Source organism: Anastrepha obliqua, unplaced genomic scaffold (assembly GCF_027943255.1).
Source record: "Anastrepha obliqua isolate idAnaObli1 unplaced genomic scaffold, idAnaObli1_1.0 ptg000020l, whole genome shotgun sequence".
Classification (NCBI taxonomy): domain Eukaryota; kingdom Metazoa; phylum Arthropoda; class Insecta; order Diptera; family Tephritidae; genus Anastrepha; species Anastrepha obliqua.
The window spans coordinates 1-226,515 of NW_026562182.1; the positions used below are offsets into that span (position 1 = coordinate 1).

At 37.5% G+C, this 226,515-nt stretch overlaps 3 protein-coding genes and 1 pseudogene across 3 annotated transcripts; 3 read left to right on the plus strand and 1 right to left on the minus strand.

The window, feature by feature from the left end:
• Positions 1-9,284: 9,284 nt before the first annotated feature.
• On the plus strand, positions 9,285-10,293 carry LOC129251442 (cytochrome c oxidase subunit 3-like; annotated as a pseudogene).
• Positions 10,294-41,467: 31,174 nt separating this feature from the next.
• On the plus strand, positions 41,468-41,926 carry LOC129251443 (uncharacterized). Its single transcript, XM_054890792.1, has one exon. It carries the CDS (start codon positions 41,468-41,470, stop codon positions 41,924-41,926), a length of 459 nt encoding a protein of 152 aa, XP_054746767.1.
• A 418-nt stretch (positions 41,927-42,344) lies between these two features.
• On the plus strand, positions 42,345-111,127 carry LOC129251445 (uncharacterized). The gene is made up of 4 exons (XM_054890794.1): positions 42,345-42,438; positions 96,281-96,728; positions 97,929-98,686; positions 110,627-111,127. Exons 1-4 carry the CDS (start codon positions 42,430-42,432, stop codon positions 111,125-111,127), a joined length of 1,716 nt encoding a protein of 571 aa, XP_054746769.1. The 5' UTR covers positions 42,345-42,429.
• Positions 111,128-114,418: 3,291 nt separating this feature from the next.
• On the minus strand, positions 114,419-226,053 carry LOC129251446 (uncharacterized). Its single transcript, XM_054890795.1, has 6 exons — positions 225,864-226,053; positions 225,613-225,767; positions 192,253-192,750; positions 189,574-189,719; positions 189,419-189,500; positions 114,419-115,049 (listed from the first exon to the last, which is right to left on the minus strand). Exons 1-6 carry the CDS (start codon positions 226,051-226,053, stop codon positions 115,047-115,049), a joined length of 1,074 nt encoding a protein of 357 aa, XP_054746770.1. The 3' UTR covers positions 114,419-115,046.
• Positions 226,054-226,515: the final 462 nt, after the last annotated feature.

A 226,515-nucleotide genomic window follows, 5' to 3' on the forward strand; every position in this document is an offset into this window, starting at 1 on the left:
ATATATTATGTTATATTATGTTATATTATATTATATTATGTTATATTATATTATATTATATTATATTATATTATTATATTATATTATATTATATTATATTATATTATATTATATTATATTATATTATATTATATTATATTATATTATATTATATTATATTATATTATATTATATTATATTATATTATATTATATTATATTATATTATATTATATTATATTATATTATATTATATTATATTATATTATATTATATTATATTATATTATATTATATTATATTATATTATATTATATTATATTATATTATATTATATTATATTATATTATATTTTATTATATTATATTATATTATATTATATTATATTATATTATATTATATTATATTATATTATATTATATTATATTATATTATATTATATTATATTATATTATATTATATTATATTATATTATATTATATTATATTATATTATATTATATTATATTATATTATATTATATTATATTATATTATATTATGTTATATTATATTATATCATATTATATTAATATATATTATATTATATTATATTATATTATATTATAATAGAACTCGCGTGTGATGCGTCGATGCCGAAGTGTCGATACAACAACAAACGGAAACCTGCTTACTGGTGGACTACCGAAATAGCCGACCTTCGGGAAGCCTGGAACAAAGCACGAAGAAAGGCACAAAGAGCACGCCATCGATCAAACTATAACGAGCGGCACGCAGAATATCGTACATGAAAATTCCACCTTAAGAAGGCAATTCGGAATAGCAAAAACAATTGCTTTAAGGAAATGCGAGACAGTGCAGACGACGATCCCTGGGGCATGGCATATAAAACTGTGATGCGAAACGTCAGAGGGCCAAGACCACCACAGCCAACGTGTCCGATACTTTTAGAGCAAATAGTAGTAGCACTATTTCCCCCGCAAAGTAGTGATCAGGAATATGCTGTCAACACAAGCAGAAACGTTCCACCAGTATCAACAGACGTTATTTTACAAACGCTGAAACGCATAAAAGACTGCAAGGCTCCTAGTCCCGATGGCGTCCCAAATAATGCACTAAAGGTAGCTATACGGGCAAATACCACACGCCTAGAAGAAGGAACCTTTCCAACCAGATGGAAGCTACAGCGCTTAGTTCTGCTACTTAAGCCAGGGCAACAACCTGATCACCCAGCCGCATACAGACCTTTATGCATGTTGGACACAACAGGGAAAATACTAGAACGTATCATATGTGATCGGCTCCAGGAATACTTAGAAAGCCCTGGTGGTCTCTCCGATAACCAATTTGGTTTCCGGCGTGGAAGATCAACATTAGATGCGATCCGAATCGTAACAAACATAGCCCGGGAAGCTATTAGGGGAGGGCACACTGCTATGAAGCTCTGCGCAGTCATAACGCTGGATATAAAAAACGCGTTCAACTCGGCAAATTGGTCCAACATACTGCTGTCTCTGGAAAATTTGAAGATACCAAGCTACCTACTGAGCATTATTCGAAGCTATTTCAGCAAACGAATTTTACGGTATGACACTGATGATGGCCCAAAAACATATGAAGTCACAGGGGGAGTTCCACAAGGATCGGTTTTGGGGCCAACTCTTTGGAATATTATGTATGACGGGGTTCTGAAAATAAAACTTCCAGCAAAAATAACAATCGTAGGTTATGCGGACGACATTGCGCTAGTTGTAGTTGACAAGCGACTGGATCATCTAGAAGCACAATGCAATGATGCGGCAACGAGAGTACAGCGTTGGCTCAGCAATGCAGGTCTAGAGCTGGCAGCCCAAAAAACAGAGGCAGTGCTGATAAGTGCTCGGAAGAAAAAAGCGACCATGAAACTCTCAGTTGGTGGACACGAGATACTCTCAAAGGAGGCAATAAAATACCTAGGTGTAATGATCGACACGAGATTAAGCTTTAAGCAACATCTAGCAGCAGTTAATAACAAAGCAGCGGCGGTAATGGGCGCTCTCACAAAAATACTACCGAATATAGGTGGTCTACAAGGGGAAAGAAGGAAACTATTATCAACGGTCGTGGACTCAATCATACTCTACGCGGCACCGATATGGGCAGAAGCAAAGAACATTCACATGCGTGAAGTGGTGCGCACACACAGGCGGAGTGCATTACGGGTTTCATGTGCATATAGAACGGTATCAGACGATGCAATATGTGTTGTGGCCGGGAAATTGCCAGTTGATATCCACGAGAGCTTCGCCGCCTCTATAGCGAGCAAGGAGCTAAACCAACGGCAACAGAAAAAGCCATCGAACGAGAGCGATCTATGTATGAGTGGCACAGAAGATGGGAAGAGTCACTTAAAGGGCGCTGGACGTACAAGTTAATACCACATCTCGAGCAGTGGGTAAAAAGAAAGCATGGTGAAACTAATTATTACCTTACGCAGATACTCACCGGTCATGGCTGCTTTATGGAATATCTCCACCGCTTTCAGCTGGCAGAAAACCCACTCTGCCCAAGCTGTCCTAATGTAATCGAAAGCGCGGAACACGTGGTTTTTCATTGTGATCGCTTCGCACGAGAACGTGCAACACTTGAAAGGGTTTTGGGACACTCAGCTAGTCCTACATCGTACAAGACATGTGCTCATCCAGTGCTAAATGGGTGGCGGTTCGAGCGTTTGCTGGAAAAATTATGCAACGACTCCAATTCATCGAATGGGAGCGCAAGACCCAGCAACAGCAACTACAGTTGCAATTACGAAATGGAGATGAACTGTTTCCGGACAGAATGACGACAAACACAGACACTTGAGTGAATCACTCACAATAATATAAGACAGAAGACAAGACGATAGTTGGTGAAAACTGCGCTATCGCAAATTTTCCGATGTTCCATTTCCTCCAGAACCACGTATGAAAACAGTGGGGGGAGTGGATACCATCGCTGACGTAAGATCTCCATACGTCCATAAGAGAAGGACCTGGAAGCAGATACCTGGTTGTGTCAATAGACATAAACGCGGCTCCACCTTGATGAAATGTTTACAGCGGTCCCAGGGTGGAAATCAGCCGAGGAGGAGGAATGTTATAGTGTTAGTGGGAGCATGCCCCACATACCACTGGTGCGACGGCGCCTTTGATGATGTTTCTGACATTTTGATTTAAACCTCCTAAAAAAAACAAAAAAAAAAAAAAAAAAGACCGATATTGCTGCATGGGGCCTTAGTATGGTGGACTGTGACAAGAAAACTGACATACTTTATGCCACTGGAAATGAATGATTCAACGACTCGCTGCTCTGTGCATAACAGGAGCGATGAAAACCACTCCAACGGCAGCGCTGGAAATGGTACTCAGCATGCCACCTATTGACCTTATGGCGGAAAACCTGGCAGCGAAATCCGTGAGGAGGCTAGCGGCTGCGAAGGTTTTCCTCGCAGAACCTTCGGTCAGAGCTCAATAGGAAAGTGGAGCTCAGGTTGCACGGACTACATGACTCCGCACTTTAATTGGAAGAGAAGGTTTCGCACTACAATTGAAGAGGAGTGATGGCACAAAGGCATGAAGCCTGGCCATAGAACTTTTCACATCTATACAGACGGCTCTAAAACTTTAGACGGAGTGGGAGCGGGTATTTACTGCTCAAAACTAGGGATAAGGCAGCCTATCAAGCTGCCAGACCACAGCAGTATTTTCCAAGCGGAAGTTTTTACTGAGGGCAAAGCCGTGGAGCTAGCCTACACTAGAACAAGAAAGAACTCAACAATTAATATATACGTTGATAGTCAGGCAGCAATAAAAGCAATAAGCTCATATTGTATTAAGTCCAAAAATGTTCGACGGCACACATGCAAAACAGCAAAAGTTATGTGTAGAACTAACGACAAAAATCTGACTCAATTCGAACTTACGCTCTCGTGAAAGGTCTGCAGAACTATCATAGGTATGCTGACAGGTCATAATCTATTGGCTGCACATGCGTACAAGATAGGGATTGCTAACACGGACAAATGCAGGAAATGCAGAGATGATGTTGACGAAACTTTAGCACACCTTCTGTGCGTTTGTCCGGCATTATTAAAAACGCGACCAAGATGCCTGGGAGCCCCACTGTTTGAGGGTCTGGGGGACGCCTCAAAAGCGAAGCTCCCAGCTCTACTTAGAATCGCCAAAAGCGCTGACATCCTACATGATGTCTACTTTCGGTATTTATAGAGATCAGTTACCATCTGGTATCGCTAGGGACCAAAAGGTCTATGCGTGGCTTATTGTCAACCAGGCTAACCTAACCTAACCTAATATAATGAAATATACTTATAAATAAATATATTACATATTTGTGGCAGCACTAGCAGCAATGCCTTCAGCTGCTTAGTCCCCATAATATGTGCTACTATATTGGTATTGGTATAAGTAATTATAATTTGTATATCCTAAATTAAAGTTGATATTTTAAGTTCATTAAATTTTGTTGCTTAATTTAGCTTAGGTGATATATTTGAATATTGTTGCAATATTTTCTGCAGTAGGGGCTTTTAAAAGCTCTGATGGCGTGTTCGATCAAAATATTTCTCCCCTGATATTGCTGAGTGCTGGGCATGTATTCAGGATGTGTAGCGTAGATGTTGATGTGCTCTTACAATAAACGCAACCTGGATAATTGGCGCGTACACTCCTTTTGGGTATTTGGCCGAGCTCCTCCTCCTATTTGTGGCGTGCGTCTTAATGTTGTTCCACAAATGGAGGGACCTACATTTTCGAGCCCACTCCGAACGGCAGATATTTTTTATGAGGAGCTTTTTCATGGCAGAAATACACTCGGAGGTTTGCCATTGCCTGCCAAGGGGCGACCGCTATTAGAAAAATGTTTTTCTTAATTTTGGTGTTTTCACCGAGATTCGAACCGACGTTCTAATATAATAATAATAATAACAGTTAGATTATTAGAATTTATCGTATGAGCTCATCATAGATTTAGTTACTGTTGAAATAGACGTACAGGTAGATACATGACCATATTTTACATCAGCTACTATCATATAATTATTGCTGTACCAACGGGAATTAAAAGTTTTAGCTGATTAGCTACACTTTATGGAATTCAACTAAATTATTCACCAGGAAAATTATGAGCCTTAGGATTTGTTTTTTTATTCACAGTAGGAGGATTAACCCGTTCGGGAGTGAGCTAAAGTGAGAAGGCGAAACATTCCAGGATAGCTGGTTGTGCGCTGGGTTTGGGACCCGCCACTTAAAAACCTCCCCCCAATGAAAGCATATACAAAGCCTCGGATGAGAACTTCCAACACTGATGACGACCCCTGCAAACGAACTAAGGACTATGATTTGAGGGTATGCACCTGGAATGTCCGGTCCCTTAATGGGGAAGGTGCCTCTGCCCGGCTGGTTGATGTCCTCGTGAGAGTAAAGCCTGATATCACTGCCATCCAAGAGATGCGATGGACGGGGCAAGGAAAGAAAACCATAGGGCCTTGCGACGTCTACTACAGCTGTCATGTAAAGGAGCGCAAATTCGGTGTCGGATTTGTTGTGGGAGAGAGACTTCGTCGCCAAGTACTGTCGTTCACTCCGGTGGACGAGCGTCTCGCAACAATCCGCATCAAAGCGCGATTTTTTAACATCTCGCTAATTTGCGCCCACGCCCCGACGGAAGAGAAGGACGATGCGACCAAGGATTCTTTCTATGAGCGCTTGGAACGTTCCTATGAGCGCTGCCCTCACCACGACATAAAAATCGTGCTTGGCGACTTCAACGCCAGGGTGGGCAAGGAAGGAATTTTTGGTCCCACAGTCGGAAAATTCAGGCTGCACAACGAAACATCCGGTAACGGACAGAGGCTGATCGACTTCGCCGGGGCCCGAAACATGGTAGTCTGCAGCACCAGATTCCAGCATAAAAATATACACCAAGCTACATGGCGATCATGTTGTGATAGATGGAAGACACGCTTCTAGTGTATTAGATGTACGTACGATCCGAGGACCCAACATCGACTCGGACCATTACCTTGTTGCAGCTAAACTGCGCACACGTCTCTATTCAGCGAAAAGCGTCCATCTACCTACGCAAAGAATGTTCGACATCGAAAAGCTGCAATCACAACAGACGGCCAGAAGATTCGCCACTCGACTCTCACTCTTGCTCTCAGAGAGTACTGCCCAACAAACCGGCATGCACGAGCAATGGAGCAATATTTCTTGTTCTCTACGTACCGCCGCCGAAGAAGACATCGGATTCCGGCGAGCCCGAAAAAACAATTGGTACGACGAGGAATGTCATGCTGCCGCCGAAAGAAAAGATGCCGCCTATAGAGCCACGCTGCGATCGGGCGCAACGCGAGCCATGTGGGATCGCTACAGAGAGCTGAAAAAGGAAGAGAGACGTATTATTCGACAGAATAACGAGAGGCCGAAATACGTGAGTGCGAGGAGCTTGAGATGCTGGCCAATAGGAACAACGCCCGAAAATTCTACCAGAAAGTTCGGCGGCTTACAGAAGGTTTCAAGACCGGGGCGTTTTCCTGTAAGAACAAGGACGGTGATCTGGTGACCGACATCCAGAGCATTCATAAATTATGGAGGGAACACTTCTCGAACCTACTTAATAGTGATAGCTGCGCATGTCAAAGAGAATGTGATGATCCCGATACCCCAATCGTTGACGATGGAATTGACGTTCCGCTAACCGACCATGACGAGGTGAGAATAGCGATAACGCGGCTAAAGAACAACAAAGCCGCGGGCGCCGACGGACTGCCGGCTGAGCTATTCAAACATGGCGGCGAGGAGCTGGTAAGGTGCATGCATCAGCTCCTATGCAAAATATGGTCGGATGAAAGCATGCCTGCCGATTGGAATTTAAGTGTGCTCTGCCCAATTCATAAGAAGGGCGATCCTGCAATTTGTGCCAATTACCGCGGGATTAGTCTACTAAATATTGCCTATAGCGTTCTAGCGAGCGTATTGTGTGAAAGGCTGAAGCCCACCGTCAACCAACTGATTGGACCTTATCAGTGTGGCTTTAGACCTGGAAATTCTACCATCGACCAAATATTCACGATACGCCAAATCTTGGAAAAGACCCATGAAAGGAGAATCGACACACACCATCTTTTCGTCGACTTCAAAGCTGCATTCGACAGTACGGAGAGGAGTTACTTGTATTCCGCGATGTCTGAATTTGGTATCCCCGCAAAACTAATACGGCTATGCAAGATGACGTTGCTCAACACCAGCAGCGCCGTTAGAATTGGGAAGGACCTCTCCGAGCCGTTTGATACCAAACGAGGTTTCAGACAGGGTGACTCGCTGTAGTGTGACTTCTTTAACCTGATGTTGGAGAGCATCGTACGAGCCGCAGAACTGAATCGCTCAGGCACAATATTTTATAAGAGCGTACAATTGTTGGCGTATGCCGATGATATTGACATCATCGACCTTGACAATAGCGCTGTTAGTTTTGCCTTCTCCAAACTGGATAAAGAGGCAAAGCGAATGGGTCTGGTGGTGAACGAGGGCAAAACGAAGTACCTCCTGTCATCAAACAAACAGTCGGCGCACTCGCGTATCGGCACCCACGTCACTGTTGACAGTTATAATTTCGAGGTTGTAAAAGACTTCGTTTATTTAGGAACCAGCATTAACACCGATAACAATGTCAGCCTTGAAATCCAACGTAGAATCTCTCTTGCCAACAAGTGCTATTTTCGACTAAGTAGGCAATTAAGTAGTAAAGTGCTCTCTCGACGAACAAAACTAATACTCTACAAGACTCTCATCATGCCCGTCCTAACGTATGGCGCAGAAGCTTGGACGATGACAACATCCGATGAAGCGACGCTTGGAGTGTTTGGGAGAAAGATTCTGTGTAAGATTTTTGGACCTTTGCACGTTGCCAACGGCGAATATCGCAGACGATGGAACGATGAGCTGTATGAGCTTTACGACGACATAGACATAGCGCAGCGAATAAAGATCCAGGGGCTTCGTTGGCTGGGTCATGTCGTCCGAATGGATACAAACGCTCCGGCTTTGAAAGTATTCGATGCGGTACCATCTGGTGGTAGTAGAGGAAGAGGGCGGCCTCCTCTACGTTGGAAAGATCAGGTGGAGAAGGACTTGGCTTCACTTGGTGTGTCCAATTGGCGCCGGTTAGCACGAGAAAGAAAGGACTGGCGCGCTTTGTTAAACTCGGCCAAAATCGCGTAAGCGGTTATCGCGCCAATTAAGAAGAAGAGGAGGATTAACCGGAGTAATACTTGCTAATTCATCTGCAGATATTATTTTACACGATACCTATTAGGTTGTAGTCCACTTCCACTATGTGTTATCTATAGAAGCAGTATTCTCAATTATAGCAAGATTTATTCACTGATGCCCTTTACTTATTGGATTAGATATAAATCCTAGATGATTAAAAAGTCAATTTATTATTATATTCATTGGAGTAAATTTAACATATTTCCCTCAACACTTCTTAGATTAGCAGGAATACCTCGACGATATTCAAATTACCGAGATGCATATACAACATGAAATATTATCTTAACTATTGGATCTTCTATTTCACTATTAGGAATTTTATTTTTCTTATAATATAAAAATTATAATCTTTTTCTTATAATATAAATATAATAATGGTAACATGAGCAGCCCTTGTCCTTCAAGACAGTGCCTCTCCCTTAATAGAACAATTATCATTCTTTCACGATCATACTGCTGTGCTAATCATAGTTTTATATCTATTGTTATTGAAAGTATCCCTGTTAACCATTTTATTAAATGAATTACAAATAGAGTAAATTCATCATTAGATGACTGAAAGCAAGTATTCGTCTCTTTAACCACTCAATAGTAAATTAGCACTTACTTCTGATGATTTATAAATAATATAATATTTATAATTATAAAAAATTAGTTAAATCTATAACATTAGTTTGTTAAACTATAATAAAATTATTAAACTTTTCAATTTTTTTTGATTCCACAAATAGTCACAATTGGTTGATTAAGTTTATTTATTATTTTTTATATCACATTTATACTTTTTAAAATAATAAATTACCACTCTGTAATTCCTCAATCTCCTAAATTCGACCAGGAACTCTTGTAGTATGATTAGCAGCTAATGTAATTCCAGGTCATTTAGTATTAACTCTCCTAGGAAATACTAGCCCGTCACTTTCATAGGCCATTATTTTCCTATTAATCATTCCCCAAATTGCTTTATTAGTTCTTGAATCAGCAGTAGCAATTATTCAATCTTATGTATTTCCAGTATTAAGAACTCAATACTCTAGGGAAGTAAATTAATTTAATGTCAACACATGCTAATCATCCATTTCATTCAGTAGATTATAGTCCATGACCTTTAACAGGAGCTATGGGAGCAATAACATCAATTTCAGGTTCTTATTAGGCAATATCATTACTATTCTAACTGTTTATCAATGATGACGAGATGTCTCTCGTGAAGGAACTTTTCAAGATTTCCACACTCTACCTGTAATTTTAGGTCTACGATGAGGAATAATTTTATTTATCTTATCATAAATTTTATTTTTCGTATCATCCTTTAGAGCTTTTTTTCACAGAAGCTTATCTCCCACAATTACATTAGGAGCTTCTTGACCTCCAGCAGAAATTAAACCTTTCAATCCATTTCAAATTTCTTTATTAAACACAGCTATTTTATTAGCCTCAGGAGTAACTGTAACATGAGCTCATCATAGATTAATGGAAGGTAATCATTCTCAAGCCGTAGCTGAATGGGTGCGTGATTACCATTCGGAATTCACAGAGAGAACGTTGGTTCGAATCTCGGTGAAACACCAAAATTAAGAAAAACATTTTTCTAATAGCGGTCGCCCCTCGGCAGGCAATGGCAAACCTCCGAGTGTATTTCTGCCATGAAAAAGCTCCTCATAATAATATTTGCCGTCCGAAGTCGGCTCGAAACTTTAGGTCCCTCCATTTGTGGAAGAACATCAAGACGCACACCACAAATAGGAGGAGGAGCTCGGCCAAACACCCAAAAAGGGTGTACGCGCCATTCTCAAGCCACACAAGGATTATTCTTTACAGCATTATTGGGAGAATATTTTACTATTCTACAAGCATATGAATATATTGAAGCACCATTTACAATCGCCGACTCAGTTTATAGTTCTACATTTTTCATAGCTACAGGATTTCACGGAATTCATGTATTAATTGGAACATAATCTGTTTTTTGTATCCATTCGGACGACATGACCCAGCCAACGTAGCGGCTGGATCTTTATTCGGAGGATGGTTCCATGTGTAGAAGTCCACTCAAGTGGGAAAAGTTACTGATCGCCATTCACTTGGGAGTGGCCTGGACGATTATTCTGCATATGGTTCAAGCAGATCACAACGTCTGGGATTAGCCCACGTATCCTCTGGGTAGCTTCCGAACACCCGTTCGGGAGTGAGCTAACGTGAGAAGGTGAAGCATTCCAGGATAGCTGGTTGTGCGCCGGGTTTGGGACCCGCCACTTAAAAATCCCCCCCCCCAATGAAAATACATACAATAATAATAAATAACTCATATTAATTATCTATATAATATATAAAGTATATTTGACTTCCAATCATAAAGTCTACTAATAAAGTAGTATAAATAATTTTTTCAATAACTATTATGGCACTAACCTTAATAATTCTTACAAGTATTGTAATAATCTTAGTTTCTATTTTATGAAAAAAAAGAATAGCAGATCGAGAAAAATGTTCCCCATTTGAATGTGGATTTGACCCAAAATCATCATCACGTCTTCCATTATCCATACGATTTTTTTCTAATTTCAATTATGTTCTTAATTTTCGACGTAGAAATTGCAATAATCTTACCAATAATTTTAATTATTAACTTATTAAATATTATAATATGAACAATTACATCAATAATTTTCAATATAATTTTAATTATTGGCCTATATCACGAATGAAACCAAGGTATATTAAATTGATAAAATTAATATAAATGGGGTTGTAGTTAATTATAACATTTGATTTGCACACAAAAAGTGTTGAATTTTCAATCTATCTTTATTTATTTAATAAAAATGTATATCAATTAAACGAATATGAAGCGATTTATTGCAATTAGTTTCGACCTAATTGCAGGTAATTTAACTACCCTTATTCTAAAGAAAATGGTTAAATCTATTTATTGAGTACATTCTTAATTATTAATTTAATTCAAGCCAAAAAGAGGCATATCACTGTTAATAATAGAACTGAAATAGAATTTCCAATTAAGGAAGTAAGATGTTCAAGAAAAAGCTGCTAACTTTTATCTTTTAATGGTTACATTCCATTTATACTTCTATTTATATAGTTTAAGAAAAACATTAAATTTTTATTGTTAAATTAAAAATATCTTTTTTATAAATATTATTGATTAAACTAATATATTAAAAAAATAATCAATTCAACAACAAATAATTATATATAAACATCCATTATGTTTTACATAAATTGTATATAACATATACATCATTATCTATATATATGTAATATAAAATGGATGTATATATAATTATATATACTTATATATATATATATACATAAATTATGTATATAATCCAGGTATAAATATAGTTAAACCCGATAGTAAAAGTAGAACTTGATCTATTCAAGAATCACGTAATAAAATATTAAACCGAATTAGTAAATAAATCCCAGCAGTACCAAGAGTAGAAGAATGAACTAATGCAGAAACAGGAGTAGGAGCTGCTATTGCTGCAGGTAATCAAGGCGAAAAAGTAATCTGAGCTCTTTTAGTTATAGCAGCTAGTATAATCAGTCCTCCAATAATTTCTATTTTAATTATATTTTTCATTATTTCTAAATAAAAAATATAATTTCAACTTGCAGAATTTAATATTCAAGCAATGGCTAATAAAAGAAAGAAACATTACCAACTCGATTTGATAAAGCAGTTAATATCCCAGTATTATAAGATTTTACATTTTGAAAATAAATTACTAAACAATAAGAAACTAGTCCTAACCCATCTCATCCTAATAAAATTATAATTAAATTAAGGCTAATAATTAATAATATCATTGATCATAGATGATAGTTATAACAATTCTACATGAATTAAATCTAACTACTTCTCATTCAATAAATATACAAACATCCTTAATTAATATTAATAATTTAAAAAAAAATTATTTTAAATAAAATTAAAATTAAAAATCGAATTCTTCAAATAGATAAATACTTTCTAACGATTTAAAATGATTAATAATCATATCATTGACAACACCAATCAATATTTTAAATAAGCTATTTAAATAAAACTAAAGTCAGAGTATACAAATATCACTATTCAAAATTAATAAATTTAAAAATAATAAATAATCAATGTAAAAATAATAAATAGTTTTCTCGAATTCACTAAACAAAAAAGCCCAGAAGAACATAATCCATGAGCAATTATTAATGTACAAGAACCACAAAATCCCAAATATCTTAAAGTCATAAGACCTCCTAAAACAATTCCTATATGAGCTACAGAAGAATAAGCAATTAAAGACTTTAAATCAGTTTGCCGCAAACAAACTAAACTAATTAAAACACCCCCAATTAATCTAATTCTAATTCAAATATGATATAATTATATTTAATAGCACTCACTTGTAGAAAAGAAAAAATTCGTAATAACCCATAACCCCCTAATTTTAATATCACTCCAGCTAAAATTATAGAACCAGAAACAAGTGCTTCTACATGAGCTTTTGGTAATCATAAATGAACTAGAAATATAGGTATTTTTACTAAAAAAGCTAAAATCAAAGATAAATATATATAATGATAACAATTAACATAATGTTATTAAAGTATTATATATGTCAATAAAAAATTCCTACTAATATAGGTAAAGAAACTAATAAAGTATAAAATAAAAGATAAATTCCAGCTTGTAAACATTCAGGTTGATATCCCCTCCCCAAAATCAAAGAGAAGGTAGGAAGTAATCTTCTTTCAAAAAATAAATAATATATGAATACATTTATTCTACCAAAAGTTAAAAGTAATCATAATAATAAAATTAATACATTAATTTAAAAAAAAATTTCCATTATTATTATATTTATTAATGGATTCACTAGAAGTAATCCCAAAAAATAAGAAATATTTACAAAATAATTTGTACAATAATTAATTAAAATAAAAATAAAACTTACCAGAAATAATAAACTTTGAACCGTTCAAAATGAGTTTATAATAAGACAAAAAGGTATACTAAATATTACTACATAAAATAATTTTATCATTGCAAGTCCTAAAGCCCCTTCACAAACTTTAAAAGTTAAAAATATTATACATACTAAAATATCTTCTAAAATCTATTAAATTCAAATAAATAAATAACAAAAAAAAATTTAAAACAATACATTCTAATCTCAAAAGACAATAAATTTTTACGATTAAAAACAAAAACAAATACCCATACTAAAATTAAAAAACAAGGTAATCCCCAAGATAATAATATTAACATCAGTTTTAGTAGTTTGACAAAAAAATTGGTCTTGTTAATCAAAAATAAGAATTAATCTATGAAAACTTGAAGAGCAAAGAAATAACTTTATCATTAATCCCCAAAATTAATATTTTATATAAACTACCTCCTGATAGTATACAATTAACTTTATATTCTACAACATTAATTTATAGTCCTATTTTTATTCAAATAAATCACCCATTAGCAATGGGGACAATATTTTTAATACAAACAATACAAATTTGTCTTCTAACTGGACTAATAGCTAAAAGATTTTGGTTCTCATACGTATTATTTTTAATTTTTCTAGGAGGAGTACTAATATTATTCATCTACGTTACATCTCTAGCATCAAATGAAATATTCTCCCATTCAATTTATTCATATTAATTTTCATTTCGTTATTAAGCACATGATGATTTATAGATAAATCATATATTTCATTCTTCATTCAAAATAACGAAATAAAAACTACAATATATTTTATTTAAAAATATTTACAGAAGAAAATTCTTTAAATCTCCACAAATTATATAACTAGCCAACAAACTTAATTACCATTTTATTAATAAATTACTTATTAATTACGTTAATTGCAGTAGCAAAAATTACTAAATTGTTTTACGGACCCCTACGATGTCGCACGACAGAAAAGGCTTGTACTTATTTGGGTTCCAGGACACTCCGGAGTTCAAGGAAAGGAAATTGCCGATGAATTGGTCAAACGTGGATCAGTGGTTCCCCCACAAGGGCCCGAGCCAATAATCGGAGCCCGTTCTGCAGCAATCATGAATTGGATCAGCGATTATGTATGCAATTTACATAAAGAGCGATGGTCCGGTCGAGAAAGCTGCAGAACTGCAAAGTGTTTTATGATAAGTCCGAAGAGCAAACTGTCAAACTTTCTACTAAAACTTGGAAGGAAACACGTTCGGTTGATGGTCGGCATTATTACAGTACACAACCCATGGGATCAGCATATGACCACCATTGGAATCATTGAGGGCCCAGTGTGCCTGTCTTGCTTGGAGGCGACTGATAGCAATAAACACTTTCTCTGTGAGTGTCCTGCCTTTGCTAGAGCAAGACTATGAGTTTGGGTTCCGATGTCGTGAGAATGAGTAATATTCGATCTCTAAACCTGAAGGATATTTTCAGATTTACCAAAGAATCTGGAAAATTCTCACAGGACTAACTACCTCTGTCTCTGTCTCTATTCTTTCCTATCTCTTTCTCTGATACTTTTCCCCTTTCCCCTTTAGCTATCTGCCTTCTTTCCAGAGCTCTAAATACAATGGGCGTTTTAGGTTGAGTGTTTAGCAGCCACCAAATATCTTGGTGCTTCTTGGCTCGACCAATTCAAATTTCAAGTATTCAGCTTATAAAAAAAGTTCTGCCTCGGACATTTTAATACTAGAGAAAATCTCACAGCTATTATTTTACGCTTTCTGATGATAGGTAAATAATTAATTAGTATGTTACTTGACGTAAGTAATTCTCTAATTGATAAAAAATGCACAAAACATATGTATAAAGCCGAAAAGTTAGAAACTTACACTGAAAGAGTAGTGCGACTTATTTGAATGTTACTGTACATTCATTCAGTGTTCGGATAAAGACCAAAGTGCCATATACCTATTTTATGTTGAAGATTCTATGAACAGTTCAGCGCTGTTCATAGCGACAGGGACGAAAGCCGCAAATCGTTAAACTACAATTCTTAGTCAATGTGCACTTTTTATTTGTAAACTTTAATACATTCTTGTCCTCTTAAATATTAAAATTTTTATATCAAAGAATTATGAACTACTTCATAGTAAGGACCTAAAAAATGTATAAGTAAATTGAGAAAAAATTTTGTTGATGCATCTTAATTCATAATTTCTGGCACCATGCTGTACCTATGAATGCGCGTTGGACTCCTTGGACAATTTTTCCGAATCATAAATTTTTTGCTGTGGTATGTGCATGCGGCCGCATATGTAAATATTATACTATATAAATTCACGGCTGGAATTTAGAATAATGTATATTGGGCAATTTTGGGCAAACTATTATGTCTTTATTAATGAAACTTGGTGGAGATGTTACTGAGGTGTTAAGGAACACTCTTTATAACTCCAAATTATTCGGGAAGTAATAGTTTCAGAACTATTTGCCTGCAAAATGCCCTTTGGAACATCACTATAATTTGCCACATTACACTATATATTTTTGAACACTTCACTAAAATTCACCAAATATAAAGGGTGTTTTTTTAGAGGTTAGGTTTTCAAGTTGGCACTACTTTTTTCGTAGATGGTCTTTTTGACAGCTGTTACTTGATTTATGCTCAGTTTGGTTTGCCATTTCATAATGAATAGACTTACACCTGAACAACGTTTGCAAATCTTGCAAATTTCTTACGAAAATAATGGTTCGGTTCGCGCGGTTCGAAAATAATGGTTTTTGTTCAGCGATGAAGCTCACTTTTGGTTGAATGGGTATGTCAATAAGCAAAATTGTCGCATTTGGAGTGAACATAATCCACAAGCCATTGCTGAGACGCCGTTACATCCTCAAAAAGTCACTGTTTGGTGTGCTCTATGGGCAGAGGGAATCATTGGCCCATATTTCTTTAAAAATGAAGCCGGCCATAATGTTACAGTCAATTGAGAGCGCTATAGAGCCATGATTAATGACTTTTTCGTGCCTGAATTGGACGATGTTGATGTGGACGACCTTTGGTTCCAACAAGACGGCGCTACATGCCATACAGCCAACGCAACAATCGATTTATTGAAGGAAACTTTTGGTGAGCGCATTATCTCGCGCCGTGGACCTGTGGCGTGGCCTCCAAGATCGTGCGATATAACACCGCTGGACTATTTCTTGTGAGGCTATGTGAAGTCGCTTGTCTACGCAGATAAGCCCGAGACGATTGACGTCTTGGAAGAGAATATTCGGCGCGTTATTGCTGACATACGGCCCCAATTGCTGCAAAAAGTGGTCGAAAATTGGGCCTCTCGGCTGGAATTTATTCGAGCCAGCCGCGGCGGCCACTTGCCCGAAATCATTTTTAAAACATAATGGCAAACCCTTATCTTTATAATAAAGCTAAATTCTTGGCCATAACATTAAATTATATACGTTTTATTTCATCTTGAAAACCTAACCTCTAAAAAAAACACCCTTTACATACACTCATACGCGTGTTTTTACTGATTTTTATGCTTATATTCGAATTATTTCTATTAAAATTAAATGCAAATTCATTTGTCCATGCAATCACTTTCCAATTTTAAACGCGAATAATAAGAAGATTGGAATGACAACAGTATGGTGTTGCCGGATGCCTGCAAATGAAACAAAAATATGAACAATAATTAAGTATTTCAGTTTAGTATTAATGATGGGGATGGAGGTTATTGTGCCTCCTTACTACATACACGCACATGACGATTTAATTTTGGGTTCAATGGTTTTAACACGGAAAGGATTTCTACGCAAAAATACTGTGGATTGCGTAGCCGGAGTTGGGCTGATGAGGGATATTTTTTTGAAGCGCGGCCGGAGGTCGCCCACGCGAAAAGGAGTTCTACGCAAAAATACTGAGGATTGCGTAGCCGGAGTTGGACTGATGAGGGTTATTTTTTTCAAGCGCGGCCGCCCACGCGATAAGGATTTCCACGCAAAAATACTGTGTTAATTAATTAAATTTAATTTTAATTACTTTATTATTTTTTGTGATACGCTTAATATAATTGTTTTTAATTTTAAAGGAGTTTTATATTTTTATTTTGAAAAATATTTTTCAATTTTAAATTACAGCAAAAATACTGCAGTTTTACAATGAACCTTCCACTGAACATCCCTGCACACGAACTTCGTTTTTATTTCAGGCGTATGGCCACACCAACTTTTCGCTAAATTAGAGAACTTTAACATTAAATTACTTTAAAACTATAAGCCTTCGGCAGGTTCGGTTTTCAGTTTTAAGATGGGGATACACCCCTCTATCCTCGTCTTTTAACCTTTTTTTTTCAAAGCGATATACATTATACTAAAGTTTTCCCAAATTCACATATTTGTATTTGCATATGCCATCTTCCTATGTGCCTAGTAATGAATAATTTCTCCATGAGGATTATTAATTTGATTTGTTGGAAGAATTTTAAATAAAATCAATTTATGCAATGCAATCTTACCATATTTATAATCAGTGACGACAAGTTGTTAATAATACCAGTTGTTTTAAGATTTGTATTATTAATTTATTATTATATATGAAGGAAAAAATGTATGGTGTAGCATACTTATATTTTATAATTTATTAATGTATTTATTTTTATATGGCAATACCTTCAAATTGTTAAGATTTAATTTAAAGTTTTCTTAAAAAAGTTTTCCCTAAAATTGTAATGACCACTAGATGTCTTTTGTAAATTGAATTTTCCAATGCCCCAAAGTTGCAATGGCTACTAGATGTCTTTTTTCAAACTCTAAATTTGAATTTTCTAATAGGACTGATTTTGCCGGGAGATATATTTTACGAAAAAGAAACACAACGTCATAAGTTTTAAATAATAAAAGAAATACAACGTTACAACTGGCGCCCAACGTGGGGCCAATTTGCCCAATTTTCCGAGAAGAAGCTCAAGACTGCAAAGCGGCATGGCTGTATCGTTTACAACGGAGCAATTCGAGCGGTTGATGGCTTTGGTTCACACCAGCAATGACCGCACAGGAACATTTACCACGTGTAGTGCGCGTTACAATGGTGAGCGTAGTCCAGCAAAGTGGAGGAGTTCATTGCGGCTTCAACTTTCAAAGCGGTGGAGAAAATTGCGGATGTGGACGCGATTAAAGGAATGCCAATGCTACTTGAGGGTGATGCTGCAGAATGGTGGCGTGGCATTAAGGAGCAAGTCCTTGATTTTGCAGACGTTACACGTAGACTGCGCGAAAGTTTTGCACCTTCAAAACCGGTCTGGCGAATTTATGCCGAAATCTTTGATTTGAAGCAACAGAAGAGTGAACCGATGGACACCTTTGTTCGGAAGAAGCGAGCGTTATTTTCGCAGCTAGATGTCGTTCCTGCCGAAGCAGAAAAACTAGATATGCTGTTTGGTATGGTGCACGCACAAATCCGGGAAAGAGTAAGCCGACAGAGGATTTCATCTTATGAAGATTTACTCAGCGAAAAGCCGCACTTTTTTAAGTGAACGTAGGAGTGGAAACTCTGATCAAACTGCAAAGAGTGTTAACAGTGAAGTGGCATTGCGTTGCAATTTTTGTCGAAAGAAAGGTAACACACCGGAAAACTGTTTCAAAAAACAAAAGGCCGAAGCTGCGGAAGCTCAGTCAGTGGCAATTGCACACGCAGTAACGGTTAAACCTAAATTTGCTTGCTATGGTTGTAATACCCCAAGCGTTACTCGCGCAAATTGTGCAACATGTCGGAACAAAAATCAATTCGCGGAAGGTTTCGTGAATTTTAATTCAATAACTGCGAATAGTATTGGAAGAGACATACCTATGGTCAACGTACAACTTTTCGGTGTACCAGGTCAAGCATTTTTTGACTGTGGTGCACGTACTAGCGTAGTAAGCGCTAATCTAAAGTCTGTCATGGGCTTTAAAGGTTGTAAATACCGAAATGTGAAGTGTGAAATTACGTTAGCTGATGTTAGTACTTCTACGCAAGAATGTTTGTCCACTGTGTGCAAAATAGTTATTGGAGGTCGATGTCTCAACATTGAGTTCATGGTGTTACCTAACGTTACCAGTAATCGGACTTTGATTGGCAGGGACTTTCTTGAACAGGCTGGTATAGTTCTTAATATGGGCCAGAAATATTGGTATTTCGAGAGCGATGCCATGAAGCATTTTGATTTTGCACCACCTTTGCCTCTTAAGCTGAATCTGATAGAGACTGTAAAAGTGTCGAGCACGCGACCGAAACGAATGGCAGAAGAAGCGCCTGGTTATGGTCCGGAAATTCCAAATAATAACTATTGACCACACTCAATACAAGCAATATTTAAAGATGCTTTGCCAGCCGATGCTGTAACTCCAGACCGAAAGCTGCAGCCGTCACTATTTAATGGTCTAATTTATAATACCGCCAACTATGATGACAACGATTTTACGAGGCTTTATTCCATAGACTTCAAAATACTAAAATCAACTGATGGTAAGGATTTGAATCAGGAGCAGAAAAGACAGCTCGACAGCGTACTTCATAATTACGCAGAAGCTTTTGGGAAAATCGACGAACCGACTCCATATGCAGAGCACAAAATTGATACCAGTGATCACGAACCTATTTTTAGTGAAAATACTTAAAACAGATGCCAGTGCAGTAGATGTTGGCTTGTTCTCGGGACGAGTTCCTCACGCCAAAGGGGGAGACTGTAGCATACTTATATTTCATAATTTATTAATATATTTATATCTATATGGCAATACCTTCAAATTGTAAAGATTTAATTTAAAGTTTTCATATATGGCAATGCCCTAAAATTGTAATGACCTCAATATGTCTTTTTCAAACTGTAAATTTGAATTTTCCAGTGCCCAAAAATTGTAATGACTACTAGATGTCTTTTTTCAAACTCTAAATTTGAATTTTCTAATAGGATTGATTTTGCCTATAAAAAGCCTGCGCGCTTTTGGAAAGAACACATTCCGTTTGGTAATCGGCAGTGAGCAGAGCTTAGGTGCTTGCCAATAACTACCTTTGTAGTGTGGACAGCGTTGGCTGGCCGCTACATGTAGTGGAGTGTCTGGAGCGTTAAAAACGTTAAAACCTAGGATGTCTTAGGGACTAGATGAAATTAAATTATCTTTGCGAAAATGTGTTGTGAATAACATAAATAATAATCTCTACCTATTTAAAAGTTGTGCATTTGATTTTTAAATAGCAAAAATTTATGATTGCAATAACTTATGTGCTATAATGCAAAAAACGTTGTAGAATTTATTGTTTTTGTAACAGAAGTGGAAGCAAATGAAAAAATAAATAGATTATGGATAATTAAATGTTAAAAAAAATATATTATGTAAACTATTCGTTTATTTAAATAATTAGCATACAAAAAAAAATAAAAAATTGTTTTCTGTTATTATATATTAGCATAAAAGTAAAATCGAATTAATTATTAAAAACAAAAAAATTATGACTATTTAAAAGAAAAAAATGAATTAACAAAAAAATTTGTCTATTGAAAAATTTACATTTTTTCAAATATCATCTTTAATTTCACTGATGTTAATTATAGGCGCTACATTTAGACAGCTGTCGTCGTGGCACTGTAGGCATGCTACACTGCAGTATAATCCACTTTTTCGCCATCCGCATGCAGCTCCACATCCTTTTTTGCAATTGCAAAATAACATTTTTAATAAATTTTCCGGAGCAGGTAATTGATTCGTAAATATTGGATGATAGGTATTATTGGAATAGTTCCAATTTTCGATGATTAAATCATTCCCTAACCACATCTGGATTTGTAGGTAAACCCGTTTTAAGTGTTTAAATGCTGCATCAGATGTGGGAGGTAACGAAGATAAAAGAACACTTGTGTCTTTGACAGTTGCTTTGATGAAGGAATTGAACCTGAATGTATTCAAATCTGCCATTTTTGCCGAAGCACCATACAGTCCCAAAATACATGTAATACCAGCTTGAAATATATTATTTGCATCTTCATGTACATTTTTAAATACTGCTGCTGAGTCATGTAGATCATTCCGCTTCTCAAAATTTTTGATAAACTTAATTTTTCCTTTGTTGTAAAACGCAGAAGTAGTATCACAGCCCGTGAAAGCATGTAAAAATAGAACATGTTCTTTACATGCTGGTAGAGATTTTTCTAAACTTTTCGATGAAAATATTTGTTGGTTAACTTTGCCTCGGGTTGGTTTTAAAAAATATATTTCACGATCAGTAGGCGCCAATGCCGTTAACACAACCAAGACGTCAATGTCTTCAGAAATTACAACAATATTTTATCTTGAGCGTTTTTTAACGGCATATTTTCATCAAATTCAATATCTGTACTTATATTTTTTAGTGCGCGACGATTCCTTTCAGCAGATTTAATACCGTCCTTCTTATATCCATCAAATACCACGTATGCGTTATTATAATTATTCCTCAAATATCTTACGTAATGTTCGCATATCATTTTGAATGTTTCATTTAATTGCCATTTGCAACGATACATGCCTCCATCAATAACATAATGAACATTTTCTAAGCTTTTCAAATTAATCTGAATTTCTGGGAATAATTCGTAGAAAGTTGATTTTTTTGTCTTTCGCATTTGGCCATCTTCAAACAGAGCAAGTGGATATGGTGCCAGTTCATAATTCATATAAGTTTTTAGTTCATCATCTGTTTTTTTCAACACACAAATACGTTGAAACAGCAACAATGGATCAACAGGAATAACATTGTTATGAAATTTTATTTTATTATTTTTAGCCAATAGAGAATTTATTTTATCTTTCCTTAAAAAAATCAATTCGCGTACATTTTTCCCTTCGATTTTCTTCATAACTTTTAAACCGTCTTCAAAAGCATTGTAACAATTTATACTTTTATCACCGGTAATTCCAGTGGCAATTAACATAATTGCATCTGTATCAGGAAAAGGACTGTGTTCTTTGAAAAAGTCTACCAATCTTTTTACATCGATACCATCCCTTTCTATTCTAGCATCTGTAGAATCACTGTGTTGATGACTTTTATTGAAAGATATGTCACAAAAATTTTCTATGCTTTGAATAATATCTTTACTATAAATAACTCCTCTGATCCATTTATAAACTACACTTTCAGTGGCACCTCGTTTAAAAGGACCCCCTTCGACGCTCATTCCTTTCATTAAAGTCTGCTCAATAGTCTGATCACTTGCAATACCAGGAAAAAAAAATATCTGATCGCCTAGATGTGAAATATCCTGTTGTATATTTTTCGAACTCTGCTGGATCCATTATATACTGTAATTCCTTCATATCTTGCAGATAAATTTGTGCAGCCTTCGCATAGGGAAAATGTCCTGATGCGTGGAATAGTGGAATCATCAGCTCAATACTATGTAGATGTAAATTCCAATCCCCCATACGGTCGGCAGCAATGAAGTCTTTCAATATTGTTACCATTCGAAAATACGTAATCCATAGTTTTGATGTTTTATTTTTATTTTCAAGCTCAACTAACTTATCTTCAAAAATTCTACTTAGCATTTGAAATCCTTGGTTTTCTGTAATTTCATTGTAATTGAACATTTCAAAAAACATCGATATTTGTTCGTCATTCAATACATTTAAAAAATCCGCATTATTCTCCTTAAGATCTTCAAAAATTAATTGTGCTAAAGCTTGCTGCAATAAGGTATGAGCACGTAGGTACTGCTCTAGCATAGGCACGTCCTGACGTTATGTGATCAATCGTATTTTCTGCATAAATGGTAGAAAGAACTTCTTTTATCCCACCTCCAGCCATAATATAGCCAATAGATCCCATGTAAAACATTAGAGTATGAAACGAGCCTAATCTGACTACAACTAATATTTCATCTGATAAACACACAGCAGAAGCTGCCGTTCCCCTCTTCCACTCGGTAAAAAAACAATTGTTCGTGAAACTGGCGTCAGAAATATGCGAGGTTTTCAAGTTGCTCCGATAACTAAACACTTTTGCAAAATTTTGGAAGTTTTAAATAAAATCCCAAAATTTTCACTATTACGTATTCACAACATTCGCTCAACACGTGTCACTTATAACTGATTTAGCCAGAACAAATTCATAGTACGCCGCAGCTGTCGGTCTCCTTGCCGCGGGGATGAGGCTTAAGTGGCGAGTTAACCCCATTCTATGGAGATTAACCTACCACGAACTAAGAGGGCAGCTTCATATAGGAATTGGGTATCCACTCATCCGCGGAACGGCGGAATTGGTGGCCACCCAAGTACTATGTGGAGAGTACCGTACCGACAACCTGGCAGGAGGGATAAAATGCATTTCTTTTATTTAATGTGGAGGCTAAACATGGATATTTCTGCACGAGGTAACCCACTTTTGGGAAATCCTCCCGTCGAGCAATCGACGGCTCGGGCATCGGATGTGCAGGCCCGAACCCCACATTCCCCTATGACCGGAACTGACACCCAGGGTTCCGGAGGAAGCGCACTACTAGTGGTGAAACATGGCACATTGGCTATGCCAATGGAGAGCCGAGTGAGTGTGAGCGATACACCGCCGTCGAAACGATCGGAAGCAACTGAACAAGTTGCGGAGGATGTGGAGATGGCGGACAATCTCTCAGTAGACTCAGACGGATCTCTGGTACCGAGTAAGTCATTGACAACGGTTAAACCTGGTGCGAATCAGGTAAGTACCGGTAAAAAGACCGAAGTTATTGGAGATTCAAACGCAGGTGTTGGTCTAACCGCAAGGCAGATCAAACGAAGAAGACAGAAGGCGAGGCAAGCCGAAGCACTAGCTGAGGCAAGGACTCAAGCTCCGTCAACTTCGACACCTGTAACGGAAACGGGAAAGCGTGGCAGAACAGAGGACTCCTCTGTAGCGCTGCGCTCTTCCGGAAACGAAACGGGGTCTGTGCCAACGACCGGGAAGAGGAGAAAGGCAAAGAAGAGGAAAGTTGAGAGACGGAATTCGGAAATGCCTGCATCCTCGACCCAATCCAAGGCAGACAAACCTTTGCCTGACAAGGCAGAGGCTAAGGGACCTCAAATGTCGAATGACACTCTTCCGTCAACGTCTGGCGAATCATTCGCGAGAATGGCAGCAAAGGCAATGACGGTGGAGATACACACCGACAAACAAGATGGTCTACTGTCCAAAGGGCAACAAGACTATCTTGACAGCTATCTTTGGAAAGCTATCGGTGAGTCGAAAGACGCGCCGACGGTCGAGGGGAAAAGCGTGGTGGACGGCATCGTAAAGGTGCACTGTTCCAATGCTTTTTCCCGAGAATGGCTAGAAAAAGCTATAGCAAAGATTCCAGCCTGCGAAAACAGCAAGTTTATTCTTGTTGAGAGTAGCAAAGAAAGGCTGGTACGAGCGAGTCTCTGGATTCCGGGTCCTTCCTGTAATTCAGCAGAACTCCTCAAACGCATCCGTGTTCAGAATAAGGATCTTGACACGACTCTCTGGAGAGTATACTCGTGCACCAGGCAGAAATCCGCTACCACTTCGGAGGCGGGTTCCCACCTGGTACTGGGTATCGATCTTGGGTCCCTCAAGGTGCTTAAGTCGAAGTACGGGTGCCGTCCTCACCTACATCTGGGGCGGATCCAGTTCCGCGTCCAGGATAAGGTGGAGGACAAAGCGTAAATATACTCAGTCTCATGACTGAAGTAATATTTACACAGATTAATCTGCAGCATAGTAAAGCGTCTACGGCTCTCTTGTGCCGTAGGCATGCAAAACTGCAAACAAACCCACACATAATACTTATACAAGAACCATGGGTATGTCACAAGCGTATCTGTGGTCTAAGTGCTATGTCGTGGGGACAAATACTTCATTGTGAAGGGAATGTGAGACCGCGAGCATTCATTATCATGCCGAGGTTGATCGAACACACGATGTTAAAAGAGCTATGCTCTGGAGATATCGTTGCTGCAAAAATAAAGTACTTGAAAAGTGGGAACAGTGTCGAAGCTATCATAGTTTCGGCCTACCTACCCTACGACTCTTTACAGCCACCTCCTTCGAGGGAGCTAAGAGAAGTGGTCAAGTACGCAGAATCCAATAATCTGGGGCTAATAGTGGGCTGTGACGCAAATTCACAGAACATTGTGTGGGGAAGCAGCAAATGCAACCCCAGAGGTCTCAAGTTACTGGATTTTATCCTGTCATCCGATTTGGTCATCCCAAATACTGGTAACAAACCAACTTTTGTGACCAGAAGGAGACAAGAGGTGATTGATTTAACACTTACCAATAGGTCAGTTGGAAATCAAATCAACCGATGGCGAGTTTTGGAAGAGGACTCTCTTTCTGATCATCGTCTTATCGAATTCCGACTGGGAATTGACACAATATCAATACCTTCTGGTAGGAATCCTCGAAATGTGGACTGGGACAGGTATGGTGAGCTTGTAACAGAGCGGTTACCAAACCTGAAAAAACTCAAATCAGCAGAAATGATTGAAGATGCTACTAAGAAACTAGAAGGTACTTTAATCAATTGCTTTAAGGAACTGTGTCCACTCAGGCAAAGCAGACAGGGGAAAGCGGTTCCTTGGTGGAACCCTGAACTGTCGAAGCTTCGTGTACGGTCCAGGAAACTTCTTAATAAGGCCTTGAAGACCAAAACAGAAGAGGACTGGGCCAATCATCGACTTACACAGAGAGAATATAAGAAAAAAGTACGGCAAGCCAAACTTGAATCCTATAGAAATTTCTGCAGTAACGTCGAAGAAATGAGGGAAAGAGCGAGACTTTGTAAGGTCATTCATTTAGACCGCTCAGTAAGGCTGGATTCCATTCGAAAACCTGATGGTTCATACACCATTTCCAAATCGGAAACGTTTAATGCTCTACTCGAAACCCATTTTCCGGGTAGTAGAACTCTCTCTGAAGCTGAGAGTGGCATGAACAATGACGGTGGCAACGGTGGAACCTCTAGGTACAGCTGGTATATTGCTAGTCGGATAGTGACAAGGGAATCGATAAGGTTTTCCTTATCTTCCTTTGAGAACTTTAAGTCCCCTGGACCTGACGGAATATATCCAGTAATGCTTAAAAAAGGAGGAGATAGGCTGATTGAGGCCCTGAAAAGGATCTTCACAGCCTGTCTTGTTATGTACCATCCCAATGGCGACGCGTAAGAGTAGTATTTATTCCAAAACCAGGAAAAGATGACTATTCCCTAGCAAAAAGTTTCAGACCAATCAGTTTGACATCGTTCATGTTGAAAAGTCTGGAACGAGTGGTGGAGAAACATATTCGAGTGGGGGTATTGCCGAGAAGTCCACTTAGTAGAAACCAACACGCTTACCAGAGTGGAAAATCATGTAAATCAGCCTTACACGATCTTGTTAGCAAGATCGAAGCTGGGCTGGAAGCTGACGAATACACAATGGGCGTGTTCGTGGACATTGAGGGGGCTTTTGATAATGCCACTTTCGGCTCGATATGTTCTTCTGCCGAACGACATGGAGTTAATCAAGCCATTATAAAATGGATATACTCCATGCTCTCTGAGAGGCTGTTAACCGCTGGTAGGAGCGACGACGAGCAAATCACAGTCAGGGCCAAGCAAGGATGTTCCCAAGGGGGTGTTCTTTCTCCGCTGCTGTGGTGCTTCGTCGTAGACTCCCTATTAGCGGAGATGCAGGAACTCGGATTTCACGTCCAAGCATATGCGGACGACGTCTGTGCGCTAACATCGGATAAATCCTTAAGGAGGCTTTGCACGAAAGTGCAGAGGATCCTTGACAAAATCGATGATTGGTGCATGAGACAAGGTCTTTCCGTTAATCCGAACAAAACAACCATAGTCTTGTTTACGAGAAAACGGAAATTGGATGGACTCAGTCTTCCAACACTGAAAGGTGTGACACTTGGTCTCTCCAACGAAGTTAAATATCTAGGAGTAATCTTGGATAAGAAGCTGACCTGGGAGACACACGTTTCACTGAAGGTGAATCGTGCATTGAAGATTTTTCAGCAATGCCGTAGAGCCTTTGGCAAAACTTGGGGCCTGAAACCTGCTGTGGTCCTATGGATATACACGGCACTTATCAGACCAATCATCACTTACGCTTCTGTGGTCTGGTGGCGACGGAGCATGGTTAAGTCCACAAACCGGGAACTATACAGGCTGCAAAGAAGTGTATGTTTATGCATCACGGGTGCCATGAGTACAACCTCTGGTGATGCCCTAAATGCTATGCTTAATTTGCTCCCCCTGGATCTTAAGATACAACAGGAAGCAATAAAAGCAATGTGTAGACTCCATAAATATGGTTTCTGGCACGAAGATGGAACTACGGGACACAGAGAAATCTTTAAGTTGCTGTCGGAGCAGTATCCACTGTTTTTGGCACCTAAAGATGACCTGATACCCACAGTTTCATTCGGAAGGAAATTTGATGTCAGATTTCCATTGCGTGAGCAATGGAGCAATCCAGAATGCATGCAGGGAGGTTTGACGGATATTATCTTTACCGATGGGTCCAAGACTGAAATAGGGTCTGGAGCCGGATGGTACTTAGACGATAGTTATAAGTATCACTATGCTATGGGGGGAATGGCAACTGTTTTTCAAACAGAAGTTTTTGCCATCCTAAAAGTAGCCGAATGGATAATCGAGAGGAGATGGAGCGGGAAACAGATTGGAGTCTTCAGTGACAGTCAGGCTGCATTGAAGGCCCTGGAGAACGCGAAGCAAACCTCAAAGATTGTTCAAGAATGTAAGAAGAAGCTTAATTCTGTCGCAAGACAAAACAGGCTTGTACTTATATGGGTTCCAGGACACTCCGGTGTTCAAGGAAACGAAATTGCTGACGAATTGGCCAACCGTGGATCAGCGGTGCCCCCACAGGGGCCCGAGCCAATAATCGGAATCAGTCCCGCAGGAATCAAGAATTGGATCAACGATTATGCAGGCAATCTACATAAAGAGCGATGGTCCGGTCTAGAACGCTGCAGAACTGCAAAGTGTTTTGTGACAAGTCCGAACAGAAAACTGTCAAACTTTCTACTAAAACTTAGAAGGAAAGACATTCGGTTGATGGTCGGCATCATTACGGGACACAACCCATGGGGTCAGCATATGACCACCATTGGAATCATCGAGGACCCGGTATGCCTGTCCTGCTTGGAGGAGGCGGATAGCACTGAGCACTTTCTCTGTGAGTGTCCTGCCTTTGCTAGAGCGCGACTACGGGTATTGGGTTCAGATGTCATGGGAATGAGTGATATTCGTTCTCTAAAACTGGAGGATATTTACAGATTCGCCAAAGAATCTGGAAAATTCTCACAGGACTAACTATCTCTATCTCTGTCTCTATTCTTTCCTATCTTTTTCTCTGATACTTTTCTCCCTCCCTCCTTGACTATCTACCCCCTTTCCAGAGCTTTAAATACAATGGGCTTTTTAGCCTGAGTGTTTTAGGAGCCACCAAATCTCCTGGTGCTCCTTGGCTCGACCTCTTCAAATTCATTCATTCACGCCGCAGCTGCCGTTCCCCTCTTCAAGTTTGACTACCTGCTCAAGGTCTCTTCGACCCGTCAAATAAAATGGAATGTTGGGAAGATGTTTGTCTTTATCTATTTAAGTGAAATTTAACGTAGAACTAAAAAAAAAAATTTTCCAACTCAATATTATGCTCCAATATATTAATTTTTCATATTTTTTTGTTTAAACAATGAAAAAATTAATTGCACAATATAATATTGGTAGAAGTTACAATTTAGAGCATACAAAAGAAAATCCTGTTGGTTACATGGCAATTCATTCAGTCCCTACGAGATCCGAGGTCAAAACCCCTGGGCACTCCACTATTAGTTTTCCGGTTTTTTTATTACAATTAAAAATACGAGAGATATATTTTACGAAAAAGAAACACAACGTTATAAGTTTTAAATAATAAAAGAAATACAACGTTACAATAGTAATACTTTTTTATTTTATTTTATTTTATTAATGTTATGAGACAATCAAAATAATTTATACATAATAATATATGTATGTATATACAGCATAATAATGATTTTTTTTGTTTAAGCTTGATGTGCGAAAATGTCTCTTTATTTAAAGACAATTTCTCACACGACTTCTATATTGAATCGATTAAGTCAATGGGATTTACCTGATTTTTAAAACACTACTTTTAATCCATCGTGATTAAGTTAAAATTGTAGTGGTTTAAAAATCTCGACTCAGGTGCTACCTGAAAAAGAAGATAAAAGGAAAACCTGAAAGATAGAGAAAAGCCTGAAAAATAAAAAAATCTGGAAAATAGGAAAGATAAATATAAATAAATACATATTATAATAAACAATAAAAAAATCGCTGGTTTTACTTACCCTAAAGACTTGCGCATCTCACCTTGTTGGACCCGGACCTACAACGTACGACAACTTTTTTAGTTTATCGTTGCGCTTCTGACACCTAATTTGGTTATTTTCTTGCCGTAAAAGCTATTTTGCATTTTTAAAAATAAGCTGACGGTTCCACAGCATCTGAAGGCAATACACTTCGAATACCCTGTCTTTAGGATTCACCAGTCTCAAATCGGTTTCATCCGCGAAATTTTTAGACCTTATCAGGGCTTTGATATGCAATTTTAAGTCTCCTTGTGTTTTCATAATGTGGGCGCATTTGTCGAATTTTAGCTTACACAGTATGTTCAATTTTGTTGTTTTAGTGCATGAAAAATGTGTTCATTTCAGATATCTTCAATTCATTAAATAAAGTTATATTCGCGGGTCCTTGATCGCAGATCATAACTTTTATCTTCGTAATTGCGGAAATGTCACTCATCACAACTTCATGTAACTCTGCACCATTAAACATTTTGGAAATATAGTAAAACACATATTTCTACTTAGAGCACAGCCCCTTAACCATAAAAAACAACGCTTGTTCCCTATTGCACTTTTGCGTTGGCCTTCCCCATGGTTCACAAATTTATGAATTATATCCCTACTTTTGTTATAAGTAAGATCCGGCTAGATGTTAATTTCATAAAAAAATAAAATGCGTTTTGTGCTGGACATTTTCCTAGCAATTTTGTTTAAATTGTTAACGAGCTCAGGTGGCACAGACTACATGACTCCGTACTTTAATTGGGAGAGAAGGTTCCGCACTACAATTGAAGAGGAGGGATGGCACAAAGGCATGAAGCCTGGCCATAGAACCTTTCACATCTATACAGACGGCTCGAAAACTCCAGACGGAGTGGGAGCGGGTATCTACTGCTCTAAACTAGGAATAAGGCAGTCTATCAAGCTGCCAGACCACAGCAGTATTTTCCAAGCGGAAGTTTTTGCTGTGGGGAAGGCCGCGGAGCTAGCCTACACTAGAATAAGAAAGAACTCAACAATTAATATATACGTGGATAGTCAAGCAGCAATAAGAGCAATAAGCTCATATTGTATTAAGTCCAAAAATGTTCGAAAGAGCAGGGAGGCCATAGAAAGGCTAGCCGAAAACAGTATACTGCATATCTACTGGGTACCTGGTCACAAAGGCATTATAGGGAACGAAATAGTAGATGAGATAGCAAAAAGTGCTGTGAGACTACCATTTGAACAAGAGAACGACATACCGAGACCGCTAAACACAATATACAATGAAATGGACGACCACATGAAAAGGCAAGTGAAAGCTAGGTGGACTAACCTCACCACATGCAAAACAGCAAAAGTTATGTGTAGAACTAACGACAAAAAACTCACTCAATTCGTACTTACGCTCTCGCGAAAGGAATGCAGAACTATCATAGGTATGCTAACAGGTCACAATCTATTGGCTGCACATGCGTACAAGATAGGGATTGCTAACACGGACATATGCAGAAAATGCAGAGAGGATGTTGAAGAGACTTTAGAACACCTTCTGTGCGTTTGTCCGGCATTATCAAAAACGCGACTAAGATGCCTGGGAGCCCCACTGTTTGTGGGTCTGGAAGACGCCTCAAAAGCGGATCTCCCAGACCTACTTAGATTCGCCAAAAGCGCTGACATCCTACATGATGTCTACTTTAGGGATTCATAGAGGTCGGTCTCCATCTGGTATCGCTAGGGACCAAAAGGTCTATGCGTGGCTTATTGCCAACCAGGCTAACCTAGCCTAACCTAACCTAACGACATTGGCATCGGAACCAACGCAAAATATATGATTTGTGTGGTAAACAAAAATCTAGATCGTCACGCATAAAAGAATATGCTTTTGTGGACATATTGTACCAACCTTTTTTGGTACTGACGATCATTTTTGTAAAAGTTAAAGCATCGCTGCTCCAACTTTCTTCCGCAATTATTGCACGTTTCAACAACTCAGAATATTTATTTTTTAGGTCATTATTTTCTTTTTAAAGCTCCTAAATACGTTTATTTAATTTGACCGCGTTGCTCTGATAATAGCGATCAGACTGAACAAACCGTTCGCCAGTGGTTGTGGTTTCTAAGTCCTGGCAGATCTGATTCCAATAACTAGCCTGCCTGTTATCCTCTAATATCGAATATCTCTCAAACTCTTCCAGAGTTAAATTAGATCCTTACTTTGAAGAAGTTCGTAATTATTTCATATACAAATTTTTATATTTAAGAGGACAAGAATGTATTAAATTTTACAAATAAAAAGTGCACATTGACTAAAAATTTTAGTTTAACGATTTGCGGCTTTCGTCCATGTCGTTATGAACAGCGCAGAACTGTCATCATCAATAAGTCGCACTACTCTTTCAGTGTAAGTTTCTAACTTTCCGGCTTTATACATATGTTTTGTGCACTTTTTATCAACTACTTAGGTAAAGTAATATACTATTTAACTATTAACCTACTATCAGAGAACATAAAATAATTGCTTTGAGATTTTCTCTTGTATTGAAATGTCCGAGACAGAACTAGTTGATGTTTTCTGTATCTTACTGTATCCTCATGCGCGCACTTGACGCACAGCACCTGCGGCTGTCGAGCATTTCGAAAGAAATGTTTACATACATATATTAATACATACATACATATGTATGTATGGAGCCGCGACCACTTGACTTGACAAAAATTCAAGATTTACCAAATATTGGCAAATAATTCAACGTGAAATATTCCAATATTGACTATTTTCGAATGGTCGAGAAAATTGGCATATGGCCGGCTCGTTCTATGGATGGAAGTACTTCGCTTGTAGAAATATGAGCTCGAGTTTATCAATGAATTTGAAGACATATTTACATACATGTATTAATGCATAAATAAGTACGGAGCCAGTTAAAGACTTGGAAGATAGTTAAAGACTTGCTTGTCTTTGGAAAAATAGGTATAAACATTTATTCTCATGAATTTAATTTTAGGTTAGTTCTTAACACTGGACTGACTGCCATCATATTTGACAGTCGTATTTTTACTTATACTTCATCTTACAGTTTTAGGTACACTTGAATATTAATTTCTTTGTTTGCAGTTTAGGAAAACCATGTTTATCTCTTGTTATTCTTAACATATGTTTTTCTTTTGTTATTCTTAAAATACATGTGTTTATCTTTTGTTATTTTTAAAATACTTATGTTATTTTTTGGTGTTCTTAAAACACATATAGTATGTTTGGATTTGTTCAGCCCTGCATGATTATACTTAGAATTTACTTAACTATTGGTGTATTTAGACAACTTTCGTTATCTGTGATGAGTCGTTTACAGTTCGGGAAATTGTTGATAAGAATTTCTTCTAGAAAAAACAATGAACAAAGACAAGCTGTGGTATTGTTCTAATAGTTATTTTACATTATTTGTGTTTCCCCTGTGTGCTCGCTCGTGTGTTTGTTTAACTAATTCCAACTGTCTATCTGGTTGTGTTATGTCTTCGAGTTTATTTGGTGTATATATGAATTTTATATCTGAGAACGTGTTTTTTATAATTTGTCCGTATCTAAATAAATCCTCAGCTGTTGTATGTATCGCTGCGACTTTTTTCGGCTGCAAAAACCTTTTTAATTCGGATATCAGATAATTTTCGTCAGTAAAGCTAATTGTGTGACGCATTTTACTTTGAAATATAATACGCGAACTAGTCTTATTCTTTTGTGTGTTTGGTATCAATTTTATTTGGATACCGTAGGCATTTACATAGCTGTTGGCGTATCGCCTTGATTATGTCGTTGTATGAACTATCAGATGAGCCTACAGTACCTATAAAAGATGTGTTAATTATTTGTCGTGACGAGGTGTCCGCTACAACATTCTGTGCGCCTGGTTTATACACGACTTTTGCTGTGGTACTGAGTGTGCGTGATAAAAAATAAACTGTATTCTTATTTTGACTCAATACAGCTCCAATAGCTACCATATATTGGAAGTGTCTGTAGTAAGTTCCAATGCTTGCTGGTATAATGCAGTTTTTCAGTTTATTTGTGACTTCTATGGCCGTTTGGCCTAAGCTAATTTTTTTGTTCTTATTTTAATTTTTTCCGATATGAGAATTATATCCTTTAAGATGTAAAGTAAAGGGTTTAGCTAGAGCTGCATAGTTTTTTACGAATTTTGTATAGTATCCAGTAAGTTCTAAGAATCCTCTAAGGTCTTTGAGGGTTTCTGGTATTGGGTATTCTATCGTTTTTATTTTATTCGGATCAGCTGAAATTCTATTGTGCTTTACAATAAGTATTCTACCTCTTCCATGAAAAATTTTGACTTTTCATTAGACACTTTTAAAGAGACATTGCTAATGCGTTAAAATAGTTCGGATGTGTTCCATATCCTCTTGTTAGGATGAGGAATAAATGATTACATCGTCAATGTCAACATACCTATGAAGCCGCGCAGGATGTCATCTACAGGATGTATCTTTGGTAAATAGATGGATAGATGAATAGAATAGATAGATCTTTAATCCGAAAGGCATTCGAATGAACTCATATTTACCTCCATTCACACAAAACGCTGTTTGCTCTCTGGCACTTTCTTTTATTTTAATTTGATGAAAGCCGGACTCCAAATCAAAATTTGGCTTCCCCTAAGTTTTGCAGCGTAATATGTATTTATGTCTGGTATTACGTATCTGTCTCTGATCGTGTGTTCGTTTAAATTCCTAAAATCTATAGCCATACGTCTTTCAATAATTAGTCAATTTCCTTATTTACGAATTCTACGTCATTTATATTACTTATATATTGTGTCAACGACACAGAAAAGTTAGTTGAAAGAGACCGCGAAAGCGTACGGACGTGTACGGAAGGTATTCGGGAGCCGCATAGCAACATTCATATTCCTATTCAGATTCATGTTCATTCAATACCTTTTTATTTTAAATGTAACCACTTAGTGTTTTGGCGTTTTACAATTGTTTGGTCCATATAGGATCCTTTGTATCTGTCCGTATGCTAGCTTCAATCCTTGTAGTGAAGGGTAACGGTCCTATGCCATTATTATCCTTCATTAACCTATCGATTTCTGTTCTATACGTGTCTATCCCTATTTGCATACTTTTTTTCACTAATTTCCTACATTCTTAACACCTCCAATGTCATCTTGTTCAAATTTATAACCGCGTTCAATTTCTTTATTCCGTTCCATCCTAGTATCAAATCAAATCCATTTATCTCATCTACCTTAAAAAATTGTAATCTTCATTCATAAAATTAATAGTTTGTTTCGTATTAATTATAGAATTACCATGCATTCATGTCTCTTGTAATGGTTTTACTTTTTTGGTTATATTAAATTTTCAAGTTTTCTTAACATAGTTATGCGTTGCACCTGTACCTACTTAGACATTATAATTTACTTTCCCATCATATAATATATTACTATATTGGGCAATCCGTTTATTAGTTTAAATACTTAATTACTAAGTGATTTTGTCTACAATTGTGCCAGAGTGGTTTTCTTTCGATGTTAAGTTGTTGTTCCGAATTGATTGGTGAATTGGCCACTGTTACCTCGTGAACTTTTCCAATTTTTATTGTTTCTATTCACGTCATAGTAGTGGTTTTGATGCTGAGTTGGTTGCCAGAATGTTGAGTTTCCAGACGTTGTGTCCATGGATTCTGGTTTTGGTAATTGTGATGTCGGCTGTTTATAGGTGTATTTCTGTTGATACGTGGGACGTCTCTGGTGATGTTGTTTCTCATAGTAGTGTTTATCGTTGGTTTGATGAATGTCCTGTTGTGCACTGCCTAGACGTAACTTTCGATGTTCGTCATCGTGCTCTATGGTACGGGCTACTGCAAATGCATGCTCTAAATCCCTTATATGATTTTTGTATAGTGTGGAACGAATATAGGTATGAGTTATTTATTCCATCCTTAAACACTCTTACCGCTTCTTGTGTTGCCTCATCAGTCATTACTTTAATCGCTTTTTGGCTATGACCAGACATAGATATTTTTGACGTGATTAGCGTCAGGGCTCTATTCACGTTGTCATGGAATTCACTTAAATTGTGTTTTGTTTGTGTGAGTCTCTTCATCTCGTGCTGCAACACATACCTATACAGGTTGTTGATCAGTATAGGTATAGTCCAATCTATTCCTGATTGCATCAAAATTAAATACTGTATTATGGTCGGTCAACACGTCAGTTTTGGCACCTTGTATTTTGGTTTTTATAATTGATAGAGCTTCTACGTATCTGTTGGAATTCCGATGATTGCTAATTCCATCCATAAGTCTAGAGACGTCTTCCCTCCATACGCGGTATTTGGAAATGTTGCCGTCATATACCGCTAGTGCTTTAACAACGTCAGTTGGATTGGTACTCGTATAATTTACGATGACTGGTTCCAATCGTTCTGCTGCTTGTCGAATCATTGCTGGGTTAACTTGGGTCTGATCTATCCGGGCTCTTAATGTAGTATTTTCTGCGTGGATACTCTGAAGCATTACTTGCAAATTTCCCATCTGCTGAATCATGGTGTTCTCGTCGATTTGTTCCATAACGTCAATGGTGTCCAAATTTCTTCGTTCAATAAGTTTATTACGTTTCTCCAAATATTTTCTCATATGCTCCTTTCTATGAGAATTAGATCAAGCCTATGTTTTGTTACATATATTAAGATTTTGCCCTTTATTATGAAGGATTATTTGTGTACAGGGTTTGATTGAAAAGTAATGAGCCTTATTTTTTTAAGCAGTTTTATTAAACCTTTTGGCTTATACAACTAATATTCTTCAAAATAGACCCTTGAGCGTCAATACACCGCTGGTAGCGGTCCATCCACTGCAGGAAACATTTTTTAAACTCATCCGCTGGAATTGCGTTCAATTCGGCTGTCACAGTTTTTTGGATCGCCTCGATGGAGTCAAAACGCCTCCCCTTGAGCTTTCTTTTCAGGTGCGGGAACAAGAAGAAGGCCGGAGGGGACAGGTCAGGGCTGTAGGGAGGGTGGGGAAGCACCGGCACGCCCATCTTGGTCAATGCAGAGGAAGGCGGTGTGCGCCGGCGCATTGTCGTGATGAAGGGTCCAATTGTTGACGAGGTCGGGCCGATCCCGGGCGACGCGGTTTTTCAGCCGAAGGAGCACTTCTTTGTAATATGCCGCGTTTACAATGCTTCCTGGAGGTACAAACTCCTTGTGGACGATGCCTCGAGAGTCGAAAAAGATGATCAGCTGCATTTTCGCCACTGCAAAATCCTAACACACTTTTAAAACAACTTTCACGCGCGGAGTGATGTTGACTGCACCACTGTTGCCAGCCAACTGGGAATGGTTTCTAGTGGAAGGGGAAGGCCCCACGATTATTTGCCCCCACCAGTCGGTTGATCGCTTAGCAGACGCTCCAAACCCTGTATGTCCTTGCTGCGACAAGGATGGGGTTGGCCTGCTCAATGCATATGATACTCCTGGCAGGATCGCCAGTTAAAGACTTGGAAGATAGTTAAGTACTTGTTTGATTTTGGAAAAATATAAAACTTTATTTTTTTTTTAATTTAATTTTAGGCTGCAGGTTGGACCTGAGTAAGGTAGGAGAGGTTTGGGCGGGAGCCAAACTCGAAGCGGTCAGTAAGGATCAAATTCCAAACAGGCCTCGAGCTCGAGTTTGGATTCCGGCCAAGCCGGCAGAGCCAAATGAAATTGAGGAAATTTTCAAATCCTGCAATAGAGACCTGCCAACACATAATTGGAAGGTAGGAAGAATAGATGAGTCAGTAGAAGGTAGGCAACAGGTGATGCTCATCCTCAATGGAGAACCGCTCACCCCACTGGTGCGGTAAAACAATGTCGTGAGGTTGGGGTTCGTTGACGCAACCATTCGAATCTATCGCAGCGATGAGCCAGGCTTGGACTCAGATGAGGAGAGTGACAAGACCAGCTTGCGGAGCGATCCTGCAGAAGGGTTGGCCAGCAGCCAATGCTCAACCGACTCGGAGAGGCTGACCGGTTTGGGGCCGCTTTCTAGCGAAGAGGATCTCGTCGCTGACATCGAGGGTGGGGCGATCTCGGAGAAGGAGGTCGAGGTCACGATGCTGGAGATGAAACGGAGAGATTCTCATGAAGCTGATCCAAATTAATCTCCACCACTCCAAACTTGCGTCCGCGCATCTTTCCGTCCTTTTAGCTGCCGGTGGACTTCATAGCCCTCATCCAAGAGCCGTAGATATACGGGAACAAAATCTGCTGCCTTGGAGTGAAGGCCTTTAAACTTATTGCCGTACAACACAGAGGTAAGATTCGTATCTGTATCCTCGCAAAAAATAATATAAATATCTTGTTGGTCCCACAGCTTAGTAGCGACGACATGGTGGCGGCAAGCATCGAGCTCGGAAAAACCGGGTTTTGGCTAGCCTCCGCCTATATGGCCTATGACAGAGATGCCCCGCCGGACGAATTCCGTACTATGGTGCAAGAGTAAGCCAGGAAAAACAAAGATTTGGTTGTCTCCTGCGACGCAAATGCTCACAACATCCTGTGGGGGAGCAGCGACACTAACGCTAGAGGTGAGTCACTACTTGACTTTGTTCAAGAAAATAAAATGAGTGTTTTGAATTTAGGCTCAGAGCCGACTTTTGTTAATATAAACACAGAGGAATTCCCCTGGGAGGACATCACCCTGGCTTCCGACATGTTTTCTAATCACATTAAAAGATGGCGAGCTTCAAACGAAAATTCGTTCTGAGACCATCGGTATATCGAATTCGATATCGACACTAGGTCTCCCCAATTCAATCTGGCCAAGACCACGAGAAGGTCACAGGACTGGCAAGCCTATAAGGTTGAATTGAAAAACTACAAAAAAGCAGCTCGAACTGCGCAGCGTGAATCTTGCCAAATTATTGCAAAGAAATTGAAGCAACTTCAGAAGCGGCCAGATTAAGAAAAATTCTCTCAAAGACGCCATGCAACCTAGGGTACCTACAAGGTCAAGGGAATACATGGGCTACGTCAAGTGAGGAATCATTAGGTCTTCTCCTAGACACACACTTCCAAGGAAACAAGCCGGTGGAACAAAACGGTTCCGCCAATAATGAAAAGCAGTCCGACCTAGGAAGTCTTTTAGTTACAAACGCGAATATCGATTGGGCTATTAACACTTTAAATCGCCAGGAATAGACGGTATATACCCTGCTGAATTGCAGCAATCACGGAACATTGTAGTACCGTTTATCAAAATTGCCACTAGAAGTGGTCTTAACATGGCCACATTCCGCTGGAGTGAGGCAAAAGTCTCCTTCATACGCAAGGCAGGTAGGTCCTCATACACTAGCCCCAAAGACTTCAGACACATTAGTCTAACGTCTTTTCTGCTCAAGATCCTGGAGAGAATAATGGAGACGTCATGTGCTTGCACACCCATTCTCGGGGCGTACTTACCGATTAGGCAGTGCCCCGTTATAACTGAAATCAGTGTGTTAAGACTATGCTTATCCCTTCTAAGTAGAAGATCTGTGCGTTTAGCATTGAGAGTCGGTCACATCTGTCGGGCTATTTTGCAAGTGGCTTCGTTACGCCATCTTTCGTTCGCTACTCTAACAATTTCCTCGCGGATACGTAGTCTACATGATTGCAAGGGTATACTTATCGTTGTCTATGTACTCATCAGTCAATTTGGTACCGATTTTCGCCAGTTCATCGGCTCTACAGTTCCCCACAATGTCGCAATGGCCAGGAGCCCATGCTATCATTAGGTGTAATGACTCAGTAATCTCGTTTAGAGATGCGCGGCATTTCATGGCTACCTTGAAGGTTGTCGACTGTTTTGTGAGAGATTTTTTCGCCGCCTGGCTATCAGTGAAAATGTAGATATCAGTTCAGCCTGAAAGACACTACAGTTGTCGGAGAGCCGAAAACTGACGAAGATCCCCAGATGTTCTGAATATACACCTCTGCCTACCCTGCCATCGAGCTTTGAACCATCTGTGTATACATGGATGGACTCGCTCTGTCTTACCACGTCCCGTTCCCACTCTTCCCTCGAGGGTAGGAGGGTCACGAACGTTGTGGCAAGTATAGACGGAACTTAATAGTCCACCTGTATGGGAAGCCCCAACTTGCCATCCAGGATTTTGCCGTGGCCATAGTCTGTGTTTGACTACTTACTTAAAGTGCTCAGCCTTATTGCTGCACTGCGCGCAATGTACTTTGCCTGCACGTCTACCGGAAGGATGGTGTGGTTGACATTGCACCGGTTATAAGAGCAGATGCAAGTCTTTGGACCCTGTCAACTTTTTTAAAGTTCACGCCCTTTTCCAAGGCATTCCACCATATTGCAATACCGTAGTAGAGAATTGGCCTAATTACTGCTGTGTACAGCCAGTGTATCATACTGGGCTTCAAACCCCATTTTTTCCCAACGAGCCTTCCACAGGAGTATAGCGCCGTCGTAGCTTTGCGTACTCTGTCTGCGACTGTGAGTCCCCAATTTAGCTTCCTATCTAGTACAAGTCCTAGGTATTTAGCGTTTTCTGTTACTTTAAGGGGTTTTCCCCCCAAAAGAATTTGTTGAAGAGCAGGTGTTTTGTGTTTCCTGCTAAACAGTATCAGTTCCGTTTTTCCCGGATTTACTTCTAGTCCTCGACTCTTGCACCATAGTGATAGTCTGTTGAGAGCTCTTTGTTGAAGATCACACATAGTTGGAAGGTGTTTGCCAGAGATTGCTGTTACAATATCATCGGCATATGAGATTATTTTACCTTCCATTTTTTCCAGTTCCTGAAGAAGATTATTGACGGTCAGGTTCCACAGAAGTGGGGAAATCAGCCCACCCTGAGGTGTAGCCCTGATCGGAAATTTCTGAATGGATGTTTCACCCAAATCTGCGCGTATCGTCCGCCCGACTAGCATTCGTTATATCAGCGAGATGAGCGCTCTGTTTACTGTCATTTACGTTAGCGATTTGGTAATTGCTTCCAGGTGTATGTTATTGAAAGCACATTCGATGTCCAGAAAGACAGCAAGAGTGTATTCCTTATAGTGAAGTGATTTCTCAATCGTGTTGACTAGTGAGTAGAGTGCTGTCTCTACTGATATCCCTTTGCTGTATGCATGTTGAGAGGGTGATAGCTTGTTGCTAATCTTTCCTTTAATGTGCCCATCTAGCAATCGCTCTAACGTTTTTAACAGGAAGGATGATAGGCTAATCGGCCTGTAGTCCTTCGGTTTCGTATGTGGGGTTTTTCCTGATTTGGGAATGAAGACCACTTTTACTAGAGGCGAGTCTAGGTGCCTTCTCATGTTGGTCTCCTTGCCGCGGGGATGGGGCTTAAATGACAGCTAAATTCATTTAAAAATTTTACCTGCCATGAACTAAGAGGGAAGCTCGGTATGGGGATTGGTTGAACACCCATACGCGAAACGCCGTGTGTGATGCTCGTCCAATCACCCATACGGAGAGTACCGTACCAACACATTCCCTAGTCAAGGTGTGCTTGCAATCGTGCCGAGGACTGAATGGCGCAGGGAATTAAAACATGTGCATCGCGAACGGAGTTTCCCTCTCGAATACCTAGCCGCCTTCGAGAGTAACTGAGGCCTTACCGCGGTAAGGGGCGCTGCCGCGGGGGACCCTATTACTTCCCCTTAATACTCGTTGTGGAGCTTGACACAGTCAAGAGAGAAGAGACCTAAGGTGTACAGCAGCATCAAAGAAACAAAACAATGACCGTTCAGTGAGGTGGTTAAGGATAACCTCCTCTACGCACTAATCGACGAGATTACAAATAGCGGCAAAATGTTACTGCATAAGTGGGGGCAAGTGGAGGCCAAGTGCTAGACAAGCATGTGGTTGGAGCACAGGGCGGAACTCTCCCTTCCTTCGATTCTGCAGGAGTACTTCGAGGCTGTTTGCGTAATCAAGTGCGACGACGACTGGTCAAGGGTTGTCCTAGAAAAGTGTGTTGCTGAGATCAGCAGCTCACTGGAAGGCTTAAAGCTTAAGCTCATTGCGGCCAAGGAGATACCTTGCCCTCCTTGCGCTCGCATTTGGCTACCTGTGATGGACTTGAGCGGTGCATATGTGCTGAAATACTTGAAGTCACACAACCCTGTGGTGCCGATGGACGACTGGGCAATCGTGAAGGCAGAAAAACCACTAAAGAGCAGCATGTCATTCGTTCTTCAGATTAACGATGAGTGCCTGCCAATACTGAAACAACATGACAACAAAATGCGGTTCGGTCTAAGAAAGGCCAAACTGAAAATTTTGAAAGCAGGCAGCAATGAAAATGAGGATGACTAAGATGAGGTCGATAGAAATATACAGCTAGAAAAGCTCTACATAGCTGAAGACGACAACAACCCCGATGCCTAGAGCCATACAGGTGAATCTGCAGCACTCGAAATGTGCCACAGAGAACTTGGATGTCTTCCTCAGGTGAGGGGATATCGACATCGGATTCATACAGGAACCCTAGGTCAAAGACAATGAGGTTAAAGGGTTTCAAGACAACAATAACATTAACATATTCTACAATAAAGCATACGCTAAGCCCCGGTCGTGCATAATCACCAAAAAACACTTAAAAGCTTTTCTGTGCTCTAATTTTAGTACTCCCGACGTCACTGTGGTGAAAGTGGAGCTGCAGAAATCAGCAATATACCTGGCATCGGTGTACCTACATGAGAAACCGGCTCCGCCAGACGAAGTGGCTCGATTCCTGTCAAAATTAAACAACACAGATAAACTATTGATAGGCTGCGACGCAAGCGCCAGAAACGAGCTCTGGGGCAGTTCAGAGACGAATGAAAGAGGTGAGTCACTTTTTGAACTCCTATTAAACACCAACCTAGACATATGTAATGTAGGGACCACCCCAACCTTCACTTTTCCGAGCCCGGCAAACTTTCCCTATGCACAAACAATAATTCCCAAATAGTCACAAATTGGAGAGTATACGGCAAGAAATCCTTTTCGGACCATAGCTGGATCCTCTTCGATATCAATCTTAAGCTTGAGGAACCGGCCCCATATATAAATCCAAGAAGGACAATCTGGCACACATTCCGTAGAGTGACCCAGTCTAAACTTCAACACATAAATGAAACCATAACGTCAAGTGAAGACTTAGGTGAGAAAGTAAGAGCTTCGAAGCTTTGTTGACGAAAGGGCTTGCCACATATGGCAAAACAACCTGTCCTACCTGGTGGAATGAAGATTTAAGTCAACTCAGGAAAACGACAAGAGAAATCTTCAATATCTGCTATAAACACAAGTACTTCAAACCTTACAAAGACTGCCTTAGGGAATACAAGAAAGCAATCAAATAGGCTCGGCCAGAGGCTTGGAGAGATTTTTGTAGTTCCACCGAATCGACCAAAGATACGGCCAGACTAGGCAAGTTTTTATCCAAAGAACACTCCTGCCCTTCCTTCTTGAAGAAAGATAACGGAGAATGGGCAAAATCCTCGGCCGACACACTAGAACATCTTATAAATACACATTTCCCTGGCAACACAAAATATATTGAGAACAATAGCGACAGTGTTCAAACATCCAAACTATCACCCATTATAATCAGCCACATCGTATCCCAAGACATAACCATATAAAGCAGCCAGTCCAGATGGGATATTCCCAGCCATGCTGTGGAACACTCGAAAATCGACGATTTCTTGGCTGGAGGTATTTTTCAGAAAAAGCCCTAGCATAGGCATATACCAAAAGCTGGAGGAGGATTAAGGTGATCTTTATCCCCAAAGCTGGTAGACGCGGTCATGATACAGAGAAAGATTTCAGACCAAGATTTTACCATCTCGACATGCCTACCTCAAAGGAAAATTCACAGAGACCGCTCTTCATGAGGTTGTAAGTGCGATTGAGAGGAGCATAGAATACAAGCAATACTCACCAGTCGCTTTTCTCGACATAGAGGAGGCGTTCAACAAAGTTGCCACAAGATCCATAATTGAGGCTCTTAATATGTTAGGCATAGACATAGGTCTCAACGAATGGATAGAGAACATGTTTAAAACTAGAATAATCATCGATGAGGTAGGCAGCAGCACGATAAAACGTTCTGTCAGCAGGGGAACCCCTCAGGGAGGAGTCTTATCCCCTTTGCTGTGGTTACTAGTCGCCAACAACACCCTTACCAAATTCAACCGAAAGGAAATTAAAGTAGTGGCGTATGCGGACGACATAGTGCTTATGGGTTCAGGAATGTTTCCAACCACAATCAGTGAGATTATGGGAGGAACTCTGATATTACTCAGCAATTGGACCACGGACTGTGGTCTAAGTGTAAACCCGAGAAAAACTGAACTGATGCTATTCACCAAGAAAACCAAGGTGCCAAACTTTAATCTCCCAAAACTAAACGGCGTCAGGTTCACGCTAACCAAACAGGCAAAATACCTAGGTGTTATCCTGGACCCCAAAGTCAGCTGGAAGTCCAACGTAGAGTAGTGGGTTAAGAAAGCGAATATAGCACTTTACACGTGTAAGAGAATGTTGGGAAAATAATGGGGTCTCCAACCAAAACTATCCAATTGGCCCTATAAAGCCATTGTAAGGCCAATACTAACATATGCGGCACTAGTTTGGTGGCCTGCAACAGAAAGGAAATACAACAAAACTAAGCTGAACAAAATGCAAAGAACAGCGTGTATCTTAACTACAGGAGCGCTTAGTACTAGTCCTACTGAAGCGCTCAATGTACTAACACATCTATTGTCATTAGATTTACACATTAAAACAATAGCTACTTGTAGCGCGGGGAGACTCAGAGACATACGAAGCTGGGCAACAAGGTCGTACGGTCACAGTAAGATCCTCCTACAGGGACCCTCGCTGCTCAAAAATGGATCAGACTACACAGTCCCCGACCTTAACTTCAAGAAAGGCTTTACGGTACGTTTTCCACCGAGAGCCAAATGGACCAAAGGAGAGATGATTGGAAGACACGATATCAAAATTTATACCGATGGTTCTAAGATGAACTGTGGTGTGGGAACTGGCTTCCATTCGGAGCCACTCAACCTATCTCAGTCAATTTGACTTCCTGATTATGCCACCATGTTCCAGGCAGAACTTTTGGCGATCATAGAAGCATGCAAATCGCTAGAGCTCTATAAGGAAGTTGGTGCAAGAGTAGCTATCTTCTCAGACAGTCAAGCAGCTATAAAGGCCTTGAACTCCAACTACATTTCATCCAAACTGGTCTTACAGTGTAGAGAGGAGCTGGAACTGCTCAGCCATTGGCTTGAAATTACTCTAATATGGGTTTCCGGTCATAGGAACACACGGGGCAATGAGACTCAATCTACCCTTCAATCCTATCTGCTGAAGCTGGGAAGCGGAAGGGGCGAAGGAAAGTCTTTTCCACTATTTGTGTGAATGTCCGGGGCTAGCCAGGGCACGACTCCACTTCTTCGGTAAGCCTTTCCTACAGCAAATTAAGGAGATCTCAGACATCGAGATAAAGGATTTGCTGTTATATTTGGCCCTCACTAAATGGATCTGACTTGAAAACAAAAAAAAAACAAATACATCATCACACGAGATAGTGGTAGTAAAACGGTGCTGGTCACTAATTAGGAGTATTTCAGTGAAAATGTTCAACCACATCAACAAGAACAGCAACAACTAGGTGCAATCATACTAATTGTGTGTTGCAGGTCAGCATGGATGATTCTACCTGTCCGGGTGATTTATAGGGTTTGAAACTGCCAATTGCAAATTTTACATTGTCCTCCGTTATTCAATCTGTGGGGGACCCTCATTGTCAACCATAAGATGAGTTCTGTCGTCTTCATTGTATAGACAGCCTGGAAAGTGTGCCTGCAGTAATAATTCTAGTGTTTCTTCACTATTACTTGTCCAACTGCCGTCCTCTTTCATGTGGTAACTTAGGTTGTTGTGGCTCATTGATACGACTTTCCTGAGTCTGCTGGTCTTAAAATCTACGTACTTAAATCTGCGTTGGCAGTCCTTGTATCCGACCCGCGAGTTGGTTCTTCTCGCTTCCTTATACTTCGTTCTGCATTTCCTTTTTAGGTCTGCTATGTTATTTGACCACCAAGGAGATTTCGGTTTTCCTCTTTTCGTCCTCGTAGGACATGCTGTTTTCGCAGCACGTTGAAATGCTGAAGTCAGTTCATCAACAGTAGAGTCGAGTTGTAACTCGGAGTTAATTTGGTATGTCAAGTTAGGGAGGTTACTGGCTACTATGTTTTCGAACATTCCCCAGTTTGTGCGTCTGCGGTTTACGACCGGATTGCACAGTTTAGTTGGTAATACAATGTTGTACGTTAAGTACCTGTGGTCTGAGAAGGAGTTGTTTTTAGACACTCTCCAGGCTTTTAAAAATTGTGCCCCCCGTTCATTGACACATGCAATGTCCAGAACTTCCCTCCTAGTAGCTGTTACAAGGGTAGGGGTGTCGCCTATATTACTCACCGCGTTCGTTGGTGTCTGTACTACCCCAGACATGAGGATGAGCATTAGCATCTGCGCCCAGTATAAATTGGATACCACGTCTCACGGCTCCTCCGCAGATGACGTTATGTTTTCTGCGGAGCTTCCTTTACTAGCTCCATCCTGTCTGTAGACATGGAATGTTAGTGATTGGAAGCCGGTCTACTTTTGGCACCAGACGTTGAAGGAATGTCGTCACCTATTTGTCTTGAGACCGGGTTGGGGTGGTTACCAGTAATAGGCCGCGCTGCCATGGAGGCAGTCCCTGAAGGGACGGAGTGAGAGCCGGGCCCTGGCTTAGCCACAGGTATAGTTGATTCATTAAAATATTTTGGAGTTGAACCACACTTCGTAACCCTGATAGAAGATATACTCGTTAAAAGAAAGGTAACGGCTAAAATAGGCAGCACTACTCTAAGCAGACAGGTCTGCAGAGGCACACCGCAAGGCGGAGTCTTCTCCCCACTTCTTTGGATTTTGGTAGTAACCTCCCTATTGCTGACCCTGGAAAGATCGGGTTGCCACATCACTGTTTACGCAGATGACTTAGCAATTGCTGTTAAAGGCAAATATCCTAACACCCTTATAGATATTATGTGCTCTAACATGGCCACACTTAGAAGCTGGACTGAGAGCAAGGGACTCGATATAAACCCCCTCAAAAACTGAAATAATTCTCTTCACAAAGAAACATAGGCTCCCGATAATTACCCCTCTAATTTCTAAGGGTGTGGAGATTCCTTTGAAAGAGAATGTCAAGTAACTAAGACTCATATTAGACAGGAAACTCACGTGGAAATCTAATATTGAGGAAAGAGTAAAGAAGGCCAACGTTGCATTATATACTTGCAAAAAAGCGGTCGGTATCAAATGGGGACTAACACCTCGTGTTACGCACTGGCGCTATAATTCTGTAGTTAGGCCAATCTTATTGTATGGAATACTTGTATGGTGACCATCTGCTCAAAAGGCGATTTACGCTAAAATCATGAGTAAGGTCCAAGGAACAGCTTTTTATGGTCGACTACCACCATAACCTAACCTAACCTAACAACGTCCCCCCGGAGGCAATTACTAGCTCTTTAGGTAAACTGGGGCTCGAAACCGACCTTATAAGATTTATCTATAAAATGCTTAGCGGCAGAACTGCCGCGGTAGAGTGGAGTGGCATCTTCAACCGCCGGCAGGTGAGGAGGGGCACTCCGCAAAGTGGTGTTCTCTCACCATTTCTCTGAGTTGTTGTTGTAAATGACTTGCTGGAGGAGCTGCAGGGTAATTGCCTACGTGGATGACGTGGCACAAATTGTTAGAGGTAAATTTGTGGATACTCTGTGCAACTTGATGCATGGATATCTGAACGTAGTTGTTAGATGGGCAACAGATTGCGGTCTGTCGGTGAATCCTCCTAAGACGGAGCTCGCCCTATCTACGAGTAAATATAAAATACCCAGAGCTTAACTTCCCTCACTAGGGAGCGCTCCTCTGATGCTTTCTGACCAGGTGAGGTACCTAGGTGTTAGGTGCGCAACTAAGTTATCGCTGTTTTTTGATCAAAATACAAATTTATTCTAAAAAAATGGTTTCAAGTGAATCATTAAAAGTATTGTCCATCATTAAAACTATTCCCATCTTTCTGGTAGATCTCGTATACCGTCGCGATAAAACTGTTCATCCTTTGCGGCTATCCACGGATCAAGCCATTTTTTGATGTCTTTATATGAATGGAACTGTTGGTCAGCTAGACCATGTGCCATCGATCGGAACAGGAGATAATCGGACGGCGCAATTTCTGGAGAATAGGGCGGTAGAATTTCTGATTTCAATGTTTCCCGGTAGGTTTTAACGGATTTGAAGTCGATGCCGATCCCCAGTGATGATTTCGTTAGGTGTTAACAGTTCGTAATAAATAACACGAACTTGGTCCAACCACCACCACCAAACCACCAAATACATAGCATAACCTTCGCAGCGTGAAATTTCGGCCGAGGCGACGGCGTAGAAACAAGACCGGGCAGCCTTCCTGATTTTCTTTTCTTTGGATTGCTGATATGAATCCATTTTTCATTACCCGTCACGATGCGATGAAGAACACCCTTCCTTTTTTGCCGCTGGAGCAGTTGTTCACAGGCGAAAAAACGACGTTCAGCATCCAATGGTTTTAACTCGTAAGGAACCCAAGTCCCCTGTTTCTGAATCATTCCCAAAGCATGCAATCGCTTGGAAATGGATTGGCGGGTAACTCCTAATACTGTAGCAAGCTCTTCTTGCGTTTGATACGGATCCTCATTGAGCAAAGCGTCCAAAATTACCGTCTTTGAAGCGACGAAATCAATCTCACTTAAAGCAGCATCCCCATAAACTTTTTGTAGCTCTCGATGCGTTTCAGCGGCCATTTTTTCGAATGAAAGAGGCAAATCAACACTTCCCGCAAATGACGATTATTCGGCAAAAAATCAGACATTTTCACAAAACCAAAAGTATATGATACCAAAACAAACAATTACTAATGTGTCGAAGCAGTTTGTTTTCCATATGTATCTTCTGCTCAAATATGAACGAGACGGTATCAATAAAACGGTCCGCGGATGACATATGGCAAAAATATATATATTTTTTTTGGTAGGACTGTTATAAGCTTACATGGCAAATTTCAGCGTGATATGTCACATAGTTTGTTTTCTGTGCTACTGTAAACAAGTCAAGCTCGAGTGTGTTTTTCGAAGTTAACGATAGAAATTCAAGTTGAACAAAGAATTTGTTTGAAATTTTGTTATTCCAACAAAATTTTGTCTTCAGACGCCTTAAAAATGTTGCAGACAACCTATGGGGACTCTGCTATATCGCGTGCAGGTGTTTTCCAGTGGTAAAGGGTGTTTTTTTTTAGAGGTTAGGTTTTCAAGTTCGAACTACTTTTTTCGTAGATGGTCTTTTTGACAGCTGTCACTTGATTTATGCTCAGTTTGGTTTGCCATTTCATAATGAATAGACTTACACCTGAACAACGTTTGCAAATCGTGCAAATTTATTACGAAAATAATGGTTCGGTTCGCGCGACGCATCGAAGAAAATTTTGTTCAGCGATGAAGTTCACTTTTGGTTGAATGGGTATGTCAATAAGCAAAATTGTCGCATTTGGAGTGAACATAATCCACAAGCCATTGCTGAGACGCCGTTACATCCTCAAAAAGTCACTGTTTGGTGTGCTCTATGGGCAGAGGGAATCATTGGTCCATATTTCTTTAAAAATGAAGCCGGCCATAATGTTACAGTCAATTGAGAGCGCTATAGAGCCATGATTAATGACTTTTTCGTGCCTGAATTGGACGATGTTGATGTGGATGACCTTTGGTTCCAACAAGACGGCGCTACATGCCATACAGCCAACGGAACAATCGATTTATTGAAGGAAACTTTTGGTGAGCGCATTATCTCGCGCCGTGGACCTGTGGCGTGGCCTCCAAGATCGTGCGATATAACACCCCTGGACTATTTCTTGTGAGGCTATGTGAAGTCGCTTGTCTACGCGGATAAGCCCGAGACGATTGACGTCTTGGAAGGAATATTCGGCGCGTTATTGCTGACATACGGCCCCAATTGCTGCAAAAAGTGGTCGAAAATTGGGCCTCTCGGCTGGAATTTATTCGAGCCAGCCGCGGCGGCCACTTGCCCGAAATCATTTTTAAAACATAATGGCAAACCCTTATCTTTATAATAAAGCTAAATTCTTGGCCATAGCATTAAATTATATACGTTTTATTTCATCTTGGAAACCTAACCTCTAAAAAAACACCCTTTACAAATCGTTCAAAGAGGGCCGTATATCGGTTGGAAACTTGCCTCATGAACGTCGTCCAGCAAGATCAGTAAACGAAAAGAAAACATCGGAAAAGTAAAGGAAATTGTGCTTGAAAATCGCCGTGTGATCCGTTCATACTATTATTCATGATGTCTTGGGCATGAGACGAGTGTCCGCGCGTCTTGTTCCAAAATTGTTGAATTTTCTTAAATGCACCAGCTCACATATCACGTTCAAAAATAGATACTTAAATGGAATTATTTAAAATTGAAATACAAAAGTAAGTATCACGAAAAACACATGTATGTAAAAGTGGGTAACAAAAAATAAAATGCTGAAACAACAACCAGAATAAGTTAAAGCAGATAACCTTTAATTGTTTATAAGTTAAAAATAGTTATCAAAAGTATGTTTTTTAAAATATCTCAAGCTCAAATTCAATTCCCTTACCTATGTTTTTCAACCGTAAGATATTTAGATATTTAAACCAACACACAGTTTTCAATAAAATTACATACATACAATTATCAGGATAGAGTACGTCTGGATATAAAGCTGCTCCATGATGGCCTTGCAACGAAACTGGTGAAGTTCATAGAGAATATATGCAGCGATACAAATACAATTGTATGGAATTCTTTGTTTCTTTCTTTCCCCTTTATTTTATACATCTGTCCATTGACATTAAGTACGTTGTTTAACAATTAGGCCAGGATTTACATACATCGCTTAATGACCAGTTCCAAAGCGATAAAAATTAAAATAAACGAAATAATATACAATTAAATAATATTCAATACAAGTTTCACTCTACATAATTACAATTGTACAACAATATAACAGACATTTAACTCTTTTTGCATATTTATTGTTTTCTAGCATTCATTGGCCGAGTTCTCTTTAGGCGTATTTTTGTGTTTTTCCCCCTTTCCAGAAGTTTTTTGATTTCTGCATTATTGTGTCTTTGTATTTTTTCAAAGTGCCTTCTTGCTATTTTGTTGGTTTCTTCGTCTACTGTTGCTATATTAAAAGTACAGTGGATATCATTATTTTTCGTGTACCTGTCAGACATGGTCAAAATTCGAAGAATCTTCGATTGTTACTACATATATGCGACTTTTTAGCCGTTCCCTACACCTGTAGTCCATGTAGCCAGAATGATTTATTAATAGCTTTGTACACTAATTGCTTGTTCTGTATAGTAAGTCTGGATTTTGTGCTGACTAACCAGTTGTCGATGTTTTTCTTTTATTTGTTTGATCTTTTGCTTTATGTGGTGATTACAATTAAGTTTCGAGTCCAAAATTAGCAGTTGGTTTAATTGTAATTGCTTTGCCATTTATTTTAATTGGAAATGCAGAAAATTTTGTTTTGGTTGTAAATATAACCTGTACGGTTTTGTCTTCATTTATTTTTAGGCAAACAAACTTAACTGCGCTTGTGTATCGCTGTAGTTTTTCAGTATCGATAGTTAAGCTTTTGTCCGATGCCAGTAGCATTGTATCGTCTGCAAACGTAGAAATTGATGAATTAGTTTCGTCAGAAGGTGGTATGTCTGCGGTGAATAAAACATATAACAGTGGTCCAAGGACGCTTCCTTGCGGAACTCCAGCTGTTATTTGATGAATACCTGAACCTTGATTGTCATATTTTATATAGAAGCTTCTGTCAATTAGGTAGCTTTTTATGATGAGGTAGTAGTCAAAAGGTAGGATTTCTTTTATTTTGTGGAGTAAGCCTGTGTGACACATTTTGTCAAACACTTTAGCTACGTGCAAGAATACTGCCGCACAATAACGATTGTTTTCAAGGTCTGATTAGATTTTATTTGTAATTCTATGGATCTGTTGGATAGCCGAATGTTTTTTTCTAAATCCAAATTGATGATCCGATATTATACGTTTTTTTTCCAGAAATTGGCTTAGTCGATCATGCAGTAATTTTTCAGCAATTTTAGATATTGTCGGTAGTAAGCTTTTTGGTCTATAAGATGATAACGTAGTTGGATCTTTACCGGTTTTGGCAATGCAATAATCTCTGCCACTTTCCTCCGCTAATGCTTTTCCTGTTATCAAGTCATATCCGGGTGCTTTTTTATGTTTTGTTCCTTTTTTGATGCAAGCTATTATTTCGTGTGTATCCGTCCTTTTTATTTTGTAAAGTCATAATGGTAATTGTTTTGGCTGTCAATTTTCTTTTCTTCGTCATTTGATAGAACCTCTTCAAATATTTTGCTAAAGTTTTCGCCTTTTCCTATTTTGTAACGGCCCATGAATTGTCATCTTTCTTTAGTGTGGTTGATGTTTTATTTGGGTTTTTAATATTTTGGTACATTTCCATAAAGAGTAGTTTGTATCTTTTTTGGGAGTCAGGTTCTTCAAATAGTTTTCAATTTCTTTGTTATTTCTTTTTTTTTAAAGTATCCTTTATAATTTTTGTGGCTAAATTTAGTTTTCTCTTGTCGTCAGGTGATCTAGTTTTTTGGCATCTTTTTCTTAACTTTTGGTTTTCAATAATTTGCTTCTTCATAGAAATGTCAGTTGCTGCTGTATTTGTTCTATTTGCTTGCTTTGGGGACAATTTGACTCCCTGCTTCAAGGACTGCTTTAATATCACATTTAGTATAAGTTGATCGTCAATATGGGGGCGGAATTTTTCCCAGTTGGTTCTGTCATTAAGTATGCGAAAAGATGTATCTATATATTTTATATAACTTACACATTCAAGTAATATCGGCGAGTGGTCAGAAGAAAGTTCATAGCACGAATGAATTGTCAATTGGTTATGGGTTATGTTTTTGGCTATGCAGAAATCGATCAAGTTTGGAATTTTCTTTACGTCAGTTGGCTAATAGGTAGGTTCTCCGGCACTTATAAATCTGCAATTGTTTTTCTTAATTGCGTTAATTAGAATACGCAAATTTTTGTTGGTGAGTCTTGAGCCCCAGTCAATGTGTTTTGCATTGCGATCTAAAGCTGCAATAAATCTATTGTTAAGCGTTTTTATGTATTTGTCATATTGATCCGAGTTTATTACATGTCTAGGTGGATAATAAATGAAAGAGATAGATACTGGTCCATTTTTGTCATATATTTGCAATGTTGTGAATTGAAGATAAGGCGTCGAATACTGGAGTTGTTGTATGTGTGTTATGCTTGATTTAATAATTATAGCTGTCCCTCCATGGGCTCTTCCATCAGGATGGTTTGTCACATATATTTCATAATTAGGAAATTCCACAAAACTTTTGTCAGTGAAATGTGTTTCTGCAATCAATGCTATGTCAATTTCATTGTCAAAATTGTTTTAGTTCTAAATAGTGCATTTCCATAAAGAGTAGTTTGTATCTTTATTGGGAGTCAGGTTCTTCAAATAGTTTTCAATTTCTTTGTTATTTCTTTTTTTTTAAAGTATCCTTTATAATTTTTGTGGCTAAATTTAGTTTTCTCTTGTCGTCAGGTGATCTAGTTTTTTGGCATCTTTTTCTTAACTTTTGGTTTTCAATAATTTGCTTCTTCATAGAAATGTCAGTTGCTGCTGTATTTGTTCTATTTGCTTGCTTTGGGGACAATTTGACTCCCTGCTTCAAGGACTGCTTTAATATCACATTTAGTATAAGTTGATCGTCAATATGGGGGCGGAATTTTTCCCAGTTGGTTCTGTCATTAAGTATGCGAAAAGATGTATCTATATATTTTATATAACTTACACATTCAAGTAATATCGGCGAGTGGTCAGAAGAAAGTTCATAGCACGAATGAATTGTCAATTGGTTATGGGTTATGTTTTTGGCTATGCAGAAATCGATCAAGTTTGGAATTTTCTTTACGTCAGTTGGCTAATAGGTAGGTTCTCCGGCACTTATAAATCTGCAATTGTTTTTCTTAATTGAGTTAATTAGAATACGCAAATTTTTGTTGGTGAGTCTTGAGCCCCAGTCAATGTGTTTTGCATTGAGATCTAAAGCTGCAATAAATCTATTGTTAAGCGTTTTTATGTATTTGTCATATTGATCCGAGCTTATTACATGTCTAGGTGGATAATAAATGAAAGAGATAGATACTGGTCCATTTTTGTCATATATTTGCAATGTTGTGAATTGAAGATAAGGCGTCGAATACTGGAGTTGTTGTATGTGTGTTATGCTTGATTTAATAATTATAGCTGTCCCTCCATGGGCTCTTCCATCAGGATGGTTTGTCACATATATTTCATAATTAGGAAATTCCACAAAACTTTTGTCAGTGAAATGTGTTTCTGCAATCAATGCTATGTCAATTTCATTGTCAAAATTGTTTTAGTTCTAAATAGTGCTACGTTAGTCCATTTGAATTCCAAATTAGAATTTTAATTTTATCACTTTGGCCATTCATATTTTTTAAAAGCATTGTAATTATATTCAACCTATTTGTCATCTGGTTGACTAGGGATTTTACCACATCTTTAAGCTCTTCGATATCATTGCTTTTTTCTCAGGTTTGTTAGTCAGCTCTTGCTCTGCTTCATGTTCCCATGAAGAAGATACAAAATCAGCATAGCTTTTATATATATACGCTTTGGGAGTTTGGCCGAGCTCCTCCTCCTATTTGTGGTGTGCGTCGTGATGTTGTTTCACAAATGGAAGGACCTACAGTTTCAAGCCGACTCCGAACGACAGATATTTTTATGAGGAGCTTTTTCATGGCAGAAATACACTAGGAGGTTTGCCATTGCCTGCCGAGGGGCGACCGCTATTAGAAAAATATTTTTCTTAATTTTGGTGGTTCACCGAGATTCGAACCTACGTTCTCTCTGTGAGTTCCGAATGGTAGTCACACACCAACCCATTCGGCTACAGCGGCAGTATAGCTTACTCCTGGAATTATGTTTGTTACGGATGTTGTTATTGGCGTATTATTTTTATTTGTTGTTGGTTCTTTATTATGCAGAAGTGTAAATCTTTGCATTTAAAGTGCTTTATAAATTTCGCATCCTTTGTAGTTGGCGGTATGGTTACCTCAACATAAGGCGCATTTAACTTCCTTTATTTGGTTTTTGCATTCTATTGATAGATGTCTTCCAGCGTATTTCACGCATACTGGATCTCTCGTACAATAATTTTTTGTATGACCACATTTCTGGCATTTCGTGCTCTGTGAAATGGTGAGCTTACGATGAGGTGCCTCAAAAATCACTATGAAGTTCATTAACTTGTTTATATTGTAAATGGCTTTGTTTGTTATAACTTGCTTGTAGTTTGATGAAAAGTAATGGTAGTGGTTTTTTTGTTGTTCTTTGTATTATATTAGTAATGTTAAGTCTGTAATGTTTTTGGCCTTTTTCGTTTAGTTCTTTTTTAATTTCTTCTTGGTTTGTAGAGTGGTGCATATTACGTAAGACTACTTTAAATCCTCTTTGTTCTTTTTCTTTTAACATATGGTGTAATTGGTTATATATTTGAAAATTTTCTGCTTGAATGCGAACTTCATTATTTTCTAAAATTGTTAGAGTGAAGCTGTTATTTACAACTTCATTTAAAGCACTCTTTAATGTTTTTATACATTCTACGCATTGAACCTATATTGGCAGAGGCTTATTATTTTTTTCTGTTTCATCTTTATTTACATTTTGTGACAGTAAATCATTAATTTGCCCACAGTTTGCAGTTTGAGCATATTCTTCTTCGTCATCCACATCTAAAGCTGCAAATTTTTTTGCAGAAGAAGGTCCACTCAGCCAGTAATTTGGCAGTTTTGTTGTTGTTTCTGAAGAAATTGTTATGGTAGTTATAGGCATACCAGTTGTGCTCACGCATGATGTAGAGAATACGGGACTGCTGATATGATTATCAACATAACTTATGCTCTCTGCGCTCCATGGCGATAATGTAGAACGCATGTTGTTATTGCAGCTTGTGGAAGCTGACTGTATTGACCAGTCTCTTTTTGATTCGCTCTGTGCTAAATTCGTGTACGGCATGGAGTTCGAGTTTTCGATATGTAGCGGCACTGTTTGCGAAGTAAGAATTTTAGTCTCCCTTGTGGATCGTGTTCTCCCCCAAGGGGGAACGTAACACACTCATGGTAATATATTTATTTTATATTTATTTTGTCAGTCTTCGACTAGCTCTCGCTCTGAGCACACGTGGTTTTTTTTGCGGTACTCTTGATTTTCCCATACGACATTCGTGCACGTGTTTATCAGTGTTTACTAATAAATCGCGTTACTATACCTTTTTTTGTTGTTTTTCGTTTTCTTTGAAGTTCTTGGTAAAAAGGGAATTCAGTGAAATAAGTGCTTCTAATATGGCTCCAGGGTCACCAAATCTCGGGAATAACAGGTTTGCTTCGCTTGCCTCGGACTCCTTTCCTAAAAGAAAAAACTCACCGTACACTCCACTAAATTTCCCTGAATTGCCCCATTGAAGAAAAGATAACCCTAAATTTAATACAATTAGTGCCACCGATACAAACAAGCCCATTTCTAAATATTTTTGTTTCAACGTACATAACGCTCTAGAAGCTTTCAGCAAAGAAATCATCTCAATTTCCGAATTACGTGCTGGCAATCTCTTTTTGCTTGGGAAAAACCACCAAATTGCCCAAAAATTTATTTGAACCAAAAAGTTACTTGGCGTATTTGAAATTGTAAATTAATTGTAATTGCAAAGTAAAAGAAACAATATACACTCCCAGTTTAAATAATATTAGCGAGAAAGAGATAATAGAAAGCCTGAGTAAGCAAAGTGTGGCCGGAGTATACAAATTTGCAAAAAAAATAGAAGGAGTGTCACAATTCACTGGAATTGTATTTCTTACTTTTGACCTCTACGAGCTTCCTGACAAAGTTGAGGTATCTTGGCGAAGTGCAAGAGTAAAACCCTACTACCCTAATCAAATGAGGTGCAAAGTTTGGCAACGGCTTGGACATACCGTCAAACGCTGAAACAACGCTCCGGTATGTGATTCGTGGAATCTTCCAAGCCGCTCTACCCCATGCTCTCGCATATTTTGTGCAAACTGTTCAGGTTATCACCCGGCATCTGCCAATACTTGTCCCAAATATACACAAGTGAAGGATATATTAAAAATGAAGTGTCAAAACAAATACTCCATGCAGAAGCACTAAATCTCTATAAAGCCCAAACACCATCAGTACTCAACATTCCTTTCGCAGAGGTAGCCAAAGAAGCACAAAAACCAAAAACCAAGTCAACTCAACCAATATCCAAGCCTTCCCTTCCATCCCCAATCGTCTCATCAAATAAAGCGCCAATTAATACTTCATTTGCTATTCCATCTAGAAACTCACCTCATATTATCTCTGTTATACCCTCAAACTCACAACCAAGCAACAACAACCAGCAATCCAATATTGAGCTTACTGCTTTACCACTTACTACCGATCTACACCTAAACACACATTTAAACTCAGAAAACACCTTCCCGATCATTACGGAAGCTACCTCGTATAACAATCACCCAAATGAAAAAGACAACTGCTACCTCAGGTAGCAATCTCTGTTTAACTCCAAACACTACAGATGATACTGAAAACAACACCAAAGAAGACCCCATGTTAATCGACAACGGTTATTAAGTACATAAAACTCATCATACTAAACTAATTTCTGACATCACCTCTCTCCTTTTCTGTGTTCAAAATTTTACAGTGGAATATACACGGGTACTACAACAACTGTACCCAATTAGAGCTTCTGATAAGAGAATATTCACCAAGTGTCATCTCTCTGCAAGAGACAAACATTGCCGCCGATAAATCTGCAGCCTCACCTAATCAGTACCAAAGTTACTTCTACAACTTACCTCACAACAAAACCAATAAACAAGGCCTTGCAGTCCTAATAAAAAAATCTTTACCCCATAGACAAATCCCCATAGATGCAAACATACCCACAATTGCAATAGAAATATCACTATCCTTTAAATTCACTATTGTGAGCCTTAATTCCCACCTATACAAAACTTAAGTAGCGATGAACTGAGGAACACCTTACGGTCAGTCTCCCCTCCACTAATTATAGTTGGCGACTTTACGCCTGTAGCACTCTTTGGGGTTCAGCTCACCTCAATAGCAGAGGCGCTGTCATAGAAGATCTCATACTATCAGAAAATCTCACCTTGCTAAACGATAATAAGGCAACTCTTTTCTCAACTTACAAAACTTTCACTAATGTAGATCTCACAATCTGTTCATCCAATATTGCCCCCAAATTAAACACCAATACCCTACCGCACCTCTACGTCAGCGACCACTATCCCATACTCACTTCCTTTTCTTCTAGTGTAACCCAAAACACCACACCAAGCCCTAAATTTCTAACTGAGAAGGCCGATTGGGAAAAGTTTCAAACTGTTGCTAGTAACGTTTGTGCCGTATACGTTTGTTCTGATAACATAAATAAAGAAACTGCCATAATAACAAAAACAACCCGTACTTCTACCCACTTTTCCATTCCACAATCTGGCCGCAAAGCTTATAAGAAATCCGTGCCGTACTGGTCTACAGAGTTATACCAATTAAGAAATGAAAAACGCTATTACTGGACGGAATATAAATGCACAAGATCCCATACCAATTTAATGATGTACAAAAAAGCTAACGCCTTGTTCCGTAAAAAGTCGAAACAAGCTAAAAGAGAAAGCCTAAATAAGTACTCTGAGTCAATCAATCATAAGACAAACCCAAAAAAAGCATGGACCGAAATTAAAAAAATATCTGGTATTTACCTCCAACGACCATCAATCTCCTTAAGCCGCCACTCTGGACCGACCACAAGCCCACAATAACTGGCTAACCATTTCGCAGCCTATTGACCTGAATACTCCCAGGATTCAAATTTCCACACTACCTTCATTTCAGAAAAAAAACAATTACCTGAACTACAACTTTAACGATCCTGATCCGTATCCAAACGTCACAGATTACAAGATAGAGTTAGTTGAGTTAGAATTTGTACTGCCTTCCCTATCTGGCAAAACCCCGTCAGAATATCCTACCCCATGCTAAAACACCTTCCGCTGTGCCTAAAGGTCGGATTAATTGACTTGTACAACAATATTTTATACCAAGGTATTTATCCACAAACCTGGAAAAACGCCGTCATTATCCCCGTTCCAAAAACGAACAACCCAGCAATAGAAATCTCAAACTTCCGACCCATTTCACTACTCAGCTGTTTAGGTAAAGTTTTTGAAAAAATAATAGCCCCACGCATCTCGCGATATATTTCAAACAACGACGTCATAAGTCCATAACAACTACCTTTCAAAGAGGCAAAAGGCACAATTGATGCACTACTTATCCTTGGACATCACGCCTCCACTGCTCTCTCTAGCAGAAATCACCTCTCAACTCTAAGCACTGACTTTGAGAAAGCTTTCGATCGTGTCGGGGCTCACGTCGTCTTACGTCAATTGGAGCAATGGAATCTAGGTTGTAAAATATTTAAAATAGTACATGCCTTCCTTACCAATCGCAGATTTGTTTCTAAAATAAATACCACATGCTCCGACCCATTTTCTTTATACAATGGTATCCCTCAGGGCTCTCCACTTTCTGTGGTTTTGTTCATAGCCGCTTTTAATGAAATTAGCCACATTGAGTATAGTAATGTTTCGTATACATGCTACGCAGATGATTTATTGTTGTATTCCAAAATAAGTAACCTAAACATTGTTAAGCAAGACTTCACTAATATACTCGCTGATTTAAGTATCTGGTCCACATCTTCGGGCGCAAACGTGAATATAAAAAAATGCAAGAATTTTCATATTTGCCGTTAACACAAATGTAACTAGTTTACAATAATACTCAAATATTAAATACAGATAACCTAAAGTTTTCGGGTGTAATTTTCGGTAAAAAAATAACCTTCAGAGAACACTGTTCATATTTAAGAAAACATCTGACTGCCAGATTAAACATTATTAAATATCTATCATCCAAACATTGTTTAATCAACTATTCTACGTTAGTTAACACAACGAAAGTACTAGTGCTATCCAAGATAGATTATGGGCTCCCCATCTATGGTAACTGCGCTAAAAGTGCCATCAAACTGCTTTAGTTCCCATGCCACATGGCTGGAAGAAGAAGCATTCGTGCTTTCCCCACATCACCAACAAAATATATACTAGTGGAAACCGGCCTACCCACGATCAACGAACGATATGAACTTAACGTAAGGAGACTTATACCCAAGCTTTACCTTTGCCATAACAACAAACTTTACGAGAATGTATTATCCGAGCTGCATCCGAAAAAACCTCCCAGAATCAAGTCGGCAATTTCAATCTGCATCGAAAACGCCAGAGAACTCGGCATCCTTTATCCTGCCCTTCGCCAAAAGGAATTGTCTCCGCCCTGGAAGATAACAAAATCTCAATTCGTATTAAATTTAGAGAAGCACATGAAGAGCAGTACAAGTTCGACAGTGTACCAACAACTTTTTACGGAGCACACAAATGCTATGCCTCCCAAATGGTGTCTGATTTTTACGGATGGTTCAAAAACCGACACAAATACTTCGTTTGCAGTTATTGATTCTCATGGAGCAACAATCACTGCAGGTATACTCCCCAGCTATTCTTCCGTTTACACAGCTGAAGCTGCTGCTATCTTTAACGCAATCATCTTCACAGAAAGCAACAATTTAAAAGTCGTAATTTGCACTGATAGTAAATCAACCCAACACTCCATAATGAACAGAAAGAACAAATCTTACTTAATCTCCTGCATACGAAGCAAACTGATCGGTAACTGTAATCGTGTGAAACTTATGTGGGTACCAGGACAGAGGGGCATCAAAGGAAATGAACTGGCGGACCAAGAAGCAAGGCTTGCCTCAAAGCAACCCCTTATAACAACATTATGGCATTATATAGTTCCAACATACACCAATATACCACACATAATCCGTACAGGATAACGCCAAACTACTCAGCAAGCTGTCGTTGCAATGACGTCAAAGCATTCGTCCGCTTACGCCTAGGACATACAATCGCCACACATTCGTATATACTACAGTGTGCCAGCCCTCCCAGTTGCTGTCACTGCCCGAGAGTGGCCTTAACCGTCAACCACCAACTTGACGAATGTCCACATTTCGCAGCAAAGAAAAATATCTTCGATAGCCAAACCCCTTCTTCGCTATTAAATACTGCTTTCCAGAAAACATATTAAAAATATTAGAATACTTATTACGAACAGGATTAAAACCCTTAATTTGATATGGACAACTACATCTTAATAGCTAATTTCATCATACCCTCACTCTCACGTAAAAGTCTTAATTAATTTATCCTTCCCTGGCAGCCAGTGCTCCTTATTTCGTGTAAATAAATAAATAGGTAAATAAATAAGTAAATAAATAAATAAAATATTTATATAAAATATTTATATCACTTGACGAAACACTTTGCAGTTTCTATGCAGTTTGCTATGAGTCTCTATCTCTTATTAGCGATAATTCACTCTGAGTTCGTTGAAAAATCTTTTATAAACACGGATCGACAGTAAAACACGTCCGATACGCACAGTATAAAATTACTACTGTATAAAATTACATTCACAACAAACTGAGTCGTCAAACAGTGTACTATTGTTACCAATACTACTTGCGCTTTACATAAATGACTTAAATGAAAGCTTAGAAGGAGTATTAAACATAGAAGGGAAATATATTAAACTTTTAATGTATGCGCTTAATAACATTTGGTTAGCGGATCACCCAGGCAAACTACAACAGATGATTAATAACCTTGAAAGTTGCTGGAACTTATGGAACCTTGAAGTTAACCACTCAAAGTCCCAAATAATGCTGTTCAGAAAGGGTGGGAAACTTAGTAAGAGGAGAAATCGTATTATATGTAGTAAGGGAGAAATATAGACTGTGTCTCGATATACACTGGTCATACAATTTACTCGTACATCCTGCTTTACGCAAAATATTTGATGTGACAATATATTTTTTTTGGATCAGTGCACAGTGGTCAAGTAGCCCGACGTTCTGGCCAAAAATCCCAAAATCGAAAGTTACCGTTTGAGGTAAAGCTTCATATATTCGTCAACAGATGGCACTGGAGCATTAAAATCCAAAGGGACAGATGTTTACATTGAACAGATGTTCCGTGGTGAACGCTCAAACGTGCTTTGTCGGGACTCGCGCGCGACAGTACGCATGCACGCTTTCGAGCGCCACACAAAAATAGTTGCAGATTCAAATTGCAACTAAAATGGATGTTGTTCGGAAAGGTATGTACATTATGAAAATACTTTACTGTTACCATATTTTTGTATTTTTAGAGACAATATTAATGACGCAATACAAGCCTTTTTCCCCTTTTTTTTCAATTGCACTTCTTCTCGTAGATAATTATTTTTATTGCCACGAATTGCCGCGGAGATATTTACGTTTCCTAGTGCAGAAAAGTATACAGATTTCGAATCCGTTTAGATCTTGCTCCCGCGCTATCCTCGCTCGTCAAAAATACGCTTTCTTTGCAGCAGGTCGCTCCCGAGCTTGAAGCGCGTGTTGGGGCATTTGAGCCGAGGGGGGCGATCGAAACTGGCTTTATTTGTGTGTATGCCTGGAAAATGTTAGGAATGAATGTAATATATGCAGAGTGTTTATTTCTACTTTTATCTCAATTTCTGTAGTGAATATTGTTATTAAAACAATAAATAATTATTAATAAATGCAAAAGAGTGATAAAAATCATGTTTTGATAATATTAAAAAATCATATAATAATAATAAAATAATTAATGTAATAAGTATTTTTAAATGGTAATTAAATTACTATTTTAAAGTAATTTTTTTTTTTAATAGGATTCAAGAGAAAACTTTTTTCATGGACAAGGAGGAAAATATTCGATGCCATCCATGATGTTTTTTTGTCAGAAAAATTTGATAATTTAATACAAATTATCTGTAATAAACTAATGGACGACGCAACACCTTCATTTGTTATCGAAGAAAAATCAAAAATGGCTTTGATAAAAGTTATTTCGGTTTTGAGAAAGAAATGGAAAAATGCTCGCAGTACGAAAAATCGTTTTCTGGAGAATAATAAAAGCTGGTTGGACGATTCAACGAGCGTAACGGTGAATAGTTTACATAAATTTACATTAATATAAATATATTTATATTAATTTATATACATTAATGAAGTTTTCATTAAACCAGATCAACTTTATGGATCAAGAAATCAGTGCTGATGACAGTTTGAAGTCAACGACACCAAGGAACAATGGTGGGCGCGGGCGTCCAGAAACTTCTTTTTCGGAATCCAGTGATCGCTCAAAGAGAAGGAAAGCACAGAATCTGGAGCTACCTTAGCATCGAAAGTTGTCGCAGATGTTACCACTACATCTCCCATGCGAGCAAGAAAGTACATCAGTGCCATGAAGGCTAAAACGGAAACACAAATGTCCCCAAACACCGCTTTAGCAGTCGTATTTGTTTCGAAATTTACTAAGTCTCAGTACATAAATATGAGGCACATCACGCAATTGCATAATTGTAAAGTTTTCCCCAGTTACAATTCCGTTTTAAACGCGAAAAAACTATGCTATCCCGAAGATATTTCTATTTCCGAAAACTGCGCACAAGTTAGATTGCAATCACTTTTGAATCATATAGGGCAACGGATATTAGAACTTCAAAACGATGTCTTACATACCATGAAAGCCAGCATTCATGAAAATTTAACGCTCGTTGCAAAGTGGGGGTTCGAAAAAAATTTTCCGACCCTAATAACTGCGACACAAATGTTCTCCTCTCTTCCCTCGTGCCCCTGCAACTCATTGGCTATGACAAGGACGAATACGATGATGTTGTTATTTGGAAAAACCCGCGACCCTCCTCTCCATGGTATTGCAGACCTATTAGATTGCAATTCATACGCGAAACCGAAGAATCCACACTTGAAGAGAAAAACTACCAGCCTAACGGTTAGACGCGATAGAAGTGAAACCTTTCGTAAAACAAACTGAGAGAGAATGAGACGAAAGCAGCATTAGGAGCGGGATAATTATAGGTTCATTATAATATTGCTATAAAGTTCATATTTTATTTTCTTCATTTTATTATTATTCATCCTCAATGTTTTCAATTTCAACAAATGATACGAGTGGCTTATGATAGCTAAAATATGATAAAAATGCTTTGGTTTCGATGTTGTCAACATATCTTTGAAATACCGCGTCAATTGTTGTTTTTGATTGTGTTGTCGATTCAGTGCGATTGTTACACATTTTTAAATTGAATGTTGTATTGAGAAAGTCAATTAAAGGAACCGCTGTGTCCAATGCAAAATGTACGTTAAATCGCCACTTAAAATCTTTGGAACTTTATCGTAATCTTTTCTAAGTATCCGCGATACTTCTGGTGTATACTTTTTGTTTTTTTTTCTGTCGATATTCACGACACTTTTCTGCATTATTTTTCGGTATAATTGCGGTAAATATTTAAAAATGAAAATATTTACGAATATAAAAATACGGACGCAATACAGCACACGCGGTTGCTATTATGAGCGTCGTAACGCGTATATTACACAGACGTACTAACATACACACAAGCATTCGTAGGACGCTTGGTCTAAGCAAGTATTAGGTAGTGTAGTATAGGTATACATAATGCCTTCTCGCTCACCGTGGCTCCGTAATACGCAGGCGCGCACACATACGTACTAGCATACATACAAACGTACATACGTATGACGCTTGAACTAAACACCAAAGCAAGTAATAGGTAGTGTAGTATACATACTACAATACTCACTATACTAGCGTGGCTCAGCAGTACGCAGCCACACACATATACATATATCAACATATAACGCTTCGTAGTGTCGCTTTTTCGTTTCATCGAGTCTCAAATCACTCCCAACGATTCTAAAGAAGTTTTCACTTCAAAAATTGTCGACGAACAAATCTCAAATCTGAAACCTTTGCAGGCAGTGATAGACGGAAAATATTGTAAAGTAGGTTTTAAATTGACTTTTACAATGATTGATGGCAAAGTCTGCAATACAGTAACTGGCATTAAATCCGCAATGAGATGTTATATTTGCAATGCGACATCGAAAAATTTTAATGATTTGGAGGCTATGCGAGAGCTGGAAGTTGATGATTCAAAATTAATTTACGGATTATCTACATTGCACTGTTGGATCAGATTTTTTGAATGCTTACTTCAGTTGGTTATAAACTGAAAAGCGAAAAATGGCAAGCTCGTGGCTTTCAAAGATGAATTAAACCTCCTCGTTGATCGCCCAAAGTAAGGCATGGGTAACTCGAAAGATGGGAATACGGCTCGGCGTTTTTTTGAAAACACTGAGACGTCTGCTCGCATTCTAGGAATCGATGTTGAGCTCATCAAACGATTTCATATAATTTTGCAAGTCGTTTCCAGCGGGTTTCATGTAAAAGTAGATAGCTTTGGCCAATATTGCAATGAAACCACCGATTTATTTGTAAAGTTTTATCCGTGGTACTGTATGTCGACAACTGTGCACAAAGTGCTGTTGCATGGCCCGCGAATAGTAGAACTGGCTATTCTGCCAATAGGACAGCTCTCCGAAGAAGCTCAGGAGTCACGAAACAAAGACGTACGAAATTATCGCGAACACTTCTCCCGCAAATGTTCGAGAGAAAAAAAAATCTAGGGTCTGTCAGACTCACGCACGGTAGAAGTGAAACTTCTAAGTTGGTTGTTCCATGCATGGGAGCCCCGGTTTAGATCTCTCCCCCCTCTCTCGTGTTAAATTCAGGTTTTCATTTTTTTTTTTTCAGAAAAGCGTAAATATTACTCATAAATTTTTTATTATACGTATATATATATAAATATAGTTATAATTACAATGGCATCATAGGCACCTTTTCAACACATTTCTAGTATATACATCGATTGTATTCACAAATTATTCACATGACATCGCAAAATTTTCAGGATCACTCTCACAATGGTTATTTCCTAATATACTAATAATCGGCTTATGATAGCTAAAGTGGGAGATATATAATATACATTTGCGCTCAAATTGTTGATGAATCGTGCGAAAACTGCGTCTATTGTTGTTCCCTGTCTAGTTGTACTAACACACACACACACTTGTACTAACACACACTTCACACTTACTGAACGGCTGATGCACGGCGTGGGTAGTTTGCTATAGAGCAAACGGGAGAGAAAGAAAGGCATTCGAGAGAGAAGGGGAGAGACGGCGTGTCTCGGTGGCTCCCTCACATCGTTCAGCGCTTGCGATGCGAGAGAGCGAATAGGCGAGAGTGGGAAGGAGCAGCTGCTCCTCGGCCCCGCCCATTTGACGGATTTCGGTAACGCTCCGAACTTACCGTTTCACTCGCCTATTTTCAATCTGCCTTGGGGCCCCCGACGCGCCTAAAGAAGTTTCACTTCAAAAATATTGAAGACATATTTCTCCGACTTCTAGCTTCTTCGGATCCGTTGATTTCTAGTTTAAGAAAGACTCCTCCCAAAATAGGAAAAAGTTTGTCCCTGGAAGCAATTGTCCTTCTCAGTTATGAAAGGTATGATTTCGCAGATGCTGAGGCAGACAGCATCCTTGATGTGAACAATGACGAGGAGATATGAATAAATGTATGTTCTTTCTATTAAAATTTAAGTTCATTTCATAAATAAATGTATGATACGTCATTTTCAGTTTAAGTGTATTATTTTTTACGACATATTTTCCCCCCTTTTAATGTGGCATATTCTTTTGAAAATCGTACGTCTACTGTCGAAATCAAAGACCCCAAAAACCTTGGTAATGTGAATTTCAGTAAAATCTGAAAACTTTTCGCAAAAACTGTCCGCCATTTTGAATTTTGAAATTCTGATCTCATATTCACAATCAGCGACCCCAAAAGCCTTGGTAATGTAAATTTTAGTAAAATCTGAACACTTTTCGCGAAAAATGTCCGCCATTTTGGGTCCGCCATTTTGAATTTTGAAATTCTGATTTCATTTTCAGAATCAGCGACACAAAAAACCCTATATGCAAAAATTTCATCAAAATCGTACTATTTCTCTTTGACTTATTGTTTTCTGACCAAAACGTCTGGCTACTTGACCACTGTGCAGTGTAAGAATGTTACATTCCTGATGAATTGCCGCAAAAAAAATTCCTGTCATTTCAACTCACACTCAGGAATTCCAGGGAAAGCAGTACGCCTGCCTGCTGCCAAATTGCTGCAAAACATTTATTCGTACACTTTCAGTTCATGATATTGTTGCTACAAAAGTAAAAGCAACAATCGTTTATATATATTGCTGAAAACGAAGTTATATAGGTTTTTTTTAGTTGTTCTCGCTGATTCGGTTTCAGTTGCGCATAATATCTCGTTTGAAAGTGACAAAAAGAAAATGCGTACAATTATTATTAAATTGTACATGGAAACAAGTCTTTGCGCGAAATTGACAAAAAATTGGCAAATTGTATTATACGGTGCAAAGTGTTATTGCTAATTACGTTAAAATTGGTAATGTGTGAGCTAATGACCACCAACCCGGAAGGCGAAAAATATTGACTTCACGTGAGGAACGCAACATAGTAGCATCAGTCGCGCAAAATCCCAAAATAACCTCCACGATACTATGCCGATGCCCATAAACAGTCCGTAATTGTCTGCAAAATGCTGGTTATCATAGCAGAGTGGCATGCCGCAAGCTCTATTTTTCAGATATGAATGGAAAGAAGAGATTGGAGTTCGTCAAACGCTATAGGTATAAATGAGCCAGATTCTTTTTGGGAGAATATTCATATTCGGTGATGAGTCGAAATTTTATATTTCCGGTTCAGATGGGCCTCTAAAAGTTTAGTGGAAAGAAAATACAGATCATAATGAAAAAAATCGTATTCCTATCGTTAAGCATGGAGGAGGAAAAATAATTTGCATGATAGCGCCATTAAACTTGGACTGAATGCTAGAGGGTTCTTGTTCCAACAAGAAAATGACCCAAAACACTAATCTTATCTCGTGTAAAAATGGCTTATTTACCACTTTAAGCAGCTTAAATATTCACCTCAATCACCGGATCTTAACCCAATGAGCATGTCTTGGAGCTCTAAGAAAGGAAAATCAGAAAGCACAACATAACATCAAAGGCGTCATTAAATACAGCTTTAAGTATTGACTGGGAGAAAATTGCAGCTAATGAAAGCAAGGTATTGGTAAAAAGTATGCAACGACGTTTGGAAGCAGTTATTAAAGCTAAAGGCGGCCCAATAAAGTACTGAATACTTGTTTTTTTCATTATTTTTTTTAATAAAATATTCCTTATATGACTATGTACGAATAATATTTTTGCATAAAATTGTGCCTTATTTCGTGATTGCCTTAAGTTCGCTAATTCCAGAAATGAAATTGAAAGTTTTTGTTCCTTAAATATTCAAAAATTTTCTTCGTTTGTATACTCGTACATCGTGCTAAGTATCAGGTGTATCTGTTTATAAACTGTAAGTGTACGAATAAATTGTGAGACCACTATACTTTCTTAGAACTTGTAAAACACATCAGATGAATTTAAAAAACATGTTGAAAACAGAACAGCTGCAGCAAAAAATGGTATAAATGCTTTTTGTACTTGTGGGGTTTTGAGTGGTTTGAAAAAGTTGCTATACTGCAAAGGGTTTTGTAAGGCGAATTCTGAAGCTACCATCACATATGGCTACTTTTTTTTTGAAACCGGCATGCAAAATCATTTATTTGCTTTAGAACTGTTCCTTAAATATTTGCACAGAATCTTGTTTATGTGTTCAGATAATCGGCTGCCACATTATGTGTTCATATGTTTAATTTAGGCGAGCTTGAAAACATGGCACATTTCCTGGCGCGTTGTTCAATATTAATAGAACATAGCCTTTTTCGGAAAATTTGCCTTAAATAATTCACAATTGATTGAGATGCTCAATGGGGAATATGATCATTGGGATAAACTTTTGTTTATTAAATATGCTTCTAGCTACAAAGACTACCTAATAAAAGAGTTTAACTGGTTTTAAAAATCGAAAACCGGATAAGTCTTTTCCCAAATACTAATGATACTAGAATAAGTAATTATCAAAGTTTTGAACATTTTTATTTTATTTGCAATAAATACTACTAATACTACTACAACCAATTAAAAAATGAGATATACATATGTAAAGGGTGATTTTTTATTATAAGAGCTATAGGAAAGTTTTTTAAAAAAACACACGTAAAATTCAGCAAAATCCATGAAATTTTTATTTAAATCGATACAGTAGAGCGTCGATTATCCAAAAGCCGGTCATCCGAAACGTCGGTTAACCGATAGGAAACATGACGCCTTTTTCAGATATAAAGAATAAAAAAAGTATGCACAAATGAAATAGAAACGTTTAATAGAAATGACTCAGAGAGCGACGCAAGGGAACATCATGATTTTGGCATTTTCCGTGTCTTCATCGATAGCGCTTTATGAACTTAAGTTAGTATCGCTGTTCCTAAATATAACAGCGTCAGTGGTGTTATCGTGCCGCGAAACGAACGCGCACCCGACGCCAACAGTTTTGTTTGTGCAATCTCTCAGTAAAACACGAGCGACCGGTTTGTTTCTCTATTGATGTTGACTGACTTCAGTGTTGTTTTGACGGTCCGTGCTGTTTTTTGTTTTTTGTGCTGTGTGACTCCTAGCAATGTCGAAACGTAAACGAGTTGTGCATAGTCTTTCTGACAAACTTAAAATTTTGGAACGATTAAAAAAAGGTGCAAGTGGATCAAGTTTAGCTCGAGAGTTTGGTGTTAGGAATTCAACGATAACAGTGAAGATGGAACCTTTTATAGAAAAACAATGAAAATGGCAGAAAAGCAGTGTTATAAGGACAGTAACGTCTACAATGCAGACGAAACTGGGTTAAAAAACGTCAGATAGAAACTGGAGACACTGGAAATGTTTTATTAGTGATTGATAATGCTCCAAGTCATCCCTCAAACCTTTCACTTGAGAGAGAAGATGGAACATTTAAGGTGATTTTCTTGCCACCCAATGTTACCTCAGTCCTTTGAACTATGGACCAGTGGGTGATCGAAGCCTTCAAACGTTACTACAGAAAAGCGTTGCTTTGTAGTGTCCTAATCGGCCAAGAGGAAGATAAAACAATTCCTAAAATCTACAAAGGTATTAACTTGAAGGATGCTGTTTACATGGCAGCAGAAGCGTGGTCTAATGTCAAAGCGACTACTCTAAAGAAATCCTGGAATAAACTTTGTCCAGCAGCTGAATCCGAAACTAGCCCTACATCTGAAGAACCAACAAATGAAAACTTCGTTTCAGAAATGGTTGAGTTGATGAAAGAGTTTTCAGGATTTTAAGAATGTGACCAAGAAAACGTGCATGAATGGCTAGAATTTGGTGAGGATGATCCTGGGTACGAATTGTTGACAGACGACGATATAATAGCAAGGTTCAAGTTCCTGAAGATGACGACGAAATTAGTGATGATACCGTCTCAGCTAAGAAATGTCCGTCCAATGAAGAAGCCTTTAAATGCTTTGAGACTGTTATTAAATGGTTGGAACACCAAGACGAATGCGATTCTGTGCAGTTGCTGTCTTTAAAACGCTGTCTTTAAACTTTAATTTGTATGTGACTATTCATAATATGTACTGTACTCTAGTGTATCATTAAAAAGCATTACATACATAACATGTATTCCTAATCCAATTACGTGTTTTTTCACCCTACTCTCAACCAAGAACTGGAATTTCGCAAATGTTCGTTTATCTGAAAAATCGATTATCCGAACACCCTCTGCACCAATTGTTTTGGATAATCGGCGCTCCACTGTGGTACGGTCCATATAATCTAATGTTTGAAGATTATTTCATGCAAATGTTGACCGCGACTACGCTTCAAATGGTCCATTCGCTTAGTCCAATTTTGGCATACTCTTTCCAATGTTTCGGCCGGTATCTCACATATAAATGCTTTAATGTTGTCCTCCAATGCGTTAATTGAAGCAGGCTTGTCTGAATAGACATGAACTTTAACATAGCCCCACAAAAAATAGTCTAAAGGCGTTATATCGCACGATCTGGGTGGCCAATTGACAGGTCCCGAACGTGAAATAAAATGTTCACCGAACTCACCTCTTAACAAGCCCATTGTTACGCGTGCTGTGTGGCATGTGGCACCGTCTTGCTGAAACCACATGTCATGCAAGTCAAGCTCTTGCATTTTGGCCAAAAAAAAGTTGGATATCATTTCACGGTAGCGCTCACCATTCACAGTTACGTTACGATTCGCAGCATCTTTGAAGAAGTACGGTCCAATGATACCTCCAGCCCATAAACCACACCAAACTGTAACCTTTTCTGGATACATTAGTAGCTCTTGCAATTATTCTGGCTGATCTTCACTCCAAAATCGACAATTCTGCTTATTTACGTACCCATTGATCCAAAAATGAGCTCCGTCACTGAACACAATTTTTCGATAAAAAAGTGGATCTTCAGCCAACTTTCCAAAAGCCCACTCACCAAAAATTCTGCGTTGCGGTAGGTCCTTCAACTTCAATTCTTGCACCAGCTGCATTTTGAAAGGCTTTCTTTCGCAAAATTTTCCACGTTGTTGAGTAACAGAAGCCCAATTGCTGGGAACGGCGACGAATCGATAATTGATGGTCATCATTAACACAGCTGCGATATTTTCTTCATTTCGCCCTCTACGTAAGCGTGTTGGTGGTTTGATGTCAAATAATGCAAATTTGGTTCTAAATTTAGTCACAATAGCTCGAATAGCCGCTTCAGTGGGTCGATTAAAATGGAAGAAGCGCGCGATAAACTTTCTTAACAGAACACGCATTTTTATAATAAAATTCAATGATTTGCAAGCGTTGTTCGTTTGTAAGACGATTCATGGTTAAATTATAGACCAAACTGAAGATGTTTGACAGTGAAACCAAACACGAAACGTGCGTCAGCTGTTTAAACCAACTGTTTAAAAAGATAATAGCTAAAAAATCACCCTTTACTTATATTATCCGAAATTGATAGAATTAATTCACATTGTTATCAACCACTGTGAACTGTGTTGAGAAATAAAATATGACTGGGATTCTATTACATCAAAACTAAAATTTACAGATACTCTCACATGCATATACGATATTATTCATTTTTATATATATATATAACATATATATAACATTTTTTAACAGCCGTGGACAAATTTTATAAATTCGGTGCAGTTTATCCTCTGAATGATAGAAATCGCATAACAATTATTGAACAACCAGAGGATCATTTCGCAATAAATTTAAACCCACAAAAACAAAAGAGTTCTTAGGTAACGAACACGTAGAACTTCACTTAACAAAACCCAATAGCCACATAAGCAATACAGATGTTGAAAGGCTTCACAATACTATAGCAACCCTTGTAAGTAAAACAGTTAATGTAAAAGGATATTCGAAATTATAACAATAGATTTTATTCAACGATTAAATGTACGCCAAATAAAATACAACATAATAAAATTTCAAAAATGTTTCTAACATCAAATAGTCAAAGATACAAATATAGTAATACACTTAATAAATATAGAAGAAATGGAAAGTAAAATTAACGAAGTGATGTTATTCTGCTGAAAATGAACAACAAAAACAAATTACAAGCAGAATAGTTAGATGGAACAGATAATTTAATGATGTTAATATCAAAACCAAAAAAATCGGGGTATCCAAATTTATGTTTCGCACAATAAACGGTAGCGACAGACAAACTATTCAAAACGAGTATTTTAATTTAGCGTTAGCACAATATCTTTTATATTGTAAAAAGTGATAGAAAAGAAATTGAAAACGGATTTGGTGTCATAAATAAGATGATAGACGAAGAATATCGGGAACATACATATGTATGTATTTAGAACAAAGGTCAAATATTCACTGGTTAAATAAATAAACTAGAACGAATTCAAGATAACGTTGTTGCAGCAAAAAAAGTTATATATTCCAACTAAATAATTGTTCAATAAAAATCACTGATTACTACTTTTCCAAATTATTTGAAACAGTTGAAGGAAGTATTATGTATTAGATGGAGAAAATAAAGTAAACTTTAAAAGTATGTGTACCACGGTCGCTCCGGTCATATTTTGGTTTAGAATGAGAAATAAAAAGCGTATTCATATGCTGTTATCAACAAGTTATGTATTTTATTATATATTTTTTTTATTGTTGTCCTTTCACTTATGATTTGGGAGTGAGTTTCAATTGAAATTTTAAAAATAATGTTACCTCGACGAACGATATTTAACAGTTAACGTTTTAACTGTTCCGCGGAAACGGTTGCAGCCACTTGAAACGGTTATTTGCAACAGTTGGAACGGTAGGCTCTATTAACACTTGGGTGGCTAACCGTATAAGATTTTAGGGTATGGGCTTAACAGTATTTCTTATTTAAAATTTCACAAAAAAGTAATTTACGGGAGTAACATACCCCTCCCAATTTTAATCACACTAGCTTTTGCCACCTTGATAACGAAACTTAGGTATATAAAAATAAAATAAAAGAATTCAAGGGAATTTTAATCTAAAAGGGGGAGTAGTTATATATATGAATATTGGAGCGCATACTTCTGTCAGGTATTTGGCCGAGCTCGTATTTCTCGAGTGCGTATTGATGTTGTTCCACAAATGGAGGGACTTACAGTTTTTAAGCCCATTCGAATGGCAAATGTCTGCCGAGATGTGACCGCTAATAAAAAAAAACGTATTCTATAATTTTCTGTTTCATGCACGGAGATTGGAAACTGCGCACTCCCGAATGGTAGTCACGCACCAACCTGTTTGGCTACGGCGGACATCATTTCCTTTACTTTTGCAAAATTCAATCGAAAATCGTTATGTTCATAATATTTTCTAGAATGAGAATATTGTTGACCGTCCACTTGCAAGCATTTAAATACATAATTATAAATAATAACAAATTGTGGTCTGCTCTCTTTAATTGTGTGATTATATTTTTTAAAACACCCGAACGTCACCCGATAAGTTAAAGTTATAATTTTATGAGGAGCTTTTTCATGGCAGTAATACACTCGGAGGTTGGTTTGCCATTGCCTGCCGAGGGGCGACCGCTATTAGAAAAATTTTTTTATTCATTTTGGTTTCACCGAGATTCGAACCAACGTTCTCTCTGTGAATTCCGAATAGTAATCACGCATCAACCCATTCGGCTACGGCGGCCGTCACTAATTTTTAATACCTTTATTAATTTTGCTCCAGCATTTTGAGCTCTGATTGAAACAATCGAAAAAGGTCGGTTGGAAATTTGTTGGCGGTCTACATGTACACGCCTGCCTCCCTATTTTAATAGTTCTTTACATTCTTTAGTCTGCTTATGCAATTTGTTCGCTGCAAATAGCGGTGCAAATAAAACAAAGTGGTAAAAAGCGTCTGCTCCTATCTGCCAGACGCAATTCTCAACCTATTTAGTTTTTTTGCTTAAATTTGGATAATTTTGGTACGATGATAATTGTAAAAAAGTTAGAAATATTTTGAAAATCATTGTCCGTAAAATGCGTTTGAATTACGAAATTGATTGTTAATAGTTACAATGATTAATTAATTAATTAGTCAAGTTAAATTGCTTATCTCTCGGCAGAACTCTACCTACTTACTTGACACGGCGTTATCGGCAAGAAAAAACTGCATTTGAAGATTTTTTATCGTTCGTGCTATCACAATTTTACACGCGTCACTTCTTATTTATTATAATACTTAATTTTGTATTTAAAAAGTCACAAATTTTAAAACCAAAACATTCACTGAATATTACTTATTCTGACTGATTACTTATTAAGAGATATGTTGAAAGAATATTTAAAAAAATGAAAACCATTTGAGAAAATACAAAAAGGAATTAATCGTCACTGTCAAAGAATGAATATGATCAAGCAATCACTTCGGCCAATGTGAAATTTGAGTAAATAAAATTAAAAAAAAAAAACATTGCTCAGTAGTTGAACAATTCAAAGAGCAAAGGGTAAAAGTATGTGAAGCACTTGAGAATGATAAAAAGGAAAAATATTTGAAGGACTAAAAAAATTGTAAATAATAATCAGTCGATAAAAAAAAGCACATAAATCTTTCCTAGGAGTTTTAAAAGGCAATGTTAGATCAAATATTATTAAGATAGTGCCCGAAATGAGAAAGGAGGCTCCATTGATAATTAAAAAATAAATAATTGGCGCGTACACTTCTGTTAGGTGTTTGGTCGAGCTCCTCCTCCTATTTGTGGTGTGCGTCTTGATGTTGTTCCACAAATGGAGGGACCTACAGTTTCAAGCCGACTCCGAACGGCAGATATTTTTATGAGGAGCTTTTTCATGGCAGAAATACACTCGGAGGTTTGCCATTACCTGCCGAGGGGCGACCGCTATTAGAAAAATGTTTTTAATAATTTTGCTTTCACCGAGATTCGAACCAACGTTTTCTCTGTGAATTCCGAATGGTAATCACGCACCAACCCATTCGGCTACGGCAGCCGATAATTACGTTACGATAATTACGTTGAAAAATAAACAAAATGGGTTTGGGGTTCTTCGGGGTTCCCCCAAGAAGAATTAAATAAGCAAGTAGATTCGAAAAATTTAAAAATTGTTAGCGTAGTAAGTAAGCAAAATGGTGTTATAATTATGGAAAATAAAAACACTGAAGAAAGATAAGATTATGAAGTCAAATCCTTGAATCCTAGGTTTGTTATCACCAAATACAGACATAAGAACTCGTAGAAAAATAAGAAAATGAAATACAGCTGTAAAAAAGAATTACCTAAAATTGATGAAGCAATATGAAGTGAAAATAATCAGTTTTTCAACGTTATAATTGAAATTGATTTCGAAACCTTCCTAAGAGTGATGTCGAGTGTTTGCGAGTACAGAAATTTTATGTTGTTTTAAATGAAAGAGTTTTAATCATTGGGGATCTAACTGCAAAACAAAAAAATTTGTGAAGTGTCTTGAACAAGTGAATGCTGAAAGATACCGATAAAAACGTGCTTAAATTATACTAGAGCAAATGAAAAATTGAAGTTGAATCTTATTGCAAACTACTTTACATAATTTCGGTGAGCTAGAATTGATAACAGATAAGAATAAGTTTATTGTCCTTTCGGAAACGTATATTACTGCAGATATTAATGAAAACGGGTTTCGCATTAAGAGTTATAACTGTATAAACTGCGTATCAAACACAACTAGATGAAGGTAGGTAGGTAGGTGAAATGGTTGAAGTACCAGTCTGGTAGCATTAAAGCGCCGTTTTGATAATATTATGAGACTTCCCCTTCCTGGAAAGCTTATTAGCAATTTCATTTCCTATGTTCCTATGTCCTGGAACCCAGATCCGAAAAATGATACAAGCACTCTCAAAATATTTGATCTCTTCCTTAGTAGAGTTGACCAGTTTGGATCTGCCTCATGGCGTCACCAGAGCCTTGATCGCGGCTGGACTGGCGGAAGAAATGTTAATATCTCTCTCGATTCTGGACTCTTGCTCCGACTTCCGATTCAATTTTGCAGACGTCAGTGAAGACAGAGATACCAGCATCGGTACATATTTCCCTATCGTTCCAATCTTGTCCACTTGAAATGGTTGCTCTGGCACGACCCTCAAACTCCAGTCTGCGGTTAGAGAGATCTGTACGAAGTTCAGATAAATGCAGTGTTGGCTGCCGAAAAATGCTACCATGTTCCATGATAGATTGCCTCGAGAGACCAAACTCCTTTAATCTCACAGCTATAGACATACCGTAAAATTCGATGAGAAGTAAGTGCAAAATGACACTCAGGGCAGCACTGGGACCAGTTTTACATGATCCGTTGATGCCGATACATGCAGTTCTTTGCAGCCTCCCAAGCTTAGAGCTATTATAGCCTTCCGAAAAGCCTCCCGCCAAACCAGGCATCCATACATTAAAATTGGCAGAACCTCTACGTGTAAGGCCGTTCCCGTGGATTTCGATCCTCCGTATGAAAACCTTCGATTTATTCCATTCGGCGGAAGCGTAATTAAGAACGATACACGCCATGTAGATTTATTGCTGAACCAGAACCACCAAGCTTCTTGTTTCTTGAAGCATCACTGGAATGCTCGGTAACACCAGGAGATTTAAAGGGGAAAAATATTTATTGCCCAAGGGATTCCGCCAGCACATAGGATAGATTTCAGGAACATATCTAGGGACCATGCCTGTCGACTCATGTCAACAATGTCCCATGGGGCAACAGAGTTTTCCAGAAAATGAGTATTTACCAAGATATTAAAGATTCTTCTGCAGATTCAGCCCAATCGCAGTCTTCCCTTTTTACAAGAGTTCTGGTCCCTCGAAAGGAACTTGTCTTCTTCCTTGAAGATGTCCTAGAGGTTAACGGTGTTTGGATTAGGAAGGTGGAGGTTAATCTGAGCTACGCCTAACATAACTTATTTAAAGGATGCTCACTTAAGCCTGCTCCACGGGCTCCAAGGAATTCATGGGGATCCTGGACTTTGTTTGTCGGACGGTTGGTTTTTTTCTTCTCCGATTTCATCCAGGTCGCCATCCGGCCAACAGACGCGGGGAGGATCTTAACTTTAGACATTCTGAGGCTAAACAAAGCTTATGGTGCTTTTTTCGAGTACCTTTAGGGACTCTTTAGATATAAGCAGCAGAACTGTGGAGCTGTGTTTCTGAGGTTCCTCCGAAATAATCACATACCAGTCGTCCATAGGAACATTAGGGTTTACAGCTTGAGGCAATGGACCCTTCGGATCCCTTCAGCTTCAGCTTCGGCAGCCAAAAGAAGGTTCTGGGTCTCCTAGGGATCTCCAAAGGAGAGATGAGCTTAAGCAACTACCCCTTCCAGGTATTGTTAACCTTAGTAGCGCACTTCTTTAGAAATCTCTCTGAAACCTCATCGGCATATTTGATTACCCTACAACTGCGACATACGAGGTGTGTTCAAAAAGTATCGCAAATTTTGAACTTTCGCAGGCTACGTATATTCGAATTTCGATTTTCTTGTGGTGATATATAGGTACTCATGTCTCTCACTCGTGCCGACGAGTTCGGTCATTTTGAATATTTAGTTAATTGTTGACAGCTGCTTTGCTTGCACGTGTTTCGGCACGTCTTCGATTGCTACCTATTCAAAAAGATGGATCAAAGAACCTGTATCAAATTTTGTGTCAAAAACGAAATTACGTGCGCGAATGCATCCCGAATGTTGACTGCGTCATACGGAGAAGATACCTTGGACCAAAGCAACGTTTATTAGTGGTAAAAAATGTTCTCAGAAGGCCGAGAAGATGTAAACGACGAAAAGCTTGTCGGACGCCCGAGTACTTCAAGAATAGACAAAAAAGTTGATGAAGTGAAGAAAATGGTATTGGCCAATCGTCGAATCACCGTTACAGAAGTTGCTGAAGACCTAGACATATCGATTGGCTCGTGCCATTTTTTTTTTTTCAATGATTTGGGCATGAGACGGGTCGCCGCAAAATTCGTACCAAAGCTGCTCAATTTCGACCAGAAGCAGAATCGCATGAACATTGCTAATGGGATGTTGGACTCTGTCCGCGACGACCCAAATTTGCTCCAGAGGGTCATAACTGGTGACCACGAACACCACGACCGAAAAAAGCGAGACTAGTTCGGTCGAATGTAAAAGTACTGCTTACCGTTTTCTTCGATTGCAGGGGCGCTGTGCATCATGAGTTCTTGCCACAGACTAAAACGGTCAAAATGGAATATTATCTACAAGTTATGCGCAATTTGCGCGAAGAAATCCGCCAGAAACGCCCGGATTTGTGGAAGAACAAAAATTGGCTCCTGCATCACGATAATGCCCCTGCTCACACATCGTTGCTTGTGCGCGACTTTTTGGCCAAAAACAACACACTAATGATGCCACAGCCACCGTATTCCCAGAATCTGGCCTCCTGTGACTTTTTCTTGTTCCCGAAACTGAAGGGGTCCATGAAAGGACGACACTACGCTACGATTGACGAGATAAAGACGTCATCGAAGGAGGAGCTGGACAAGATAAAAGAAATGATTTTTTGAAGTGCTTCGAAGATTGGAAAAAACGTTGGCACAAGTGCATAATACCTCATGGGGATTACTTTGAAGGGGACAAAATAGATAATAACGAATAAATAAATAATTTTTGAAAAAATACAAAATTCGCGATACTTTTTGAACACACCTCGTATATCTCCCAAGTCGAAGAGGCGGGCTTGTCCTTAACTTGCCATGAGGTATTTGACGACCATGGCCGACTTGGGATTTTGCGTCTACGAGGGTTACTTGAAGGCAATTCGTCGTCACCTCGCTATAAACCGCAGCCGGCGCAATTGTTGTAGGGCCCTCTACCCCATGGGCCGTCACGGCAGAGCGGGTATACCACGGTAAGGCACTTGCTACAACCGACCGTGTCTAGCTATCCGATGGAACCGTTAACGACTTGATATTTAGGCACTACCAGCCATGCAGCTCTCAGTAAGGGTACCTCAACGCGAAGATTGAAGCGTTTGATGCAAGGCATTATTGCTGAGTCCAGGTAGTGTTTGGCTGAAAGAATATCATCAGCATATACTTCGTTGACTAAATTTCGGAAATTCGTTTGAATTTTTCCTCCATTATATCAGCAGGTCTGGCTGGCTGTAGATGTCTGCCTGTTGAAGGTCCTGCAATGGTATCGAAACGGCGCTTTAGTGATACTTGAGGAGTGCCTGACCGCCACTCCAACCATTTCACCTACCTACCTACCTAGGATCACAAAGACTTCTGCCTGAAAAACACAAGCAGTATTTAGCAGTTTAAAGGAGATAAATAAATTATTTAGAGAAAACCCCTGCTCCGACTAAGAGTAAGTTTCGACATTGAAAATCAATTTTTCGATTTCAATAACAAAGAATAGCACTATTTATTTATCTTTGACTTCTTTTTTGTACGGATTCATATTTATTCACAGCATTTAAATGGAATTACTAAGAAAAAATTCAAATACAAATAACACACTATTTAGACACTGTCAGTAAACTGTTTTCACAAACTTTAATACCGGCTTTTTTGAATAATGTGAATACGTAATTTTTTTATTAATTTAATATTTGGTATGATAACCGTTAGCTTCAGTAAAATTTTGCAGGCGCTTTTTCATGAAATAGACCAATTTGTTTATGTCGTATACGTTCGGTATATCCTGGCACTCCCCCATTATTGCAGTTTTTAATGCTGCTGCATTCTTTGGATGTCTTTTATGGACTCTTTTCTTCAAAGAGGCCACAAATTTTCAATCAGGTTTATGTCGGGACTCTGGGCTGGTATATTTATAGCTTTACCGCAATTATATAGAAGCCAAATCTGCATATTATGCTCATTATGCTTTGGATCGTTACCTTAGTAAAATATACAATAAAATTTGGTTTATTTTTAGTGACAAACCCAAATTTTTTAGCACTGCCGCCTAAGTTCTTTTTTAGATGTATTTAGATATTGTTTGGCGTCCATTGTGTCATCAATAAACACTAAAGCTCCTCCGACTCCTTTACTTGAAATGCATCCCCAAACCTAATTTTTCCAAATTTAACCGCGGGAATTACATTTCTATTTTATAAAGCTCTCAAGCGCTTGCGGAATACTCTAGTCGGTCCATCGTTGTAATGCAGCATTATGTCTCGCCGTAAAATATAACGCCGTCCGAATAATATTCTGGTTCGGAAATGTGGTTCAAGGCAAAATACAGATGTTTTCCTACATTTTGTGCAGACGGCAATGGTTTCTTGGGTGCTGATATCGATGAATATTCTTGGTGCGGTATGGCTTGACGCAAGTAATGAAAACACAATATTTTCATACACTTTATATAACTTAACACATTGAGTGCCACCATACAACAAAAAAAATGGGGTTCGTCAGGCCACGATTTTTTTTTTACATAATACAATAGAATATTGTTGAACAAAATGTAGGCCATATGATGCCACATTGGTCTCATATCCATAGGCCAAGCAGCATAAACAATGCAATGGCTCTAGTATGGCGTGAATACACTACTACTAATAGCCTCTATGAAGCAGCTGCATCAGCACAAACCGAAATCTCACACATTATACCGTGAGACCAAGTGTCACCACGAGGCCTGAAAGTCTCTTCGCACTGTGAGACCAACCTGGACTCACATGGCACTCAACGTGTTAATATATATATTGTAATATATTTTTTAACACAAGAGATATACGACCAGTTGCTTACAAGTCCAAAACTAGAGTAAAAGTATGCTAATGAAGAATATATGTTAGAAGTTGAGGGTTTTCTTAAAAGTTACTTGAAAGTTAAATATTATCGTACTAAAGAAGCATATGAAATTGGAACAAGTGGAATGGAAGTAATTATATATACATAAGTGTTTTTAAAATAGGGTAAATGGGTACAAGATGGGCATAACTTCCCCATCGCTAGAATTGAAGATATATCTTAAATTCTATTTTTACTAATTCGGTTTTCTAGTTTTATTTCCTTATGTAATTAACAATAGTTAATAATTAAGTAATTAAATTTAAGCTAAAAATGTTACATCTTAACCTAAATTTCAACAGTTTTATTATATTTAAATTTTCTTTTGATATTTGAGCTATGAATGTTTTCGAGTTTGGAACTTTTGAACTTAGGTTGCTCTTTATGTCGCAGAGCTTGTAATTCTTAATATATGGTAACCATCAGTTCTTTGTTCAACATTAATTTTCCCTACATTTATTTATTTTATTGATATACTCTTTTTCGTTGCTAGTATGCATTCAGATATTTTCCCTTTGTCACAATTTCCAAATTCAATGTTTATTGGCTTTCCTTTTGTTACAGAGTGGTAAGTATTATTATAACTAGTACTCTATAGCTTTACTTATTTTATCTTTTATACTTAATGACTCCTCTTATTTTTTCGGAAATTGTATTGTGCAAACGCTTAATGTCAGTATTGCAAGTGGGGCTATTAGCATTTGTAAGATGAAGGATAATATTTTCAGTTTTTAAGTATTCCTTTATATTTACACTTTTTAATTCATTGTCACAAATGAGTTTCTGAAAATGTCCTTTTTGAGATTTGTAAAGCCGTATTTTTTCAATGACGTTTTGATTGAAAAACCGATCCATGAACGTCAAGAAGTTTGATTTCAAATTCGTGTAGACATCCATATGTATTATTTGCTTTACATCTGAAGGAGTTTCAGTTAAATGGAATTTAGCTTTAACTGGGTTACGATCAAACTTTGATTTAGTGCATGTAGAACAGTTATTTATATATGTATGTAAATATTAAAAGCTTCAAATTGTCCTTTAAACCTAGATAATTTTCATTAATGCCTGTATGCCAAGTTTCATATATATGATAATTATGAATTTGTTTATACGCTTCTTCTTCTGTATCAATATCCTTTGCATGGTATCAGCAGCGGGCAAATCTTATATTTTTAAATCCTGTCGATAAACCTATTGTTTTGTTCTGTAAAATGCTGTACTGGTTGTCATCTAGTTCGGTATACCTATATGTCTGTTTTTCCGCTAACTATATATTGTTTTAAAATTGATTCTAAATTATCAGAAATACTTATATAAATCTTTTTGTTTTTGTGTTTCGTTTCCAAATCTTTTTGCTGATTTTGTTTTGAATTTATTCACCACAGTTCCTAGAATGGGAATGTGGTCATGTAAACCTTCCATTTGTAAGTGAATGGTATCCAAGTCGTCAGTTTTATTATTATAAAGGGAACTTGTCCGCCACTAGATTTTCTTTGCCCTAACTATAGTTGTCATTTATATTAAATTCGCTTAGCTTGATGAGCCAACGATGCAGCCTGGGACTCACTTTTCCCTGCGATTCAGCTAACAACGATTTCAAAGGCTGGTGGTCGGATAAAATTTCAAATTTTGTACCGTACAAATATGGCATAAAATAGCTTGTAGTCCAAATTATAAGTAGTTCTCATTCAGTTGCCGAATAATTCCTTTCGTGCTCATTAAGAGATGTACTTGCATAGCATACTGGATGACAATTCTGTTGCAAAACGGCTACAAGAGCGCAGGCCCGTAGCTGCGTACGGGCGTGGACGGGCCTTGCCCTGCACAAACGAATTCTTTGCCCGTACAGAGCCCATACAGAGAGTAAGTACAAGGAAAAATCGATGTTTGAAAAAATTTTGGCATAATAATCACTCAAAATTTTGCTATTACATAGTTGAAGTTTTCAGTGCTAGTGATGTGATTGGATAGCATTGGAGAATCGGCACACCTGTGTTTGTTGATATTACTTTGTGTTGTTCAACTTTGGTATTATAATTTTGACAAATGTTCCCAAACTGCGCATGCGCCAAACATTCATCAAATTCTTCGGATAATGGCAATTCCGCCTGCCCACCAATGAACGTGCCTTCTCAACGTTACGGATGATCAGCCATGACTGAAGATAGACTAAACCTGTGTCTTATTTTCGTCAATTAATTCATCCGACAACAAGTTTTGCAAAATTTTTATTTCAAATCAATATATAAAAAAATAGTTTAATTAAGTAATCACTTTGATAATCAAATTTCTAATAATTGGAATTAATGAATTAATAGTGTGCTTATAAGTGATAATAACACCGTGAGAGATCGGAACTGGATTTTGGCTGGGTGCCAGCTGGATTTTCCATTTCTTCGCTCGATTCTAGAATACACACCGGCCAGTCCCTAGTTCTATGATTAATGCCTACTTTAGAGAGGTATTGTTAGGGAACTTCAAGCAGGCACTGAATAGGAAAACCCAGTACAAAAAAGTGACAAAAATGTATTACGCATCTTGCCAACATATTCAATAATCGATTTATTTACCCTCAGCATTGAGCATTTCTGTAATTTCTGTGCATTTCATTATAAATATCAATTAAGGTCCTAATCATAATGTCTAATTTGTTCTCAGTCAGTTCTTCTTCTTTTTAATTGGCGCGATAACCGCTTACGCGATTTTGGCCGAGATTAACAAAGCGCGCCAGTCCTTTCTTTCTCGTGCTAACCGGCGCCAATTGGACACACCAAGTGAAGCCAAGTCCTTCTCCACCTGATCTTTCCAACGCAGAGGAGGCCTTCCTCTTCCTCTGCTACCACCAGCTGGTACCGCATCGAATACTTTCAAAGCCGGAGCGTTTGTATCCATTCGGACGACATGACCCAGCCAACGAAGCCGCTGGATCTTTATTCGCTGCGCTATGCCTATGTCGTCGTAAAGCTCATACAGCTCATCGTTCAATCGTCTGCGATATTCGCCGTTGCCAACGTGCAAAGGTCTAAAAATCTTACGCAGAATCTTTCTCTCGAACACTCCAAGCGTCGCTTCATCGGATGTTGTCATCGTCCAAGCTTCTGCGCCATACGTTAGGACGGGCATGATGAGAGTCTTGTAGAGTGTTAATTTTGTTCGTCGAGAGAGGACTTTACTGCTCAATTGCCTACTTAGTCCAAAGTAGCACTTGTTGGCAAGAGAGATTCTACGTTGGATTTCAAGGCTGACATTGTTATCGGTGTTAATGCTGGTTTCTAAATACACGAAGTCTTTTACAACCTCAAAATTATAACTGTCAACAGTGACGTGGGTGCCGATACGCGAGTGCGCCGACTGTTTGTTTGAAGACAGGAGTTACTTCGTTTTGTCCTCGTTCACCACCAAACCCATTCGCTTTGCCTCTTTATCCAGTTTGGAGAAGGCAGAACTAACAGCGCGGTTATTAAGGCCGATAATGTCAATATCATCGGCATACGCCAGCAATTGTACGCTCTTATAAAAAATTGTGCCTGAGCGATTAAGTTCTGCGGCTCGTACGATCCTCTCCAACATCAGGTTAAAGAAGTCACACGACAGCGAGTCACCCTGTCTGAAACCTCGTTTGGTATCAAACGGCTCGGAGAGGTCCTTCCCAATTCTAACGGCGCTGCTGGTGTTGAGCAACGTCATCTTGCATAGCCGTATTAGTTTTGCGGGGATACCAAATTCAGACATCGCGGAATACAAATAACTCCTCTCCGTACTGTCGAATGCAGCTTTGAAGTCGACGAAAAGATGGTGTGTGTCGATTCTCCTTTCATGGGTCTTTTCCAAGATTTGGCGTATCGTGAATATTTGGTCGATGGTAGACTTTCCAGGTCTGAAGCCACACTGATAAGGTCCAATCAGTTGGTTGACGGTGGGCTTCAGCCTTTCACACAATACGCTCGCTAGAACCTTATAGGCGATATTTAGAAGACTAATCCCGCGGTAATTGGTACAAATTGCAGGATCGCCCTTCTTATGGATTGGGCAGAGCACACTTAAATTCCAATCGGCAGGCATGCTTTCATCCGACCATATTCTGCATAGGAGCTGATGCATGCACCTTACCAGCTACTCGCCGCCATGTTTGAATAGCTCAGCCGGCAGTCCGTCGGCGCCCGCGGCTTTGTTGTTCTTTAGCCGTGATATTGCTATTCTCACCTCGTCATGGTCGGGTAACGGAACGACAATTCCGTCGTCAACGATTGGGGTATCGGGATCTTCACATTCTCTATGACATGCGCAGCTGTCACCGTTTAACAGGTTCGAGAAGTGTTCCCTCCATAATTTAAGATTGCTCTGTACGTCAGTCACCAGATCGCCGTCTTTGTTCTTACAGGACAACGCCCCGGTCTTAAAACCTTCTGTAAGCCGCCGAACTTTCTGGTAAAATTTTCGGGCGTTGTTCCTATTGGCCAGCATCTCAAGCTCCTCGCACTCACGTATTTCGGCCTCTCGTTTCTTCTTTCGGATAATACGTCTCTCTTCCTTTTTTAGCTCTCTGTAGCGATCCCACATGGCTCGCGTTGCGCCCGATCGCAGCGTGGCTCTATAGGCGGCATCTTTTCTTTCTGCGGCAGCATGACATTCCTCGTCGTACCAATTGTTTTTTCGGGCTCGCCGGAATCCGATTTCTTCTTCGGCGGCGGTACGTAGGGAACGAGAAATGTTGCTCCATTGCTCGCGCATGCCGGGTTGTTGGGCAGTGCTCTCCGAGAGCAGGAGTGAGAGTCGAGTGGCGAATCTTCTGGCTGTCTGTTGTGATTGCAGCTTTTCGATGTCGAACATTCTTTGCGCAGGTAGATGTACGTTTTTTGCTGCACAGAGGCGGGTGCGCAGTTTGGCTGCAACAAGGTAATGATCCGAGTCGATGTTGGGTCCTCGGATCGTACGTACATCTAATAGACTAGAAGCGTGTCTTCCATCTATCACAACATGATCGATCTGGTTTCGCGTTTTTCGATCTGGAGACAGCCAGGTAGTTTGGTGAATCTTCTTATGCTGGAATCTGGTGCTACAGACTACCATGTTTCGGGCCCCGGCGAAGTCGATCAGCCTCTGTCCGTTACCGGATGTTTCGTTGTGCAGCCTGAATTTTCCGACTGTGGGACCAAAAATTCCCTCCTTGCCCACCCTGGCGTTGAAGTCGCCAAGCACGATTTTTATGTCGTGGCGGGGGCAGCGCTCATAGGAACGTTCCAAGCGCTCATAGAAAGAATCCTTGGTCGCATCGTCCTTCTCTTCCGTCGGGGCGTGGGCGCAAATTAGCGAGATGTTAAAAAATCGCGCTTTGATGCGGATTGTTGCGAGACGCTCGTCCACCGGAGTGAACGACAGTACTTGGCGACGAAGTCTCTCTCCCACAACAAATCCGACACCGAATTTGCGTTCCTTTACATGACAGCTGTAGTAGACGTCGCAAGGTCCTATGTTTTTCTTACCTTGCCCCGTCCATCGCATCTCTTGGATGGCAGTGATGTCAGCCTTTACTCTCACGAGGACATCAATCAGCCGGGCAGACGCACCTTCCCCATTAAGGAACCGGACATTCCAGGTGCATGCCCTCAAATCGTATTCCTTATTTCGTTTGCAGGGGTCGTCATCAGTGTTGGAAGTTCTCATCCGAGGCTTTGTTGCTGTTTTCATTGGGGGGGTTCTTAAGTGGCGGGTCCCAAACCCAGCGCACAACCAGCTATGCTGGGATGCTTCGCCTTCTCACTTTAGCTCACTCCCGAACGGGTGTTCGGAAGCTAACCAGAGGATACGTGGGCTAATCCCGGACGTTGTGAGCTGCTTGAACCATATGTAGAAGAATCGTCCTGGCCACTCCCAAGTGAATGGCGATCAGTAACTTTCCCCACTTGCGTGGACTTCTACACATGGAACCATCCTCCTCTCAGTCAGTTATTACAGACAAAATCCAGTATAGTGTTTTTCTTGATCTTGATATTTGTGTAAACAGTTGCCATATATTCTAAACCGTTTCTGAAATTGCATCTGCGAATTGCGAGAAAATTAAATAGATAATAAATCTTGCTAGGCCGCAGCTAGGCAATTCAACTCAGGAAATGTCTACCCAGTGCCAGTAACATTCAATCGACATGGGGTTTGTCGTACGTGGAACTGTTATGCACCCATTAGGATGGGCGTCAAGTTAGCAGTACCACTTTTAAAAATCATAATAAAATATAGCTATTTAATTTCCGTCTTTTACCGATTTTTTTTCACCGTGGAATCGAAAAATACAGCTCTAAAAAAATGCTAAAAAAATATGCCAATAACTCCCTTTTTATATCGTTTTTCACGGTGGATTTACTCAGGGGTTATTTAAAAAAAAGAGCGATACATTTTTTGAACCCACTTTGAAAAACGAAAAAAAGAGAATTATTGGCATACTTTTTTCATTTTTAACCACCCACTCAAAAGTTACTAGGGGGCAATGCTGTATAGCCATAAAGTTAGCACAACCAGGAGCTGTAATTTTTTCAATTCCGCAGTAAAAAAAACGGTAAAAAACGGAAATTGAATAGCTATATTTGATTTTGATTTTTAAAAGTGGTAGCTCTAACCTGACGGACATCTCATGAGGGTTATCGTAATTATTATAGAGAATACCAACGCAGTATCTACTGTAGCAATTTTGTCAGTAAAAATTTTGTCTAGATTCACACCAGTTTACTTAAGTTAAGCCTTGTCACGCAAAAACCTGCCTGGTGTTTACTAAGAACATCCTACTTTGGTCAAATATTTCAAGACCCTATTTAGGAAATTCAACTCAGGAAATATTTATCTAGTGCCAATGGAACGCCATCGAGATAAAGTTTGCCTGACTTAAAACTGGCTGTAGATTGGATTGGATTAGGCGTAAAACGTCCCCGTTTAGAGGAGACTTCCGACGTGCCTTCTACCTCTTCATCCAAAAATACTATAGATGCTCAAGCTGCTCGCAATCTGAATCTCAATCAACATTAACAATATAAATAAATGAGATAAAAGATTTACCTAAAAAATGAGAACCTATCAAGCAAATAGTTTTGACGCAGTACCCTTAAAGTAATAACCGTTCTTTTCTATCAGCATGGTTCCACGAATATAAATGGTTGATGTATTCGGTAACAAAAGACGCTGCTTTTTGTTATGCATGTATGCAGTTTAAACCATCAGATTTGAAAGATGTGACATTTACTTTGAGTGGCTTTAGAAACTGGAAAAATGCGAAAGATGTTAAAATAGGTTTTTCACGACATGAAAGGACAGGATCGCGTGTTGAAGCTATGATTTTGTGGCAGGAAAAAAAGAATCGGCATAATATAAACACAGAAATTTCAACTCTTGTCAATGACGAAACACTTGGTAAACATAGATATTACATAAAATCTATTATTGAAGTCGTTCAATTCCTGGCGACCAATAAATTTCCCTTTCGCGGATCTTATGACGTTGATGAAAAAGCTGAGCGTGGTGTATTCATACGACTTTTCGAGTTCACGTCAAAAAAGAATAGTTTTTTAGCTAAGTGCAATGAAACTATTCCCAGAACTGCTAAATACACGTCTCCAGAAATACAAAATGAAGTAAAAAGTAAATCATGGCTAAATCAGTTAGAGAATCAGTAGTTTCTGATGTGAAAAATGCTGATGTTCCATGGTTTACGCTAATGGTAGACGGAATCAAAGACAAAAACAAGCGAGAGAATATAGCTATCGCTCTAAGATACGTGAAGTGAGGAAAAGCTTGAGAATCATTACTCGATATTATTACAACTAAGGGATTGGACGCTAAAACATTCACCGAAAAAACAATTGAAACATTGCGTGAGAATAGTATCGATTTGTCGTGTCTTTTGTGCCAATGCTATGATGGAGCTAATGTGATGAGTGGTAAAAGAGGAGGTGTTTCTGGTCTCCTGGAACAACACCTAAATCGTAAAATTCCTTACATACACTGCTTCAACCATCGTCTCCATCTCGTTGTTGTAAAAGCGGTGTCTGACAATGATTCACTGTGGAACTTTTTCGATATATGTGTGATGTTACATGCATTTTTTCACCAGGAAGGTGAAGGAAAAAAACATAGTGCGATTGCTACCGCAACTATGGTCCGGTCACTTTGCAATTACACATGTTGTGTCATCTAATTACCCTGGAATAAATCGAGTGCTTGATGAAGTAGTTACCCAGTCTAAATTGTTCAATGGAGAAGAAAGAGCAAAAAGTATTGGAATCAAAATGGTAATAGCGATTTTGCTTAATTTTTGATAAAAAGTTTCTGGGGATTTTACATCCAGCGGACCCTGCAATGCAGTGACGAACAGCGAGCTTGAAAGACGTCATAGAGTCAGTTCTTCAACAACTTCAAGTTATGAGAGCAAGCCGGAAGGAATTTGAATTAATTTTGGAAGATTCGTAATAAGCTCATACCCATGACTGAACCCATGATCGAAACAATGTCCAAACGAAAAAATTAAAACAACTGAGCATCCAAGCTACATAACTGAGACCAGATTAACTTCATACTCTGCGAATCGCTGAACTGATGGGAACCTACAAGAGTCAAATAAGAAGGTGAAAGGAATTTACAATGAATGCCTTGATCTTATAATAAACGAAATCAAGCGACGCTTCTCAGAGAATCAAGAGCTAGTTACTGCGATTTCCAACATTAGCGAATTCAGAACGGATGATTTGAATAGTTTTAAAGAAATAGGTAATTCGAAACTTTTACCATCAACACAAAATTTGTCCCTTCCATTTTACTGTCATGAATCGAAAGGAACAGGCTGACGATGGAACAAAGTTGGAGGTACTTTTTAAATTTCGTGAAGCTTTCAGTGATACGTTCGAGCTGATGGCAGCTGTTGAGACATTTGGGTGCAGTACAGCAACTTTCGAATCAACGTTTTCGGCATTGACCGCAATTAATAGGCCGCAATGTCTGGCCATGACCCATGCCCGCATGGCTGACTATTTAATTATAAAATAAAATAATTTATTCTAAAAAAATTATTATACAAATAATTTTAACCAATTATTCATTTGATTAATTGTTCTTGCAAACTTTTAAAAAAATCTTTCATAATTTCCGACAGTAACCAGCAATGCTAAGAAACGATTTTTTCTGTTTCACTGATTTTAGTAACCTTAACTTCAAAATTTGATCCACTTTAGTAGTATAAAGCTTAACTCCTTCGGGGGTTAAGACCCAGGTACGAACTCTCTTTAGCAAACAATTGCATTTATTGATTTGAATTTTCAAATTTGATTTGCGAAGTTTTTTGAGCACACGATATATATTACTATATATCATTTTGGTGCTCTTGGAAGCTTGTAGAGAAAATTAGAATGTCGTTTAAATAGACAACACAAATTTTATTAACTAGGTCTCGCAAAATGCTATATGAGCCTTTGGAACGTTGCAGGCGCATTTTTGAGGCCGAATGGCATGCGAACGAACTCGAATGTCTATACGGGGTGGAATAGAAAGTTTTCAACCGGTCTTCTTGTTTAACTGGTGAAACCCTTTTGCCAAATCGATCGTTGTAAAATACTGTGCCCGACCTAATTTATCTAGTATATTTCCTATATTCGGTATGGGAAACTTGTCGTTAACTGTAACGTTATTTAAGGCTGTTAATGGAGAAAGAGCAAATGTTAAATAACTTTTTTCGAGTACTAATTGGTAGATTCATAGTAAGGCATTTTCAAATTCAACTCACCACACTAGTGGAGGATTTCAATTTTTACCACACTAGTGGAGGATTTTTATATTTACTAACCACGCTAGTAGAGGATTTCAGATTTTTTTCTGTGTTTACCCCTACTAGGATTTCATATGATTTTTCACCACAGTAGTAAGCCGGCCGCCGTAGCCGAATGGGTTGGTGCGTGACTACCATTCGGAATTCACAGAGAGAACGACGGTTCGAATCTCGGTGAAAACACCAAAATAAAGGAAAACATTTTTCTAATAGCGGTCGCCCCTTGGCAGGCAATGGCAAACCTCCGAGTGTATTTCTGCCATGAAAAACCTCCTCACAAAAATATCTGCCGTTTGGAGTCGGCTTGAAACTATAGGTCCTTCCATTTGTGGAACAACATCAAGATGCTCTCCACAAATAGGAGGAGGAGCTCGGCCAAACACCCGAAAAGGGGTGGCCAATTATATATGTATATAGTAAGGGATTCAAAACACTAGTAAGGGATTCGTCGGTTTTCATGCTCACAGCGAAGCGAATCAGCTTGCGATTCACAAAGCTACGAGGGCAGTTAATTTGTAGCGCAAGATGGTAAAGTCGTCGAAATGATTCGTGCGGTTTTAGTCGCGCGTATCTAATTCAGGTTCAAGTCCTGACGAGTCATATTTTTTCCTTGCACGATTTTTTTTACAATTCAAACCAGAAAAGTTTGGTAAAATTTTTGAATTTATTTTAATTATAATTAGTTTAAAATAGTGTTTTAGGTTTTTTTGTATTTGATTGTTAGAAATTTCTTATTGGTATAAAATAGCTCATACTGGATATGACCTGATTTTTATATAAATCAATCAAAAAGGTAATATGTACATACATATAAATATGCATATATGTATTTAATCTCTTTAATCAAATCTAAGCTATATTGATGAGAAATCTAGCATGGTCATGTAACCGGTCACATTACCGTCACGCATGACCGTTAAACGGTCACCGAACATTGCTCATTACAAACACTTTGTTAAGAGCGTTGGGAAAATCGTGCGAAAAGTTTTGTGTACGTGTGATTTTTTATCCCCTTCATACATATGGATTCGTTTAAGTGCCAGTTACATATAAACGTAGCGACAAACAAAAAAAAAATTATCGCACCGCCGACACCATAGCGCGATAACCGAGCGGCTAACAATGTGGGGTTCCGATCCAAAATCCGAATCCCAAAAAAAATTTTTTTTTATATATTTATTTTATTTTGTGTTAATTTAATGGTATTTGCGGTGTGCGTCTTGATGTTGGTCCACAAATGGAGGGACCTACAGTTTCAAGCCGATACTCCGAACAGCAGATATTTTTATGAGGAGCTTGTTCATGTGACGGAGAACCAAAAAAAAAGTCGATTTTCAAACAAATACGAGTGCATATGTGCTTGTAATATATAAAAAAGTGTAATCGTGTTAGAGTTTCGGTCACGCAGGTTTTGCTGGGTGTGTTCTGGACAACATCAAGTACCTACATACATACATAAGTGCTTACACATGCACATAAATCATTGTTTCCACAAAAAATTAAATAATAAAGAATCTTTAACAACCAAACTTAGTTTTGTTTTTCGGTGCCTCAATTCGGCGCAAACTTCAACAATTGTCGAAAAGGCTCAATTCACCCATATACATAACAACTTTCTCTGTGTATTTCTCTACAATCCCAGACGCAAATAAAACAGCAACAGTTTTATTGTGATATATAAATACATAAATATACATAAATATATATATACAGGGTGCGCCATCTCGTGCTTCGGTATGGAAATATTGAATAACTTTAGCAACTAGCAAAATTGAATGTTTGTTGGTGTTTTTTTATTTGATTTTGTCCTTTACAATCTGTTTCAACTGCACTTAGAACACAACATCCAACAAATGACCACCTTTACGAGCCACACAATATTGTGCCCTTTTTTTCGAATTTTCCATTACTTTTGCTAGCATTTCGGGTGATATTGCCTCTATTTCAGATCTAATGTTAGTCCTGAGCGCTTCCAATGTAGTGGGCTTGTTGGCGTATACTCTACTTTTTAAATAGCCCCACAAAAAAAAAAATCCGGCGATCTTGGAGGCCACTCAACATCGCCACCTTTCGACATCAACCGGCCAGGGAACTTTAGCTTCAAAAAGTTCATCGTTTTGATCGCCGTATTGTTGAAACCAGAAGTTCAATAAATTTTTTTTTGCGCATTTCTGGAATCACATAGTGCGCCAAAATCTACGGTCGCCACGACCGCGGTATTTTCGACGGTATGCACGTTGAGCAAGCACAATTGATCGACCATTTTCCAAATACATGATCACAATTTCCGTGCGTTCTTTAGGTGTAAAGTTATTCATCGTTAAAATTGTACTGAATTGACGTTTCCAAATTATTTTTTCTCAAGTCCTTCTGACAATGGATAGCAAAGTTATTCAATATTTCCATACCGAAGCTCGAGATGGCGCACCCTGTATGTATATATAATTGGCGCGTACACCATTTTTGGGTGTTTGGTCGAGCTCCTCCTCCTATTTGTGGTGTGTGTCTTGATCTTGTTGCACAAATGGAGGGGCCTAAAGTTTCTACCCGACTCTGAACGGCGGATATTTTTTATTTGGAGTTTTTTCATGGCAGAAATACACTCGAAGGTTTGCCATTGCCTGCCGAGGGGCGACCGCTATCAGAAAAAACTTTGTCTTAATATTGGTATTTCACCAAGATGCGAACTTACGTTCCTCTCTGAATTCCGAATGGTAATCACGCACCAACCTATTCGGCTACGGCGGCCACCGATACATATATACATATATGTATACATAGATGAAATACAGCTTTTTTGTACTTTATATCAAACAGCCATTGTGATATTTGACCATTTGGGTCAATTGGTTTTAAATTCTGTATACAGATACGATAAAATTATTATATTTTCACCAAAAGGACACCAATTTCTTTCACAAATAAATACATATATTAAATCTTAGCATAATCTTCACTGGTGAGCCCACTTATTGCCCCTCAGATGTAAACAATTTTTTCATTACAAAAAGGCAACGGAACACTCTATTAATTGCGTACATTACTCTGACTGGACTTCCATCCCAATGTATTGTAAATACCAGGGCCAAAGATTTTTAAACTAGCTTACAGAAGGTGTGAAAGAACTAATAATCACTGAGAGAAGCCGAGAAACACAAAAGTATTTAGAACTCGATGCACCTGCAGCAACAAATTACTAATTGTGAAAGGCGACCAAAAGCCTAAAAGGTAAGTCGGATGGAATATGGGCGAAAGCGAACGCCGAAAAATGGACTGCTTTTTTTAAGCATCTCTCTCAAGTTTTTGTTTGCCAACTTAAATGAAGCCCCCCGATCCTTGATTGAGCCCTTCCATTTGGTGACCTGGAGTTTCCCCATGTCGTCTTCTAGTTCGTCAATCCATCTGAAGCTTGGTCTGCCTCTTACTTTCGTTGCAAATATTTTAGCGTCAATTATTTTTCGTTGAGCTCTCATGGGGTCCATTCTCATGGTATAGCCTAGCCATCTTAGTCTTTGAGCTCAGATGAACCGCATAACGTTTTCCGCTATTATAAGTTGGTCCAGTTCACGTCGTTGCCTTTGACTGCACCGAAGATTAGCCTCAAATTTTTTCTCTCGATTACTTGGAGTTTGTTTTTGTCTTTTTCATTTATTGTCTAAGAGTCTGATGCGTTTATTTATCAATATTAAAATTTCTGTTTACACGTTTTCGTTTTTATGCTTATTTTTCTTAATGTTGCCACAAAGGAATGTTAATTAGATTTCACACATTCCTTGTCGATTGGATTACTATATATTTAGCTCACTGTTCCACATTTTATCTTTCAATACTTACAGGATCACTTTTTCTCGACTAATCGAACAATTTGGATCAAACCAATGAGACGTAATCTTTTTCTCGATTTTTTACAGAAACGGGCTGCAAATCATTCTCTCTTATGTGCATTAGATCTAATGTGAAATTTTTACCTCGAGCAGCTATGCCTTCAATAAATGAAGCTGGTCATCATGACTAGATTCTTTTGCAATCTGGTCCGAACTCTATTTGATGACATCAGTTTTTGAGGTATTTTTCCTTGAGGGCTTCGCAATTCTTGAATCAGTTCTTTGGGAGCAACTCAGAAAGGAAGAGCTTTACTAAAAGGTACTTCGTTGTTTTCTTGCACTTCGGCATGTTGGAGAATTCATGTAGATGGGTATCCTCTTCACAATCTCGCACCATCATTTACTGACTTTGCATCAGTACTGCCGTTTTTACTTCGTTTGGAAGATTTTACTTCGCTTTTTTCCAAATATTCCACCACTTCCTCTTTCGAAAAAATACTTCTTTTTTTGCCTCGTTCAAAAAAACACTTCCCTTTTTGCCTGTTTCAACAAAAAACACTTCACTTTTTAAATACTTTGTTATTTCAATATCCCAATTCATAAATATTTCTATTTCAATTTAATTACCACTCATAGGGTAAACATGAATTTGCTGAACGCTCGAAAACCCTATTAACTATTGTGACTGATTGTCATTTTATTCGCTTTGTTTGCTTAACTTGGCAATGTCAATTAACTTGAAGTTGTGCATTTGTATGCATACATACAAACACATTCGAAAAATACCGCTATGTGGCTTCAACTGATTTTACGTTTCGTCTTCATTTGGTTTGGAGTATTTATTTCTCGGAAAACAAGTGCCTCATAGTTTTACAAAAGTTTTCATTCAAATTATTGTATTTTCGTTTCAAAAAGTGTGCTTTAATTTTAATAGCAAAGCATATCGTAACTCTCGTTTTCTTGGGTGTAAAATCATGGATCGGTAAGAAAAAACATTGTTTAAATGTACGTGTGATACAAATATCTTAAATTGTACGAATTAGTTTCTTAGTCAAAGCAGATGGCACGCAATATGGTGCAATAAGAAAGGAGCCAACAATTCCAGTGTCTAGTAAATCAGTGTAAGTTGTCGTTAACTTTCCTATACCCGCGCGTTGGTCTGTGAGACCGAGAAAATGATTTTACGCAAATTTTTGTTTTTCCAAAAACTCTACAAAGTTGAATTTACTGCTAGCTTCCGGTTTTCTTGCAAGCTCTATATTAGTGTTGATTTGGCATTTGCACTATACAGGCGTGTTGTTGATTTTTATAAATATTGGTCTGTGAGACCGACGCGGGTATATGTGTAATATTTTGTGAAGTTAAAGCAGTTATTTTGTTTTTTGTTTCTTTCTTATTTTTTTACGTTTTACTATTTTGCAGGTACTTTTTAATATTATAATGAATGAAGAGCAAATCAGACTACTTTTGGAGAAAAAAAATTCGACTTCTGATTATGAGGATGAAAATGACAGCGACGTTGAAGACTTTGTTGCAGGAGATGTAGAAAGTTATGATACCGAGCAAGCAGATGATGAAGAAATCGACGAGGAGTTGAATGAGATAGATGATAGAGAATTTTATCTTGGTATAGATGGACACACTAGGTGGAATAATGATGCTCCGTCAAATCGTTTAAGACGTCTCACTAGGAATATAGTCACTCAACTGCCAGGGCCTAGAAAAGCAGCAAAAAACTTGAAGGAAATAGGCGAGGTTTGGAGATTATTTTTTACTGAAGTTGTTATAAATCGTTTTGTAAAGTATACTAATGAACATATCGATCTCATAAAACCTAATTTTTCAAGAGAAAGCGACTGTACCTATACAGGCAACATAGAAATCGAAGCCCTTTTAGGCCTTTTAATCTTTGCTGGAGTTAGAAGAAATAGTCGCTTCAATGCTAAAGATTTATTCAAAATAGACGGTTCCTCTTCGGAGTTATTTCGATTAACTATGAGCTGGAATCGATTTTATTTATTATTATTATTATTATTTATTGTCTAAGATTTGACAATAAATTCACGCGAGCGGAAAGGACTGCCGTAGATAAACTAGCTCCAATAAGGGAATTATTTGAAGAAGTTGTAGCCGCGTTTCAAAAATACTACAGTGTGTCCCAGTTTAGTTTGACGTTTTTATTGCAAATAAATATTTTTTAAGCTAGAAAAGGCATTTTTTTTTTTTTTTTTTTTTGAAGAGGTAAAAGCGTAAGTTTTCTTTTTAAGGCAGATTTTTACATGAATTGCGATATGCCATGATTTTTTATTTCAATACTAAAAACTAATATGATTTTTAATTTATGTATTGTCCAAGAAGTGTTTTTAAGTTATTATAACTTATTTTTATTTATGTGAATAAAAAATATGTTATTGTTTTTTTTTTTGTAGTACTTAAGAAAAAATTATCGATTTTGATGGCTTTTTTGTTAATCACTTAAAATCAATAAAATAAGTGAATACAAATTTAATGCGTAGTTTTATTTTTTTATTACATCTACGGGATTGAAAAATAATAATTTGTTTTTAGTTTTGTTTGAAAAAACTAATATTTTATGTAGTTTGAACTTTCGGTCTGTGAGACCGTGCGTGGGTATATGTGTTACAAAAATTAACGCGGGTATAGGAAGGTTAATAATTTGATTGCAAAAACTAATATTTCTAATATTATATTAGTATCAGCTCTTCTGACGAATCAGATGGATCAGCCTCCGAAGATGTGTCCAAAAATTGTAAACAAAAATTCCGTCCACATTGGAAAAATTTACATAGATGGCTTGATACTAAAGAAGGTAAATCGTACTGCGTGATTTGCAAAAAAATCCTTGCAAATAACATAACCAATATTAAAAGACACGGAGAAGGAGAAAGTCATAAAAAAAGGCAAGCAGCTTTGCGAAATCAAATTAAGCTGAGCGACGTTAAAGAAAGGTTTTATGCTACCAAAAATGCAATCAAGATAGCTGAATTAAAAATTATACGTTTTTTGTGCATTTACGATTTACCGTTTACACTCATATCGCCTTTAATAGAACTAATTAAAAGTGTTGCAGCCAATACAAATGTAATAAAAGGCCTGAAATGTGGTAGAACAAAGGCAAAAGAAACCGTAACAAATGTACTACATAAAAATTTTGTTGAAAAGATAAGCGATTGTTTGAGAAATAACAAATTCTCTCTTATAATAAACGAAGCAACAGATGCAAGTTCAGCAAAGTGTTTGGCTCTAGTGGTTCGCTATTCTGATAAAGAAAACGGGAAAATTCGAGATCATTTTTTAAGTTTAATCGAACTTGATAAGAGTGATTCCAAAACAATTTTTGAATCAATTAAAGCTTTTTTTGAACGATTTAAAATTCCCTTAACAAACTTAATTGGCTTTGCAGCTGACAATGCCTCAGTGATGATGGGTCAAATAAATGGAGTGCAGAGGCTCCTTGAAGATATAAATCCTCACTTGTATGTTATTGGATGCATCTGCCACTCTATGCATTTGTGTTCATCGAAAGCTACTAAGGCCATTCCAAGTAAAATCGAGAATCTTGTGAGGGATATATACCTATTTTTTAATTATAGCAGTAAAAGGCAAAAAGAGTTCGTTGAATTTCAAAATTATTTCAATTTAGAAAACCATAAAATTTTGAAAGTATCTAATACCCGTTGGTTGTCTATGGAAAATGCCGTGTCCAGAGTATTGGAACAATGGAAAGCCTTAGTTCATTATTTTCACTCAACAAATTTTGAACAAAACCATGATATGACAAATAACATACTGACAAATATGAATGATGCAAATAAATGCTATTTGTTTTTTTTAGCATACATTTTGAAAGAAATCAATAAAATTAACTTAGAATTTTAGTCAGAGACTCCACGCTTTCATGTAGCTCTGGAAATATTGACCCTCTATTTCAAAAATATTTTAAGTAATTTTGTTGACTTAAACCTGTTAAATTTTGAAATGTTAACAGTGGATAATTTTGATCAGCTAAGTGTATTTAAACCTTTAAAAGATATTTATCTTGGACAAAAAACTCAGAGTCTTTTGCAAAGTCAGAATTTAACAAATTCACAAACTATTGAAATTCAGCAAAATTGTAAACAGTTTTATATAATTCTCTGCAAGCAAATTTTACGTAGAATCGATTTTAAAAACCCAATTCTGAATGCTGTGAAAATTCTAAACCCTCTTTCTTTAGGCTTTAGTTTAATGCCGTTAACCACTTTATTCCCAAATCTTGTAGAAAATGATGAACATCTAGAACTTTTGGAAAGTGAATGGAGGTTACTTATCCTACAAAATCGGTCCGAAGAAGGTCTTGAGAGTTTCTGGAAAAAAAAATTGTTTGCATGGAAAACAGCTTAGGAGATTTAATGTACCCTAATTTAAAAGATTTTGTTGGTGCTATCCTAAGCCTTCCACATAGTAGTGCATCCCCTGAGCGTGTGTTTTCAAGAATGAATAGTATATAATATATTAAATCGTTTAGAAGAAATTGTTTGGATGTGGGTACAGTGGACTCCTTACTTTTAGTAAGAGAAATGGTGACTGCAAACGAAATCAATAATTGGGTTCCATCCCATAATATTCTAAGGGAATACAAAAAATCTTAAGAATGCTATATCCTTTTTCAGTATAAAATAATCACCATTTAAATGTTTATTTTTTTTACTTGAATTGTCATTAGATAAAATCTAATATAAAAATTAAAAAATTATTTGTACGTCCATTTTATTTCAGTAGTAATATGAAGTTGAGGGCTTTATTCATGTGAATTTATTGGTCTTAAAATTAACTATTTTAATACATATTGTACATGTAAATGCAATTTTTCATAAACTGAATTTGTAAGCCTTTAGTTTAATCAAATATCAATAAAATTCATTATATCTAACTATAACTAAAATAAATTTATTTAAGGGGGTTCATTGTCCATAAAAAGTTTTAAACACTTCGAAAATTTCGAAAATACTTCACTTTTTTCGACCTTTCACTTCACTTTTGTTTGGTCGTCCGGCAGCACTGCTTTACATTTCATCTTCGTTCGTATATCGAACAGATTTCTTGTGGCAACAGCCGCTCTCCTTACTTGTGAAACTAATTTCTTCACGTTTACCTTCATACGCATCTACTGGTTCTTCTAAATCCATTAAACAGTATTTTCGAATAAAGCCCAGTTCTGTTCGCAAGCCTTTCCTTATAGAATTAATTAAACAATCGCTAGAGAAATATTTAAAAATTACTTACTATTGCTTGCTGATGCATCATCATCATGCAAATAATAAGCAAAGAGCTGCAGACATCAATTATCGTCTTCTACTTAGCATAAAAACGAAAAAATCCCCTTTCAAACTCATTTTCAATGATTTCTAGCAAACCAAATTAATCTACCCGTTCACATATGGCAGATTACCTGCAAAATAGTCAGCTCTCAATACTGTTGTGAAAGGTTTTTCCTCATAGAATTTATTTTGGTGGAATATTCCAGTGTTTTTTGTTTCTTTAATTATTACTAACGATATGAAGAAAGTACAAGGAGAAGGAATAGCTAATTTAATTGCTCAATTGGCTGCTAATAATAAACAGTTGGAGGAAAATCGCATGCGACGTTTACTGAGATTGCAAAAAATTATGGCAGCAATACGCATGGGAAGATCTATATTACATTTTATAATAAGTAATAAGAGGAAAAAACGTTTATGAGGACACGCTTTTTTCTATAAAATGAATCCATAATTAATAATATTTAACACAAATTTTATTAGAATTATGTTTACAGACCTGTTTTCTTTGCCGGCATCGATTTCATTTAGTTTTTATTTTGATGTTTCTCCTTACATTTGTAATAATAACACTGGTTTACAGCCAAAATGCACCAGAGACGCCGTTATGAAATTCCTATGTAAAATCACCGTCTGATTCCGAAAATCAAGGTTATTTTTTATTCTATGGTAACGTTTTTGAGATATTTACGAATTACCGTTATTTCAAAAAAAAAAAAAATTCGGCTCACTTAATCATATATATCTCGAAAACGAATTGAGCGATTCCAAAACCGTTGAAAGCTTTTAAAAGGTAATAAAATTTGCTATAAACTGTGTGTAAAACACTTTTTGCTAGGCCCTGCAGATTTAAAGATAACGAGCTATCATAACGGATTTTTTTAATTTTTTTTGTAAAAATATAAAAAAATTTGTACTTTGAGAGAAAGGATCTCGAAAACTTTTTACTTTTTCGTATATTTTTAAATATATCCATTTAATACTTAAGTACCCTACAAATAATACCATATGTACATATGATTCTGTCTTAACTCTATGATCTTATTTTATAATTGAAAAAGTTATGTGTCTTGTTTTGACGCTTATTTATAGAAGGATCGGTTTCTCTTATGAGAAACCAACAGTAATCACCCATCATAGCGACATCCCAGAATCCTTGATACCTACTTTCAATCATTTGCATTTGCTGGTGAAACCTTTCGCCATGCTCATCACTTTCGTCGCCAAGATTTTGCGGGAAAAAATTTAAATGGGAGTGCAGAAAATGAATTTTTAAAGACATATTTACTCCTGAAAGAAAATTAAAAAGGGAATTAGATAAATACATAAGTGACACATTAGCATATAATTTTCTTAGGCTGGATTAATCTTCCAATTCAGAACAAATTTTGGTGGTTCTTGTTTGTTCGGAGCAGGGCAATAAATTCAGATTAAGGGCTATATGTTCTCATGTAAATTTAAAAATTTGCTTTCAAACTTTTTGTTTAGTTTTAAAGTTAACTGAGAAAATGGTCTTATATGTGTTTTTTATTTACCCATTTCCGCATAGTTTTTGATTAAATCGTTTACTATCAGCTCGAAGTTAGGACTTTTGTGTTTGCCTAAAAAAGAAGTAACGACCTTTTCAAAAGAGTCCCACGCCGCTGCCTCCACTGGTGACAATAATTCTTTGAAATGGGTATTGGCCATTATTTTCCTTATTTGCGGCCCCACAAAAATCCCTTCCTTTATTTTTGCTTCTGAAATCTGTGGAAAGATTGTTTTCAAATAATGAAAAGCTTCGCCTTCTTTGTCCAAAGCCTTGACAAAGTTTTTGATAAGGCCGAGCTTGATGTGGAGCGGAGGTAGAATTATTTTTTCCTTCTTTATAAGTGGTGAGTATTTTATGTTATCCACCCCAACTTGAAACTCGATTCGTTCTGGCCAATCCTTTATGATGTAGTGGTCTTGACGTGCCCGGCTATCCCATTTGCATAGAAAGCAACAGTATTTTGTGTATCCAGATTGTAGACCACATAGCATTCCAACGACTTTTAGATCGGCACATATTTTCCAATCATGTTCTTCGTATTTAATTAATTTAAGCAATTTTTGCATTGTCTCATATGTTTCCTTCGTATTTACTGCATGCGCGATCGGGATAGATGGCTTTTGGTTGCCAATATGCAATAATACGGCCTTTAAACTTAATTTATTGGCGTCTATGAACAATCGCCACTCTTTTGAATCATATGGTTCACCAAACTGTTTAAATAGACCAGCAATGTTTTTGCAATAACAAATACTGTCCTTCTTCGTATAGTACTGGGAGAATTGTTCGTGACGAGTCCTATAATATGTTACCTTAACATCGGATGAAACAAATTTAAATTGTTGCATACGAGAGGCGTGTAGTTCGGCCTTTTCTTTTGACAATTCCAAATCCCTTATCCAATCATTGAGTTGTGCTTGTGACAAAGGGTTTCTTTCGTTTTCCGTTTGCAATTCAGTACAACATGATGCCGCGTAATCAGATACTGCTGTTGACAATGAAACTGGAGCCGGAACTAAAGTTAAATTTGATGCTGGCAATCTAGCTTCCGTTGAATTTAGTTCTGGTAATGACACTGTAGATACGCTCGCATAGGTTACTTTTCTTGACTTTCCAACCCCAAATACTTTTGTAGTACAAATATAGCAGTCCGTTGAATGGCAAGTTGGTTCCCTCCACTTCATTGGTGTAATAAATTTCATATGTCGTCTAAATAGATAGTTTAAGAAACTTGTCAGATATGCATTAAAAGAGAGCAAACTCCTAATTTTTATGATGTACCTTTTGGTTCCGGTTTCCGAAAATATCAATTCGACTCGACATGTGGTGCACACAGTATTCGGTGTCCATGGTTTTTCATTGTTTCTGGGCTCAATTCCATAACACTTATGGTATGCAAATTTCAAAGGATTTGAAAACACACGTCGCATCCTTTTAACGATAAACTCCCCGCAGATGAAACAGAACATATCTGGATCATTTTTACACTCAAATTCTCGCGCCCTTTTATTCATATTATATTTTTAAGCAAATGACGGATTATAAACTGCAATTAAAAAATGAACAGTATCCGGCGATCCTTGCAGAAATTATGAAGGAACGAGGCACATGTACTATTATTTATACTTACATAGATCACCTACCTATACAAAAAGGTTCCCTAGTTATACATAGAAAACACTACCTGCCTTAAACATATGATCTTGCTTGAAATGTGTCTGTGCTTGAGATAACGACACTAACAATTTTTTGTATCTAATAACCCTTCCAAAATCTACTTGAAACTAACTGATCTGCGAATACTAACACATATTACCAGTAGGGTACTTAACACGTTCCCTGTCCGCTGAGCCACATATGGTTCAGGAAACGTGCGCCTGATAAGCACTGATACGTTCCTGAGCCATATGTGTGTCAGCATAGAAAAAATTCCCTGAACCACATGTGTTTCATGAACATGCAGAAGCAAAAATGGACCATATGTGTTTCAGGTAGAAATACCCTACATCCGTTTTTTTTTTTAGTTATTATTATTACTAAAGCTATCCTATGACTACAGAAAAAACCTTGTTGGACTTGACGGTCAATTTTGCATTTTTGTATTGGGACAGGGAACGTGTTAAGTATTAAATGGATATATTTACTTGAATGCTTGTAACTTTTGTATTAGTTCATCGATTTTGTTTAATCAAAGTTTATTTTTTTTGTAATAAAACGGAGCTTAGAGTGAAAACAAAAAATATACGAAAAAGTAAAAAGTTTTCGAGATCCTTTCTCTCAAAGTACAAATTTTTTTATATTTTTACAAAAAAAATTAAAAAAATCCGTTATGATAGCTCGTTATCTTTAAATCTGCAGGGCCTAGAAAAAAGTGTTTTACACACAGTTTATAGCAAATTTTATTACCTTTTAAAAGCTTTCAACGGTTTTGGAATCGCTCAATTCGTTTTCGAGATATATATGATTAAGTGAGCCGAATTTTTTTTTTTTTTTGAAATAACGGTAATTCGTAAATATCTCAAAAACGTTACCATAGAATAAAAAATAACCTTGATTTTCGGAATCAGACGGTGATTTTACATAGGAATTTCATAACGGCGTCTCTGGTGCAGAAAAAAAGCTGAAATTTGTGATCCAGTGTAATTATCGATAACACAGAAAACACAGTATCGTTGTTAACTAGGATTATTTTATAATCTCAGATTTTGGGAGAGAAATTTTGTATGGGAAATCGCGCTTTTTAATTACGGATTTTGAGTTAAGCGCAAAAAGTAGATCATCTACTTATATGTGAACGAATTATTACACCCTTTTTGAGTGTTTGTCCGAGCTCCTCCTTCTATTTGTGGTGCGCATGTTGATGTTGTTCCATATCGCACTTGTTACGTTAAAGCGTAACAACTCAAAATTTCCAAATTTTAGTTTTTTGCAAGAAAACAATGTACAGTGGTTATCTCTACCCACTGTAAAAATCGTTCAGTGGTTTGTCTAGTCTTTCGTTAAAAAAACCGTTATGACTCTCTCTTTGTTTTCAGAATGACTTCTTTTGTCTCAACTAAAGAGTTACATTTTTAGTTGTCTCCAAGTGTTTGAACAAATTTGTGTCACATAAAGTGTGACATTTTGGATTGTGCCTGTTTACAACCAAACGATTTGTTTAAAATATACCACTAAGTGTATAAAAAAATTTCAGGAAAAGAGTAACAACTCAAAAATTTTTTATTTTAGCGCAGCTACTAAAAAAATAAGAATGAAACAACCGTTATATTGTTTTTAATGATATTTTCGTGCAATTACATATTTTTTTCCTTGTAATATATTATTAATATTTACGGAAACAGTTTTTCGTCTCTACTGAAAGTGTTCAGATTTTGAGTTGTTACGCTTTAACGCAACAAGTGCGATATATGGAGGGACCTACAGTTTTATGCCGACTCCGAACGGCAAACAGTTTTTTATGAGGAGTTTTTTTAAGGCAGAAATGAACTCGGAGGTTTGCCATGGCTTGCCGATGGACGACCGTTGTTATTTTCTATAATTTTTGGTTTTTCATGCACGAAGATTCAAACCTACGCCCTTTCAAATGGTAGTCACTCACCAACTCATTCGGCTACGGCACCCTTCAAAATTCGCTTAAATATAAAGTAGTATATTCATTGGTTCATTTACGATACTTTCCTTCCATCATGTCATCGTTCTTTTTGCTTTGCCATTTCCGCGTATTTACAATGCGGTTATTAGTTAACACCATGTACTAAACTAACTATGACAAGTCTAAAATTAAAGTATTTTATTAACTAAAGTCAGATGGACTGTAGTAAAAGATGATGTACGTTGTGACATTATACGATGTACGATGTGATGTTGCTTGAGCTCAGCGTTTTATTCTGGAAGTAGACGGAAAACTAGAAGAAAGTAAGCCTGTTTTCGGGAAAAATATTAAATTTCTTCTCAGCAAAGTATGCTTTTTTTTCTTGTAATCTTTAAGCAACAATACGTTATAAGATAAAACAAAATTTTTTAATTAAAAAAAATTGTATGACAGGGAGCAGTAAAAACCAAATTATAACAACTTTTTAACTGAATGATAAGAACATCGATATTAAAAATGCAACCAAAGTTAATACGCGGTCTTTCGACGATGCTAATTGATAAATGAGCATAAATGTATTTTTTTAATTTTAAGGCTATATTTTACTCTAATCTTAAAAAGTTCAGGCCCAGTTTTTCTTTGATCTTAAAAACTATTTATTTCCATATTTTTCTTAATACTAAAAAATTTCTAAATATAAATCGATAATTCCTGCGCATCGGCAGAGCCAAAAAGAATTAATTTATATGATGCACATTGCACCATAATATGAGTTTACAATTTAGTGTTTATGAACAACGGTCAAACATGGAAGTGTTTTATGCAAGCCACAAACGGAAAACAAATCCAAACAATCGGTTGAAACTCATTTTTCCACACACGAGTGAATTTATTGACGATTTCAGTTTCACGCTGTTCGTTGCTGAGTTAACGTCGGACACGGAAAAAAGTGATTGTCATAGTATATGGTAATTATTTGTGCTTTAAAAAGGAGAGAGAGGGAAGATTTTATTTCACACTTTCTATAATAGCGTTTTGCTCTACTTTTTTATATTTTTCTAATAAAATTTGCCACGATTTTAACTTTATATTTCTGTATTTAAGTTGCTAAGGCAACATTTTTTGTCAACTTGCAATCGGTTGCTTGTGTGTGGTGAAATTGACGATTTTCCCTTCGAGTTTTGCACTCGGTTGCTTGTGTGTGTGCACACGAGCGGACAAATGACAACATTAAACAATACATTTATTGAGGCAGGCCCATCGTTTTAAGTCTACTAGTGCCTTTCGTAATGTAATATAATTACAATTATATGGAAATATTATGATAATATGAATATCATAATTATGTATATATAATTATTTCTAATTCAATTCTAACTCAAAGATTTCTTTAAAAAGCCAACCGTCATTGTGGAAAAATAAGAGGGATGAATATAAATATTTATAAAAATGTAAAATTAAAATCATGGCAAATATTGTTCCAAGAATTTAAAGTAGACAAAAACGGTAATATAGAAAGTGTGAAGAAAATCTTGCTCTCCCTCTTCTTTTGAAGCACAAATAAATACCATACATTTTTTTCCGTGTTCGATTTCACTCAGAAACGAACAGTGTGAAACTAAAGTCGACAACAAATCCACACGTGTGTGGTAAAATGAGTTTCAACCGATTGTTTGAATCTGTTTTCAGTTTGTGGCCTGCATAAGAAACTCAGAGCTTATTTTGCAATTTGTTTGTTTACTTTCTATGTATACATCATTGGTCATCCAAAACACTGGTAACAAACCAATTTTTGTGACCAAAAGGAGACAAGAGGTGATTTATTTAACACTTACCAATAGGTCAGTTGGAAATCAAATCAACCGATGGCGAGTTTTGGAAGAGGACTCTCTTTCTGATCATCGTCTTATCGAATTCCGACTGGGAATTGACACAATATCAATACCTTCCGGTAGGAATCCTCGAAATGTGGACTGGGACAGGTATGGTGAGCTTGTAACAGAGCGATTACCAAACCTGAAAAAACTCAAATCAGCAGAAACGATTGAAGATGCTACTAAGAAATTAGAAGGTACTTTAATCAATTGCTTTGAGGAACTGTGTCCACTCCGGCAAAGCAGACAGGGGAAAGCGGTTCCTTGGTGGAACCCTGAACTGTCGAAGCTTCGTGTACGGTCCAGGAAACTTCTTAATAAGGCCTTGAAGATCAAAACAGAAGAGGACTGGGCCAATCATCGACTTACACAGAGAGAATATAAGAAAAAAGTACGGCAAGCCAAACTTGAATACTATAGAAATTTCTGCAGTAACGTCGAAGAAATGAGGGAAACAGCGAGACTTTGTAAGGTTCTTCATTTAGACCGATCAGTAAGGCTGGATTCCATTCGAAAACCTGATGGTTCATACACCATTTCCAAATCGGAAACGTTTAATGCTCTACTCGAAACCCATTTTCCGGGTAGTAGAACTCTCTCTGAAGCTGAGAGTGGCATGAACAATGACGGTGGCAACGGTGGAACCTCTAGGAACAGCTGGTATATTGCTAGTCGGATAGTGACAAGGGAATCGATAAGGTTTTCCTTATCTTCCTTTGAGAACTTTAAGTCCCCTGGACCTGACGGAATATATCCAGTAATGCTTAAAAAAGGAGGAGACAGGCTGATCGAGGCCCTGAAAAGGATCTTCACAGCCTGTCTTGCATTTGGTTATATACCATCCCAATGGCGACGCGTAAGAGTAGTATTTATTCCAAAACCAGGAAAAGATGACTATTCCCTAGCAAAAAGTTTTAGACCCATCAGTTTGACATCGTTCGTTATGAAAAAACTAGAACGAGTGATTGAGAAAGATATTCGAGTGGGGGTATTGCCGAGAAGTCCACTTAGTAGAAATCAACACGCTTACCAGAGTGGAAAATCATGTGAATCAGCCTTACACGATCTTGTTAGCAAGATTGAAGCCGGGCTGGAAGCTGACGAATACACAATGGGCGTGTTCGTGGACATTGAGGGGGCTTTTGATAATGCCACTTTCGGCTCGATATGTTCTTCTGCCGAACGACACGGAGCTAATCAAGCCATTATAAAATGGATATACTCCATGCTCTCTGAGAGGCTGTTAACCGCTGGTGGGAGCGGCGACGAGCAAATCACAGTCAGGGCCAAGCAAGGATGTCCCCAAGGGGTTGTTCTTTCTCCGCTGCTGTGGTGCTTCGTCGTAGACTCCCTATTAGCGGAGATGCAGGAACTCGGCTTTCACGTCCAAGCATATGCGGACGACGTCTGTGCGCTAACATCGGATAAATCCTTAAGGAGGCTTTGCACGAAAGTGCAGAGGATTCTTGACAAAATCGATGATTGGTGCATGAGACAAGATCTTTCCGTTAATCCGAACAAAACAACCATAGTCTTGTTTACGAGAAAACGGAAATTGGATGGACTCAGTCTACCAACACTGAAAGGTGTGACACTTGGTCTTTCCAACGAAGTTAAATATCTAGGAGTAATCTTGGATAAGAAGCTGACCTGGGAGACACACGTTTCACTGAAGGTGAATCGTGCATTGAAGATTTTTCAGCAATGCCGTAGAGCCTTTGGCAAAACTTGGGGCCTGAAACCTGCTGTGGTCCTATGGATATACACGGCACTTATCAGACCAATCATCACTTACGCTTCTGTGGTCTGGTGGCGACGGAGCATGGTTAAGTCCACAAACCGGGAACTATACAGGCTGCAAAGAAGTGTATGTTTATGCATCACGGGTGCTATGAGTACAATCTCTGGTGATGCCCTAAATGCTATGCTTAATTTGGTCCCCCTGGATCTTAAGATACAACAGGAAGCAATAAAAGCAATGTGTAGACTCCATAAATATGGTTTCTGGAACGAAGATGGAACTTCGGGACACAGAAAAATCTTTAAGTTGCTGTCGGAGCAGTATCCACTGTTTTTGGCACCTAAAGATGACCTGATACCCACAGTTTCATTCGGAAGGAAATTTGATGTCAGATTTCCATTGCGTGAGCAATGGAGCAATCCAGAATGCATGCAGGGAGGTTTGACGGATATTATCTTTACCGATGGGTCCAAGAATGAAATAGGGTCTGGAGCCGGATGGTACTTAGACGATAGTTATAAGTATCACTATGCTATGGGGGGAATGGCAACTGTTTTCCAAACAGAAGTTTTTGCCATCCTAAAAGTAGCCGAATGGATAATCGAGAGGAGATGGAGCGGGAAACAGATTGGAGTCTTCAGTGACAGTCAGGCTGCATTGAAGGCCCTGGAGAACGCGAAGCAAACCTCAAAGATTGTTCAAGAATGTAAGAAGAAGCTTAGTTCTGTCGCAAGGCAAAACAGGCTTGTACTTATATGGGTTCCAGGACACTCCGGTGTTCAAGGAAACGAAATTGCCGACGAATTGGCCAACCGTGGATCAGCGGTGCCCCCACAGGGGCCCGAGCCAATAATCGGAATCAGTCCCGCAGGAATCAAGAATTGGATCAACGATTATGTAGGCAATCTACATAAAGAGCGATGGTCCGGTCTAGAACGCTGCAGAGCTGCAAAGTGTTTTGTGACAAGTCCGAACAGAAAACTGTCAAACTTTCTACTAAAACTTAGAAGGAAAGACATTCGGTTGATGGTCGGCATCATTACGGGACACAACCCATGGGGTCAGCATATGACCACCATTGGAATCATCGAGGACCCGGTATGCCTGTCATGCTTGGAGGAGGCGGATAGCACTGAGCACTTTCTCTGTGAGTGTCCTGCCTTTGCTAGAGCGCGACTACGGGTATTGGGTTCCGATGTCATGGGAATGGGTAATATTCGTTCTCTAAAACTGGAGGATATTTACAGATTTGCCAAAGAATCTGGAAAATTCTCACAGGACTAACTATCTCTATCTCTGTCCCTATTCTTTCCTATCTCTTTTCTGATACTTTTCTCCCTCCCTCCTTGACTATCTACCCCATTTCCAGAGCTTTAAATACAATGGGCTTTTTAGCCTGAGTGTTTTAGGAGCCACCAAATCTCCTGGTGCTCCTTGGCTCGACCTCTTCAAATTCAAATTCATGTATACACATGTAAATAAATGCTTATGTGCATATATATGGATATCTGGGTGCACTGGGCTTGGAAGCAGCCACGTAAAAATCCTTCTACAATAAAAAACAAAACAAAGCCTCGAATAACAACTGCTTATTCTGATGTCGACCCTTGTGAACGAACCCCGGACAATGATTTGAGAGCATGCAGATGCTACGGAAAAGAAGAAGAAGATGCAATATGCAATAATATATGCAGATATTATGATTTCAGCATAAAAATATGTACCAAGCTACGCGCATGTCTCCTGATCAAAAAACGCGACACCAGATCCAGAAACAAGCCGTCAGAGCTGGAAGACAAGCTTCTAGTGTTTTAGATGTACGTGCGATGCGAGGATCCATCATCGACTCGGACCATTACCTTGTTGCAACCAAAATACTTACGCGTCTCTGTGCAACGAAAACCGTACACAAAGCATGTTCGACATTGGAAAGCTGCAATCGCAACAGACAATCAGCAGATTCGCTACCCGACTCTCACTCCTGCTCTCGGAGAGTACTACCCAATAATCCGGCATGCTCGAGCAATGAAGCAACATTTCACGTTCTCTACGTCCCGTCCCCGGAGAAGAAATCGGATTTCGGCGAACCTGAAAAAACAATTGGTAGGACAAGGAAAGTCATGTTGCCGCAGAAGGAAAGGATGCCGCCAATAGAACCACGCTGCGATCGGGCGCAACGTGAACCATGTGGGATTGCTACCGGGAATTAAAAATGGAAGAGAGTTGTATTATTAGAAGGAAGAAACGAGAGGCCAAAATATGTGAGTACAAGGAGCTTGAGATACTGGCCAATAGGAACAACGTCTGAGAATTCTACCAGAAAGTTCTGCGGTTTATACTCGTATAATAGAAGGTGTCAAGACGATTTCTCGTAAAAACGGCGATCTGGTAGCTGACATCCAGAGCAATCTTAAATTATGGAGGTAACACTTCTCGAACCTGTTAAATAGTGACAGCTGCACATGTAACAGAGAATGTGAAATTCCCGATACCTCAATCGTTGACGGCGGAATTATCGTTCCGCTACCCGACCATGACCAGATGACACTGCTAAAGGTCAACAAAGCCGCGGGAGCCGGCAGACTGCCGGCTGAGCTTTTCCAACATGGCGGAGAGGAGCTGGTAAGGTGCATGCATCAGCACCTATGCAAAATATGGTCGGATGAAAGCATGCTGCTGATTGGAATATAAGTGTGCTCAAATCCAAAAGAAGGATGATTATTCAATATGTGCCAACTACCGCGGGACTAGTCTTCTAATTATGGCGTATAAGGTCCTAGTGAGCGTATTGTGTGCAGGTACAGAGTTGAAAAGAACCTCTCCGGCCGTTTGATTCCAAACGAGGTTTCAGGCAGGGTGATTCGCTGTCGGGTGACTTCTTTAACCTGATGTTAGAAAAGAACATGCGAGCCGCAGAACTTAATCCCTCATACACAATTGTTATAGTATGCCGATGATATTAATGTTATCGGATTCAACAACAGCGCTGTTAGTTCGGCCTTTGCCAAACTGCATAAAGAAGTAGTCGAATGGGTCTATTGGTGAACGAGGACAAAACGAAGTATATACTTCCTGTCATCAAACTCACAGGCGGCGCAATCGCTTATCGACATCCAAGTCACTGTTGACAGGTAAAATTTCGAGGTTGTGAGAGACTTCGCATTAACACCGATAACAATGTCAGCCTTGAAATCCAAAGGCGACTACTTTGGACTAGGTAGGCAATTGAATAGTAGCGCCCTCTCTCGACAAACAAAATTAACATTATTCAAACCTATCATACCCGTCCTAACGTATGGCGTAGAATCTTAGACGATGACAACATCCGATGAAGCGTCACTTGGAGTGTTCGAGAGAAAGATTCTGCGTACAAATAAGCGGCCACGTTGGCTTCGTCTGGTCGTTCGAATGCAAACAAACGCTCCGGCTCTGAAAGTATTCGATGCGATACCAGTTGGTGGTAGCCAAAGGGAAGGAAAAGCCTCCTCAGCTTTGTGAAGATCAGCTGGAGAAGGACTTGGATTCACTTGGTGTGTTCAACTGGCACCGGTTAGCACGAGAAAGAAACGACTAGCATGCTTTGTTGAACACGGCAAAAATCGCGTAAGCGGTTATTGCGCAAATCAAGAAGAAGGAGAGTATATATATGGGAATGAACTACCAAGACAATCAACAGTGCAACCAAATTTTTGAATAGTGAGGCTAAAATGTGGGTTGCATGTCCATAAACACAAGATAAAGTGATACTTAGAGTTAGTTAAAGGAGAATTATTTATATAGAGTTTTTCAGTAAGAGCGCTTCAACTTTTGAGCTTTTTTGAATAAAACACAAACGGTTTGACTTTTTTAACTAATTTTTTTTATTATCGAGTTTGAACATATACATTTAAGTATGAAATTCGATTTCTTTTGCATGACCACCGCGTGCACGTTTTACTAAGTCCAATCGTTGAACCCAATTTTCGACCACTCTTTTGCATAAATCGGCCGAAATTCCAGCAATTTGGCGTTCAATATTGGCTCTGAGCTCACAAATCGTCGCCGGCTTGTTACTGTAGACCAATGACTTCACATAACCCCAAAACGGGACGGCTTGTTAAATGGACCGTAAAATGACCGTAATGCTCTTAAAGTAGCAGCAACAGAACGATTATTTTCATAAAAAATTTGCATGATTTGCAATCGTTGCTCAAGTGTGTAGCATTCCATGATGAAATGTATACTAATGAAGTTTACAAATGACAAGCGAAAAATAAAAAAATATTGCGTCGTTCGCCCTCCCTATCGGAAAAAAGTTGAAGCGCACCTATTGAAAAACCCTTTACAATTATTATATTCCGTGCTATGAGTAGTGTTTAACATTTATCTCCAAAATAGCCTATAAACACGAGATTATGGTGCAATGTGAACTTAATATCAAGCCCGAAATCTGTTGACATTTGCTTTTATTTAGTTTTGGATAAAATATAATATTACTTTTAAAATTTAAATTTACATTTTAGCACTAACTATTTGCTACCACGACAATTTGTTCTATATTACCTGAGCGAGCCGGTTTTATATCCTGCCAAGGACTAGCAGTATTTCTTAAGAGTAATAGGACTATTTTAAGTTGTTACGACAACAACAACAACAACAACGTTTAATTTAATGGTATATTTTCTCAACGAAATTATGAACTAGAATGTTATATATTTATGGAAATGGAAACAACTGTTCTCTTTTTTTTGAACACTCTATGCCATTAACTATTATTTTAATTGAATTTGTATTATGTAAGTGTACTCATATAATTATAAGTCAAAAATGTATATATTTTATAAGATAATAAAGAATTGTAAACAATTAAACAAATTTACTTTTCCAATAGTTTCATATCACATTGAGTCGTAGCGAAGTGTGGTCGAGGTTGCTAATTTAATTATAAAATAACTGAAATTAATTCCAATATTCGAATTCCGGCAATCAAAAAACGAAATTTCGGCAAATAAAAGCAGAACAAACCGCAAAGAGTAACCAGTGATGCCTAAAATACATTTTGTTTTGAAAAGTCAACTTTTTACTACTATTTGAATATTTTTAGCAAGAATTAAGTAACAAAGTTTTTTCTAAGGCAGTCAAGATGACGAGCATCACCTTTTATGATTGCGTCTTGGATTGTGACCACGGGCCAATAAAATATACATGGTAGTTAAGTTAGTTACTTACTTATGGAATAAGATTTCACTCATGTAAATGCCTCGTCTGGCTTCGCATTAGCACATTCTGTTTTCCCGGATCTTGGTTCTATCTCACGAATGGCTTCGTCGACATTCGAATTAGGGACCTGAATCGGTAATGTATTGGTCGTATAACAGCGTCCCCGTACAGCAGTTGATACTGATTTTCTGAAGTTGATACTGATTCTAAAATTATAGCGTCAATGCCACAAGTAAAAGGCGTACAGGATATGACAGATAATAACAGGTTTGCAGGAATTAAAAAGTAAATAATTCAAAAAGTTATACGCACAGTAAAAAATTTATTTCAAAAATAAAATAATATTTAGTTCAAGAATTTGTATTTTAAACTTCCTAAGAATATTTGGTGAGTTTTTGTTTGTTAAACGTGTTCACAACAGAGCTGAGGGATAAGGATTACATGTGCAATTGAACGTGAATGAAAGCGGTCTTACTAATACTCATTACATAAGTGCTTCCGAACAAATGTAATTTTTGGCAGTTCTTTTCCACCATTAATAGGATTGCCTTCCTTGGGAAAACTTCACATGCTTTTTCGCGCCGATGAAATTTTTAATAAATTTGCATCGGTTTTTTAACTCAAGGCGATTGCCGCAATCATAATGATTTAGTAATCGTTATCCTTATCGCCTAGCTGTCATTCATGTAATTTAGGTGTGATAAATTAACTGGGTTGGTGCAAAAATTCAAATAGTGCAGCCAACCCCGAATTATGTTAGTTACAATAATAGAATCACTTCTGTTTGTATAATAATTTGTTCAAATTGATATTAGTATAACATTTTGAAAATATAAAGCTATAAACTTCGACGTAACATTAATCTCCGGTATTACATCAAATATATCCCATGTGTTGGACGATTCATAAGCAGACTCTAGCGACGAGCTTTTACTAAACAAATGATAAGAAAAATTAGTTAATAGTAAACGGTAAAAATTATTTTTAATATTACTGCACACATTTACTGTAGGACTGATTTCTTTTGATTTTACCAAATGAAATAAAATTTAGTTAATTCATATCTATGAATTTCAGAACTCACCTTTCCCCTGAACAAACTGAAACTTAAGGCATTTTCCGCTAATTGAACAGGAGATAAAAGTGATGCTCTGGAACTCGATCACAGTTTGCTTATTTATACCTCTGCCAGGTATTAACGGGAATTTTTTTAATGTGATGATTATTTGTGATATTTGAGAAATGGGTTATTAAAAATTATTACACTTTCCAAAATAATCACAAATTTCGGAGCACTGAAGTTTAAAATACATGAGGATACGGAAATAAAAAAATGTTTAAACTGAATTCTCTATATGTTAATACCTCACCAACCGACTATGTAAATGCGAAGACATCGATTTATTAATTCAACAAAAAACTCTACGAAAATCCCCAGGCTTAGACGATATAAGGAATATAATAATATATTATTATCAATTCATATCTTAAACTTCAGTACTTTCCGGAGACATGGAAAATGACTATAATAACTCCAATTTCAAAGCCCGGAAAACCCCCAAATGAAATTGGAGGCGATCGACCAATAAATCTTTTAAGTAGCCTCGGTAAAATATTTAAGCACGTACTAAAAGATAAGTTAACAGAATTTATGTATTAATGAAAATAATGTACTGCCTGCTGAATAGTTTGGATTTAGAATCCAAAGAATTTGTAACCACGCAAAATCTAGTTTAAATAACAAAAAGTCGACCGCTTTAGTCCTTTTCGACGTTGAAAAATCCTTCGACTCCGTTTGGCAAAATGGGTTGCTAATTAAACTCATAGAGTTAAAATTTCCTATTCAACTAATCAAGATTGTTCAAAGCTGTCTGACTGAATAAATAATGAACTTTCAGACCTAACGGAAGTTCCAGCTGGTGTCCCTCAAAGATCAGTTATAGGACCTATCTTGTTTAATAAATATGTATGTGTCTGACGTCCCTAATTTCGACAACTGTCACTACGCCGTGTATGCTGATGATATCGGTATTTTTTATTCCCACAAGTCTGCTCATGATATAGATGGAAAATAAAACCTAATGTTAATAAAACGCAAACCATCTTTTTTACCAAAAAAAGAAGTCCATGCGATTTGCCCAGCATAAACCTCAATATTAATAGGCACGATATAAAATGGTCAATCACCGTTCAATACTTGGGCGTAGTATAGGGTTATTCAATAGGTGCGCTTCAACTTTTTTCCGATAGGGAGGGCGAATGACGCAATATTTTTTATTTTTCGCTTGTCATTTGTAAACTTCATTAGTATACATTTCATCATGGAATGCTACACATTTGAGCAACGATTGCAAATCATGCAAATTTTTTATGAAAATAATCGTTCTGTTGCTGCTACTTTAAGAGCATTACGGTCATTTTACGGTCCATTTAACAAGCCGTCCCGTTTTGGGGTTATGTGAAGTCATTGGTCTACAGTAACAAGCCGGCGACGATTTGTGAGCTCAGAGCCAATATTGAACGCCAAATTGCTGGAATTTCGGCCGATTTATGCAAAAGAGTGGTCGAAAATTGGGTTCAACGATTGGACTTCGTAAAACGTGCACGCGGTGGTCATGCAAAAGAAATCGAATTTCATACTTAAATGTATATGTTCAAACTCGATAATAAAAAAAAATTAGTTAAAAAAGTCAAATCGTTTGTGTTTTATTCAAAAAAGTTCAAAAGTTGAAGCGCTCTTACTGAAAAACCCTATATTGAAGAAAAAGCTAATTTTCCGTGATCACATTCACCACATAAGTAATAAATATAATATCGCAATCAGAATGGTAATTCTGATCATCAGGATCAACAGGAAGAGCTCAGTACTGTAAATAAACATGTCATATGCAAACTAATTTCCCAATCAATTAACCTCTATGCATGTCCTGTACGGGGAACATATGCAGAAACACATATGAAGACGTTACAAATACGAATAAGCTTCTGAGAACGATGCTTAATTTACCATGGGATTTTCCACAAGGCGGTTACACGACGAAAACCAAATAGAAATCATATTCTCACGAATCAAAAAACTTAATGATAAGTTTAAGATAAAATGCAGTTATTTTAATAACCAATTAATATTAGATCTGCTACAGTATGCTTAAGTCACTAAATATCTGTACTGTACATGTACATTTTTTTTTATATAACTTACTTTATTTGCAATCTATCTACTATAAGACATTCAGCAAATTAGATCTTATAAGATAATAGCAGCGGTAGTTTTGCTTTTGTGCAAATCTATGTGCATAGAAATTAGAACAGCTTGTTAACTTGTACAGTTCGTTCTTAAATTATTAAAATTCATTAGTACTTCAAGATTGCTTAAATTCATTGTGGAATTTATCTTAATATTTTCACTTAAGATTAACTTACTTTATTTTACCTTAAGGTTTATATATAGGTTGAGTAGTTTCATACTAGAGGAATGGCAAGATAAGATTGCGTTTTAACCGTGTGGTTGTGTCTAATAAACAAATAACAGATGGATTTATGTGATAAGATAGTCGTTTCAGATATCTAGTACTAAATTTTAGAGTTTTATTCTTTATAAAAGGAATACCTAAGTCGTTATGAATAGCTTCATTGGTAATAAACCGAGGGGCATTAACAAGGTTTCGTAATGTTTTTGATTGATAACGCTGCAAGGTATCCACATTGGAGTTGCTAGCAGTTCCCCAAAGCTGTATTCCGTATCTTGTTTTCTAGACTAAGTCGAGAGCCAGTACATAAGTGTTGTTTTAATTTTTGGTTGTTGTTGCCTGAATGTGAATTTCCCACGTGAGGCGTCGACCAAGATGCATCCCTAAATATTTGACTCTGTCACTAATGGGAATTTGTTTATTATTTAACAATACAGCAGCGCATTGCTCTCTGATATGTGTAGATTTTTCCGAATTAACTTTTATTTTCCAATTGTCAAGCCAAAACTCCAAAATTTGAAGTTGATTTTGCAAAAGATATGAAGTTTCTCCGAGGACTCGCTATAAGCGATCAATGCTGTATTATCAGCAAAAGTTGCTACTTCTACTTCTTCTGAATTGGGCATATCAGCTGTAAATATAGTATACAGGACGGGACCTAAGACACATCCTTGGGATACACTGGCATTAATGTTATAAATTTCGGATGAGGCATCCCCGTGCCTTACATAAAAGTGTCTGTCACGTAAATAAGATTTAAGTACTAGACAAATATGTGCCGGTAATATCCTTTTTAGTTTGAACAGAAGTCCCTTGTGTCATACCCTGTCAAATGCTTGTTCAACATTTAAAATGGCTGCAGTACAGTATTTTTTCTCTTCCAGTGAACCTGTAATTACATTTACTCTGCTCTGGTGTACCAAGTCTTACTCTAAGCCCAAAGTGATGTTCAGGTATGATGTTGTGATCCCCAATTACAGGCAACATTCTTTGCAAAAGTATTTTTTCGAATATTTTCGAAAATGTTACCAGCAGACTAATAGAACGGTAAGACTTGACACTATTCTCGGGTTTATTGGGTTTTGTTACCATGACCATAGTGGCACGTTTCCACAGTGGTATAAATTAAGGATAGCATTGTATTCAATTCAAGATTTACCAAATATTGCCAAATATGATAATTCAACGCAAAATATTCCAATATTGACTATTTTCGAATGGTCGAGAAAATTTGCATACGCGCGACTCGTTTTATGAATGAAAGTACTTTGCTCGTAGAAATATGAGCTCGAACCTATCAATGAATTTGTTTTTGTTGTTCCCGTTCAGCGCAGTGATGGTAAATGATTTTTTTAAAAATCCCTACACAGCCCAGAAAAGTTACCTACTTTTCCCTACCCTTCAAAAAATGTTCCCTACAAAATTCCCTACATATTTTGCTCCTCTGTTTACACAATAATGAGGCACCTGCAACGTCAAAATTGAATTATTTGCTTAAGTTTTGGGCTTTGTGCTGTTTTGACACTTTAATAAGAAATTTTATTTCAAAAATATATATAAATACACATACTTATTATATTATAAACACATACATATATATATAAAGAAAAATTCAGCAAAAAAACTCAAAATTAGACTTTTTCATTACAATCAGTTCTGTTTAAGTTCTGTTTTTTTTTTGTTGTAATTGCAAAGTGAACGGCTGAGGTGGTGCGATAACAACGGCGCTAGCTGCTGCTGCTGTCCAGTTTCGCATTGTGCAATTTACCGAAATTGAACTATTGAAATATTCCTATTTATTTCAAAAGCGCGCATATTGTAAGTAAACAACAAAAAAAAAAACTTGCTAATTTGCATTCCACACTGAACAATCAGCTGACTCTGTCACACATATACAAATTTAAAGTCCAAACTAAACAATCGACCTCCAATAGGCGCATTTTGGTGTTGCCAGATATTTATAATTAAATAAATTATGAAAAGTTTCCGAACTCCTCCACCAGGAGGTGGCTTCACTAATTCAAACCAATATGAAACATTAATTACACAACAAGCTAAAAAACTGGAAGATATGGAAAAATGTTGTATCGAATTTAAAAATGAAATAGCCCTACACAAAGCAGAAAACCAAAATCTGAAATCGAATAAAACAATTTCCAAAAAACACGAAATAAATATAGCGTACGAAACAGATGAAGATGAACTTGCCCGCGAAACGGACTGGATATGAAAAAAGAGACCCAGTAGGAAAAAGAAGGCTGAATTATCACCGGAATTATTACCTGAAGCCCTAGGGCCTACTATCTCGAAGGATCTACCCGACGCGCTCGGCGATCAACCAGAAAAGAGGGTTCCACGGCCCCCACCAATAATGATATCGGAAGAATGAGAATACCAAAAAATCTATAGTATTGCCAAAAAAGAGACAAAAAAATCGTTCTCTATTAAACTTCTCAACAATAACGTATACAAAATTAATGGATCAGACTCCGATGATTATAGAAAATTAACAAAAACGTTATCTACCATGAATCTTTCATGGTACTCATACGAAAATAAGCAATCTCGACCTATTAAAGTGATGGTGAAAAATTTACATCACTCAAACGATGCAAAAGCAATAGTCGCTGATCTGCAAAACCAAGGATTAAAGGCCACAAACGCCGTCAATAAATTAAAGTGGAAATCAAAAGAACTCTTAGATATGTTTCTTCTCACCTTTGATGAAAGTGAAAGCATTAAAAAAATTTATGAAATAAAAACTATTCTGCACTCCGTAGTTAAGATTGAGGCTGTGAAACAATCGAAACTAATTCCTCAATGTAAATCATGCCAGTCTTATGGTCATACGCAAAATTATTGCGGCAAACATCCAAGGTGCGTCAAATGCACTGGAAAACACAAAACAATTGATTGCAATAAGCCTGAAGAAGTACAACCAAAATGCTGCAATTGTGGTGAAGCTCACCCAGCTAGTTATAGAGGCTGTGTTGTTGCTAAGGAGTTGCAAAAGATACGCGATCAAAGATCCGGTAGCAAAAAAAGCGATAAGCGATATCAAAAATAAAGATATTAATGCAAAAAAACCAGCTATAAAACCCACAGAAAACAATCCAAAAATATCTGCACGTAATCCCACTCTTCAAAAAACTGCATCAATAACTAATGGACCAATATACTGCCAAATAGTAAAAGGGAATGATCATTCGGAAGATACAAATATTTTGCATCAAATGCTAGAGAAACTAACAAAACAAAATGAGTTCACGCTAGCACTTGAAAAGCGGCTACTAAAACTTGAAAAAATTTTTGATCAAGCTCAATGGCCAATCTTTTTAAAATTATGCTATGGAATGCAAACGGCTTAATGAAGCATCAAAATGATCTTGAAATAATCCTCAATTCTGAAAAAATTGACATCTGTTTGATTTCGGAAGCTCATTTTACCAAGGAATCATATTTTAGTTTACCAAATTTTGCGACATACCATATAATACATCCAAATAACTGGAATCATTATAAAAAAAAGCATAAAACATTTTGAAGACGGTAGACTCTCTACAAATGAATTTCAAGCGATAACCATTTCGATTAATTGCGGTAAAAATTTATCACTTACAGCAGTCTATAGCCCTCCCAGACATAAGATCACATGTGATCAATACCTGCGGCTAATCAATAACCATAAAAATGGATTCATATTGGGCGGGGATTTTAACGCTAAGCATACCCATTGGGGGTCGAGAATTATCACAACAAAAGGCAGAGAATTATACAAGGCGCTCCAAAGTACTGCATGCAGCACACTTTCTACTGGAGCACCAACGTATTGGCCAATAGATCCACAGAAGATCTTATAGACTTCTTCATAACCAGAAATTTTTCTTCAGAATATAAAGAAATAAATAGTAATGAGGCTCTTGACGATGAAGTATTGAACTTGTCAAACAGCATACAACGCGCAGCGTGGCGCAGTACCCCAGCTACAAGACTATCTCAGCGGGACATAAGTACACTAGAGAAATAAAAGAAATGGTTAGAGAAAAACGCAAAGCACGCCGACGATGGCAGCAATCCAAATCCCCACCTGATAAAATAACTTTAAATAAAATAACAAAAGAACTCTCTAAAAAGATAAAGGCTTTTAAAAACCGCTCTATAGTGACTACCTAAAAAGGCTAACAAATGAACACAGCACCGATTACTCACTCTTGAAATTCGTGAAAAGATTTTCACAACCAGCTATACAACATCCACCAATAAGAAAAACAGATACCACATGGGCAAACACCAATTTAGAGAAAGCGAATACCTTCTCTGAATACCTTGAAAATATCTTCAAGCCATACGACGTATCAAGAGCGGCTGAAATGGAATCATGTTACCTCAAAGATCACGACGAAATTCCTCCAGTAATGGATTCTGAATTATGTAATGAAATAAAAAAAAATAAAATCCAAAAAGGCACCTGGCTTTGACCTCATCACCGGGAAAATCTTAAAACAACTCCCACCAATTACTCTAATTAAATTAACCAAAATTATAATATGAATGCTATCTTCAGATTGAAACACATGCCTATATACTGGAAAACTGCCGAGGTGATCATGGTCAACAAGCCAGGAAAGCCAGCACACGACGTCTCATCATATCGGCCTATATCCCTCCTACCCATTTTGTCAAAACTATTGGAAAAATACTTGCCAAACGCCTTAACAATATTATTGAGCAGAGGAATCTGATACCAGCGCATCAATTTGGTTTTCGCCCAAAACATTCGACAATCGATCAAGTTCACAGGCTAACTCAAGTTATAGAAAATGCCTTCGAAAAGAAAAAAGTGTGCTCATCTGTCTTCCTAGATGTATCTAAGGCTTTCGATAGGGTATGTCACGATGGCCTTCTCAACAAAATAAGAGAGCTATTACCAATTCAATATTATAACTTTTTAAAATCCTATCTATCCGATCGTTTCTTTCGAATTAAATACGACGACACGTATTCTGACAGGGTAGCGTTCTGGGGCCCATCCTTTATCTAGTTTTCACATCCGATTTGCCTACCAATCAGAACTGCGTCATAGCAACGTTTGCAGACGACACCGCTATCGTGTCAGTTGGAAATACACAAATTGAGTCAACTGCAAATCTTCAAAAACATTTAAACAGAATATATGAATGAACAGTTACTTGGCGAATAAAACTAAATGAAACCAAATCCGTTCATATTGATTTTACGTACAATAGAATCAGATATCTCCCACTATATATAAATGGAGTGCAAATCCCATATCATAACACGGCTAAATACCTGGGTATGACTCTTGACACTAAACTGAGATGGAGTTCTCACGTAAAGAAGAAAAGAGAAGAACTCGATATTAAATTCAGAAATATGTATTGGCTTATAGGTAAAACATCTGCTTTATCCATGTACAATAAAGTACTTCTCTACAAGCAAATACTAAAACCAATTTGAACGTAAGGGATACAACTATGGGGTTGCTCAAGCTCCAGCAACATACTTCAAATTCAAAGGTTCCAGAATAAAATTTTGCGATGCGCTACTAACGCTAGATGCGCTAGAACCAGTTGCCATCGTAATTAAAACAAATGCACTATCTCATATAAATAGGCTATCTCATCGTGTCAACAGCGAAGCCTCAGCCTTCACTGACCAACATAAATGGTTTGTTAGGCTGAAACGCAAAAAGCCGCACCACTTCGTGCAGTAATCAACTCCTTTGCAAGTTTTGTGCAAAGCACCATCATATTAATTGTATTATACACAAACCGAAGAAAATTGTTCGTTAGTTTATTTTTGTTCACTAGTTACAATAAAAATGAAAACAAAAAAAAAAAAAAAAAAAGTTCTGTTTAAAATAAGACAGAGTTTCTATTTTTTCAGAATCCGGCAAGATTACTTTTAAGATTGGGATTAAATGGGCCACCACTTGCAGCGCGACATTATGCTCAGCGAAGGACATGCTAAGTTTTATTTCGAAATTTCTGGAACCATTTGGTTTACTCGGTTTTTTCTTAAAAAAAACTGTTTATTTTAGGTGTCTTTTTTATTGTCTTGATATTTTTTTGGTACATTTTTGCTTCGGCGTGCTTCTGCAAATCAAAATTGCCGCAGTTCACACTCAGCGCATTTAAATGAATCGTTAGCCACAGCTTTCAACCAGCCACTAAAATTGTCGTCTTCAAGCCACTTGTTATTTAACTTTTGTTTCCGATACTTGAATTTTTCTCCTGGTGTTCCTCCGAAGAGTCATTTGAAAAGGAGGAGCTCATTTCTGTAAAATATATAAATTTTAAATATAAAAAAAGCTATAACTAAAATAATTCCAAACTTACTTCACAAGTGAAAAGCACCAGAAAACGTGGGACAACTAACAATTTTCGCGCGAAGAAAAAATCGCGTTAGCGTTAACGAAGAAAAAAATAGCAATGTGGCCGTATTAACGCTTTAAAAGTATGCTGCCATAAGGAAAAAACACTGGCATGAAATCTTACTGCGGCTTTTTATTTGAAATGAACTTTTTTAATTTTTCCCGCTATTTTAAAATTTTTTCTGTCCCTTTTGAAAATTCCCTACATTTACAGAATTGAAAAAAATCTGTCCTTCTTTTTCTACAAAAATCCCTACATGTAGGGAATTTTCCCTACATTTACCATCACTGGTTCAGCGCCGTACCGGGTAAATAACACTGCCCTGCAAAATTCAATTTTTCTGATGCGAATAAGATGTGACCTAGTGTTCCCGAAGGGGATTTTCGCGCAGAGCACGAATCCGAGTTCAAAAATTTTCCATCACGTCAGGTTTTCAAAAAAAAGGGGGTTGAAACCCCTAAAAATAGCGTAGGGGGTGTACTTATGTCTATCGTGTATCAGACGATGTATTAGATTTGAAAATTTGAATTTGATTTTTTTTATTTCTTTTTAAATGGAATGTTTGACTTCAGATTTGTAATCAGCGGCACTAAATACCTTAGGAACACTGCACTTTTCATTATATCTTATCTTGGGTGTAGATAAGTTCCTATGTTCATTTTTTTCTCTACCCCCGTAGACATAAGTACACCCCCTACTCTAAGGGTGCATGCGAACAATTTGGGTTTGGGCTTATTTCAAAGAGCAAAGTTCAACCTTCAATTACTGACAATAACGAAGATCGTAGCACGTTAGGGTTCTGCTCCACAATTTTTGAAAAATGGCCAAATACGCTATTTTTAGGGGTTTCAACCCCCTTTTTCTCGAAAACCTGACGTGATGGAAAATTTTTGAACTCGGATTCGTGCTTAGCGCGAAAATTCCCTTCGGGATCACTAGGTCCCATCTTATTCGCAAAACCGATGCAGGGCAGTGTAATCATGGCCGCTACAGCCGCGCCTATGAAGCATTTTGTTCTTGTAGTCGCTTAGAATTTTAGCTTTGGGAACATATGTACGCATGTAGAGGCATAAAGTGAGTGTATGCGGTTATATGTACGTACATATGTATATGTGCATACATATCTACATATGTACATCAACGCACACGGTTTAGATGAGTTTTTTGCATTGTTAGGAATTTGTTTGCATATGCTTGTCTATTTACTCCTGAATTTTTTATATATAGATATGCATATGAGCTGTGTTACGAGGCAGGTCTAGATTTTTTTCTGTCTACATAAATATGGAAGGTAGATGTTATTATAATTTAAAAAGTACAACATATTGTTACTAACGCTTGATGTAAATTAATGGTTTACAAAGTTATTTTTTTATGTGGATATTTTGAAATAATTTTAATAATACATTTAACATCAATAAAATTCAGTTGATCAGATACTTAAAATTTCACATTCATGCATGCATATACTTGGAACTAATTTATTCATCTCACAAGAAATAATCCATTTGCGCATGCAAAACGCCGACGGCAAATATGCGTGAAAGAAAAATGTACACGTCTGCTGTTATTTTATTTTACCTAACACCAAATCATGGTATTTTACAATGCAAACGCTATATTTAATTCTGTTGACTACGCTAGTTAAAGACTTGCTTGACTTTGGAAAAATATAAACATTTATTTTGTTTGAATTTAATTTTAGGGTAGTTCTTAACACTATGTTAATACTGGACTGACTGCCAACATATTTGACAGTCGTATTTATACTTATACCTCATCTTACTGATTTAGGTATACGACTTATATATTAGTTTCTTTGTTTGCTGTTTAGGAAAAACATGTTTATCTCTTGTTATTCTTAAAATACATATGTTTATTTTTTGTTATTCTTAAAATACATGTGTTTATCTTTTGTTATTCATAAAATACATATGTTTATCTTTTGGTATTCTTAAAATATGTTTGGAGGGCTGAAACCTGCATGATTATACTTAGAATTTACTTAGCAATTTTTATTTATTATTTGTGAATGAAATCATGCCTTAACTCTCCCCTTCCTAAATTAAATCGTCGCGGCTTATACCGAATTAATGTTTGTTCCTTGTTCTTGCCTAAATAATTTTTACAGTTATCCACTCTAGTGTAAATATTATTGCAAAGGGCAATTTCCTTATCGGTGAAAATTTTTACATGCTTAGTTCTAAGTGGTGTGAATTTAAATAGTTTCCAATGATAATATATGATAGGATAATTGTAAATAGGATTTTTAATTCTTATTAAATATTCGTTCGTATGATGTGGTCATTTTTTGACAATAAGTTACGTAGAATAAAAATGTTAATTCGTCAAATAAATACAAATGCGTCGTCGGTTCTAGTTAGAATATATTTCTTGTTAGTTATGGTTGTTATTTTGGTGTCTCCTTCTGCTTGAATTGCGATTATGATGACCATGGCCAGTAATATCAGGTAATTCATTGTCGTCACCTGTAACTGTGTAATCTTTTACGTTGTCTTTGTGAATAACTTTTCCCCCTTGGTCAAAATCGTGTCCTCACGATCTTCCTGCACTATGTACTTTTTATAACGCCAGTCGCTTTTATTTCTGATGTTAGTCCTTAACACCAATATCTGGTATCCTTGTTTGAAAGTTCGGTGTCTAGTTCCCTGGTTTAGACGTTGTAATGTTTTCTCCGATGCGTCTTTTAATTTTTTTACTATGTCTTCCTTGCTGTATGTTATTAGGTTAAAATGTTTATTCTTTGGTTTTGCGACAGTATGGGTTGCGTTGTTCAATTCCTTTATAGCTACAAATAGCTCCTCGGTTGCTGATGTTGAGTCCTTTATTTTTAATATTCTTGCCAATTCGGATATGGAATTGTGCGTTCGTTCTACCTGATCATTTGCCTTTAATCTATATATTGGTGTCTGTATTTTGTTGATATTGTATTTCATACACAATTGTTTTAACATTGGTGTATTCAGACAACTTTCGTTATCTGTCCTGAGTTGTTTACAGTTTGAAAAATTGTTGATAAGATCTTTTGTCCATTTCTGTTTTTGAGTCTAATTGTCTAATAGTTATGTATTTTGAGAATTTATCTACAGCTACTAAATATGTTTTGTGTTCATTAAAATAAATATCTAAATTTTTGTATTCCCCTGGTTGTGTTGGTACGTCTGATTCTTTCAATGATTCTCTTTTGGGATTTCGTTCGTATTTGCCGTAAAGACAAGCTGTGCTTTTCTTGTTGTATGCCTTACATTGTTGTTTTATGTTCGGCCAATGGTACGTGTTTTTTATAATTTGTCCGTATCTAAATAAATCCTCAGCTGTTGTATGTATTGCTGCGACTTTTTTCGGCTGCAAAAACCTTTTTAATTCGGATATCAGATAATTTTCGTCAGTAAAGCTAATTGTGTGACGCATTTTACTTTGAAATATAATACGCGAACTAGTCTTATTCTTTTGTGTGTTTGGTATCAATTCTATTTGGATACCGTAGGCATTTAGCGGTTAACGTACTGCCTTGATTATGTCGTTGTATGAACTATCAGATGAGCTTACAGCACCTATAGAAGATGTGTTAATTATCTGTCGTGACAAGGCGTCAAGTAAAACATTCTGTGCGCCTAGTTTATACACGACTTTTGATCCATAATCTTCGATAAAATTTTTCCATCTCTTTAGTTTATGATTTGGATTCTTATCCGATATGGTGTAAGTAAGAGATTGATGGTCGGTAGGTATGGTTCAGTTGGCTATGACGTATATGTAATTTCGTAATTTTTGTAGCGACCATATAATAGCGAGTAACTCTTTCTCGTTGCTTTCCTGTGGTACTGAGTGGGCGTGATAAGAAATAAATTGGATTTTTATTTTGACTCTATACAACTCGAATGGCTATATTGGAAGCGTCTGTAGTGAGTTCAAAAGCTTTCTCATAATTTGGCTGACATAATTCCACCTGCTCCTATAAGCAGTTTTTCAGTTTGTTTATGGCTTCTATGGCCGTTTGGCTTAAACTAATTTTTGTGCTCTTGCTTTTATTTTTTCCGATATGATAATTATTTCCTTTAAGATGTAAAGTTTAGGGTTTAGCTAGAGCTGCATAGTTTTTTACAAATTTTCTATAGTATCCAGTAAGTCCTAAGAATCCTCTAAGGTCTTTAAGGGTTTCTGGTATTGGGTAATTTTCTATCGTTTTTTTTTTATTCGGATCAGTTGACATTCTATTGTGCTTTACAATATGACCAAAGTATTCTACCTCTTCCATGAAAAATTTTGACTTTTCATGACACTTTTAAAGAGGCATTATTTAATGCGCTAGAAATAGTTCGGATGTGTTTCATATGCTCTTCATAGGATGAGGAGTAAATGATTACATCGTGAACGTAAACATATGCGAATTTACCTATGAAGTCGGGCAGGATGCCGTCTACAAATCTTTGGAAAATAGATGGGACGTTCTTCAATCCGAAAGGCATTCGAATGAACTCATATTTACCTCCATTCACACAAAACGATGTTTTCTCTCTGTCACTTTCTTTTATCTTAATTTGATGAAAACTGGACTCCAAATAAAGTGTACTGAAAAATTTGGCTTTCCCTAAGTTTTGCAGCGTACTATTTATCTATTATTCCGTTCCATGCTAGTATAAAATCGAATCCATTTATCTCATCTACCTTAAAAAAACTCGAAATCTTCATTTATAAACTTGATAGTCTCGTATTAATTATAGAATTACCATGCATTGGTGTGACTTGTAATGGTTTTACTTTTTTGTTATATTAAATTTTATAGTTTCTTAACACCTTGTTGAACCTGTATCTACTAAAGCATTATAATTTACTTTCCCATCATTCATTATATTAGGCAACCCGTTATTAGTTTAAATACTTAATTACTAAATGATTTTGTCTACCTATCTCTACAATTGTGCTAGAGTTGTCTTCTTCGGACGTTAAGTTGTTGTCCGCATGAGTTTTTGTTGTTGGTATTGATTGGTGAACTGGTCACTGTTACCTCGTGGTCTTTTCCAATTTTTGTTGTTTGTATTCACGTCGTAGTAGTTGTTTTGATGCTGAGTTGATTGCCTGAATGTTGTGTTTCCATACGTTGTGTCCATCGGTTCTGGTTTTGGTAATTGTGATGGTGGCTGGTTATAGTTGTATTTCTGCTGTCATATTATTGTCCCTCATTAACCTATCGATTTCTACTCTATTCGTGTCTATCCCTATAGTGTAATTTGCATAATTTTTTTCACTAACTTCCTACATTCTTAACGCCTCCAGTGTCATCTTGTTTACATTTATAACCGCGTTCAATTTCTTTATTCCGTTCCATCCTAGTATCAAATCAAATCCATTTATCTCATCTACCTTAAAAAATTGTAATCTTCATTCATAAAATTAATAGTTTGTTTCGTATTAATTATAGAATTACCATGCATTCATGTCTCTTGTAATGGTTTTACTTTTTTGGTTATATTAAATTTTCAAGTTTTCTTAACATAGTTATCGGTTGCACCTGTACCGACTAAAGCATTATAATTTACTTTCCCATCATATATTACTATATGGTGCAACCCGTTTATTAGTTTAAATACTTAATTACTAAATGATTTTGTCTACAATTGTGCCAGAGTTGTTTTCTTCCGATGTTAAGTTGTTGTTCCGAATGAGTTTTGGTTGTTGGTATTGATTCATTCACGTCATAGTAGTGGTTTTGATGCTGAGTTGGTTGCCAGAATGTTGAGTTTCCAGACGTTGTGTCCATGGATTCTGGTTTTGGTAATTGTGATGTCGGCTGTTTATAGGTGTATATCTGTTGATACATGGGACGTCTCTGGTGATGTTGTTTCTCATAGTAGTGTTTATCGTTGGTTGGATGAATGTCCTGTTGTGCACTGCCTAGATGTAACTTTTGATGTTCGTTATCGTGTTCTACGGTACGGGCTACTGCAAATGCATGCTCTAAGTCCCTAATATGATTTGCGTAAAGGGTGTAACGAATATATGAGTTATTTATTCCATCCTTAAACACTCTTACCGCTTCTTGTGTTGTCTCATCAGTCATTACGTTGTTCACTTCTTGGCTATGGCCAGACATATTCATTTTTGATATATTTTGATTAGCATCGGGGCTCTATTCACGTTGTCATGGAATTCACTTAAATTGTGTGAGTCTCTTCATCTCCTCCTGCAACACATATAAAGGTCGTTGATCAGCATAGGTATAGTCCAATCTATTCCTGATTGCATCGAAATTAAAGATTGTGTTGCAGTTAGTCAACATGTCAGCTGCTGCACCTTGTATTTTAGTTTTTATAATTGATAGAGCTTCTACGCATCTGTTGGAATTCCGATGATTGCTAATTCCATCCATAAGTCTAGAGACGTCTTCCCTCCATACGCAGTATTTGGAAATGTTGCCGTCAAATACCGGTAGTGCTTTAAAAACGTCAAGGTTGATATCGGTTGGATTGGTATAAGTCATGTTGACTGATTCCAATCGTTCAGCTGCTTGTGGAATCATTGCTGGGATAAATTGGATCTGATCTATCCGGGCTCTTAATGTAGCATTTTCTGCTTGGATACTCTGAAGCATTACTTGCAAATTGCTCATCTGCTGAATCGTGGTGTTCACGTCGATTTGTTCCATAACGTCAATGGTGTCCTTTCTTCGTTCATTAAGTTTATTATTATTATCTCCAAAGATTTTCTCATCTGCTCCTTTCTATCAGAATTAGATCACTGTTTTGATTTTTTTAATGGAAGAAACGCGAATAGTTTTTCTATCACTAAATTTTTTATTTCTTTGTTCGCTGTATTTTCACTTATTTTCCTTACAGGCTTTAATAATTTTTTTACATAAGATTTTGTCCTTTATTATGAAGGATTTTGTATGTATGTCCCTGCTGTGACAAGGATGACTATTTTTTGGTTCGCTCACTGCTGGCAGGATCGCCAGTTAAAGACTTGCTTGACTTTGGAAAAAAAAAATAAAAAAAAATTAAAAATTTCTTAAAACTCGTATTTATACTATACGTCATCTTACTGTTTTAGGTACAAGACTTGTATATTAGTTTCTTTACTTGCTGTTTAGGAAAAACATGTTTATCTCTTGTTATTCTTAAAAAAAAGTGTATCTTTTGTTAATCTAAAAATATATATGTTTATCTTTTGGTATTCTTAAAATATGTTTGGATTTGTTCAGCCCTGCATAATCCCAAGTATAATTTTAGAATTTACTTTACTATTTTGATTTATATTTGGTGAATGAAATCATTCTTTAACTCGCTCCGCTATGTTGACTCTCTTATGTTAACTTTTCCAAGGCCGTGGTGAAATTATAAAAATTTCTTCGCCTCGTTTTGTTAGAATTTAACATTTAACCTGCTCATTCAGTCCTGAGCCTTCTCTATGAATTTACGTTCTCTGGTATTACAGTAATATCAACAACAATGGACGATTTCAACAACAACAAGGACAACAGCATAATATTAATTTATATCCAAACTCTTCAGGGAAGTCAATGTTAAATTCTAAAACTTGTAGTAGCGGCCAAAAAAATCGACCACATAGTCAGTTTTGCAGAAATCCTTTTGCTCCAACTAATGATATTAACCATACTAATAAAAATGCTGGGCAGACTTCAATCGAACCAATGAAATTGTGTGTTAATCAAAAATGTTAAAATTTTTAATTTGGCCGCTGAAGAAAATTATCCCATGTATAATATAATAGTTACGGGAGCGGGATTAAGAGTAATAAATCATGAGTTATGTAGACTACAATATCCCCAAAGTGTAATTAATCTTGAGCTATGTAGACCACAAATGTCAAAACAAAGAAAGATCAATTTAGTATCAATTTTTAAAGAATTCAATAAAAATAAATATTTATGAATTTTGTAGAGTACCTATTCCACAATTATATTTTACTTAATTTAAATGAAATAATGGCTTAAGAAAACCGAAAAGCAATAACAGAGGATGTAACAATACTTATATACTTTAATAAAGAAGAAGAGGTTCACTAGAAGACTATAGAGGAAATGAAAACGTACAGGTACTAAATTGTGTAAAGGAAATAAGAACAAACTTTGTTAGTGCAGACAAATTGGAAAATATGTTGTTACCTCAGCACCATCGCCTTTCGTCAGGCTTTCATCAGATTGAAGTATTCCCTAATGATAGAGCCAAAACGGCATTTTCAACAGCAGATGGCCATTATGAATTCACACGACTGCCATTTGGTCTCAAAACTGCGCCTGTGACATACCAGAGGCTAATCAACTGTATAAATTTATACGCAGCTCCAACGAGGCATCATAGAGTACACAGAGTACGACACCAACATTTATTGATAAGTCACCCTCACCCCAAGGTAACACAAAAACTCAAAACTACCCTGTATCCTCCTCCACCTTATCATGTTGGTCTCCTTGCCGCGGGGATGGGGCTTATATGACGGCAAAGGAATTTAACCCGCCATGAACTAAGAGGGAAGCTCCGTATTGGGATCGGTGGAGCACCCTTTCGCGAAACGGCGTGTGTGGTGTTCGTCCAATCATATATACGGAGAGGACCGTACCAACACATTCCCAAGTCAATGTGTGCTTGGAATCGTGCCGAGGGCTGAATAGTGCAGGGAATTTAGATATGTGCAACGCGAAGGGAGCTTCATTCTCGAATATCTGGCCGCCTTCGAGAGTAGCTGTGGCCATACCGCGGTAAGGGGCACTGCCGCAGGGGACTCCATTTCTTCCCATTATTACTCGTAGGTTGTGGAGCTTAACACAGTCAAGCGAAGCAACCGTAAGAACCAGATGATGAATACACAAGAAAAAAACAAAAAATTTGTGACGCGCTGCGACACAATACCATCCTCCAAGAAGGATAACCTGCTGGCCTCCAGCCAAGATACGGCTAAGTCAGCAAAGAGTAAAGGAAGTACCAGCCATAGCACATCCATACCAAGCAAGCAACAACAACAAACAATTCTACCAACAACATCGCAAAAGGCGGCAGATGGCACTCAGAGAGAGAGTCAGGTCACAAGATAGCACAAGTCCGAGGATGCCCTCATGAAGGCGAGGTTCACTCTAAGCAAGATTGCTAAGAATGAACTCGCTGGAGCGACTGACGAGCGCGACGCGGCTGTCAAGGTAAAATACCAACAGGTGGTAAAGGAGTATGAAGCCTTCATATCCAAAAAACCTAAAGCGGATAACAATAAAAAAGGCGATGCGACGAACAGAAACAGGTCACAGGACGTGATCGATAAGGCACCGAAGAGACCTAAGGTGTCCAACAGCATCGAAGAAACAAAACAACGACCGTTCAGTGAGGTGGTTAAGGATAACCTCCTCTACGCACTGATCGACGAGATTACAAACAGCGGCAAAGTGGTCCTGCAGAAGTGGGGGCAAGTGGAGGCCAAACTGTCCACGCTCGTGCTAGACAAGGATGTGCTTGGAGCACAGGGCGGAACTCTCCCTTCCTTCGATTCGGCAGGAGTACTTCGAGGCTGTTTGCGTAATCAAGTGCGACGACGACTGGTCAAGGATTGTCCTAGAAAAGTGCGTTTCTGAGATCAGCAGCTCACTGGAAGGCTTAAAACTTAAGCCCATTCCGGTCAAGGACATACCTTGTCCTCCTCGCGCTCGCATTTGGCTACCTGTGATGGACTTAAGCGGTGCAGATGTGCTGAAATACCTAAAGTCACACAACCCTGCGGTGCCGATGATTGACTGGGCAATAATGTAGGCAGAAAAACCACAAAAGGGCAGCATGCCATTCGTTCTTCAGATTAACGATGAGTGCCTGCCAATACTCAAACAATCTGACAACAAAATGCGGTTTGGTCTAAGAATGGCCAAACTGAAAATTTTGAAAGCAGGCAGCAATGAAAATGAGGATGACTAAGATGAGGTCGATAGAAATGTACAGCTAGAAAAGCTCTACCTAGCTGAAGACGACAACAAACCCCGATGCCTAGAGCCATACAGGTGAATCTGCAGCACTCGAAATGTGCCACAGAGAACTTGGATGTCTTCCTCAGGTGAGGGGACATCGACATCGGATTTATACAGGAACCCTAGGTCAAAGATAATGAGGTTAAAGCAGACGGTAAGCCCCGGTCATGCATAATGACCAAAAACACTTAAAAGCTTTTCTGTGTTCTAATTTTAGTACTCCCGACTTTACTGTGGTGAAAGTGGAGCTGCAGAAATCAGCAATATACCTGGCATTGGTGTACCTACATGAGAAACCGGCGCCGCCAGACGAAGTGGCTCGATTCCTGTCAACGTTAAAAAGCACAGATAAATTATTGATGGGCTGCGACGCAAATGCAGAAACGAGCTGTGGGGTAGTTCAGTGACGAATGAAAGAGGTGAGTCACTTTTTGAATTCTTATTAAAGACCAACCTCAACATATGTAATGTAGGGACGACCCCAACCTTCACTTTTCCGAGCTCGGCAAACTTTCCCTATGCACAAACAATAAATAGTCACAAATTGGAGAGTATCCGACAAGAAATCCTTTTCGGGCCATAGTTGGATTCTCTTCGATATCAATCTTAGGCTTGAGAAACCAGTCCCGTATAGAAACTCTAGAAGGAAAAACTAGAGTGACCCAGTCTAAACTTCAACACCTTAATGAAACCATAAAGTCAAGTGAAGACTTAGATGAGAAAGTATGAGCTTCGAAGCTTCGTTGACGAAAGGCTTGAAGTTTCATGTCCCGCCACATATGGCAAAACAACCTATCCTACCTGGTGGAATGAAGATTTAAGTCAACTCAGGAAAATGACAATAGAAATCTTCAATATCTGCTATAAACACAAGTACTTCAAACCCTACGAAGACTGCCTTAGGGAATACAAGAGAGCAATCAAACTCTTGGGCCACAGGCTGTGGCCTGGGTTTAAACCCACGTAAAACAGAGCTTATGCTTTTCACCACCAGATATAAGGTACCAACTTTTACCCTACCAAATATTAATGGACAACCTCTCTCACTATCGCCCAGCGCAAAGTACTTAAGGGTAATTCTGGACTCCAAACTAAGCTGGAAATTAAATGTTGAAGAACGGGTAAGGAAGGCAGAAATATCTGTATATGCCTGTAAACGTATGCTTGGAAGAAGATGGGGTCTTCAACCTAAGCATACATTATGGCTGTATAAGACGGTTATACGACCTATTCTATCGTATGGTTCGGTAGTCTGGTGGAAGGCTCTAGGGAGAGAGTACAATACCAAACTACTCGGCAGAATACAAAGATCAGCATGTGCAATAACGGTCGGTGCAATCAGATCATGTCCTAGAGAGGCTCTCAATGCACTGACACTCGTTATTCCAATAGACCTACATATTAAGAAGACGGCAAGCATGAGTGCATTTAGGTTAAACGAAGCGGGTCGCTGGAGAGAAAAAACTTATGGTCATGCTAGTCTATTATTGCGACAAACTCAGTTAATCTCGCTGAGAACTGACTACATCGTCCCGACGGTAACTTTCAATAGGAATTTTGCCACTCTCTTTCCAACTAAGGAAGAATGGAATAAGGGATTCTCTCTAAACAACTTCGACACTACAGTCTATACGGATGGAAGTAAAATGGGCTGCGGTGTTGGAGCTGGTATATATTCTCACAAACTTAAAATTGAGAAATCTGTGCGCCTCCCTAATACCAGCAGTGTCTTCCAGGCGGAAGTACTGGCGATTGGGGAAGCTTGTAGGCTACTAATCGCAGATTTCTCTTTTAAGGGTAATATCGCTATTCTCTCGGATAGCCAAGCTGCAATCCAGGCACTGGGTTCGGCCACAACAACTTCCAAAGTGGTGGAACAAAGTAGGAATAGCCTCACCATCTTGAGTGAAAACCATAGAGTTACCTTAATCTGGGTCCCGGGACATCGGAACATTGAAGGTAACGAAAAAGCAGATGAACTGGCAAGAGGCGGATCTGCCATGAATAACGCTGTTGCAGAATCGGTACTCACACCATTAGGTGCAGTCAAGAGCACAATTTCCCAAAAATACCTCCGAATCGCTGACTGTAGGTGGAAAGTCCAGACGAAATGCAAAATTAGCAGAACGTTATGGCCCACCTACAACCTCAAGCAATCGTCGGCATTAATAAGAATGAAACGACGGGTTGCCTGGAGACTAACGGCAGTCATAACTGGCTTTTGGTCTATCGGAGAACAAGCAGCCAAAATGGGTATCCCTCACAATACATACTGTCACAGTTGTAAGCAACCGGAGAAAAAGGAGACAATCTTCCATTTCCTCTGTGAATGCCCTGCCCTATGGAAGGACAGAATGTTAACCCTGGGCCAACCGCTGTTCGAGAATCTCGAACAACTATCTGGCTTAGATGTTAACAACCTAATAAGGTTCCTTAACCGCACAGACTGGATATAGTTATGCTGTAAAAAACCGTTAAACAAGTTGGCAACGAGGATGTGGCAACAAAATGGCGCGGAAGCGCTAGTTGGATTCTGGAAGAATCATCACTGTAACCAACCAACCAATCAAAGAGGCTCGGACAGAAGCAAGGAGAGATTTTTGTAGCTCCATCGAATCAACCAAAGATAACCCCTTCCCTTCCTTCTTGAAGATAGATAATGGAGAACGGACAAAAACCTCGGTGGACACACTAGAGTATCTTATAAATACACATTTCCCAGGCAACACAGAATATATTGAGAACAATAGTAACAGTGTTCAAACATCCAACCTTTCATCCATTACAATCAATCACATCGTATCCCAAGATAGAATATTATGGGCGATGGAAAACCTTGAACCATATAAAGCTGCCGGTCCAGCTGGGATACTCCCAGCCATGCTGTGGAACACTCGAGAAACGACGATTCCGTGGCTGGAGGTATTTTTCAGAAAAAGCCTTATGCTAGGGCATATTCCAAAAAGCTAGAAGAGGGTTAAGGAGATTTTTATCCCCAAAGCTGGTAGACGCGGTCATGATACAGAGAAAGATTTCAGACCCATCAGCTTATCCTCCTTTATTCTTAAAACTCTCGAGCAATTGTTGGATGTACCATATATCTCAGGGAGAAGATTACAGACACAACGATTTCACCATCTCGACATGCCTACCTCAAAGGAAAATCCGCAGAGACTGCTCTTCATGAGGTTGTAAGTGCGATTGGGAGGAGCATAGAATACAAACAATACTCACTAGTCGCTTTTCTCGACATAGAGGAGGCGTTCAACAATGTTAGCACAGGATCCATAATTGAGGCTCTTAATATGTTAGGCACAGACATAGGTCTCAACGAATGGATAGAGAACATACTTAGAACTAGAACAATCATCGGTGTGGTAGACAGCAGCACGGTAAAACGTTCTGTCAACAGGGGAACGCCTCAGGGAGGGGTCTTATCCCCTCTGCTGTGGTTATTAGTTGTCAACAGCATCTTTACCAAATTCAACCGAAAGGGAATTAAAGTTGTAGCCTACGCGTGGTTTCATGGTTTCAGGAATGTTTCCAACCATAATTAGTGAAATTATGGAAGGAGATCTGGTATTACTTAGTAATTGGGCCATAGACTGTAGTTTAAGTGTAAGCCTGAGAAGAAGGAAACTGATGCTATCCACCAAGAAAGCCAAGGTACCAATCTCCCAAAACTAAACGGCGTCAGGTTCACGCTAAGCCAACAGGCAAAATACCTATGTAGGTGTTATCCTGGACCCCAAACTCAGCTGGAAGTCCAACGTAGAGTACAGGGTAAAGAAAGCGGAAATAGCACTTTACACGTGTAAGAGAATGTTGAGTAAAAAAATGGGGTCTCCGACCAAAACTATCCAATTGGTCCTATACAGCCATTGTAAGGCCAATACTAACATATGCGGCAATAGTGTGGTGGCCTGCAACAGAAAGGAAATACAACAAAACTAAGCTGAACAAGATAGAAAGAACAGCGTGTATCTTAACTAGAGGACCGCTTAGCACCATTCCAACTGAAGCGCTCAATGTACTAACTCATCTGCTAACATTAGATTTACACAATATCTAACACAATCTGCTAACATTAGATTTACACAGATTTAAAACAATATCTACTTGCAGCGCGGTGAGACTCAAAGACATAGGAAGATGGACAACAAGGTCGTACGGTCACAGTAAGATCCTCCTACAGGGACCCTCGTTGCTCAAAAACAGATCAGACGACACAGTTCCCGACCTTAACTTCAAGAAAGACTTTACGGTACGTTTTCCACCGAGAGCCGAATGGAGCAAAGGGAACGTGATTGGAAGATACGTTATCGAAATCTATACCGATGGTTCTAAGATGAACTGTGGTGTGGGAGCTGGCTTCCGTTCGGAGCCACTCAACCTATATCAGTCAATTCATCTTCCTGACTATGCCAGCGGGCAGAACTTTTAGCGATCAGAGAAGGATGCAAATCACTAAAGCTCTATAAGGAAGTTGGTGCAAGAGTAGCTATCTTCTCAGACAGTCAAGCAGCTATAAAGGCCTTAGACTCCAACTCCATTTCATCCAAACTGGTCTTAAACTGTAGAGAGGAGCTGGAATTGCTTAGCCATTGGCTTGAAATCAATCTGATATGGGTTCCCGGTCATAGGAACATACGGGGTAATGAGATAGCGGATGAGCTATCCACCTAATGAAACAAAAAAAAAAGTTTGAAAAATATTGGCTCCCAACACCCTTGTCAGGCAATTTAAAGGTCGTCACCAGGTTACAAATATTTGCAATTTACGTCAAAGACAAACTAAAAAACCTTTTCCTTTGTTTTACGTTAGTCCCAAAGCAGACAGCAAAAATAGAGACATTTACGCTTGTGATAACTTACTTTACCCAAAAATTAAATTTCAAGCTTCAAGAAAACGGCGTAACCCTACAGTGCACCAGATGTTAACGTTATGGGCATACTAAGCACTTCTGCAATCATAGGCCAAGATGTGTAAAATGCGTAGCAATCAATTAACTGCTGATTGCCCTCGAAAAGGGACTTCGAAGGAAGTAAAATGCGTGCTATGTGAAGGCAACCATCCCGCCAATTACAAGGATTGTACTGTTTACAAGGACCTACAGCCTACCTTATTGCTTATTTACTACTACAAGAAAATCTGAACAGTGTTAGTTCCTGGTTGAAAACTTGGCATATTAAAGCTAACAAAACCAAATCTATGCAGATTACTATCACGCTCCACTACGGCTCATGTCCTGCTGTATCTCTAAAAAACGCTCTAATATATACCTCTGACAGATAATGCCAAATATTTAGGCATTCTGCTAGACAGACTTCTCACGTGGCGATGGCATATATTTTTAAAGCGAAAACAACTTGGAATGAAATTCCGTTCACTTTATTGGTAACCTAGCTACAAATAAGCATTGTCACCAGACAATAAAGTCCTGAAACATACAATTCACAAACCAATATGGACGCACGGAGTTGAAATATGGGGTTCGACCTCAAGATCTAACTTCAAAAGGGTTACGCATTTGTGTCAACGCGCCGAGGTCTAAATGTTACGGCAATTTGAGAAGAAATCAGCAAAATGAGTCAGCGATACAGCAGTCGGCTTGCCACTCATTCAAATCTTCGAGCAGTTAACATTTTTAATAACAACTTCACTTAACGAAGATATAAAAAAGTATGCCTAATGAGTTAATACAAAAATTTAATATGTAATATGTAAAAATGTGTAAAATAATATAAGTCTCGTATCTTGTTACACTTATATAGCGTGCACTCTCCGCTGGGTGTTCTTACGCATAGCTAAATTTCTTTAAAATGTAACTTTAATAATACTAAATGTTATTTTTATGACAGATTGTATGTTATAAATGGAGTTAAAAAAACAAAAAAAGTATGTGGCTGAAAGTTCGTAATACAAACCCTTAACTTGGTTACATTAAGGAACAGAATATGAAATTACGAAGCTTCTTCGAAATGAATATGATTCAGAAATAACGTATATCAGGAATGGATAACACAGTTGGTGATACCTTAAGCAGATACTATGACCAATATATTCAGGATTTTGAATAAAGAGGTACAAGTATGTATATACAACAATATTGGAAATAGTGAAATTGAAACAGAAGTTAAACAGGGAAAAGACGAAGACGTTATTTCAGTGGATGCAACTGTGCACAGCGCATTGGAAAATAATTTAAAATATATACTCATATTTATCACAGAAAGGTGTATCAATTGCAGCAAGAACAAAATGGACTTGAACTATAGTCAACAAGAAAAATATTACATAAAAATCGTCAACAAACATTGCCAAACTCACATAACAGTGATTAAAAATTCTGATCTAAAACATATCATGCAGAGGTACCTGCTAAATAAGGGAGTTATATGCATTTTCTGTGAAAAATATTCATATTAATATTTTTGTAAAATTCCAACATTTCTATGTAAATTTCTTTGAAAATAGCAATCTAATACATACTATAGCTTTGTATAGCTAGCAATCTATACAAATCAAATATTAAACTAAACGAAATTACAGATAAAAATGAAATAATAACAATCAGAGAATATGAACATTTACGCAACAATCGTAGGAGCATAAGAGAAGTTTTCCCTGAATTGAAAAAGAAATTATTTATCCAAAGTTATATACGTTAATTACATACTTAATAAATAATTTCTCGACTCGACAAATAGCCAAAGTTTGAAAAAAAAAATAGTTAAAACTCCTTCTCAAGTTACAGGAACACCCACTCATTTTAATGACATAGTGGACATATAGGACTATGAATAAGTTCGTGCGGTTTTACAACAGATGGCGTGACTTGATTATTATTCCATCGATCCACATTTCCAAACATTCATTGGAGAGCTACTGTCGTAAGGCACAAACGTCAGTATAAGTTTTTTATTTGAAGCGTAAACAACAATATTTTTACCACACTTGAAAATGTCGAATTTCGTGCCAAATAATGTGTTTTTGCGGGGAATTCTTCTTCATTATTTTAATATGAAGAAAAAAGCAGCCGAAAGTCATCGTATCTTGGTGGAAGTTTATGGTGAGCATGCTCTAGCTGAGCGAACGTGCCAGAAGTGGTTTGCACGCTTTAAAAGTGGTGATTTTGGCTTGGAAGACGAAGAACGCGAGGGTGCGCCGCCAAAGTTCATGGATACCGAATTGGAGGAATTGCTCGATCAAGATCCGGCTCAAACGCAAGAAGAGGTTGCAAAAACTTTGGGAGTTGATCAATCAACCATTTCCAAACGTTTAAAAGCCATGGGAATGATCCGAAAGGTAGGCCATTGGGTGCCGTATGAATTGAAGCCAAGAGACGTTGAACGCCATTTTATGGCATGCGAACAACTGCTTCAACGGCACAAAAGAAAGGGTTTTTTGCATCGAATTGTGACTGGCGATGAAAAGTGGGTCCATTACGACAATCCAAAACGTCGGGCAACGTATGGATACCCTGGCCATGCTTCAACATCGACGTCGGCGCAGAATATTCATGGCCTGAAGGTTATGCTGTGTATCTGGTGGGACCAACTGGGTGTTGTGTATTATGAGCTACTGAAACCGAATGAAACGATTACGGGGGATGTCTACCGACGACAATTGATGCGTTTGAGCCGAGCACTGCGAGAAAAACGGCCGCAATACGCCGATAGACACGACAAAGTTATTTTGCAACATGACAATGCTCGGCCACATGTTGCACAAGTGGTCAAAACATACTTAGAAACGCTCAAATGGGATGTCCTACCCCACCGGCCGTATAGTCCAGACCTTGCGCCATCCGATTACTATCTCCTCCGATCGATGCAACATGGCCTGGCTGACCAGCACTTCCGTAATTACGATGAAGTCAAAAAATGGATCGATTCGTGGATTGCGGCAAAACCGACCGAATTTTTCACAAAGGGAATCCGTGAATTGCCAGAAAGATGGGAAAAAGTAGTAGTAAGCGATGGACAATACTTTGAATATTAAATTTGTAACCATTTTACGTCAATAAAGTTTCAAATTTCGAAAAAAACCGCACGAACTTATTCATAGATATTTTGGTTTTCAGTACAGAAATATAATGTACCTTACCACTATTCATAAATTTTGAAAATATGCCACATTTCATAGCATTAATGACAGAAATTAGATTGCAATTTAAGCCGCGCTAAAGCAACGATATCGCGGCCGCCTAAGCTGAATGGGTTGGAGCGTGACTACTTAGATGCAAATGGTTGAGGTTTGTGATTGCATCGGCTTATTTTCCTTACGATGCTCTGGAAGGGCCACCACCTGGGAGGGCCACCAGTCTCGTGAGGTTCTGTGAGTGGCGCAATTTGGGCCTTGTTCTCTGTTGCGATACTAATGCCCAGCATACAATCTGGGGCAGCAGCAAATGCAATGGACGGGGCTCTCGGCTGTTCGAGTTTATCAATTCCTTCTGCCTAAACATACACAACAAGGGTACACAGCTTACATTTGTAACTGCTAGAAGGAAGGAGGTGAGAGAGAATAAGATCCATCCACCCTATTAAATTCAAAACTTGGGTGGTCAGTCAAAAACTGGAGAGTACTTGCCGAAAATTAAGCCTCAGACCACAGGTATAAAGAGTTTCAGAGCGGCGAGGAGACACACATACCATTGCCCTCTAGAAACCCCAGAAACACAGACTGCCAGAATTTTTGGGGGCGTTGCGGGACCTGGACGTGACGCCACGAACACTTCCGAAAGTATAGGGCATTGAGGGGGCCGTTGAGAAATTAAAGACTGCCTTAACTGAATATTCTTATTTAGCCTGTACAATTCGTCCTCTCCCTGACCGGACTCCCGTTCCTTGGTGGAATCGAGAGCTCCAGGTGTTGAGGCTTGAGTCGAGACTAATCTTGCTGAGGACTGGGAGCAATACCGTAATGTTACGAAAAACTACAAGAGGCTTATTCGGTAATCGAAAAGAGCTTCTTATAGAGAATTCGGTAGCGGTATTGAATCACTGAGTTACATGCCGAAATTGGTTAGGATCCTGAAAAAGGATTCAGCCGCAGTGCCGGGGTGACTTAAGAAATCTGATGGCTCTTTCACAGAGAGGCAAAGTGACACATAGCCTGCTCATGAAATCTGACTTTTCAGGTAATCAGATAAACGTCGGCCGGCAACAGCCCTTATTGAAAAAGGCTTGAGTCAGAGCTCCTACACCTTCTCGGCACGACTGGTAAGTTGCGAGATCTGTGGTGAATGAGAAAGCCATTCGATTTTGCATCAAACCTTTTGGCGGCTATTAGTCGCCCGGGCCAGATGGCATTTATCCTGTCATGCTGAACGAAGACACAGAGACCGTGTTTTGAAGACAATTTTCACTGCATGCCTGGTATTGGCCTCTATTCCACGTGAGCGTCGTCTGCGTCCCTAAGGTTGGAAGTGATGACTAGCCCCAAAAGCTTTAGACTCATCAGCATGACTTCCTTCATGCTGAAAAGTCTCATACGATTAGTGGAATCGCGCATTCATCACCGGTCGCTGAAGGTTCACCCTCTTTCTCCATTTCAGCATGCCAATCAAAGTGGAAAATCCTGCGACGGCACTGCAAAACCTTGTTGCTAGGGTAGAGCTAGCCATCAACAGGAGGGACTACGCTATTGGAATCTTTTTCGACATTGAGGGGGCGTTTGATAAGTGCATTTTCATAGTTCTGCTAGTGGGTAAAGCGTAGACCGGGTGCAATGGAATTGGATTCGTTCGATGCCGGCACAAGAGTCGTCATGATGCGAGCAGAGGAAGATCTGCTGGTGTCATCCGGGGTTAATAGAGGCTGTCCCCAGGGTGGTTTGCTGTCCCCATTGCTCTAGTGCATGGTGATCGACCCTCTGCTCATCACCTCACACGATGCGGGACTATATGCACGCACAATCATATGGGGTCGGCGTTGCCTGTTTGGAAACAGGCCCTTAGCTTACGAACATCTGTAGGAAAGTTCAGGAAACTCTAGAGATGATTGACATTTGGTGCTGTGCGAATGGGCTATCGGCAAACCCTACCAAGACTGGCATTGGAGGGGAGCTTGATGGAATCGTTCTGCCTAAGCTAAAAGGAGTCACAATCCCGCTATCCAAAGAAATTCAATATCTTGGAGTAATCCTCGATAGTAAACTCCTATGGAAGTCACACGTTGAAACAAAGACAGCCTTCTGGTAGTACAAAGGTATTTTTGGGAAAACGTGTGGTCTTTCTCTTAGCAAGATCCTATAGATCTAAACGGCTATGAGAAAACCTATTATCACCTACGCATTAGTGATCTGGATGAGTAGACTCTCTCTCGTGGGAGTCAGGAGTACCTTATCATGACTACAACGCACTGTGGCCATCTGTTGCAGCAGAGCTTTTCCAACCACTTCAGAGCATTAGATGCTCTGGTTAGTCTACCACCACTTGATGTTTTCACCCAAAGAGAAGCTTTAAAAGCCATCTGCAGGCTGAAACACAATGGGAATCGGTACAGCCCTTTTTCGGCATTGGACAACGGAGTAGGCATGGACTTCGATCTAATGATCCTCGTCATGCTCCTTGACTCCAGGCCATCCAGACTCGTACTTGACAAGAGGTACAGTGGGCTGCCGCCAGAGGCTCAGAAAATGAGTCCGGCAAACACTGTTCTCGCATTTTCAGGAACGGATCTAGGACCGAACACGGCTCCGGCTCTGGTGTCTACCTGGAAACAAGTGGGACAAAACTATACTTCGCACTTGGAATGTACGCATCTATAATTCAAGCGAAGTTGTGTGCAGTTCCAGAAGCGATGAACTTTGTTGTGGAGTGAGAAACATATGGATAGGCAGCAGCGACAGCAAAAAAAGACTACCATTCGGAATTTGGTGCATTTTGGCTCGAATCTCCGTAAAACACCAAAATGAAGAAAAAGTTTTTTTTAATGGCAATAGCAAACCTTCGAGTGTATTTGTGCCATGAAAAAGTTCCTCATAAAACATATCTGCCGTTGAACAACATCAAAACGCACGCCGCAAATAGGAGGAGGAGCTCGTCCAAACACCCAAAGAGAGTGTATATATATAAATATAGATACATATTATATATATATATTTATATATCTATACTAATATTATAAAGAGGAAAACTTTCTTTGTTTGGTTGTAATGAATAGGCTCAAAAACTACTCTACCGATTTTAAAAATTCTTTCACCATTCGAAAGCTACATCATCCACAAGTAACATGGATTATATTTTATTTTGGAAATAGGGCTCGAGATATAGGTCAAAACGTGGACCCGGGTAACCTTCGGAAGTGTATGTACAATATGAGTATCAAATGAAAGCTGTTAGTGAATGCTTTAGTACAGAGTATTTTTCATACCGCTCCGTGACTGGGGTCTCGAGATATAGGTCAAAACGTGGACCCGGGTAACCTTTGATTGTGTATGTACAATATGGATATCAAATGAAAGCTGTTGATAAGTGCTTTAATACGGAGTAATTTTCATACCTATTGATGACTAGGGTCTGGAAATATATGCCAAAACGTGGACCCGCCGTGTCTTTGCACCGAATTAAACCAAACTTACACACATTGTTAAGGAGGTATTGAAGATGGTTTCCGTATAGTTTGGATACCTATTGGTAGATAGGGTCTCGAGATATAGGTCAAAACGTGGACCCGGGTAACCTTCGGATGTGTATGTACATTATGGGTATCAAATGGAAGCTGTTGGTGAATGCTTTAGTTCAGAGTATTTCCATCCGCTCCGTGACTAGGGTCTCGAGATAGAGACCAAAACGTGGACCCTAGAATGTGTTTGTACAATATGGATATCAAATGACAGCTGTTGATAAGTGCTTTAATACGGGGTAATTTTCATACCTATTGATGACTAGGGTCTGGAAATATATGCCAAAACGTGGACCCGCCGTGTCTTTGAACCGAATTAAACCAAACTTACACACATTGTTAAGTAGGTATTGAAGATGATTTCCGTATAGTTTGAATACCTATTGGTAGATAGGGTCTCAAGATATAGGTCAAAACGTGGACCCGGGTAACCTTCGGACGTGTATGTACAGTATGGGTATCAAATGAAAGCTGTTGGTGAATGCTTTAGTACAGAGTATTTTTCATGCCGCTCCGTGACTGGGATCTCGAAATATAGGTCAAAACGTGGACCCGGGTAACCTTTGGTTGTGTATGTACAATATGGTTATCAAATGAAAGCTGTTGATAAGTTCTTTAATACGGGGTAATTTTCATACCCATTGATGACTAGGGTCTCGAAATATATGCCAAAACGTGGACCCGCCGTGTCTTTGCACCGAATTAAACCAAACTTACGCACATTGTTAAGTAAGTATTGAAAATGGGTTTCGTAAAGTTTGGTTGTAATTCGGAGCACTGGCAACGGGTACAGCGTTCTTTTGAACCAGCCATAATGTCGCTTACTTTTTTAACGCTTGAGGCGGAACTGAACTGTCAAATTGACAGTGTGAGTTACAATGTGTCAATATTTCTTTCTGATTTGGATGCCATAAGGAAAAAACGTAAGTGCAACATGTAAAAATTGTTTGTGAATTTTTTTGGAGTGGATTTCTCGAACCTGTTAAACGGTGACAGCTGCGCATGTCATAGAGAATGTGAAGATCCCGATACCCCAATCGTTGACGACGGAATTGTCGTTCCGTTACCCGACCATGACGAGGTGAGAATAGCAATATCACGGCTAAAGAACAACAAAGCCGCCGGCGCCGACGGACTGCCGGCTGAGCTTTTCAAACATGGCGGCGAGGAGCTGGTAAGGTGCATGCATCAGCTCCTATGCAGAATATGGTCGGATGAAAGCATGCCTGCCGATTGGAATTTAAGTGTGCTCTGCCCAATCCATAAGAAGGGCGATCCTGCAATGTGTGCCAATTACCGCGGGATTAGCCTTCTAAATATCGCCTATAAGGTTCTAGCGAGCGTATTGTGTGAAAGGCTGAAGCCCACGGTCAACCAACTGATTGGACCTTATCAGTGTGGCTTCAGACCTGGAAAGTCTACCATCGACCAACTATTCACAATACGCCAAATCTTGGAAAAGACCCATGAAAGGAGAATCGACACACACCATCTTTTCTTCGACTTCAAAGCTGCATTCGACAGTACGGAAAGGAGTTACCTGTATGCCGCTATGTCTGAATTTGGTATCCCCGCAAAACTAGTACGGCTATGTAAGATGACATTGCTCAACACCAGCAGCGCCGTCAGAATTGGGAAGGACCTCTCCGAGCCGTTTGATACCAAACGAGGTTTCAGACAGGGTGACTCGCTGTCGTGTGACTTCTTTAACCTGATGTTGGAGAGCATCGTACAAGCCGCAGAACTTAATCGCTCAGGCACAAATTTTTATTAGAGCGTACAATTGCTGGCGTATGCCGATGATATTGACATCATCGGCCTTAACAACCGCGCTGTTATTTCTGCCTTCTCCAAACTGGATAAAGAGGCAAAGCGAATGGGTTTGGTGGTGAACGAGGACAAAACGAAGTACCTCCTGTCTTCAAACAAACAGTCGGCGCACTCGCGTATCGGCACCCACGTCACTGTTGACAGTTATAATTTTGAGGTTGTAAAAGACTTCGTGTATTTAGGAACCAGCATTAACACCGATAACAATGTCAGCCTTGAAATCCAACGTAGAATCTCTCTTGCCAACAAGTGCTAAGTATACTACTTTGAAAGTATTCGATGCGGTACCAGCTGGTGGTAGCAGAGGAAGAGGAAGGCCTCCTCTGCGTTGGAAAGATCAGGTGGAGAAGGACTTGGCTTCACTTGGTGTGTCCAATTGGCGCCGGTTAGCACGAGAAAGAAACGACTGGCGCGCTTTGTTAATCTCGGCCAAAATCGCGTAAGCGGTTATCGCGCCAATTAAGAAGAAGAAGATTTTGGAACAGTGAATAATTTCTTACGAAATTTGAGAATTTAATGTGAAATCCGAATGAAATTATGCGTTCGTGGAAAAAAATTTTTTTTTCGTTTTTTTTTTTTGAAAAATATAAATGGATAATGGTTAAAAAAGCTCCAATGCTTAATAAAACATATAAATTGAAACGAAAAATTCATGGATGATCAGGAAAAAAGACGATAGTTTCTTAGTTATTCATTTGCGTTGAATTGAAATTTAAAAACAATCTTCTTTTTTGATGATTTTCAATTTATATTTTATATTTACTCAAAAACAAATAGAAAAACAAAAAGTATTGTTTATGCCAAAGCGCTTGAATAAAGAATAAAGAAATAAATAATATGAAAATCATATATTTTCTGTTCTAAACCATATCTGTTCTATTTTAGTGTGCCCAGCGAAGGGGGCCGGGTTTGCTAGTATACATATATACATATATTTATATATGGTTGGGGTCTAGGCCCTCTTTAGGGGTAGGTCGAGCTCCTCCTCCTATATATTATATATGTATATATATAATATATATATATATATATGTATATATATATACAAGGTGAAGTCCAAAATAAGCAAGACTAGCGTCATAAAAATGTTTTTGATGCGTCATATTTTTAGTGAGTTAGTGCGTTGGAAGTTACATCCCTAGCTGACTTCCAGTGAAAGCTTCCTGACATTCGGTTCAGTGGAAGCGAAGTTATTGCGTCTAAAGTGTCAGTATATTTGTGTTATCGGTACAAAAGTTTGTTTAGAACAAAGAGCTAATATCAAATTTTTTTTTAAATCGATAAAACGTTTACCGAAATATTTGAATTGATGAAAAGAGTTTATGGCGATGAATGTCTATCTCGTGCCAGAGTTCATGAGTGGTTGACACGTTTCAGAGATGGTTGTGAGGATATAAATGATAATGAACATACGGGCCGCCCAAAATCAGTAATCACCAAAACTCCATCGAGTAAATTTATCAAAACTGTACCGAAATCATCGTTGAAATTAATGGAATTGGAATTGAATATCCCCCAAACATTGATTCAAGGCATTTTAACTGATCATTTGGGCTTATGAAAGGTCTGTACACGTTTTATTCCGCACAATTTAACTGAGGACCAAAAATTGCCAAAAAGAAACTAAGCATTAAAGTGACGAATGCAAGGCCCCAGACCAGCCACCATCCAAAAAATCACGTTTGGAGGAGTCAAAAATCAAGTCGATATCCATTTGTTTTTTCGGTTCCAAGAGAATAGTCCACAAAGAGTTCCTGCCAACGGGCCAAACCTGCAATGTAATTTTCTATCTTGGCGTTTTGAACTATTTGTGCATCGCATTCGTCGAATTCGGCCTGAATACCGCGAAAGAGGAAGCTGGCGCTTACTGCACGTTAATGCACCATTTCATCGCTCCACTCTTGTGACTGACTTTTTGACTAGAAATCGCATTTTAACCATCAATCACTCTCCGTATTCGCGTGATATGGCTTATTGTAACCTCTACCTATTCGGAAAATTGCATGTGGCTATGAAAGGAAAACGTTTTGCGTCCGTAGAGGCCATCTAAAAGGCTTGTGACCTGAAACACTCTTTAGTAAAGCTTTTAGATCGCACAAAACAGTGTATCGAGACCAAAGGGCACTATTTTCAATAAATAAACTCGAAGTTATCAGAGCAAAGTTCCTGTCGTTTCTATTTTAGCTCAATCTTGTTCTGGACTTCACCTTATACAGTGTGCTTTCTCTTAAGTGATGACAAATTTGTCCGCTTATGAGAAAAATATAAAAAGAGTTCATAAAAATGTGTAATAGATGTATGTTTAAACAGTTGTAGTTCCAACACAAGAATATTAATACATACATAATATACATATAAGACAAAGAAAGTATTTTCATTCAACAACTTATTACACGAGATATTCAGATTGATTTAAAAAGTGAGAAATTTTAGCAGAGTTTTTCGTTTAACTTCAATATCTTCAAGATGTACATATAATATCTGAAAATCAAAAAGCAGTTCAACATCCTTAAGGTCGTCGTGGCTTAAGGAAAACGATTTTAGTTTTCTTATAGTTAAATAAGCCTCTTTATAGGAAGTTAATTTGTCGTCAATCTCATTTTCTATTTCATCTTTACGCGAGATGGCCAACGACTCTTGGGAAAGAGTTAACACTTCAGTATTGGTATATTCCAAATCTTCATCATTAATAAATATTTCGTTATCTAAGTAAAGATAGTCTTCTTTGTCAACTTGGATTTTGCTCTGAACTTGATTGGAGAACTGAGCAAGTGCTGAAAGCGGAAACTCATCTTTTGCGGTCCAAACGCTATCGATATTGTGTAGGTATATCTGTTTTCCCCAACCCAGCGTGGTCTGCCTATTCTTAGCCATTTTCCAACTTTTAATGCAAATGTTTTATGTTTATTTAATGCTCGGAAAAACAAATGTTTCGCGAATCATATCCTTCAATCAAATATGGTACCTTTTCAGTAAAACTTTTGCCATCATCTTGCTGGATGATGCACTAAAATCGTCGTAATTAGTCTTACTGAAATTTCTTTAGCTTTGCTGCTTATAAGTGCCTGACAAAAGAATGCCTTTATTTTGTTCCTTCACAAACCAATCGTAGCACCATTAATCAATATTAAAACCTTTGGGCTTTAGCAGACTCCTTTTTCTGTCCGCATTGACATCAGTGTTGCACAAACGAAAAATTTGGTTTTTGTTTTTGATGATGCAAGCAGCTTGAGTTTTGAGTTACATTTCTTAGCCAACTCGCGTTATTTAAGTTATTCATCTTTATTAATTTCAATGACTTTAACTTTGTCTTTTAAACTCAACACTGCTTTAGTCACTGCGATTCACGTATGCATACAAAAACAAATAACGTGTATATGTATGTAAATACCCTACAAGACTATCACATAAGCACATATATTATCATCATCACTATCCTCATCCAACTACACATTTTTGTTCTAGCCATGGGAAAGTTCTGATAGTTCCCCTTGTCGGTGTGATATTCTCTCCCTCTTTTACCAATAGCAATTCCTTATAACTGAAAAATATATCTAATATGCTCTAAACTACTCATTTTCGTCATCAAAAAGTATTCAGCACAAACTCCTCAATAACTCCTCATTTTTGTTAAAAAGTAATCAGACTGAGGAGTTTCGTTAAATTGTTTTATGTAGAAATTATAAAATTTATATTTTTGTGTTTTCATTGAGATTCGAAACTCACGAATTTTCAATACTTTTTTGTTTTCATTAAAAAACGTTTACAAACCAATTCGGTGTTTCATCCACGAAAATCCGAACTCACAATTTTCAAGTTTTAGCCAAGCATCTACTCATTCGGCTTTGGCTACCATGTAATAAAGGCAGCCAAATTTCACACTAGAACTTTTTTCAGAGCGGCTACATTATCAGCATACAAATGAGTTGCCTTGGCGTTTAAAGTACAGTAGATTTATTTTTCACTTATATGAAATTGCTATTGGTAAAAAAGAGATAGAATTCACACCGAACAGGAGAAAAGAATAGCAAATGAAATATTTGATTTCCCCATTAAAAAATGTTGTATATGCTATTCTGGTAATGCGCATGTGTTAGAGACTAATAAAATTCTTGTAAATGTGTTGGAATTTTTGTCAAAAGTGCTCAGCATTGTCTTGTAGGGTAGGTATATGCATATGTATGTATATATCTATGTATACTAGGACATAACCCAGCAAAAAGAGTCCCGGTCACGTAACCTAGTGACGTTACCGTCACGCGTTACCGGTAAACGGTCCACGAACATTGCTCATTGCAATCACTTTGTTAAGAGCGTTGGAAAAATCGTGCGAAAAATGTTGTGTAGGTGTGATTTTCTTACCCCTTCATACATATGGATTCGTTTCAGTGCCAGTTACATATAAACGTAGCGACAAGCAAAACAAATTTTAGCGCACCACCGAGAGCATTGCGTGATAGCCGAAGGGCTAACAATGTGGGTTTCGAATCCCAAAAAAATTCTCTTTTATATGTTTATTTCATTTTGTTTTAGTTTAATGGTACTTGTGTTGTGCATCTTGATGTTGATCCACAAATGGAGGGACCTACAGTTTCAAGTCGAGACTCCGAACAGCAGATATTTTTATGAGGAGCTTTTTCAAGGCAGAAATACACTCGGAGGTTTGCCTGCCATGGGGCGACCGCTATTAGAAAAATGTTTTTCTTAATTTTGGTGTTTTCACCGAGATTCGAACCAACGTTTTCTCTGTGAATTCTGAATGGTAGTCACGCATTTGGCTATGGCGTCCGATTACAATTCAAAAGTGAGTCTATTTTATTAAGCTCTGTCCTTATATTATGCCTAAAACTAAGATAAAAGAAATAGCGGAAATGGAAGAACACTATGTGGAGAGTTAGAGAGAGTATACAGTTAAGTAAATAGAAATAGGAAGAACGGAAAGTATTATTATTATATTCTCTATTATTACATATTATTATATTACCTACTTCTAACACAACAAAAAAAGACCTATTGACAAACCAAGTGAATTGTACGAAAAACAGACAAAGGTTTGGGAAGTTGCATTAAAATTATTAAATATATTAATTATTAATTATTATATTATTAATTATTATTAATTAATAAAAACAGAATTACTACATAATATTGTATATATTCATAGGAGACAAATTCCTAAAAATGAAAGTAAATATTGTACAAAAAACTTGTTAAGCATAATAGAAATGGAAATTATGTTACTGATAATTCAAACAATCGAAAAACTAAGTGTTATTATTATAGGGCTGTCATAATGGGCCCTTTGCGTCTGTTGCGGCAACGCTTTTAACAGACGTGACGTATAAAACGTAAAATAATAGAAATGGAAATTATGTTACTGATAATTCAAACAATCGAAAAACTAAGTATTATTATTATAGGGCTGTCATAATGGGTCCTTTGCGTCTGTTGCGGCAACGCTTTTAACAGACGTGACGTATAAAACGTACCGTGGTGGCACATTGAAAGTAATGGGCATATGAACAAAAAAGCAAGAGGTGTTCTTGTCGTGAAAGCCATTATCACAATATGATAATTATTAAATATTATTTCGATGTTCATGGTAGCCGTAGACGGTGAGCGCGACCATAACTTTAGGATCGGGACGCACATTCATTTTTCAGGTGAACTTGGTTAAGCCTAGCCTTGGGCTTGTTCGAGCTTCAATCACAACCACAGTGTTGCATGATTTGTGAAAGTATCACGTTCGATGTAAAATTCTGGCAACATTGTCAAAAGCATCACGTTCGAAGTGTCAAAAATTCGGCAAATGTTGCGCGCGAATACAAATAAATCGGCATCAAAAATTTTTTGTTTGCCGAACATCAGAAAAGTATCAGCAACTGCAACAGTTTGTCAAATTGTCATCAGTGCAGCAGTAATGCCGCTTTTATTACGTGCCTCGAACAAGCCCCTTTTCTCTACTCTTCCAAACATTTATCAAACATCCATTTAATTTCCAGTTAATTTGATATTTTCAAATTAAGGGTGTACAGCCTCTATTTATGGAACAACATCAAGACGCTCGGTCGCCACAAACAGGCGGAGGAGCGGCTAAGAAATTTGTGTAACTCCAACACGACTGGGGAAAAGTTAATATAAGAATTTTTTTTTAAATGCTCATAACTTAGTCAAAAATTAGCCGATTTTAATGATTCTGGATTCGAAATGATCGCCATTACTTACACGAACGACTTCATGTAGAAACAATTCCAAAAAAGTAGTTCAAAATTTTTTACTTAGCAAAAAAGAAAAAAAATTGAAATTTTTTCGAAATTCAATATTTCAAAAAGTGTATTCTTTTTTTTTTATAGCTTTTTCCAAATCAAGAGGACACCTCAAACTTCAATTGAGCTAAATGTCCAGTAGCTAAAATGAGTTGTTTTTGAGTAATGAATTTTTTAGTAAAAAACCTGTTTCGCACTTTTTGTTTTTTGGAAAATAAAAAATCTTCAACTACTTTTTTGCAATTGTTTCTACATGAAGTCATTCGTGTAAGTAATGACGATCATTTTGAACCCAGAATCATTAAAATCGGTTCATTTTCGACTAACATTTTTTATTTTCCAAAAAACAAAAAGTGCGAAACAGAATTCATTACTCAAAAACAACTCATTTTAGCTACTGGGCATTCAGCTCAATTGAAGTTTGAGGTGTCCTCCTGATTTGGAAAAAGTTATAAAAACAAAAAAAATACACTTTTTGAAATATTGAATTTCGAAAAAATTTCAATTTTTTTCTTTTTTGCTAAAAAAAAATGTTCAACTACTTTTTTGCAATTGTTTCTACATGAAGCCGTTCGTGTAAGTAATGACGATCATTTTGAATCCAGAATCATTAAAATCGGTTCATTTTTGACTAAGTTATGAGCATTTAAAAAAAAATTTCTTATATTATATAATTAAAAAAATCGATTTTGATCCGAAAAACAAAATTGCCGATAACTCTTGAAAAAGATTTTTTTCGGGCGAACAAAAAAACACGTGTCTCATTATTTTGACCAGAGAGCAACATATTTGAGTTACATCGAAATCGAAGAACATGACCCGAATAGCCCGGTTGAATTGAGATGGAAAGCATCAGATGGCGTATGCATTGAAATGTGATGTTTTGGCAGGTTTACTTTTTGACTTGTACATTAACACTTGTCCTTCCTGCCTATTTTCCGTCGGCATTTTGCAAGCGAATGGATGAAGCGGTATGCGTTTACATATGTGTATGCTTCAGAGGTCGCAAATAACTGTTGACCGTTTCTCGTTGTCTGGAAATAAGTGTATTTTACTCAAACTTTGGGAAAAGACTCAGAGAGCAACCGATTGCAACGGATCTTTAATGAGCTCCCTCGCGCTCGGCGAGCAACCGTTTTTTTGTTCTGCTTTGCTCTGGTTTTTCCCGGACCGGTTAGTTGTGTGAAATGAAGAAAAAAGTATTTTGCGTATGTAAGTTAACACAGTCAATATTCGACAATCAATATTCGCTGCTCAAAAAAATGCAAGAACAGCAAATTCACATTTTGTGCGTACGGAAGTGATCGCAACAAAATGTGAAGAGCCCTACTTGCCTGTTCCATTTGCAATTAGCCAATACTTACTTACTTCCAGCAACAACAACAACCATAGTAATATTGAACTACACAAATAAGCAACTTTGTAAATTGTAGAATAAATAAATAAGTAACTTTATTGTAATTTGACTTACCTCCAACAACAACAACAATAGTAATATTGAACCACACAATAAGCAACTTTGTAAATTGTAAATAAGCAATTTATTGACCTACTTCGAGTAAGAATTTAGTAAGTAAGCAAAATTGTATTAGCGAGTAAACAATATAGTAATATCGAATGACACAATTAAGAATTTAGTAAGTAAGCAAAATTGTAATAGTAATATCGAATTACACAATAGTAAATAAACAATTTATTGTAAATTGTAGCAGAGTAAGAATTTAGCGAGTAAGCAATTTTTTACTATTTAAGACATCAGTGAATAAAGTAATCAGGTTCAGTTGAAATCAAAAGTTCATTTTCAATGGTCGTGGCCCGCAGTCGATAACTGGCGCCCAACGTAAAAAAACACAAAAATTCAGTGTGGCAATGAAAAAGTGTTTAAAAATAATATAGTTTTACAAAAAATTTGCAACCAATTTGCATAATTTATTGCGAGAAAAATACGCTGAGAGGAAACATAAAAGTGTGCACTTACTAACGATAACTTGCACATAGTATATGTACATGTGGACATGCAAACACATTGTGCGGATTAATAAAACCTCAATTAAGGCAGTAAAACTCGCTCAAAACTAAAAAAAAAAAAAATCATCAAGGATCAAAATATCCAAGAGACTGTATTGAAGATTGTACAACCGCCTGCAGCCGCCTACTACCGTGACACAACCTGTACCTGAGTACGGAGATAATCCCTTCAAAAACGGAAAAACCAGGACGTCCAAATGACCAAGGTGGAAGTGACGCTGTTCCTCGTTTTGTTGTAAGTCTTTAAGAAATTATCTTTACTCTTTTCTTAAAAATTATAAATTTTGAAAACATAAACAGTTTAAAATTGGTTTTAAACTTTGAAAAATAAAAACTGAAATACGTGTATGTTAAAATTTTAAAATTTAAATTAAAAAAGTTTTAGAAATAGTTTTGAAAAAAATAAAAAATTTTTCAAAATTGGTCTTAAACTCTCCAAAATAAAAACTTAAGAACGTTTTTGTTATAATTTCTAAATATTTGAAAAAAGTGAAAATTTTTTGGGAATTAGATATAAACGCTCACAATTGTAACTTTTTAAGAAAAAATTTTTAACTTTCAAAAATTACAACTTTTTTATATACAAAAAACCACAACTAAATTATTATTGTATTAAATATATAATTATATATAAATTAATAATTAAAAAATGGGAAGTATTGAGAATGCAATAACGCAATTAACAGGCGCGCTCAATTTGCAAATCGAGCAGATGAGGGTAATGAGCAGTAGGATAGGTGAATTGGAGAATAGGATTAGCCCTCCTTCGGCAAATAACTCCGTACCTATTGCGCCAGCAACAGAGGCAGAACTCAATGAAATGAGGAGGTTGCCAGACTGCGTGAAAGATCTACAAATCTTTGACGGAAGTCCGATCCAATATATTTCATGGATCTCTAGCGTAGAATCTATCTTAAAAGATTACGAGGTAGTTAAAACCAGACCCATCTTTCGTGCTATAATGCAGCACATTAGGAATAAAATAAGAGGACCGGCGGATACAGCCCTAATCTCTTATAACATATTCAATGATGACTGGGAAAAAATTAAGGCCTGCCTTTCCTTACACTACGCAGATAAACGCGATCTCAGAACTCTGGAATACGAACTTACAACATTAAGCCAGAGAAATTCTAGTGTAGACCACTTTTATGGCAGGATCAACTACCAACTCTCACTCATAATAAACAAGATTAAGGCTCAGATACATTCAGAGGAAGCTATAAGCGCTCTGATAGATAGCTATAGGACTAGGGCACTCGATGTTTTCATTAGAGGAGTGCAAGGTGAGCTTTCGAGGATATTAATAATCCAAAAGCCGGAAACATTACCTGAAGCCTATGCTTCCTGCTTAGAAATCCAAAACATGAACTTAAGAAATCATGCAATTTACCCAAAAAGTTCCGGCAATGCGAACTATAAAAAAAACAATTATTCCGCAATACCAAATGCATCAAACGAATTGAACGTTCGAGAAAGGAATAAAATGTATAATTTTAAAAATAACGCTAGGCAAACTCAACTACAAGGACCACCTGCACGGCCTACACAGCCAAAACCACCTGTCCCAATGGAGGTTGATCCATCATTACATTCTCAAAGGGTAAATTATATAAACAGACCAAACAATGCACACGCTACGAGGTCACAGAATACCTCAAATATACCAAGGAAACAACCAAAATTGTATAATATTGAGTCAGAAGACGTAGAAGTTGGTGAACAAGAGAATGGCGAGGAAATAAATTTTATGATAGATGCCGATCAAGCCTTCCTTACATAAATTACCACATAAAAAACAATGGAATTTTAAAATTCCTAATTGATACTGGAGCTAACAAAAATTTCATTTCTGATAAAATTTCTGTAGGTTCCAAAAAGTTAGATAAACCATTTACCGTGCAATCTGCAGCCGGACAGGTACGGATAACCCACAAAGTAAGTGGTCAATTTTTTAAAAATTTGGGCATTATGACTAAACTTGACTTTTACGTACTGCCAAATTTAAAATCCTTCGATGGCATAATAGGGGACGACACCTTAAAAAATTTAGGAGCTATAATCGATAGGAAAAATAATACGCTACGATTAAATGATACCGAAATTAAATTACAAGAAAAAACGGGTAGGCAAGTAAATACCTTAACCACTGCTACTAATGATATAGAAATTATTAAACGAAAGTACGCAGAAATTTTTGGTCCTGTTTCGGACAGCGGCACTATTGACACGAGCGTTCGCGCAGAAATTAAAATATCAAACGGTTACTACAAAATCATACACGCCATCGACTTGGACGATTATGAACGTATTCTCAATGACATTAAACCCATTATACGCTATCAGACTAGCAGAACAAGTCCTCTAACTCCGCAACTCGACTACCAAATTTCACAAATCGATAACCTTTTAGACCAGTTACGGACTAGAAACGTTAAAAAGAACAAACGAACACGACTAATAAAATACTGGATAATTACAATAGAATACTTGACGAAATCGACGCAAACGATACAGTTAGACATACATTTTTATAACGAAACTATTACTATAGGCGGTATAAATTATACAAATTGGCAAACCACGTCTCATCAAATCCTACCTCCTATACTCTCAAGCGACTTGACTGAAAAAGAGATAAAAATAGATTTACAATACCTTCACCAACTCCATCTGACGAATGTAAAAAAATTAAATTACATCTCATCCAAGTTTATTATGTCAATAAGTTACAGTTTTTTAGCAATACTTCTCGGACTTGTATTATTTATAATACTCTATTTCCACACCAGATCAGCTTACCACAGAAAATTTCAATTCACTCCTCCAATAATAGATTTCACACCAATCGCAATAAGTAAATGCTAGATTATATCATCTTTGTTTATTTTATCAGCGAGACGCTGATACTTAAAAAGGGGGGAGTTAACACAGTCAATATTCGACAATCAATATTCGCTGCTCAAAAAAATGCAAGAACAGCAAATTCACATTTTGTGCGTACGGAAGTGATCGCAACAAAATGTGAAGAGCCCTACTTGCCTGTTCCATTTGCAATTAGCCAATACTTACTTACTTCCAGCAACAACAACAACAATAGTAATATTGAACTACACAAATAAGCAACTTTGTAAATTGTAGAATAAATAAATAAGCAACTTTATTGTAATTTGACTTACCTCCAACAACAACAACAATAGTAATATTGAACCACACAATAAGCAACTTTGTAAATTGTAAATAAGCAATTTATTGACCTACTTCGAGTAAGAATTTAGTAAGTAAGCAAAATTGTATTAGCGAGTAAACAATATAGTAATATCGAATGACACAATTAAGAATTTAGTAAGTAAGCAAAATTGTAATAGTAATATCGAATTACACAATAGTAAATAAACAATTTATTGTAAATTGTAGCAGAGTAAGAATTTAGCGAGTAAGCAATTTTTTGCTATTTAAGACATCAGTGAATAAAGTAATCAGGTTCAGTTGAAATCAAAAGTTCATTTTCAATGGTCGTGGCCCGCAGTCGATAACTTGTATTGGTATGTATGCGAGTGTTGCTTTGGCTAAACATATTATTTGTGTTCGTGAATTGAGTGTGTGCGGTTAAATATTATATTTTGTGTAAAAGAGGACGAGGTTTGAATAAAAGAGTGCATCAATTCTTTAAATTTAATCCGCAAGAAAATAAATCATTTTGCAATGTATGCGGTTTGAAATTGTCAGGCACTCATGCTACAAATTTAAAAGGGCATTTAACTACAAAACATGCGGAAATTCATAAAGAATGGGACAATAACGAGGGCACCGAAGTGCAACAATGTGAAAAAGAAGAAAAGTGACGTATCACACCAGTGAAAATTCAATTATTTCTGCAATATTAAAATTTGTCAACACCGATGGAAAACCATTTCTGTTCCTGGACAGTGAAGGGCTTAGAGAAATGATAGTTCCCATTTTTAAATCACTTGGCATGAATCCAATAACGCTTTACTAGTTATTAAGCTCAACCCATAATAAATAACAAATATATAAGTTAACACGCTGCGGCACCCAACATATTACATTCCCACACCTTACCGATACACGTGCCGCTGCATCAGCATAATCGCTGTTATTCTATAGGACAACCCAACACCCTAAGTCAAGGCCAATTGCATATCAGGTACCACGTACTAATGCTAACGCACTAAGAACAGAGCCAGACGCAGCGTCAGCAAATTATGTTTCACACGATTGTGAAATACTTGCACATGCCACCAGTGCATGTCAACCGTGGGAAGCTAGGGGCGGAGCCAGCGTACCAAGACGCGGTGCACCTGAAGGCAGCAGAACGACCCAAACCTATAAAGACCTGCAGCGCACATCAAGGGGCAGTTGCGTAGTGGACATTAACCGTAGCTTGTAACATTTACCTTTGTAGTAAATAAACCTTTTAAATTCTAACTTTGATCCTTTAGTGTTTCATTTGCAGGGCAAGTTGGCCCTTTAATTTTTTTTAGTGTATTGGACTGAAAGTCCTTTTCTGGCGCCCGAGCAGGGACCAGTAGTGAAGTGACAAAATAAGTTGGAATTAGCTAAGAGCTAAGAAAGATAGTGAAAAGAGTGAAAAGTGAGAAAGCTAAGAAGCTACAAAAATAAAGTGAAAGAAAAAAGTTACTAATGAAAAGGTTCTTAGAATAGAGAAGAAAAATTTAACAAGAGTGTAATACAATTTTTAAACAGCCACTGGCTACAAAAGTGAAAGAAAAAAAGTTCTAAGGGAAAATAAAAATAAATTCTCCTTTAAATAGCCCAGAGCTGCAAAAGTGAAAGTGGAAAAAAGTTAAACAGCCAAGGGCTAGAAAATCAAAGTTTTAATGCTAACAGAGATTCTGTAAGTAACCGCTGTATATTTTTTCCCTCTTCTCGTCTTCCTTTTCCAGAATGGATTCACTCCAAGTTACGGTGACAAATTTGACGGGTGCAGTGAATGCACTCATGGAACAACTGAATGGTTTAGAGAGGCGTGTATCGTGCTTGGACACACTCCAAAGCCGGGTCGCTTCGATAGAAGCTGTTACTCCTGCTCAAAGTACGGTGGAAGCTCACGTTCAACCCTGAGCTCCAACAACTGAGGAGGAACTAAGAGATATCTCGAGGCTTCCTGACTCCGTAAAGGAGTTACAAATTTTCAACGGTAACCCGACAATGTTTGTCTCATGGGTGCACGCTGTTGAAAGCATCCTTACCGATTTCGAGCCGGTAAAGAGTAAGCCAATCTATCGTGCAATCTTACAGCACATTCGCCAAAAAATACGAGGGCCTGCCGATACTGCCCTCATATCGTATAGCATTTTTGACACTGACTGGGCCGCCATGAAGGAGTGTCTATCGCTCCATTATGCAGACAAACGAGACATCTGCACCTTGGAGTACCAACTCTACCAACTTTCTCAAACAAATTCACGGCTCGATGATTTCTACGGAGCCGTGAATCACCAATTTGCGTTGATTATCAACAAACTAAAAACTGAGAATTATTCTCAGGAAACAGTGCGTGTACTTATAGACACGTACAGAAACCGCGCATTAGACGTTTTTATCAGCGGGTTGAATGGGGATCTTTCGAAGATGCTCCTGGTTCAGCGCCCAAAAACTCTACCCGAGGCATATTCAAGGTGCCTCGAAATACAAAACACAAACCTAAGGAATTACACAGTGCATACTCCGCGATTCAATAATCGCATCGTCGCACCTATGAATACGATGCCAGAACACATGCATGGCCTAGAGGGCAATAAAGCACCCCCGCTACCACCAAGGATAACCTATCGTCCCCAAGAGCGACGATATCCCTTTGAAAATCGAGGTGGATACACTGTACCTAAACGAGATCTTCCAACAACCTCTCAGTCACCCGTCGAGAAAATGGACATAGACCAATCTGTCTAAACACGTAGAATAAATTACATGAATAGGCCAAATCCCTTTAAGCGGGGTGCAAAGTCAGACAACCTTCCGCGAAAACAGCAAAAGCTGTTCAATATAGAAACAGAAAACACCAAGGACGAAGTGAATAACTATGTAGCGGATACACAAGACGCACAGGAGGAGAATTTTTTATCCGACGGACATCTAGCATACCTTACATAGAGTATGTACTACCAGACGGCCGCACCCTAGATTTTCTGATCGACACTGGTGCCAACAAAAATTTTATTAGCCGAACGGTCGTAAGGCAAGGCAATCCAGTCGACAATCCCTTTTCCGTTAGATCAGCTGGCGGAAATATTACCATAAAAGAGAAAATTAATTTAAACCTATTTAAGGACGTAGGTAATGACTCCGAGACAACTTTCTTTGTACTCCCAGGATTGACGTCATTTGACGGAATCATAGGAGACGACACACTTAGGGATATAGGCGCTATAGTTGATAGGAAATCGAACATCCTAGCCGTAAACAAATACAAAATTCCATTGAAAGCCCGAATGTCCACGCAGGTGAATTATACGTTGTCTAAGGATCTCCCACTTCAAACAGAAGGGAAAGTGCGTAGCCTTATTGGTAAATTTAGCAATCTTTTCTTACCCCTAAATGGAAAGGAACTAGTGGACACTTGTGTACGCGCTGAAATCAAGACAACAACTCATGAACCTATTTATAGCAAAAGCTACCCGTATCCATCTTGTATGAGAGAAGAGGTCGACCGACAAGTGAACGAGTTGTAGGAAGAAGGAGTTATTCGACCATCCAGAAGCCCATATAACTCTCCTATTTGGGTGGTGCCTAAAAAACCTAAGCCAAATGGAGAGAAACAGTACCGTATGGTGATAGATTATAAAAGGCTTAACGCCGTAACTATCCCCGACACCTACCCTATTCCTGATATAAACGCTACCTTGTGTAGCCTTGGTAACTCTCGATACTTCACAACCATTGACTTGACTTCTGGGTTCCACCAAATCCCTATGAAAGAATCCGACGTACCGAAAACTGCTTTCTCAACGATGAACGGAAAGTATGAGTTTTTGAGATTGCCTTTCGGCCTTAAAAACGCGCCGGCCATTTTTCAACGCACGATCGACGACGTATTGAAACAATTCATTGGCAAAATCTGCTACGTCTATATAGACGATATCATTGTGTTCGGCAAGGATGTTGACGATCATTTGAAGAATGTTGAAATGGTATTTTCCCAATTACTACAATCCAACCTTAAAGTGAATTTAGAAAAAACGTGTTTCCTGCAGACAGAGGTCGAATTCTTGGGATATATCATCACTCCCGAAGGAGTTCGTCCTGACCCAAAAAAGGTCGAGGCCATGAACTCGATCTTGCCACCATGCAATTTGAAAGATTTAAAAAGTTTTCTGGGAATGACCTCCTACTATCGAAAGTTTATCCGGGACTATGCAAAAATAGCTAAGCCCCTAACAAACCTAACGCGCGGGCAAAATGCACAAATAAGGGCAAATGCATCGAGGAAAGTAGGAATACAACTTGACAGCGCGGCCTCACAAGCTTTTACTGATCTAAAACGTATGCTAACCTCCGCTGATGTTCTAGCATTTCCTGATTTTGGCAAGCCATTTAACCTAACCACTGACGCATCAAACTACGCAATTGGTGCAGTCCTGTCCCAGGGAGATATAGGTACAGACAAACCAATCGCATACATTTCTCGTTCGCTGAACAAGGCTGAGGAAAACTACGCCACCAATGAAAAAGAAATGTTAGCTATTGTTTGGGCATTGGACAACTTGAGGTCGTATCTGTACGGTGCCAAAAAGATAAGGATATATACTGATCATCAACCCTTAACCTTTGCCTTAAGCTGTCGCAATTATAATGCCAAGCTTAAACGATGGAAAGCAAGGATTGAGGAGTATAATTGCGAACTAATCTATAAACCGGGAAAATCGAACTTGGTTGCCGATGCTCTTTCTCGCCTCAAAACCGAGTGTAATATATTGAATGAGTCTGTTGTCGCTTAGCCTCCATCTGTATCGGGTCAAGAGCCTACAACAAGCGCAGAACCGGAAATCGACGCGACCTCCGAAGGCACGATGCACTCAGCTGATCAAGACAGCTCAGACCTAGTACCACATGTGGAGGCCCCCCTTAACGTGTTTCGAAACCAGATTATTTTTAGAAATGGAGATCGCCCTCGATGCCTCGAACATCCTTATCCAGGCTACAGTAGATACTACGTTTCATTTCCTGAATCCGATGTCAACGCACTGGTTAATATCTTACGGGAGTGCCTCAACCCGAACGTAATAAATGGAATTAAAATTCCCGAAGAACACCTCACCACACTGCAGGACACATATGTTAATAACTTCCGGAGATACAGAATCAGGATAACACAGCGATTAGTAGAAGATGTTACAATTCCTGACAGGGTGTATGAAATAATCGAGAAAGAGCATAGGCGAGCCCATAGAAACCCTCGCGAGAATAAAATACAGATACTTGAACAATTTTACTTTCCTTCAATGTCCAGACAGATCAGAGACTATGTCAAGCAATGCGATACTTGCAAACTAAACAAATACGACAGGCATCCCTCGAAACCGTTCCTTCAACAGACGCCTGTACCTAGTTATCCCTGCGAAATTCTGCACATCGATATTTTTGAGATGGAGAAGCAAAAATATCTCAGCGCAATCGACAAATTTACGAAATTTGCTAAGTTATTCCCAATAAAAAATAAATCTTCAATTCACATTCGGAGGAAGCTTACTGTTCTCCTGCACTATTTTTCCGTGCCAAAAATGCTAGTTATGGACAATGAAAGGGGATTTTTAACCCCTCTTGTCCTAAATTATATCCGATCACTAGGTATAGAGGTTTATCAAACCCCAACACAAAGAAGTGAAAGTAATGGTCAGGTTGAGCGTTTACACTCAACATTGATAGAAATGTACCGCTGTATTTCGCTTGAGTTTAGCCGGCTCACCCCTAAAGAACGCATTTCAATTGCTGTAGACAGGTATAACAACACCGTTCACTCCGTTATCAAGCGAAAGCCGGCGGACATATTTCTCAACCGGACCTCAAGAATAAACTATCAGGGTTTGGTAAATTTCAGGGAAAAAACCATGGAGGATATAAAAGCTCTATTAGAAAGGGAGCAGGAGGTCAGAAACGCGAGGTTGAACACCAAACGCACCCCTCCGCGTTCTTTCGATACCGGAGATGAGGTGTTCATTTCAAACAAACAAATTAAGGCCAAACAAAGGCCATTAAATAAAAAAGAAACGATTGAAGAAAATCGAAACGCAACAATACTAACGCAAACAGGAAAAAAGTTCCACAAAGCGGATGTAAAAAACATCTAAAGATAACATTGGTCACAAGGCAAATCTTATGCTTAGATTCTCTGGTCCCAGGGTATGGGTGCAAATTTTTTGCAGCCGATGTAGTCAGATGTTGGCTCAATTCCAAATAACTCGATGGTTCGAATGATTGCAATCGGTGTGGTTCAACTCCACCACGAGGTCTGTGCTTTAATTGACGTGAAGCCACTCGTGCCATGAGTAGGCCATTTGCAACTATCAACGCTTATGGCTAAAAGGGACCAACGCGAGCCTTCCAATATCAGCTGAGAAAAACGCCTACATTCCGATGCAAAATTACGCAACTAAGTTGTACACAAACACCTAAAAGGTGCAAAGAAAAAGAAAAAACAAAAAACAAAAAGAATGCTACCAAAAAATTACTAAATCACTAAGCATTAAAGTATGAGATACCATTGGTCAAAGGGTTAATAAGAAGCTTAAGATCAGTAGAATTCGGAGGTACGAATGCAAGCGTTAACGCGCCTATAGCCGTTGAAGTTATAGTGGTTCAATTCCACTTTTCTCACTGGTATGGGGTAACCGAAGCGGAAGGGTTCAATTCCCCCAAAATGATCTTCTGCTTACTTGCGTGAAGTCATCCGTGCCATGAGTAGGTCGCTTGCAATCATAAACGCTTGCGACTAAAAGGGATCAACGCGGACCTTCCATAGTCAAGTTAATACCCATATTCCAATGCAAAAATTTAAAACACAATTTTTTTACAACAAGTAAAGATGGGTCCAAAAATATGGAAAAGCAAACATGCGCAAAAGGCAAAAAAATATAAATAAAAAAGCAAAAAGAAAAACTTTAAATTAAATAATTACTAATATAAAAAAAAATATAAAAAAAAAGAAAAAAGAAAAAAATTTAAATTAAATTTACTAAAAAATTAACTAATTAACAATTTGAAATTTTTTCATAACCAACTAACAATTTTAAACCTTTCGATAACTAAAATAACACTAATCGAGCTTAAGGCAACTTGAAACCAATTTAACCAACTACTTTACTACTGGGTTCCCAACTAACGAAAATAGAAAAACCTTTTTTAACACAATAGACTTCACCAGCTTTTACTAATTCACCCTCCACTGCGCAACTCAAAGCTAGGATAAGTCCCTAGAATAAGGAGTAGACACTAAGTTCGCATACTCTTAAGAAATTTACTGTTCGAATGAGATATTTGAAATTTCATAGAATAGCTTTGTAAAATAGACACTAAGATGATAATTTTGTTCGAATGAATTATTTGAAATTCCATAGAATAGCTTAGTAAAATAGACACTAAGATGATAATTTTGTTCGAATGAATTATTTGAAATTCCATAGAATAGCTTAGTAAAATAGACACTAAGATGATAATTTTCCATTTTTTATGTAAGCAAACAATTTACTAACATTACTATAATTCATAGCATCTGCCTCTGCGCAACTGCGCACTCTTATGAGATATTTGAAATAGGCTCACCATTGGCCACTATACGAGATGGGTACGGCTGGATCATCGATGGACACTTTAAGCTCATTCACGTAATAGATCTAGAGCGTTATGATTTGACAACCAATCAACTGGAACATTTACTAACCAACCTCAATGAAACAACAACAACCACAGAAGTACTGCTGTTCCAACTAAACAGAATTCGCACACACTTGGATGAACTGAGAGGGCACAAACTTGCGAGATCGAAGCGATCCATCAATTGGATAGGGTCTGCCTGGAAATGGATAGCTGGTTCACCAGATGCGCTCGACTGGAATAAGGTCCTTAACAACGAAAACTCCCTTAACCAAAATAGTAATAGGCAATACAAGGTAAACAATGCAATTTTCAAAAAAACTAACGAAGTATTGCAGAAGCTAAACAGCCTTGTGACGATCACAAATGACGTTGCCGATCGAAGAACCAGGGAAAGGCTCGAGCAGGATGTCCAAAACAAGATAGCTATTCTGAAGGAAGACGTGAACGAGCTGATACGCGCCTGCCAAATGGCTAAGGCTGGTATCGTCAATAGCAATCTCTTAAGCAAGGAAGAAATTAACCAGCTTGTTGGCGAGATTGACATCCTTCCATACAGTAATGCCATTGAAGCCATCGAGTATAGCAAACCTTCGATCTACACCAACAACACGCTATTGCTGTACGTGTTATCTCTGCCTAAGGTCACGGAGGAAAGATTCAACCACCTTATCACACGAGCTAATGTCCAGAAAGGCCATCGGATAGAATTGGCGTACAAAACTATACTTATAAGCAAACAGGAGACGTTTGGCATAAGGGGAGACTGTTTGCACTTATCCTCAGCAATGGTATGTGAAAAGAAATCCTTGGACCTGCTACCGGAGGCTGGTTGTTTGGCTCGTCTCCTCAAGGGTGGAGAAACAAGTTGTCCTTACTTGACAAACAACGCATCTACCGTCGAAGTAATCAAAGATGATACTATTTTCCTGAACAATTTCATTGGCAACATAAGTTCAGGTAAAACCACTACTAATCTTAACGATTCCTATATTCTCCGGGTAGACAACGAGACGGTAGTAATCAACAACCAAACATATTCAAGCATTACCACCTCAGGAGTTCAGGTGCTCCCACCAATCCTAACTAGCGTCACGAACCGCACAATGGCTATAAACCTCGATCTGGTACATGGAATGGCAATTGACAAATTGGAAATATTGAAGCACCTTAAGTCTGAGACGAATTAGTTCATATTATCCGAGGGATCAGGACTACTGTTACTTATGGTGATAATTTGGTTTATCTGGAGGAAGCTCACAGCAAGGATCCACTTACCCGAAATAAAAATCGAGAACCAACTTAGTCGAAGGATCGAGAAACGTCCTTCGTCACCTAATCTGCGGGACGCAGATATTTAAAGGGGGAGGAGTTAACACGCTGCGGCACCCAACATATTACATTCCCACACCTTACCGATACACGTGCCGCTGCATCAGCATAATCGCTGTTATTCTATAGGACAACCCAACACCCTAAGTCAGGGCAAATTGCATATCAGGTACCACGTACTAATGCTAACGCACTAAGAACAGAGCCAGACGCAGCGTCAGCAAATTATGTTTCACACGATTGTGAAATACTTGCACATGCCACCAGTGCATGTCAACCGTGGGAAGCTAGGGGCGGAGCCAGCGTACCAAGACGCGGCGCACCTGAAGGCAGCAGAACGACCTAAACCTATAAAGGCCTGCAGCGCACATCAAGGGGCAGTTGCGTAGTGGACATTAACCGTAGCTTGTAACATTTACCTTTGTAGTAAATAAACCTTGTAAATTCTAACTTTGATCCTTTAGTGTTTCATTTGCAGGGCAAGTTGGCCCTTTAATTTTTTTTAGTGTATTGGACTGAAAGTCCTTTTCTTATATGTATATAATGATACATAAAAAACAGCAAAATAATTGCAAATAAATTTAAATTGTGCTTTAAAAAAATTCAGTTCTTTTTATCTTATCTTCTTCTTAATTGGCGCGATGACCGCTTATGCGATTTAAGCCGAGTTTAAGAAAGCGCGCCAGTCGTTTCTTTCTCGTACTAACTGGCGCCAATTGGACACTTTTTTATCTATAAGGCAAATTAATGTGAAGACCGTTTGCATTGACTTTTTCAGTCATTTGCTCACTTACTGAGTCTCATATTGGGAACGTCAATCGTATCTCTTCTTACACGATGTTCTCAAAAGAGCGTCTTACGAATGGCTGAACTTAATGCACTCAAGAGAAAGCTAAAACAAAAAGAAACGAAGTCTCTTGCTCAGAGCGGGAGCGAGTGTGTACGCTTTTTCGGTTGTGTTCGTGAACAGAGCGTAAAGCTAGATATACACGGGGCAACCGTTGAAGCAACGTGTTGCCTTTGTTTAAGAAACACGTTGCGACCGTTGCTTCAATCTCAGTATTGTGTATAACCAGAGAATGTTAATGCAATGAGAAGGAGCAAATGTTAAATGAGCTTTTTTCGAGTTCTAATTTATAGATTCATAATAAGGTCATTTCAAATTCAACTATCTTCACGAGTGGGGAATTGCAGATATTTACGACGCGAGTGACGCGAGTGGAGGGTTTCTATATTTACTTACCACGCTAGGACAAGAATTTAGATATTTTCTGCGTTTACCAAACTACTGAGGAAGTTCATAAGATTTTTCGGCACACTACTAAGGAAATCGAAGCGAATAAATTTGCGATTAAGAAGGCCGCGCGGCAGTTAGTTTGTGGTGCAGAAGCTAAAGTCGGCGGAATTATTCGTTTTGTTTTTTGGCACGTATATAATTCAGGTTCAAGTCCTGAAGACATTTTTTTTTTTCTTACACATTTTTTTTTTTACAATTCAAACCAGGAAAGTTTGGTAAAATTTTTGAGTTTATTTTAATTAAAATTTCTTTAAAATACTGTTTTTTTGTATTTTATAAATGGAAATTTCTTTTCGGTATAAAATAGTTCATACTGGATATGACCTGACTTTTATATAAATCAATCAAAACAGAAAATATGTACATATATCTATAATCTATTTCATCAAATCCAAATTATATTGATGAGAAAATATCATTCTAATATCCGTCCAGAAAGCCAAACGCGCATACACACATGCATATTCATATAATTACGCAAACAAACTTTCAACTAACGCAGAATATGTGCATATAAAACTGCGAATCGAATAAATGAGTGATTTAGAAAAGATCATTAATAATTGTAGATTAGCGCGATCATGAAAGACGTGTCGTATATGCAGTACATCGTCTCATAATTGACTCAGGTTCAAATCCTGTGCACAGTTTTTTGTTCGATATTTTTATTTCATTTTTTATATTTGGTTTAATTGAAATTGATTTAAAATAGTGTATTCAGGTTTTTCTAATACCAGTTATTTAGAAATTTATTTAGAAATTTATTTTCTATATAACATTATTCATTTGAATTGATTTATATGTAAAACAGCCATAAAGTCAATCATATGAATATGCATTCCTATATTTAATCTCTTCAGTCAAATCTGAACTACTTACATACACATATTGATGAGAAAATATTCTAATATCCATGGATGCATCCAGAAAGCCAAACGCGCATACACGCATATGTATATAAATATATGCAAACCTTCAACGAACGCAAAATGTATGCATACAAAAAACAACAACTGCGACCGTCTTCTTGTCCGTCAGTGAAAAGATGGGATATGTATACCCTATGAGCAAAAAGAACCGGGAAGGTGATGTTTACTGTTTTCTTCGATTGCCAAGGCATAGTCCATGAGTACCTTCCATCGGGCCAGACAGTCAATAGAGAATATTATTTATCCGTTTTGAAACCTTAGAGAGATGCTGTGTGTTGCAAACCGCCGGAAATGTGAGCAAACAACTCTCAGATTTTGCATGATGATAACGCGCCATCGCACTGATCAAAGAGAATACAAATCGGCCTGCCGGGGGTGTTTGGAGGACTGGGTTAAACGTTGGCACATGTGTGTAGCTTCAGACGGGTCATATTTTGAAGGAGATAATATAAATTTGCCTTAAATTTAACTCTGTTTTGTTTAATTTAAACATTCCCGGTACTTTCTGATCATAAGGTACATATATGCGGCTTTGCGGACATCAATGTGTAATTCGCTGGAAGTCGCATTAACTCGCGACTGTCGCACAGTTAGAAGACATATTTACATACATATAAGGGTGCATACATACATACGGAGCCGCGGCCACTCGACATGACAAAAATTCAAGATTTATCAAATATTGGCAAATAATTCCACGCGAAATATTCCAATATTGACTATTTTCGAATGGTCGCGAAAATTGGCATATGGGCGGCTCGTTTTATGAATGAAATTGAAATATGAGCTCTAACTTATGAATGAACTTTTTGTTTTTGTTCTAAATTGTTCAGCGCCGTCGCTGGTAGAATCATGGCCGCTGCGACTGCGTCTACGAATGTATTTTGTTTTTGTAGTCGCTAGGCTTAGATTTTAGCTTTGGGCGACATGCACATGTGAGGTATGTGTTTTTGTTGTGTTCTAGAACATTTTAGAATGTGTGCTGGCAAAGCGGCCATCGCGTTGTGCTTGCTGTTGCTTTTGCGTCTATCAAAGTATTGTGTTTTTGTAAGTACAATATTAGGAATATCGACTGGTGAAGGACAAAAGTACACGGAAGCAAGAAGGGAGCGCTGTGCTCGCGCATATGTATATGTATGCTTGAATGTATGAACGTGCATGGATGTAGTAACATATGAATACAATTATTTTGTAGGAAGTTTAGAAGGCAAGTAGGTATATATGTATGTATGTATATATGCTAGGACATAAAGTCGGTATATATACATACATAGAGCAGAATTGTTTTTGCACTTGTTAGGAAGAAACTCGTTCACTAGTGCGTATGTGTATTTGATTTCTTGTAAGAATGTGATGTGGTATGACATGAGTACATACATAAGTCAAGGTTATTTGGGCATACTTGCATATGTGATATGATGTTCTTGCGCTTGTGCATTATTGTTTTTCATATACAAATGTACATACATACATATGTATGTAAATGCTGTCGAATACATAAACTATAAATTGACATACAATATAAAATAAGTGTTGATTTATCTTAAACCGTTTTTTTTTCTGAATGCAAATACCTCCTATTGACATGTACATACATATTATGTACTTATGTATATTTCATATACCATCATTTATTTACATATAAAGTATACGTTCATTTATATACATATGTATGTGTGTAATGAAAAACTTCATGAATTACTTTCAGAACTTTATTAAAATGTATTCGCGTCGCGCGCATGCACAAAACCTTTTGTTCACAACGCAGGCGCAGAAATAAACGCACTGCGTATTTATCCTCCCCATGTGACTCGGCATCAATTCTCGGCGCCAATTTTTTTTTTTTTTTTAAATGTGTTTTTTTTAATGTAATCGTAAAAAATTTTTAATAAATTGTATGTACCCGCTTATCATTTCAAAAGTAACAAAATGGTAAAAAAATAAGCAGTCGAAGAAATAAATGCACCGCGTATTTTTCCTCGCCACATGTTAGACTCGATTTCAATTCCCAGTGCAACCCTTTTTTTATTAATTTTTTTCTTTTAAATTCGTTTTTTTTTATGTAATTAAAAAAAATTATGTAATAAATTTTACGTATTCGCTTATTATTTCAAAAAATACGAAAATAGTAAAAATTTAATTGGTTTAATGTCGAGGTGAGAAATGTGTTGTGTGTTGAGGTGAAAGATGTGTGGTGTTTCTAATTTTTGTGTGGGCAAAAGTCAGTGAGGTGTCTATAAACTCGGTGTGCTAAATGACCTTATTACAAATCTTTCAAATCTCAATTGTACTAAAAAAAGCTTACAGTAACATTTTCACCTTCTCATTGCATTAACATTCTCTGGTATAACTGTGGTGCAGGAAAGGCACAAGCGGAAGATACGTAAAATTAAATTTTTTAAATGATCGACGAAATGCGTAAAATTACTTCTCTTATTATAATTGACTAACTGTTGTACGAAAATGAGGAAGAAGAGATGCAACAAAAGAAGAGAAAAAAAATCTGGTCCAAAAATTGGCTTTTAAAAAAATCGAATTTTCGAACGAGAGGCTGCTGAAAGAACTGAAGGAAAATGAGCCAGCGGACTATAAAAATTACATGAGGATAGGCGACGCCCTGTTTAGAAAATTGTTGGACTTCGTAAAGGCCAAAATAACGAAACAAGATACCATAATGAGAGAGGCAATATCAGCAGAAATTAGACTGGCAATAACTTTGCTGTATCTTGCAACAGGAAACACTTTTGCGGACTTGAAATTTTTATCAATTTTATTGTATTCATTTTTTAGTTGTTCGTATGCTTTTTTTCTAAAATTTTTATTTTTATATTTTTCACTACTTATATCCCACAGCTCTCTCAAATTTTTATATTTGTTAATAAAATTAACATAATTTTCATTATTTTCAATTGCCATTTTTTCCTTTTTCACTTTATTTTACTCCGCACGAACCTTCTTCTTTGCTTGTGTTCAACGAACTGAACGAGTAAAAGCAGTAAACAATGATACACACGAAGCAACGGTTGCAGCAACCTATCCCAAAAATCAAATTTATTTGATATTTCAGGCAATGGTTGCAGTAACACGAAAATCATTTGGCAATACAGCTACACACGAGGCAACGGTTGCTTCAACATGGCCGAGTTGCTGCAACGGTTGCCTGGTGTGTATTTAGCTTAAGAAATAAAACGGTCAACTGTTATTTGCATGCTATGGTATGCATACATGAATACATATGTTGGGACAATGTATGTACGTAGCGGTTTCTATTCTGAGCTCCCAGCTTCTTTTACATGCGTATATCGTCCAAAGTTAAATTCTAAGCCTTGCAAGAACAAAATATGATACGTGAGGCCGTAGCGGCCATGCGACGCTGAACAGTGTTAAATATTGTATAACATATAAAAAAAATGCACTTATATTTCTAAAAACAAAGTACTTTCATTCATAAAACGAGTCGCCAATACTAACTAAGATTGAAGAAATCATTGGCGACTATTTGAAAAGAGTCAATATTCGAATATATAAAAATAATTGCCAATGTTTGGTGATTCGTGAATTTTTGTCATGGCGAGTGCTCGCAGCTCTGTATATAAGCATACAGTAAGATTCAGAAAATAGAAACATATACTTATATATTATAAACAAGTTTTGTCTTGGACATTTCGATGCTAGAGAAAATTTAAAAACAATTATTTTTTGTTATCTGATAGTAGGTAAATAACTAATTAATACGATACTTTAGGTATGTGGTTCTCTAATTGATAAGAAGTGCACAAAAACATATACATCTGTATATAAAACCGGAAAGTTAGAAACATACACTGAAAGAGGCGAGCGACTTATTTGGTTGTTACTGTAAATACATTCAACTTTCGAATGAAGCAAAAACTGCCCAACTATTAAGGGGGAACGCCACTGTGAAAATTCAAAAAAATCGATTTTTTTTGCATAAATTGTTAGTATAACTACTCAAGAAAATGTGGTAAAAATTTAAAAGCGAAATTTGCTTTATTCCCGACTCTACGTGCACTTAAGCGAGCGCCCGTCGGTTCGGCCCTGTAGCGCTTACGATACGATGCTTTATTTCAATCGCGTGTTTCTCGAAACGATTTTTTTTTGATACGGTAGCAACGATTTCTCGCATTGTCTATCGTTGTACGTAACCGATTTTCAAAATTTTGAAAATAACTATTTTTTGGGCCGGTTGAAAGTAAAAAAAATGGTGAAAAACACACATCGAAATTCATATCACCACCATTTTGTCAAAAAACAAAACAAAAAAAGGCTACGTACAACGATAGCCACTATTGTGGAGATTAATAAAATTTTTGGGTTTCTGATTTCAGATGATTCATCCGCGGACCGTTTTATTGATACCGTCTCGTTCATATTTGAGTAGAAGGTATAATTTAATGAGTGTGAAAAATCATCACGAATGATCAAGACCTATTAAAACTTAGCATAAGTGCATCTAACCTAACCTTTCCTAATCTTATTTAAGTTAACGTCGTGAATGAATTTCTGGAAGCGTGCGAAGAGATAGGATGCCGAATGTCAATGAAAAGTTCATTTTTTGCATGCTCATTTAGATTTCTTCCCAGAAAATCAAGGCCAGTTCAACAATGAACAGGGAGAAAGATTTCACCAAAAGCCATTGTACGTGAAACAAATGATACGTCTTACAAACGTAGAAGTTGAAGTAAACATTTTTGAGATTGTAATTTTAATTTTTGAATTAAAATAGTAACTTTTAATAAAAACATTTAATTCAAAAATATTTCATTTTTTAACAGTTTCTTATGTTCAAATTAACCACTCTTGTATTACATGAAAAAAACTCAGCTCAGGTTGCGTTAGATTCGTTCAGGTTAATGAAGTTTGGTTAGGTTAATTTTAGTTACGAATTTCCTGTAAGGTTATGTTATTTTGTGTTATGCTAGGTAAAGATATGTTACGTTTATTTGTAGATGTTTTGCATCGAGTACACATAAAATACAATGCAATCGGTTCAATTGTGTTACGTAGGGTTCTATTCAGTGAAGGGAGATTAGGATAAGTTATTCAAGGTGTACGCTTATGGTATTTTGAGTTATGCTAGGTAAAGATATGTTACGTTTATTTGTAGATGTTTCGAATCGAGTGCACATAGAAGTACAATGCAATCGGTTCAATTGTGTTACGTAGGGTTCTATTCAGTGAAGTGGGATTAGGATAAGTTATTCAAGGTTACATCGAGTTTGGATAGGTCGGCATTGCAAACTAATCAACATGACTTTCTTTTGCTATGCATAAAAGTAGCACAATGGGTTCGATTGCCTCACATTGTGTACGGTTGGATTGATTTCGATAACGTTAGGTTAGGTGAGGTTAAGTTAGGTAATACTACGTCCGGGTAAGTCAGAAAATTGCAGAAGTAAGTCAGCAAATTGCATTACTTTTTGCATAATTTTTTTTGACGTTATAATATTCTTCTACGGTCTCTGTTCAACTCGAGAATGTTCTGTTTTTATTTTATTCCTACAAAAACGTTCTTCACTTGGAAAATTTCTGATCAATTTTGATGAAATAATGCTTGCTAATGTGTCCACTCCACATGTATCAGTAAATATACTTAATTATACACGTATTTCGCGAATAATAACGGAGAACCGCATTAAATTTGCAAATATAAAAGTAGTGAATAAAACTTTCAGTTTACTGATTTTTTTGCAAAACAAACCGTTACTTCGACACATTTTGATCGATTTTTGAAATAAAATGCTTTTTACATTCGGAATAAAAACAGCTATAAAACTTTCTTCTAATATGTAAATAAACCTTTTATTCCAATGTTATCGCCAACATCGTGTTAAACTCGCCAAAAATTGGAAAAATTGACTACAATCTAAGTTTTGTGTTGAAAAATCAGTGGTTATTTTTGCTTAGCGTGAAAAATAGAAGACATACGTCAAAAGACATACCTCAACAAAACTGTTTCAAGATTGGAAATCGGATAAAATGCAGACGAGCTACGAATTTTTAAGTGTCGGAAAACACCCAAAATTGGGTTTTTAACGATAAATAAACAATTTGACAGTGTTAAAAATTTTTTGAACACGGTTCCGCGTCGTTCTCGGCTAGATTTACAGTGCTCATCATTTCACTTCAAAAGTTCTGATTCGCTGTAGCACCGTGTTATTATATGTTTTCTGTGGCAAGTGCACGCAGCCGTATATGTATTAGATTGGGGAATAAATTCGTAGCGTTTTTAGTTTGGTTGATGCCGTTCCGCCAAAAATTGCCTGGTCTGGTGTCAAATAAATTCTTGAGCTAGTTTTTAGTGACCTCTTTGTTACCGTAGTTAACGGCCTTCATATGTTTTGACATTGTCATTTAGACAATGGACTTTTTTATTGAACTATTATATTATTAACCTTTAAATGACCGTGGTATCTTTAAAGATACAACCATTTTGTACTAGAATAAATAGAAAATGAATTTTTTTTGGGTATTTATAGGTTAAATTATATAAAATAGACATCATTATTAATGTTTTAATTATTTATTATCAAATGCCAAGTTTCACAGGAGGTGTCAAATAAAATACATTATTTGAACCAAAAAAAAATATTTAATTCAATCAATAATCTTACGTCAATAAGAACTAAAGCAAAATGAAACAAATTAAAGGCAAAAAATTAAAAATTTTCATTATCTGATGAATCAGATTCGTTATGTTGGGCCGGAATGAGTAAACATAACGTTTCCGGTAAATATGATTTTCATTTTCCTCTTTTCACATTTCTAGTGCTGCTAAATAAAGGGTCTGAACTTAGAAAAAGTCGATTAAAAATGTCTCTATTGCAGTTTTCTCGGGAAAATTTTCTTGCGAAGTCTTGGCGGTAAGCTCTAAAATGTTTATTCCTTGCTTCTGCAGCTTCCTCCGAAAGTTGCCCAATAGGCACCAATGCATTTTTTATGATTAATGCACAATGCACAAGTATTTTGTGCATTGTCGGTGTCAGCGGGTGCCATGGGTATAATTCAACGTACAACTGAGCTGTGTCAAATGCATATTTATCATTTCTCCGAGTCCACTTTATGTCCGCATGAAATTGTCTCCAATATAACTTTTAACCGATAAATGAGATCATAGTTGATTCCGGTTATTTCAGCAGCTAACTTTGGATCTTCGAAAAATCTCCTGCTTGTGTTACCATCATTCGTGTTTCCAAAGTTAGCTTTTGGCATATGAATAAGCAAGCCAGTCTCGTTACGGAATCTCTGTTGGATTTCAAGTTTCCTGTCTTTCTCGAGCGTTTTTTTCCGCTTCTGTCTTTCTTTCTCTGTATTTTCGAACAGCAACTTGTAGGCAAGATGGAGAATACTCTCAAAGAGTCTTATCCTGGCGTGCAAAACAGATAAACCAAACTCAAGGCATTCGTGGTTAATATCGTACTTTAAATGCAGCTGATTAAAATCTTTGGATGTAGCCCCTCAAATATAGCCCTTATTGGTAGAAGTTGTGCCAGAAGCAGCGTTGCACACTTTGTCATCTACCATTGTCATGACGAACACGTGACTGACTTTAAACGTTAAACTATTTAAGTCTAAATCCGTAGCTGACAGCGATTTTAAAGATTCAGTTACGAAGTCAATTTCCTCTTTAGTTATGTCCACACTTTCTTTTACAAACCGGAACCTCAAAGGATGACAAAAACGAGCTGAAGAGGGCGTTGGATTTTCCCAAACGACTTTATCACTTTTTCCACAGACTAACCTTAATGGAACAAAACAGGTTTGGAAGATATTTGAATCACAATCACTATCACTTTCTTGTTTTTGTTTAAACTGTGACTGCTGTGAGCCGTCGCATCCCCATTTACAAATAAGTTTCAGGGACAATCTTTCTTGTTCTTTAAGGGCTGAAAGAACCACTTCCAAATAAGTTAATAAGCGTTTCACTGTAACATCGACCAAGGGCTGTAAATCACATTGGGCATTGTGCATGTAATTCTGAAAAATTCAGTAGGCGGATACAATTCATTTTTTGCTTTTTGAATAAGTGTGTAGCAGGGAAAATTTTTTTTACATGTGTTCCTTATAACTTCGTACTGAGCACTTGTTAGATTAGCATCAATCATCATTTTCAATGCTTGCATTGGTGATAAAGAGTGGATTTCTTTTTTCCTAGTGTTTGAAAATGCCTTTTTGTATTTTGTCGCACGTATCGGAGAGTTTTGAATGTCTTTTAATACTTTAGAAGCATCTCTCTTTCCACTTTTGATTAACTTTACTGAAGCAGCATGCATAATCAAGTTTTTGTCCTTTACTGTAGATCTGAGTTCTGCAGTTTGCGTCTTTTAGATCTTTCACCTGAGTCACTGAAATGTTTCTGAGGAAGGCCACATCGTTTCGGTATTGCTGCAACAGTTAATTCAAAACCTCCTTCCCACCAAGACTTGTACTTTGATACGAAAACATCTTCTTTTTTATGTACTTGTAGCCACTTTTTCTTGATTTGTGATTTAAAATGTGAAAAATTGTGCTTAAGAGCTGATATCTGTTCATCAGAGTATTTTTCACTTGACAAAAGCTCCTGTTGTAAAGAGTTTAATTTTTCATCCAAATTTGGTAAATTTTGAGCTTGCATGCGGTCGAATAGGTATTTTCGAGTCACAATTCGAACCCCTGAAGTGCCTTGAGAACCTTAAACAAACCAAAAAGTAACAAGTATAGAAAACGCTTTTAAAAAAAACTGTTCCATGAAACTTTTGAAATTCCACAATTAATTAATCTGCGGTTTTCTGCGGCTAATTCTACTTTATTCTACATCTCAAAGCATATGTACACAATCTGAAAAAAAAATTCAAGCTTGGACGGACTTGGAAGTATAACTTTCAGCTTAACAAATAAAAAAAATATGTGTAAAAAATGCACTATTTCTCCTTGTACGGAATTCAATAAATTACGTTATTAATGAACAAAATCTATAAAATATTTATTAAATTTGGAAAAAACATACCTGAAGCTTCAATTTCCATCATTAAAACGAGACATATAACTTTAAACAAGTTAACTTTACTTTTTTGAAGATTTGTTGCTTGCCGAACGCCGAGCGAGATATGTGTAGTGTGATAAGCAATGAACTTTTGACTGCCAATACGGCGGTGGCGCACGCGACGTAAAAGCGCGAGAGGGGGTGGAGTGAATACTCCATTGTGTTATCTTTCTATTTTATTCATTATTAAAATCAATTAATGCATTTCACAAAATTGACTTTTGGCCGCTTAGATTATCAAAATACCGGTATGTGCGGCGGATGATGAATGACCTTCCATTCGAGCTCTTTGAGTGCCGCTTTGACGACTTGCGCAACATGGGGTCCAGCGTTGTCGTAAAGGAGTATGGTTTGACCACGTCCATCAGGTCTTTTCAGTCGAAAGACTGACTGCTCATTCACGCTAGCTGAGCAATGTAGAGCTCCTTGTTGACCGAGGCATTCTTTTCGAGCATTTCCCAGTGTACCATGCCCTCCCAGCCCCTCCAAAGACATATCATGATTCCCTTTGGATGGAGACCCAGCTTGAATCTCGGCTTTGGCGTATCTCTTGGAGCCACCCACTCCTTTCTTTGCTTCATATTGATGTATAGGCACCATTTCTCATCTCCCGTGACAATTCGGTACAAAAAGCGCTGTTTATGATCGCGTGTTGTTCGAGGGCAGGCGAGATGCTGAGAAGCTATTTGAAGGGGACTTTCTTTGTTTTTTCGTTGAGCTTGTGAGGCACCCAGGCTCCCAGTTTTTCGGTAAATCCCATTGAATAAAGGTGATTGAGGATCGTTCTAAGATCGCAGTTCACTGTTTCTGCCAATTCACGTCTGGTTTGGCGAACGTTCTCCTTCAAAAGTGAAAGAATTCATAAGGCCATCCCCTACGGGACGTTTCATCGACGTCAAAGTCGCCATTTTTCAACTTTGCAAACAATTTTAGTGCTGTAGACTCGCCTATGACACCTTTTCCATACACGTCGCAAATATCCCGGGATTCGGCAGCTCTCGTAAATGGTGTCAAAAATGTCAATTTTTGCCTGGGTATTGCATTTCTGAGCCGCAAAACTAATAAACAATTAAATAACTCAAAAATACTATTAACATAGTTTTGTAGAGCAGAAAGAGTTCTATCGAATGAATAATTATCCTTTGCCAAATAGCAAACAAATCGTTGTAAAATTAAAAGAAAATACAAAAACGCTATGAACTTATTTCCCAACCCAATATATAAATTCACATATATGTATGTACATATGTCAATTATGTTCAGTTTGAGTGGATTTTTTCTCAGTGTGTCTTCAGGTATGAATGGTTAGGGAGTTATGACTTAATACAAAGTTGATCGTCCTCAACCGAAAGTGCAGTGTGCTGAATGTCAAGAGTTCTTTCACCTTGATTGTGTTGGTTTACTACAGGCAGATGTTGATTTCTTGCTCTCATCTGATAAACCGTATCTCTGCAAGACCTGCTCTGCTGATAGACGCTCTTCCATTAGGTGTCAAACTTTATCAGTACTTTCGGCCGAAACAAATAATAAAAATCATGATGATACAAATGTGCACCATAATAAGCAACAAATTACATTGCTTGTTGTTGTTAAAGAACTAGCTGCGCTTAGAACGGAAAACAGTCGCATACTATCTGCTGTAAATGCTCTGCGTGAAGAAAAAAAACAAACAATGCAAAAATCAGACGATCTTCTTGCAGAAATTCGCTCATTGCATTCTAAGCTTGAAGCAAAAGATGTCGCTCTCTTAACACTAACAGCTGAGGTAAAAAATCTCAAAAGCATTGTTGCTAACTCTGCTAGCGTTCTCGGTAGTGTCCGCCTACTGACCATGAAAACAATGCGCCGAACTCTGCTGCTACGTCTAAGCCTGCGTCGCAAACATCTGCTTTGCTTGGTTCTGCCGTCGCTAAGGAAAAGAAAGCTAAGACTACACCTAAGACGGCTGCTGCTACTATTACTGCACCTGCAAAAGTTACCTTTGCTTCTGTTGCTGCTTCATCTCAGGTCTCTGCGACTTCTGTTTTAAATGCTGCTACTGAATCTGTGCCCGCAATACGACAGACATCCCAGTGGGAAATGGTAACAAACAGTAGGAGAAGGAAATTTAATAAGCCTATTGTGATTGGTTCCAATACCAATAATGAGCTACAAGTGGTCCCAATATTTAAATGGCTACACTTGTCATCATTCTCGCCCAATGTCAAAGAAACTGATATTTTGACTTATGTGTCGAAGCATGCTGAAATTGAAACTAAGTCTTTGGTATGCTACAAACTTGTTAAAAAAGATACAGAATTAAATACACTTAGAAAAATCAATTTTAAATTGGGAGTATCAGAATGCTCTTTTGAAAAGGTGCTCAATGCGGACATATGGCCAGAGAGTGTAAAAATCCGACCTTTTCATTTTTTTCAAAAAAACGATTCACCAACGCATCTGCAATAAAAAATTGTGCTCTCAATAATGGCCAAAAAAATTTAAAACTGTACTTTCAAAATGTTTCTGGATTGAGAACTAAATCTAATCAACTTTTAGCGTTTAGTTCGCACATGGACTATGATATTTTTGTTCTCATCGAGACATGGTTAAATGAGAACTTTTTCGATAACGAGTTTTTTGATCCAAATTTATACCATGTCTATCGTAAAGACCGTGATGTCGAGAAAACTGGTCTCTCCAGAGGTGGAGGGGTTTTAATAGCTGTTCAACGGAAGTATAGCTCATCACTAGTATCTCTGAAAATCAATGATACACTCCTGGATCAGCTGTGTGTCTCTGTGCATGGTGTTTCAAATATATTGATTTGTGCGTCATATATTCCTCCGTCAAGTATTGTTTCACTGTATAAAGCACATGTGGATAATGTTTTAGCTCTAACTTCAAATAACGGCAACTTTTGTGTTCTTGGGGACTTCAATCTGAGTAATATTGAATGGTATAGTTTAGATGATAGTACTGCATTATGTCCAAACAATGTTAGTAGTATATCTGAAATTTATTTGATTGATAATTTTTTAAGTTTTGGACTGGTTCAGATAAATAATTTCTCAAATAGTCTTTCACGAATTCTCGATCTCATTTTCATTAATGACAACATAAATTTTTCTTTATTAGAATGTGTAGACCCTCTGTCTACTCCTGGTCTGCATCATGTACCACTTGTCCTTCATATAGAATTCTATGAGTTTAATGATTTTTATTTTGAGAATGTGACTACCAATTTTTGTTTTAAAAACTTTGATTTTAATACAATTAATTCAGCAGTTGAAACTATAGATTGGGATTCTTTATTTACTGGCGTTGAAGTTGCCAATTGTTATGATATTTTCAAGCATAATATAAATGATATCTGTAAAAATAATATACCAGTGATAAAGAGGACTAGTTATAGAGTACCGTGGCATACCAGTGAACTGAGAAAACTAAAAAATTTGAGAAATAAATATTTTAAAAAGTTTAAGTTTTCTCATTCCATCACAGATAAAGATAAATATCTACATTTCTCTAGAGAACTTAAATCTTTGGATAGGGACTTAAAGCGAAATTATATTCTCAAGTTCGAATCGGACATTAAATCAAATCCTAGGTCCTTCTGGCGTTATGTTAGATCTAGGAAATCTTGCTCAAGTATTCCTTCGGTTGTCTTCTATAACGAAACTCAAGCACATACTTCTACAGATGCAGCCAATCTTTTCGCAGATTTTTTTTGTTCAAATTTTCAAGTAGACTCTGATTTAATTGATGAGTTTCATTCTTGCATGAATTCCTCAATCAATATTGGCTCGTTAACTTTTACGCTTTCTGATATCGAAGATGGAATTCGGCAACTCAAAACATCAACAAAATCTGATGTAGATGGGCTATCTTCGTATCTTCTTAAAAACTGCTCTGCAATTGCCTATCCAATTTTGTTAATGTTTAACAAATCCCTTGATCGAGGAGAATTCATAGATGCCTGGAAAGTAACAACCATTAATCCAGTATTCAAAAGTGGAAATAAAAACAATATTGCTAATTATAGACCAATTGCCAAACTATCCACGGTTTCAAAATTATTTGAATTAATAGTGAAAGATAAAATCTATTTCGTAGTTAGTCGTTATATTTCAGTAGACCAACACGTCTTCATGAAAGGTAGATCTACTGTTTCAAATCTTGCTGTGTTCTCTGAATATTGTATATCATCGTTTAAAAAAAAACTCAAGTTGATGCTGTTTACACAGACTTTTCAAAAGCATTTGATAAGGTTAATCACAGGGTTTTAATTTCCAAATTGAGTGCTATAGGATTCCATTCCACTCTTTTAAAATGGATTAAATCCTATCTCTCCTCTCGGAAATGTGTTGTTAATGTTGATGGTGTGTCATCTATTTCTTTTATTGCGTCCTCTGGTGTACCTCAGGGAAGTATACTGGGTCCCCTACTTTTTATACTTTTTATTAATGACATTTCTAGTTGTTTTAATAACGCAAATTTTCTCTTGTATGCCGATGATTTAAAGATATACTCGAGGATTGCAAGTACAGTGGACTCTTTAAACCTTCAATCTGATCTAGATAACGTTGATTCTTGGTGTAAAAGAAATAAGTTAGATTTAAATATAAGCAAGTGTTTTTATATTTCTTATTCTAAATCTTGTTCTCTTATACCCACTTCCTACCACATTTGTGGTTCTAGCTTATCTCATCGAAGTGAAATAACTGATCTTGGTGTGGTATTTGATTCTAAATTCTCTTTTCAAAAACATTTAAATCACACTATTTCAAAGTCTTATTCCGTACTTGCGTTTATTCGACGTTTTAGTTCAGACTTTGTTGATCCATATACTCTAAAGTTGTTGTATACGTCTCTGGTGCGTTCCAAGTTGGAATATGCCGTCTTTATTTGGAGACCATATTATGCTTGTCATATTAGTAGGCTTGAACGTGTCCAGAAAGCTTTTGTGCGATATGCATTGCGTTCTTTAAATTTCACTGATCCAATTCCATCCTATAAAAGTCGGTGCTTGCTTATAAATCTAAAATCACTAGATATTAGAAGGACTATTCTCTCCATTACTTTCCTCTTCGATTTGATAAATGGGGTTATTGACTCCCCATCGCTACTCGAGAAAATCAATTTCAATATTCCTCAGCGAAGTCTACGGAATCATGATTTTTTCTGGTTAGGGATGGAAAGAGCTAATTATGCTTCCAATGCTCCGATTTCTAGAACTCTGGGTGATTTTAATTCGCTTTCAAATCATACTGGCCTGGATTTCTGTTCCACAAAGAATCACTTCAAATTGGTTCTAAATGAATTGTTGAATTAAATTCTTAGTATTAATCTAATCTTCTTCTGTAAATTATAAAAAATGTATTCTTTTCCTTTCACTCATTACTATTGAAACTAATTAATTATAAGTTTAATTTTACTTTGATTAATTTATTCAGCATAAATCTGTTTTCATAGTCTGTAAGAAATATTGTATTTTTAGACTATTAATCAATTAAATAAATAAATAAATAAATAAATAATATGCACACATGCAAGAAATTGCAAGATGCCTATACTGATGACGACCACCGCAAACGAACTATGGAATACGATTTGAGGCATGCACCTGGAATGTCCGGTACCTTAATGGGGAAAGTACATCTGCCCGGCTGGTTGATATCCTCGAGAGAGTAAAGATTGACATCACTGCCATCCAAGAGATGCGATGGACGGGAAAAGACAAGAAAAGCGTAGGACCTTGTGACATCTACTAGAGCTGCCATGTTAAGGAGCGCAAATTCGGTGTTGGCTTTGTTGTGGGAGAGAGACTTCGTCGCCAAGTATTGTCGTTCACTCCGGTGGACGAGCTCCTCGCAATAATCCGCATCAAAGAGCAACTTTTTAACATATCGCTAATATGCGCCCACGACCCGATGGAAGAGAAGGACGAAGCGACCAAAAATTCTTTCTATGAGCGCTTGGAACGTTCCTATGAGCACTGGGCCCGCCACGACATGAAAATCGTGCTTGGCGACTTCAACGCCAGGGTACGCAAGGACTGAATTTAGCCTGCTCAACGAAATATCCGGAAGCCAGAAGATTCACCACTCGACTCTCACTCCTGCTCTCAGAGAGTACTGCCCAACAAACCGGCATGCACGAACAATGGAGCAGCATTTCTCGTTCTCTACGTACCGCCGCCGAAGAGGAAATCGGATTCCGGCGAGCCCGAAAAAACAGTTCGTACGGCGAGGAATGTCATGCTGCAGCAGAAAGAAAGGATGCCGCTTATAAAGCCACGCTGCGATCGGGCGCAACGCGAGTCATGTGGGATCGCTACAGAGAGCTAAAAAAGGAAGAGAGACGTATTATCCGAAAGAAAAAACGAGAGGCCGGAGCTTGAGATGCTGGCCAATAGGAACAACGCCCGAAAATTCTAACAGAATGTTCGTCGGCTTACAGAAGGTTTCAAGAGCGGGGCGTTTTCCTGTAAGAACAAAGGCGGCGATCTAGTGACTGACATACAAAGCAATCTTAAATTACGGAGGGAACATTTCTCGAATCTGTTAAACAGTGATAGCTCCGCATGTCACAGAGAATGTGAATGTTCCGATACTTCAATGGTGGAAGGAAGAATTATCGTTGCGCTACCCGACCATGACAAGGTGAGAATAGCGATAACGCGGCTAACGAACAACGAAGCCGCGGGCGCTAACGGACTGCAGGCTGAACTATTCAAACATGACGGCGAGGAGTTGGTAAGGTGCATGCATCAGCTCCTACCTCCTCCTTGATACCAAACGGGGTTTCAGACAGGGTGACTCGCTGTCGTGTGACTTCCTTAACCTAATGTTGGAGAGGATCGTTTGAGCCACAGAACTTAATCGCTCAGGCACAATTTTTTATAAGAGCGTACAATTGTTGGCGTATGCATCGGCCTGGGCAACCGCGCTGTTAGTTCTGCCTTTTCCAAATTGGATAAAGAGGCAACACAAATGGGTCTGGTGTTGAACGAGGGCAAAACGAGGTACCTCCTGTCTTCAAACAAACAGTCGGCGCACTTGCGTATCGTCACCCAAGTCACTGTTGACAGTTAGAATTTCGAAGTTGTAAAAGGCTTCGTATATTTAGGAACCAGCATTAACACCTATAATAATGTCAACCTGGAAATCCAACGTAGAATCTCTCTTGCCAACAAGTGCTACTTTGGACTAAGTAGGCAAATGAGTAGTAAAGTCCTCTCTCGACGAACTAAACCGACACTCCACAAGGCTCTCATCATGCCCGTCCTAACGTATGGCGCAGAAGCGTGGGCGATGACAACATCCGATGAAGCGACGCTTGGAGTGTTTGAGAGAAAGATTCTGCGTACGATTTTTGGACCTTTGCACGTTGGCAACGGCAAATATCGCTCCGACTCTAATAGTATTTGATGCGGTTTGCGTTGGAGAGATGAGGTGGAGAAGGACTTGGCTTCACTTGGTGTGTCCAACTGGAGCCGATGAGCACGAGAAAGAAACGACTGCCGCGCTTTGTTAAAGCCAAAATCGCGTAAGCGGTTATCGCGCCAATTAAGAAGAAGAAGATAAAAATGTCCCCCATTGTATTTTCCATAGAACTGCTGAAAACATTATCTTTGTATATCTTGTATATAAAACAAGAATCATATAGTCTTCTATGCCGAAAAATATAACGATAAATTTGGTTTGCATTTTCAACAAGAAAAACTAATCGAAAATCTACCGGTAAGAAAGTTTATGTAAAAATAACTATATATATAACATATGTATATGTATTAGTCACATAAAGATGTAAAATTTTGCAGCGAAATAGAATAGCGTTGCAGTTTCTTGGATTTGATGCTGAATGCTCACGGCGCATGGTTTTTGTGCAACAGGCAGTTATCAAAGAACAGTGGGAAAGCCACGTCAGTTCGAAATGAGCTAATCTTCCATAACTCGTTCTCTTTCCACAAGAAGCCAACGTAAATCATAATGGCAATATTTAAATAAACTTACAAATAGTAAGTCGTAAAATTTGCACGAATTCAATTTATATACTTATCCCGGATTTTCTTACAAGTGTGTGACCCAAGGCTTAAAATTTTAAACATTAATGTGGCATTTCTCGGTGCACGCCATAATGTGTATATTTGGAGCTCCTCCGCCGTCCGCCGAGCTATAAAACGAACATACGATCGAAAAAATCGGAGTGCATATTTAAGAGGTGAATATATTTCCTAACATTTAAGTTAAACAACAAAATTCTAATTAATTAAATTATCAATAAACTATAGTAGACTCAGGTATCCCTTTTGGAACCACGGTTGATAACACTATAAAATCAAAGGGAAGGCACTCCGCAATTATTATACAATGAGGCGTTATGTAAAGCTCGAAATGGTATTGAACGGCTTCCTGAAGTTATAAAATCTACATGGCGATGCCTTTCTTAAAAAAAAAAAATACACTTTTTGAAATATTGAATTTCGAAAAAATTTCGATTTTTTTTTGTTTCTTGCAAAATAAAAAATCTTCAACTACTCTTTTGCAATTGTTTCTACATGAAATCGCTCATGCAAGTAATGACGATCATTCTGAACACATAATCATTAAAATCGATTCCTTTTTGACTAAGTTATGAGCATTTAAAAAAAAAAATCTTATATAATTAAAAAAAAATCGATTTTGAGGCGAAAAACAAAATTGCCGATAAATCGTGAAAAAAATTTTTTTCGGGTGAACAAAAAAATACGTGTCTCATTATTTTGACCAGAGAACAACATATTTGAGTTACATCGAAATCGAAGAACATGTCTCGAATAGCCCTTTTGAATTGAAATGGAAAGAATCTATATAAGAAATTTTTTTTTTTAATTGCTCATAACTTAATCAAAAATAAACCGGTTTGAATGATTCTGGCTTTAAAATGATAGTCATTACTTGCATGAGCGACTTCATGTAGAAACAGCTGCAAAAAGTAGTTGAAGATTTTTTATTTTGCAAAAAACAGAAAGTGCGAAACAGGTTTTTTACTCAAAAATTCATTACTCAAAAACAACTCATTTTAGCTACTGGGCATTCAGCTCAATTGAAGTTTGAGGTGTTCTCTTGATTTGGAAAAAGTTAAAAAAAACGAAATACACTTTTTGAAATATTGAATTTTGAAAAAATTTCGGTTTTTTGTTTTTTGCAAAATAAAAAATGTTCACCTACTTTTTTGCAATTGTTTCTACATGAAATCGCTCGTGCAAGTAATGACGATCATTTTGAACCCAGAATTATTAAAATCGGTTCATTTTCGACCAATTGTGAGCATTTAAAAAAAAAAATGTTCTTATATAATTAAAAAAAATCGATTTTGAGCCGAAAAACAAAATTGCCGATAAATCTTGAAAAAAAATTTTTTCGGGCAAACAAAAAAGTACGAGTCTCATTATTTTGACCAGAGAGCAACATATTTTAGTTACATCGAAATCGAAGAACCTGACCCGAATAGCCCGGTTGAATTAAAATGGAAAGCACCTATATTTAATACGCTGAACTATAGCGATGACTTCGTAAGCCTAGAACTTCTTCTTATTGAGTGCCTCCTAATTCCAAAACGGCTTTTGTAGCCATTGTGTTTCTCCATTAGATTTTAAGACTGGCCATAACGATCTCCATATCAAAAGACCAGTGAATGAGGGAGAAGTCACTGTTTACTAACACCACTGTTGACATTTTAGCGAAGAATTCCTGATCCCTTTCAATCTGGATGATGATGGCAGTGAACCAACCCACTTTAACTAGTTTTTGCCGATGCCCTTTTTAAATGATCTTCCACAAGTGCTTATATATTATATAGGTAAGCATGGAGTTTACGTATAGAACCAGATATTCGATAAATGGTTGCCTCGTTACATTTGTCCGTTCTGCCAAAATTTTCTATTACATTTTATCGCGATAACTAAAATCTTTCTGTTCAGGCTTTGTAATTGCCATACACAATTTCTGTTAAGAAACTACAATGAAAATCTAACTGTGTGGAATCTCATAACCTTGATGGCCACCCAAAACATTGTGACAAAACTGTCACAATTTCTGTTCGGGTAACTAACTCTGTATCGCTCAAACTTTAATGTTTAAACGAGAACGCTGTCCGACTGATTTAAAAAAATGGAATGGAATGGATGATCTTAAGAAAATATTTTTGTTAAAATTTCTTTAAGTAATCAGACCACAGTAATTGTGTATTAACAATTTTTCCCCCATTTACTTACCACAAAACGATTGACTTGACACCGTGGTCTTCTTTGCGTATTATGTGTGGAGTTCTTCATATTTTCGAACCGTTCGCGTATACTACATATATGTTTTTGGTTTAATATTAGTAACGAAATATAGACATGGTAATTTTTGGTGAGGTAAAACTTACGCTTTTGTACTTTCAATGTTCGAGTGGTCTAATACTTCGGTGGTATAGATATCGACACGCCCTTCTTTCATCTCCTTTTCTCTTTCGGTAGCTTCCCACTTTTCGAATTTTTCTCGTAATTGCTTAGCGCGCGCTGCTGCTTGTGCCTATTAAAAACGTGCATATGCATATGTATGTATACATATGTACTTAAAACGTGTATAAAGTATGCATAAGTACTATATATACAGTGCTGTGAAAAACAAAATCAGCAAATTTGGTTAAATCATACTTTTTTTATACGAATTACACTACATACGTTAAAGTAATTTTAATGATTAAATACTAAATTATTAAATATCTTTGGTTTGAATGTATGTCATAAAAAAGAACTTAGAATTGCAAAGTCGATTTCAAAGTGTGCAAAAAAAAGCAAGAAATCTTTTAAATAGTAAGCCTTTAAATATTTAGTAATTTTATATCTATTCCTGAGGCATATTTTTTTGTTAATATCCGTTTTCTGCTCTCATACGGGTCCAAAATCAATAAATAAGATATTTTTTTAGAGTTAGAGATGAGTCGTGTTTGACAATTTTTATGTTAATAGGATGATTATATTTAGTTGTACTTTCTTAAAACAAAATGTTAAAAATAGACGATTGTGAGCTCAAAAAAAGGAAATAGGTATTGTGACACTATTGTGAGTGTCAAATTGCATTGCTGACAACTAAATTGTGCGCATGCGCAAAAGAGTTGAAACATAGTGCTTTTATTTATTTGTAATTTTCTTAATGCCTATATATAATATTAACCCCAAATTCATGTTTCTGTTCAATAAGTTTGCTATATTGCATAAGAAAAGTATCCGGCATTTTTTATATTAAAAATGAAAACAGTACATGCGTACATAATAAAAAAGATTGATTTAAGGTTAAAAAATAGATCAATAAACAGCCAAGAGACTCGAAAAATAAAACATAAACATAAGCACTATAGTTATTTTATCAAGCGTCAGCCACACAATATCGACCTTACCAAGATTGCTAATTCACAGTAGTTTAAATCAAGTAGATACATTTTGTTATTTGTATAAAATAAACTAATTTTTCCAATAAGCTGTACAGAAGCAGATGGAGTTGCATAATTTGCACGACATATACATATATATATACATATATATATAAAATTGGCGCGTACACCCTTTGTGGGTGTTTGGCCGAGCTCCTCTTCCTGTTTGTGGTGTACGTCTTGATGTTGTTCCACAAAATATATACATATGTAAAAACTTCTAAATTGAGATGTCTGTCCGAGTTTTAAAAAAGATATATTGTATAAAGTGAGATCTGGTGATTGCACAGATTTATTTAATTATGATTTTTTGAATTAGCCGAAGTAGCAGGAGGTGATACCATATTGTAGCTTTGAAATATAGCGTAGTAAACCATTTTTGGAGGAAGCGTAGAACCAAACTCTTTGAGGTGGTAGAAATGGCGAATGGTACAAAGGAAGTAGTGTTTTAACGTATAAATATAATATATTCAGACCAAGTCAAACGATTGTCACCCAGGTACTTGATATATTCAATAACCTCAACCTGTCAATCTGGAAGCAATTCTTACTGAATTTGACGTTGCAAGGGAAAGACACTTTTGAGACATTCAAAAGTAGCTCGAAGTATTATTCAAAATGCAAAAGCAGTTGATTTGTCTTTCAAACTGTTTTGTTCTGGGTTATCGAACCATATCTGCGTACACATTTTTATTAATATCAATAGAATCAGTTGATTTGTAATGCCCAGAAGAAGAATCTTGAATGCATTCACTGAGAGACAAAGAAGTCAAGAAGAAAATAAAGACATGAAATATAAGAAAGTATTGTGATTTATCAAATTGCATTTAGATTACCATTATCAGTAAAATAAATAATAAGCTCTAGCGTGAACTCTAGTAACATAATGGAACGGCATTTCCAGGTGGCGGAAATAGCTCAGGTTCTCGTTTATCATTCTGTATTTAGAATATCCTTATTCGTTTTTTTTTTTTTGAAAACGGCCTTTCTCTTTTTCAAAAGACAGATCCATGCTAAAAAGTCATCATGCAGTTCCGTTGATCAAGGTAACTAACCATATTAACATTAAATTACGGTACCCGTCATTTTGGCTGATTTTCGTTGAATTCTATAAAAGATTCTGCAAGTATTATTTTAAATACCTACATATTGCTTTTTAATAATAAATTTTGTTGTTTTGCAGTAAATACATGAGCAAACAAGTTTGAAACCAACAAGTTTTGAAACGAAATAACTTCAATACATTGCTTAATGTCCATCTTGCCAAATTGGGTTTTGTAAGAAAAATAGGTCTAACTATATTTGCATTAAATGTAATAAATGTGTATGTGAACGGTGTAGTACACCCAAGATAGAGTACACATGTAAAACATGCACTGAAGACAACAATAAATAAAAATCTTTAACTTCTTAAATAATATATTGTATAAATATAATATATAAAAATATAATATATATAATAATATACTCGTATATATATAATAATAAAATAAGTAATTAACACATAAAAATAGCGTCATTAAGACGGACTTTAGTAAAGAATAGTATACGGTCAATGTCCGCAAATCTAGTGTTAAAATTTCATTCGCTGATTTTGTCTTTTACAACGCTGTATGTATAACACATATGTACCTCCTTAAGAACTTCGTCGTCCAGGGAACGCTTATAGCGCTCTCTCGATAAATCGTAATCCTCATCGTCAACTTCGTCTTGATCCTCATATTCAAATTCTTCATTTTCACCCTGTGAGTCCACGTCGCTACTGTCCTCATCCTGATAGACACGCTCGCCACCGTCTAGCGGGGGTGTAAAACACTTCAAAGGCTTCGGGCCAGCTTTTTTACCATTGCTTTTTTGTTCCATTTCTCGAAACTTATTCAACATGGTGGTAGTTGTATGAGATTTTTCTAGTACATGCGCCTCTTCACCAAGTTCATCTAAATATTTTGTGTTTTCAGTATCCGATTCAGGAGTTGGCATTTTTACAACACCCTCTCGTGGCGGTGTAAAACGAAACTCCTTTTTTTTCTGCTCGATTGGACAGTAGGATTCGAAAAATTTAAATTTCGAACTTAATTCTGAAGTCTCAATTTTTATATCCTCTGGCTTCTCATCATACTTGATGACGTCCTGCTTTCAATAAACTGATGATTAATATCTCACATTGTTTTTTGGATTTGTACATAAAATCTTAAAATTAAAGAATTTAATTAGTTGGAAGTTAGTTAGTTAGAAGGCAGAAAAATCAACGAATTCGTCACACAAGTATTAGACTCGTTGTAAAAAGCATAAATGTACCTATATTATGTACTTCTATTTACTCTGAATCGTATTCAATTCACTTGTAGAATTCAGGCTATAATTAGAGCTATAGGCTCATTCTCGTTCAAATCTATACTTGCCTAACAGAGAGACCGGAGTAGATTTCTGCTGAAAAATAATACATTGATATGCCGCATGTCACAGCTACGTAGGAGATTAACATTTGAAAAGCTGTTGAGTGAAGGAACCAAGATGAATATATTCAAGGAGAAAACAGAAGTACAAAAACAAAGTGACATGTATTTGGTTCTTGGGCTCAATTGTCAAAATAATTATTTCCAAAGCGAATTGGTTGAAAGAAATCCATTATTAAAGAAACGTATACAAAGTCTTTCGAGTCCCTCAAATTGTTTGAAGTAAATTAGTAATATGCCGCCGCACAGTGGTCAAGTAGCCCGACGTTTTGGCCAAAAATCCCAAAATCGAAAGTTACCGTTTGAGGTAAAGCTTCATATATTCGTCAACAGATGGCACTGGAGCATTAAAATCCAAAGGGACAGATGTTTACATTGAACAGATGTTCCGTGGTGAACGCTCAAAAGTGCCATTTGTCGGGACTCGCGCGAGACAGTACGCATGCACGTTTTCGAGCGCCACACAAAAATAGTTGCAGATTCCCCATTTTTCAACGAAAAAGGGCAAACTAAAATGGATGTTGTTCGGAAAGGTATGTACATTACGAAAATACTTTACTGTTACCATATTGCTGTATTTTTAGAGGCAATATTAATGACGCAGTACAAGCCTTTTTTCCCTTTTTTTTCAATTGCACTTCTTCTCGTAGATTATTATTTTTATTGCCACGAATTGCCGCGGAGATATTTACGTTTCCTAGTGCAGAAAAGTATACAGATTTCGAATCCGTTTAGATCTTGCTCCCGCGCTATCCCCGCTCGTCAAAAATATGCTTTCTTTGCAGCAGGTCGCTCCCGAGCTTGAAGCGCGTGTTGGGGCATTTGAGCCGAGGGGGGCGATCGAAACTGGTTTTATTTGTGTGTATGCCTGGGAAATGTTAGGAGTGAATGTAATATTTGCAGAGTGTTTATTTCTACTTTTATCTCAATTTCTATAGTGAATATTGTTATTAAAACAATAAATAATTATTAATAAATGCAAAAGAGTGGTAAAAATCATGTTTTGATAATATAAAAAAAATCATATAATAATAATAATAAAATAATGAATATAATAAGTATTTTTAAATGGTAATTAAATTATTATTTTAAAGTAATTTTTTTTTTTTTTTGAATAAGATTCAAGAGAAAAATTTTTTCATGGACAATGAGGAAAATATTCGATGCCATCAATGATGTTTTTCTGTCAAAAAAATTTGATAATTTAATACAAATTATCTGTAATAAACTAGTGGACGACGCAACACCTTCATATGTTATCGAAGAAAAATCAAAAATGGCTTTGATAAAAGTTATTTCTGTTTTGAGAAAGAAATGGAAAAATGCTCGCAGTACGAAAAATCGTTTCCTGGAGAATAATAAAATCTGGTTGGACGATTCAACGAGCGTAACGGTGAATAGTTTACATAAATTTACATTAATATAAATATATTTATATTAATTTATATACATTAATGAAGTTTTCAGACAGCATCCTTGATGTGAACAATGAGGAGGAGATATGAATAAATGTATGTTCTTCCTATTAAAATTTAAGTTCATTTCATAAATAAATGTATGATAGTCACTTTCAGTTCAAGTGTATTATTTTTCACGACATATTTTCCCCCCTTTTAATGTGGCATATTCTTTTGAAAATCGTACGTCTACTGTCGAAATCAAAGACTCCAAAAACCTTGGTTATGTGAACTTCAGTAAAAACTGAAAACTTTTCGCATAAACTGTCCGCCATTTTGGGTTCGCCATTTTGAATTTTGAAATTCTGATCTCATATTCACAATCAGCGACCCCAAAAGCCTTGGTAATGTGAATTTTAGTAAAATCTGAACACTTTTCGCGAAAAATGTCCGCCATTTTGTGTCCGCCATTTTGAATTTTGAAATTCTGATTTCATTTTCAGAATCAGCGACACAAAAAACCTTATATGTAAAAATTTCATCAAAATCGTACTATTTTTCTTTGACTTATTGTTTTCTGACCAAAACGTCGGGCTACTTGACCACTGTGCGCCGTAGCCGAATGAGTTGGTGCGCAACTACATACCATTCGGAATTCACAGAGAGAACGTCGGTTCGAATTTCGGTGATAACACCAAAATTAAGAAAAACATTTTTCTAATAGCGGTCGCCCCTTGCCAGGCAATGGCAAACCTCCGAGTGTATTTCTGCCATGAAAAAGCTCCTCACAAAAATATCTGCCGTTCGGAGTCGGCTTGAAACTGTAGGTTCCTCCATTTGTGGAACAACATCAAAGCGCACACCACAAATACGAGGAGGAGCTCGGCCAAACACCCAAAAAGGGTGTACGCGCCAATTATATATATATATATATATAAATTAGTAATATAATATTATTAGTAAAAAGTTGCCCACATTTACTATTTAACCCTGAGCGATAAGCCAGAAGTTGCCGGAATTATAACCACAAAGTGTTCAAGATTGTTATCAATTGCAAGTACTTGAACAAACAATTTGTATTTATCACACACGAAGGAAGTCGCATTGAGTGTGAGCGCAATTCATATCCACCTTTATTTTACTTGTGAACTTGTTTCATTCATTGTTATTACAATGAGCAGAATCACCAATTGGTATTGGAAGAGCTCGCTAATACAAGGCAGAGAACGTTATTGGTATAGAGAAGTCTTACGGGCTACGAATTGTATGAATAGTCAAAAATAAAGTAGGACCGCAAAGACTTTTTCATCTGCTCAGCTCGACAACGAGCAAATTCATAACAGATCTCATTGCTGTGATTTTTCTCTAAGTACGAGTATATTGCGTCTGCACAGTTTTTGGTTTCTGTAGGAAATCAAATTGAATAATGGCCGATGGAATTTTGCAAGGCATTTTAATGTATTTATTTCTATGTTCCTTTTTAAAGCGAAATTTTATTCATCCACATTTACAGGGAATAAAATATGGATTTTCTAGAAATTTTATTCATCCACATTTTATTACAGGGAATAAAATATGGATTTTCTAGGTAGTATAAAAATTTGAAATTTAAAATAAATAAAAGAAAAATATAAATAAATCTACATATATGCACATGTATCATATATGGGACAACTAAGCAAAAGTCCAATTGCATATTTAATTAATATAGAGTTCCATACATACATACCTACGTACTGACCTACCTCACGACGCATCTTCTTATCATTTCTACATACAATAATTAGGGTGTAAATATCCGAATAATCGAATTTCTGTCCAACAAATGATACTATAAAACAATTATAATCTACATATGGATATACACTTATGTAAGTGCGTATACACACATGACACCCTAGCCTAGTTACGTACATATTTGTGTTCTGAACTCCCAGCAAAACTATGATTATTAGTGTACACATATGAATGTGCATATATTCTGTCAAAAAAGTACCGGGAATTGTTCAATAAAACGCAAAATAATTGTTTAATCATCAAAATTTCTTTTGTCGCCTTCAAAATAGGCTCAATTCGAAGCAATACACATATGCCAATGATTAGTCCAGTCACCAAAGCACCTTTAAAACGCGTTTGAAGAAATCTTCTTCAGTTTCTTCAGCGAATTCTCCTTAATGGCCTCTATCGACTCAAAGTGGGGGAAATGGAAAAGGAAAAAGTCTCAAGGGGCTACTTTCGGTGAATACGGTGGTTTTTCGGTGATATTTGTCCAGTTTTTGGGCAAAGAAGTGTTCACAATATGACCCTTGTGAGACGGTGCGTTATCATGGTGCAATATCCATCAGCTTTCTTTCCACAAATTCGGCCGTCCTACGCACATTCTCTCTCAAACGACGCATTACGTGCAAATAATATTCTTTATTTACCGTAAAACCATTCAAAACCGATTCCGAGTGCGCAACACTATGGTAACCAAAGAAAACCAGTAGCATGACTTTCACTTTTGACCGACTTTGACGCGGTTTTTTGGGTTTCGGCTCATGTAGATAGCGCCATTCAACCGCTTGTTTACTGGATTGCATGTCAAACTTATATACCCCCGTCTCATCACCTGTTATAATGCGCTGGATAAAACTTGGGTCCGAATTCACTTGCTCAAGCATGTCTTCAGACACCTGCTTCCGATGAATTTTTTGACAGAAATTCAACTCTCTTGGAACGAGTCGAGCAGCCACGCGTCTCATGCCCAAATGATGATTTTCCACACCATTTCTTTGACTTTGTCGACGTTTTCACCCATTGAAGACGTTGATGAGCGACCAGATCGGAGCAAATCTTCCACGACTTCTCGGCCCTCTGCAAGATCCTTATACCACTCATTGACCCTTGTTTTTGATAAAACACACTCGCTATGTGCTTTATGCAACATTTTCAACGGTTTGGCACACGATATCCTGTTCAAAACACAAAATTTACGGCAAATTCTTTGTTCCATATTTTTATCCATAGCGAAAATCGCAGAGCACACCTGCGGTGGACTGATATAATTAAATGCCAGTAACAATCTTGCCCAGGGAACTTGCTGTTTCGACAGTTTGGGTCCAGAAGGAGAGGAGTGTTAGTTAGATTTGATGGGCATGTGAAAAAGTGGTTAGTGTTATGTGTTTAGTATGTCGGGGCTTATTGTGGATAGGTAAGAGTTTAACCTGCTACAGTATCCAGAACGTAATTATACGAAGGTTATGTGAGTCTCTTGTGTAAGCTGGAGCTTTTCATCTGCTATGGGCGGTGCTTGAACTCCGGCAACGGCATTCGGGGATCGGGAGCATAAGAAGGTGGTAAGTGTCTCCCGATAAACGTCGTTCATTGTCTGTCTAAGCACTGTCCGGTCCAGTATTTGTCTGAATCTCGTCGGCGTAATTGAAGAGGTGTTTTCTGACCTGCCTGGGAGGAGGCTCTGCCTCAATCAGGTGTTTACATTTGTGAAACCTGCGGTAGCAGCCTAGCAGAAACTGCTAGCTTAGCAGTATGTAATGCTCTTTCACAGGGAGCATCTGTGCCTCATTATGTATATGTTGTAGTGGGGACATCAGGAGGCATCCCGTCGCTATCCGAATAGCATTGTTTTGGCATGTCTGAAGCTTTGTCCACTGCATATCACTAGTTTCAGACAGGCGCAGCGTAGTTTAGAATCGGCCGGCCAGTTGTTTACCAACAACATTTCTTTGTCTTTGCCTCAAGTGCTGTCGGCAAGCGATTTGAGGACTTTGTTGCGGTTTTGGACTATAGTAGCAATTGCGGGTTATCAATAGTCGGTATTGGTGTGTCGTCGACTTTGACTTTGAGTTGCAGTTTCACCTCCTTGCTCCAGGTGATAAATTGGGACGCCCTGGACTTAAAAAAAAAAAAAAATAAATAATTGGCGCGTACACTTCTGTTAGGTGTTTAGCCGAGCTCCTCCTCCTATTTGTGGTGTGCGTCTTGATGTTGTTCCACAAATGGAGGGACCTACAGTTTCAAGCCGACTCCGAACGGCAGGTATTTTTGTGAGGAGCTTTTTCATGGCAGAAATACACTCGGAGGTTTGCCATTGCCTGCCGAGGGGCGACCGCTATTAGAAAAATGTTTTTATTAATTTTGCTTTCACCGAGATCCGAACCAACGACCTCTCTGTGAATTCCGAATGGTAATCACGCACCAACCCATTCGGCTACGCCCTGGACTTAGTGGAGGGAAATTGCAGATTCCTCGCAGTGAAAAGGCGAGAAAGGCAGGTGAGGTAGTCGTTTACTTTGGCACAGAGGTCATCAATGTTATTGCCCGACGCCATTATGATAGGAAACCAGTGAGACTCCCTCTGGTGGCTGGAGGAGCTTCGATATGTAGAAGTTGAAAAGCAAGCCTTACAACCCTACGGAACACCTTGCTTTATCTTCATCTGTTTAAAGATATGGTCTATAATGATTACCGATGAGTGCCGATCATTCAGATAGTTCGCAGACCACCACTTCAGCCCTGGCGGGAGTGTCTACTGTAAAATGTCATCTAGTAGCATTGAGTGGCTGACTGTGTCGAACATATCTTCAGGTCCAGTGCTACTAGGGCAATGCCCTCGCAGGGGCGGGTTTGGTTAAGCCCCCGACTAATCCGGGTGTTTTGGGGATGAGTGCTGTGGTAGTACTACGCACTCGTCGGAAACCATGCTGATGTGGGGCTGGGGCTAGGTGTTTCGTGTAGAATAGGAGTAGGAAGGCTTCAAGAGTCTTCACTACTGGGGAAAGAAGAGTTATCGGCCGATAAGATTCCCCTTGATTGGTGGGTTTCCCACGTTTCAGTAGTGGGACCACTCTCCTTGATTTCCACTTGTCAGGAATTATGACAGTGGCTATAGACATATTGAAAAGCCTTGTGAGATACCCTACTCGCAATGGATGTTGTCACGTTGGTCCTGTTGTGTGTTCCGCTATTGTTGTTGCGGCCTGATGGTGGTGGGCGGCCGCGTCACAGGGGGCGGTTACGGGTGCAGAGCTCTAAAGCAGGGGGCAACCTAGTCGCGTGCCAACTCACGGGTGGACTGCAGCCCAGAGCACCTCCGAAAGTGGCACCAGCGATTTCAAGAATTGCGTTTGACTGATGTCAGGTTCCGAGGAACTCCGGTCTGAAACACGGATCAGACTGTGCGGGTGACCAAGAGCTGCTGATTTGTCCAGTTTGTCAAGAGAGTTGTTGGTCAGTGTTGAGCGAGTTGTGTTGCACCGATGAGCTCCTAACCGCTAAGGTTTGATTTATGACGGCGGTTTGTAGTGCCGGCACATTAGAGGATGTGGCCGTTGAGGCAAGGGCCGCCTGATGGCGAGAGCAACACGTGGCGACATACCGTGTGGACCACTCTGTATGTGTCTTAAGGCCTGAGCAGGTCTTAAGACGGCACCACTCGTTACACTTGTTACACGTAACCAAGGTGGAATTCGGGTGGAGCCGTTTATGTCAGATGCAGGAACAGAATACTTTGATACAGGGTTGGGTTCGATACCAGCCTTGAAAAGAAGTACTTGAAGCAGATTGGATTGTTTCTGTGACAAAAGATGAGGGGTAAGGTGCGGTGCACTAGACAGAGCTAGTCTACTGCAGCGGCAATTCTTGGTTAGGAAAAACCCGAGTCAATCAGGTAACGTTGAACCGGTTGCCAAAGGAATATCTTGTGCTTCGTAGTTTCTATTGCTTTCGCCTATTCTTCCTCTTCATAAACAAGAAACTTCCTTTCGTTTTGTTTGTCTATTCATGGAGCCTGATGACACAGCTAATTTAGAAAGCGCAACCTTGTATTCTATCATTTTTGCTACTTTCATTCATAAACGAAACATAAGGCGTGCAGAGCGCGCTTGAGGTGCCAATATGCCAATTTTTTTCAACGATGAAGAAAAAATCTAAATAAAGATTGAAAAAATTGCAATTTTCCAATATTTTGTAAATAGTGAACTTTTATCATGCCGAATGGCCGGGTCTTCGTATGTACGAGTATATGTATATACAATGTGGGCCAAATAAGACCTACTAATGTTAAATACAAATAACTTCTGCAATAATCATTTATTTTGGTTAATTGTTTTTATACATTGAATATATTTTATGGAAATTATGTATGAAATATTACATCACCATTTTTTTAACGCGTTTCTCATTACACCACATAATGTTTCTGGTTGAAGGCTCAGTATTTCGTCTCGAATATTTTGCTTCAGCTGTCTAATAGTCTCTGGTTTATTAAAATGCACTTTGTCTTTTAAACATCCCCATAAAAAGAACGAGGTGGCCAAGGGAGATCTGAATTTTTGGAAATCAGACGTTCGCCAAAAATTTTACGCAGCAGGTGCATAGTTTGCCTAGCAGTAGGGATACTGCTCTGTAATTGGCCGCAAAAAATTTTTAATCAATGTTCTGTAAGAAGCTCCTGAAATCGATTCCGGCGTTTCATCCTCATTTTCGAAGAAATATGAACCGATAACTCTAGTGGCCATAACACCGCACCAAACAGTACATTTAGATGGATGCAACTGATGTTGGCGTGTTGCCCTTAAATTTTCTGACCCCACAATCTACAGTTTTGTTTGTTGAGATAACCATTTAAATGGAATTGCGCTTCATCCGCCATATGCCGATATGTACGCTACGTTTAAACAATTGATCGTTGACAAGAATAGAAAAACTCGATAATTTTAGCGCGTTGTGTTGTACTGTAGGGTTTCATAATAAATTTCCAACAATTCAATTATAACCTACAAAAAGAGAAAAATAAATATGTCGAAAGGTCGAAGGGCTCAGCCGAAAGTGCAGCGCGCGAAGTGCTATGAACTTTTCCATACGCATTGTATTGGTATCCTATGAAATCGGATAGGAGTTTCTTTTGTACTGTCTGTACTGCTGCTCAGCGTAATTCAATCCGTTCACCACCTCCACCTCCCATGAACGCCATATCAACTAACGCAACTAATTCAAATGTTCAGTCCAACTCTTCGAACTCTTTAAATATAAATTCTATTGGTTCGCTTAATCAAAGTGATAGTTACAGTGAAAGCACCAATAAGCAAGAAGTAACATGAGAATCTCTATGCAGCATATTGGTTTCTCTTCGATCTGAGAATGCCCGTGTGCGTAATGTAATCAGTGATATTCGTGAAGACAATAATAAACTTTTGAATAAAACTCAAGAATGATAGAAAGAAGATTGCGCCCATCAGAGCGTACTTGACGTCACGTTTGCTGAGTTGTGCAGTATTGCCAACCATTTGCTCTTCGCAATAAATTTAGTGCTTTTTTATACCCAAAATGCAAAAATTTTTAAGTTTCGTGTTTGTTTCTTTTTTTTAATTTAAAGCTACCGAAACTTTAAGTTAAAAAACAAACTATATTATAATATTAAACAAGACAAAGGTTAAAAAAGGTCACTCTGAGAAGATTTTAGTGCTAATGAAAATTGAATTATAAAATTTGATAATTTGAAAGTGCAAATTTAATTTTTGGCTCCATTTAAGGTTATGCAAAAATATTAAATGCCCCTCTCTCAACTCTTCTTAAGATTGAAAACCTTTTTACACATTTTAAAAAGCCTTTGAACTTACTGAATGCGAATTAAAACCATAGAGGTGTAATCGTTTCTTCCGGTCATCAATCCTTAGTGAGACAAAGGACATTAAGAGTTATATTCATTGTAAAAATAAACAAGAAAATACCAGAAAATACTAAAGAAACCATACTGACATTTTTACAAAAAGAGTACCTTATCTAGTTACATAACTTCAAATATAGCAAATAGTCGTTCCCTTAACAAAAGAGTCTCGCTTAACAAAAAAACCTCATAAATTAAATTGTACATAAGCATAACACATTTATTTAAAAAAACGCACATTTTAAAGACAATTTGTCACGCATACAAAGTCCTTTAAGTGATTCAATAAAAATTTGTTGGGTTATTTTCTTTGAATGGGCATTTTAGTGCGTTTTTATATCCAAAGCTAGGCAACACTGGGGTAGCGAGAGAGAGATTTGACTGCCGAAAGCAGAAGAACACCAACCACACCTGCAATCGCGGGCAATGCCACCAGATGTTAAAAAAAAGTAAAGCTAAATAAAGCTGAGTGAATTATTTAAATAATTATTAAAAACTGTAAATTTTACAAAATTATAAACACGACATTTTAATTAGAACAGCTAGAAAAATGTCATGAAGAAAGAACTTAAACTCCGAGACTAAATAACAAAAATAATGCTAAATCAAGTTACGAAAATCGTAATCTGGCAATACTGGAGCTAAAATCACGAAACTAGTTGTCAAATTCGCTGAGCGCAAAGTAATGGGACCACGATAGGCGCCATCTCATTATTCTTTCCATCATGAATAAAATTAAGAATATGCACTCAGATCTTGGGCCTTATGCATAATAAGTGAGCATTTGCTCGAGTAGAGTCTGGTGAGATCTATCTCAAGTAGGTGAGTTCGAGCAAACCGACTGAGCTCGTGCTCAATTTGGTATGCATAAAAATTAGATAGAGCAAATACCTTGAACTCGAGTTAGCTGAGATCAAACCGCTTGTTTGATTAGTTGCAAAAATGAGTTCAGATAGTGAAAGTGTAAGTGAAAATTTACATTTTAATGCTAATGAGAATTTATCAATTTTCATAGTTGGATACTTAAAAAAATATAAGACTTTATTAGAAAAAACTTTGTGGCGAATATAAAGAAAAAACTGTTGCTACTCGCACCTTGTACTGTAAAACTGCAAACCGCTGTTTTACCTGACCGAAACACCGCTCGATGATGCATCTTTCTTTCTTAAATATTCTATTATAGTTTAGTTCTGCTTCTGCTTGTGGGCTTCGAAATAGAGTCATTAGCCAAGGAGAGAGAGCATTACCCTCATCTCCAAGAAGTAAGGCATTACTTTGAGCATTCCCTATGATCGTGTATATGCTGCTATTCCTTAGCACCCGAGGGGTCATGAACCGAACCTGGCCAGGATACATCCAAGCTGGTGAACCATTCATAACCATCGCATGTTGCTTGCACATTTATCGAATGGAAGCCCTTTCTACATATGTACTCATCACTTTGCGAGGACGGTTTTTTTATTCTAATGTGCGTGCAGTCTATGACGCCAATCGCAAACGGAAAACGATTGATTTTGTGCAGCTCTGATTTCTTCATCTGTGGATGGAAATTGAATCCATTCATGAGCCCTCCCTGATATAATCTGTGCCATTTCGCCAATCACTCTTGACACGATGGTTTGGTGAACTCCTACATCTTCCCCAATTCCATTTTGGAAGCCCGGATCGGCACAAAACCTTACCGATAATATACATATCTTTTCCCTGTTGAGAATCGCGCCACCTTTTCTTTCACTACTTTCACCAAGGAAATAGTTTGTCAGCCAGTCTACGTGCTCAAAATCAAACCGGTACATTTTTTTATATTCACTTTGAATAGCGGTTTTTCTTGATTTATAAGTTTTTTTTGTCTAAGAGGAACAAAATATTTGGCCATCTTTATACTTGTAAACACGCGAGTCAACTGAAAGGCAGTCTCACCTTTTTGTGAGATCGATCTCAAAAAAGGGAGCAACTTCTTGCTGTTACGCATACCAAAGTGAGCTCTAACTCACGAACATTTCATGACTTGAGTTCAAACTCGACATGTGAGATCTATCTCATGCACCGAGTAAAAGCAAGCGAGTTCAACAATTTTTATGCATACCAAACCTACCTTTTACTCCAAAACTCGAGTCTGAGCAAATGCTCGCTTATTATGCATAAGGCCCAATATGTTATCCTTACTCACAACCGAGGTTAATAGCCCACCCTCATACATTACTGTTGCTTTTGAGAAGTTTGGTAGTAATAATGCTGCAGCTAATTTCTCATGTTGCTCTTTCTTCACCCATCGCTACTAATGATTTACCATCCTAATCTAATGCTTGGTCAAGTGCTGTTTTACATTCGCACGTTGAGATTTCGGCACCAACAGTTGTTGTCTCCTCTGCTGCTCTCTCACCTACTACTGCTGCTAATGTTGATGTTGAGCTATTCGCTCGAATTAGTCTACACACACATTGCTAAGGCTTCGGTGCCAGTCGATGCTGTCTCTAATGCTGCTCTTTTCTTCGTTCTTGTTGAGACCTGTTTTTACAATACAAGTTTTCGCGACAATGAATTCTTCGACCCGAACTTATTTAACGTTTTTCGCAAAGACAGGGATGCTGCAAAAACAGGGTGCTTGAGTGGGGGTGGCGTCCTTAGTGCTATCAAGTGTCACTTAAATGCATTTTCGTGCCCCCTCATGAAAGGTGACTCTCTGTTGGATCAGATGTGTGTCTGCATAAGTTGTCCCAATTCACAAGGCTCTTTATAACTACTTGCCTCGTATTTGCCGCCTGAAAGTTCATACGAGCTGTACAAAGCGCATGTTGACAACATAGTACATACACATATATCTTGTCTTAGGGTAAGGCTTTCTCAAGTGGGCCACAAAATTACCAAAGTGAATATTTTGCGATGAAATTCAGCCAGGACTGAGTTCTAACCTCCAGAAGCACACTCAGAAAATTTTGTTGTAAAATTCTAAATAGTTTTTTTTTTATTAACTATCGAAGTTTTTTGCAGCGCTTGAATAATTATCACATTTCTCGTAAAGTAAGTATCCGATTACAACGATTTTTCAACTGCAGACTTATAAAGGATGATATTTTCCAAAAACGTTATTTTTGTTCCGAAACTTGATGTTTTGTTGTTGTAAATAATTTTTTTTGATAAACAATTAAAAATTTAACTAATTTCTGCGCCTCTGGGATGAAAATTTTTTAAGGATATTAACGTAATAAACATCTGTGTATGGAAAAAATGCGTGCAATTCGAAAAGGATTATTTAAAATTAATTTTTTTGTGCCAGAATGCGCGCTTCGACTTACGCGGACGCGCACGAACACACAAACGGCGAATCGCGGGCGGCTTGCGAAAAACCGTGTTTCGGACACGTCTCAACGCGAAATGCGTCCGTAAGATCATTCACTTTGGTAATTTTGTGGCCCACTTGAGAAAGCCTTACCCATATACATACATATATATACAGCCATGGTTATATAAAGAGCACATTAAGACTTTGAAAGCAAAGAGTTCCACATGTTTTTGAATAATTACACTGTGGTACAAAAAAAAAAGTTGCAAAAAAACTTTGGATCGGACATGGTGAGGGTTGTAGCTTATGAAAAACTGAAAAGAATGGTATAGGAGAAATTTCCAATACACCCCCAAAATCTCATTTTATGGCCATAAAACCGTTTTTCAGTAGGTTGATGTGAAGAATAACTCCTAACTTCGCCAATTTCCATCCGATTTCGAATTTGCTTTTTTAGTTCGAAAGAACAAAAACAAGCCTTTTTGACAGTGTGTTAACATTTTTTCTGAAATGACAACTGACGAGACTGTAGGCGGAAGTATTTGGATTTTTTTTATTTTTTCTCTATTTTTTCGACTTTGACATAATTTTTACGATATTATCCGATATTGAGGATTTTTTTTAGTACCCTACTGTGTTAGTAAATTTAATTTTGCGTCGAATGAGCTATATTTGACTGTAACTGAATTAAAATTAATAGAGTTGTGTGGGTTTTAAGATTTTTTCTTTTTTTTTTACTACGAGATTTGGTATGCGTTTCGAAGCATGAAAATAGTAACAAGTGTCATTATAAACGCATAATATTTATTGGAGTATTGTGCAGTGCAGCACTGTACGGTATGGTGCGGTGCAGTACACAACGGCACTGGTTCCAAACTTAAAAATGCATTGGAAATGGCCCTTTGGAGTTTAGTATGGTACGGTACATTTGTCATTTCTTCATCAGTTTTGAATACTTCTCTGTAAGAAATTCGATCATCATCATTCATCTGAAGTCGTCATCAACTAAATTCCATTGCTTAAATCGAGAAGCGAGCGTTTCAGATTGTCTTCCCGATAGAAGTATGTAAATCACGAGAAATATCCTGAAAATCTGAATTTGATACAATGTCTCGTTCTGAAAACTTAGAACCAGACGGAAAGTACTCTTCATCATCAGGTTTATTGTTATCAGTTTGATCATCATCAGCAATGAGTTGAACTTCCTTCAGTTCATGACCTGCAGTTGAGTCAATCATATCGTCCAAGACTACGGGGTTCTTAACAGTTGCAACATCAGCATACTTTATGTGCTTTCAAGTTTTATAATGATGACCGTTTACGTCCGTTTTATAAAAATAACAATCATCTGGTTTATGATAAGGCTGATGATGCCATATCATCGGAGAATATTGAGAAATTTGACTTTTCTGGCAACGTTTTGATTTATATCTTTTGAATTTCAATGAAACAAACAATAAAACTTTGACGTTTTAATAAGGTTAACTTATAATAACAAACTTCTTTTGTTAATCAATGTACAGTGTGAACTTTGGTACACTTGGGAGCTTTTTCATATTTCTATTGAAAAAAAAATGTGCTATAATATGTCAGATATTTTCGTAAGTTCTAACCAGTTCTGTTGTATGCAGTACAGTGTACTCTTATGTATACATATACACTCCAATAAATATTACGTATCTATAATAACGCATCAAAACACGTCCTTATTCCCATTTAGCGTAAGCTATACCAACATTCCAAATTAGTAAAAAAAAAAAACAAAAAATCTTAAAACTCGCACAACTCTACTAATTTTAATTCAGTTACAGTCAAATATAGCTCATTTGACGCAAAATTAAATTTACTAACACAGTAGGGTACTAAAAAAAATCCTCAATATCGGATAATATCGTAAAAATTATGTCAAAGTCGAAAAAATAGAGAAAAAATAAAAAAAATCCAAATACTTCCGCCTACAGTCTCGTCAGTTGTCATTTCAGAAAAAATGTTAACACACTGTCAAAAAGGCTTGTTTTTGTTCTTTCGAACTAAAAAAGCAAATTCGAAATCGGATGGAAATTGGCGAAGTTAGGAGTTATTCTTCACATCAACCTACTGAAAAACGGTTTTATGGCCATAAAATGAGATTTTGGGGGTGTATTGGAAATTTCTCCTATACCATTCTTTTCAGTTTTTCATAAGCTACAACCCTCACCATGTCCGATCCAAAGTTTTTTCGCAACTTTTTTTTTTGTACCACAGTGTTATTTTTTATTGGGAAAAAAGCAACAAAAAAAAAAAATAAAAAACTTATTTACTTCCACTTTAAAACAAAAAAATGGTCAAACAGAATTTCAGTTCTGATTTAATTTACGAGAACGTTGATAACTCACGAAACCTCCTGGACACATAAATAGCACATCCTAGAAAATTCCAAATAAAAGCAAAAATAGTAAACAAATCAGATAGTTAACTAATAATATTGTTTTACCAGATTAGTATTTTGTACTATATCCACCGTTTTTGATTAATTCTTCAAACCGTCGCTCCATATTTCCTACAAGCTTGTGGCATCTCTCCTTTGGAATCGAGTACCAAGCGGCCCACAAATCATCAACATTTTTAAAATTTTTGTTAGCGATTTTGACCTTAACGTCATTCCACAAATTTTGTATTGGATTGAGATCAGGGCTCTGCGCCCGCCAATCCAGTAGATTAATTTTTTCTCTTCTGAGCCATTGCTTCACTGTCTTTGCAGTATGCTTTGGATCATTGTCCTGTATTAATGTCAAATTTAATGGCATAAACCCAAACACAAATGGCTCCATTTTATTCTGGAGTATACCCAGATACTGAAATCTATCCATTTTACCAATCACGCGAACAATTGGCCCAACACCATGCCAGGAGAAGGCTCCCCAAACTATAATGCTTCTTCCGCCGTGTTTAATCGTCTCTTTTGTGAACCTAGGATTTAGCGCGTGAGTTTTTGGATGACGTACAATAGTTTTCCCATCTGGTCTCACCCTATTGATTTTGGTTTCGTCGGTCTAAAGTACGTTTTGTTAAAACTGAATAGATTTGTCTCTGTGGGCTTTTGCAAAGGAAAGTCGGTGTTTGATATGTCATTTTGAGAGGAGTGGTTTTTTCTGCTCATGCGACCAAACAACTGGGCCTCGTTAAGTCGCCTTTCTTCAAGCTTTCTGGACACCTGTAGACCAGATTCTTGGTTTATTTCAAGCATTATTTGCCGTGCCGACTTAAAGCATCTGCTTTGCTTTTGCGTACTATAGCTCCATCCACATTAACATCAGTTTTTTCGCGGCTTTGGTTTTCGTTCCGTTTTTTTGCTTAGTAGGATGAATCTTTCTTAACTAAATTAAGAGCATTATAAACCATTTTCTCAGAGCACATCATCATTTCAGCTATTTCTGCATAGCTTTTTCCTTTTTGCCTCATACGGTACATAAGAGCTCTTTTCTCCGTCGTTCAATGTTCTCCACGTCCTATTTTTACTTAAAAATTGTATTTAAGAAACAAAAATTTATACTAAAAATCGCTGAAACAATATTAAGGTCTTACTCTCCGCTGCACAAGTTAAAATGTGCTATTTTTGTGTCCATTTCAAAACAGCAATTAGCATAAATAAAATATATATATTTATATATAATTGGCGCGTACACCCTTTTCGGGTGTTTGGTCGAGCTCCTCCTCCTATTTGTGGTGTGCGTCTTGATGTTGTTCCACAAATGGAGGGACCTACAGTTTCAAGCCGACTCCGAACAGCAGATATTTTTATGATGAGCTTTTTCATGGCAGAAATACACTCGGAGGTTTGCCATTGCCTGTCGAGGGGCAACCGCTATTAGAAAAATCTTTTTATTAATTTTGCTTTCTCCGAAATTCGAACCAACGTTCTCTCTGTGAATTCCGAATGGCAATCACGCACCAACCCATTGGGCTACGGCGGCCGCATAAATAAAATAGAACGCTAAAAATTCCATCGAAAAAACACAGTAAATTCCTCGCATAAATGTAAGCTTAATAACAGTAATAAATGTAAACAAACCAATTTATGGATTTGATTAAACCAAAGTTCGTACTAAAAACTTAACTTAACATGTAAGGTTCACACTTGTGCTATTTATCTGCCCATGGCTGTATATATTATATATATAATAAAAATTATATAAATTTTAATTTAAATTAAAGCTGTGAAATTCTTTATTTTTTGCGATGTGAAGATATGCATTATAGGTATGTATATAGATATTACGCGTATGTATGGAGCGCACATTAGATGTATGCACATATACTACATATGTGTATAAATATTAGTTCGTGCTAATAGTATGTCTTTCTTAGTATTTTGAGCAGTGTCAAGGAATTTAAAAATTAAAATTGTTTCTTTGTTTTTCAAGTTGCGTGCCAAACATAAGGCATCATTTTGCTTTACCTTGCCCTAACACAACACCAATTCTAGTCTAAAGAAGATAGATCTTTTTTTTTTATTATATTATTATTTATCATAATACGAGTATATACAGCATGAGCCCATATGGTATTTCTGTATTTACATCATAAGCTCCGATATTACTCGATATATCGCGGGCTATTTGTGAAGTAGCTGCATAAACATTGGAATGTGAAAGCAGGAAACAAACAACTGTTTTTGATGCCAACAATCAAGAGTAGCTAAACAGATATGTAAATTTCGTATGAGATCGCCTCTATCACATTATCGTGCATTAAGCTTATTTAGTGAGTGTCCCTAAAGAATCAATATTGATTAAGTATTTTGACGTTCACAGATATGTATGTATGATAAGTTGAAAGACGTGTGTGAACATATTATATGAGCCGTTTTCTTTGAAAGTGGTATAAGTGTATTTTATTTTATATGGAGATACTTAAGGTTTTGCATTTGAATAATTTGACAAATATGGACAAATGTTGTTACGTTAATTTTGTACTTTTTCAACAATAAATTAATTTAAATTTATAATGACGTGATTTTTAACGTGATTAACAAACATTTATATTGTAATTTTAATGACTTCAAAAGGACTTTCAAAGTCAACAAAAAGTAAAGATCTTATAGTTACAAAATATTAACTACGGGATCTCCATTGAAAAAAACCATTTTTACAAGGTTTTACGAAGTTTTTAAATACTTTAACAATAAAAAAATAAAAAGGCCATTGACTTAAGGCTACTATTACTATTCAACCAAAATTATTTATCCTCTTACTATTAAAATATCAATATGATGAAGTTTTAAAAAATAGTCATGATGTATTGGAGCGATATATGGAAATAAATTAATCTACGTCTGGAATGATTGTGTAAACGTGGTCTACTATATTTCCAAAGATCTGTATTGCTCTGTCTTCCCCGTGAGAGCAATAAATTTAGTTATTTAAAATCACTAAATTAAGTTTTATTGAACATTATGTATGGTTTGCTTTTTAAAATCTAATATATTTCTACCCATTTACTTCTCCACTATTGACATTTTTCGCCTTCTTAGAACCGCATCTTCTAAAGATTTTGTAGAAACAAAATGAGCTTGTTTCATTTCACGCAAAATAAACTCTTTATATTTTCGGAACTGTTTTGTGATAGTGTAATAGTTTTTAAGGACATACAATTAATCTTTTTTTCTTATTGTACTCTCAATGCTTCCAAAATCGATATTTCGATAATTTTGGCGCCGTTCTTGGGGGACTGAACAACTTTAAGCCACATTAAAGCCAGTTTCAAATTTTTATTTTGTCCAGTCCACTGTAGGCTGTTACATGTTCTTACGTGGTTACATTTTCAAAATGCTTCAAGCAACAAGAACCAATTTCTTGGTGACCTTATATGACTTTATGTTCTATAATAAACGGGCAGAACAGAAATTCCAGGAAACTATAAAAATGTGTGTCATTTACAATGTTTGCACACATATAAAAATGAACTAAATAAATTATGTGGTACAATTTTGAACTAAATATTAGTATGTCTTTGAGGAAAGTGGACTTACACCATTTTCAAAGCAATTATATTTGGATCTTCATTAACTACGAAAATTTGTGATGATAAAAACAAAGAAAATTTTAAAATATTTTTTTGGACAAGTTTATAAACAAAAAAATCATAGCAAATTGTATGCATTTAGATCATTAACTAATTTTTGTTTGATAATGAACTTACACCACTTTCAAAGAAAACGCCTCATATATTGTTGTTCAATGAGAACTTTTGTTGCAGGAGGCAGTTAAGGAATTGCCTTAACATTTGATGGTTCAGCAGTTTGTGTTTGGAGCCCTATTAGGAGTAAGATATCATATAAGCAATGAATTAATCAACAAAACAAATTTGACCTTTTGTTTTACTTGTAGTAAATCTTAACCCAATGTAATATTTCCATCTCTTGTTTTGTTTGTTTGTTTTGGTATGGAAATGCATGCCATCTGAAAGAAACGGAACGGCATAGATATGAACATATTTGGAAAGGAAGTTATGCCCGCAGTTAATACGACTTGCGCCAGAAGATTCACTTAGCTGCAAGGAGTGGTTTGTGAAGCAGTATAAAATACCTGGAGGTAAATACAGACAACTTAAATTATATTTTTACTAATTATAGGAAATTTTTAGTTATAGGTTGCGTTGATGGCACTCACATCGGCTTGCAAAAACCTACAGCAAACGAGCACATGTACTTCAATAGCAAAGGCTATCATAGCATCAACGCAATGGTAGTAAGTAGCTATTACAATATATTGCTTGAATAAATGTGATATTTGTTACAATCTTTTTACTAGGTATGTGACCACACCTACAAAATTTTGGCAATCAATTGTCAATACGGTGGTGCCGCTCACGACTCCATCATTTGGAAACATTCAGACCAGAGAAGAGTTTTGGAAGAACGATTTCAGAACAATAGGCAGGATAACTCATGGCTTTTAGGTATGTTCCCAATCCTTCAAATCTTCGCAACGTGTATTCCACTGATTTTTTTACTTTGTAACAGGGGATTCTGACTACCCCCTTGAACCATGGTGCGTAACCCCTTATAGAAACGCTTTGGATGATTCAAGTGAAGCAATTTTCAATGATATTCACTCCAAGGCAAGATACATTATTGAAAGAAGCATTGGAATTCTAAAAGGGCGCTGGAGAATTTTAGGATATGGCAAGAGAGGACGATACCATCCTACAAAATGGCAAGATTTGCTAACGTATGTGCTGCATTACACAACGTCTGCATTAAATTTAAAATTAACTACAATCCTCAGAATTATGACTCTGACCATTCACTTGAAATCGGCGCCGGTGAAGCAAATCATCTCACTACAATAGGCCAAACAATAAGAGACCAAATAAGATATTCCTCACTAAATTTTTCTCGAAATTAAAAATATATGTACACATACATATGCCTTTGTACTATACTTAAAGTGAAATAAAAAGATATGCAAATTAATTTTTTATTTATTTTTATCACATAAAAATGTTCGTCAGTGTAAATACTTAAATACTAAAGAATACAAAAGTAAATCACATAAAATCCAAAACCTTATAAAATAAAAAAAATCTCCAATGAATACTTAAAACTAAAATATAAAATAACAGGTCTTATTTCCCTAAGCTGTCGAGAGGGCTTCTAGTTGCAGTCTTTTAATTTCAAAGTCAATCTCGAGCGCTGCTTGCAGGATGCGATGTTTCTCCTCTTTTATTGCCAGCATTCTCTCTTGCGCTAGCACCAGTCTGTCCAATTTTGAGTCCAAACTCCTTTGGAATTCATGCATAGATTTAAAATTTTCTTGGAGCAACGCCAGCTTCTCGTCACTTCCACTCTTTTTCCCCGGTGTTCTGCTTCGCGGAGTTTTGGTGCAGACAGGCCTGGTAATTAGCTATGACCAGAGTTTGACTCCACCTCATTGCATTCACTGCCACTGATGTTGTGTGGTATTCGCGCACTTGGGCACTTCCAAATGCTGGAACATTTTGGATTCCCTCTACACAAGCCTCAAGTCCTGTTTCTTCGATTAGTATCTCCTCACTGGCCTTGTTGAAAGAAAGCTTTTTTTTGCTTGATACTTCTGATCAGCAAAAACCTATAAAAACCAAGAATAATAATAAGTTTTCAAAATATTGTATATCATTTATATACACACCTTCCTCCACATCTTGGCATCTTTAACTGGGAGCCCAATAGCATTCAATTTCGTTGCCAGCTCCTCCCACAGTCTACCTGTCGTATATCTGCCTTGCGTGGTATTCGGCAGTTGGTTTTTTGCAACTACAATTTTGCATTTTTACAATTTACTTACATCTTTGCTTTAATTTGGTCGTTTACGAGCGGCTGTCGGTGTTCGAATGACAGTACGATCAATCGAGTACGTTCAGCACTCGTTCACAATTGTCATCATACGAAACTACCATAAGAAGGTAAGTTCAAGTACTCCATACTCCGAAATATACATTTCTCAGTAACGAGTGGTACGTTCGCGAATGTGATAATTCGAGCCCAGATATAACTGCTGGTCATCTACGTAAACGAACTTGCTCTATACTGTTCAACTAGCGAACATCATACACATACGACTCTAAAGCATCCCATGCAGTTACATTGCAAGTGTGAGTCGGCTGCTGTGAGAGCCAGTGCAGTTAACCCCCAAGAATGATAGCAACCAGATTGCGCCCATCAGAAAGTGCGTGGCGTCACGTTGGCCGAGTTGTAACCATTTGCTCTTCGTGCTTTAGTGCTTTTTTATATATCAAAATGCGAAAATTTTTAAGTTGGTGTTTGTTTCTTATTTTTAATTTAAAGCTACCAACTATAAGTTAAAAAAAAAAATACCAGTCTAACGGTTAGACGGGATAGAAGTGAAACCTTCCGTAAGACAAACTGAGAGAGAATGAGACGAAAGCAGCATTAGGGGCGGGATAATTATAGGTTCATTATAATATTGCTATAAAGTTCATATTTTATTTTCTTCATTTTATTATTATTCATCCTCAATGTTTTCAATTTCTACAAATGATACGAGTGGCTTATGATAGCTAAAATATGATACAAATGCTTTGGTTTCGATGTTGTCAACATATCTTTGAAATACCGCGTCAATTGTTGTTTTTGATCGTGTTGTCGGTTCAGTGCGATTGTTACACATTTTTAAATTGAATGTTGTATTGAGAAAGTCAATTGAAGGAACCGCTGTGTCTAATGCAAAATTTACGTTAAAATCGCCACTTAAAATCATTGGAACTTTATCGTAATCTTTTCTAAGTATCCGCGATACTTCTGGTGTATACTTTATTAAATTTTCGTGAATGAATTCCGTGATGCTATTTATTGATTTTTTTTCTGTCGATATTCACGACACTTTTCTGCATTATTTTTCGGCATAATTGCGGTAAATATTTAAAAATGAAAATATTTACGAATATAAAAATACACACGCGGTTGCTATTATGAGCGTCCCCAGCAAAACCTGCGTGACCGAAACTCTAACACAATTAAATTTTTTTGAATGTTACAAACACATATGCACGCAGGTTTTGCTGGGGCGTGACCGAAACTCTAACACAATTACACATATGCACTCGTATTTGTTTGAAAATCGACTTTTTTTTTTGGTTCTCCGTCACCTTTGGAAAATGTGTAAACAGTAAGCAAGCTTTATTCAAATATTTTCCCTCATTTTTGCATCAGTAAAATTAAACAAACGCCGTGGCCGAATGGGTTGGTGCGTGACTACTATTCAGAATTCACAGAGAGAACGTCAGTTCGAATCTCGGTGAAAACACCAAAATTTAGGAAAACTATTTTTCTAATAGCGCTCACCCCTCAGCAGGCAATGGCAAAACACCGAGTGTATTTCTGCCATGAAAAAAAGCTCCTCATGAACATATCATAAAATAAAATAAAATATCTGTTTAAAAAAAATTTTTTTCTTGTGATTCGAACCAAGGATTTTGGATCGGAAGCTCACATTGCTAGTCGCTCGGCTACCGCGCCATGCTGTCGGCGCTGGCCTAAAAGTTATTTAGTTCGTCGCTACGTTTATATCAACATATAATATAACGCTTCGTAACTAAATAACTTTTAGGCCAGCACCTATAGCATGACGCGGTAGCCGAGCGACTAGCAATGTGAGCTTCCGATCCAAAATCCTTGGTTCGAATCACAAGAAAAAATAAAAGTTATTTTTATTTAGTTCGTCGCTACGTTTATATCAACATATAATATAACGCTTCGTAGCCAAGTTGGTCGCTTTTTTCGTTTCACTTTTTCCCAAATCACTCCCAACGATTCTAAAGAAGTTTTCACTTCAAAAACTTTATTATTAAACAAAAGAATTTTAAAAAAACGTCACTCTGATAAGATTTTAGTGTTAATGAAAATTTGTTGGTTCTTATAAAATTTAATATTTCGTGTTAATCTAATTGTATGCTCCTTTTAAGGTTATGCAAGGATATTAAATGTCCTTTTTACACATTTTAAAAAACGTTTGAATTTACTGAATGCGAATTAAAATCATAGTGGTGTAATCGTTTCATCCGGTTCGCAAATAAGTTGGCCTCGGAGCCCATCTTAGCTAAGGAGTCAGACGTCTCGTTACCCGCGATACCCACGTGTCCCGGGACCCATGTTAGCATCAGGCTATTATGTCTACCGACATAGTTCAGCCTGGATTTACAGGACTACCCCTGATGTGGTTGGAGGGCTGTCTAATGCCATAAGCGCAGCTTGACTGTCGCTGCAGACACATATAGATCTGTCTCTCCATCGTTTTTCCACAACAGAGTTCATCGCTTCTTGAACTGCATACACCTCCGCTTGAAACACAAATGCATTCCAAGAGCAAAGTGCAGTTTTGTCTCGCTGGATTCCACGTAGACCCCAGAGCCGGAGCCATGCTCGGTCCTGGAGCCATCCGTAAAAATGCGAAAACAGTGTTTTCCGGGCTCATTTTGTGAGTCTTCCCACAACTGAGCCTCTGGTAGCACTACACTGTATCTCTTTTCAAGTACGATTCTTGATGAAAGCCTCATCAAGTGGTGGTAAACCAATCAGAGCATCTAGTGCCGGGCCTGAAGTAATCGGAAAAGCTCCAGTGCAACAGATGGCCACAGTGCGTTGTAGTCTGGATAAGGTCCTCCTGACTCCCACTAGAGAGAGTCTACTCATCTAGACCACTGATGCATAGGTGATAATGGGTCTTATCATAGCCGTGTAGATCCATAGGACCTTGCTAGGAGAGAGACCCCACGTTTTCCCAAAGACATCTTTGCACTGCCAGAAAGCTGTCAGTGCTTTGGATCCTTTGTTTCAACGTGTGATTTCCACAGGAGCTTACTATCGAGGATTACTCCAAGATATTTAATTTCCTTGGATAGCTGGATTGTGACTCCTTTTAGCTTTGGCAGAACGAGTCCATCAAGCTTCCTCCTTCTGGTAAAGAGGACAGTACCAGTCTTGGCGGGAGTTGCCGATAGCTCATTCGCACAGCCCCAAGTGACAATCCGATCCAGAGTTTTCTGCACTTTCCTGCAGATGTTCATAAGCGAAAGGCTTGTTACCAAACAAGCAACATCGTCCCCATATGATTGTGCGTACATATATGTAGTCCCGCATCGTTTGAGGTGGTGAGCAGAGGATCGATTACCATGCACCAGAGCAATGGAGATAGCACACCGCCTTGGGGGCAACCTCTATTAACGCCAGACGACACCAACAGATCTTCTTCTGCTCGCACCGAAACGATTCTTTGGGCCAGCATCGAACGAATCCAATTTACTAGCACCCGATCTACGCCGTGCCTACTAGCAGAGTTGCACATGCTGTCAAAAGTGGCATTATCAAACGCCCCTCTATGCATAAAAAGATGCCCATAGCGTAGTCCCTCCTGTCGATGGCCAGCTCTACCCTAGCAACAAGGTTTTGCAGTGCCGACTCGCAGTATTTTCCACTCTGATAGGCATACTGAAATGGAGACAGAGAGTGAGCCTTCAGCGACTTCTGACGTATGCGCAATTCCGCCAGTCGTTCGAGACTTTTTAGCATGAAAGAGGTCATGCTGATGGGTCTAACGCTTTTGGGGCTGGTCTAGTCGTCTTTTCCAACCTTTGGGATGAAAGCGATCCTCACCATCCTCCAAGAGCGGGGTATGTAAGCCAGTGCCAGGCATACCGAGAAGATTTTCTTCAGAGCTGCTGTCACGGACTCTGCACCTTCCTTCAGCATGGCAGGATATATGCCATCTAGTCCGGGCGACTTGTAGCCGCCAAAAGATTTGATGGCAAATCGAATCCGCAATCCTTAGTGGGGCATAGGGCATCAAGAGTTGTATTCATATTAAAAATAAGCAACAAAATACTACTGAAGAAAGTATAACGGCATTTATACAAAAGGAGTATTTTATCTTGTTACATGACCTCAAATATAGCAAAAAAGTTTCTCTTAACAGAAAAACTCATAAATTTAACTGTACATAATCAATACACGTTTATTTAAAAAATAAACGCGCATTTTAAAGACAATTTGTCACGCATACAAAGTTCTTTAAGTAATTCAATAAAAATTTGGTATTTTATATTATTTTCTTTGAATGGGCATTTTAGTACGTTTTTATGTTCAAAGCTAGGCAACACTGCAGTAGCGAGAGAGAGAGATTGACTGCTGAAAGGAGAAGAATACCAACAATAACTGCAATCGCTGGTAATGCGACGGGATGTTAAAAAAAGTAAAGCTAAATAAAACTGAGTGAATTATTGAACTAATTTTTAAAAAATGTACATTTTACAAACTTATAAGCGTTACTTTTATATAGAACAGGCTAAAAAAATGTCAAGAAGAAAGAACTAAAACTCCAAGACTAAATAACAAAAAAAAGGTAAATCAAGTTACGAAAATGGTAATCTGGCATGCTGGCACTAATAAGACGTAAATTGTCAAATTCACTGAGAGCAAAGTAACAGTACCACGATAGGCGCCATCTCATTATTCTTTCCATCATGGTTAACACCAAAGATCATACGCAGTTACTACGCAAGTGTTAGTCGACTGCTGGGAGAGCGAATGCAGTTGACAGCGAACATCATACGCATCGCTCGCAGTTGCTATGCAAGTGGGAGTCAACTGCTGTGAGAGCGAACAGAGCAGTTAACAGTAAAGAGCAATTAAGTGTGAAGTTCATCTTCATCCGATTAGAAATGGTTAATGGGAGTTCCTTTCAAATGGACCAGCTTGGAGATGACTACGATTGCTAGCTTTGCTAAGCTTACAAGATTATTGTAAATTCTTTTGCTAAGAAATAATTTTTTTATATTTAGCGCCCAACGTGGGGTTTGCTAAAAATTTAAAGTCTCAATTCTATTAAAAAACGGATTCCGTAACAAATTACGAATTCGTATAGTAAGCTTGGAATTTTAAAAATACGAAATTAATACTGTCTGCGGACGTCAATGGCGTAGAATACATAAAAAAGAACCATGTTTTCCCCTTTGGTTTACATTAGACGGTGTTGGATGAAGCGGCGCAAATTCAGAAATCCTGTTGCTGTAAAAATCATTGGATACTACCGTAAACATTTTGGACGACCTACCTCAGGCATCTAACGGGCCTTGGCTGCCCTTTGGCAAATCAATGCACATACAGAACATAATCAAACCACGAGTTTAAAGAAAATCAATTATGTAAGTGTTTTTCTCAGTACCTATTTTTTTAATTCATACAAATGATATGGTCATCATTGGATTTCCATGAATTTCATAGTCTGATTTATAGTCTGATTGTTAAATCTTTGCCTGAAGATGAAGGTAGGCAAGAGAGTTTTACGTCTCATGGAGGCAAGCCACACATACCGCCTTTAAATTGTATGATCAGTATGATGGAAGCGCTAAACCTTATCAAGAAGTGGCAATCATCACAAATAAAGTTAGAGGCCCTGCAGATGCAGTTTTGGCTTCCTTCAACACTGCTTTGAACTTCAAGGGCATTATAGCAAGATTAGATTTCACTTACGCAGAGAAGCGACCAATTTATTTAACTGAACAAGAATTAAATACCTTGAGATAGGGAAGTCTGACAGTTTTGAAATTCTACGATGAGGTCGAAAGAAAACTCACATTACTTACTAATAAAACTATGTATCATGACTTATGAAGGCAGTTTAACTAACTCAATAAATGAGAAATATAGGCTGGATGAACTACGTGTTTTTGTTTCTGGCCTTAGGAAACCCCTTTGCGACATTTTCTTTTATACGTGTCCAACAGATTTGCCTTCTGCTTTGGCACTTGCGCAAGAGGTAGAGGCAAACCATCAACGATATACATATGTTAACAGCAAACTATTCAAAGCGTTTTGAGCAAAGGAACCTGGGTCAGTTTTCAGGTAGAACAGTAAATGAAAGGAAAAACAACCAAATGGAAACATTGAGTGGTCACAAAAATCCAAACTTTCAAAAAAAGGCAAGAAAAATTCAATACTGACAGTAATAGTAGAGAGGAACGCGGTGAAGGGGGGAGCCTGGTTTATGAGGTCTAAAAATTGCATCTCTTTGCGATTTTTTTTTTTAAAGAAAAAATTAATTTAGCACTGCAAAATTTTTCCTATCTTTTAATGAACATTTAAAAAGTATAAAAAAATGTTGTACTGGTTAAAATAAGTTGAAAAAAATGTTTAACATAGAAATTAGTAGAGCGCTGCAATGCTGGAGTTTCCAGCTAGCGTACAAGATACAGCTCGTAATTATTATCTAAAGCAAAAAATTCAAATGGATTTCTAATTATCATGATTTTTTATTCTAGATGAACTAAGAAAACTGAGAGAAATTCCAAAATTTCAACTTCAAAAAAAAATTTACTTCAACCTGGTATAAAAATCTTGAAAATTTTTTTTTATCTATTTTGTTAGTTCAAATAGAAGAGAATTTAATACTGAAGGGAACAAGCTATGATTCATTTCAAAAGGTTCATACGTTTTTTTTCATTCATGTACGCCAATTCAAAGATTGATTTTTGATTTTTTTGACCTTATAAACCAGGCTCCCCCTGAAGCAACGTACGTAGACCCATCCACATCTCGCTTCCGCCGTTCAGCAAAGTTTGAGCATTTTTCAATTAAATAGTAGCAACCAAGGTCAACAAATCAAGTGACCGCCCATATCAGATAGGAACACTGGGCCAAAAGTTCAGAGACTCCACCACATTTCTGATACAATTGAGGTTGTAGTAGAAACCAATTCTTATGTAGAACATGAAGTCGAAGCTATTGAATATGAACTTAATTTTTTAGGAAAACTCCCCAGCTTCCTTCGGTCAGAAGATCAATAAGAGCTGAGAGCAGGGAGATAAAAATTTTAGTAGATACAGGAGCTTCACAAAATTTTATTAAGCCATTTGCTTAACGCACCTTAACTAAACCATTCGTAGTTAAGTCAATTCATGGCGAAACCAAAGCAAGAGAGAAATGTAAAATTAATTTGTTTGGTATAACTTCCGATTTTATTATATTACCAAATCTAATAACATTTGATGCGACAATTGGGTTTGACCAGTTAATGCGACTCAATGCAGTCGTGGTCCTTCAAAAAGGAGAAATTGTACGTGATTCCGGAACTGAAAAAAAATTATTTCTTAGAAGTACAAGTGTTAAAGCTTTAAAAATTCAACAAGAAAGCGTTCCCCTTGCAGTAAAAGGAGTTCTTAAATATGATAGAAAACAGATCACAAGCTTTCGCCGATCTCACTGAATCTCTGCCATATAATACAAATGTCTACCACATTCGATTCTGCGATTCATACAAAACATGAAGAACCGATTTATTTTAAGCCATATCCGTACCCGAAGTATTAGATTTTGTTAATAACAAAATAAAAGAACTTTTACCGAATGGCATTACTAGACCATCTAGGTCTCCATACAATAATCCCATTTGGGGGATAGTAGTAGTAGATTTTCGTTAACTGAACAAAAATACCACTGTCGACAAAAACCCGATACTAAATGTTATGTCTATTTTATCAAACATGGGACTCGCACAATACTTTTAACCTCGATTTAAAGTCAGGTTTTCATCAGATTGAGCTCGCAGAACGAGATAGAGAGAAAACTGCTTTTTCCGTAAAAAATGGAAAATTTGAATTTTGTAGGCTACTATTCGGATTACAAAACGCCACCAGCATTTTTCAAAGAGCTATAGACAACATCCTGAGGGAACAAATAAGAAAAAGCTGTTGTGTTTACGTACATAACGTTATAATTTATTCACAGAAAAAAGAACAACATATCAAAGACATAGCCTGGGTATTGAATAGTTTACATGATGCTAACATGAGAGTATTGTATTTATTGTACCAAAGGGTGGCATTAATACTGGCCCTGACAAAGTAAACACAATGTTAAACTTCCCACCTGCCGAAAGATAGTACGGTCTTAGATCCTTTTTAGGATTAGCACGTTACTACAGATGCTTCGTCAAAGACTTTGCCATACTCTTGAGTGATATTTTAAAAGTTGAGAATGGAAAAGCCAACGCTTATAGATCTAAGAATGTTAAAATCCTCTTAAACTCACAACAGCACAAAGAGTTTGAGACGCTAAAACACATTTAAGGATCAGAGGAAGTAATTCACGCTTACCCTTATTTAAAAAAACTTTCGATTTAATTACAGATGCATCCAATTATGGCCTGGTGCAGTTCTTTCTCAAGAAGCTAGCCCCTGAACCTTGAAAAGCAAAGAATTTCATTTCGCTACTAATGAAAGAAAACTCTTGGTAATTGTGTGTACGCTGAAAAACCTTCACAACTATCTCTATGGCGCGCGACATTTAAATATTTTTACCGACCACCAACCACTAACGTTTGCGGTTTCGGACAGAAATCCAAACGCAAAAATCAAACGTTAGAAAGCATTTATCGACGAACACAATGTGAAACTATGCTACACAGGGTCCGGCACTCGAAGTGAAACCAATTAAAAAGGCCATAAACTTATTTTGGAAACTTACTCAATTCAAAGTAAAAAATGTGTGAAAATAATACAAAATTAAGACTCCATTTTCTTTTGCTCGATATGACCACTTTTGCCTTGACTATGGCCTTGAGACGGTCTAGAAACTAATCGCAAGCTGTCCGAATGTGACTTGCAGGTATTTTGGCTCCCTCGCAGGCAATACTTTTTCCAGCGCCTCAAGACTGGTGAATCTTTTAGTTCGGATCTTTCTCTCCAAGTGGCCAGAGAATAATCCATCGGATTCGCGTCTGGTGAGTTTGTAATCTACGATTACAGCGGTCCAAACTATTGCCTGTTGCGGGTGCTGCCTCCTGGTGGCCAATCGATGACTCATATTCTCGTATGAACCGTCGGTAAAATAAACCCTATCGTTTTGGGAGTTTACGAATTGCTCAATTTGAAAAATTTTTTTTTCAGAAAAGACAATGTAAGATCCAACACTTGACTTTGAGATCATTTTTCAGTAGGCGGCGGATGCTACGGTCAGAGGTCAGCAGGTTTATGTGATGGAAGAAAACTTGAATTCAGATTCAGCTACTATTCACAGCGAGAGGCCCCTAACTAATACCACAGAGGCAGCCAGTTAATTGTTTTAGAAATCAAATTATTATTGAAGAAGCTGAAATTCCTTCCAAACGAACATTTATCTTTTTCGGAAATAGAGCAAGATACATTATACAATTTTGTGATAAAAGCACTCTCTTGGATACTATTTAGAATCTTGTAAACACTAATATAGTCAATGCAGTACATTATATAATTATTTATCAATCCTAGCATACATTCAACATGACTTAGACCAAATGTTTCAAAATTCTAAATTATGATACACTAAAAATTATGTAATTTACATCTTTGACCCAAATGACCAGCTTGAAATAATAACTACGGAGCACAATCGCGCAGGACTTTGTAAAGCGAATTTTGAAAGACTACATTTTCCCAAAGAAAGAAAAAAAAGAGATTGTGATAAACTGTAAGATTTGCTCAAAATCAAAATACAACAGGCGTCATCAAAGACATAAAATAGTAGAGACACCCCCATTCAATTATATTCGGGAGAAGTCCTTCATATTGATACCTTTTCTACCGATTCAAAGTATTTCTTACCATGTGTGGACAAGTACTCCAAATTCGCGATCGTTCAAACCATAGCGTCGAGAACAATTGTGGACATAAAACCCCAACTTATACAAATTTTAAATATCGTTCCTAAAGCAAAAATTATTGACTGTGACAACGAGACATCGCTGAATTCAAACACTGTCAGACATCTTCTTTCCAAAAAATTCGGTATCGAAATCATTAATGCTCCACCGCTGCATAGCAGTTCTAACGGTCAAGTAGAGAGGTTTCACACTGCTTTAGTAGAGATTGCTAGATGCTTGAAGTTAGAAAGACTTATTGATGGCACAATATTGCTGTCAACTATTGAATATAACAAAACAATACATTCCGTGACTATAAAGAGGCCAATTGACATCGAGCCACGGCTGACAATACGAGTAATGAAATATCAGAACGTACAAGACATGCGCAGAAACTGGTACTAAGAACTTACAATAAACGAAAAACAGAACGTGTATTTAAAAAAAGGTGATAGGGTTATGGTAATAAGAAATACCAGACTTGGAAATAAATTAACACCACTCCATGAAGAACATATAGTTGAGAAAGATTTAGGGACTACAATTTTAATTAAAGAGGGGGTAGTCCATAGAGGCAATTCGAAATAAATATTAATTTATATACGTACAATAACAACTCGGATTCGATTTTCTACAAAAGTTAAATAATAAAACCATTTCACATATTATACCTATGTAAACAATTCAGGATTATTTTATTTTTGAATTAATTATAATTATAATTAGAAGTTTTAAGAAAATGCGATCTTGCAATCATGATATTGCATACGCTCTCTAATTCCAGCATTTCACCTTGCATTTATGGATTTCACATCCAGTTGTTCAATGTATTTGACCTCTACAACACTCTCTAAGTCGCTATAGCATCCTTGGCAGAAGTTTTATCAACATAGGGCGGCTTGTAAATTGAACGTACTACGTCACAGACCATCGAGGATCGCGGAAGCCGCCTTTTAGAAGGGGAAGAGTTACGCAGAAATAACTGCTGGTCTCCTACGCAATCGAACATTCTTTCTTCTGTCCAACTAGCGAACATCATACGCATACGGCTCTAATAAGTGTGAGTCGACTGCTGGGAGAGTGAGTGCAGTTGACAGCGAACATCATACGCATCGCTCGCAGTTACTATGAAAGTTGGAGTCGACTGGTGTGAGAGCGTACAGAGTAGTTAACAGTAAAGAGCAATTAAGTATGAAGTTCATCTTCATCCGATTAGAATTGGTTAATGGGAGTTCTTTTCAAATGCACCAGATTGGAGATGACTACGATTGTTAGCTTTGCTAAGCTTACAAGATTATTGTAAATTCTTTTGTTAAAAAATAAATATTTTACAATTTGTACATATAAGTATATACACGTCTTCATGAAAATTCAAACAGAGCAACCCCTAATAGGAAGATGTGCAGATAAGCCGTTATGGAATCATCCGATATCATGACAATTTCTCATTTCCTTAGACTAAATCACGTATTGAACACTGATTTAAAATCGCTGCAGAGGTTTATTAGAAACACTAGATAGTGTACGAATGAGACTAAAAAGCTATTGTAACACACTATGCCTCCAGAATTTTTGGCTTGGACGAACAGACATACTTTCTCCATATTTGTCTCGATTTCGTTAGGCTATTATAAACGAGCGTTAGAAAAAAAGGCTCATGCAGGGAGATTTTTGTTGCTTTAACTTTGCGAGTTCTCCCTTGGTGTTGTCCGTCATGTTCATATACCTTGCAATTGTTAGTTTTTGGTCTACAGTCAATAACAACATTAAGAAGAAAGAGAACATAAAGGGTGTTGACAGAGCACAAGCATCACAAGTAAGGAGTTTAAGCAACAAATATTAACGTGTATGAAACCGGTTTTACTAAGACTCATTAAGTGCTTCCAAACAAATATAATTTTGGGCAGCGCCTTTTCATCTATTCTCCACTTGCTAATGTTTGGCGAATCAAAGAGGCCTACTGTTTTATAGTAAGCGGTTAACAGAGTAAATTAGGGTGCATTTGCACTTCATCAAGACTAATATATTGTAATTTTCTTACCTCGGAATAATTTTCGTTACTATGCCGCTTTATATTATATGAATGTTGCTGGTTCAGCTGTCGATTTAGCGGCGTTGATGTGTTCATTTGTTTGTTGCCAGCAGCTACATTAGCATCTAATTCCATAAAAATGCTCCGTGATGTTTTGCTAATCGCTGGAAAATGAATGTATATTCAGTAAATGTAAAATACTCTCCGAATAAATTATTTCCGACAAGGACTATCACAAGTTTTCTGCTTTTCTTTTTTACCGGATTCAAACACGTCAGCTTCATTTTGTAGTCCACTTTTAATGCACGATTTCTCTTTACTGTGATCTCTAGAGTCCTTGAATATATCACCTCTCTCAAAACGTTCCTTAAGCGAACGCGCAGCACCTCCAGTTTCTATCTCAGGTTTTGTATTTGATGCAGTGATTCCTATGAGAAATAAAGTATACATAAATAATTGGAATAGAGAAGGTAATCAGGAGTATGTCGAGTTTAGCGAATAATTAGTAAGCCTTTAGTAAATAATGAGATAGAATCACAGTCACTAAACTTTTGGCAATCAGACATATAGATGCGGACACTCGAGTAAAAAGAAGGGGAAGGGCAAATTCACAAAGCAAGTGCGTTGTCGATTTGTCTTTGCCTAAGCACTGAGCACGGTAAACGTATAAACATATATATATTATATATATATATAAATTAATATTCTCCGGTCCTGTTGTGGGTGAAGATTAGGTTGAGAGGCGAACTGTGCATCTTATTGCTAGCCTCGGGCTCAGACAATAAAACAAATTATTTAACGGCCAAGTGCCGGGGTGAATATTTATTTAAGGGGTAACACCACTCTACACGCGTAAAATAAACACGATTTTTAAAGAATTTTTTTGTATAGAAAGAAAGGGAAAACAATCAC

Bases quoted from the DNA above. Each gene is read 5' to 3' on its own strand.
- LOC129251445 (XM_054890794.1), top strand. The intron at 96,729-97,928 runs GCAACATAGAAA...CGCCTTTAATAG, and splicing joins AAGCGACTGTACCTATACAG to AACTAATTAAAAGTGTTGCA. The intron at 98,687-110,626 runs GCAAATAAATGC...TTATGATTTCAG, and splicing joins TACTGACAAATATGAATGAT to CATAAAAATATGTACCAAGC.
- LOC129251443 (XM_054890792.1), top strand. From the start codon at position 41,468: ATGTGGTTGGAGCACAGGGCGGAACTCTCCCTTCCTTCGATTCTGCAG.
- LOC129251446 (XM_054890795.1), bottom strand. From the start codon at position 226,053: ATGTATACTTTATTTCTCATAGGAATCACTGCATCAAATACAAAACCT. The intron at 225,768-225,863 runs GTAAAAAAGAAA...TTCATTTTCCAG, and splicing joins AGCTGACGTGTTTGAATCCG to CGATTAGCAAAACATCACGG. The intron at 189,720-192,252 runs GTACATATGTGT...CGTTTTTAATAG, and splicing joins ACGACGAAGTTCTTAAGGAG to GCACAAGCAGCAGCGCGCGC.